The sequence below is a fragment of the Balaenoptera musculus genome, chromosome 19, assembly GCF_009873245.2.
Source record: "Balaenoptera musculus isolate JJ_BM4_2016_0621 chromosome 19, mBalMus1.pri.v3, whole genome shotgun sequence".
NCBI lineage: Eukaryota > Metazoa > Chordata > Mammalia > Artiodactyla > Balaenopteridae > Balaenoptera > Balaenoptera musculus.
Window position 1 is genome coordinate 60337458 of NC_045803.1, and position 220288 is coordinate 60557745.

The 220288-nt window shown below is 55.7% G+C and overlaps 11 protein-coding genes, 1 long non-coding RNA gene and 2 other non-coding genes across 42 annotated transcripts; 8 read left to right on the plus strand and 6 right to left on the minus strand.

Moving 5' to 3' along the window:
- Nucleotides 1-1038: 1038 nt before the first annotated feature.
- On the plus strand, nt 1039-30817 carry SPG7 (SPG7 matrix AAA peptidase subunit, paraplegin). Its single transcript, XM_036832635.1, has 17 exons — nt 1039-1238; nt 3431-3533; nt 4706-4795; nt 11217-11458; nt 13739-13878; nt 14880-14982; nt 16086-16211; nt 16478-16640; nt 16871-17044; nt 23138-23262; nt 24386-24488; nt 25098-25208; nt 26445-26560; nt 27627-27783; nt 28292-28458; nt 28968-29045; nt 30482-30817. Exons 1-17 carry the CDS (start codon nt 1056-1058, stop codon nt 30752-30754), a joined length of 2454 nt encoding a protein of 817 aa, XP_036688530.1. The 5' UTR covers nt 1039-1055; the 3' UTR covers nt 30755-30817.
- Nucleotides 3103-3209, minus strand: LOC118886000. Its single transcript, XR_005017632.1, has one exon. It is a non-coding gene; the product is annotated as a U6 spliceosomal RNA (small nuclear RNA).
- Nucleotides 30818-36697: 5880 nt separating the features above from the next.
- Nucleotides 36698-38967, plus strand: RPL13 (ribosomal protein L13). The gene is made up of 6 exons (XM_036832636.1): nt 36698-36780; nt 36957-37077; nt 37203-37344; nt 37545-37718; nt 38211-38267; nt 38784-38967. The coding sequence occupies exons 2-6, from the start codon at nt 36974-36976 to the stop codon at nt 38940-38942; spliced, it is 636 nt and encodes a 211-aa protein (XP_036688531.1). The 5' UTR covers nt 36698-36780; nt 36957-36973; the 3' UTR covers nt 38943-38967.
- Nucleotides 37406-37489, plus strand: LOC118886021. Its single transcript, XR_005017649.1, has one exon. It is a non-coding gene; the product is annotated as a small nucleolar RNA MBII-202 (small nucleolar RNA).
- Nucleotides 38968-41271: 2304 nt separating the features above from the next.
- CPNE7 (copine 7) lies at nt 41272-53774 on the plus strand. Its single transcript, XM_036832349.1, is given in 19 exon segments — nt 41272-41292; nt 41474-41623; nt 42401-42443; nt 42446-42591; nt 45011-45085; nt 45231-45329; nt 45843-45926; nt 46362-46451; nt 46700-46798; nt 47056-47143; nt 47518-47575; nt 48208-48293; nt 48296-48383; nt 49260-49311; nt 52047-52344; nt 52382-52389; nt 52474-52704; nt 52973-53089; nt 53224-53774. Coding segments are annotated over 19 exon segments (1920 nt in total). The 3' UTR covers nt 53311-53774.
- Nucleotides 53775-65511: 11737 nt separating this feature from the next.
- LOC118885649 lies at nt 65512-72181 on the minus strand. Of its 2 annotated transcripts, XR_005017525.1 has the most exons (5): nt 71503-72181; nt 68736-68847; nt 68314-68426; nt 67661-67744; nt 65512-66037 (listed from the first exon to the last, which is right to left on the minus strand). It is a non-coding gene; the product is annotated as an uncharacterized LOC118885649 (long non-coding RNA). The 2 variants fall into 2 exon arrangements; XR_005017524.1 differs by lacking the exon at nt 65512-66037 and having other exon boundaries at nt 67361-67744.
- A 1009-nt stretch (nt 72182-73190) lies between these two features.
- DPEP1 (dipeptidase 1) lies at nt 73191-86509 on the plus strand. Of its 6 annotated transcripts, none has more exons than XM_036835082.1 (12): nt 73191-73278; nt 80588-80716; nt 83677-83867; nt 84051-84183; nt 84398-84530; nt 84681-84831; nt 84976-85045; nt 85364-85540; nt 85630-85714; nt 85788-85863; nt 85996-86131; nt 86209-86509. In XM_036835082.1, the coding sequence occupies exons 2-12, from the start codon at nt 80648-80650 to the stop codon at nt 86374-86376; spliced, it is 1389 nt and encodes a 462-aa protein (XP_036690977.1). In that variant the 5' UTR covers nt 73191-73278; nt 80588-80647; the 3' UTR covers nt 86377-86509. The 6 variants fall into 6 exon arrangements, with proteins under 6 accessions (XP_036690977.1, XP_036690979.1, XP_036690978.1 ...); XM_036835084.1 differs by having other exon boundaries at nt 73214-73231; XM_036835083.1 differs by having other exon boundaries at nt 73252-73269.
- Nucleotides 86510-89131: 2622 nt separating this feature from the next.
- On the minus strand, nt 89132-95918 carry CHMP1A (charged multivesicular body protein 1A). 2 transcript variants are annotated; one of them, XM_036834797.1, is made up of 7 exons: nt 95791-95918; nt 94015-94034; nt 92259-92336; nt 91511-91657; nt 91129-91257; nt 90740-90927; nt 89132-90492 (listed from the first exon to the last, which is right to left on the minus strand). In XM_036834797.1, exons 1-7 carry the CDS (start codon nt 95795-95797, stop codon nt 90471-90473), a joined length of 591 nt encoding a protein of 196 aa, XP_036690692.1. In that variant the 5' UTR covers nt 95798-95918; the 3' UTR covers nt 89132-90470. The 2 variants fall into 2 exon arrangements, with proteins under 2 accessions (XP_036690692.1, XP_036690690.1); XM_036834795.1 differs by having other exon boundaries at nt 94015-94061; nt 95791-95899.
- Nucleotides 95919-96044: 126 nt separating this feature from the next.
- On the plus strand, nt 96045-107560 carry SPATA33 (spermatogenesis associated 33). Its single transcript, XM_036832350.1, has 4 exons — nt 96045-96123; nt 96380-96535; nt 105757-105892; nt 105969-107560. Exons 1-4 carry the CDS (start codon nt 96087-96089, stop codon nt 106267-106269), a joined length of 630 nt encoding a protein of 209 aa, XP_036688245.1. The 5' UTR covers nt 96045-96086; the 3' UTR covers nt 106270-107560.
- A 497-nt stretch (nt 107561-108057) lies between these two features.
- CDK10 (cyclin dependent kinase 10) lies at nt 108058-116624 on the plus strand. Of its 9 annotated transcripts, none has more exons than XM_036834792.1 (15): nt 108258-108387; nt 110368-110471; nt 110601-110673; nt 111322-111393; nt 112377-112479; nt 112619-112700; nt 112801-112868; nt 112965-113072; nt 113728-113780; nt 113949-114018; nt 114640-114699; nt 115088-115211; nt 115287-115426; nt 115665-115717; nt 115919-116624. In XM_036834792.1, the coding sequence occupies exons 4-15, from the start codon at nt 111375-111377 to the stop codon at nt 116023-116025; spliced, it is 987 nt and encodes a 328-aa protein (XP_036690687.1). In that variant the 5' UTR covers nt 108258-108387; nt 110368-110471; nt 110601-110673; nt 111322-111374; the 3' UTR covers nt 116026-116624. The 9 variants fall into 9 exon arrangements, with proteins under 9 accessions (XP_036690682.1, XP_036690680.1, XP_036690684.1 ...); XM_036834794.1 differs by having other exon boundaries at nt 108332-108349; XM_036834793.1 differs by lacking the exon at nt 108258-108387 and adding an exon at nt 108415-108874.
- An 8-nt stretch (nt 116625-116632) lies between these two features.
- SPATA2L (spermatogenesis associated 2 like) lies at nt 116633-121006 on the minus strand. Of its 2 annotated transcripts, XM_036834783.1 has the most exons (3): nt 120871-121006; nt 120343-120646; nt 116633-118474 (listed from the first exon to the last, which is right to left on the minus strand). In XM_036834783.1, exons 2-3 carry the CDS (start codon nt 120643-120645, stop codon nt 117560-117562), a joined length of 1218 nt encoding a protein of 405 aa, XP_036690678.1. In that variant the 5' UTR covers nt 120646; nt 120871-121006; the 3' UTR covers nt 116633-117559. The 2 variants fall into 2 exon arrangements, with proteins under 2 accessions (XP_036690678.1, XP_036690679.1); XM_036834784.1 differs by lacking the exon at nt 120871-121006 and having other exon boundaries at nt 116633-118753; nt 120343-120476.
- Nucleotides 121007-123372: 2366 nt separating this feature from the next.
- On the minus strand, nt 123373-135333 carry VPS9D1 (VPS9 domain containing 1). 7 transcript variants are annotated; one of them, XM_036834775.1, is made up of 16 exons: nt 135104-135333; nt 133748-133823; nt 132297-132386; nt 131673-131835; nt 130238-130349; nt 130101-130163; nt 129671-129723; nt 129480-129567; nt 129278-129363; nt 128365-128873; nt 127155-127284; nt 126756-126964; nt 126407-126491; nt 125040-125144; nt 124668-124753; nt 123373-123504 (listed from the first exon to the last, which is right to left on the minus strand). In XM_036834775.1, exons 1-16 carry the CDS (start codon nt 135200-135202, stop codon nt 123476-123478), a joined length of 1983 nt encoding a protein of 660 aa, XP_036690670.1. In that variant the 5' UTR covers nt 135203-135333; the 3' UTR covers nt 123373-123475. The 7 variants fall into 7 exon arrangements, 6 of the variants coding, with proteins under 6 accessions (XP_036690670.1, XP_036690669.1, XP_036690668.1 ...); XM_036834774.1 differs by having other exon boundaries at nt 132297-132389; XM_036834773.1 differs by having other exon boundaries at nt 130238-130430; nt 132297-132389.
- Nucleotides 135334-135352: 19 nt separating this feature from the next.
- Nucleotides 135353-150611, plus strand: ZNF276 (zinc finger protein 276). Of its 4 annotated transcripts, none has more exons than XM_036834781.1 (11): nt 135353-135448; nt 140757-141060; nt 141272-141366; nt 141459-141905; nt 142862-142940; nt 144134-144217; nt 148488-148598; nt 148697-148772; nt 148944-149061; nt 150176-150275; nt 150343-150611. In XM_036834781.1, the coding sequence occupies exons 2-11, from the start codon at nt 140777-140779 to the stop codon at nt 150581-150583; spliced, it is 1635 nt and encodes a 544-aa protein (XP_036690676.1). In that variant the 5' UTR covers nt 135353-135448; nt 140757-140776; the 3' UTR covers nt 150584-150611. The 4 variants fall into 4 exon arrangements, with proteins under 4 accessions (XP_036690676.1, XP_036690674.1, XP_036690675.1 ...); XM_036834779.1 differs by lacking the exon at nt 135353-135448 and adding an exon at nt 135949-136258; XM_036834780.1 differs by lacking the exon at nt 135353-135448 and adding an exon at nt 135950-136258 and having other exon boundaries at nt 141320-141366.
- A 271-nt stretch (nt 150612-150882) lies between these two features.
- Nucleotides 150883-210008, minus strand: FANCA (FA complementation group A). Of its 4 annotated transcripts, XM_036834771.1 has the most exons (43): nt 209886-210008; nt 208880-208989; nt 208427-208520; nt 192116-192258; nt 191930-192025; nt 190199-190272; nt 184936-185048; nt 183554-183636; nt 183176-183209; nt 182665-182731; nt 181181-181293; nt 180345-180421; nt 179935-180076; nt 179491-179624; nt 178133-178243; nt 177194-177289; nt 177041-177100; nt 176157-176245; nt 175474-175534; nt 175334-175383; nt 170230-170303; nt 168805-168918; nt 167009-167145; nt 166602-166672; nt 166160-166256; nt 165543-165730; nt 164148-164244; nt 163057-163233; nt 162073-162146; nt 160584-160712; nt 158290-158374; nt 156866-157029; nt 156299-156404; nt 155408-155464; nt 155173-155277; nt 154392-154504; nt 153561-153699; nt 152595-152657; nt 152202-152304; nt 151729-151804; nt 151437-151590; nt 151208-151300; nt 150883-151024 (listed from the first exon to the last, which is right to left on the minus strand). In XM_036834771.1, the coding sequence occupies exons 1-43, from the start codon at nt 209962-209964 to the stop codon at nt 150917-150919; spliced, it is 4350 nt and encodes a 1449-aa protein (XP_036690666.1). In that variant the 5' UTR covers nt 209965-210008; the 3' UTR covers nt 150883-150916. The 4 variants fall into 4 exon arrangements, with proteins under 4 accessions (XP_036690666.1, XP_036690665.1, XP_036690663.1 ...); XM_036834770.1 differs by having other exon boundaries at nt 150908-151590; XM_036834768.1 differs by having other exon boundaries at nt 150908-151590; nt 155408-155740.
- Nucleotides 210009-220288: the final 10280 nt, after the last annotated feature.

A 220288-nucleotide genomic window follows, 5' to 3' on the forward strand; every position in this document is an offset into this window, starting at 1 on the left:
GCCAGGCACTAGCTGGCACTCAGTAAGATTGGTTATCGTATAATGACCTTAGGAATTTGGGGATTACAGAAAAACACACAAACAAACTTAAGTCACCATAACACAATCAGCAGTCTCAGAGCTAAGGGTTCAAGCACCAGACCTCCCGGGGACTGGGAAAGAGGCCGGGACCCTGGGGTCCGGAATACCAGGGATAAAACCACAGACTCCCCCACCCCCTCCCAGGGATAGAGCGGACTACGTCCCCCGGGCTGTGATCCTGGTCTCCAGAGCTGGGCACGACTTCCAGAGGGAGTCAGCCTGCCTCCAGGAGAAAATAACAGTGGACGAGATGGTTACCTCTCCAAAATTAAGCATCTATAGGCCAAGATTGCCAGCCGCCTGCGCCGGGGGGCTCAGCTACCCTCTCCTGAAGTCCTTGCTCTTACCCTAAGCCCCTTCCTCGTCCGCTCCGTCCGCAGGACCCTCCGGGCACACCCGGGCAGGCTCTGCGGCCAGAGCCCGGACCAGCGAAGCCCTCCTCCCCTCGGCAGCACCCTCTTAGCGCCAAGACCGCGCCGGGGTCCAAGGGTCGGAGTAGGGGTTAGGGTCCAGGTCTGAGGGTCGGAGTCGGGGTCAGGATCCGGGTCTGAGGGTCGAAGTCGGGGTCAGGGCTGCGGGCAGCCCTGCCATCTGCGCACGCTCCGCGCCCCTCGGGCTCCCTCGCTCGCTCTGAAGCCTCGGGACCCGTCGCGCCAAGTCCCTACGGGAGCGGCGGCTCGGCGCGGCGTTCCGATGCCCTCCTTGGCTGCAGCTCTACTCGAGGCGCTCTGCACGAGGTGGCACCTCAAACCGCTAGAGAACTCCAGTCAGATTAGGGGCGCAGCGGACGCCGCGAGCGGCGCGGGAATCCGCGAGCAGTGGACTGAGGCTTGGCAAGCTTGACCGCTCAGGTGCCCCAACAAGGCCCGGACCGCGCAGGCGCCCCGAGGAAACCGCCTCCGCCCCCCCCCACCCCCGACCGCGCAGGCGCCCCGAGGAGGCCCCGACCGCGCAGGCGTTGCTTCCGGGTCAAGATGGCGGCTGCGTTCTTGTTGCTTCGCGCTCTCCGCCTGGGTCCCGGGCCAGGGCCTGGGCGGCTGCGGGGCCCCTACTCTGGCTGGAACCCAGGCAGCTCCGCCAAGACCGGGTGGAGGTGGCCGTATGTTGTCCACAGGCCTCTGATGGGTGTCGTCGGGCCTGGAGGACGAGTCCTGCAGGTAATGTGCGGGGAAGATGCCCTCCCTCCGCCGGGTCTTCGTCGTCCGAGAGGCCGCTTCGGCCGGCAGCCCGGGGAAGGAGCGGGGGCCGAGGCGGGCGGGCAGGCAGCCGGGGAAGGGGCGGGGGGCGAGACGGGCGGGCAGCCCGAGGGAGGGGCTACAGGCGAGGCCGCACAGTTCATGCTTGGACTTTTCTAGTCCTTGTTTCGTGTGTTGGTATTTTCTGCCCGTCTTCCTGGCATTTTGAAATTGAATCGAGTAAGAGTTTCATCCATTTCTGGCAGAGAACTATTAGCTCATATAGATCAGATCCCACCCAGATGAATTCCAGCACCTTCCAGATGCTCTAAGTGGGCTGTCAGAAAGTTTTTTGTGTGAGCAAATTACCTTGTAACTGTGTTTTACTTTTGTCGTGTAGCTTGACATGTTATGGATTCAAATTCATAGACCCTCTATGTGAAGGGTGTGTTCCAGGCACTGTTAATGTTAACATTTCACTCTGAAAACAAAGACCCTGAGTTCTAAGCTGAAAAATCAGCTTTTTTCGCGGATTTTTTTTAGCCCTCTCTTAGGACCTCGACTCTCACATTTTAGGTTATAATGTATTATTGTTATTGTATTTCACCATAACTTGAGGACCAATTTCATATCCTAATCCTATTCTAGATTCCTGGCCACCTTTCCTGAGTCTGAGGGCAGCTCTGGCTGCATTACACTTGTTTTTGTTTTTGCTGTTTAGTTATGTTGAGAAGGAAAATCATAATTTATTATTTTTAATCAGATTCTTTGATTATTCTACGAAAATAAATAAGGACTGAAGTGGGCAATTCACACATACTTGTGAAGTCTAAACAGATAACCTCACCAGTGGCTATAATAGTAATAAAACAAAGTCATCTGGTTTAAACAAGCAGTGTTCAGGGCTGACTTTGAAGAATGCCTTTTTTTCCCCCACTGTATCTAACATGGTGATGTTTCTCAGTTATTGGGCCCAGTCCACACTCTGTGGTCCTCCCTTATATGCCTCCTGGTCATCGCTGAGCCAGGAATAGTAGTATTAATTAAATGGGACAATAATTCTGTGGAGGAGGAATTTTTAACCTGCTGCTGACAGGAAACTACATGTAACATACTCCTTTGGTAAGGAGTTACTTTTCTCCGTAATAACAGCAGACCAGGGATGAACTAAGGGAAAAAAATTAAAACTAAATAATAAAACAGAAATGAAGAAATTGCCACCACAGAGATAGAAGAAATTAAGATGGACCGTTGACCATAACATAAAACACATTCAAGCAGGAAACTGGTGGACTACCTGGGAATGTTCTACAAGGAATAGTCGTCTGGAGTTGTGGGGAGCAAAGGGTCTGGGCAGCCACTGTGGCCTTTGCTCCTTGGGTCCTGCAGGAGGGTTGTGAGCCTTGGCTCACAGAATGGCAGCCAGTGTTCTGCACCTTGAGTTCAGCATTTCTTTGACTTGCTCACTTGCTTTTAAGGTTTTTTGTTTTGTTTTGTTTTTTTATCAACATCCCCATTTTATTTTATTTAGTTTTTTTTTTACTATTTTTTTAAACATCTTTATTGGAGTATAATGCTTTACATTGTTGTGTTAGTTGCTGCTGTATAACAAAGTTAATCAGCTATATGTATACATATATCCCCGTATCTCCTCCCTCTTGCGTCTCCCTCCCACCCTCCCTGTCCCACCCCTCTAGGTGGTCACAAAGCCCCGAGCTGATCTCCCTGTGCTGTGTGGCTGCTTCCCACTAGCTATCTGTTTTACATTTGGTAGTGTATATATGTCAATGCCGCTCTCTGACTTCGTCCCACCTAACCCTTCCCCCTCCCCGTGTCCTCAAGTCCAAAAATTATGGAACGCTTCACGAATTTGCGTGTCATCCTTGCGTGGGGGCCACGCTAATCTTCTCTGTATCGTTCCAACTTTAGTGTATGTGCTGCCGAAGCGAACACTGCTTTTAAGGTTTTGATGTTGTTTGTTTTTTTCTTTTGATGTTATGTTAAAACTTTGCAATAATGCTCAGACTGTTGCTTCATATTTCAGGACAGTGTAAATATTACAAGTAAATAAATGTCAGAGCTTTTAGGAAAGATTTTGCAGCAGGGAATTAGTCTGCATTGCCTGGGCGCGCTGTGGTGTTGGTGTGACTGATTCTCTGTATCGCTCTTTTCAGAGTTTCCAGTTGCGACTGCTAACCCCTACGTTTGAAGGAATCAGCAGATGGTTGGTGAAACAGCATCTCGTCCAGAATCCAGTCGGACTCTGGAAACTTCTAGGTGTGTATCTTTTGAAGACAGAGGTGACAGGCAGAGCCTATGGCATTTGTGAATAAATTCAGAAAATGTTGCTTGTTTGGCATCGTCAGAAAAACGAAATCACGAAGAGGACCTTCGGCCGCTACTCATTGTGAGCCCTCAGATGCTCTGAAATGAAGTTTATGAGGAGGAAATTTGTCTAAGGTCTGAACAAGCCATTTTTGCTTCTTTTGAGTTGTCTCTCTTTTTTTTGTTTTTAATTCTGGTAATAATTGGGCTGCTTGACAAAGGTTTTTCATGTGCTGTAGCCAACTCTAGGAACATTTAGTAAGGAGCTACAAACTGGCTGTGTATGTCTTACGTACAGAAGGCAAGTAAACACAGCCTACAGATAACGTGCTTTTACACTGGAGTTGCACCGTTTAATGAGATCTTGTGACATCCTGCCGTCTCTTTTGATCTTAGGTCAAAGGACCGTAAGCGTTGACACCTGTACTTTTACTCCCCCCCCTTTATTCAGTTGGAACAGGGAAAAAGTGAAATCTCCCACTGCTACATACGTGCCCACCCCGGTCACGGCAGCCTACACGTGCCCCCAGTGGCACAGCCGTCACCTCCAGACACCCCCGTGTCAGGGGGACATCGAGGCAGTTTTATTTGTGATTCTCTTAATGTGTGTGAAGAAAGGTGCAGCCCAATCACGTTGTGAGACGCTTTCCCCCGTTTTAAGCAGTGGTTGTTTCAGACCTTGGGCGAGTTAGAGCCTTTGGTGTGAGGAGTGGTCCAGGGGCGCGTCTGGGTGAAGGTGGTGGCCCGGGGCTGCTGTTGCTGCATCGTGCGGAAGCCACTCGCCGCTGTTCATTTGTTTAAAGTCATTTAAAGTGACTGCATGTCTTGAAAGGGCTGTTCTCCAACAATTTCATGACACTTTCTCAAGTTTGTGTTCATCATTTTTATTTCCTCACGTTGGCTAATTTAAATTACAAAAACACGTACTTCAGTTGAAGTAGTTCATTATTTATAATGAGTAGATATTAGAGTAAGAATGACTACCCCAGCTTCTAGATCCTGTGCACGTATCTTTCAGATAGTTTCTGTTTTGTTTTGGTTGTCTGGGAATACACTCTTCTCCTAAGGGTTCTCTTGTAGTTGCAAACCTGTTTGTTGTTAAACACTTTTCCTATTCCTTGTAGGAGGCACGTACTACTTTAACACCTCAAGGTGGAAGCAGAAGACTAAAGGCAGTGATAAAGCCAAGGGGAGGAGCCCTGAAGATGACGAAGGTATATCCATCAGATCTTAAGCGATGGCTGCCTTGGTTGTCTGCACGTGTGTGCTCTAGTCTAAGGAATAGGAAGTCCGTCCTAGGATCACACCTGCCCCCGTCCCTAATGCAGTTGCTGGATTCTTCCTGCCCATCCTTTTGGGGACGGCTTCATCAGTGCCTGTGTCCCGTGTTCAGAGTACCTGAAGGCGGGTGGGGTTGCTGTGCTCTGTGTGGAGAGGGTGGACCTCGGATCCGCTCTGGACTCAGAGCTCTGGGGGAGGAAGGCTCCAGGACTCCTGGGCCGAAGCCCCACTCTCGTGCGCACCTGACTGGTGTTGGCACTGCCTCCAGGCCTGAGGAGCAGCCCCAGAAGCCAGGATGGTACGGGGCATGGCCCTGGGGAAGGAGTGGGGCCCCAAGCCCCGGGGCACAGCGAACTCGCTTGCAAGCCTCCTCTCGACTCTGGAATTAGGACTCGATGATTGTGTGAAGGGGAGGGAAGTGAAAAGGGAACTTTGGACTGAATTGACCTCTAAGATGACAGCTGGCTGCAGGGAGCTGATACACATGGAACTTGCTAGGCCTTAGGAGTGCTTGGAGCGTGTGGTCAGTGATTTGTGCACTCCCTCTTCAGAGTGACCCCGTCACTGGCCCTTTCTACACACGAGGACGCTGGATGCCTGCTCTGTGCCGGGTCTAGGGAGGGACACACGTGTGGGGAAGTGGCGCCGATTTTGACGTGGCTGCAGTGGGTTGTGGTACGGGACCCGAGACCCGGGGGCCCTGGAGGAGGTACTTTACCCAAAGGCCAGCCATGCTCAGAACCAGGCTCCTGTGAGCCCCAGACGCCTCAGGGGGGACGGCAGCCTGAGAAACGCTTTCTTTATCGGACCCCGGGCCTGTCACAGAACTGCACACAGACTGGTCCCGTTCCCCAGGCCCCATCTTTCCAGAAGGGTGCAGCCATCCTGGCAGCTTAGTTGGAACAAGACGGCTTCCCGACCAGGTTTTGGTAACCGTGGGGAGGACCTTCCTCCCTAGTCTGGTCCAGAAACGTCTTCAGGAGCTGGGGGTCTGGAGGTTCGGCCCCAGAGCCCACTGGTTATGGGGTGAAGCCCCTTGTGCTCGACTTTCTAGGAGGGGCTGCGTTTTCCTGATGCTCACGTCCATTCTTCGCTGGCGGCCCCTTCGTTCACCTTGAGAGGAGCTGTAACTTTCCATTGGTCTTGACTCCTGTAGTGCCCTTGGTTGGGTTCAGATTAGACGTTTCTGGTTGTCGACCTCCTGGCCGCAGGCTCAGGGAGTGTGGGTGCTGCAGGCTTCCTTCATCATCACCCTCGGGGGAAAGCCCCCAGGGGACTTGGCTCTTCTTTTTTTTTTGTCTTTTTATAAATTTATTTATTTATTTATTTTTGGCTGTGTTTGGTCTTCGTTGCCGCACGTGGCCTTTCTGTAGTTGCGGTGAGCGGGCTTCTCATTGAGGTGGCCTCTCCTGCTGCGGAGCACAGGCTCTAGGCCCGCGGGTTTCAGGAGTTGTGTCATGTGGGCTCAGCAGTTGTGGGTCACGGGCTCTAGAGTGCAGGCTCAGTAGTTGTGGTGCACGGGCTTAGTTGCTCTGCGGCATCTGGGATCTTCCCAGACCAGAGATCGAACCCGTGTCCCCTGCATTGGCAGGTGGATTCTTAACCATTGCGCCACCAGGGAAGTCCCCCCATGCATTCTTAAACATTTCACTGCGTGACCTTTGACCATGGGTATTTTTCTTTATTCTTCCTACTTTTTTTTCTCCTGGCCTCACCGTGTGGCATGTGAGATCTTAGTTCCCAGACCAGGGCTCGAACCAGTGGCCCCTGCACTGGGAGGGCCAGGGAAGTCCCTCCTACAATTTCTTTTGATATTACTTTTCTATATTTTTCCTGCAGTTTCATTGGTTTTGTTAGCAGTTCCAGGTCTCTTACGCCGCACGTTTCCACGTGAATTTACTTTGCAGGTTGTACTTCTTCTGCCTTCCTGGGGTGTGGCGCCGGCAATGCCAGTTTCCCCGAGGTTTGTCGGCACCTGACTGTTGAAGGGGATCCCGGTCAGGAACCCTCTGCTCGGCGCTTGGCAAGCAGCACCTTAATAGTGATAACTTGTCGCTTATCACCGAGATCATAGTTTTCCTTTAAAGCTGCTTGTTTGAACACGTGTCTTCATGTTCTGAGATACGTGATGTGTCTTCAAGTGTGTCATTCATTTCAGAGACATCCTGAGCTGGAGGAGGAAGGTGAGGGCTTGCTTGATGAGAAAATACGCAGGGTTACGGAACCCTGAGGAGGCTGATACTGGCAGATGTGAACATTGTTTCCTCCCAACAAGTCAATGCTGGGTCCAGTAACACATAGATTAATGGAACAAAGTAGGAAACCCAGAAGCAGAGTCTACTTTGTCTAAGAATTAGCAAGTAACTAAAGTGGCATTTCACACGGTGGCAGAAAGGGTGGATTGTATGAGAAATGGTTTGGAACCATTGCTTAGTTGTTTGGAAAGAGATTAAATTAGACTCTCATTCCATGTACCAACATAAATTCTGAGTGGATTGAATCATTAAATTTAAAAAGCAAAACCGGAAAAGAATTAGGAGAAAATAGAGGGGACCATTCCTTAACTTGAAACGGGCAAAGCCTTTAGAAGGAGAAGGTAGGTGGGCCAGAGCAGCTTCTGCGTCTGCCTGGCCTGTGGCCCGTCGCTCAGGCTGGTGCATGGTCCTGCGGATACTGACTTCTGGGAGGAGTGGCCATGGCCACTTCCTTTCTGCAGCTCCTGACCTGCCGTGGCTGCGGACACGTGCTCCCCCCGCTGAATCCCGTCGCAAGTTACCATCAGGCACTGTAGCGCCGGGGACCAGAGGCAGAGTCAATCTGGAGAAAGGGGCGCGCCGGCTCCTTCCGTCCGCCCGTGCCGCCGTGCGCACCTGGTGCACACCTGGTGCACACCTGATGAGGCGGCGGCCCTGGGGCGGGTCTGCGCCTCCCCGCCGCCTTCACGTGGTTGTTGCATGCTTGTTCATTTTAGGCTGAACTGTAGCTTGCTTTGAGAAAACGGGATAAAGTTCATGTCCGTTAAATTTGCATTAGACGATAATTGCTCGCTTAAGCAAAGATTTTTCTTCCGTGAGGGAGTCTTCTGGACTGTGAGGGAGTTGACTGGCCCGTGAGCTCTCAGCTCTGCAGACTGCGTGCAAGCAGCACAGCCCAGCGTCCCGCTCAGACCTGCCCTCTGAGAGCCTTGAATGAGAAGGGCCAGTCCTGAAAGGTTATATACCGTTCGATTCTCCCAACACAAGATTACAGAGCTGGAGAACAGATTAGTGGTTGGAGTGATGGAGTTGTCGTGTCTTGACTGGTGATGGATACGCAGACATTGACCTGGGACGAAATTGCACAAAACTAAAACCACACGGGAGCGCGGGTCACAAGGGGTGGCTGTGTCAGTAGTGTCCACGTCTTGGTTGTGATGTTGTTTCCGGTTTTGTCAGATGACTGTTGGAAGGCCCTGAGCCCAGTAGATGCGGAAGAGGGGCCTCTGTTACTTCTCACGAGTCCGTGGCGCCTACAGTTACATCGTCGTGAAAGGTTAACAAACAGTGATGGCTGGCATTTCCAGAACACCTTTTGTGGACGGTGCCCCTTTATCCTCTGCGAGGTGCACCTCGTCTCCATCTTCAGGTTTCTCTCCAGGCTGTGGGTCAGGACCAGCCCCGTGGTGGTATTAACGAGAGCCGGGGTATCGCTGCGTCCTCCCAGTGTTCACGGCACAGTGCTCACGGCTGGGGTGAACACCTGGAGGGCTCCTGCAGTGCTCTCCTGCACGTTCAGCAGTGTCGTAACTTGTTCATCTGTCTTCAGGTGGCTGGTTCAGGTGACTCTCCGCAGCAGGTGACATCCTCCGACCCCCAAGAAGGACTCGTGGGACCATAGTTTTCCAGCGGGCCCGCAGGCTGCTGTCCAGCGGGTAGACAGTCTAACGGCTTAGGAGGCAGCAGCCTTTCCTGGGTGCTCCGGGCAGTAGAGAGTTTGGGGTGACCCTCAGCTCTCCGCGAGCTGGATGTGGGAGGAGCTGTGCTCACGAAGGCCGGTTCACCCCCTGCAGACAGAACACGGGCACAGGCGCCGGTCGGCAGCCTCGTGTCCCCGAGTCTGGAGGGATGATGGACTTGGTGGGAAGGAGACAGCGGGCCTTCGGAGTGCAGGGAATGTCCTTTCTGCCCAGAGCGTTCACATGCCTTTTCTATGTAGAGTCTCAGGGTCAGATCTTGTTTCATCTCTTACACCTCAAGAATCTTCCATCTGTTTAGCCGATCCTGTGTCTCACCTTCGTATCTTCCCTTATTGTTTCCCGTTGTCTTTCTTGGAGCGGCCCTCATGATTCCATACCTGATCAGTACTACGGATGTATGTCTTGTTACATTTGGTTTCCTTATGTTAAAATTTCAGAAATAGAACTAGTTCAGCCAGTTCCGGCTGGCGTGGCAGGGCTGTCGGGAAGTGCGGCTGCCGGCGTTGATTGCCCCCCGCTGGGTTGTTAGAGAGCAGGGCTGAAGGTTAAATATTTGAGAGAGAGGGCTTCTCACCTGAGAACATGAATCTGCTGTCCACAATCACAATAAGTGGTCGCCTCTATGAGCTTGAAATATCAGATACACTGTTATAATCTATTGTAAGATAGGGTAATACCTAAAATGTACCTTCGTGTTTTCTAAATGGCTGCTGCGACAGTCTTCTCAGGCTTCAGGTTTTTACTTTTATTTATTTTTTATTTTTTAAATATTTATTTATTTGGCTGCGTCGGGTCTCAGTTGCGGCACACGGGATCTTCAGTTGCAGCATGTGGGATCTAGTTCCCTGACCAGGATCGAACCCGGGTCCCCTGCATTGGGAGCGCGGAGTCTTAACCACTGGACCGCCAGGGAAGTCCCTCAGGCTTCAGGTTTCTAAACCGATTTAAAATGCTTTCGAATTCCTCCAGGCCGCCCGTTGGAGAAGCAGGTGGTGTGTGTGGGTGGCTGCACCTCCAGGCTGTGCAGAGGGCAGGGGGCCTGAGTCCCTCCACAGTCTGTCCTTGGAGAGGTGACCACGGCCAGCTCCGCTGTGTGTGTCGGCGTGGCCTCTGGGGAGGGTGAGTGAACGGTGGAAGCTTTGGTTGCTGAGACAGGTCTGTCTTGGGCAGAGCTGGTGAAGAATTGTACACGCATTTCTCAAAAGGCGTCGTTAACCGCAGGTCTTGCAAAAGCTACATGGAGTGTTAGGAAGGATGGGCCCACCCTGCACAGGTGAGCGAGGCCGGGTTGTTCCAGGGCCTCCTGGGGTGTGGATGAGGTGTCCGGTGGGTGCAAGGACTGGGGAGGTGGGCTCCTGGGGGCGGTGGGCTAGTGAGACCATGTGAAGTGCTGAGTCGACAGCACCGTGTCAGTAAAACGCAGCCCCTGCCCGCGTGTGATTGGTGGGAGGAGCACCGTGGCCTGGCCTTTGCTGGGACCCTTTCCCATCTGTGCTGTGGGCCGGAGGGAGGTGACGCCCCGGGAGCTCCTGTGTCAGGTGTGAATCGGGGGAATTGATCTGGTGGTTCTGATAAAGAACGGGCCTCCAGACTCTGTGTTTTGCACTTCTAAGTGTGCTGTTTTTCCAGTGTTTCTGTGATGGGTGCCGTGCAGCTCGCCTGAGTGTCACTCCCAGGTGGTTGTGTGGGGGGAGGGCAGGTGGTGGTGGAGAGGCTGTTGTCATCAGGGGCCTGGGCGGGTCGGTATCTGGTCAAGCCTGGAGGGCCCGCGAGGGTCGGGGGTCGTAGTTGGGCAGATGTGGCGTCACTGTGGAGCTGCGCTGGTCCTGGGAGGCTTTTTTTTTGGGGGGGGGCTATGTTGGGTCTTTGCTGCTGCGCGCGGGCTTTCCCTAGTTGTGGCGAGTGGGGGCTACTCTTCGTTGCGGTGCATGGGCTTCTCATTGTGGTGGCTTCTCTTGCTGCGGAGCACGGGCTCTAGGCACATGGGCTTCAGTAGTTGTGGCACTCGGGCTCAGTAGTTGTGGCTCATGGGCTCTAGAGCGCAGGCTCAATAGTTGTGGCGCACGGGCTTAGTTGCTCTGCGGCATGTGGGATCTTCCCGGACCAGGGCTCGAACCCATGTCCCCTGCATCGGCAGGGGGATTCTCAACCACCGCACCACCAGGGAAGCCCCCTGGGAGGCTTTTGACTTTAAAAATGGTTCCATGTTATCCGAGCAGGTGGGACCTCAGGGAATGGGATGTTGGTGACCTTGGACGGCGTGTAAGCAGTCACTGTGTTGAGGCATCGGCTAAGACGCAGGATCATACCGGAGACAGACACTGCCGCGGGGACGTGGGTGGGCGGGGCGGGGGCGGGGCTCCGCCCTGGCCTCACACCCGCTCCCCCCCACCCCGCAGAGGAGCGGCGGCGCCGGGAACGCGAGGACCAGATGTACCGCGAGCGGCTGCGCACGCTCTTTGTCATCGCTGTGGTCATGAGCCTGCTGAACGCGCTCGGCTCCAGCGGCGGCAACATCTCCTGGAGCGACTTCGTGCACGAGATGCTGGCCAAGGGCGAGGTGCAGCGGGTGCAGGTGGTGCCCGAGAGCGACGTGGTGGAGGTGTACCTGCACCCCGGCGCCGTGGTGTTCGGGCGGCCTGTGAGTGCCGGGCCCGGCGGGGTTGCTTAGAACAAGCTGTGAGTGTCTTGATTTAAGGAGGAGGCCTGGAGGCTTTGAGAAGGGGGCGAGGCAGTGCGGTCCCGGCGGGGCTGTGCAGAGAGGAGGTGGGAGGGCGGCAGGGGCTCTGGGCTGAGGGAGAGGGGGCAGCGGGCGTCCCGGCTCTGCCTGGCGGGTGGGTGGCTGGAGCCCAGCGGGCAGGGGAGGGAGGGGATGGGGCTGTCCGGGCTGAGAGAGGAGAGACGGGTGGGCAAGGGCCGGCCCTGGGCAGGAGCAGGAAAGAAAGGGGGCGGAGGAGAGGGGCCCTGCGAGGGGGAGGGGAGGCTGCAGGCTTCGTGCCAGGTAGAGGGTTGGGCGTCAGGGAGGGGGAGAGACGCCCAGTGACAGCGCTGCTGCGAAGCAGGTGGGTGGGCGCACGGAGAGCGGCTGTGCAGACCCTCCTGTGAGGATGAGTCCGTGTCCAGCCTGCCTTCCCATCTCCGACCCCTCTCATTTACCCCCAGGAACACGACGCCAGCATTAGGCCCTGGAAAGGTGACATCGATACCAGAGTATTTTCTTTTTTTCTTTTAATATTTTATTTATTTATCTGGTTGTACCGGGTCTTAGCTGCGGCAGGCGGGCTCCTAAGTTGTGGCATGTGAACTCTTATTTGCAGCATGCATGTGGGATCTAGTTGCCCGACCAGGGATCGGACCCGGGCCCCCTGCATTGGGAGTGTGGAGTCTTATCCACTGCACCACCAGAGAAGTCCCCCAGAACATTTTCTCACACACTTATCCTGTTTGTGTTTCCCAGGTGCCTCTATATTGGCCTGAGAGCCTTTTGTGTTAGTGCTTTTAATCCAGGATCCAGTCCAGGATCATGAGTTATACTTAATTGTTGTGTTTCTCTAGCATCCTTCCCATCTTCTGCTAAAAGCTTAGCCAGTGGGAACCCAGGCGCCTCTCTCCACGCGGGGAGGCTGAGGGCTTTCTGGCTGGACTCGCTCTGCTCCCTGGAGCTCAGGCTTGCTCCCGTGGGTGGAGCGCTTTCTCCCCGATGGTTCCCTCCCACGGTGCCCCAGAGCACGCCCCGCGGGCACCCCGGGCGCTGCTCTGCTTCTGGGCTGGTTGGGTGCTGGGCTGAGGGGGCTCATCCTGCCCAAGCCAGCGCGGCCATGGGCACAGCCCAGCCCTGCCAGCCTCTCCTTCTTCACGGCTGGGCAGATAGTAGAAGTTAAATTCCAGTGCGCTTGAGAGGCCAGGGGCAATGGTAGCCGCTGCCGGCCCGAGGGCGAGGGGCCCGGCGGCTGCTGCTGAAGCGGCTGATTCGGGCCCAGGGGATCAGAGAAGGCTTCACAAGACGTGGGGTTGAAGGGGCTTCTGGAATCATACGTTTTGCCTTTGGATTTTGAAATAGAAAGAGGATCCTTTCCACGTTTTTCCCTTCCATCCAAATGGGCCAGGGAAGGTGTTTGAGTGATCAAGGATCAATGAAGTTCAGACCAAGCGTTTGGGGTCCGTTAGGTTAGTCCAGCCACTAAGGCCAAGGGGCGTTCCAGTGCCAAGCTTGGTTGTGATGGGTGGGGCCGCTGTGTGCCCCTCCATCTGGCCTTCTGAGCCCACAGAGTGGAGCCTGAGCGGCCACTCGTAACGGTGGTCATCCCGCAAGACTTTCAGGAGACTTCAGAGCAGGGGGAAATCTGGTTGCTCTGTTTAGATTCCAAGAGTGTGCTTAGAATCTGAGCCTGGAACACTCTAACCCTGGAAAGCATGGGCTGGCTGCCGGAACGACGACTGACGTGGGCTTAGGATGGAGGTGATGGGACTGTCCCGCCAGCGTCCGGGAGACGCCGCCCGCTCCCTCTTCCGTAGTCTCCCGTCTGCCTGAGGACCGAGGAGCCCACTCGGTTGACTGTCAGACCCAGCCGATGGTTAGACAGGGAACCTTCGCAGGGTGACTGGGGCAGCGGGGTCCAGCACTGCAGGTTCCTCGCCGAGGCTCTGCTGGGCCCTCACAGCGGACTGCGATCCGGGTGCTGAGTTTAAGGCGCACATGCTGCCCTTCGCTTGCTTAAAATGTGTTTTCGTGAACATCTCACTGTAACTGTGTTGGAGAGAACGAACTCTCCCTAGACGTGGAGGGGTTTCTGAGTGGCAGGCCTCTGCTTCTGAAGCCCTGCCGTTGTCCACACACTGTGGCTGGGGCACCGTTCTCTGTCCTCAGGGTCAGCGGTCTGGCCTGTTCATCACTCGCGGTCCCTCTGCTTTCTGCCCCCAGCGGCTGGCCTTGATGTACCGAATGCAGGTGGCAAACATCGACAAATTTGAAGAGAAGCTTCGAGCAGCTGAGGATGAGCTGAATATCGAAGGCAAGGACAGGATTCCGGTTTCCTATAAGCGGACGGGATTCTTTGGAAAGTAGGTTGGTCATTTCTGTGTGCCTCTGAACTAAACCAGGCTTGACTTTGTAATGTGAGAAACAAGCCCCAGTAAAAATCTCACACTGGCTCTGCCTGCAGTGAGCTAGAGCCCCTCATGGGAGGCGGGCGCGTGAGGGGCGGCATGAGGTGGGCCAGCTTGCAGTCACTTTTAGGTACCACTTCCGCTGTCTGTGGTGTTTCCGAATTCGGCCCAGGTTGGGTTTGCTGTTGCCTGCAAACAGGAAGATGAGGCAGGAAAGGGAGAAGCAGGGTGTCCAGTGGAACTTCTTGGTTCCGTGCTGAAGAGAGACGTAGAGACGGTGCAGGGCCTGTGGGCGGCGGGGCCTGCAGACCCCTTGGTGGGAGCACGTTCATCAGCGGGTCACGGGCCATGTATCTGGACGCTACTGTGTGCAGAGGTCTGCGTCCCCTCGTGGTGACCGGCGGCGTCTGTGAGGTGCTGTGTGTCTGTCCCACAGCCTCTGGCTCCCGAGGGTGCAGGGCCCCTAGGCTGCACCTCTGCTTGTTGTAGGGAATGGAGGGGGCACACCTGGACGGGTCCCCCTCTTCATCTGGGGGGTGATGCCCTACAGTTTGCTCTTTTTACCGTTATACCGATTTTGCCTTAGTGACCAAAGTTGATGGCCTACTTTTGAAAACAAAATACGTGGAAGGTGGAGAGCTGCTCTTGGCAGGCATGAGTTCCCCCGGGGCTCTGGACGGCGGGTGACGTTCTGGCTTCACGCCACGGTCGGGTTCTGCGTGCCCAGCGCTGCTGTGCTCCAGATCTGAGACTTCGGGAGCATTTGATGCAGGAGGGTAGTTGGTGAGAATGGGACAAGGAAACCCCTTTTCAGCGCTGGTTCCACAGGCTGATCTCAGAGCGAGGGAGCCCTTCTCATCTTGGGAGCGTCTGCGGGCCCAGCCTGTGTGAGGCCTGTGTGTCGGCTGCCCGGCGGCCGGGCCTGAGCCTGTGCCCACCTTTCTCTCTCATGCTAGCGCCCTCTACGCCCTGGGGATGACAGCTGTGGGCCTGGCCATCCTGTGGTATGTTTTCCGTCTGGCTGGAATGACAGGACGGGAAGGCGGATTCAGTGCTTTTGTAAGTTGTACGAATCGTCTCCCCGAGCTTGTGGTCCTGGGATTCGTCTGTGTGTGCTGACCCTTTCCCGTCACCTGCAGGATGAGTGCACAGTGGACGTCAGCCTGGACGTCGTCCGGCAGCTCTTCTTTCCTTCCGCTTGGCTGACCTGGGGGGCGCAGCACCGGCTCCAGCCGAGGCCCCCCTCCTGGCGTTCGGATGGCTGAGCCAAGGGGTTTACACTGCGCTGTGTCCTGCATTTTGCACTCTCAGCTGGATGTGACTATTTGGGGGTTTCCCCTGCTAGCTGAGACAGCTTTAAAGGTTGTCTTTAAAAGGCCGACCTTTATGCACTTCAGAAGTATTCTTCTGTTGTCATGGCATTCACTGTAACGTGCACTTTCCCTCCCCCTCAAGGTGTACCTGGCCTGTCAGCCACATCAGCAGAGGGCCGTGGAGGAGCCCCTCCTGGGAACCGGCCGGGGGGACAGAGCGCCCCAGTTTCCCCCTGGACTGGGGCCCTCGGTAGCTCAGGACGTGCACGCACACTGTCAGTGGCAGCATGGTGTCTCGTGGGGTGCGCCTTACCTGGCTCAGCCAGTTTGATAGTTCTTGCACACTTTGGGCTGTTTATTGTTGTATTTAAATAATACTGTGGCAAATCCCACGCAGCTGCATCTTTTGAGAGCCTGTCCTGAAGGAGATCGTGGCTGAGGTTGAGCTCCTCACCAAGAGCTTGTCTGTCCAGCCAGGTTGCGCTCCAGAAATTGACCAAGTAACTTTTTTACCAACATTCCCCAGAACTGCGTGTCGTTACATAACTTTTATAATCAGAGAAAGAAATCACACGATAGTGGGGAAGGTCACATGGCGAAATAAGATGGCTCATGCAAAGACGTTGAGTCACCTAGTTGACATGGGGAGTGTTTTCCTTTAAGGCAGATTGCTGGATGCCGGGCAGCTTTCTAGCTGTCAACGTCCTCATGTGTCTGGACCGTGCCCTTAGCCGCCGTCTGAGTGAGTGGGGACGGTGGGGCAGGACGTGCAGGTGAGCCGGCACCCAGGGCTCCTCCGCCCTGCCCTACTGGGCTGCACAGGGCTCCGCCCTTTGTCTTTCTGCCCAGAATCAGCTTAAAATGGCTCGCTTCACGATTGTGGATGGCAAGACGGGGAAAGGAGTCAGCTTCAAAGATGTGGCAGGAATGCATGAGGCCAAGCTGGAGGTCAAGGAGTTTGTGGATTATCTGAAGGTGAGCGCGTGGTGGCGCAGGGGGCGGGGCCGACTGCCCGGCCCGGGGCCGTGCTACATGGTGAGCCCCCTGCTTGGCCGGCACCTAAGTGGTGGCTTCCGTGACCATGGTGCCCTGCGCTGCCTGTCACCTGTCACCGCAGAGCGCTCTGCTTTCCCAGAGCCACTTGGACGTGGCCAGTCCGTGACCCAAACCTCCCGAGAGTCACATCCCGAAGATTGTCTGGAGCGCCGGAGGTCAGTGCGTGTCCTCTGCTGCTTTTCTAGAGCCCAGAGCGCTTCCTTCAGCTCGGAGCCAAGGTCCCGAAGGGCGCGCTGCTGCTCGGCCCCCCCGGTTGCGGGAAGACGCTGCTGGCCAAGGCGGTGGCCACAGAGGCCCAGGTGCCCTTCCTGGCGATGGCTGGCTCGGAGTTCGTAGAGGTCATTGGAGGTGGGCCCCCCGACCACGTGTCCGGGGCGCGCTCCTTCTGCAGTGGCCGGGTTGCCTTAGGGAGTCGTGGGCATGGAGGGAACGGGGCGCTGATGTTCTGGGGAGCCGTGGTCTGGGGGGTCCAGGAGGGAGTGGGCCGGCACACGTGCAGCAGGGTCCGCCTGCTGGGGTTTCCCCGGGAGCAGGGTCCGTGCCCCTGACCTGCCCGCTTCCCCATCCCGTGTCCTCAGGCCTCGGCGCGGCCCGCGTGCGGAGCCTCTTCAAGGAAGCCCGCGCCCGGGCCCCCTGCATTGTGTACATCGACGAGATCGACGCCGTGGGCAAGAGGCGCTCCACCACCGTGTCCGGCTTCTCCAACACGGAGGAGGAGCAGACGCTCAACCAGCTGCTGGTGGAGATGGACGGTGAGCGCCGCTCGGGGCCGGGTCGGCGGGGGTGCTCGTGGGCTGTGAGGGTTTGTCAGCACTGGGCACTCAGTCTCCCGCAGGTGATAACCAGAAACACAGCTCTCACTTTCCCACAGGCAGGGCAGTAGTACAAAAAGAAAAAGGAAGAAAAGGTGGGAACACCGTGTCGGGTTGGGTCACGACGGTGGTGGTCAGTCTCAGAGGAGCCCAGGGAGTCTTGCTGCTGTGGGAGTCTCTGTGCCCAGCGTGGGTGCGGCTGGTGTCTCAGATGCGCGGCCGGGGGTGCTGTGTCTGCTGCCCTTGAGGTGACCTCTGGACTGGCTTCCACACAATTTCTTTTTCTTTTTAATGGAATTGGGTTTTTTTTGAGCTATTCCTGTAAGATCCTCTTTGGAGTGTGTGTGTGTGTGTGTGTGTGTGTGTGTGTGTGTGTGTGTGTGTAGATATTGTGTTTGTTTTCATTGCGGTAAAATATACGAAACATAAATTTTACCGTTTTAACCATTTTTAAGTGCAGTGTTTAGTGGCAGTAAGTACATTCCCATTGTTGTATGACCATCACCACCATCTGTCTCCAGAACTTTCTCATCTTCCCAAACACAGATTGTCCCCATTTAATACCAACTGGGCATTCTCCCCTCCCCCAGCCCCTGCCCCCACCCCCACCATCCTACTGTCTGTGTCTGATTTAAGTGGGAATGTACAGTGCTTGTCCTGTTGTGACTGGCTTATCTCACTCAGCATCATGTCCTCAAGGTTCATAGGGTCTTAGTTGCCTGACCAGGGATCGAACCCACACCCCCTGCACTGGAAGCACAGTGTCTTAACCACTGGACCGCCAGGAAGTCTCAGAATTCCCTTCCTTTTTAAGGCTGAGTGATGCTAAACCTTCACGTCACTCAGCCAGGCGTGGACGGACCACAGTTGCTTTATCCACTCATCTCTCAATGGACTCTTCTGGCTGTTGTGAATAATGCTGCTATGAACATGGGCACACAGATATCTTTCCAAATCCCAGCTGCGTAGGATCCGTTTTTCATTTTTCTTTAATCAGAATTCTAGTGCTGTTTTAGGTATTGTAGATAAGGAAGACACTTTTTTCTCAAAGTAGTTTTGGTCTAAGAGAACCATTTATTTATATATATATTTTAAAAATATTTATTTATCTTTTATTTTGGCTGCACTAGTCTTAGTTGCAGCATGTGGGATCTTTAGTTGCAGCATGTGGGATCTTTAGTTGCAGCATGTGGGCTCTTAGTTGTGGCATGCGTGAGGGATCTAGTTCTCTGACCAGGGATTGAACCCAGGCCCCCTGCATTGGGAGCGCAGAGTCTTACCCACTGGACCACCAGGGAAGTCCCTATTTGTGTATTTATTTTCATCTTTAAAGTATTCTCAGCGTTCGGGATGGTGGATCTGGTGGCCAGTGTGTGGACAGTGGAATCTGATTGTATGTGGCTAAGGGTGAAACTTTTTTACTTAGCCTCTCATTTTCAAATAGTTTCAGACTTACAAAAACAATGGAAAAGCAGTCAGAGTTCCTATAACTATTCCCTTACCACACGCAGCCCAGAGGCCGACGTGGATGAGGCCTGACGCAGGTGTCCGGCAGGTGCCTCTGACCCGCAGATGTGCCCTTTCTGGCCCAGGGTCCAGTCCAGCCTCACGTTGCTTACCTGTCCTGTCTCCTTGGTCTCCGCCAGCCTGGGCCTGTCTCTATGCCCTTGTCCTTGTGACTGTGGCACTTCTTCCGGGCCAGGCCCGGGAAAGGACGTCCCCCGAGTGAGGTTGAGCCCCGCACGTGTGGCAGGAGCCGCACAACAGCCTCCGTGGCATCACTGCGCACGGCGGTGCCCCCGTGCCCCGACTCTGGTGCTGGGACGCGGGCCTGCAGCGCTGGGCGGGTCGGGGGCTGATGCACGGGAGGCACTTCGTCATCTGAAAGCTCTGCAGGTTGAAAAGCGCAGTGTGATTGCTCACGGCAGAGGAAAGGGCTGCCTCGTTAGGTCCTGAGAATCATTTGCGTCCGGAGCTGCCGCGGGAGACCTGCGTCTCCCTCTCGTCCGGGTGTCCGTCAGGATGGCTCAGGGACTCTGCCCTGTGGTCAAGGTCTGAGGAGCAAGCTTCCTGGGGAGGACGTGCCTGGGAACTCGGTGTCTGTGCACCTGGGATGAAGCTCTGGGGGTCGTTCCCTGGAGACGGGCCCTCCTGGGGCCCCACCCCCACTGCCCCCGGCTCTGACCAGCCCCTCCCACGTGCTGGGCTGTGAGCAGCTGGACCCTGAGCGCACCGTCTGGTCATCTGCACGTGAGACTCCGAGTCTCCGGAAACCCCGGCGCAGGGTTTGATGAGCCTGCTGTCAGAAGTGCTGCACCTCAGCCGTGGCGGCCGCTTCTCTTTAGAAGGACGGGTAGCCTGGGTGGTGCTGTGGCACACGGCAGAGCGTCTCCGGAAGCCACGGTCGAGCTCCACGGCCCTGGCGGGTGTGCCAGACTCACGTCGTCCTGCAGCTGCCCACCCGAGTGCTGGCCCCGGGGGGCTTGTGGGCCATGGGGGGACGTGGCGGGGTGCGCGCCCCTCCCCTCCCCTCCCCTCCTCCGAGCCGGAGTTTCCTGGCGTGTCGAGCGAGGCTAAAGCGCGACCTCACCCATAGTTGTGACTTTGTGTGCGTGACGGGGCTCCCTCGTGGCCCCGCTGTGGCCGAGCACCTGGGGCCCGGGAGCAGTACCCCCCGTCTCTCTGCTCCTGTTGCTTTTTGCGCTTGAAGCCAGAGACCACCCTTCCGGGTGACGTGCGCCCACAGGAAGCGTTCCCAGCTGGCGCCTTCTCGGACGGGCCCCTCTGTGCCGCCAGGAGAGAAACAGCTTCCATCGGCTTTGCTGCAGCCGTGGCCCCCCAGGACCCGCCCCCCGGACCCCCGAGCACCCCCTCAGGGGCCCTGGCAGGGCTGGACCGCCGCCAGCGGGCCTTTGTGCACAGACACAGCTGCGCGTCTGAGGAGCCTTTGCCGCCCCTCGGGGAGGGGCGGTGTCTGCTCATCCAAGCGCAGAGCGTGCAGGGGGCAGCCGGCAGGGGAGGGAGGAGGCCCACTGCACGGGCAGGGGCAGGGCACCTGCATCCCCGCTCCCGGCCCAGCGGGCACAAAGAGGCCTTCGCGCCTTGCACCCCACGATGGCGTCTCCATCCACACCCCTGTGGCCTCGATTCTGCCTGGAGTCCGTAGAAAGGCCCGGGTGCCTAACCCACAAGGACCTCCTGTATAGCATGGGGAACTGGAGTCAGTGTCTTGTAATAACCTGTGATGGAAAAGAAGCTGAAAAAGGATATACGTACATATATACGTAAGCATAACTGAATCACTGCGCTGTGATTCAGTGCTATACCTGAAGCACTATAAATAAGCTATACTTCAGTAAGAAAGTAAAAATTAAGGAAAAAGAGGAAACCGCAGGTAGCGCTCACACGGCCTTTTCCCTGTTAGTCTGTGACCCGTGTTCAGTGAATTTCTGTGTGCGGCGTGAGGCTTGGTCACAGCTCACTGTGTGTGTGGACGTCCAGCCGCTCCAGCACCTCTTGTTGGAGTGCCGTCCTTCCTGCACTGAGCCTTCAGCGTTGCGTGAGCCCAGCCAGGCGCCTCTGGAGAGCATGTTCTCGGACCCCGGCTGCTGGACTCTGTCCTCCTCACACACGCGTCCCTGTTACTTAGCTGTGCACTCGGTCCTGAAAGAAGGTAGAGATTCCTCTCACTTCATTCAAAACAGTGGCAAGAGCAGACGTGGTGAGGACGTGAAGCGACTGGATCCCAGGTCTGTGCGTGAACCTGGACTCTAATTTGAGTGAAGCAGCTGCGCAAACGCATCTGTGAAGCGGCAGGGGAAGTGAACCTGACCCCCTGCGGCGGGAGGGGGAAAACGTGAAGCCTCCCGGGAGACAGCTCGGCTGGCTCTGAACACACACGGCACGTTGACCCGGTGTCCACAAAACACGCGTGCACCGGTGTTCCCTCACTTGTAACAGCCGAAACCTGGAAAGAGGCCGTGTGTCCTGCGGTGGGTGCATGGCTACGCTCTGGTGTGTTCTCATGGGGGCACCGGGCAGCAGTGAAGAGACGCTTGCTGTTACGCCCGACTGCCTGGCTGGATCTCGGGGTTTATGCTGAGTGAAAAAGGCCAGCCTCAAAAGGCTACAGACCGTATGCTTCAATTTATACGAGACCGTGAAAACGACAGTTCTGGGAAGGAGAACACGCGAGTGGCGGGGAGGGGACGGGGCTGTGCAGGGAGGTCTTTGTGGTGGTGGGATCTGCCTCAGTCCGGGGTGGAGGCTGGGCACCGCGCAGAGAGATGCGTGCCCGGCACATGGGGTTGTGGCAGCTTCGGCTCCATGTGGGAGTCACCTGACACGCAGCCACGGGGACGTCTGTGCAGTTTCTGCCACTTGCGGTGTGTCCACAACTATGCCAGTCCCTAAACAAGCCCTGTGGGCCACTTGCTGACACAGAGGCCGTAGCCGTTCCGCGGAGCCCCCGCCTGGAGCTCCTGGCTCGCGCTCACCCTGGCCCGGCTGCTGCTTTCTTCTGCACTCGTTGTTCCTACTGTTTTTCAACGTTTTTTCACTGTTGTATAGTCTCAGGATTCTGTGTCCACAGCCCCGGCCTACGGCAGGCAGGCATTTGGGGAATCTGAGTGGGGAGCCCCGGCAGGTGTCCCAGGTAGCACTCTGGGACTCGAGGCGGAGGGGCTTCTCCGTCCCCAGGTGCCCCGGGAAGTGGACCCGGCCAGCTCTGCCCAGGGCCCCTCCCTCCAGCAAGCCTCTCGTTTCCATGTCAGAGTTTCGCTTTTCCTAAGACTTGAGCATAGGCAATCGGGGCAGAGGGGCTGGGGCATCACGTATGCTGGGGGGTGCTTGCTTTTGTCTGAGTTTATTTCAAAAGTCTGGGTTATTTTAAGACGCCGCCTTTGTGTTGGGAAGCAGACGCTTTTCTGCACTGTCCACTCTCGAGCCGTGAGTGGGCCCAGGCTCCATGAGGTGTCTGGGCTCACCGCATCCCAAAACGCAGAGCCCAGGCTGGGAGCCTGGTCTCTGGGAGGCATTTCTTTGAAGTTCTGGAGTGATTTCCTTGGGGCTGGGTGTGGTTTGGGCTGTCCTGGTGGTGTCAGCCCCTGGGCGAGGTGGGTGCCCTCCCTGGGTCGGGGCTTGCTGGGCCCCTGGCCGCTGTCCTGGGATCGTGCAGTGGAGTGAAGGACTCTGATTTCACTTCCGTTGAAACACTTTGTATAGGTGATTTGAAATTGTATTTGTCAATGTCAGTTTATTACAGATTCAGTTAGCAGAAGATGGATCGTGGCATCGTTATTTTTTAAACCGTGTGTTACGGAACTTTTCCGAAGCGGGGAGGGGCCTGCTTTGAGTGCCACGCCCCAGCTCAGCCTCGGTGCCTGTCGTAACTGTGGCCAGTTCTGTCTGCCAGCACCCCTGCCTCTTCCCTGTGGGTTAAAGCAGACCCAGAGTTCTGCTGCTTCATTAGGAGGAATACCTCCATATCATTGTGACACTGGTTCTTACTAGCGTCTAACATCCAGTCGGGGTCAGATCCCCCCGGCTGCTTCGTGGGGCGTTTTTGCAATTGCTTTATTCAAATTAGCGTCCAGCCCAGGTTCACACATAGGTGTGGGCCGTTAGTGATGGTTTCTGGACTTGCTTTTAAATTCTCATGAGAGACCTGGGCCCTCAGTCCCAGTGTTGGAGGGGACATGTCCCCGCTGTCCCTGGCAGTGGTGTGGGGAGGTGCCCCTCGCACCCCGGGAACACTCTTCCTGCAGGGCTGCTGTCTGGATGTGGAGGATAGCCGTGGAGGGCAGAGCCGGGTTCCAACCTGCGGTTCTGCCTCTGGGCCGCGGCCTGGGAAGGAAGCGTTGGGTTCTTGCTCTTGTGGTTTTGGTGGAAGCGCTCAGGAGGGACGGGCCCGGGTGGGTCCACAGCTCTGCGTTCAGGTGCCCCGCCTCTCCCGCCCCGTGTCCCTCAAGGGGGTCCGTGGGGAAGCTGCCGGGTTGGGGGCCCCACCCTAACAGCCGCTGTCTGTTCCTTCAGGAATGGGCACCACCGACCATGTCATCGTCCTTGCGGCCACCAACCGAGCTGACATTTTGGACAACGCTCTGCTGAGGCCAGGCCGACTGGACCGACACGTGTTCATCGACCTTCCCACACTGCAGGTCAGTGCGGCCTGGCTGGTCTGTCCGGGCCTCGGCTCCCTGCTCTTCCGTTTTTTTGTTTTTAATTTTATTTATTTATTTATTTATTTATATTTTTTTGGCTGTGTTGGTTCCTCTCTGCTGCGCGCGGGCTGTCTCTAGTTGCTGCGAGCGGGGGCTACTCTTCGTTGTGGTGCGCGGGCTTCTCATTGCGGTGGCTTCTCTTGTTGAGGAGCACAGGCTCTAGGTGCGCGGGCTTCAGTAGTTGTGACGCGCGGGCTTCAGTAGTTGTGGCTCGCGGCCTCAGTAGTTGTGGCGCACAGGCTTAGTTGCTCCGCGGCATGTGGGATCTTCCCGGACCAGGGCTCGAACCCGTGTCCCCTGCACTGGCAGGCGGATTCCTAACCACTGCGCCACCAGGGAAGCCCCTGTTCTCCTGGTTTTGATCCTTGCTGTTTTCCTCTTTATCCTGAAACGTCTGGGCCGAGTTCTGCGGCACGGCCTTTGCAGAGCCTCAGAACCGTGTGCTGCACGGCTTTGGAGCCCGAGCTGCGTGGCTGCCCTGACGGGGTGGAGGGTGCGAGCCCCAGGGACCTCTCGGCCCCTCTGGCCCCACTGCCTCAGGCCTCTGCTTGGCCGTCCACCTCCAGGGGGTTGGGCCTTCGTGGTGGCCCCCGAGGGAGCAGGAGCCTAGCGTGGCCGAGGACCCAGCAGGGGCAGGGAAGGGTCTGGAGGGTGAGCGTAGCAGGTGGCTGGTGGGTTAACGTTCCCGCAGAGACCGACGTGGGGGGCAGGGCTGGGCCCGGGAACACCCAGCCTGGTCCTGTCCTAGGTTGTGCCCTGCCACTGCTTCCGAAGGCCTGGATTCCCATCTTCCTGACGTAGGAAACGCTTTGTATCACACAGGATACAAAATAACCTTTGCTACCTGTGATGTGCGATGTGCTTTATCTTCTTTTGTTTCCTTTTTTCCTTCCGTTTTTGAAACGCCGCCTGCAGCTCTGAGTTGGTTTCTCAGAGCAGAAGCTGACCTCGCGGCCGGTGGCTCCTGCCTGCAGGGCCGGACGGCGGGCTCCCTAGTGTCAGCTGGCGGGAGCCTGCACCCGTGCCCTTTGACCCGTGTCCCCTGTCCCGTGTCCCGCAGGAAAGGAGGGAGATCTTTGAGCAGCACCTGGAGAGCCTGAAGCTGACGCGGGCCAGCAGCTTTTACTCCCAGCGGCTGGCGGAGCTGACGCCGGGCTTCAGCGGTAGGGGCACTGGTCTTTGTCTGGGGCTGGAGAGGGCGGAGGGGGCCTCCCCAGGGACCCTCCACCCCTGCTCTGGGGCCCACGGCCAGCACAGCCGGGGTGGGAGTGAGGTGTGCACGCGGCAGGCAGAGGTAAGAGGACTCTCCTCCCGAGGTTCTGTCGCCTGTGCACGCCCCCCACCCCCCGCCCTGGCAGTCCTGGTGGTCCTGCCTTTGTTCCACTGCTCCCCACTGGGGGCTGCCCCGCAAGGCCGTGTCTCCTCCCGGGCCCCCCACTGCCCTCCCCCACGGTCTCCGTGTTGTCACAAATCGGGTTTCTTTTCTGTATGGCTCCCGTTTTACAGGGTAATGTAAGTAGAAACCCCTTTTATTGTGGTATAAATTTCTTCCCTTTGGACTTTCTTTAACGTCCTGAAGTAGAACCTCATGGGTGTCAGAGAGCCCTTCTCACCCCTCGACGTGTGTGCGGAACACTAGGTGGAAGGAACCAGCGGGGGTCCAGAGAGGCGGCTGACCTTGGCCGCGCGGCCGCTTGAGGGGGGTGGGGCGGCCCCCTCCTCCCGCCCCCCATCTCTCTGCGTCTGCTTGAGTGCCACCCCCGTGCCCACAGGCGCTGACATCGCCAACATCTGTAACGAGGCCGCCCTGCACGCTGCGCGGGAGGGGCACACGGCCGTGCACACGTCCAGCCTGGACTACGCCGTGGAGCGCGTCTTGGCCGGTGCGTGGACCTGCCCGCGGGTGGGGGCAGACCTAGACGCCACGCGACGCAGTTATTGCCCAAGAGGAAAGACGGGTCAGGTGTTCCTGTTTTTACGTCAGGCCCTAACAGTGTGACTTACTCTCGTTAGTTTAAGATACTGTCCAAACAGAAATATAAAAGGGTGTCACAAGCTCACATGTGAGTGTCCTCGGCCCATCGGCCAATGTGTGGGGCCTGAGCGCCGGACAGGCCCCTGCCCACGTCGCCAGGGCTTGGCAGCTGCCCCCCGAGCAAGGAGGAGGCCTGCTCTGCGGGAGGCTCCGCGCTCTGTGTTGGGCGGGGGCCGGCGCCTGCGGCTGTGCTCACCTGCTGGGCTGCACGAGGGGTCCTTGGCCTTCTGTGAGGAGAGCAGGACGAGCTCCCGTAGCCCGGGGGCAGCACCAGAGGCCATCAGTGCGCCTCGTCCTTCCACAGGGTTTAGACCGAGTCGTTGAGGACGGCACCGAGGAGCAGGCCCCTCCCACAGATGGGCCCGCCACCCTCAGTTTGAGTTCAGACCTAGGACAGGTGCCTCTGCAGCCTGGGCACAAGCCAGCGTCACTGTTTCTCACGTAAATTACGTTTTGTGTAAGCCATTTCTTTTACGTGGAAGGTGGTGTGCTTACAGCGAGAGTATCCGAGCAGGAAAGCCTAGAGGAAACCCGTCCGGAATCCTGCCTGGTGGGTGGTGCCTCGAGCGGGGTGCTCCTGAGCTGCAGCGGCCGCTCCTGGGCCCGGCTCTGGGTGGGGCGATCCGACGGCCACGGCCCGTGCGTCTCAGGACGTGTCCCCTCACAGCAGGCGCTGGGGGTGGTCCCGGTCGCGTGACTTACCAAGTACCCTGAACCTAGAGCTTGTTCAGGGTGCAGAGATGGAAACGTGCAGACGTGTGGACGGTTGGGGACAGCGGACAGGACCTCAGCAGTGACTTGAGGGGGATGAGTGTAAGGTCGCGTGGTAAAGGGTCAGCTACTCGGGCAGGAGGACCGGAGAGCGGGGGCTGCGGCTGCCCTGCCAGGTCGGGGAGCCGGCAGGAGACCCGAGCTCGCGCCGTCGGCCCCGCAGCCCTGTGAGGGCCTTGCCGGAGGGGCTGCTGTTGGCAGTGTTTACACAAGTGGGGCGAGCAAGGCCTCGCTTTGGCGCCACGAGCACGGGCCTGGCCACGTATCCGGGGTGGCCGTGCGCCTGAGCTCACCTTCCCGGGCGTTCTTTCAGGGGCCGCCAAGAAGAGCCAGGTGCTTTCCAAGGAAGAGCAGAAGGTGGTGGCGCTGCACGAGTCGGGCCACGCCCTGGTGGGCTGGCTGCTGGAGCACACGGAGGCCGTGGGGAAGGTGGGTGCAGCGGCCCAGGCACGGGGCGGGGTGGCCGCGGTCGCCCGTGGAGCTGAGGATTGCCAGGGTTGCCGTCGGCTCCGGGACGTGCTGATTTCGTGACTCCTGAGTTTAGAAAGCAGTGAGTTAGTGCACGTCGTGTATTTGGCAGGCGTACTGTCGTAACGCCTCCTCAGCTGTGTGCTTTTGAGACCGGGGGTCCCTGAGTGGCCCCTGCGGACAGTGCCCGTGTTTGGGGCGTGGGTGCCCCGTGTGGAGGGTTGTAACCGTGCCCTCCACGTGGGCCTGAGCCGGGGGCTTGGTCCCCCCGGCTGAGGAGGCGCTGCCTTGCTCCTTGTTCCGTGACCCCCAAAGACGGGGTGTGCGGCAGCTGCAGCCTGCGTGTGGTGTTTCCCGGGGGTGACGGCTGCAGCAGCGCGTTGCTAGTTGGGCTTCGTCGGCCGCTGTCCTGCTGCTTAGGCCGGGCCCCGCTGTGTCCTGGGCAGAGGGCTGTGACGAAGACGGTGTGTGCAGGAGCCGCCGGCCGAGAAGACCCAGTGATCAAGATAAATGTTTTCGTGCAGTATCTCGAAAAAGTAACATGGGAAAGCCCATGGTGAAGTAAAAACCGTAATTTCAAATTTCCTGTTCTTAGGGTTTTCCATTCGACGACAGAGAGTCAGGCAGACTAGTCGTGCCGAGAAAGCCCCCTTGCCCCGTGCTCGGCACTCTGCCAGGCGAGGTGGGGACGTGTCCTCCTCGGAGCCTCAGGGTGGCCTCCTGCTGCCAGAACCCTGCCCCAGGGGCTCACCAGGCGCGGGCTGTGGGTGGGAGCACGGGCAGCGCAGGGCCCTCGGCGGGTCGTCCCGTCCTCGTCACCTTTCCTTCCCTCGCGGACGCGTGGTCGTGTGCAGGGACCTCACGCCCCGACAGTGTGGGAGCCCTTCCCCGTGATGCGGTTATAAACATGGGGACAGTCACATTTGCTCCCTGCTTTGAACCCTCTGATTGAAGACTGTCTTACTCCACCCCCCGATCTCTGAGGCCTACGTCCTGCCCGCTAACTGGGGCCACCTCTGTTCCACAGGTGTCCATCGCGCCGCGGACCAACGCAGCCCTGGGCTTCACTCAGATTCTCCCAAGAGACCAGCACCTCTTCACCAGGGAGCAGCTGTTTGAGCGGATGTGCATGGCCCTGGGCGGCCGCGCGTCCGAGTCCATCTCCTTCAACAGGGTCACTTCCGGTGAGGGGCTGGCGCCCACACGGCTTCCACACCCTTCAGCCATTCTGCGTGGGGGCGGGGGTGAACCCAATGGCGGGGTCTGAGTAGCAGGTGCAAATGCAGTTTTGAATTTCATTAAGTGTTTCTAAAAGACGAGCTGTGGTCAAAGGTTTGGAACTAAGCCAGACTTTCTAGATGATCTAGTTGTTACAAAAGCTTTTCCCCACGTGCAGACTGTAAGCGGAGTCTCGCTGGGCCGTCAGGAGGTGGAGGAGGTTCCGGGAGACTCGGTGCCCGTGTTGTCAGCTGCCCCACGGACCTGGATGGCGCCAGGTCGCTGCCGGTGCCGTGAATCCAGAGAGGCATCCCGAGGAGTTGTTTTTTAAACAAAAGAGCATTTTTTTAAGTTTTAAGGACAGGATACAGTTGTCCCCGGGTACCCACCTCTGCTCTCAGGGGTCGGCAGGGCCCCGGGTGCCCCGGCCTACACCTCCAGGAAGGAACCCCTTTTTCTGACCCCGCACTCCAGGGGCGCAGGACGACCTGAGGAAGGTCACGCGCATCGCCTACTCCATGGTGAGGCAGTTCGGGATGGCGCCCAGCATCGGGCCTATCTCCTTCCCCGAGGCCCAGGACGGCGTCCCAGGCATCGGACGGCGTCCCTTCAGCCAGGGCCTCCAGCAGATGATGGACCATGTGAGTCCTCCCTGGTCCCGAGCTGCGTGCGGGTGGGAGACAGGTCTCTTGTGTGCTGGCTGCGTGCCCAGAGGAGTTGGGCGAGGGCCTGCTGGCGCCCGGTGGGACCGTAGACGACACAGGACTGTGAGGGACGTCAAATAAGTACATGTCTCCAGGGATGGAGCTAGCGCCGTGAGCCCTGCTCGCGAGCTGCCCACGAGAGACGACCGCAGTGTCGCTGGCACCTAGGCAGCCGTGGGCGTGGAGGACAGATGCGGGTCCGGGGCTCCAGGAGCTGGCGGGCTGTCTGCTGGGCAGGCCTCTGGAACAGGGCATTCCCGGGGCTGGGGTGGGGGCAGGAGGCCCTTGACAGCCTTGCTCTCCTGTTCGTTGTAAGACACGAAAGGCCGTGTTCCTGAACCCGTGTTTCTTCTGTGTACCTTAGCGCCAGGGCCGGGCCGCAGGGGACCCCGGGCGCGGTGGCCAGCCGCCCTTGCCCATCACAGACTCTTGTCTTCCCTTTGCAGGAAGCGAGGCTGCTGGTGGCCGCGGCCTACAGGCACACCGAGAAGGTGCTTCGGGACAACCTGGACAAGCTGCAGGCGGTGAGCCCCCGCCGCCCCCAGGCCCTGCGCACGCCTGTCCCGCCAGGAGCTGGGCCTGCCGTCACTGCCCTGCTGGCGCGGCCGCTCACCCCTCCCGTGCACAGGACTCCAGAAAACGACATAACCAGCGAGGCCCACCCAGCTCAACCGAACGTAGCGCCTTTCGCACCTCGTTTAGCTTTGTATCATTGAACCTCTCAGGCCAGTTCCTTCAGAGGAGACGGGGGGACATCGCCAACCCTCCTGGGCCCGTTACCCAGTTTCAGCCAGCAGTGGGGTCTGGTCCACGTTGTTTAGTCCCTTTCCAGCTCTTCACGTCTCCTGGAACTTTTAAACTAAATTGTAAAGCTTAGCATAGTTTCAGGTGCCCATGGAAGCGCCAGATACAGCACAGAGCCCTCTGCCCCCGGCTGGTCCCCTCGTGTTAACATCTCCCATCAGTGGGGCGCGTTTTCCACAACACAGTGACCAGCCGGCACAGACACGCGGCGTTAACCGCAGTCCACGCTTCAGCCACCTCGCCTAGCGCTCACCCCGCCCTCCGGTCCGTCCTCATGTCCGTCAGGCCCTCCTGGCTGGGACGGCTCCCCCTCCTGTTGCTCATGGCAGTGCAGGAGGGCTGGTCTGGTGTGTGTGGAACGTCCCCCAGTTGGGCTCCGTCTGGTGTGCTCATCACGAGCCTGGGCTGTTGGGTTTGGAGGCGACCGCAGAGGTGAAGCTTCCGTGGACCCGGAGAGGGGGCAGCTGTCTGTGGACGGGCCGCTGTTCCTTCAGCGTGACGTTGTGGTGTCGTGTTGTGGGGTCCCGGGAGCCGGGAGCCGTGCGGAACCCGCCGGGGCCGGCCCGCTGCTGTGCGGGGCTCCCGTGTGCGCCGTCGGGCGTGCCTGGGCTGAGCACCATACAGCTGGCCCCTGAGCGCCGCCTGCACAGCCGGCCCTCCCTGCCCGCAGTTCTGCACCTGCTTGTCGTGGGTCTCGTAGTCCTGCAGTCATGTTCACTGAAGAAATCCGCATAGGAGCGGACCCGCGCGGTTCAAGCCCGTGTTGCCCCAGGGCCAGCTGTCGGAGCAGCCAGCGTGGGAGCGATGGGAACCCCTCAGCAGCGGCCGTGGCGGCTCTTCGTGGGTCCCTCCCCTGGTCCCATCGAGGCGGTCCTGCACGCCAGCTCCACTGCCCGCATGCTGACGCTCACACGTGTTTGTAAAAGAAATTGAAGTTGCCTAAAATAAACACGCTGGGAAGGGAAGTAGAAAAGTTAATGAGGCTGGCAGCTGGCCTTGTCCTTAAGGTGGAGTTAGGGAGCGATTCTGTGCTCGGCCGCCCGCCTGCCCGGGCCGGCGGGTCCGGGGGCGGGGCCCTCCCTCCACCGCGCTCTGCTCTCAAAGGGCTCTTGTCCGGGCCCTCGTCAGCCGCTCACACTGCCCTCTTGTTCTTCAGCTGGCGAACGCCCTGCTGGAAAAGGAAGTGATAAACTACGAGGACATCGAGGCCCTCATCGGCCCGCCCCCCCACGGGCCCAAGAGGAGGATTGCGCCGCAGAGGTGGAGCGACGCCCAGAGGGAGAAGCCGGAGGCGGGGGAGGCGGAGGCGGCCGGCAGCAGCCCCTGCAGGGGGAGGAGCCGTCCTGGCCCCGGTAGCTGGACCACCTTGCTGGCCGCCGGAGCCGGTCCCTCCTCTCAGCCCTCGCTGGTCTCAGCTCAAGGCCCCTGAGATCTATTTATTGACTTCCCTGCGCAGGACAAGTAAATGTCTCTGCAGAGACGCACGGTTTCATTCGTGTTTGTGGGTCGTTCTCGCCTGTGGGAGGGTCACCGGTGCGCACGGAGCGGCCCCGTCTCGTGGGGGCCCTGAACGGCCTCGTGGTGCGGGGCCTGGGCCGGGCTCCTCCGGCTCCTGTGACTTGGTCAGGATGCTCAGGGCTCCGCCGTGAAAGGGCCTCCAAGCCCCTCGTTGCCCGTCCTCCGCGGGGCCCCGTCCTGGGCTCGCTCATCAGTGGGTCCCAGGGACAGGCACTGGGCCTGGAGGAATAAAGCAGCGTCACCTGCCGCCGCGTGGACGGGCGCACACAAGGGGCTCTGGGGGACACCCGGCTGTGGATGGAGGCCTGTGTTTCCTGCGTGGTCAGCTCTGCCCCGAGGGCCGTCCTGGTTCACGGGTACTGTATTCACAGGGTGTGATGTCAGCTGCGAGGTGACCAGTTGGGACCCCTCCCTCTTGTAGGACTCTGGGAGGGAGGGCGTGGGACAGGCGGACGGGTTGCAGTCGGCCCCCGAGTCCCTGGCGGTGTGACCCACGTGGGGGCTCCCACCTGCTCCTCGTTGCTTCCACCTCCCCTGTGCATCGGCGCCCCGAGGAAGCTCACGGGGGCGGGGCAGCCCAAGAGATGCTTCGCCATCTGCCCCGGTTCCCAGGTTCCTTCCCAAAGACTGGCCGAGGGTTCAGAGGGTGAGGCTGGCGTCTTCGCCATGGGGCGGCCTCCTCTGTAATCTCACACGGATGTGGCCAAGCTCATCCCCTCGTGGTTTACCATTACAATGGCCGGCGTCTGGTGACGCTTAGCCAGGAACGGGACGTAAGTGGCGTGAAGCGGGCTGCCCTGCTGTAGTGGAGGAAGGTGCAGCCCGGCTCCCCAGGGCTGCCCGGTGAGCGGGCTCACGGCCGCCCAGCAGGGAGGGCTGCGGGGACAGCGCTCTGCTCTACAGAAGTGAGGTGTCCTAGGTGACGTGACCTCCCGGGCCTCAGACACGGCACCCGGGGAGCGCACGGGGCACAGGGCCTGTGCACCTCTGCTGCCTCTCACGCCTCCCTTACAGGGCTCCTGGAGGTGAAGGGGGTTCTCCCAACAGCAGCTCGTGGTCCCCTGGAGCAGCCAGACTGCACTGGGCAACCTGCCCCTGCCCAGCAGAGCGGGTGTATCGTGGCCTGACGGTAGCTTCTGGAACTGTCTTCGTCCGAGTCAGGTGTGTGAGGGCGCCTCGCTGAGATACACATGTTCTTTAAGTAAATGTACATTTAATACAATCAGAGCCCCAGAAGACTAGTAAAGACTATTAGATGAATTAACTTATAGAGTTCTTACATCATAATACAAGTTGTTTTCCACTCTCGCCTATGCTCATATAAACATGGGTTTTTGTTAACGCTTTTTAAAAGTTTGTTTTTAAAATTTTTTTGTTGAGGTACATCATATTAGTTTCAGGTGTACAACACAATGATTCCTATTTGTTTGCATTGTGCCGTGATCACCACGGTTAGTCAGTTAACGTTGGTCACCACACATAGTTACGGAAGTTTTCTTGTGTGTGATGAGAACTTTTAAGATCCGCTCTCTTGGGACTTCCCTGGTGGCGCAGTGGTTGAGGGTCCACCTGCCAACGCAGGGGACACGGATTCGAGCCCTGGTCTGGGAAGATCCCACATGCCGCGGAGCAGCCGGGCCCATGTGCCACAACTGCTGGGCCAGCACTCCGGAGCCCACGCGCCACAACTGCTGACCACAAGTGCCACAGCTGCTGAGGCCTGTGCGCCTGCAGCCCGTGCTCCGCAGCAGGAGAGGCCACTGCAATGAAAGGCCCTCGTACCGTGGCGAGGAGGGGCCACCGCTCACCTCAGTTGGAGAGGGCCCGTGCACAGCAGCGAGGACGCAACACAGCCAAAGATAGATAGATAGATTAATTAATTAAAAAAAAAAAAAGATCCACTCTCCTAGCAACTTTCAGATATTTGTGATTATAATAACATACTTCCAGGTGGTCACTTACGTTAGGTGTCCCTCGTATTACAGGAATCTCTCAGCCTCTATCAGGTTTACGTGCCGGCTGCGACTTTGGTAAGTTGAGAGGCCGGATGGTTGAGTTCTGTGATGAAACACTGTAAAATTATCCTGTCCCTGCGGAGTTGTTCGGCTCCTGCTTTTCCTAATTCAACCAGCAGCCCATATTTATGACACTGTTAGTGTGCTAATTTTTGCAAAGTGCTCTAGGAACATGACTTGTGTGTGTGTCAAAACACAATAAAAACATGTTGCCGCTGTGAGATTAATTTTTTTTATTAACTAATTTTTTTTGGCTGTGCCCAGCAGCTTGTGGGATCTTAGTTCCCCCACCAGGAATTGAACCTGGGCCCTCGGCAGTGAAAGCACACAGTCCTAACTGCTGGACCGCCAGGGAATTCCCTGAGATTAATTTTTAAAATCAAGACTGTGTGTCAGGGACTTCCCTGGTGGTCCAATGGCTAAGACTGCGTGCTCCCAATGCAGGGGGCCTGGGTTCGATCCCCGGTCAGGGAACTAGATCCCACATGCTGCAACTAAGAATTCGCATGCCACAAATAAAGATGCCACGTGCTGCAGCTAAGACCTGGTGCTGTCAAATAAATAAATAAATAAACACTGTGCGTCAAAGGGCTCCAGGAGCTAGTGTTGACCGTCTTTGGAGGGGGCCAGTCGGGTGTAGGTGTGGGGCAAGCAATTGGGGCACAATTACAAGGAAATTCTGGGAGGCTGTGCATACCCCACCCCTCTAGGGCGCTCCTCCAGGAACCCTGACCCCAGTGAGTGCTGAGTCCAGGGGCATTAGCCAGTCCTTTCAGTGGCCCTTGCGGGCCCAAGCCCAGGACAAAAGCCCCTCGGCAGAGTTGTGCCGTGGAGTTCTGTGGCAAGGAGGCAGAGGCTGTCCCTCTAGCTGAAGACTTTCTTTTTTTTTTTTTAATTTATCTTTGGCTCCGTTGGGTCCTCGTCGTTCGGTCCTCATTGCTGCGCGCGGGCTTTCTCTAGTTGTGGTGAGCGGGGGCTACTCTTCATTGCGGTGCCCAGGCTTTTCATTGCGGTGCCTTCTCTTGCTGCGGAGCACGGGCTCTAGGCTCGCAGGCTCAGTAGCTGTGGCTCGTGGGCTGTAGAGCGCAGGCTCAGTAGTTGTGGTGCACAGGGGATCTTCCCAGACCAGGGATCGAACCCGTGTCCCCTGCATTGTCAGGCGGATTCTTAACCACTGCACCACCAGAGAAGTCCCTAGCTGAAGAGTTTTAAAACCCTGAGCCAACAAGTCTGTGTGTCAAGAAGGACGCCTACATAACAGTTCACTTCTTTAATCTTCCCAGCTGGGAAACTGAGCTCTCAGCAGAATGTCACATGGGAACTTTTGGCCTTGCTATTCTGCATATTCCCCAAGGATGTAAGTATGGACTACTCAGGCGTCGAAAAACTGTGTGGCTGGGTTGCCGGGTTGTGTGCAGCAGACCGAGGTCCCCGAACTGCAGCTTCAACTTCTTACCACTAACTCCAGACTTCAAACCCTCCCCGGTACCCCGGGCAGCACCCTATGAGCAGTCAGAGCTGCATGAGTCTGTGGGTCTGAAAGGGGGGATGGGGACAGGAATGTGTTTGAGATTAGAAAATAGCAAGGTATCCTGGTCCATGGCGGGATTACTGAAAGGCGTCTGAGATAGACATGGGAGGTGTGGGCTAACGTTTGTGTCCGAGGAAATACGTCCCAGGCCAAGGCAACCGTTTATTCAACAGACATCTCCTTCAGGGCCTCTCTGCTGCAGTTAGGCTGCCAGATGGAGTGTGGGTTCAGTTCCAATGGACAAAGTGATTTGCGAAGCAGATGATGACCCCTCGCTCTCCCCCCCACCCCTTCTCGCCTGCACTGCCTTCCCTTCCCTGTCACCTGGAAGCAGAGCTGTGTGACCTTGACTTACCATGCATGCACTGGGCACTGCGCTGTGTTCTGTGGCCTAACAGCAGCTCCTCCCATTTCACACCAATAACTTGCCCAAAGTCTCAAAACTAGTACAAAGATTTTATACTAGCTACTTTCCTGTGGGTCACTGACCTTCCAGTTTAGCTGTCTGTGTCTGTGAAAGGATGCAGAGATTTTTTTTTTTTAATTTTTATTTTTGGCTGCATTGGGTCTTCATTGCTGTGCGTGGGTTTTTCTTTAGTTGTGGCGAGCAGGGGCCGTTTTCATTGCAGTGTGGGGGCTTCTCATTGCGGTAGCTTCTCTTGTTGCGGAGCACGGGCTCTAGGTGCATGGGCTTCAGTAGTCGTGGTGCACGGGCTTAGTTGCTCTGCAGCATGTGGGATCCTCCCGGACCAGGGCTCGAACCCGTGTCCCCTGCATTGGCAGGCGGATTCTTAGCCACTGCGCCACCAGGGAAGTCCCAATGCTAATTTCTTAGCTTTGCCAACCTTACCATTGCCACGTAGGATGTTAATATTAGAGGACCTGGGTAGACAATATAATGGAACCCTCTGTACTACTTTTTAAATTTATTTTTATTTATTTTATTTTATTTATTTTTTAATTTTCTTTTTGGCTGCGTTGGGTCTTCGTTGCTGCGTGTGGGCTTTCTCTAGTTGTGGCGAGCAGGGGCTACTCTTTGCTGTGGTGCACAGGCTTCTCATTGCGGTGGCTTCTCGTTGCGGAGCACAGGCTCTAGGCACTCGGGCTCAGTAGTTGTGACTCGCGGGCTCTAGAGCACAGGCTCAGTAGTTGTGGGGCACACGGGCTTAGTTGCTCCGTGGCATGTGGGATCTTCCCAGACCAGGGCTCGAACCCATGTCCCCTGCATTGGCAGATGGATTCTTAACCACTGCGCCACCGGGGAAGTCCCTGTACTACTTTTGTAACTTTGCTGTATATCTAAAAGTATTCCAAAATAAAAGTTTATGACCCTAACTTCACAAACACCACTTCCGAGTTTACCGAGAAGTGCTTTTTTGCATTTGCTAACAACTGTCGGCCAAACAGGACTGATACCGCCCTTGCTTCAGAACTGAGCACGTACCTATTAGGTGGCAGGGCTCCAACCTTCCAGACAGCCTTGGCACGTATGTGTTAAAAAACTCCTCTGCCCTTTCACATGTTCTGGTCTCCCCAACCATAACCCTTTAATTCCTCAATGAGTCCCAACCTGATTTTTCTAATACCCGAGGGTGTCTCAATAGGGCAGAAAACTATCAGCATCAGTATCAGCTACCTGTTTACTCAGTGTAGGACACAGGCCTCCAAATTTCTTATTTTGTGTCATGAAATTCATAAAACATTGATTAGGTTTCAGGGGAGGAAGCTTGGTGACTGGGGTGAGGGTGGGAAAGGAAAGGGGTTGCTGGGTGTCAAGGCTTACAGATGGCAGGATGTGTTGGCGTCGTCCCAGGCTGTCCCGGGAACAGGAGGCGCCAGAGCCCAGGTGGCCCGGCTACTTGGTGTTTTTACGACGCTCATCTGCGTGGGTGGCAGTGTGCACAGCGGAGCTAGGGACAGCCGCGATCCGCTACGCGGTTCTTAGTTCCACACTCGCTGTGGGGTACTTGCCACCAACGGCCCGACCGCAGACCTCCGTGCGACACGCGCAGGGCGCTCTGGAAGGCCCGCTCCTAAGTGTGCGCTCCGCCCACAGGGAGGGCAAGCAGGATCCACGTGGTGGCCGGGGCCTCAGACCAGGACGCGGAGGGCGAGGCCTACCGTGGTGCACGAGCAGGCCGGCCGGCCCGGGCTTCGTGGGACCCAGACCGTCCGCGGGGCCGGGGGCGCGGGACTCGCGTAGCACGGGAAACGCGGCGCCATGTTTGTTAGTGCAGCGAGGGCCGCCGAGGGGAGGGGCCTCACGTCACTCGGCGGCCCTGGCTCTGATTGGTCAGAACGTTCCGTCGCTTCTGATTGGCCGGGCCCAGTATCATCCCAGGGTGCTCTGCGGTGCCCTTTCTTTTCCGCGGCCGTGAACCCTCGGAGGAGGTGAGTACACCCGAGCGTGGCGCCATCGCTGATTTCCGACACCATCCGGTCCCATCTGCCGTCCCCGGCGTCCGCCAGCCGCCGTCGTCGTCGGGCCGTGGCCCGGGCTTTGTGCGCGTGCCGGCGGGCCACCGCGCCCGGGCCCTAACTCGCTCCGCGTTCTCCCCGCTCCCCAGGCCAGTCGGCCTCAGCCATGGCGCCTAGCCGGAATGGCATGATCCTGAAGCCCCACTTCCACAAGGACTGGCAGCGGCGCGTGGCCACGTGGTTCAACCAGCCGGCGCGCAAGATCCGCAGGTGAGCCGCCCCGGAGCGAGCGCGCCCCCTTCTCTCGCTGCGCGCGGAGGGCGGCCGGGACTCGCGCGCCCGGCCCGCTGCGGGAGGGGCGGCGGGTGACCGCCGCTCGGCTTCTGTCTGCGCAGACGCAAGGCCCGGCAGGCCAAGGCGCGCCGCATCGCCCCGCGCCCCGCGTCCGGCCCGCTCCGGCCGGTGGTGAGATGCCCCACGGTCAGGTACCACACCAAGGTGCGCGCCGGCAGGGGCTTCAGCCTGGAGGAGCTGAGGGTGAGTGTCGCCAGTCCGCGTCCTGAGTCCCACGGGTTGTCCCTCGTGGCCCACAGCCAAGTGATGACATTCTCCGGAATCGCTGCACTGCTGTGATGAAAATGCGCTTGAACCCTTTTCCATCTGACGGCTGGGCTCTCCCGGCAGGGGGTGGGGACCGGGGAGCCCTCGGGGCTTCATCTGTGTCTGTCTCGGGGCAGGTGGCCGGCATCCACAAAAAAGTGGCCCGGACCATTGGGATCTCGGTGGACCCGAGGCGGCGGAACAAGTGCACGGAATCCCTGCAGGCCAACGTACAGCGGCTCAAGGAGTACCGCTCCAAGCTCATTCTCTTCCCCAGGAAGCCCTCGGCCCCCAAGAAGGGAGACAGCTCTGTGAGTACCGGGGTCCCTCTGTGCCCAGCCGGGTGAGGGCGTGGAGGTCTCACTGTGGGTTTAGCTGGGCTGAGAAGAAAACATATCTGTCTGTAGCTTTTTATTTCTCCAAAACCGGGTCTTCATGCGGGGTAGTAGAGAGTTGGTAGATAACTGGAAGAAAGCCTCTGAGAATCCACAAACTGATCGCTAGGACTGCCGAGATTCACGGCGGGCAAGAGCGGTGGCACTTGGAGCCAGCTGTTTTAGAATTGGGAAAGTGATTTTCCTGTTACTGACCTTTGTGTGAAATTAACAGTCCATCCATATGGGCTTGTGAGAGTTGTTGTACGTGTGTCTCTGCTTCACACGTGGGTGGCTCATTTTCATCTGCCTGTGCCTGCCACCTACTAGATGGACAGGAATCCATCGGCAGGCGGGGGCCCCCAGCCAGGGGCTACAGGCTTGGGGAGATGAGCTGAGTCCATCTAACTCCCTTCTCACTGCAAACAGGCTGAAGAGCTCAAATTGGCCACCCAGCTGACCGGACCAGTCATGCCCATACGGAACGTAAGTGGGCATGTTTGGAGGGAGCAACTGAATGACAGGGCGGGGGTTGGGTTGGAGGGAGTCGGCCTGGCATCTGGGGCCCATGTTGAGATTTACAGGTTTGTGGAAAGGACCTTCCTTCCACCCTGGGGAGAGCCTCCTGCATCTTAACAGATGGACTCCTTGAGGGAAGCTTTGTGCACTCTCACTTGTCACCACTCCCTCTGTTGGGTCCTTTTTCCCTTTTCGCTATTTGGAAAGGCCAGGCATGTTTGGTGATCCTGTAACCTGAGTGGCAATTGACCAGGCCCTTGAGGCTCCTGCGAGTGGGGCGTGGGCCTGAGCCTCCCCTTCTCCAGGTCCTGTCCAAGCACAGTGCCCCGCCCACCCGTCACATGACTTGGGGTTGTTTTAAATCCACAGGGGAGTGGTATAGCCTTTTGGTGGCCTCCATGTAGCCTTTCTTGGGTGGGCAGATACCCCTCCAAGTCCTCTCAGTTTGCTGACAGCTGCTTCTGGGCCTGTGCTCCGTTCCAGGTCTACAAGAAGGAGAAAGCCAGAGTCATCACAGAGGAAGAGAAGAACTTCAAGGCGTTCGCCAGTCTCCGCATGGCCCGTGCCAACGCCCGGCTCTTTGGCATCCGGGCAAAAAGGGCCAAGGAAGCTGCAGAACAGGATGTTGAAAAGAAAAAATAAAGTGCTCTTGGCAACTTGTGATAAACCTGCAGTGTCCATGTGACCTTCGTTGTGTAAGGAACTGGGGCCTGGGGAGCTTTCTCCTTGAGGGGAACCTGGAGCACGTTCTTGTCCCTCGTCACAGCAGGCCTGCTGTGAGGGAAGCAGGTTCGGGGTCTGGGAGGCTTGTGCTTAGTGAGTTTTCTTGTCGGAACCCTCCAGCCCTGCAGGTGCTGTGCATTCGGTACCAACTACCTCAGGTAATTTGCAGGACTATTAAACCACTGTTCTCATCTCTAAAACTAGCAGTTTATAAGGTGCTGATTTGACGTCCATGCTCACTTTGTATATTTGGAAGTCATGACCCACAGAAAGGTCAGCTGGTGTGGAGGCCTGGGGGTTGGAGCCTGATGAACCATCTGTGAGAGAGGGCACATGGGGGGCTGCCTCTGGACAGCCTGGAGACACTGGTTTCATTTGCTTTGTGCTCAGAGACCTGGCAAGGAGTTGAGAAGCTACCCGAGGGCAGGGTAGCTGCCCGTCTGCTGGAGCCCCGGCTGAGGTGCTCAAGGGTGGGGGGCAGAGAGGCCTCTGGGTGGGTGTGCAGGGCCGGGGTCCACTGTGCTAGTGTCCACCTGGGCAGAACTGTTTGTGGGTTGTAGGTGCGTCTCCTGGACAGATAACCAAAGCACGTGTGCTGGTGTCACCCCCGGTGTCTGCAGTGGCCACCAGCGGGTGCTGGGGCGTTCGTGGGAGTCGAGCGTTGGTCTGGGCGGTTCCAAGTAACTTTTGTTCAATAGTCCCAGGCTGTGTTTTTCCTTCTTTATTTTTAAGTTACGTGGTATTTTTTATTTTGGAGGGAAGGTATGCATCTCTGCATTTTTTTTTTTTTTTTTTAATTTATTTATTTTTTGGCTGTGTTGGATCTTCGTTTCGTTGCGAGGACTTTCTCTAGTTGTGGCAAGCGGGGTCCACTCTTCATCGCGGTGCGCGGGCCTCTCACTATCGCGGCCTCTCTTGTTGCGGAGCACAGGCTCCAGACGCGCAGGCTCAGTAATAGTGGCTCACGGGCTTAGTTGCTCTGCGGCATGTGGGATCTTCCCAGACCAGGGCCCGAACCCGTGTCCCCTGCATTGGCAGGCAGATTCTCAACCACTGCGCCACCAGGGAAGCCCGCATCTCTGCATTTTAACCCATGGGAGTGTCACCCCTCCAGGATGAATTTTAATTTGATTCTGTGTCCTGTAGTTGCTTTGTTAAAATGTAGATAATTGTGATATTTTTTTAAAAAATTGAAAGTCTAATTCCTAGTTGATTCAAGTTGTTGTAGTTTACAGGGAAACTATAGTCATTTTAGGTTATTTAGGGTTTTTTTCTACTTTACTCAACTTAGGTCAAGCCAAAGAGTAGACTAAGGGGCAGCTGTGCGAAGGGCGAACAATCCTCTTTTCTTGATGTCTCGCGTAGGTGGTTGCACTTGCCATGTTTTTCCTTGTATGTTTTCTGGATGTTACAGGAGAAAAATATGGTCTTTGCATCACAAAAGGTCCAGAGGAGAGGAGAGGCAACGGCCTCCCTTCCCTAACCCCGGCCTCTGTCCAGAGCAGTTCATGCCCAATTCCAGGAATTTCCCAGTGTGCTGGTTCTTTTTTGCTCCCTCAGCTAGAATCAGTTCTCAGTTGCTTAGAACTAGACCAGAGGAAACTGAATGAGCCGACCCACCTCTGACCTGCCTGGCATGGACCATCCTGGGGACCTGGACGGTGGAAGCTGGTGATGGAGCAGGTGTGGGTGGGCCAGGGAAGGTAGACAGTGATGTGCGGGGAATTGTCTAAGAACAGATTGATGAGAGAACGGGCACTCGTTCAAGTATTTATTGAGTATCTGCTGTGTGCCAGACACAGTCCCAGGCTGCAGGGACATGGCAGTAACCAAAACAAAGTATCTTACCTTTGTGGAGATTGCTTTCTGAAAGACCTCTGGCTCTCACTGTAGCGTGTTGGGTGCATGTCAGCCTTGGGTAGCAGTGAGGACTGCTCAACAGGAGGACCATGGTCCAGGGCCTGGTGAAGGCCTGCAGCCCAGGAAGAGAGGGCTGGCCTTCCAGATTCACCTCTGGGCCCACCCTCCTGGGAACAGCTCAGAGCTTTCTCGGGGGTTACATCTGGGGAGGCTGAGGACCTGAGGAGCAGTGGGAAGGTGTGTGCTAGGCCTTGGTCCCCACCCTCCAACTGTGGTGCCTCAGCTGGGCTCTCCGCCTTTGAAAGCCCCAGTTGCACAGTGCTGGGGGACGAACAGATGAAACAGTGCGTGGTTAGTTCCTGCCCTTTTGAAAATTTCCCCAGGAAGGATGGTGCTTCCAGCAGAGGAGGTAAAGCTGGGTCACTGTTGAAAGGGACTGAGAGGGGAGGGGCAGGGAGCTCCATCAAGGCGGCTCCTGCCAAGAGTATCCTCAGAGCCCCCAGATGAGCCAGGCACGAGGAAAACCAGGCCTCCCTCAGCTGGACGGCCCACCCGGTGGACACTGCTGCCACCTGCCTCCCTGGCTGCAGTGCCATCACCCCTTTGGGGACTTTGGGCAGCTGTCCTCGTGGTCTTCCCCTCCTGCCCTGGCCCAAGGTCCCACCTTTGTGTCCTTGTCTGTGCTGTCCCTGAAGTGTGGGCTGGACCCAGCAGCTTGCTTCTGCTTGAATGGAACAGAGGTGAAGGATGGCGGGCTGAGGTTGGGTTATGAAAGATTTCACTCCCCCAGGGAAGCAGGCTACCATCCTGGGAGCAGCAGTATTGGGTGCCCAGGGCCAGCCCTGTGCAGAGTGGCTCCTGGTCAGGGGAACCCAGGAGGGGGATAGCCAGACTTGGACAGTGTCCCTTGTTCCATCTGGCCCTGGGCAGGTGTCCTGACTATGACTTCACAGGGGTTCGGGTGGCCCTGCCAACTTGAGAGGGGAGGGGTTGGTGCAACAAAGCTGCGGAGACACGTGGGGCCTGGAGGGTCAAGGGAGGTGAGAGTACTGGGTTCAGGGTGGAGACTGGGGTCCAGGTGGAATCCCCCTGCTGAGTGAGTGACCTCACAAAGGCCCTTGGACACGCCCTCCCCCCGTCTGTGGTGTGGGGATGGAACAGGCTATGTGGGGATGAGAAGGCCCTCGGATGGAACAGGCTATGTGGGGATGAGAAGGCCCTCGGGGGGCCAGAGGACTGCCTTTGTCTCAGGGAAGAAGGTGCCCTGGGTCGGGGCAATGACCCCCTGGGGCGTCCAGAGGCCTCGGCAGCAGGTGGCAGCAGGTGGCAGCAGGTGGTGGGCGGGGGGAGGGGGAGGGGTTGTCTTCCTACAGCAGGGCCTGGAAGCAAGTCCTCCAGGACCACCCGAGGGCAGATGGGCGGGAGAGGGGGCTCTGAGGGCTAGAGCCGGGGCGCAGGGCCTCGGGGAGTGCTCGGTGGACGGATCCCACCCCCGCCCTGGGGGTCTGCTCACCCAGGGCTGCTGGCAGGTGGGCGGAACCGAGGTGGTCCGGAGCAGCATCTGGTCTTCTCCAAGGTCTTCCCGCTGGAGCACTGCTTTGAGGAGGCGCAGAAGCTGCGCTTTGAGGTCTACAACACCCATGGGCCCAGCAGCCTCAGCTACCAGGATGACGACCTCCTGGGGGGCATGGAGTACACCTTGGGGCAGGTGGGCGCCCGTCCCCTTGGGAGGGAGAGGGAGGAGGGCAGCATGGACACCTCGGCTGGTCCTGAGGGCCGGTGCGATGGCAGTGGTGGCCTGGGGACAGCGTGATTACACACAGACTGTGTACCACGTGGTCTGTCTGACTCCATAGCTCCTTAAAAAATTTTTTTTAGTTAAAAAAAATGTAATTTTGAACTGGGTAATACATTCATATGGACCTAAATTCAGAAAGTATAACAGGTACACCCTGGACCATATCTCCCTCATGCCCTGTCCCCAGGTTCGTTACATCCTTCTGGAGAGATTTATTCTTAACAGAGCGAAGGAACATAGTTTTTTCTATAGATACACTTTTAAAAACACAAACGGCATATACTGTTCTGCAGCTTGCTTTTTTTCACTTCCATGACATAAGGGAGCCCTTCCCTTGTCTCTCCCCATGGCAGTGACCGGTCTGAGGTCCAGCTGCCACCTGAGGGACACTGCGTCCTCTGGTGAGGTCATTCCCAATTAGCTCTACCATTGTCAGTGTAACGGGAGCTCTTGCCACCAGCCACCAGCCAGACTGCTTAGCGCAGGCTCTGGGCCAAACACTCGATGTGTCACACATCAGATTCTCGTGAGTGCTCTGGGGGTGCTTCTTTTTTATTGAGGTGTAATTTACATACAGTAAGATGTGTAGACCTTGAGGGTTGGGATTGATGGGCTTAGACAATTATATACACCTGACCATCACCCAGATCACACAGGACATTTTTGTCATCCAGCAGGTCCCCTGCTCTTCTCAATCCCCTCCCCCAATAGTTTTGCCTGTTCTAGGATTTCATGTCCATGAATCACACAGTATGTTCTCATTTGTGTCCGACTCCTTTTACCCAACGTGAAGGCTGTGTGACTCATCCCCATTGCTGCCTGGGTCGGAAGCCGGCAGGGTAGAGCCTTCCATCAGATAAGAGGACCAAGATTTAGGCAGGGCACAGCCCCACGTGAAAGCAACAGGGAAGGGTTCTACCCAGTGTTGGCCTCTTACCTGCCCTCACGAGCATGGAAGAGGACAACACACAGGGACACACATGCACGGACAAACATGCATGCACACGTGGGTGCAGATCCACGGACACACACAGATACGTGTATGGACACATCTGGACATACACGTAAACTTTAGTTTATGGAAAGGACCCCCCAGAACTGCCAGGTCTGTGGGGCCGTCAGGGGCGCTACAGTCAGCGGCCAAAGGCTAGGACCCTGGCTTCAGATTCCAGTGGTGTGCCCTTGAGCAAGTCCCTGACCTCTGCTTGAACCTCTCCTTCCTCATCTGGGAAACGGGGACCATGACAAGGCCACCTCCGTGGGAGCTGAGGAGCTCACAGGAAGCATGGTCACTTGTCAAACCAGCTAAACCAACTATCCTATTACTCCTAATAGGAGAGCCCAGAAGTGAGTCTTCAAATGGGAGAATCTGGGGGGCCTGGCACGTGGCCCTTTTTGGCCTCCGCTTCCCCCCACCTGGGATGGGTTTCTCTTCTGCACAGGATGTTCCTGTGTGCTCGGAGCTGTTAGCCAGGCACATCCTGTTGGGGGTGGGGGGCGGGGTCCTCTGTCCCTTCTGTCTCAGCTCGTCAGACAGGAGCCTGTGTGGAGCAGGGTGAAGAGGGTCAGCAGTGCCATCAGCCACCACGGCCATAGCTGAGGACTGTCTTCGCTGGCCAGTGGAAGGGGAGGAGTCCCCACACAGACAAAGTCCCTGGTCCACCAGCAGCCACGAGGGCGGTCGTCCTCTATCTTGTTTGCAGACCACTCTGACAGCTGCCCCTGGTGAGCCGGTGTTGCTGGCTGCACACAGCATTCCCGGGTCAACTCTCAGCCCAGTCAGGGGCTCATAGCCCAATGGGGAATGCAGCCCCGGGGGGCCTGGTGAGGGAGGGGGAGGCCTGGGCAGGGGGCTGAGAGCCCAGGGAGGGAGCAGCCCGGGGGTCCTGGATGGGGCTGGGAACCCCCGTGGCCGCTCGCTCGCTGGCCTTGGGCTGTGGTAGGGGCTGCGCTGTCCTTGGCCTGGTCCATGGAGGGTGATGGGTTCCCAGGGCACGGCTTCTGCTGCAGGTCGTACACACGCGCTCACCAACGTGACTCTGGGCGGTCTCCCTCCTCCCGAGCCTCCCTTTCCTCACCTGATGCGTGGGCGGTGGGAGGGGCCCAGGAGGCGGTGAGGTGCGCTGAGCTGAGGGCCTGGTGGAGCGAGAGGGGGCCACGGGCTGGCTGCTGCCAGGCGCCGAGGGCGTGGTGCCCTGGGTGGTAGGTTTGGGGAACCAGGCCACCGAGGGTGAGTGGGGGCGTTGGGGAGGAGGCAGGGAGACCCAGGGCGGGGTTAGGGTCCTCAGGGGAGCAGGTGCGGACCCCTCCCTGAGCCTCTGACTTCCAGATCGTGGCCCAGAAGAAGGTGACCCGAGCACTGTTGCTGAAGTTCAGCAGGAACGCCGGCAAGTCCCCTATCACGGTGAGGTCCCGCCTTCCACCAGCCCCGCCCCCTGCAGGCCCGCGCCCCTTCCTTGCCGAGGCCGGGGCGTCCAGACACCTGCCCGAGGCTGGGCTGCAGCCGGGCAGGGAAGGGTGGGGTCAGGCCCCTCCTGCCCAGCCTGGAGCCTCGGCGCTCTCCCTCCGCCCGGGTGATAGCCGGGGACATCTCTGGGAACAACGGCCATGTGGAGCTCTCCCTCCATGCCAGGAAGCTGGATGACAAGGTGAGGGGCGCCCCCCTGGGGCCCAGCTTTCCCTCCTGTCAGGAGGTGTAGACAGAGCTACACCGTGTCCGCAGGGAGACAGGTGGCTGAGGAGTGGGACGCACTCAGAGCCGTGGGTGGGGCTGCCCGTCCAGGCGGTTGTGCTGCTGTCAGGGTCCTGTACGTGTTGCTGCCGTCAGCTCATCCTCAGCTCCCTATGCCGGGCACTCAGGGAGGTCCCCGTCCAGACAGTGGAGGAATTGGATCTGAACTCGGTTCTGGTCCTGCTGGCTCCTCACATGGGGTAGGGGCACAGAGCAGGGGTCTGACCTGGCGTTGCCTGCTGCCTCCCCTGGATGGAGACTGAAGCGGGGGTGGGGCAGGTGGGGGGCGGGGTGGGAGCTGGACGCGGGGGAGGCAGGGACGCTCCAGAGGGGAGGGCGTTGCTCTTCGGGAGGGCTCTGCCCTCACAGCCAGCAAGTGGCGGAGCCTGGACCCCACCGCTTGCCGAGCACACCCTCTGCTCCCCTGCAGGACCTCTTCAGCGAGCCGGACCCCTTCCTGGAGCTGTACCGGATCCACGATGATCAGCGTGAGCTGCTGGCGTACAGGACGGAGGTGAGGGGTCCCTGGCCAGCACCCAGGGACAGCACGAAAGGACAGGGGAAGGAGTAGCCCCGGCCCTCCCTCATCTCCCTGGCCCCCCATGGCTGTAGGGTCTTGACCTCCAAAACCACCATCCCCCTTTGAACAGAGAGCGGCCAGGTGGGCATGCAGCTTCTGTCCTAGAATGAAGAATCTGGATTTGTTGTCACTACCTGCCCGTAAAACAAGATTTCAGTTACACCAGTGGGAAGGCGTTTCTTTTTGAGATAAATTAATTTGAGTAAAAAAAGGCTATTTAAGGAAAAAGAAGTCCAGGTGGTCCAGTAATGTGGGGGGTTAGGAAGGTGGCTCCGGAAGGAACGAGGTTTGGAGACGCAGCTCTGGGCTCGCAGGGTCCTGCCCGGAGCCTGAGGCAGGACCTCCTGAGCCGCCCCTCCCGGTCCGCAGGTGGTGAAGAGCGACCTGAGCCCCACCTGGCAGCCTTTCAAGGTGTCTCTGAGCAGCCTGTGCAGCTGTTAGGAGCTTCAGCCTCTGAAAGTGGGTGGGGCGGGGCCGGCTGGCGGAGGGTGGGTGCTGGGGAGGGGACAGGGCGGCTGGGGGCGGGGCTGGGGTCAGCTGGGGGTGGGGCTGGGGGTGGGGCGAGTCCCTCCAGACCACACCTTCCTGGAGTTGAGGTACGTGGGGAGGGGTGGTGGGAAGGGGGCAGCCTTCCTGCAGGGGCATGGAGACACCCAGGCTGGGGTCCTCAGAGGGGCAGGCGGGCTGAGGGGTCCCAGGGTCCCCAGTGCCTCGTCTGGGATTATGACTCCCGCGGGAAGCATGACTTCACCGGAGAATTCTCCACCACCTTTGCGGAGATGCAGAATGCCTTCGGGGAGGACCAGGTGAGAGCAGGGAGGGCCCGCCTGTCCCCCAGAATGCACTGGGGTGCTGGCCCTGGGCTGGGTTGCCCCAGAAATTGTTGTGATGGCTTTAGAGAGGCTAAAGATGATGACAGAGCAGGACACCCACACCCACCAGGTGGCTGGAGTAGGGACCACCAGCCTGTGGTGAAGTTGAAGTGACAGATGCCGGTGGGGCAGGGCTTTCAGGCCTCCCGTGCCCCTTGCGGTGGGTGTCCCTGCCTGTCCCTGTCCCCCAGGCCCAGTGGGACTATGTGAGCCTCAAGTACATGCAGAAGAAGCACAGTTCCAAGAACTCGGGGGTGGTCATCCTGGCAGACCTGAAGGTGGGCATCGGCCCAGCCTGCAGCCCCTGCCCCCCCGCAGTGGGTGGAGGGGTGCTCCCGCCTCAGCTCTGCAGAGAGTGAGCCAGGCTGGGGTGGCCGGCCACTGCCTGGAACCCCCCGTAGTCAGATGGACCCTCACGGGCCCCCATCCCAGAGGTCTGGTGCCCCCAGTGTGTGGAGGTGGGAGGGATGGAGGGGAGGGGGAGACAGAAGGGAATAGGTGGTGGGGGGAAGATGGGCATTCAGGCGGCCTGAGGGCCTGAGAGGAGGGGACTGAGGCTGCTGGGCTCCTGGGGGAGGGCAGGTCCCAGGATCCCCAGAGGTCCCGACCCGAAGCCCTGGCCTCAGTGTTCCCAGGGTGCGGGTGCCGGACGTTCTACAGGGTGTACTCGTTCTGGGACTACATCGTGGGTGGCTGCCAGATCCACTTCACGGTGAGTCCACGGACCGTCCACACAGCCTGCTGGGTGCATCCCAGCAGGATGGGTGTCAGCGCCCGGGCCCCACCCCAGGGCTCCCAGCAGCCCCTCCCCACCCTGGATGTAACTCAGAGCCCGTCCGGCACCCAGGGTGGATGGGTGCAGAAAAGGCCCTTCGGCAGGGCCTGCAGGTCCCTTCTGTGTGGCCTCTGCACTCCTTCTCGTGACAGCCAGAATGGCCTGAGGAAAGTGAGTGGGCGGGGGGCACACAGGGACCCCAGCTCAGGGCTTGCTCCTCCCAGGCCCTGCCTAGTTCCTCCCCCACCCCCGCCTCCACAGCCCCCGCTGTAGAAGGAGGTGCCGAGGGTCCACTGTGACCGCGCTGGCTCCCTGCAGCCTCTGGCTGGTCTTGCCCTCAGAGGCGCTGGCCAACCCTGGGGACCCGGAGCTTTGGGGTTGGCACGTCCCTTCTGTGATCCCGCCAACACAGTGCTGGGCCCTCGGGCTCACGCCTCCGGGTTTCCCTGCAGCCCTGGGCGAGTGGCTCCCCAGGCCTCAGTTTCCCTTACCTGTCAGATGGGGGTGCAGGTGCCCACCCCAGCCCAGGAGGGAGGGGCTCCTGGGTCTTCGCACTGTGGCCTCTGCATGTGGCCGTTGACTTCACGGCCTCCACTGGGGACCCCAGGAACAGCTGCTCCCTGCACTACATCAACCCCTTCCAGCCCCACGAGTACCGCAGGCCCTGGCGGCTGTGGGCGAGACCTGCCAGGACTACGACAGTTGTGCCAGCCCACCGCCTCCCAGGCTCTGCGAGGAGTGTGGGTCAGCACCCTCAGGGCCCGAGATGGGAGGTGGGGCCGCCCCCCAACCGTGGTCCCCTTGGTCCTTCACACAGACATGGCGTCCGAATCCCACCTCACAGACCGTAAACTGGGGCCGTGGCGGGGCGGAGCCCTCGCCTGGGAGGTGATGGGGGCAGAGGTCCCGCATCCCGTCGGCTCTGCCCCTGCCTGCCTGCACGCTGGGTGGCTTCTTCATGGCTCTGGGCCTCAGTTTCCCCCATGTGGCTCGGGGCGGGGCCTGGACCCCCGTAGGGTTTCATCCTGGTCTCCTGGCTCTGTCGGTATCTCTCCAAAGTGCCCGCACCCACCCGCAGGGAGATCAGGGACCCTGGGTGATGGGGCCGTCTCTCTTCCAGCGACAGGAGGCTCTCTGCTTTGGGGTTCGGAGCCTGGATCCCTCCCAAGTATGAGGCAGGCGAGCCCGGGTCCCAGGACCCCTGGCTGCTGCCTCTCCTGCTGGGAACCAGCTACCGTGTGACCGGCGGTGGGCAGGTTGCAGGGACCGCCTGCCGGCCAGAGGGCTGACCTTTGACCTCCCAGCCCTGCAGCCCTGTCAGGCAGAGGGGGCCATTAGTCTGGAACCTTCCAGTTAGAAAGGACATTCAACTGGCTTAAGCAGAAAACTTGGGCGGTGGGGCGGGGGGGGCGGATTTATTGGCTAACGCAACTCAGAAGCTTCAGGTCCCCCTGGCTCCATGGCTGGAGCGACGCCCGTCACTGGTCTGCCCTTCCGCCCTCTGTGCGAAGGGTCTTTGACGTGGTGGCCCTGGTGGCTCCAGACCTACCTCTCCCAGTAGGTGGGGGTGTGGGGTCCTGGGAGGTGGACCCACTGACCAGTCCCTCTGTGCCTGCCCAGGTGTCCCACGACTTTGCCATCAATTTCAACCCCGAGGGCGATGAGTGTGAAGGTAGGAGCGCGAGGCACCCGGGGTGGGGCTGCAGTGGGGCCGGGCTCACCCCCCTCCCCCTCCGGAATCCGGGGCATGGAGGAGGCCTATCGGAACTGCCTGCCCAGGGTCCAGCTCTAGGTGCTAGGACTGGGCGCATGAGGAAGGGCTGCCTGCTGCTGGGGGACAGGGCAGGACCGGGGTCCGCTGTGGGCGAGATGGGGCGTGGAGGCAAGGAGGCCGAGGGAACAGGGGCAGCGGGCAGGAGGCCGGTGTGTCTGGACCGAGTGAGAACCTGGCTGGGAGATACCAAGGGCCCCAGAGCCAGCGGCTGAGCTCTGCTCTCGGGCACAGAATTCTCACCCTGGAAGCTGATTTGCTCTTTATGGTTCTGTCCTACATATATTGTTATTTTGTTTGCTTTTTTTTTTTTTTTTTTCACCTCGCAGCGCGGCTTGCAGGACCTTAGTTCCCTAACCAGGGATTGAGCCCCAGCAGTGAAAGCGCCAGGTCCTAACCTCTGGACTGCCAGGGAATTCCCTGTATTTTTAATTTACACAAATAACGCTATGCTAAAGGCTGCATTCTGCTTTAGAATGTTTTGTAGACCTGTTCATGCTGCTGTAGGCACGGCTACTCTGTTGCCTTCTTTTAACTTTTTTTTTTAATATTTATTTTTTATTTTTTTTAAATTTTTCTTTATTTATTTATTTATTTGTTTATGGCTGTGTTGGGTCTTCGTTTCTGTGCGAGGGCTTCCTCCAGTTGTGGCAAGTGGGGGCCACTCTTCATCGCGATGCGCGGGCCTCTCACTATCGCGGCCTCTCCTGTTGCGGAGCACAGGCTCCAGACGCGCAGGCTCAGTAATTGTGGCTCACGGGCCTAGTTGCTCCGCGGCATGCGGGATCTTCCCAGACCAGGGCTCGAACCCGTGTCCCCTGCATTGGCAGGCAGACTCCCAACCACTGCGCCACCAGGGAAGCCCTTAACTTTTTATTTTGAAAAAAACATCAAATTTATGGAAGAATAATATCAGTACAACACCTTTGGTACCTCCTTTCCCTAGACTCACCCGTCATCAACTTCTTGCCCTGTTTCCTCCTCCTCTTGCTTCTCTCTTTCTCCCCCCTCCTCCACCTATATATGCTACTATTGTCTTCTTTCTGAACCATTTGAGAGCGCGTTGCTGACCTGAACGCCCCCACCCCAAGTTCTCCATGTTGGTCTGCTCGCGGCCAGGACACTCTGTGCACGAACATGGTCCAGCTTTCAAGCCCCACGTTGAAGGCGACCCCCTCCTCTTGTCTCTCCCCCACGTCCATCTGTCCCCACGTGTCCACGTTCCCTGCCGTCCCAGGACCTGCCCATCCTCTGTCCTGGTCTCCTGATTTGGGCTCTTCCTCTCAGCCTTGCTCCATCTTTGTGACTTGCCATCACCCATACTCTGATCACCCGTGGTCCTGTTGTCCGACTGTCCCTTGCCCTGCATGGGGGCAGCTCTCCCCGGCATGGAACCCCAAAGCCGGGGTTGCAGCACTGCCCTTTATACCTCAGATCTGGGAGTTCTCTTCTATAACCACGGCACAAATATCAATTTCAGGTAGTTTAATTTGGATCCAGTACTTTAACCTATAGAATACACTCCAATTTCATTCGTTGCCCCAATAATAAGTCTATCACAATATTACTTCTGGCACAGAATCCAGTCTGGAGTTAAGGGTTACATTCAGTTGTCCTGTTCTCCTATTGTTTTGAAGCAAGTCCCAGACACATAATTTCATCTGTAAACATCAGTATAAACCTCTGAAAGAGAAACAGTAGGGTTCCAATGCCATCATCACACCTAAAGGCAATGTCTATTCCCGAGTACTAAGTGTCCAGCTGCCTCATCCACGTCGTGGTGGCTTTTCCAGGGGCAACAGGGTTAAGATAAGGGCCTCCACCTGATGGTGTGGCCATCCTGCTGGGGACCCCTGCCTTCTCTCACGAGGTCCCCTTGTGGTCCCCTTGCTAAGGAAACACGCATGTGTGTCCAGTAGGGCCCCTGGCTGGAGTCTGCTGACCTTGCCCTTGTGGTGGCCTCCATATCCCCTCTGATTCCTCTGGGGGGCAGGTCAGGCTCTGGGGGCACTCAGGCCTACCTCTGTCCTTGCTGGGGCTCGGACCCTTCACCTTAGCCGAGCAGGGTGGATGCTGGGCGCGCGTCCCGGGACCCAGTTCCCTGCGCCTCCACCTCAAGTGTGCCCCCACCCGTCTTTCCTTCCCATGGAGAAGCCCTATCCTTTCTTGCTGACGTTTCCAGGGGCCCTGACTGCAGTGGTCCCCGGGCTCAGGCGAAGCTTCCGTTCCAGGCGGTGAGGGTGTGGAGTTTGCACTACTGGCAAACGCAGGGCTGTGAGATGTTAATGGAGAACTGGCCCTCCTCTAGGGGGCAGGAGGAGGGCATGTGGGGCTGAGAGCCCACTGGTCTGGGGGCTCAGAGAGGAGCCCTCTGGGAGAGGGTGCCCCTGTTGGGCTGTCTGTTGGCTCCTTTTCTCTGGAGATGTCACAGTGCTGGGTGCCTACTGGGCCAGGGGCTGGGCCAACTGGTGGACAGCCCGGCCGGCCTTCCAGGGGCTGCACCTCCAGGGTGATTCCTTCTTCTCTTGAATGTTTTCTCTCGTCCAGATTTTTAGGAACGATTTCTGAGTGGTTTTGGTTTTTTCACGCTGGAAATGGACCTTTATTTGAAACAAGTCCCAGTCTGTCTTCTGCAGATGCACTGGGCACCGGGCCAGGCTGGACCAGAGTGTGTCCTTTCCAAACTCTGTTCCTTGAATCTCAGCGACTCTTCAGGGCGTGGGAGCCCCTTCCTACCCAGGGCCCACAGACCTCTCCTCCTCCGGCCTCAGACCTGGGTCAACCCCAGCTCCCCCAGCCTCGGTCTCCCCATCTGTAAGGTGTGGCCGTTCCAGTATTCGCCTCAGGGTCAAAGAGAGCATGTGCTCACGGTTCATTGTGATTGCGTGTGTGTGTGTGTGCGCGTGCGTGTGTGGGTTACGCTTCAGCAAATACGCTTTTAGAAAAGCTTGGAAACCATGGTCACCCCCAGGCCATCTGGTTGGTGGACTTGGAGTTTGAGTGGGGGGAGACGCAGCTGCCCTGCAGGGTCCCTGTGGCCCCACCCCCCTGTGTCCCCAGTAGTACTACATCCTGCTGATCCTGACAGACGGCGTGGTGGCCAACACGGCGGACACGCGTGAGGCCATCATGCGCGCCTCCCACCTGCCCGTGTCTATCATCGTGGGGATGGGCAACGCCGACTTCACCAACATGCAGGCCCTCGACGGCGATGACGGTGTCCCGCGCTCCCCACGGGGCGAGCCTGCCCTCCGTGACGTCTTGCAGTTTGTGCCCTTCCGGGAGCTCAAGAGCGTGAGTGCTGGGCGGGTGGTCGGGCGGGTCCCTCGGGCAACGCATTGGGGCCCCGGGCCCCCCACCGTCCTGAGCAGCTTTCGGCCCCTAGAAACTTTTGCATTAGAGAAGTGTCACACGGATGCCCCAGAGGGCAGGGCTCCTCTCAGGCAGCTCCCCCCTCCCTTTGTGACGTGGTAAGAACTGCCTGTCCCGTGGACACACACTCACAGCTTCACTGGGGACCCGGGCCTCCCCTCCTGCCTCAGCCGCTTTGCCCTGTGCCCAGAGCAGGGTCACACCGGCCCAGAGGGGCCCACCTGTGCCACCCGCAGTGCCAGCGCGGACGGACTGCCCAGCAACCGCGGTCTCATCGTTAACACAGGCTCACCCGGCCGCCCACTGGGTGAATTCCTGGTCGTGGTCCCAGGAGCTGGTGCGTGACCCATAGCGGGTGGAGGTCATGGTGTGAACGGCGGCTCTAGGGGAGGGGGCTGGGGGATGGGAAGCCGGTCGGAGGCACACTGTCCCCACCCGCAGGTGTCCCCTGCGGCGCTGGCCAAGAGTGTGCTTGCCGAGGTGCCCAGGCAGCTGGTTGAGTATTACAGCCACAAGGAATGCCTCTGAGAGACCTCGGCGAGACCAGCCCGGGCTCCGCTCCGTGAGGACACACGGTGGGGGGCCGGCCAGGACTGTGTCCACCATCTGTCTCTAGCACCCTCCACCCCGACTCCCCAGGGGCCTCCCGTCCCCCAGCCTACACCCACCATTGGCTCCGGTGACCCTGCTGCCTGGTGGGCCAGCCTCCCTCCGGGCCCCAGGACTGAAGGAGGGACAGGTCCCCCTGGGCACGCCTGACCCTGCCTGAGCCTGGTGGGTGGGGGAGGGGATCTGGGGGATTCCTGCTTTGCATCTGATCTTCATGGGGGAGGGGGCAGCAGGCAGCGCCCTGTCTCTGAGAAAACCCAGACCCCCCCGGACACCCATCCCTGTAGCCAGATTCCTCTTTGTCCCAGCTGCATCCCCTTGTCTCTCGGTGTCTGTGGGGTCTCTGGGGTTGGGGGCAGGAGGCTTAGGCAGAATAAAGTGTCATCTTGTCCTTGCAGCGGCTTTTGCGCCTTTACTGCTGCCCCCAGCAGAGGCCTGCAAACCCCTGGAGGGATGGGGCGGTGCACGTGTGCCCTGCAGCTCTCACTCTGGAGCCGGGAGCTTCGAGTCAGGCTCACCAGCTCCTTCCTGGACTGAACCGAGGGCCGTCCCAGGAATGAACGGGCGCAGGGGCCAGTGCTTGACCGTGGGAGGGGCCAGACGGTGCCATGGCCGCCCCTCCCCGAGCAGCCTCCCCTTGGCTCCTGTGATTCCCTGCCTGAAATCTGCCGCAGCCAGGCTCGGGTGGGGAGGGGCTCCATGCACTGGTCTCTACGAGGACCCACTGCGGGCTGTGTGCTATGGGCTCTGTCAGGGAGGGGGGCACCACTGCCAGCGCCTCCCAGCCCTCTGGGGGTGGATTTCCAATTGCGATTTCCCCTAAATTATCTTGTCGGGGAGAAACAAACTGTTCCGACCCTGAATCCAGGCCCACCCACCCCTCCATCCCTCCATCCATCCACTCTGGGGGCCTATTTTTAGCTCCTGATTCATCTCCCGTTCAGCGGGGATAATGGGTATCACCATGGTAACCTGGCTACCACTGAATTCCAGAAGGGCCGATACTGGTCTCTTCGGGGATGCGAGGACACCCAAGAAGCAGCCCCTGCATCCACATCTGGGCGGCAGCAGGGCTGCAGAGCGGCGGTGATGTGGTCCCGAGCAGCGAGGGCGAGTGTCAGCAGCAGCCCAGCCGCTGAGTCCTGTGGGAGTGGGTCGCCATCTCAGCGGCAGAAAGCCTTGGACAGTTCCTGGGCCCGGCTCAGGGGCGAAGCCAGCGGAGGCTGGTCAGCTGAGCTCCCTGGGGAGGCAGAAGCCAAGAAGAATGGGAGGGGTCCATGCACAGCACGGGGGCGGCCGTGATGGCCCCGGGAGCTGTCGCCTTGGTGGGACGTAGCCTCTCCCAGAGCACGTGGAGCAGGGAGGGGGCCGAGGTGTGAGACCCCAGCCTCTCACCTCTGGCCGACAAGAAGCAGAGAGCAGTCGGGCGGCAAGGGGGGTGGGGGGCAGCCCTCAGAGGATGCCCTCCTGGGGCCAGAGCAGGTGTGGACGCGAGGACGACGGGGGGCAGTCGTGGGGCCCGGCCAGTGGGTGGTTTGGCCGGGCACGTGCAGGTGTAGGGGGGCCGCTGAGGGTGGTGGGGGCAGGAAGGTGTCAGCTGGCTTAGCTGCACAGATGCGGTGATTTTACCAGCCGGTGCCCAGCCTGAGAAGGCGGCCAGCTCTGCCCGCAGGCAGTAAAATAATAAAGTGATTACTGCCCCAGGGGCGGTTCAGATGGGCACCGACTGCTCTTGCCGGCCCGGCATCTGTTCCCACCTCCTTCCTTTGGGGGCCATCTCTCAGTCCATGTATTTCATGGGCCTGGACCACTGTCCAAATCCCAGGGTGGACATGACCCAGGCCTGGCCAATCAGCGAGCGTGCTGTTCCCTGGCCACTGTGATTGGCTCTGGGTGGGCGCTCCACCTGGCTGGCCAATGAGACTGGGTCCTGAGACTTTCCCGCAGGTTGCTAAGCTGATGGGATGGGACCCAGGAGCAGCTGGTGACCACTGCTGCCACGTGGGCAAGGCCTGCCTGAGGAGGAAGCCGGCACAGAGGAGGTGGACAGAGAAATGGTGCTGGGGGCACGTGGATCCGGCTCTTCCCTTTCCGCTCAGGCCAGCTGGGGCTGGGGGTGGGGCTTCTGTCCCTTGCCCGCCGAAGATTCTGGCCCAGAGGGATGGCAAATACTCGCAGTTCACAGACAAGAAAAGCAAGGCTCAGAACAGTTAAGTGACTTGCCCAGGGTCACACAGCTGGCCAGTGGCAGAAGCGGGACCCGCCAGCCTCTTGCAATTCCTGGAGGTACAAGGTCCTCCATCAAGGGCTCTGGAATCCAGATGGGATCCCAGGGAGGGAAGCCCAGGTAGGGCTGGGCTGAAACCCCGGCGGCTGGCGTGGAGACCGGCAGACGAGACCGGCCAGCCCCCAGCTCTTCAGCACCGCACGTGGGGTTCTCAGCAGGCGGACGCAGAAGGTGCGCCGTGGCCTGGGGCCCCCACGGAGGCACCTGGGCCTGAGTGTCTTTAGAAGTTGCCTGCAGCACACTGCTCGGAGGGTGGGTTTGGGATTTGCAAAAGCCTGCAGTGGTCACTGACTTAGGCACCGGTCCAGAGTCAGGCGGACGCCTGGCCCAGCTCTCCGTGGACGGTCTCCTCAGCCTGCACGTGAGCCTCTGCTGTCACTTGGGGGCGCGGCAGCTTTAAATCACGGCCCTGGAGTCCTTGGCCGCCCCTCCCCCCGAGAGGTGGGGTGGCTGCGCTTTCCCCGAGTCCAGGCGGCCTTGGTGCTGTGTGTCTCCAAGGCTCCGTCCTGAACACACCACAGGGCTGCCCTGGTCCCTTGCTGCCTGGGTAGGGGCTCCCCAGCTCCTACGACACCTTCCTGCTCTTTCAGGACGGAGCCGGCCGACCCACAGAAACGGGCGGGTTCATCCGTGTTTGCCAGTGTTCTAAGCCACCGAGTTTTGGTGTAACTCTGCACCCTCTTGTAAGGACTGCATGGGAGGGTGTGCGCAGGGCCTGGCACAAAACACCTGTTGGTAAATAAATACCGGTCTCCCGCGGGAGCGGGCTGCCTCTTCCTCGTTCTCTGCAACCCTGACTGTGGATGTGCCCCCAGCCTGCTGGCCGTCTGCCTCGCCCTGGAGGGGGCCCAGGGCTCTGGGCCCTGCGCCCCGCCCCGCCCAGTGTCCTCAGAGTCAGCCGTGGGCTGAGGCAGCGGGACAGGGGCGGCTCGGCAGCCGGGCTGCTCTTTCCTCCGCTGTGGCGGGGAAGCGGCAGCAGGCAGCTGTGAGTGCTCTAATTGACGTGGGCGGCAGGGCCGTCAGATGCCAGGCGTGCGGCCTTGGGCCCGGGGGCTCTGGGCGAAAGCTTCCCCTGCTTTGGCGTCTGCCCCAGAGCAAGGGCACCCTGGACCCTTGCCCAGCGCACACCTGCCCCCACGCAGATCTGCAACAGCTGCCGAGCCCCGGCTGTGAGGACTTGGTCCTGGCTAGCTGCCGAGCGTGGCTCAGACCCCAGCAGCAACCCCGGGCCAGACTGGTGGGTGGCATCTCACAGAAGGGGACTGAGCTCAGAGACAGGAAGTCATTGGGCCTGGGATGCACTGGAGTGGGGTCCTGAGTTGGGCCACCCAGCCCGGTTCCCAGGGCCCGAAGCCCACAGCCAATAGGCCTCAGCTGTGGTGTGTGCGTGTGTGCATGTGTGCGTGCGTGCGTGCGTGCGTGCGTGTGTGTGTGTGTGTGTTCCTGGGGACATGGGGAGGGGTCCGGGGGGGGGTCTCTGTCCTCAGCTGCTTTACCGAAGCCTCTTTCTGACACCCCTGGCCACCCTGGGCCCGGCCAGTCAGCCGCCCTCTGTGGGCCCTGTCTCTCTCTGGTCGCCGAGCTGGGAGTCATCCAGAGCAGGGTGTGGGCTGGTGGCCGTGAGCGTGTCTTTGGAGCTCTGTGCCCTGCCCAGCATGGACACTTGTCACTCAGTGTTGACCAGGATGTCCCTGAGAACATGAGACGTGATAACTTTCTCCAGCCCTGGGAGAGGCTCCAGAACAGTGCCCCAGGCTCCGTGCCCCGGGGGCAGGATGGCCAGACCCGACCTCCCTCCCTCCCTTGCCATGTGGCTGAGGTGAGACCCAGGGATTTGGCTTCAGAAACTGGACAGAGCCCAGTGCCAGGTTGAACCAAGCCAGGGAATTGCAGGTTACGTCTTAAGGAACAGAAGTCACTCCCTGCCAGCCACAGCCTGGCCCTGGGCGCTGGCCAACCCCCTCCCAGGCCCTATCCCCGGACATTGGAGTCTGGTCATTCTGACCCTGCAGCTGGACCAGCAGAGCCGGACAGGAATCTATATCTGAATTCTCGCCCAGGGAAATCAGAGGAGACGCTGCGCTGTGGTGCCCTAGGCAGCCTCTCTCCGGGGATTTAACTTCCAGGGGCCCTCATGCCTGATGCTCCGTGGAGGCTCCTGGAAGCCTGGGACCCCGGGAGGGGGCAGCCGGCCAGATGCAGGCTCAGGTGGTCCCAGCGAGGAGCCCAGCCCCCATCCCACCCTGGCAGTCAGCCACAAACCAGGGACGTGGCGGTCCTGCCTCCTGTGGCTGGGGTGGGAGCCACCAGCTGTCAGCCCTGGCGGGGTGGGGCAGACCTGTGGTGTCATGACCGCCCCCCGCCCCAGTCGGTGGGTTTTTCAACTATGGGCCCCTCAGGACCCCAGCTCTTCATTCTGGGAGAAACAGTGGGTGTGGCTACGAGGTCTGGACCTGGAGGCTCCAGGTTCTCACCTGCTTCCTCACTCCATGTGCAGACGTGGGCCTCTCCTGTCACGTCCCCCACCCGTGTCTGTCTGTGGGATGCGTGGGCTGACCCTGCAGGGCTCCGAGGGCGAAATAAGACGGCGAGCGTGGCCCACGAGGAGCGCCACTGGTGTTCCAGCCTCCATTCCCCCCCGACCCCCGAGCCCCGTGGCTCCTGTTACTGACTCCAAGCTCGCTACTCGACAGGCCAACAAATCAAGAGGCGAGGTGAGGGGCAAGGAATAGGGACTTTATTCAGAAGCCAGCAGCCTGAGAAGATGGTGGACTCGTGTCCCAAAGGACCACCTTCCCTGACTTAGAATTCAGGCTTCTTTTATAGTAAAAGGGGGGAAGGGGGGAAAGCCCTGGTTTTGGCCAGGCTTGGGAGGGATGTGAACTTCTTTCCTCACAGGTGGGCTGGTCAGGAGGTTTCCAGGGAGCTAAACAAAGGTATTTTACCTTAACGCTCATTACCTGGGAGGCAGGGTGCCCTGGGATGGGCCATCATGTATAATTTAAGCTATAGGCAATGTCCCTCTCTTATTTTTTTTTAATAAATTTACTTATTTATATGTATATTTTTTGGCTGCGCTGGGTCTTTGTTGCTGCGCGCGGGCTTTCTCTAGTTGCGGCGAGCGGGGGCTACTCTTCGTTGCGGGGTGCGGGCTTCTCATCGTGGTGGCTTCTCTTGTTGTGGAGCACGGGCTCTAGGCACGCGGGCTTCAGTAGTTGTGGCACACGGGCTTCGTTGCTCTGCAGCATGTGGGATCTTCCCGGACCAGGGCTCAAACCCACGTCCCTTGCATTGGCAGGCGGATTCTTATCCACCGTGTCACCAGGGAAGTCTGGCAATGTCCCTCAGAGTGATTAACTCGTAATAGAATAAAGGCTCTTCCCTCTTACATGCCTCCAGGCTGACGTGGCTGTACTGGTGGCCCCAGAGCTTGAAGGTGACATCGCCACGGTGTCCTGTCCTGCAGAAAAGAGGTTGGGCCTTGGTTCCATGAGAGGTGAGCATCCCATGGGTGACAGTGGGGAGGGTGGGGTCCTCAGAGTGGGTCCCCCCTCTTACTGTCAGGCCCAGGTGCAGGTCAGCGCTGAAGGCCCTGGCTGGGTGGCCAAGGGCAGGCCAGGAAGAAGCAGGTTGAGGGTCAGGGATGGGGTCAGTCTAACGTCCAGGGGAGGTGGAGGCCGGGTCGCCCATCTTGGCCTTTAGACAGCACTGAGTTTCGAGCTTGTGCTGGAGTAATGTGTTCAGTCCCCACAGAGGCGGGAGGGAGGGTAGATGGAGGAGAAAGCTCACGTGGTCCTGGGGGCCCCTGGGCTCCTCGGGGGGAAGGCCAGCAACCGTCTCCCCCGTCCTTAGGGGACACGCTCAAGTCCTAACCCCGGTCCCGCGGATGGGGCCTTCTTTGGAAATAGGGTCTTTGCAGGTGTGATCAAGGTCAAATGAGGTCATAGGATGGGCCCTGAGTCCAGGGATTGGTGTCACCGTAAGAGGAGGAAAGTGCCAATGATGGGACAGGTGCTGTCCCCACCCCCCCCATGGCAGGCTGCACAGGGAGCGTGCCCCAACACCTTGGTTTTGGACTCCCGGCTCCAGAACCTGGAAAGAGTGAACTCCTGTTGCTTGTGGTTTTGTGCGGCAGCTCCCAGGAGGTGGGGAGGCTGGGGACCCAGGGGCTGCCTGGGCTTTGGTGCGTCAGGGGCGTCGAGGGACATATGCGTTTTGTCTTATTTTTCAAATTTTCTAAAATAGTTTATTGTTTAAACAGAAGGACTCCATAACCACACTTTGTTTTGATACACTATTTTCTCACACCAGGCATACGGACCTGTGATATGGACCAGTTATGACCGACTCTCCCTCCCAGCCCTGCCGGCCCTGGGGGGCGGCCACCTCCTGGGGTCCAGGGCCTGGGGTCCCTCAGGAGCTCCGTCCACCCCTACACCCAACGCTGCACAGAGCGCGAGGTGGCAGGACGCTGGCTTCCACTAGGGGGCGCCCCAAACCAGGCACTCACAGGACCCTGTTCCACGCTGACAGCAAATCTGCAGCTTCTTCCTCAGCTTTACTGAGACGCAGCTGGCAGGTAATATGTGTGAGTTTAAGGCGTGCGATGTGATGATTTGATACACTTACACATTTTGGGACAATTCCCACAACAAGGCTGGTTACCACCAGCATCACCTCCCATAATCACCTCTTCTTTGTGTGTGGTGATGAGACGTAAGATTACTCTCTGAGCAGCTTTCAGCTATACACACAGTATTGTGAGCTGCAGTCACCATGCTGTACATCAGATCCCAGAGCTTACTCATGACTGGAAATTTCTGCCATTTGACCAACACCTCCCCGTTTCCCCTCCCCCACAGTCCCTGGCCACCACCCTCTACTGCCTGTTTTTATGAGTTTGGCTTTTTAGATTCCGCATGTAACTGAGATCATACAGTGAGAACAGAGAGTCTTTTTCTGTGTGGCTTATTTCGCTGAGCATAATGCCCTCTAGGTTCATCCGTGTTCTAGAAATGGCAGGATTTCCTTCTTTTCTATGCTGAATGCTATTCCTCTGCATGTGTGTGTGTGTGTGTGTGTGTGTGTGAGAGAGAGAGAGAGAGAGAGGGTGGGGGTGGGCAAGGAGGGAGAGACAGTCCTCTTTATCCATCATCCACTGATGGACACTTAGGTTGCTTCCATGTCTTGGCTATTGTGCTGCTATATTGGAATATATATTGGAATAGCACTATTGGAATAGTGCTGCTGTGGATATTGGAGTGCAGATGTCCCTTCGAGGGTGATTTCATTTCCTTTGGATAAATACCCAGGAGTGGAATGGCTGGATCATACGGTAGTTCTATTTTTAATTTCTTGAGGAAACTCCATACTGTTTCCATAGTGGCTGCACCAATTTACATTCCCACCAACAGTGCGTGAAGGTTCCTTTTTCTCCACATCCTCGCCAATGCTTGTTTTTTCTTGTCTTTTTGATAATAGCTATTCTGACAGGTGTGAGGGGATATCTCACTGTAGTTTTGATGTGCATTTCCCTGATGATTAGTGATGTTGAGCACCTTTTCATGTCCCTGGTTACCATCTGTATGTCTTCTTTTGGAAAATGTCTAGTCAGGTCCTCTGCCCACTTTTTAATTGGGTTATTTGCTCTTTTTTTGCTGTTAAGTTGTGTGAGTTCCTTATATATTTTGGATATTAACCCCTTATCAGATGGATGGTTTGCAAATATTTTCTCCCTTCTGTAGGTTTCATTTTCATTTTGTTAATGGTTTCTTTTGTTGTGCAGAAGCTTTATAGTTGTATGCAATCCCACTCATTTCTTTTTGCTTTTGTTGCTTGTGCTTTTGGTGTCATATCCAAAAAATTGTTGCTGAGACCAATGTCAAGGAGCTTTTTCTCTGTTTTCTTTTGAGGGTTTTGTGGTTTCAGGTCTTACATTTAAGGCTTTAATTCATTTTGAGTTAACTTTTGTGAGTGGTGTAAGATAGCAGTCCAGTTTCATTCTTTTGCATGTAGCTGTCCAGTTTTCCCAACACCATTTATTGAAGAGACCATCCTTTCTACATTGAGTATTCTTGGCTCCCTTGTCAAATGTTAGTTGACCAGATATGCAGGGGTTTATTTCTGGGCTCTGTATTCTGTTCGTTGGTCTATGTATCTGTTTTTAGGCCAATACCATACTGTTTTGATTACTGTAACTTTGTAATATAGTTGGAAATCGGGCCGTGTGATGCCTTCAGCTTTGATCTCCTTTCTTAGGATTGTTTTGGCTATTCAAGGTCTTTTGTGGTTCCATACAAGTTTTAGGATTTTTTTTTTTTTCTGTGAAAAATGCCATTGGAATTTTGATGGGGATTGCATTGAATCTGTAGATGGCTTTGGGTAGTATAGACATTTTAACAATATGAATTCTTATGATTTATGAACATGGGATACCTTTCCATTTATTTGTGTCTTCAATTTCTTTCATCAGTGCCTCATAGTTTTCAGTGTACAGGTCCTTCACCTTCTTGATTAAATTTATTCCTGGGTATTTTTATTGTTTTTGATGCTATTACAAAGGGGATTTTTTTTTCTTTTTCAGATAAGGAAAATTTATAATAATTTTTGTCTCAGAGTGAGTATTCTAACATCTCAAGGCAGAAACAGTCACGTGTGTTGTCTGGTGGTAGCTGCTGCTCATTCCCCACTGGGCATTACAGTAGCTGTGGAAATGGGTTAACTCCGAATTCCTAAACACACTTGTTTCCAAGAGCTTGGGATGAGGAATTGTGGACATCTGAGAGGTCAGCCTTGTAAAACCAATTTAAAACATGTGACTGAGAAATTGATTTCAACGTGTGATTTAAAGTTGAAATCTTGGGCTTCCCTGGTGGCGCAGTGGTTGAGAATCTGCCTGCCAATGCAGGGGACACGGGTTCGAGCCCTGGTCTGGGAAGATCCCACATGCCGCGGAGCAACTGGGCCCGTGAGCCGCAACTGCTGAGCCTGCGCGTCTGGAGCCTGTGCTCCGCAACGGGAGAGGCCATGATAGTGAGAGGCCCGTGCACCGCGATGAAGAGTGGCCCCCACTTGCTGCAACTAGAGAAAGCCCTCGCACAGAAACGAAGACCCAACACAGCCATAGATAAATAAATAAAATTTAAAAAAATAATAAATAAAAAATAAAGTTGAAATCTTACTGGGTACATACAATATTGGACCAGCTCAGAGAGCTTTGGGGGCTCCAGCTTCACAAGTGTAATTCGCTAGATGTACAAGTTTCTACTTGTTCTGTGAGACAACTGTAGGAGCTAAAAAGAAAGTCAAATGGATTGAATATTAATACAATTAAACATGTTTATAGGAGCTTGTCTACGTTTATAAATGGAATCAAACGTGAATCAAAGACTTTAAAAGTGATGAATAAACAGAATATTAAACTTCGTAGACTGAACGTGTAAGAAACTGGGATTGAAAGTTTATATCATTAATAAACTGAATTTTATTAAATGGTAAAAGGCACAGTGAACCACATGAAAGCCACCAAATCTCACAGTTGACGTCAGTTTTGGGAACTGGAACCATCCCTTTCCCAGGACAAGTGACTCAGGCCTTTACCCGCCCCGCCCCCCCACAATGAACTGGCAGCCAGAGCAAGGGCTCCTGCATGGACCCTGCCTCTGAGGTCAGGTTTCTGCATGTTCGCCCCCCAGCCCCCTCTCTTCTGGGACTTGTGGATGAAGTGAGACCCCAGAACCCCCAGACTCAGCTCTGATTGGGCCGCTCGGAGGCCAGCCCCTTACCCAGCCTTGGACTCCTTCAGAGCAAGGCCAGGGCCCTGCTGGAGGTGGGTAGTGAGCGGGTGATGTCAGGAGGGTCCAGCAGTGGCGGGGGGGTGAGGACTGGGGGCGTGCATGCTGGGCAGGCGCCAGGGTCCTGCCGCTGCTCTGCCTGGGGCATTCGTCGCCCGTGGAGCTGGCTGCCGGCTGGGAGACAGGCCAAGGGCAGCTCTGGGCCGGTGGGCGGCAGCTTCCACCCTCCTGGCGGATTCCCGAGTCCTGCCCGCACCTCGCGGGCTTCCCTGAAACCTCCCCCCACCCCCTGAGGGGCCTCGATCGAGGCCAAGGAAGTGTGGACGCTGCCTGGAGACCCTTTGTCTTCAGGTGCGTGGGGGCAGGGCGGCGGTGCCCCGTGTGAAGGGGGAGACGTTCAAGCTCAGCCGGCCTGGCAAACGCGCAGGAGCTGTGGGAAAACGCTCCTTGGATGTTGCCGCTCGGGGGCAGCCTTCCGGCGGGTCCCCGCAGTCACCTTTGACCCACAGAGTAGCGCTGGGAGCTGACCGGGCAGGTAAGGGCACACTTAGAAAACGCTCTCAGCCGCCCTCGGGCGCTGGTGAGACGGGGCCCGTTGGGGGCTCCAAGCCACGCCGTATGCTGCAAACACCCAGCACCCACCGTCCTCACAGACAGCAGGGTGCGTGAGGGCGCGCACACACACGCACACGTACACACACGCATGCGCACACACACGCACGCGCGCCTGGCTGAAGAAACGCGAGAACACACACAAAGTGCGTGTACGGATGAAGTGCCCTACCAGGCGGGGAGTGAGGGTGGTGTGGGCACCAGAGACGGGGGCGCGATTTCCCAGGGTGTCCGTGGGGACAGAACGGCCCCCAGAGCTGCCACCCCTGATTCCCAGAACCTGGCGCAGGAGCCCCAGGTGGGCCCAATGGAATCGTACAGCGTTAACCGAGCACTTCCCCCAGCCGGTCATCAGGAGTCGACTCACGCCCAGCCGTGGAGCGGGTCGAACCCGCTGCTCTTCCCCGGGACCTCCGGGTCAGGGCCGCCTTGGTTTGGCCTGTGAGACCCAGGGTGGGAGAGCCGGCCAGCGCCCCCCGGACTTGGACCCACAGAACCAGGTTCTGGCAGCCTCAGCGTTTGTGGTAGTTTTTCAGCGGTGATAGAAAACTCCTGAAGGTACTGTTTAAAATCATCTTGATTTTTTGGAACCCTGTGAATGTATTACCCGTTCAAAACAAAGAGCCAGACACAAAAGTCAAAATTAAAAAGGGAAGCCCTGCCGAGGAGGGGGAGCTGGTGCTCTGGGCCGTGGGCCCCTCCCAGGCAGGGTCCTCCTGGAGTCTCCCTCCCGTGGCCGCTGGTAGGACCCACGCTGGCACTGAACTCCAGTGGTTACCCCGAAGCAGTGGTGGCAGCGGACATGGGGGTAGCAGCTCTGGGACGTTTTGCCCAGAGGCCCCACTGACCGGGCAGAACCCTCCAGCCGGCGTGCACCAGCCCCTCAGTCTCCTACAGCAGCCAAGTCGACCTCGAGGCCGCGGGGCCTGACCACCCGGCACAACCCGCCCATGTTTGTTTGTGTGCATGTGTATTTGTGCACATGTGTGTGCGTGTGCGTGAGCTTCTACACCTGTGGAGGGTGAGTGTGGCTCAGGGGCAGCTCCCAGCCCAAGGTGAGGTCTGGGGAGCCCTAAGGGAAGGGTCGAAGTGAACTCTGGACCAGTCAGAGGAGCTCGCAGGGCAGGGGGTCTGCTCAAGGCCCTGAGACAGGCTGGTGAGGGGGCGGTTCCGGGGCCTGGAGCAGTCCCATTACAGCCACGAGGTGCCCTCAGAGGGCAAGAGCCTACACTTCCCAGGCCGCCAAGGAGGAGAAGCAGGGGCTTTAATGTGTATGCTCAACGTTGACCACGCTTGAAACACAGCACAGTATAATTACGCCCGTCAAAAGTCTTTAAGGAACATTTATAACAAGTGTTTCTGTACACGGCCCAGCAGGGGAGCGATGGGTCCTGAGATCCCACTGAAAGGGCTAAGATGAGCCTTTTTCGTCCTGTCTGACGACCCCCAGCATGAATAGCCCACCATAAAGACAGAAGTCTGGGAGCATGAATGGCGCTCCCTGGGTCTGGGGTCCCTGAGAGCCCCCCATACCCTCTGTAGCTCCAGGGGGAAGACAGAACCCCCGGGCACCCCCCGAACCGTCCGAGACCCCACCCACCAAGCAACTCTCCTGGCTCTGCCTGTCTGCCAGTCTTGGAGGACGCCTTACCCACTCAGGTTGGCCCAGAAAGGCCCCAAACTGGAAAATTCTGGGCTTGCAGCCAGGGGGCTGGGACTGAGCTGTATTTGGGGTCAGATGACAGAGGCGGGCCACCCAACAACCCCCCTCCGGCCCCCTGGGTGTGGACGCTGCTCTGGAGGGGAGGTGGGAAAGGGTCAACCCCGACCCCACCAGGACCAGAAGAGCGTGCGGCCCCTTCTTGAGGATGATCGAGAAGGGAACCATGGCTTCGCTTTCCCGTCTCGAAGTGCTGCGCGGGGGGAAGGACACAGAGCCGGCTTCCCTGTTGGTCTCAAGAACAGAAGAGGACAGACACGTCTTTACCATCTAAAACCATGGCTGTCACCTAATTAAAAGACATATTTGTTGTAAGCAGTGAGCACAGTAACACCCTCACGTGGTACAAAGAAATCCAAGTCCTGGCAAGGTGGGTCTGGACATCCTACTGGTGGCCTTCCCGCCACTTTGGGCCTCCAGCCAGGTACCATCATCTGCAGTAACTAATTACAGGTGTGTCCACCCCTCCCTCTGGACCGTCCTGCTGACTTCTGCTCGTCAGTATACAGAGAGCGTCCTCATTTCTCAACAGCTGCAGAGAATACCTCAGTTTTTAAATCATTCTCGTCCAGGTGAACATGGGGCAGTGAACCCTGTGGCAGAGACACTGTCTTGTGTGTGTGTGCGGTGTGTCTGTGGGGTCGGTTTCCCAAAGTGGGGCTCCTCGTTCACAGGGCAAATGCAGTTTGATTTTAACTAACTTTTGGAGTTTGCCAGTCAGATTGGTACAAGAATCTTGCCGTAGTTTAAGTTGCCTTTTTCTCATTCAGCTTTTTTTTCTTTTTGGTCATCTCTTTGTTCATGCCCTTTGCCCGTTTTTCTGTTGGATTGCTTCTTTTTAAAAAATGACTTATTAAGGCCTTTTGTGCTGTAAGCATTATTAGAAATGTGTTTTCCTAGTTTGTCACTGGTCTTTGATACTCTCCTGGGGTGTGTTGGCCGTGCGTCTGTGTTTTTCTCTAATGCCCTCTATCTGCTCCCTTCCAGTGCTTTCTGATTTGTAGAATATGAGGCGGGGAGTCCAACCTGACCTGTTTTTCAGATGGTTCTATCCTTGTCTGAATACAATTTACTAAAATCCCACGGGTTTGATGGGCTGTTGTCTCCATGGGCTGACCTTTCTCGCGTGTCCTAAGCAGGGCAGTGAGTCCTGAGCGGCCGCTGTTCAGCCGGCACCCACCCAGCTCTCTCACGCAGCACGGCGCTCATTAAGGAGGCAAGCGCTGGGTCTGGGGTTCCCTGGTGGTGCAGTGGTTGAGAATCCGCCTGCCAATGCAGGGGACACAGGTTCAATACCTGGTCCGGGAAGATCCCACATGCTGCAGGGCAGCTAAACCTGTGCACCACAACTACTGAGCCTGCGCTCTAGAGCCCGCGAGCCACAACTACTGAGCCCATGAACCACAACTACTGAAGCCTGTGCGCCTAGATCCCCCGCTCCGCAACAAGAAAAGCCACTGCAATGAGAAGCCCACGCACCGCAACAAAGAGTAGCCCCTGCTCGCTGCAACTAGAGAAAGCCCACACGCAGCAACAAAGACCCAAGGCAGCCAAAAATAAAAACAAATAAATAAATTTATAAAAAAAGAAAAGGAAAGAAAACGCTGGGTCCATCCCCCACCCCGTTCCCTCACTTTTGAACATTTGGTGGATAAAAAATAGCACCAATTTTCCCACAGATATTCTTCCACGTGATAAAGTGGTAACCAAAGCTGTTAGCAATCTGTCCACTGATGTTTCTGGAATGTATACTTTATGCCTGGTTGAGAGATACAGTTGTGAGCAAGACAGATACTGCCCGTGACTTTGGGGGGCTTGCCAGCAAATGGGGGTCAGGCCACAGTAGCAGACGCTCACCAAGGAGTTTGAGGGAACTTCGGGGTCTGTGGGGTCAGAGGTCAAGATTCCTGTTGAGCGGTGGCGTCTGCTATGCATTACTGTCTGGAGAACAAAGCAAACAAGAAAAAAGCAAACAAGAATTTCTTCAACGTGGAGAGGTCGGGCTGGGGAGCAGTACCTCCTTCTTACACCCCAAGCACCCTGCCCTTTGCCAACTCCCAAGGCCAGTGCCTGGGGGCCCCTTCCCGCTTTTGTAGATTCCTGCTCCCCAAAGGCTGAGCCCGGCTCACCCCCTCAGCCGCCTTGCTCGGCACAAACGCAGTGACTGCAACGTGGGATTCTTGCCCTTTCGCGGTAGTTATCACTGATTGAAATCTGGCTTCCACGGTTGGTTGGTGCCCCGTTGACTCGGATTCAGTCCAGCTGTTTCCATTTAAAGGGCCTGGAGGCCGAATTCCAGCCTTATTTTTCCTGAACCGACGACCCTCTTGTAGTGACCCCAGAGAGCCAGCCCCTGGCCCCGCCTTGATCACTAGCTCGCGGTGTGACTCGGATAAGTCACTCCTGGGCCTGGACAGTCCCACCAGCCGGGCCCTGCGGGCAGCGGGTGGGGTTTGTCCCCTCCGGGCCCCCAGCAGGGACAGTGCCGCCCTCCCCCCGCCCACCGTCACCTTCACAGACAGGCCACAGGCGCGTCCAGCACCCCCGTCCTCAGGTGTCCCGGGGAGCCGAAGTGCTCGGGAAGAATTATCCGAGATAAAAGGTGGAATCTGATGGCAACGTTCTGCGACGAAAGGAAAAGAAACGATCGAACAAAAAGTCCCCAGAGCAAGCGGGGAGGACAGGGACAGCCCGCTCTCCGGCCTGGCTGCAGGGCTTCCCTCAGGAGGTGTGGGCGGCAGCCCAGCTCTTGGCTCCCGGAGAGAAGCGCCCCCATTGCCGGCCCCCACCCCTGGGTCCCTGACACCCAGCCCGGGCTGGTCCATGGGGCGCCTGGGAGAGCCCGGCTCTGCGATGGGGGTGCCAGTGCAGGCCGGCCTCCGAGGCTGCCCGGGGGTCTCAGCAAGTTTGTCCCCCATCGGGGGCCGCTCACCTCTCCCCTCTGTCACGCTGCTTTGCCCTTTTCCTGTGACATCCTCCTCCCGTGAGAAGGACGTGTCAGGGGTCTCCTGGGCCTGGCATTTCAGGGCCTGTGTGACGCCCTCCTGCGTGGAGGGCAGGGCAGTGTCCCAGAGTGACCTCAGGGCACACAGCCCCCTCGTGCCCCGCCTGGATGAGGCACACGTCCCTGCGAGGGGGGTCCCTGTACTGGTCTCTGCACCCCCTGGTCTGAAGCTCACCTGCCAGCTGGGTGGCCTCCGCAGGCCATTTGGCACCCATGAGCCCATCTGTGAAATGGGGCACTAATGAGACCCACCTGCAGTGGGTGGGATGGTGGCCTCCAGAGGTGTGACCTCCAGGCCTGTGAACGTGACTGTGTTTGGGAAAATGCAGCTGTAATCAGGCCAGCATCGGCCTGGCTGGCGGGAGGACTTGGGCTCTGACTGGACCTGCAAGCGGCCCTGGGGCGGGGCCCAAGTCCAAAGCTGCTCTGCCTCGTGTGGGCCCTTTCTCCCCCTTGCCGGCGTGGCCCGCAGCTGGCCCCTTGGCCTCCCGGGGCCCAGGGAAGGCGCAGGCCTCTAGTCTTTGTCTTCCTTGTCCACCAAACTGCAAAGTGCACCCTGACCTGCCTGCCACCTCCTGAACCCCGTCCTTCAGATTTTCCTAGAGAAAGTCAGCCCGTGACCCTCAAACCTCCAGGGACAGAAGTCCAGTTCTCTGAGTGTTCACGTGTTCACACGTGACGCGATCATTACGTAGATGAGACATGACACGTCTCCCCCAGAAACTTCCCTTGCGCCCTCACCAACCCACAGCCCCTCCCGACCATCCCACCGCCCGGGTTACCCATCCCAGGACCCTGCACCCAGGGACTAAGGCTGAGTGTCCTTCTGTCCTTCTTCACAGCGTTCAGCCATGTTGTTGTGTGTCCACAGTTCCCGTTCATTCTGTGTCAGGCTCCACGCGTGGACGCGCTATAACCTGTGGGTCCGTTCACCTAGGGGTGGAGGTCACGGCTGCCCTCTGTGCTGCGGTTGTGACGGCCTGGTTGCGATACGGCTCGCGTGCTGTCTGCTGTGCACTGAATGTTTGTGCACATCCCCTGACAAGGCGGGCTTGAGTCAGTAGCCTCTCTATTGTCCTTAGGGTTCGGTCCAGACCCGCTGAGGCCGGTGAGGCCCCTGCAGGCCCCTGCAGCTTTCCCTCTCCCACATCTCTGCTGTCCTCCGCCTAGAACCTTTCTCCCTGGCCACCTGCCCTTCGAGATTCAGCTAGCTTGTCTCCTCCTCCAGGAAGCCTTCCTGTTCTGCAATTCTGCCTGCCTGCCCTGCTGTCTGCCCTGCCCACTGCCGTCCAGGAACCTGCAGCTCTGAGCCATGTGGCCTGGGTGCGTGTGGCCCGTGCCTCGGTTTCCAGGGCTGGGAAAGGGGGGGCCGCACCTGTGCTGCCCTCCGGACCCTCAGAGCATGCAGGGGGCTGCCCCACAGGCACGACCTCCGGGCAACACCGTGTGGCCCGACCAGCCACCAGAGGACAGCAGTGGAGGGGCGGGGGTGGGGACAGCTGCCAGGGCCACCTGGGGCCCATGTCGCGGGGTGTGGGTCTGAGGACCACGGGTGGCCCTAGGGGGCCCCGAGCCCCTGGTCTCACCCCCGAGTGTCCACCAGCCTCAGGCTGAGCTTGGGGCTCCAGGCCTGTTTCACAGACAGGACAGGGCGGCCGCCACACAGCGCTTAGGAGACCCCGAGCATTTTCCCACGAGCGTCTCCTTCAAATCTAGAGGGTCCCTGTGCCGAGCACCATTGTCCCCATCCTACAGTTCAGGGGGAGGCCGGCCCCAGCGGGAGGCCCTCGCCTGCCCTGCCCTGGTCCAGCCCAGTGACTACCCTGCCCTGTGGCGGGGCGGCCGGGCCGGGACACGGCTTCCCTGTTGCCATGCTGGACAGGGGGTGTAAACGGGCGGCGCCCCAAGATGGGGGTCTCTGCAGGGAAGGGATCTGCTGAAGGAACAGCTGGTGGGGCCCCCAGACCTAACCCCCTTGTGGGAGGTGCTCCCAGCCTCGGGATTGCCTGTGAGGCCCACAGGGAGGGTAGCCTGGCAGCCCTGGGCAGGACCCTCGGGCACTGTCTAAACGTTCCTGGGATGTCTCATGCTCAAATACAGAAGCCCACCAGCCAACAAGAGACCCGGTGTCCCTCACAGGAGCTCATCCAGTGGCCACAGGCGCAGGAGGGGAGGAGCCCGGAGGCCAGCCTGGAGGAGGGAGCGCACTGGAGGCTGCCCCCACCCCTGTGCCCGCCTTTGCTTTGTCACACATTCTGTGGTCCTGGCTTGTCCTGGAAGCTGAGGACACATGAGGGAGTGAGACAAATCAAACCCAGTGAGGATGGGGCCTCGGGGGCGACAAACGGGGAGCCCCTGCCCATCACACATCCTGCCAGACCCTGGCAAAGGCAAGACTAAGAATGTCAGCGCGCGTCACACAGCCCGGTTCTGACTGCGAGCCACGCGGCCTCTGTCTGAGCCTGGCAGCCCTTCCCAGGCCCCAGCAGCCACCCTGGGACAGATGGAGATGTCCCCCTGCCAGGCCCAGGTGCCGGCTCTGTGAGCTGGACCGTGCTGGCCAGTGTTTGGTGGCCCAGGACACCCCAACCCCAGAAGGAAGGGCAGCCGGCCGTGGCGGTGTGCGTCCTTTGACCCCAGGCCTCCCGAGGAAGCCTCTCCGAGGGGCGTCCCCTGGAGATTACTGCTGACTCACCCATCTGGGCGTTCCCCAGGCTCAGGCTGACGAGGCGTGGTTTCTCTCTGGGGACTTTCAGAAGGACAGATGTGTCCCCCAGGGTCACAGATGTGAAAGCAGGAAGGGTGCAGTGCAGCAGACGGGGCTCCCGTGTCCACACACTTGCTGGCAATCCCTGAGCCTCCTCCCTCGGGGACTCCTGGCCGGCCAGCCCCACGGTGGCGGGGGGAGGTGGGTGAGAGGGGGGAGCCTGAGCCAGCATGTAGGGTCTCACCTGACACCCCTGTGAACGGAGGGCTCAGGGCTGGGTTGGGGCCCTAAGGTACCCAGACCCCCATCTCTGTGCAGAGCCCGCTTGAACCCTCTGTTTCTGGTTTAATTAATATGATTTTTCCATGTTAATGCACATGCTAAAATTTTCAAACAGTACAAAGAGTAATAATATCAAAAGCAGAAATCTCCCTCCCGCACCCCGTCCTCAGTGCCTCTGGCCCTCCGGCCGTCCGGCTATGCCGGGGCCCGGGCAGACCCAGTGGGGAAGTTCTGCTCTCCAGCCTTTGTGCCCCCGGAGTGGTGCCACCCCACATGTGGAACTGGGACGTCGTCCTCCAGGGAGGGGCTGCACCTGGCTGCCTCCCCCGGCCCTGGTCCACAGTGCCCAGGGGGGGACACTCAGCCCTTCTCCACCCTGACCCGCCTCTCCTCCCGGGCCCTCCCTTCCCGGTGCCATTCACCCCGCACCCGCGCAGGGGAGGGTCAAGGGAGTTGATTTCCTCCAGAGCCTCAGCAGGGGGCCTCCTAGCTCTGCAGCCTCTGCTTAGATCCCCACCCCCTCCTCACTCTGGATCCCCTTGAACTTTGAGGTGGGGAGCGCCCCCGACCCAGGCCCCATGGCCACGTCCCCTTCCTCGCAGTACCGGCATCTGAGCTCCTCACAGCAGTGCCCCGACTAGGGGGCTGTCCCCACTCAGAGTCGGCCAGGGCAGAGGGCAGGCGGGAGTGCGGCTGTGCACGCCCCCCTGTGCCCCCGCCCGGGCTTCGGGGAGCCAGGGTGGGCCCAGCTGTGTGTGCCCTCCCCGGCTGGCGATGGGACTGCCAGGCGCCTGCCAGCGCTGACCGGGCTGTTCCCCACTTCCCACCCTAACCCCAGAACCCTGAAACCAATGAGCGCAGCCAGCCCCGAGCTGGGCCGGGTCACCACCCAGACCCTTCCCTGGGTTTGAAAGTCCCGTGTCTCTGCCGAGGACATTCCGATCCCTGATTGCTTTTGAGCCTCCTGTAGCTGGGAATGTTACATATATAGAAACCAGGGCCCCCTGCCTCTGGGCCCGCCCGCAGCCGAGGATGCCTTCCAGCCCTGAGACACAGCGGTGTTCCACCCCAGCAGTGAGGGCGGCGGGCAGGGGTGGAATCCCGGGCCCTCAGGTGCCAGGCTGCCCGCTGCCTGGTGACGCTGTGCGCCAGGCGGGAGGCACCCGGGGCCCAGGTGTCCCCCGTGAGCCTCCTCCCCACAGCTCCTAACTCAGCCCTCCCACCGATGCCAACGGCCTGCCCGAGGCGGCCCCCACCCCACGACCGCCCGGCGCCCAGCCCAGCCCCGGCCCGAGGCCCGAGGCCCAGCCCGAGGGTCAGAGGGCGCTGAAACCCGGTGGGCCGTGCGTGCCGGGCACGCCTGGCTCACGTGTCTGCAGAAACGCAGACCGGCTGACACGTGTGCGGCATTCAGCCCTCTGTCCCGCGCTCTGAGGTGCGTCGAGAAGGCCCCCGGGGGAGTTGCTGTTCTGTGTAAGGGAGGTGAGGCCGCCTGCGGAACTCGGGTAGATGGAACTTGAGAAAAACAGAAACAAACCCCCAGGCCTCGCGGGGAGCCCGGCGCTATCTGGGCTGCAGGATGGCTGTCTCCTCCTGCCACCGCGGGCCGCCTGGGCCAGGGAGCTGTGGAGAAGCCACCAGCCTGAAGGCCACTCCCGGGGGCTGGGTGGACGGGGTGTCGTCCATGAGGAAATTGGGCAGTGAGGATCTGGGGGCAGAGGTCCAGGTGGTAGCTTCATGGCTGGGCGTGGATGGTCGAGGGGCCTGAGGACAGCCCAACCCAGACGTAGCCAGGTCTGACGCTGTCTGTGCCCCAGGGCCTCCTAGGACACACCCCACAACCCACCAGGGGCGGTCGTGTGCCAGGCTCTGGGGGTGGTCACGGGCTGAGGGCATGGCTGCCGGCCCTGAGGTGGGCATGGGGGCTGGGTGGGCACAAGGACAAAGAGACAAGGGCGTCTGCAAGGCTAAGCATGTGTGTGTTGTGTGCTGTGTATGTGACAGGACAGGCCTGGTAAGAGTGTGTGTGTGAGTGTGTGATCACATCTTTGTACTTACGTCTGAGTGTTTGTGTGATCACATCTGTGTACTTATGTCTGAGTGTGTGTGCTTATATTTATGTGCTAAGTATGTGTGTCTCTGTATGTGCACATCTGCATCTCTGAATGCATATGTGCTGATCATGTGTACAAGTCTGCATGTGTGTACTTGTAAGCATGTGCTGTGTCTGCACATGCAGGTATGGGACGTGTCTGAGCGTTCTCGTCTGCGATGTTCAGGTGCGTACGTGTGCAGGTATGGGGATCACGGGTAGGTGTGTCTGCACGTTCGCTGTGTTGGTGTCTCGGGGCACAGGCGTCTGCACGCAGGTGGTTGTGCGTGTACACCTATGTAACTGTGCATTGGATGTGGGTGTGCTCTGTAGCCTGGGTGGTGTGTGGTTGGCTGTGTTTGCACGTCTCTCTGTGTTTGCTCACGCACATAGCGTGTGTATTCCTGAGGGATGGGCTGTGGACTCAGGCCCTGCATGCTGCTCTGGGCTGTGTCGGGGCCTGGGCTCTGGTCCCTCCTGGCTGGTCAACAGCCCGGCCCACATGGGTGGGGGCAGTTTCGGTGGACCCAGTCTCGGTCCTGGGAGCTCGGGTGAGCGCCTGGCCTGCCGTGCAGGGGCCTCGGGTGTGTGAGGATCCAGTTGGGCCCTGACTGCTCCTTGGACGCAGAATCTGCTGTCTCTTCATGGGCCGCCTCTCTGTGGCTCTGGCTGAAATTTAACAGCGCTGTTTAGTTTCTGTGTGTTTATTTTCCTGTGTTCCTTCTGTTTATGGCAAGTGACATTGATGTTTCCAGTTAATAATATTACTCTCCTTATTTAAATAAAAAGTGATAATGCTTTAAAGCAAACTATTAAGCGGCTCCCCTGAGAGCTGAGCTGGCTGCAAGGCTGGGGCGTCCTCCCAGGGACCCGCCGGGGAGAGCACGTGTCCTCGGCCGCCACCGATGTGGGGCTTCTCGTTACTAAGGCGACTGTGGGGTGTGGCCAACTCCAGCAGGCCGAGGCAGTTTGGATTACTCACCCCATTTTACAGACCAGGACACTGGTCACCGGCAGCGGGAGAAGGGCCAGCGGGTCAGCTCCCTGTCGCCGCACAACACGTCCTCGGCGGTCTCGCATCGCTCACGTTTCCGGGCCCGGCGGGGCCAGCTGGTCTCTGGCCCGTGGAGTCCGGCCTCAGCCGGGAGCTGGCAGGGGGGCCGGCGGTCGGCCGGCCGGCGGTCGGCCAGCCGGCGGGGAGCTGGGCTGGTGTCTGCCTTCCCGATGGAGTGTCCAGCACAGGAGCCAGGCGGCAGCACGGAAGTCACGCCCGCCGCCTTCTCTCTGCGGGTCAAGCCAAGTGCCCCTCCTCTCGGCGGACAATAAGGAGGGCGCGTGGATGGAGACGCGGGTGCTGCCGGCTCCGGAAAACACAGTCGGCCACGCGGGAGTTTGAACCCGGGGTGGCCTGGTTTCCAAGCTCGTGCCCTTAACAAAGCCTGTTCGCACCTCCTGAGAGCCAGTCTCTAAAATCAAAGGACGGGGGCCAGGCCGTCAGGCGCGGCTCTGTCTCTGAGGCTCACGTCCCTGGGCGCCGAAGCGGAAACCCTGTGAGAACCTCCATAGCGACACCCACCGCGTCTTCCAGGTCAGAAGGTCAGCCTGGGATGGGCATCTCCTCGCCATGTCTGTCAAGGTGGGAGGACTTGACCCAAGCAGAGCCTGCTGTGTCAGAGAAAGGAAGGACCCTCAGCAGGCAGGTTGAGCCTGTTTCTGGGGACGAGAGGCTGGACGGAGGTGGCCCCTTCGGGGACACGTACAGAGGGGGCGGCAGGGGGGCAGGGGGCAACGACCCAGCAGAAATCGGAGAGGAACTCGGTTCAGACGTCACGGGAGGGGGTGGGAGTGAGAGACGTGGCTGAAATCGGGCTTGTGGACGGCTGGATCGTGGACCAGCTGACCCCCAGCGCCCAAGTACACAGACGCACGACCCTGGTTGGCCCACGGCCAGGCTGACTCTGGGGGAAAAGACACCAGTGGGTCCTTCCCTAAAAAACCATTCGTTTTGAGAATCAGGGTTGCTACTGACATGCTCATGTTAGATGCTGACATTAAGGGCCCCCACTGTAACGGCGGCCCCCCTCTTGAAGCTGGGAGGCTGCCCGTGTATCCACAGCACAGCAGCTTGGCTACTGCTACATCCTTAAATATTACGTATGAAGTGACCAAGACCTCCAGCTGGTTGACGACAGCCTGCACGTGCAACAGAAGGTCCAGATAAACAATGGAAAAAAAAGGTCCAGAGGAAACATTATCATCCAGTAAACAGGAGAAAACGAAACTTCTCACTGATATCAGACAATATGGCTTCCGTAACAAGAACAAGGTGCAAAGAAAAAAAAAAAACCCACCACCAACAGAAACACAAGAAAGCACTCTTGGGAGATTAAGTATATAATTCCTGAAAGAAAACTTTGGATAAAAGTGCTCGAATTCAGAACTGAGGAAATTCATAGAATAAATTCAAAGAACAGAATTTCTATTCTATTCATAAATTCACAGAACAGAAATGCATAGAATAAAAGCACGAGGAAACCTAAAACAGGAGAGAAAAACACAAGAGACAAAAAGGATCAACGCGGGATGGCCAGCATCTGACGGAGCGCCGTGCCCAGGAGAGTGGGCAGAGAGGAAGCAGGAGAGAAGGGACTCCAGGGCGTGTCCTGGGACCAGAGGCAGAGCTGGTGAAAGTGGGTGCAGGGCGGTCAGATGAAACAGAGTCTCCAGTGAGGCACGACACTGAGAAAGTGCAGAGCCCACGGAGAAAGAGGGGATTCCAGGAGACTGTGCAAGAAAGCAACACGCCGCCTACAAAGAACTGGATTCCCCGCAACAGTGCGGTGCAGATGGCCCCGGAAACTTCACTTTCAGAGAGGAAACGGTTTATGACCCAGAACTGCATGGCCAGCAAAACTGCTGCTCAGTTATGAGGGCATAATAGTCATGTGCAAACCCTCCAGGACTTGGAAATCCACTTCCCGCACACCCACTGCTAGGGGTGGTTTGGGGACCAGCTCTACCAAAAAGGACATAAACTAAAAGGCAGAGGGCTCAGGGCAGAAATTAAGTGGGAACCATAGATCCGAAGCCAGGGGCGGTGAGGTAGGAGGCCCAGAGCTTGGAAGATTGTGAGGACATGGTAACAGCACCCAGTGGAAGGAAAAAAAGGCAACCAGAGACCCCAGGATGGACACTCAGACTCCAGAGCACACAGGTTCAAGGGTGAGTTTGGGGGCCTGACCCGCGGGGCCACAGGGCGGCGATCCCAGCAGGAGGTACCACGGTGACTTGTGTTCCGGACAGCTGCTGCGGCTGAGAAGTGTGAGCGCTCACACAAGCGGCCTGACCCTGAGCGCCCCGGCCAGCCGCAGGCTGTGAGTCACCAGAGAGAGGGTGTGGAGCACACGCTGCACAGCACGAGCCCCCCTGGGCGTGGACTTGGGCCCTTTGGGTGTCATATTCCAGGGCCGTCACCCTGGACATCCTCTCCTGCTTGAACAAGGGTGTACCCAGCCTTGAGTCTTCTCATGCTCGGGTCACCCTGGCAAGTGTGGTCACGCCCTCAGCTTAGCTCCTAGAAACGCCGGCCTCTGTCACCAACCTGCAGGAGCGTTCCGCAGCTGATGTCACGAAACCTAATGTGAATGGCCCGGTGAGACCAGCTGTGCGGAACCGCAGGGGGAGCTGGGACCAGAGGAAAGGTCAGATGTGGCCTTGACTCTATCTAAAAGTTTCACATTTCGTTCATCATGGATTTTTTGGGGGGGCAGGAATTTTTGATTTTTAAAAATATTGCTTTAAAATACTAGTTATCTCCATGACTGAGGTTCCTAGTGTCCCCACTTTGAAATTTGCCCCCGAGACAGTGCCTCTCTCTCCCTGCCCTCGCCCGGCCCGGGCACCTGAGCTGCAGAGGTGGGAGGCTGGGGCCAAATCTTACCCCGGGGAGGAGAGAGTCCGTAGGTGACGTGCAGAGTGGATGGTGGGGGGCCCGTCCCTCGGTGACACGGCGACGATGAGAAAATAACACTGAAAGTCCCCCTTCCGCGGTGCAACTGGGCCGTGGGCCCCTCTCCTTCCTTTCTTTCCACTGGGCTGTTAAACTAACGAAGTATTACAGAGGAATGAGCAGAGAATTTAAAATCCTTTAAGCAATTAAATGAATTCTGAATTTAAAATGAAAAGGTCAAAATCAAGTGTCTGGCAGATTGAAAGAGACAAACCCATGGAGCCACCTGGGGAGGGTGGAAGGGGTAAAGGAGAACTGGCAGACCTGGAGGGCCCGCGTGCTCACAAAGGAACAGTCAGTCTGCCGTGGGGGTCGTGGCTGCAATGCTGAGAGATGGCCCCTCAGCCACGGAAGCAGAGACACGTGGATCACACAGGATGCCACTATTCCCAGGGAAATGGCCAAGGAAGTGCCGCAGACAAATGAGAAAGAAATCAGAACGAATATCTCAAGAGAGGAGGAGACAAAGTATACAAGACACAGCAAACCTAGGAACATGTGTGGTTACATTTAAATGAATGTCATGCCCCGTGGGCTGTAACTCTAGTGGTAAGGAGTTTATATGTTGAAAGAGACACACAGACTTCAATACGACTGTTACAAGTATGAGGGAAGACACTAGCAAAGTAGTGACATGCAGAGGAACTTTCTAACCGTGGTAGGAAGGGAATTGAAGTAACACGAACACCGCAGAAGCAAGAAACGGGAGGAGCAGGGCCGGCCGTAGCTTGGGAAGTAGCAAGGCTAAGGGAGGATGCAGTGCTGTCACCGTCGTACTGGCTTAAACGGTCACATTTACAGACAGAGACGCTCAGATGAGGTGAAGAAATAAAACACAGTTATATGCTCTTGCAACTTCCCTGGCGGTCCAGTGGGTGAGACTTCGCCTTCCAGCACAGGGGGTGCTGGTTCCATTCCTGGTCCGGGAGCTAAGAGCCCACGAGCCTCGTGGCCGAAAAAGCAAAACGGAAAACAGAAGCAACATTGTAACAAATTCAATAAAGACTTTAAAAACGGTCCACATCAAAAAAAAAGAAAATTGAAAAAAAATACAATCACATGCTCTTAAAAAAAGCCAACTCTGAAACAAAAACGATAAGGGGAAACTGTTGAAAATACGTAGAGACAAATGGAGCGGGCCGGTGTGAACAAGGGGGGACGTGTGCTCACAGCCGTGTCAGAGAGGAGGGTTCCGGGGAGAAGCCCCCCCAGCTGCAGACGGGCATCGCCCGCCACAAAGCAGCAGCGTCGGGTCACAGAGACAGGCCGGGGAGGTGGAGGGGGCTGGACACAGAGCACGGAGGACCGTCGAGGTGTTGGGGTCATGGGGACAGTGCGAAGGGCAGACGGGGTCCTGGCTCGGCGTGGCGGAGGGAAACCCTCGGCTTTAATGCCCGTGTCCTGGCCCAGCACCTGCTGGGCCACAGTTCCCAGGCAGCGTGGTCGGAGCCCTGGACTCCTCACCCTTCAAGGGGGTCTTTTCTAAACAGAGTGGTGAAGAGGGTGGAATCCCAGGGCCTGGCACTGAGGATGCCCCGGTGGGGAGCGGGGGCAAGTCCTCAATGGGGTCTGGGGCTGGCGGCCTCGTCCCCGGGCATCTGGGTGGAGGACACCCCGGAGCCCCTCCTCCCGGGGTGAGTGGTGGGTGGAGGGAGGGAAGGTAGACGGCCCCACCTCTTCTCAGTCTCCCCTGCAAGCTGCCGTTTCAACAGGAGGGAAACGGGGCTGGAGGCCCAGGCCCCGGGATGCACAGCTAATGACGGCAGAGCCAGGGTTGGGACGTGACCCCCTTCCCAGGCGGGAGAAAGGGCCTGGAGCTGGGCCCGTCCTGTCCTTGGGGCCGGGTCGGGGCTCAGGGAGGCCACCGGCCTGGGACCTGGGCTCCACAGGGCTGGTCTGCGTGAGGGTCCAACGCCATCCAGGGACAGAGGTGGCAGGGAGCCCAGCGAGGGGGTAGGGTCTCCACAGCTCAGCAGCCCTGAGGATCCAGGGTGGGCTGGATTCACCCAGCTGCCCAGCGGAACCCTGGATGCTGGCCCAGCCCTGGGACCGGGATTCATGATTCCCTGGGCCCAGCGCTGCCTGGGCATCCGGTTCTCAGAACCGTGCCCCCCACCCTGCAGCCCCTGCCTCCCCCAGGAGACCTGAGTGTGCGCCCCCCAGCAATAAGGAACTGCAAACGCTCCAGGCTTCCGACCCCAAGCCCCAGCATCCAACGTGCTCGGTCAGAAGCCTGCAGCCGGAGCGTGGGTCGCTGTGCAGACGCCCCCAGCACTGCGGTGGGGTGTGGTGGGAGTGCGCCTGCCGGGCTGTGCCCCACCTTCCAAGGAGAGTAACAAAAAACTACTTCACAGGCAAACAAAGGGGTACATTCAAGGACACAAAACTGAATCTTGTTTGCAGACCTCAGACACCGGGTCCTGGGGGCAGGACACAACAAACACTGGCGGCCCCTTTCCCTGCGCTAGCCCATCCTCTGCCCCGCCTCTGGGCACCAGCCCCGCCCCTGGGCACCAGCCCCGCCCCTGGGGTTTTACTACACTTGGCCTGGCCCAGACAGCGACGCCCAGCCTCAGGGGCGAGGAACTCCCATCTATCCACCCTTGCGGGGAATGTGCTGATTACTGATAAACAGGGGAGGTCCTGGCAACAATCACCTGGACCAAAGCCCTCTGTCTTCTGGCGCCCAGGACGGCGGTCAGGACAGACGCACAGGAGCAGCAGGGGAGCGCATCCCTGGGGAGCGTGGCATGTGGACCAGCTGGTGGTTCTGGCCCCTGGTGGCCGTCTGCACCGCAGACCAGTTCCGGGACACAGCGGTGAGGCTCATGCAGGGCACGCCTGTCATTGACGGGTAAGCCGCCACCCATGTGATGGGGCCGGGGGTCCGGGCCAGGGGAGCTAGTGTCGAGGCTCATGTGCCCTTGACCTGAGACAGGAGCTGCCCTGTCTCCAATGGGACTCAGTTTCTCCAACTGCACTATGGCCTTTGCCCTTTGCTGGACTCAAGTTTTTTTGTGGGCTCTCTCAGGGCCCCAGAGACTTCAGTAGATGAGGGCCTGTGGGGAACGCGGCAGGAAGGAGGTGAATAGTGAGGCCCCCAAGGCCTCAGCAGCTCCCGGGACACCCCACAACCTGGACCCCTGGGGGCTGGATCCCAGCTCAGAGTGGGGCTGGGGCTGGGGGCCGTTGGGGCCTGGCCCAGGGTCCTGTGTCACAGGAAGTGCAGGTGAGGGTGGCGTCTGCTGTGGCCCTTGGGGGACCCTGTCGGCCCTCTTGACCCTCCTTCCTGAGACCCTCTCGTCAAGCCTACCCCTCGCTCCATCCACCTGGGGTGACCCCATCAGTCTGTGTGCGCCCGGCTTGACCTCACCGAGGCATCTCACGCTTCAGTGCCCCAGGCCAAGCTCCTGGGTGCCCACTCCCCCTGCCCCCCTTCCAGCCAAGACCCTGGTGACACCTTGTCACTCTTTCCCTGATGTCACAGCCAACTTGGCTGTGCCTGTCCCCTTCACTTACTCTCCACCCCCACCCCTGTGCCTCTGACTGCCCCCTCCTGCCACTGGCCTGAGGTCAGGTCTCCGCACGGCAGCCAGAGGAAGTCTTGGAGACACAAGTACCAGCACCTCCCCTTCCAGCTCCAACTCCCACAGAGCTCAGCGTAGTAGCCGGAGTCCTCCCAGCGGCCCCCAGGGCCCCTTGACACTGCAGGCAGGCCTGGCACTGCCCTTGCCGCCCTGCCCCCGCTCCCACCCCCAGCTCCTCGGGGCTCTCCCAGCCCTGGGAAGGGCGCCACCTGTACACACACACTCCTGCCCCGCCTGCTGTTTCCCACCAGGTGCTGGGAAAGTTGGGGTACCCACTTGCCCAGCCTTTATGGGACAAAAGCTCTGCAAGAAAAGCAGAGAAAACGGGTGTCTCATCACATAAGACTGGCAGGGAAATGCGGGGCAGCCCTAGATAAGGAAGTGGCCATCAGGAGTCAGAGTGCACCCTTCCCTCCCTCCCTCCCTCCCTCAGTCCTCCCCTGGTCCCTCCCCTCCCCCTCCTTCCTGGACCTCCCATCCGCCTGCCTGCATCTGAGGGTCCTCACATGGCTGGGTCTCCTCACAGGCATAGGAAGTTTGCTGCAGAGGCCGCTGCCCTTTGCTCCCATCCTGGAGGCCCTGCTGTCTGGCAGGTCTGGGCTCAGGGACCAGGCATCCCAGGCCAGCAAGGGCAGGTAGAATATGCCAACAAAATGAATGTTCCTTCCTTCCGGGGGACTCAGGGCAGCTGGGCACAGGGAGAGGGGGGTCCGAGTTTAGGTGCTGGGAGCTGTCCAGAGGTCCATGTGAGGCGTAAGATGGCTCAAAGAGCCCAGACAGCCAGGAGTACTCAGGAAGCTGGGATCTGGGGAGCTAGGATTATCCAAGGTCTTAGAAAGCCAAGACTAGGCTGACAGAATCAAAACCAGTTAGTATTAGCTACTCCTGTGGGTAAGAGAGACCCAAATAAGTAGCTTCAACAACAGAGAAGTCCAGACGGAGTCCTGGCACGGCATTCCATAATGGTGTGGCCACCATTCCCACAGTTACCTCATGGTTTAATGTGGCTGCACCAGCTCCAGCCATCACATCTGTAAGCCATAGCTGGCCTAAGTGTGTGTTTGGCTGTCGTTTCTAGCACTTCCCAGCACTCGGAATCCTCCCCTCCCCTCTTTGGGTAGGATGGCAGGGTCCTCTATCACAGCTGAGGATGCTACCCAGGCCACACAGATAAGGAGGGTAGATCCGTCAGGCTCCAGAACAGACTCCAGAATGTGGTGTTGACCTTAGTGCCGATACCTACAAAGGGAGGACAGGCTGAGGCGAGGAGGGAAGAGCAAAGTGGAGGCAGCTGGAGCGTGGGGCTGGATTTCCTAGAGGAGCAAAGGAGTAAGGTCCTGCTCAGCGCCCTGGCAGCTGCTGAAACTGTTCAACAATCAGCTTCAGGACCCGAGGGCCAACCTGACCACTGAGGCAGTGACCTCGCCTCGCTGGAGTTCATCCATCCCTCAGTCAGCAAAGGCGTCCTGACCACCAGCCCATGCCCAGCAGTCAAACCTCACAGCTGGGACAAGAGCTCCCCAGGAGACCAGGGGAAACTTCCAGGATCTGGAGCCCTGTGTGGGGCCCAGGGAGCCCTCACTTCTCACCGGGAGCCATGGCCACCTTGCTGTGGAAGAGCCCACCCCAGGGGGCCGGACGACCTGGGCCGTCACGATGTTAACATTGTTAGTGACCCTCACAAGGCAGCCCCGTGTTACAGATGAAGAAACAGACACCGGGGAGGGAGCCAGGGCTGGGGGTGGGAACTAGGTGTGGGCGAGGGTCCTGGGGAGAGTGGGCATGGCTGCTGGGCTGGGGAGGAGGGGTGGATGGGAGGGCCCGCAGTGGGAACAAAGCCCCCTCCGGGCTGTCCTCACAGTCCCCTTGTCACCAGACTAGGGATCCGCTGGTCGGCTCCCTGGATGTCCCGTGCGTGTGTGCCCGTTGGCTGGTAAAAGCCAGATGCCGGGTGGGCCTGAGACTCTGAAATTCTAACCAGCTCCCAGGGGCCGAGGCCCCTTCCGGCACCTGGAGCTTATGGCTCCAGCGGTCTCTCCCCTGGGGGCTGCTCCTGGTCCCCCTGTGACAGTTCCTGGATCCAGGGAGGAATGTGCCCCATGGCTGCCCCCCAGGGTAGGCCACGCCCCACACTTCCCCACCCTCTCCCTGCAGCAGAAGGATTTCATCTTTAATCTGTGAATCTCCCCCAGGCCTACACTCAGGAACCCCATGTCAACCAGCCTTGTTCATGGAGACTGTTTCAACTCCAAGCTCCCCCGACCTCCACAATTTTGAAGCCAAGCCGGCATCTGCCCTCCCTCTCCCCCAGTGAAAGGCTCCGGGAGGGCAGACCTGTCCACTTAGGGCTCAGCTCAGTGACCTGGCCTGGGGGTGCGGCCAGTTGAGAAGCTCACTTGTGCTCAGGTGTGTTCAGATAACAGCAATCACCCTGTGACCTTCCTAGTCCTCAGCCCATGAGAAGAGGAGCTGGAGAGGGGCCAGCCTGACCGGGAGGGAGCTCGGGGGGCCCGGGTCCAAGCGGCCATCCTGACCTGCCCCTGACCCCTCCTCCTGGCCCCTCCAGGCACAATGACCTGCCCTGGCAGCTGCTGAAACTGTTCAACAATCAGCTTCAGGACCCGAGGGCCAACCTGACCAGCCTGGCCCACACGCACACCAACATCCCCAAGCTGAAGGCTGGCTTTGTGGGTGCCCAGGTACGGTCCGGCCCGGAGCCTGAGGCACTGGAGCCCATCGCCTCCTCCCTTGCTGCCCTTTCCTGGTGGTGGCGTACCGCCCTGGGCCCTGAGAGGGGGCTCCGATAGCCACTCAGGCTGTGGGGAGGGCTTCCGTGGCCGGAGGGAAGCCAGAGCCCGTGTGCCTGGGACCTGGCTCCTCAGCTCCCAGCGCCTCCCCCCGTGACCCCCCCAGTTCTGGTCTGCGTACACGCCCTGCGACACCCAGAACAAGGATGCCGTGAAGAGGACGCTGGAGCAGATCGACGTCATCCACCGCATGTGCCAGCTGTACCCCGAGACCTTCCTGTGTGTCACCGACAGCACAGGTGGGTGCCAGCGCCCACCAGCCCCGGTCCTGAGCAGGGTCTCCTGCGCCGCTCTGCGGTTTGTTTCACGTGGAAGCCAGTCCCCACACCCGGCACCCGGGCACACGTGTCGCCTGGTGCCCACCGCCCCTGGCCGGGCTCTTCTCGCAGGCATCCGGCAGGCCTTCCAGGAGGGAAAGGTGGCCAGTCTGGTCGGCGTGGAGGGCGGCCACTCCATCGACAGCAGCCTGGGCGTCCTGCGGGCGCTCTACCACCTGGGCATGCGGTACCTGACCCTCACCCACTCCTGCAACACGCCCTGGTGAGCAGCCCCGGGGGGCCGGCCGGGCGGGAGGGTCTCAGGGCAGGGACCACCCCGGCACCTGTCTCTCCTCCTGTGGGTCCTGAGGTGGGTGGGCCCGGGCAACCACGCTGCCTCTCGGGCGCCTGCTCTCTGCTCTCCCAGGGCCGACAACTGGCTGGTGGACACGGGAGAAGACAAGGCCCGCAGCCAAGGCCTGTCACTCTTTGGGCAGGTGAGTGGGGCGCGGGGCCTCGGTCACCCTCAGAGGACCCGGTGTGTCACCTGTTTCCTCATCTGTGAGATGGGCCAGCAGGACGGGTCTTCCACTGGAACCCACAGGTCATTAGAGTGGCCTCCAGTCTTCCAGCCACTGAAGGGCTTGTTAACGCCTGGCCAGTGCCCTTCCCCACACCTGGACTTCCCAGGCGGCCGCCAGAAACCCCAGAAGGTCGTGTGAACCCAAGTGTGCACGGCACAGCCTGCCTGGTCCCAGGGTGCCGGCTGAGACCCTCCAGGCTGTGCGGGTCCCCTGAGCCCCGTCCCCCCTCAGAGCGTCGTGAAGGAGATGAACCGACTGGGCGTCATCATCGACTTGGCCCACACGTCCATGGCCACCATGAAGGCCGTGCTGCAGCTGTCCAAGGCCCCCGTGGTCTTCAGCCACTCCTCGGCCTACAGCGTGTGCCAGCACCGGCGCAACGTGCCTGACGACGTGCTCCAGCTGGTGGTGAGAGGCTGGACCGGGGCCGTCCGCTCCTGGGCTGGCCCTCGCGGCCTGGCCGCCCCGCCCACAGTGCCACCCTCTCTCCCGAGCAGAAGCGGACGGGCAGCCTAGTGATGGTGAACTTCTACAATGACTACGTTTCCTGCAGAGCGGAGGCCAACTTGTCCCAAGTGGCAGGTGGGCGGGGGTGAGCGGCCGGGGCGCCGGGCCGGGGCCTCTCGCAGGGCCCTCACGTGCTGCCTCTCTGCAGATCACCTGGACCACATCAAGAAGGTGGCAGGGGCCGGAGCCGTGGGCTTGGGTGGGGACTACGACGGTGTGTCCAGGTGAGGCGAGACCCCCTCCACGTGCTGTGAGGGGCGGGGGGGGGGCCGCCGAGGACGCCGGGGCACGGGATGGGGGCCCCCAGGCCCTGCCCCCTGGGATGCAGAGCCTGGCTCTCTCCACCCGCATCTCAGGCTCCCCTCGGGGCTTAAGGACGTGTCCAAGTATCCAGACCTGGTGGCGGAGCTGCTGAGGAGACAGTGGACCGAGGCAGAGGTCAAGGGCGCCCTGGCCAACAACCTGCTGAGGGTCTTCGAGGCGGTGGAGCAGGTGAGGGGCCCCACACTCCCCGCTTCGCCGACCACCTCCTGCCCTCAGGCAGGCGGCCGACCTGTGTCTTTCCCCAGGCGAGCAGTCACACGCAGCCTCCTGGCGAGGAGCCCATCCCCTTGGACCAACTGGAGACCTCCTGTAGGACCAGCTACGGCTACTCAGGGGCCCCCAGCCTCCACCTCCAGCCGGGGGCCCTGCTGGCCTCCCTCGCGCTCCTCGTCCTCTGCCTGTGTCCCCTCTGACGCCCTGGCGGCTGGAATGGCAGCGACTCCCTGTGCGCTCAGACTGGCCTGTCCTGGGCAGGCACCTGCGCTCCCCTGGGCAGCGCAGAACACAGGCACAGCGGGACCCTCAATAAAGTCGCCGATCCTTCGAGTCTCGTGTCATCAGCACCCTGGCCCTGGAGGGGGCTCCTGGCTGGACACCAGACACAAGAGTGCCTGAGTCCTGAAGGTCAGGGCCAGAGGGATCAGGGTCTGAGAGGCTTTGCGTGGACGTTGCTGGAGGGTCTTTAAAATAACACACAGTCCAGGCGCCAGCTGCCACCTCCCCACACACATCTGTACACAGGCGCGTGCACACACACAGGCACGCACACGTGTGCACACCTGCACCCCACATCCTTATACCGGTGCACACCCATGCACGCACATATACACACCCACACGCACTCACACACGTGTGTGCCCACGGCCCACCCCTGGGGCCAGCCTCTCTTGGCAGACAGGAAAGCAAGGTCCGGAGCAGGGAGGACCCCAGCCCTGCAGGGTGTCCTCACACACCATGAACAAGGCCCCTGCAGGGCAGGGCTTCACGCAAGAGGGGCTCAGTAGCGTTCCCCCTGCCACCGGTCATTCGGTGCATGTGTCTTGAGATGAATAACTTAGTGGGTGACAGACCCTGGACAAGACCCCCAACACATCCCTGCTGGCCTCTTTCCAGGCCAGATCCCCTGAGGATGCCCCTCTGTGCCGTTACCCACCGGTGCCTGCCAGCCTGGGCCCTGGGAGCCAGTGAGGACCTCTGGGCTGGGGCCCTGCCTCTCTCTCCCAGCAAGCACTCTCTCCAGGGAGACCTAAAGCCACCAGCAGGGACATTGTGGGTATTTGCTGATCACTTAGGATCAGTTTAACGTTAAAGGAGAAAAAGCAAGTCGAGGGTTTCTGTCCTAAGTTGGCCTAATCCTGCCCAACACGCCAGCCTGCCACGGCTGGCTGATTTATCTGCCGGGGCTGTTGGCAGCTGGAGGGCCCCCTGGTGGGCTGCAGGTGGGCACGCCTAATTTTGCTAACTGGGAGGGATTTTCCCATAAGAAACGCTTTACTATTTGTCAGAAAGAATCTTAAGCACATTAGAATCACACCAGAGGCCACCCCTCAAGTGCCGTCCCCAGAATCTGGTTCTGGGGACCCTTCTGCTCGCCCCTCATTCACCCTGGGAGACACAGGCCTGCAGGCCTTCCCTGGGGGTCCTGGTGAGGGGCTCCAGGAAGGCGGGTGCCACACCCGGGCCCACCCAGCAGCGTGGAGTCTGCTCAGGAGACCCTGGAGGGCTGTCTCCCCAGGCAGGGCCCACATCAGCGATTCTCCAACCAGGCAACAAGCAGCCCCAGGCCCTGTTCAAACCCAGACGTGCTCAGAGGGGACAAGGGGGGCCCAGAGTCACAGGTGGTCACTCTGGCAGGTGGGCTGGGCACAAGGGGCAGGGACCCCACTGTGGTTCTGATTCTACAACCCTGGCCACGGTTCACATGCCCGAAAAACTGATCAAGACCAGCCAGGCTGCAAAGCACCGGCGTGAAACACAAGCCAAATAATCTAACAGACGCCAGCCACTTTGAAGAGGGCGTGGCTGAGAGCAGAGCCTTCTGACGACACATCGAGGGGCCCCGGCAAGGCCTGCGACAAACCCAGTCCTCTGGTGGGTAAGGGCGTCTCTCGGAGTGGGGTGGGGGGCAGCCAGCAGTGCTGAAACTAGAACTTTGTGCGGGGAGCAGGGGCTGAGAACCTGAAAACGGGGTTTTCACTGCCCAAGGAGTAACAAACCAGAGGGGGAGGCCTGACAAGTGCAAACTTGTGGTTCCCGTGCCCACGGGGTATGTGTATGTGTATGTGTCTGTGTGTATCCGGACGTAGTTTCTGGTGCACACAGTGGGGTGCCCGGACGTAGTTCCTGTGAGCACAGAGGGGGGCCCACAGACGTGCTTCGCGTGAGCGGTGGGTTGCAGGGAAGGTGCCCGGATGTAGTTTCTGGCGCACATAGGGCGGTGCACCAGCATGGTTCCGGCGCGCACAGAGGGGCGCGCTGACGTGGCTCACGTGTCCACAGAGGGGAGCACCGACGTAGTTTCCGGTGCGCACAGCGGGGTGACCAGACGTGGTTCCCGTGAGTACAGAGGGGCGCCCGGTGGTAGTTTCTGGGGGCACATAGGGGTGCGCACGGATGTAGTTTCTGGTGCACGCGGGAGGGCACAGGGGCTTGGTTTCTGGTGCACACATAGGTTGCCCGGACGCGGTTTCCGGGGCACACGGGGTGGGGGGCGCCCGGACGCGGTTCCCGCGAGCACACCGGTGCAGACGCCCTGGCCTCGAGACCGTCCCGGTCACGTAGAGAAACGGGAGGGCCTGTGCCACATTCGGGGCTGGAGGGAACCACAGGGTAATAACGTGAGGGCGGTTTCCTGATTTGGTCGGTTCTACGGTAACTAGAAGGTTGACGTGAGGAAAGCTACACAGAAGGATACAGAAGTTGTGTGCTTGGTTTGCAGCTGTTGCATAAGTTTAAAAGTATTTCAAGGTAAAATCGTAGAGGAACTGTGGATCTGATTCGGCCTCACCAAGCAGGGCCTGGGAATCCCACTCCTCACACCACCCCACCTGCCCTCCTTCAGGAACCCGTCAGCCTCCTACTGGCGGGCTGGACCGCAAGCCGACCGTCCCGCTTAAGGCCCCCACCCCACCCCAGGCCATTAAAGCAAAGAGGGAGACAGTTCTCAGGGATCAATCTCTTTATTCACAACAGCATTTCAGGAAAAGGCAAACTTCGCCTGCTGCCCTTTGATGCGGCGTGGCCTCTGCCCCCAGCAGGCGTCTCCGTGGAGCTCTGCACCCCCTGGGGACCTTCTCTGAACCCCAGCACGTGGGAGCCCCAAGGGATGATGGCCAGGGAGTAAGGCGAGGTCGGCATCACAGAAGAAACACCAGGTGGCTCTTGAACCCCATTCTCTCCGGCCTCACACCACAGTCCAGAGCGCCAGGCAGCCCACAGCACAACTTACTGTACAGAACACCCAAGGGCTCCAAGTCCAGGAAGACTCAAACGCAGAGAGCCAGGGAAAGCTCTCCCACGTTTCTGTCCATGAGAGCCAGTGCTGTGAGGACGGACGGCCAGCCAGAGGCCTCTGGTCAGCACCGACGACCAGTGCGCTCCAGCTGACGCTGGGGCGGGGCTCATCCCAAAGGCTCCCGATCTACTTGCTCCTTCTCTTTTGGCAAAAAAAAAAAATCCCTGGAAGCTTCAGGAAAACGAAGTAAACTTCAGGAATTGGAGAAAACAGAAAAGTGCAGCCTGTCTGAAGCTCCCCTCAGGCCAGCCCAGCACATCGTCAGAAGCACTGCCACTGCTGGCCCCACTGAGGGCGGCTCTCCCATCAGCCGCTCCAGCTTCAAGGTCAACAGCGTGAGCCCACAAGGCAGCAAGAGCCAGATGGGGGAGGCACCCCATCACTTATAGTGACAGGAGAAAAGCATCCCACCCAAGAGGGGGAGGCGCCTGCTCCTTGGCTGGGAGGGGCCTCAGCATAGACTCTGGCTTCCTAGAGGAGACCCCGCAGGGCAGTGAGGATGCAGACGCCCAGGGGGCGCCTGGACCGGGAGCTAGGCGCCTGACACTGGGGAGCCCGAGCGGAGCCCATCCCGCTGGCAGGACCAGGTTCTAAACGGAGGCGGGGGCCTCCAGGGCTGCCCAGCAACAGCCTGCAGTCCTGACCCCCACCGGCTGACCACTCCCAGCACACCTGCCGTCACATGGAGTCTGAAAGCCCCCAGATCCACGTGGCAGCCACCAGCCAGTCCCTGGGGGTGTCTCAGTGGCGGTGGATGGAGGGGAGCCTGCAGATCGCCCAGCTGGTGGCCCGGAGTCACAGAAATTACCCACAGAAGTCAGAAGTTTGTGCAAACTCGCCCAGCTGGACACAGACCCACACCCGTGCTCAGAGAAGAGGCAGAGTCCCAGGCCCGGCGGGTGAGAGGGTGAGAGCAGTGGGGAGGGGGCAGAGGCGGCCTTCCCAGCCCTTCCCCTGTGAGGCCGGGATGGGGCGTGCTGCCGCTGGGCTCCGCTAATTCCTCAGGGCGGCCAACCTGCAAACGACAAAGGATTCCCTGAGGCCCTGGCAGTGGCTCCACCCCGGCTTTCCAGGCCCTTTTCCAGGCCGTCCTAGTCCTGTTCCTCCCCTTCCAGGGGGAGCTATAGACGTGAGCAGGGTCTGAACGAGGCGCGGGGACTGAGCCGCTCCTGGGCCTGCAGGCACTGAGGCCGGGGTTTCTGCATCCCTCCCGAGCTCCCGCCCAGCACGCTGCCCGCCCAGCCCAGGCGCCCCTGGCCCACCTCCGAGACAGCTGGTCCTCCTGGCTGCGCACGGAGCTCTCGCCCACGGCAGAGGCGCCCTCGGGCAGCTGGCTGAGCTGGTCCAGGACCTCGAGGCCATTCTCCTCGGCGATCTGCAGGATGAGGCTGTCCACCTGCTCCTGTGGTGTGGTCAGCGTGGTGGCCGAGCTCATGGAGTCCTCCATCACCTGGGGGTCGTGTGCCGGGCGGTCAGGGCTTCCGGGGCACAGCTGCCTGCACGGGCACCCGCCCCCGGCCGCAGGCCCCCCTCTGCCCTGCCGGACCTCTGCGGGCCGGTCTGGACTCCCCGCGAGGCGCTGGGCCCCTGGGCGGGGCAGGGGCCACAGGCCTGGCCGCCACCCGCACACCCGGGCCCCGGGCCGACGTACCGACGTGTGCACGTCCAGGTTCTGCACCTGCTGTTCAAATCTGTCCATCACCGCGGAGACCTTCTGCAGGTCCATGGTGCTGAGCGCCCGGTCCAGGGCTTTGGTCACCTGCGCCATGTTCTTGGTCACCTGGCGGAGGCGGGAGTGAGGAGGCAGGCAGGGCCCTCAGGGCCCCCACACCCCCCGCCCCCAGCATGGCACGTCCCCAGATGGTGCCGTCAACGGAAGGACGGACGCCGGGGAGAGCCTTCAGGGTGCGTCTCCCGCTCTAGCACCGCCCTTACTGTACAGAATCCCGGCCTGACCCCTCGCGCCGGGCCAGCCCCTCGACTCTGTCAGCAGAAGCCGGCCCTGGGCACGTGGCCCCCGGCCCAGCACTCACCCCCTTCATGGTCACGGCCGTCTGCACCTTGGAGGCCACGGCATCCACGCGGGACGCCATGCGGAGCCAGTTCACACCCTCGTTCTTCTTGCGAATGGCGTTCTCGGCGTACACCCTCGCGCACTCCACGTTCTTCTGCTGAAGGGCCTGGAATGCAGGGGGAACGCCAGCTGCGGCCCGGCCCCGGCCAGTCCCGGGGCGCCGTCTGCTGCGGCGGGGCAGCCCCTTCTCAGCCTCTCCGCAGGGTTCTCATCAGAAATGTCTCAGGAGTGAGGGTGTCCGGGGCAGGGCCCCCGACCAGCCCTCAGAGAAAATCAGACAAGAAAGCCGGGCTCAGGAAAACACGGCCACCCTTCCAGGCCTCTCCACTCCCACTGACACACTCAGCTGCCCTCACACGACAGAGCTCCGCCTGGAAGCAGCAGAGCTTGAAAAGCCAGCGCAGGCGATGCTGATTCCAAAGGAATCACGACTACGGCGGTGACATGGCTTCAGACTGGGGAGTCGGCTGCGTTTCCTTTCTGCCCTGGGAGCCTCAGTCTGGGTGAGGGGTCATCCGAACCCAGCAGCCCGGGAGCTACTCTAGCCGTTAGCCAGCCGTAAGAAAGCCCCCCCACGGAGAGCACGGCAACCCCAGGAGCCTCCAGCGCCACCCCGCCCCGCAGAGGGGTTTGGCCCCTGCCCAGGCCCGAGGAGCACAGGACCGACCGGAGGAAAGGCGCGGCCCGGCGGCAGCGCCCGCACTCACCTTCTTCACCTTGGCCTGCTCCGCCTTGGCGTCCTTCTCCGCCTTCTTGGCCAGCTTCTCCAGCTGCTTTGCCGTGAACTGACGGACAGGAGGCCGGGTCAGCACCCCGGCCTACCCCCCACCCCGCTCCCCGCCCTCCTGGGCTGTACGTTCGTGCCGAGGGTGGACATCACTGATCCCTCACGACTGCTGCCTCTGCTGGACAGTCCGCTGCCCGCTAGGACGTCAGTGCCCGTCCGTGCGCTTGTGCCCCTCAGCTGCTCCCCTCCACACGGCCCAGCTCCCAGCGGCCTGAAGCACGACGCACCGGCTCCCTGTTCCACTGATAGCAGCTGGGGGCACACTGAGAAACTGCCCACAGGCCTTGGCCAGCGTCACAGATGCTGCCACCGTAAACCCCTCCCTCTCTGACCGCCTTGGTGTCCAGGCCTCAGGCTAACGTCTCCCCTGCTCCCGTGGTCCAGCCTCTGTGCAGATCAACGCTTCCCTAACCTCAGGCTCACGGGCACAGGGCGCTCTCTGCAGAGTCATCCCCAATTCCCGGTCATCAGACTCAATTCTGAGGGGCCTTTAAATCAATGTCTGCAGCACCTGACTCTCTGACCATTTTTTTTTCCTGCACCGTCCCATGCAGTAGCTACTAGACACATGTAGCTACTTAAACTTAAATTACCTAAAATTAAGTGAAAGTAAAAAATCAGTCCCGCAAGCCACATTCCCGGTGTCTGATGGGGCCGGTGTCAGGCATCGCCATGTCGGCTACCCTAGCCCGGCTCTGCGCCCAGAGCCCCACTCCTGCCCCACCCACACGGGGCCCCTCCTGTCAGGGGCTCCGTGGCCCGCTCTGCGTCCAGGCTTGCCCAGCCCCCGGCCCACTGCCCTCCACACACAGCCTGAAGTACACACCGGGCCACCATCCGCCACCTCTAAACAAAGTCCACCACTCTGGCCAGGTGCCCTGGGACCCGCTGGTCAGCTGCAGCAGGGACCACCTGGCATGACCTCGCACACCCCAGCCCTGGTCAGTGGCCCTCCACAGGCCTCAGCTGACCAGAAGCTGGCAGGGAGAAGGCTCAGGTGACCCAAGGCAACAGCAGCCTTCCAGAGGCCAGTTTCCTAACTCTGGTCCTGTCAGCACTGTTCTCTCAGCCAACGTCACTCACCCACCTGGGAGGGTCCCCAGCCCTCGGGCCCCTCCCGCAGCCCTGGGTGCCCCCATGCACTTGGGACGTTTCGTTGTGGAAAAAAAGTTTCTTGTCTGTCCACCCCCACCAGCTACGTTCCTCAGGGAAATGTCCAGATTTTCCTGAGCTGGGAATCTGGCCTGGAGGCCCCACAGCAGAGCCAGTGCAGCTGCTACAGGCGGGGGCTGAGGCACACCACTCCTCCCGTGCTTCAGAGCCCACTGTGGATGGGTACCTAGGAGGGCCCCCACAGGAACTGGGGCAGGAGCCTGCCGACACCGCCCCAGGCAGGACTGCTCAGCTGCCCAGAACGCCCTCCTGCACGTGCTTCTGAAGGACTTGAGGCAACCGTTTTAAACTTCTCGTGGACCATTAAGGGGTGCACACACTCGCGCTCTCAAGAATGAGGCCAAATGACCTGCTTCCGCTCAGCCCGAGACAAGCTAGCAAGCCACCTCACTGACCCCTCGGTCATAGGTCTGGCTGAGCACTATCCTGAGTGTGACGCACACCATCTGTCCCCACTGACAACCACCAGGACAGGGCGGGGTGAAGGGCCATCCAGTACATACCTTCAGCTGGAACAGGGTGTCTGCAAAGAGAGGAGATGATTTGAGGACTGTAAGAAACGTGAGAAGCAACACTCCTAACCAGCTGGTGGGGCACTAAGACCCTCCTGGACGTGAAGAGCTGGCACAGAACTGGGGCCTTCAGGGAGGCCTACTCACACCAGCTCCAACCCTCCTTAGCCTCCCTGACTCTCCAATTCAGGAAAACACCAGGATGGCACCAGCTGACCTTAAGGGTTAGCATGCAGGGGAAGGTCATGGGTGCAGCGTGTGGCCCATGGTGAAAACTCTAGATGGTTTGTAATCAGTGCAGCTTTACAAAGGGTCCTTGGGAGTCCTCCCCAATTTAGTAAGGTTTAGTACTTGACAGTCTATTCTTTATGGATAAAAACAGCAGGGCGATGACTCTTACGCCATAAAAGAGCTGGCCCACAGAGACCACTCTCCATGGGAGCTGCCATTTCTGAGCCATTGAATCAGGCTCAGGTGCCCCCCTACCCTCAATGAGGAACTGGAGACCTGTGTGTGTTACTGGCTAAGTCCCTTGGTATCTGAACTTGCTACTCACTTACCCAAACTCAAGAGCTCGGTAGATTCAGCTTCATCTTAAAACTATCTCAGTGTATATCCCGTTCCTAAATTTGGGGAATGATTTCTGAAAGGGTGTACCACACTAGCCCGGAATGAAGAAACGAAATCCTGCAACCAGAATCCAGAACTACAAAGGTATGTGAAGGCTCCCAGCTGAGAGCCCAGCGGAGCTCTGTGCAGCTCTCACCTGTCACTGCGGGCCCTGGTCAAGGCCAGAGCTGTCTGCATCTCTGGAGAAACAGGTGGCAGGCAGTGTGCTCACTGCAGGGAAAGCAAGGCTGGGCTGGGTGTGGCCCAGACTTGAGTGGGAAGGACAGACTCTGAAGGGCAAAACCTAACCCTGGAGAAAAGGGATATGGGCAAAACAGAATTCCCTGGAGAGCTGAAGCTGAGCAAGCTGTGAGGCAAAACCCAACGTGTGTGTGTGTGTGTGTGTGTGTGCGCGCGCGCGTGCGTGGGGTGGGGGTGTGCTGTTCATCTTCTCTCTGAGGCAATCTGCATAGGATTTCCTTCATGACAATAACATTGCACAGCCTCTCTATCACACTAGCACTTAAACATCCTGGCAAATGTAGGGATCTTCATTTTATCCCTGATGCTTCCTGTTCTGGAGCAGAGCAGGGCAGAGGGCCCTGAGGGGGTGCTGCAGGCAGTGGAGGACCAGGCCGCCTGGGGCCTGTGCCTGCACAGACTCCTCAACCTGTTTTCCCATCTGCAGAATGGGCGCATACGGTTCCTATCTCAAGAGCTGTTGTGCCTGTACATAGTGAGGGCTTTCTGCCAGAGCTCTTCTTATTTCTCTTAGCGGTGTTCTGGGGGCAGTGGTGCAACTGTCTCCTTTTCGGGTGCCCTCTGACCCGGCAACCCAGGGCCCCAAAGGCCGATGTCCCTCACCAGTACCGCAGCTTGGCGGGGCAGGGGCAGACGGTCGTTGAGGAGGGCCGGGGAAGGGGGTCGGGAATCAGGGAAGGGGATCGGAGTCCTGGGTCGAGGCCCCGGGGTCGAGGTCGGGGTCCTGGGTCCCGGGGTATGGTGTCGGGGATCGGGGTCCCGGGTGGAGGCCCCGGGATCCGGCACCGGGGATCGGGGCCCAGGGTCCGGGATCGAGGCCAGGGGCACCCGCCTGAGCCCCGCCCACGGGAGAGGCGGCCCCGCCCCGCGCGGCCCCGGAGGGTGGTGGCCTCTTACCGTCCATGGCCGGTCCGGCAGCGGCAGCCCTGGCAGAGGCGGACGGACTGGATCTCCCGGCGGCGTCAACCGAACAGACCGGCGCGGGCTGGCGGGCTGGCGGGCGGGTACTGCCGGGTCGCCGCCGCTTCCGGCGGCTGGGAGCTCTCGCGAGAGGACGGGCTGGTCTCGCGGGCGGTGGCGTTGCCGTGGCGACCGCGCGGGCCAGGGAGGCGGCGGCCAGGCCTCTTGTGAGTCAGTGGGCTGGGCTCCCACCGAGGTGCAGGGCCCGGGGCTGCGTCGCGGGGAAGTCACCTATGGGACTTTCCAAAAGCAAACACAAACTCCGGAAAGGTAAAGGGTCGCCGCCCCGCAGTCTCCCCGGCGCGGCCCCGCTCCCACAAATCCTCCTGCGCCGGGTCCTCTCTGATGATCGTGCCTCGGGGACCTTTTCATCCGGGGAATATCCACGTGTAGGGAAATGGAGTGACCCAAGTCTTTCAAGCTATCTTATTTCATTCCGGACCAAAGCAGGCAACTGAAGAAGGATGGAATCCTTTGCCCTAGACTCAGTAAAATATAGGTCTAATTAATTACCCATATATTTCAGGTGGGGAGCCAAAGTCGGGGCGCACCTATTCAATCCCAAAGGCTACGGAAAGGCCGGTGGACAGGCCTTCACAAGAGTCTGAGAAGCCTCCAGACACCAAGCCTGCAGAGAGCTTCCGTGAGAAGAAAGGGGCAGCTAAGCGGCAGTGGCCTTCATCTTAAGTGGAAGGTAGGACACACCCAGGAGGGGACAGAACCTGAGGTGCGTTTGGGGATGGGGCGGACAGGAGCCTGTGGTGGGATGCTAGTAGCAGGGGGCGTGCCCTAACGGCGGAGGGGGTTTTAGGACCTTTAATATCAGAGTTCTAGTTGGAAGATGTAATAAATTCAGTAAAGGCTTAGGTGAGTTCCCAAGTGGTAGATGCGGAACACACAGTCGAGAGGGCTAAGCAGTGCGCAGATCCAAAGCAGGCCTGCTGTCCTCCCGAGGCCTGGACGCCTTTGGCCCCAGTGTCGTTCCTTCGGCATTCCACAGACTGGGACAGAGCCTGGGAAGCTGCTCCCCTGTGGAGCACGGTCCCGTGGGAGCCCTCTGCCTGGCCACAGAGATCACGGAGGGGATAGGATGTTGGTGAAACAGCTGGGCAGAGTTACTCACCGTAACAGCCTTTGGGTGTGGGTCGGGGTTGAAGCCACAGAAGCAGCAGAATGTGAAGTCTTTCATCAGTTTTATCATGTGGGGCGCGGAAACGGAATTGTTAGGTAATTAAAGCAAGGGAGGAGCGATGGGGTTTGTGTCTCCAGAACGGAGGCCTCTCCCAGGCCCATTGCTGTAACTGGGTAGGAGCCAGTGAGGCTGCGGCAGCGGGAATTGCCGAGTGACAGGGTGTGAGGGCAAAGCAGGGAGCCATGCCCGTGGGCTCCGGTGCCTGTGAGGACGCATGGCCGGTGGGTCGGACAAGGAAGGGCAGGATGGATGCCCGCCTGGCAGGGGAGAGGAGCTGGGCACGGACAGCTTCAGATCGAGGCCCCTGGGGGTCATCAAGGGCAGGAAACGTTTGAGATGAGAGCTCAGAGAAATAGAAAGTTCAACAAGTCAAAAATTCTGTGTATTATATAATTAAAAAAGTAGGTTTTACTACTGTTGGGTAGAAATCAGAAAATGATTGCTGGGCTGGGGCCGGGCCAGGCTAGCTGACTGGAACAGGGCCCGCGGGAGCTTTGTGGGGTGGAGGAAAGTTCTGCGTCTCATTTGGGTGATGACACGGGTGCGTACAGTTGTGGAAAACATGGAACACGCATGAGTCCTTGTCTCTTAGAGCCGCACCCGAAGTATTTTAAGGGCAAATGGACGCGCTGGGTGGGGATTTGCTGCCATGGGAAGGGGTGCACCTGTCTCTGCAGGTGCTACAGCCCCTCCCAGCCCACGGGTCCTGTGGTGTGACCTGGGGGTCTACGTCCCATCTCCAACTCCCTGCAGGCCTGACACTCTCCTGTAAGCAGTGGAGTGGCGGAAGTGACTTGTGGGCTGGGCAGCCTGGCCGGGCTGACAGGGACGCTGGCTGTGCTGGGAGCCACCGTGCTGGGAAGTGCTCGGCCGCTGGGGAGGCCACAGGGGAGCCGCAGCCCGCGGCCCTGATCTCGCAGCCCGTCCAGCCCAGGTGCCGGGCTTGTGACGAGCTTGTCGTGACTCCAGCCCCAGGCTTGCAGTCTCCCCAGCCGAGCCACTGCCCAGCACGCAGCAGCCCTGCGAGCGGACATCCACGTGCCCAGCCCAGCTGAGCCTTCAGACAGCATCTGACTGCAGCCCCTGGGACACCACAGGTGGTAACTGCCGGTCGAAACTTTCCTGAATTCCTGAGCCATAAAACGGTAAGAAAATGGTTGTTTCAAGCTGCTAAGGTCTGGGTGAGTCACTACTCAGCAGTAGTAGTAACCAGGACACAGGGTAAGAGCTGGAGTGGAGATCAGGTTTGGCTGGGGTTTATGAGGATTTGGGCAGCTGGGCGATGGGTTGTATTGTACTATTCCCGCTGCTTTTGTCTGTGCTTCACATTTCGCGTTACAGAATCCACAAACATACATTGTACAGACCGAACACCACAAGCTGGCAGTCAGCCAATTCCAAAATGCTGCAGATTCTTCTGAAAACATAACTCTGATTTTTCTACAAATAAATGACTTGAAAAAAAGGTGGTGTCTTATAAGTCTGCTCAGGTGGCCATCACAAGTACCATGGGCTGGGGACTTCCCTGGCGGTCTCGTGGTTAAGACTCCACACTTCCACTGCAGGGGGCGCGGGTTCCATCCCCGGTCAGGGAACTAGATCCCACGTGCCACGTGGTTCGGCCAAAAAAAAAAAAAAGAAAGAAAGAAAGAAAAAAAACCAAACAAATACCATGGGCTGGGGGGCTTAAACAACAGACTTTGTTTCTCATCATTCTGGAGGCTGGGGAGGCCCTCAATCTGGCTGTGTTCCTGCAAGGACGCCTCCCTGGCCCGTAGACAGCTGTCTGATTGCTGTGTCCTCACGTGGCCAGAGAAAGAGGGCTCTGGTCTCTTCTTCCTCCCAATCCCTTTCCGGGGGCTCCACCTTCATGGCCTCATCTAAACCTAAGTAATTCCCAAAGGCCCCACTTCTAAATACCATCACATTGGGGATTAGGCCTTCAACAGACGAATTTGGGGGATACAGACTTTCAGCCACAGCAGAGAGGACTGTTAGAAGGAGCCTTGAGAGTCCTAGGAACACAGAGCGGTGCGTGGACCTGGGCTACATCATTCCTGAGATAATCCAATTGGGTATTAGGCGATAACAAAGGATCGATGATAATATCCTTAGATGTGACAGTGCTATTGTGGTTATGCTAAAAAATATCCTCATCTGATAGAAGTACTGCATTTTTGTTTGTTTGTATGTTTGTTTTTTTATACAGCAGGTTCTTATTAGTCATCAGTTTTATACACATCAGTGTATACATGTCAGTCCCAATCGCCCAATTCGTCACACCACCATGCCCACCCCACCGCGGTTTTCCCCCCTTGGTGTCCATACGTTTGTTCTCTACATCTGTGTCTCAACTTCTGCCCTGCAAACCGGTTCATCTGTACCATTTTTCTAGGTTCCACATACATGCGTTAATATACGATATTTGATTTTCTCTTTCTGAAGAAGTACTGCAGTTTTAACTGTCAAAAAATATGCTGAAGAAAGCCAGTTTCAAAAGGCCACATGCTGTACGATTTTATTCATGTAACATTCTCCAAATGACAAAATGATACAGATAAGAACAGACTAGGGACTGCCAGGGGTTAGGGATGGCGGGGGCCGGGGGTGTGACTGTAAAGTGTAGCGTGAACGTGATCGTTGTGATGCTGGAGCAGCCCTGTGTCTGGATCGTGGTGGTGGTTACACGTGATCATGTGGTACAGCACACACACTGTGCCACCCTGAGCCTTATTCTCCTGCAGTTACCTAAGGTGCTACCACTGAGGGAGAATGGACGGAGGTACGGGGATCTCTCTGGACTACTTTTGCAACTTACTGTGAATTTATAATATTAAAGTAAAATGTTTTAAAATACATCAGAAATTATAATAATTAAAATAACGGGCTTCCCTGGTGGCGCAGTGGTTGAGAGTCTGCCTGCTAATGCAGGGGACACGGGTTCGAGCCCTGGTCTGGGAGGATCCCACATGCCGCGGAGCAGCTAGGCCCGTGAGCCACAATTACTGAGCCTGCGCGTCTGGAGCCTGTGCTCCGCAACAGGAGAGGCTGCGATAATGAGAGGCCCGCGCACCGTGATGAAGAGTGGCCCCCACTTGCCGCAACTGGAGAAAGCCCTCGCACAGAAACGAAGACCCAACACAGCCATAAATAAATAAATAAATAAATAAATAAATTTAAAAAATAACATGATTCCCATATAAGAATAGCAGGTCAGTGAAATAGAAAACATGGACAAGAGTGTGTGTGTATGAATGTTATGTATGTTTATATATAATTAGAGTACAATAAAACTGGCACCAAAAGTAAGTGGGAAAAGGAAGGATTATATAATAAATTGTGCTAGAAAAACACCTTAACGTTTTAAGAGAAAACGTAAGCTGGATTGTAACCTCCTGCTGTATGCTCTGATAAATTCCAGATGGTTTAAGAGTGGATACAAAAAGTGATTACATGTACATCAACTATACTTAAATTTTTTAAAAAGGTAGACTTACTATCAGCTGATACAGGTGACTCAAAGGGTAAAGGAAAAGAACGGCTAGAACCATCTTCCAGATGACAGTGTGTGGTCATCTAAAAAAAAATTTCCTTGCTGGAAAAAAAAGGTGGCTGCAAAAAATAAGACGTAAATTTTATTCTGATTCCTCAAAGATATTACAGAGCAATGTTGAAGGATTTGACTACATTAAAATGTAAAACATCTCCCTAAGCCCTCTATAAACAAATGTAAAACAAATGGTAAGCTCAAAAAGTATTTGCAACAAAAACGAGAGGCCAGAGACTAACACATGATAGATGGAGAGCCTGGACACACTGTTGGTGGAAGTCAGGCTCCTTCCTGAAGGCGGTGTGGTAGCGTGGAAGGCAGCATTCCAGAGCCCCATCACTGCCCTCTGAACAAGGCTGTAGGAGCCCCTCCCCTACATGGGGGCAGAGCCTGTGAGTAGGATGGGCTGGGCTCCTGGGACCAGGGTAGTAACCCGTTGGTTTTGACTTAATCAAAATGGAGCTTCTCCTGAGGACGCCTGACCTCATCAGAGAAGCCGCTGAAAAAGGTGAAGGTGTCAGAGACATGGCTGTGAAGAAGTCAGCTCCCATGATGTGAGAGCCGCCAGCCAGCAAGGAAAGGGGCTTCGTCCTTGGCACACGAAGAAAGGAACTCTGCCTACAACCTGAGTGGCCGTGGAAGGTCCCCAGGTCCAGATGAGGATGCGGCCGGGCTGACAGCTGGATTGTAGCTTGGACTCCGGACACGTGGAGCCCGAGGTGATGTGTGCGCTGTTTTAAGTTGGCCACTAAAATGAGGTAACTTATTAGGCAGTAATTGAAAACTAGTACAGGTCCTGTGTATTAAGAACCCTAAAAGGATTCATGTTTCTTATTTTATTTTTACTTTTTATATTTATTTATTTATTTAATTTGTTTTTATTTTTTGCTCTGTCAGGTCTTAGTTGCCACACGTGGGATCTTCGTTGTGGCATGTGGCCTCTTTTGTTGCGGCACGCGGGCTTCTCTCTAGTTGTGGTGCACGGGCTCCAGGGCGCATGGGCTCTGTAGTTTGCGGCACGTGGGCTTAGTTGCCGCGCAGCACGTGGGATCTTAGTTCCCCGACCAGAGATCAAACCTGCGTCCCCTGCGTTGGAAGGCGGATTCTTTTTAAAAAAAATTTTTTTTAAATTTATTTATTTTATTTATTTAATTTTGGCTGCGTTGGGTCTTCGTTGCTGTGCCCGGGCCGTCTCCGGTTGCGGCGAGCGGGGGCTACTCTTCGCCGAGGTGCGCAGGCCTCTCACTGTGGTGGCTTCTCATGTTGTGGAGCGCAGGCTGTAGTGGCGCTGGCTTCAGTAGTTGTGGCTCGCGGGCTCAGTAGTTGTGGCACACGGGCTCAGCTGCTCTGCAGCATGTGGGATCTTCCCGGACCAGGGCTCGAACCCGTGTCCCCTGCACTGGCAGGCAGACCCCCAACCACTGCGCCACCAGGGAAGCCCAGAAGGCGGATTCTTTACCACTGGACCACCAGGGAAGTCCCAAAAGATTCATGTTTCTAAATGAAGAAGCTTTAAACCTCTGAGGAAGATAAAAGGAGTCTTGTTTTGGATTAGAAAGTCTCAGTAACATAAAGTTGTTAATTCTCCCTTATTCTAGCAAATCAGTACGACCCCAAACAAAAGAGCACAGGTGGTTTTGGGAGCCAGACCAAATTATCCCAAAGGTCACCTAAGAGGATAAAAATGTAAGAATGGCAGGAAACATCTGGAAAAGCAGAGGGATTGAGTCCTCTGACATGGAAGCGTGTCGCACAGTGGTGAACACATAGCACAGCATGCTCGCGTGGGGTCCCAGAGAAGTGCCATGTTGCAGACATGGGGGAAGGACGGATGTTCCCCGAGTGCTGGGGCAACTCAGTTGACAACTGAGAAAACAAACAGTTAAACATGCAAAATAAAACTATGAAAGTATGAAATGGAAATGAGTAAATGTTTTTATAAGTTTGGAGCAGGGGATGCCTTTTCCAGTCTGACAAACTCTAAAAGCCATTAAGGAATAGATGGATGAATCTGTTGCAGAAAGCAACAAAGGAAGCTAAAAGCCAGGAGCTACTTGTAGTATAAATCACTAAGGGTGAATTTCCCAAATATAAAAAAGCTCACCGGGCTTCCCTGGTGGCGCAGTGGTTGAGAATCTGCCTGCCAGTGCAGGGGACACGGGTTCGAGCCCTGGTCTGGGAAGATCCCACATGCCGTGGAGCAACTAGGCCCATGAGCCACAATTGCTGAGCCTGCGCGTCTGGAGCCTGTGCTCCGCAACAAGAGAGGCCACGATAGTGAGAGGCCCGCGCACCGCGATGAAGAGTGGCCCCCACTCGCCACAACTAGAGAAAGCCCTCGCACAGAAATGAAGACCCAACACAGCCAAAAATAAATAAATAAATTTATTAAAAAAAAAAACAGGGCTTCCCTGGTGGCGCAGTGGTTGAGAATCCGCCTGCCAATGCAGGGGACACGGGTTCGTGCCCCGGTCCGGGAGGATCCCACATGCCACGGAGCAACTAGGCCCGTGAGCCACAACTACTGAGCCTGCGCGTCTGGAGCCTGTGCTCCGCAACAGGAGAGGCCGCGACAGTGAGAGGCCCGCGCACCGCGATGAAGAGTGGCCCCCGCTCGCCGCAACTGGAGAAAGCCCTTGCACAGAAACGAAGACCCAACACAGCCAAAAATAAATAAATAAATAAATAAAAAAAAAAAAACACAAAAAAAACAAAAAAAAACGAAACTCACCAAAGGAAAACAAAAAGTCAATGTAGAAAACGCAGAACGACACGCATTCACAGGAGGATACAGGCCACGGGCCCACGAACGAGTGACGACGAGGTGAGATGCCCAGCCTCCCCACGGCGGGGGTGCCCAAAGCCCAGGGAAGCTGGCGGTGACCGGTGACCAGCGGGGCTGGAGTCAGCACTTCCACTGTCTCTAACCTGGGAAAAGGTTTAGAAAAGTGACAAGAAGCAGGAGAGTGTGGAGAAATGTTCTGCTGATAGCCTCCTAGAGGAAAGATAAATCTATATAATCTTTTGGCTGCACAGGGTCTTTTTTTAAATAAATGTATTTATTTTGTTTATTTATTTTTCGCTGTGTTGGGTCCTCGTTGCTGCACGCGGGCTTCCGTAGCTGTGGCACAGGGGCTCAGTAGTTGCGGTACGTGGGCTGTAGAGCGCAGGCTCAGTAGTTGTGGCTCACGGGCTTAGTTGCTCTGCGGCATGTGGGATCTTCCCAGACCAGGACTCGAACCCGTGTCCCCTGCATTGGCAGGTGGATTCTCAACCACTGTGCCACCAGGGAAGTCCTGCACGGGGTCTTAGTTGAGGCACGTGGGATCTTTGTTGTAGCATGCGAACTCTTAGTTGCAGCATGTGGGATCTAGTTCCCTGACCAGGGGTCGAACCCGGGCCCCCTGCATCGGGAGCGTGGAGTCTTAGCCACTGGACCACCAGGCAAGTCCCAAAATTGATATAATCGTTACGGAAAACAGTTTGACAATATTTGCCAAAGTTTTCCTAGTAACTTACCTGACAGGTAAACCTCCACAACTGTATAAATACATAAATGCAGGAATGTTCATTGCAGCATTGTTCAAAAAATAAAAATTGGAAATAACCTAAATTATGTTCATCAAAGGGAGCTGGTTACGCACATGATGGGCCCCCGACAGTGAACTGCAGGCTGCCATGGAGGAGGGGCCGCACCTGTGTGGATGTGGGGCTTAGCCGACTGCGTGGTCACTGCAACACTCAGCCTTGCACAGCGTGATCCCAGCTGCACATGTGCGTGTGCGTATGAAGTGTCCGCAAGGAGAAGCGTCATTCCATGTGCAGTCTCTAACCAACATGTATTATTTTTATTTTATTTTAAAATTATTATTATTATTATTTTTTAATTATTTTTTTAATTTTATTTTTTTATACAGCAGGTTCTCATTAGTTATCTGTTTTATACATATTAGTGTCTACATGTCAGTCCCAGTCTCCCAATTCATCCCACCACCACCCCCCCATCACATTCCCCCCTTTAACCAACATGTATTATTTTTAAATTAAATATTCATAACCTTTTAAGTAGTCTTAACATGTAAAAATGCTTGTGTAAATCAACATGAAAAAATGATCTCAATTTAAGTTAAATTCAAAAGGGACTTCCCTGGTGGCGCAGTGGTTAAGAATCCGCCTGCCAATGCAGGAGACACGGGTTTGTGTCCTGGTCCGGGAAGATCCCACGTGCCGCAGAGCAACTAAGCCCGTGAGCCACAACTACTGAGCCTGCGCTCTAGAGCCCGCATGCCACAACTACTGAGCCCCTGTGCCACAACTACTGAAGCCTGTGCGCCTAGAGCCCGTGCTCCGCAACAAGAGAAGCCACCACAATGAGAAGCCCATGCACCACAACGAAGAGTAGCCCCTGCTCACCGCAACTAGAGAAAGCCCGCGCGCAGCAATGAAGACCCAACGCAGCCAAAAATAAATAAATAAATTAATTTAAAAAAAAATCCAAAATACGATGAAATGCACATTTGGCTTAACGATAAAAATGAAAAGAAAGGATACTGTCAGTGCTCAGTGCAGGCCGTGGGCCATCGGCAGCGGGTTAGAACGACTGAAGCCATGCTTGCAGCGCTGAAGGTCGAGGTGGCTCTGGACCCGACCGCCTGGGACCCGGCGTCTCCCTCTGCCACCAGCCCTGGGCAGGTGACTGAACCAACCCTCTGTGCCTCAGTTCCTTCGTCTGTAAAACGTAGTTCCTAAGAGGACCTACCTCAGAAACGTGCGGCTGTTATTCTAGGGCTCAGAGCAACGTCTAGCACAGGACGGGCACCTGTTCATCCCCCGTATAGCTGAGTTCCTGGGGTATTCAGTGTTCTAATTCTGTGCAGTACACGTGTGTGCACACGGGGACACACAGGCCTGAACGGACGGAGCAGGCCAGGAAGTGAGGCGGTGGAGGCAGCGAAGGGGCTTCTGCTTTTGTACTTTGTAACGTTTCACACGTCCCGTGCGTTCCTGGTAATCCTAACAAGTATGAGAAAACGCTGTGGCGTCCGTTTCTAGAGCGCCCTGCCTGCTGAAGCTCTGTGCAGAGAGCTCCCACCAGGTTTAGAATCCTTTGCACGCTGTGTGTCTGAACCTTCACCTCTGGGGCAGACCCTGCCTTTCCCAGGTCTTGCTCCTGCGTTTGTCACCCGGGCTGCCCGGCAGCTCAGGCTTTCCACGGGGATGGTGCGGGTGCCTGTCCCGTTCCCCTCCTGGAAGGAGGCCTCCAGGGTCACCACCGCGTGGCTGCGTTGCCGATTGGTGTAAGCTTTGGAATGTTCACTTATGGTTTTGACTGCTTTCAACCTCACCCATTTCTTTTCCTGAGCCACAAACCTAATTCCTTTGCTCTGGCCCTAACACAGATATTGTCTGTTTTACAGAAGAGTTTTTCCACAGACTTATGAAATACCTGGATGTTTTCTTCCTTCTAGAGAAACCTGATGTAAATTCAGAAAAGAAGAAATTTGCCATCCCCCAGATCGTCGTCACCACAGCCTCAAAAGAGACTCTGATCAGCTACGGTTCCACAGGAATGGAGGAGCAGAGGACCATTCGGGAAAGGGCTGAGCCGGGCCCGTTCTACCGACACAGGAACCCCAGTACGGTAGACGCCTATAATTCACAGACCAAAGAATAAACTGGCACCCCAGCAGCTGCAGTCACTCCCTGCGCTCCGAGTCTCAGAGGTGATGGCAAAGGGCTGCCCTATCCTGTGGAGAGCTGCAGGTGCCCCTTCAGTAAACAAGGCTCTCCCCAGCTTCTCCAAAGCCGCAGGCAGCTTGGCAGAGGGCAAGAGTGACTCTGGGGTAATCGGTGAAGAGATGACCCTGTTGGAGCTGTCTGGCTGTGCAGAGTGATGAACCGGTAGCAGGCAGCATCTCTTGCTGACTCTGGATGGGCATTAGAACCCTTCCCGTTCGCTTCGGAAGGAGCGTGGTGTAAGCACTCAGCAGTTACAGTGGAGGAGGTGTCCCCCACCCTTGAACAAAAGGTCGGACTCTGAGGACGAAACCTTAAGGTGTTAGGTCCCAGAACAGGGAAGTGCACAGTCACCTTGGAGGGTCCAAGGGCTCCTAGCTTGAGTATTAAGGATGCAAGGTATTATAGGATCCAGAAGAAGAATGCGGATGCAGGTGTGGTGGCAGCCATGGCACTTAGAACTGTGGAAGTGGCTTTGTCAGAGCTGCCCTGGGAGAAGGTGAGTTGAACTGATGACTTCCCCTCTTTCTGGCTGTGTTTGAGGGCTCCTGGTGGGGAGGGGCCGTTCAGGGGACCCCCAGCCTCAGCTGTCCATCCTCACCAGCAGCCCTTGGGTCAGAGTCCCCTCTCCTCCGGGGTGGCTGGAGAGAGTGCCCTGCCCGTCCGAGCTCATACGTTTAGTCTGATGACAGTACACGTCAGCTTCCTTCGTTCCTGGAATGGTCAGCAGGCCGTCCACATGGTCTGTCTCTGTCTATTGATGAGGGTCATATTCCTTAGTAGTAAACAGTACAAGTGACTTCCAATCCATGAGTTTTGGTATAACCCAAGAAAAAAGAAATCTCATATTGACATTGTTTACTAACATATTATCAACATCCTTATTTGTATTTATTTAGTATGTTTATTTATGCATCCTGACTTCCACGACTAAATATTTATACAGAAAAATCAAGCCCGTACAAAGGTGAGTTTGAACCCATCGGGTCAGCATGCCTCTCCTTCTCTATAAAGTTTCTAGTAGCTGTTGCATTTCTATTATTTGACCTAGAAATTGCCCTCCTCCTACCCCTGCCCTGAGCATCTCAAACAAATAATCCAAAAACTGTACTTACCATGGCATTAATTCTAATCTCATTATTGGCCGTGAGCTTAGCTTATCAGAATTCTAAAAACCAGAATGAACTGAATGTGGTAATTAGGTTAAATTAAATCATTTTGACTCATGATTATTTAATTGCATAATTATCAAACGCCCTGAACTTACATTCGCATCATTTTAGCATTTACAGTACAGTCCCCGTGACAGGAGAAGCTGCACCCCTCCTCCTACACGGGCCACTCACTGCCCTGCCTCGTTTTTCTCCTTAGCACGCCGTCTGCCTTACTTACTTGTTGACCGCCTCCAGTTAGAATGTAAGGTCCGCCAGGGCAGAGCCTGACAGGGCCGAGCACGTAGTGGGTGCTCAACACGGATGTGTTGGGTGACCCTTCGGTCCCACAGTCCCTCCGTCGCCGCGTCCTGTCAGTTCTTTCCACAGCTCTCGGACGCGCCCTCTGCTCTCGATCCTCACCGGCCCTGCCCGAGCCTCCTCCCTCCCTGGCTCCAGGTCAGCCCTCCAGTGCTCCGAGGGAGAGCTCTACAGCGCAACTCCCGCGGCCCCGCGGCCCCCGCAGCCGCCCCCCAGCCCACTGCAGCCCCCCGGACTTCGGCCTCCTCCTCCGGCGGCCGGTACTCAGCGCCCCAGCGCGGTCACGTGCCCGCACTTAAAACTAAAGTAAAGCTAGAACCTTGCTAGTCCGAGTGCATCGTAGGAGTTGAGGTCCTTGTGGGTGGGGTGGGGTCTTCGGGAGGTTTCCTTGGTAACCGTTGTTGAGGAGGGGGCGCCCCGGAAGTAGGCCGTGCGCTTGCTCCGAGGAACACCCGTCTGCGCCTGCGCACACGGGAAGTGGGGACGCTGAGCTCGGCATGGGGGAGCCGGAGCCGGAGCCGGAACAGATCCGTCTGAAGTGTATCCGTAAGGAAGGCTTCTTCACGGTGCCTCCAGAGCACAGGGTGCGACGAGGGACTGCTCGGGGTAGTTGTGTCCTCGCCGGCGGCAGGGCGGAGCCGAAACGCACTGGGGCCCTCAGTGTCGCGCTGAAGCGCCAGGTTTCCGGCACGAGCGGGAACGACAGTCCCAGAGCTCCTCGCGACAGGCGCGGAAGCCGGCGGCGGCCGTCCGGGACTCCGGTCCCGGCCGGTGCGCAGACCCCGGGGCGTGTCACGCCCGCGCGAGGGAAGGGCCGGCTCTCTGGCCGCCGGCCGCCTCGGCCAAAGCGCGCTCCAGCGCGGGCGTTTCTTAGTTTTGCGCCGGGGACGGGCGCCTCGTGTCGGGAGACAGTAGCCACGGGAAGAGTTGGAGGCGTGTCTCCCACCGGGCTGTGGGTGCACCGGGCGCGGGGCCCCACCTGTGACCCGGCAGCTTCGTTTGTGCCTTACTCCGTGTGGGGCCTCGGCGTGTGTAACTGTCACTTAGTCGTCTCGGGGACCCTTTGTAGAGGTGAGGGTGAAGCTTAGGGGCGTTGGGTGGTTTCTCCAAGGTAGACGGCTCGTGCAGGGGTAGGTGTGAACCCTGGCGGCGGATTGTTTTAACCACTTGCTGGTGCTCTGAGAGGCCGCCTCAGTGTCCAGTAAGGATCCCAACAGACTGGCTGAGTGAGCGCAGGACCCCCCTTGAGCCGTCCGCTGCCGTCGTTCATCACCGAGACTCGCAGCAGCTGCTCTCGGTGGGGAGTTAAGACATACCCGGACGAGGACAGTGCAGGATAGTAGGTGCTGCGAGACGAAGTGTTGGGATTTTTCCGAGAAAGAATGTTTTCAGCTGGGGGCCAGGAAGCAGTTTTGAGAAGCGGTAGCATTTCTCCTGGGCGGGGAAGTGTGACTGCGTTTTGGACACGCAGAGATGAGGAGGGTTCTTGCCAGGCCTGGGGAGCAGCAGGGGCAAAGTCCCGCGAAGTACAGAGTGTACGGGAAGCGCCAGGGGTGCAGCCGGGAGAGAGAGAGGACACTTAGGTCGAGCTGAAACCGTGGAAGGGCTTCAGTACAGGCCAGGTGACTCTGACTTCGTTCCCCAGGATGGAGGGCAAGGTAAATAGAGGCAGGGAGTCCAGAGAAGGGCTGTTAGAACTTGAACCTTGCCGCACGTGCTTCTCCGACCCAAGGGGAGGTGCTCATTCAGTCTGTTACAGCTGAAGGTGTATTAGGGTACAGGCTCTCTGCTAGAACATGGAGACCCCAAAATACAGTGGCTTAAGTACAGGACTTTATTTCTGGCTCCCCTAACGTCTCACAGGTGGGCCAGGCACTCAGGTTGTCTCTTTGCTCCACCTGTGCCCCACCCAAATCCCAGCCTGCCTCAAGGGGCAGGAAGGAGTGAGCGGCAAGCAGCCTCCTTTGATCAGAAAGTTGCGCTTGTCCCTTCTGCTCACATCCCATTGGCCAGGATTTAGTCACATGGTCACACCCAGCTGCAAGGGAGGCTGGGAACTATGGCCACCAGCTGGGTGGCTATGTGCCCCTGGGCAGTGTTTCATAACCCAAAGGAGGAAGAAACATGTGGATGATTGAGACAGTTTTTGCCGCAGAAGTGTTTCCACTGTGCTTGGTAGATGTTTCGTGAAGTTCTTCAAGCTTTTTCCACGTCCAGAGCTTGCTTGCTTCTTTCTTTATTTATTTATGGCCTCGCCCTGCAGCTTGTGGGATGTCAGTTCCCCCGGTCAGGGGTTGAATCCAGGCCCTCGGCGCTGAGAGTGCGGAGTTCTAACCACTGGGCGGCCGGAGAAAACCCCAGAGCGTAATGTAGAGGGGTGCCGCGCAGTGGACTTTCTGTGATGGTGGAAACGCTCTGTTTTCTGAATCGTCCAGGACGGTCACCATAAGCCGCATGGGGCCATCGAGCACTTCACATGGCTTGTGCAGCTGAAGAAATGGACTTTGAGTTTCATTTTAGTTAATTTTAACCAAATGTGGCTGGTGGTTCCTCTTTTTGGGCAGCACACATCGGGACCGTGGAATTGAAAGGGAGTGGTTAGACCGTCTTTGATCTCACATTCAAAGTGGCCAGCATCATCACCCCATTTTCTCACCTACAAACCCAGGTGTGTGGTCACCTTTCTGTTTGGTGAGCAGGACATGAGCTGGCTTTTTGGTACAAATTGAGTGTCCATATCCATCTCTGGTTCCATTAGCTGCCAGATCCCCTCACCGCCAGCACCTCTCTCTTTCAGCTGGGACGGTGCCGCAGCGTGAAGGAGTTTGAGAAGCTGAACCGCATTGGGGAAGGCACCTACGGCATTGTGTGTGAGTGGCCATGGTGGGAGGCCTGGGGGCCCAGGGACTGTCCCAGCAGCAGCAGCTGTGGCAGGGCTGGAAGGAGGGGACAGGTGACCTCTAATCCCTGGTGTAATTGCCATAGATTTCACACCACTCCTGAATAAACGCAAGCATCGGATTGCTAATGTGCACCCGTGAGTAGAGGTAGCTATTACAGCCATAAAGTACACACCTCAGAAAGCGGCCAGAGCTGCATCCACAGCAGCTGGGACATTGGTGTGCGTCAGACTGCTACGGGTTTGGAAGATGCACAACTTAGCACAGTGCTTTGGGGAGCCAACTTTGACAAAATAAGAGTTCCTTTTTCAAGAAAAGCTACCTTATTTGCTATTAGAACATAGTAACCACAGAGCACAAAGCAGTGATCTGCATACCAGCTCTAAGAAGGAAAACTTACAGGGAGCTTCTCACAACCAGGGGCCCTGTACCAGCTCAAGCCAGAGGACGCCCCAGGGAGCACATCTCGCAGGGTCGGGTTCTGCTTGCAAGGAGTGTGGACGGGCTGTCGCAGGGTACCCAGCAGTCAAGGGGGAAGAGAAAGGGAGCCCCCGTGGGGCAGGAGGCCACAAGGTGGGGTCGGGCTTGGATCCTATCCTGGAGGAGTTTCCATTCCAGATAGGGCCCGGGATACCCAAACGGATGAGATTGTCGCCCTGAAGAAAGTGCGGATGGACAAGGAGAAGGACGGTGAGCGCGGAGGGGCCGCGGACCGCTCTGAGCTCGCGTGGGAGGGGGAGGAAGATGCGAGTTGCCTGAGGCCCCCCCCAAGTCGCGCCTGCTTTCCCAAGGGTGTCTGCATGATGGTCAAAGGAGGCTGATCTCGGGGGGCTGCAGCCTGGCCCCTCCCACACACTCTAGGCCTCAGCCCCCCCAAGCCCTGTGCAGTTCATCCCCTTCACCCTCCCATTGGGTGACTCTGCCTCATCTTCTGTCTCAGCTCAGCGTCACCCCTCCACAGGGCTTTCCCACCCAAGACTGAGCCGGCAGCCCCTGTGTGCTCCACACCCCCCTGCCGACAGCCCCTTGGCTGCCTGTGCAGGCGGGGCTGTGCTGGGCTCACTGGGGGCCACCTGCCATGCATAGGGGTCAGTACAGAGTGCTGCTTGCATTTGATGAAGGAGGGAAGGGTTAAAGGTGCTGGTTAGGATGGCCTTGCTTCTCCCTGAGGTAGCAGGCAGAGCCCTGACAGCAGCGGGCATGGGGGTCCCTGAGAGCTGATGTGGACTGGGGTTGGGGGCTCACTGAGATAGCTGGCTGTCAGGGGTCCCTGTCTGCAGGGCTGGGCATCACAGAGGCTGTGAGGGGTCCCTGTCTGCAGGGCTGGGTGTCACAGAGGCTGTCAGGGGTCCCTGTCTGCAGGGGGGGTCACAGAGGCTGTGAGGGGTCCCTGTCTGCAGGGGTGGGGGTCAGAGGCTGTCAGGGGTCCCTGCCTGCAGGGGGGGTCACAGAGGCTGTCAGGGGGTCCTGACTGCAGGGGTGGGGCTCACTGAGGCCAGGCTGCGTTGCAGGGGTCCCTGTCTGCAGGGCTGGGCGTCACTGAGGCTGTCAGGGGGTCCTGACTGCAGGGGGGGGCTCGCTGAGGCCGGGCTGGGTTGCAGTGGGGGGGCTCGCTGAGGCCGGGCTGGGCTGCAGTGGGGGGGGCGGCTCGCTGAGGCCGGGCTGGGTTGCAGGGGTCCCCATCAGCAGCCTTCGAGAGATCACGCTGCTCCTTCGCCTCCGCCATCCGAACATCGTGGAGCTGAAGGAGGTGGTGGTGGGGAACCACCTGGAGAGGTGAGTGGTCTGCTTGCTGCCCCCACGCTGGGTCCTGCCCAGCCCCCTCCCTCTTGCCCTTCCTGCTGCCCCAGGAGGGTCCCTTGGCCCACTTGGGAGGAGGTGGGAGGTGGCCTGCGTTTCCCCCTCTTCTTTTCAGCATCTTCCTGGTGATGGGTTACTGTGAGCAGGACCTGGCCAGCCTTCTGGAGAACATGCCGACACCCTTCTCTGAGGCCCAGGTGTGAGGCTGGGGGCTGTGGTGGCGGGCTTCCCAAGTCCTCGTTCGGCACACTGTGGCGAACGCAGGCTGCCCTGACCCTGCGTCCTGGCCCCCTGCAGGTCAAGTGCATCGTGCTGCAGGTGCTCCGGGGCCTCCAGTACCTGCACCGGAACTTCATCATCCACAGGTGGGCGGGGCCACGGGCCTGGGTGGGGGCAGGGCCTCAGGAGGCCTTTCTCCAGAGGAGTGCTGGCTTGTGATGTGGGGGAGGTGTGACTGCCAGTACTGACCCAGTGCCAGTTGATGTTGCCCAGTATGCAGGAGAGCAGCAGGCGCAGCCTCGAGGCAGTAGAGGTTCTGTAACTGCTCCTGGGGGTCGGTCCAGGACCAGGTAATACCTGTTTCCTTCTCTGGGGGGCCGATGGTGCGAGCGAGTCGGGCTCTGAGAAGTGCTGCCGTGGAGAGAGCCTTACTGGAAGGCGGGCCAGGAAGGGCAGAGACTGGAGGGGCAGAGGGGAGGGTCCTGCAGGCCCGGGCAGGACCTTGCAGGCAGCAGCTCCGTGTGCCCTCGGTGGCTCGCATGGCCTGGGTGGGGATCAGACACAGCGCTGGAAGTCAGACCTGGGCTCGCGGCCTCCTCTGCCAGGTTCTCAGAAAATTACTGAGAGCTCTCTCTGGTGTTCCCAGTTGCCAAATCGCCTTGCACTGCCTGCCGTCCTCATTTTTAAGAAGTGCAGGGACTTCCGTGGCGGTCCAGTGGTTTAGACTTCGCCTTCCAACGCAGGGGGTGCGGGTTCGATCGCTGGTCGGGGAGCCAAGATCCCACATGCCTCGCGGCCAGAAAATCCAAAACATAAAACAGAAGCAATATTGTAACAAATTCAGTAAAGACTTTAAAAATGGTCCACATAAAAAAAATTTAAAAAAATAGAAGTGCAAACAGGAGGAGACGTATGGGGAAATGTTCTAAGTATCACCGCGACGGTGACAGCCTCTTTACCCCATGCAGCTTCCTGGGAAGCACTGGTGTTCTCTTTCTGTCACAGGGATCTGAAGGTCTCCAACTTGCTCATGACGGATAAGGGCTGCGTGAAGACAGGTGGGTGCAGGTGCTGGCTCTGTGGTGGGGGCCTCCGTGAGCGCCACCTCGACGGGGTGGCGGGCCGGTCCCGATAAGCACCCTGCACGCTACAAGCCGGCTGCAGACGTCAGTGGGCAGCCTTCACTGGGTGACACTCTCCCTCCCGTCTGTCTGCCTCTGTCACAGCGGATTTCGGCCTGGCCCGGGCCTATGGCATCCCGGTGAAGCCAATGACCCCCAAGGTGGTCACCCTCTGGTGAGTCCCTGGGGACCATGGGAAGTGGGGGGGTCATGCTGAAGCTGCACAAGGACCTTGGAGGTTTTTAAGCTGTGGGGCTGCACACACTCGGAGGCTGGGTGTGGATGGCTCCTGAGGCAGAGCAGGGCTGTCACCGGGAAGGACCTGCCCCATCCAGATGGGGCGCCGCTCTGCCCTGCGGCAGCCAGACCCCCAGCCTGGCTCTGAGCTGCTCGGAAGGGGCGGTGGCTTCACTGACGGGAGGACAGGAACAGTGTATGTCCTCTGTAATTATTTCTCACTCGACATTTTGAAGAAGAACGGGGTTGTGGTTAAGGGCAGGATGCCTTCTGCCATGTGTCACTCAGCCCCGACCTGTATAGAACGGGCCAGCACAGGACACTGCTGCACGCGGGAGCCGTCCAGTGACAGCAGCTGCTGCCTCGTGTGCTGTCGTGTTTGGCGGGTTTAGTGGAAGGGACAGCCGAGCTGGCCTTCGTGCTCCTTCGTCCAGGCCGATTCTGGCTCTCAGGGAGGGTGGCGGCCGGTGGGTGGGCTGGTGCAGAGCCGCAGTGCCTCGCGGAAGCCAGGCCGGAGGAGAGGAACTGCCAGGCCCAAGGTGGGGGCTTCTGTTCGCAGGTACCGAGCCCCTGAACTGCTGCTGGGGACCACCACGCAGACCACCAGCATCGACATGTGGTGAGGGGTGGATGCGCCCAGGGCCTTGGGAAGGGCGGGGTGGTCTTGTGGGAGCTGGCGGGGCAGGAGTGGGGCTGGGGGTCTCGCCAGCCTCCCAGCTCCCAGGAAGGTGGGCCTATGCCTGGGGTCCCGAGAGGCAGTGTAAGACGGCTTCAGCGTTCACGGCCCCCGTCACTGAGGACCCGCCCTCGTGGCCACTCAGAGAGGCCTGCTGGTGCCAGGTCACATGGCCCGGGGGGAGAACCCAGTGGTCACCTGCCCTTTCCGTCGTCACCTCCTCCCAGCTCTGCCCCCGTCCTCTGACCCCAGCACACGGGGGACGGGTCCCGGCAGAGTGGTGTTCTGCAGAGCCGGAGGAGCTGAGCTGAGGCCCCGTGCTCCTCTGCAGGGCCGTGGGCTGCATCCTGGCCGAGCTGCTGGCCCATAAGCCCCTTCTCCCCGGCACTTCCGAGATCCACCAGGTGGACCTGATCGTACAGCTGCTGGGGACGCCCAGTGAGAACATCTGGCCGGTGAGTGCCGGCCCTGCCCTCCCCTCTCCTGCCCCCTGCCGGCCACCAGCCTGCAGCTGCCACTCCCCCCCACAGGGCTTCTCCCAGCTGCCACTGGTCAGCCAGTACAGTCTGAGGAAGCAGCCCTACAACAACCTGAAGCACAAGTTCCCGTGGCTCTCGGAGGCCGGCCTGCGCCTGCTGAACCTTCTCTTCATGTACGACCCCAAGAAAAGGTGCTGACCCGGCCTGCGGGCGGGCAGGGGTGCCGTGACCGAGAGGGCCCCTCCCAGACGGACGTGTGAGGCCCGGGCCTCTGCCCACCCAGGTCATGAAGCCCTTTCTGAGTCTCCTGTGGATTTCTGGGTCCCCGGTCCCTATCTGCCACCCAGCTGTCTGCTGTGTGGGGCGGGTGTGAGGGAGATGGGCCTCGGCCAGGCCCGGGCCCCACGAACGGCAAGGCCTTCTCTCCAGGGCGACGGCCGGCGACTGCCTGGAGAGCTCCTACTTCAAGGAGAAGCCCCTGCGTGAGTCTCCCCCGCCCCCTGGCCGGCGCTTGGCTGGGGGCCCCTGTCCGGGGCCGGGGCCGGTGTTGGGCAGGTGGGCGGTGGGGCCCGAGCAGGCACGGGCTGCTCTTGCCGCAGGAACCGTGTGCAGGGTCAAGAGGGGAGCAGAGGGAGGCGTGGGGGGCCCTTCCCACCTGGCGCTGAGCAGCCCCCTCCCTGCAGCCTGCGAGCCGGAGCTCATGCCCACCTTCCCCCACCACCGCAACAAGCGTGCTGCCCCGGCCACGTCCTCCGGCGCTGAGAGCCAGAGCCGGCGCTGCAAGCCCTGAGGGCGGGGGCCCCGGGGCCCGGCCTGCCGCCCGGCCAGGACCAACCAGCTGCTCCAGCTGACTGCACCGCTTCCTGCACCTCCTCTGCCCACCGCTGCCCCAGAACGGCAGGGTGGGGACACGGGGGGATGCCAGTGGGTGCGCCCTGCAGGCCCAGACACCCTGAGGCTGGCCTGCCAGGCGCTACCTGGTGGCTCTGTTGTCTCGTGGCTCTGCCATCTGGTGGCTGGGCTGGGTCCACCTGTTGCCAAGCCCTCAGACACTCACTTCCCAGGAGGAAACTTGGCTGGGCCCATCTCAGGAGGTCTCTCTGGCTTGGGACGAGCCGATCCCACATGGTCACTTTTGTCCCCACTTGATCCCCAGGGTCTGCCTGGGAAGGGAGAGGCTACGGTGACCCCCCGCTGGGGCTGCAGGACTCAGTGGGAAGGAGGGGTGGGGGGTGGGGCGCAGCCAGCTTGGTGGACTGGAGTCTGGGCGGCTCTGAGCCCACCAGAGGGACGGCCTTGGGTTGGGGGCTGTGCCCTGTCCCCACTCCCCACTGAGCCCCCTGGGGAGGGGCATGGTTGGGCCTCGGAGAGATAAATGCTTTCCTCACAGACGCAGCTGGATCCAGCGTCCTTTAATGTACTTTGAGGTTGTGATTCGTGTGACAGACAGGTGTGGGGAGGAGGGGCCACACACAAGACTGGCCCCGCCCCAGGCCCAGGTGGGCAGACCCACCCCCTCCAGCCCTGTGAGCAGGCTGGCGGCTGGCAGCTGGTGCATCTTTACCACTGGACCCAGGTGGGCTCTGGGGTGGGAGCCTTGGAGATCTCCCATCCTGCCTGCCGGAGCCGGACAGCAGGAAGATGTAGCAGGGAAGCTGCTGGGGTACCGATTGCTCAGAAGCCCCCATGCTCCACCCGGAAGTGGGGTGACAGCCTCTCGGGCTCTGTGGCTCCCCATCTCCCGCCTGCTGTTCTCTGGAACTCGTGGGCACTCACTCTGGTTGGAGACTAGATCATTTCTCTTCTGTCCTTCGGTCCAGCTTCCCCACCCAGCTCTGACTGGAGCCCATGGGGCTGGTCTCAGGCCAGCACTCAGCTCATTCAGTGCAGGTCTGTGACACCCATGGGGGGCCAGGTCCTCTTAGCCGGGTCAGCCATGCATCTGGCAGAGCCCCTAGAATGGTCTTAGCAAAGCTCAGGGGCTCATGAGGTCACCTGAGCCCCCAAGGACACTCCTTTGTGGAGCACCCCCTTGGGCACTTGCAGGGAGCAGGTCAGGAGCTGCGGCGCTGGGGCCAGTGGTGGGGCCGGGGAGGGTTGGGAGAGGAGGGGGAGGGTGCTCCCTGGGGGCGGGCCAGCAGCTTTCCCAGGAAGACTGGGCCCCCACCTCTCACGTAGCGGGGCTGAGACGCCATGACCCCTGACCCACTGCTGTGCTCAGCACCCCTGGGGGGCAGGAGGGGCAGGGTGGCCAGTGGCCCGGGCCTGAGGAGGGATGAGGCCCAGAAAAGCACCGCGGAACATGTCTCCAGAAAGCCCTGGGCCTAGGGCCAGGCGGGCCTAGGGGCATCGTAGAGCAAGGCGTCCACCTGGGCTCGCTGAAGCCACAGGCGCCGCTGGTGGTTTCCGTGCAGGGCGCGCAGCGGGTGGCCCAGGCGGCAGGTGGCCAGGGCGGCACAGTGGGCAGTGTGCAGCTGGCGACACGTGTCACAGCAGAGGGCGGGGAGGGCGCCAGGTCCCAGGCAGCTGTGTGTCTGGTAGCCAGGGGGCTCGGGGACTCGGCGGGGGCTGGCCTGCTCAGGGGTTCCGGGGGCTTGGGGGGCGGCCAGGTCTCCGGGCCGACTGAGCAGCTCTTGGCGCAGTGAGAGGAGGGAGAAGACCTCGGCCTCGGGCTCCTCCTCCGAGGCCGGGCTGCTGGCCTCAGCCTCCCAGGCCCCGCCCCCCACGCCCCACAGTCTGGCGCTCTGCTCCCAGAAGAGAGGCTGGCAGGCTAGCTCCGTGGGCGGTGAGTCGGGGCCTGGCGAGGGTCTCCCGTATAGGCTGGTCTCGTCTGAGCCTTCATCCTCCTGCAGGTCCCGGTACAGGTCCAGCCGGGCCTGGCACCGGGCCGGGGAGCCACGGGGAGGCACAGGTGGCGGCTCCTCTTCACGGGCTAGTCGCTGCTGCAGCCAGGCCACGCAGGAGGCCACGTCCGCGCTGGCCCGCCGCGCCCGCAGCAGCTCCTCGGCCGGCAGCACGCTGGTGCCCAGCTGCGCCAGCACCTCGCCCAGGATCTCACACTCCAGCCGCAGGGCAAAGCAGCCCAGGGCCACCTGCACAAGCTGGCGGGCGGGGGGCGGGGCGGCCACCATGAGGCGGTGGTCGTCCCTGCGCACATAGCCCATCTTCTGGAAGCTCTGGATGAGGAGGTCCTCCGAGAGTGCGCCCTTCAGCACGTGCACGTAGCCCCCTGAGAAAGTCTGCAAGGGAGGGGGCCAGTCGGCGGCAGCCCACCGTCCCGCAGACCTGCCCTGCCCTCGGCTGCACTCCAGCTGTGGCCTGCTTTGGGGGCCACCATCCTCACCCCAGGGGGCGGCATGGCCCCAAGGCGGTCTGGGATGTGCTGACACTCCCTCCAGAGGAGCTGTTGTAAAAACATACATGCTGGGAGTTCTCTGGTGGTCTAGTGGTTAGGATTTGGCGCTTTCACTGCTGGGGCCTGGGTTCAGTCCCCGGTCGGGGAACTGAGATCCCGCAAGCTGCGCGGCCCAAAACAAAAAAACCGTAGATGCTCAGGGCCACCCCCAGAGACTCTGATCTCACTGGCTGAGGTAGGCCCAGGCATCACAATTTTTTAATCTAACACATTTCACCTGGGTCATAGAACCAACTAAATAAAGAGCCCCTACGTTGAGAAATCTCGCTGCTCTCTGGGTCCCCTCCACCTCCTCTCACCTGTGGGGGTTTGCTACTCTAGTTAGTTTCCTGTGTACCTGCTGAGTGGTCATGCAAACACACAAAGAATACAGGTGCTTATTTGCTCTGAGCAGGTAGCCTCCTGAACGCCTCATTCTGAACTCTGCTTTTCCAGTTCCCGAGAGCTTTCCCTATCACGGCAGAGGCCTAGCCATTCACTTCTGCAGCTGTGCAGCTGTCCACCGCACGGATGGAACATCTGTAGTTTTTGGAGGCTCCAGGCTGCAAAGGAACTAGAACGGTTCCTAGGATGGTGATCACGTGTCTCTCACGTGTCTACAGTTCCTTGATTCTGGGACCCTGTGAGTGTCCCTTTGCTTACAGCTGATGACAGTACCTCCACAGATGGGGCACTGCTGTGTGTAAGATTGTTCTCAGAGCTGTGCCTTCACCCCTTACAATGGACCTTGAGCTGGACTGTTCTCGTGTTTGCTTCATGGAGGAAGGAATGGATTCCAAAAGATTAGGTAACTTGCCCCAAGCTACAGAGCCGGCAGAAGCAGACCCCGTCCAGGTCTGCCCAGTGCTGAAGCCCGTGAGCATCTCAAGATCAGGCCTGTCTGTTCTGCTCTTGGCCCCCCATGGGGCTGCATCCTGCCCTCTGGTCTGAATGGATGAATGAAAGTCCTAGAACCTCAGACCAGCAGGTGTCCCAGTGGAGCAGTGGGCTCCGAGGCTCACCTCACTGAGAGAGGCTGCTGCTGCCATGGCAACCAGTGGAGGCAGCCGCCCACGTGCCCAGTGACATCATTACCTTCCCACTCTTCTGAATTAGCTCAGAGCACAAGGCAGCCTGCCCCCTCCTGCCAGCCTGCAGCTCACCTGGAGGGGCCCGGCCGGCCCCGGGCTCAGCTCTACCCAGGCTGGAGGGTGAGCTAGGTTCTTGTTTAGCCCGGCTCCCCTAGGACATGCAGGGGCACCCCCAGCCCCTGCCTACTTCATAGGGAATAACCCATCTCATGTCCTCTTCCACAAATGGGATCAGCCCACACCCTGGAGAGATTAGAGTGACCCTGGAATGCCCAGTCCTTCCCTTGTGCCTGTCCTAGGATTTCTATGGTAACTGGGGCCACAAAGCCACTTTGGGGAGGGCAGTCATGCAAGCTTTAAGGAGCAGGATCCCCCTCGGAAGGCAGGTATCCAAACAGGTGACCTCCACCCACCCCATGTTCTCAGCCCCAGGAGTACAAAGGGGAACCTCGGCCAAGAGATGCTCCAACACGCCCAGGACCCCTCAGCACACTAAGCTCTCTGAAACCCATCAGCCTCTGAGAACACCTGAAATCCTTTATGCCCGACGGTAGCCACCGTCCCAATGGTAGCCAACCCCCAGTAGACTGGGCAGGGGCCCCAACTCGGCCCGGCGCCCTACCTTGATGGTGGTGAACTCTTTCCTCCAAGGCAACAGATACAGGTGCACGGCGGCCAACTCCAGCAGCTCGAAGGCGCGGGCCAGGCCACGCAACGCAGGGGCCAGGTCGGCGCGGCCCCACAGGCCATCGGTGAGTAGTGCCAGCGCGTCATCCTGCAGCGCCCCGTGCAGGTCGAAGTCTTCCACCAGGATGTGCCAGAGCACGGCGCGCAGCGATGGGTCCCCGCACACGCCCGCGCGGCCGTGCCTAAGTTCGCGCTCCAGGCACAGACGGTAGTCCTCGGACAGCGAGCTGCTGCCCATGCTTGCGGGCGGGAATAGGGTATATCAGGACCCAGAGGCCCCTCCCTGTCCGCTGCGCGCCTCCAGAGCCCCCGCCTGCATCCACAGGTCCCCCACCAACTGTGCGCCCCTGGTATCTACAGTACCCCCTTCCCTGGAGACGTGCGCCACCTGAGTCTCCCTTCCCGAGCAGAGACCCCCTTGCCCACCAGATCGTGCTGTGGGCCCGGAGGACGACAGCCCTACCTGTCTGTCACCAGCAGTCCCCGAGCGCCCGCTGCTCTGTTCGGGCCTCTTCAGCAGCAGCTCGCTTCCGCCGGGGCCGGCTCCGCCCTTCGGCCGTGACGTTAGGGGCGGGGTCTCCTCGGGCACCGGCCCCTCCGCCAACGCGGAGAGGGCGGGGCCTGGTGAGGGCCCGGGAGCACAAACGCGACGCATCTCCACGGCCTGCGGAGCCGAGGACAGGGGAAACACCGTGGACGCTCCCACCGAGGCGGGCGCCGACCTCCCGAGCTGGACCCTCGGGAGCGCCAGGGTGCCGAGGAAGCAGGTACCGTGGCTCTTCGTGCGCCTTCCAGGAGCGGGGCCATCTCCGGGGGGCGGGGCTACCCAACAGGGGCGGGACCCTTCTCGTTGCCTAACGGGGATTGACCAGATACGGGAGGGAGGGAGGGGTCGAGCCGCCCTCTGGCGGGGCCAGCGCTCCAGGTGGAAGCCGGCCGGGCGTTTCAGCGTGACTTAAAACTGCAACCTCAGGGGACTTTCCTGGTGGTCCAGTCGTTTAAGACTCCGCGCTCCCACTGCTGGGGGCGCCGCACCCTCCCTCCTCCCCCCTCAAAAAACAAATCAGCAACCCGGGCCTCTTTGAGGCGGCGTGAAGGCGCCTTTCTGCTTAGGTCAGAGTCGCTTCCAGGCAGCGGATCCGATGTTCTGCTCTGTATCCAACCCTGCTTCTCCGCTCCTGTTCTGAGTGCTGTTTGCGTGGCCCCAGGTGTTCGCTGTTAACTGTTGTGTGCTACTCCAGGGAGCATAGCTCTGTCTCAGTGTGCCACTCGAACCTGGGCAGGTCTTTGCACCGTCCTCCCTTAGAGGAGTAGTCGCATAGACGACCCGTTGAATGGAAGTGACGTTGCGTGGCTTTCCAGGTTAAGTCATAAAACTGCCTTGTTGTCTTGAGACGCTCAATTTTGGGACCTAGCCACAGACTGGGAGGAAAGCAGCTGCATGAAAGGGCCGAATAATGAAGGCTGAATAATGTCCAAAATCCATGGAACCCGGGAATGTGAGCATATTTGGAAATAGGATCTTTGGAGATATTAGCAGTTAAGATGAAGTCAGACTGGATTAGGGTGGACCCTAAACCCTGTCAGAATGATGTCTTTGTAAGGAGGAAGGTTACATACTTCGGGAGGAGGCATATGATGGATGCAGAGACTTGCAGCTACAGGCAGAGACTGCAGGAGCCCCCGGAGCTGGACGAGGCAGGAAAGGGTTCTGGTCTAGCACTCTGCTGGGCCACGGCCCTGTGGACGCCTTGACTTCAGACTTCAGGACTTTGAGAGTAAATTTTTGTTGTTTTAAGCTCCCCGGTAGCTAGTTACAGGAAATGAATGCAGGCCTCCCATGGCTGTTCCCACAACCCTGAGGCCCTCACTGATGGCAGACGTGTAGACAAATCTCCAAATGACCCCAACCCCTTGACCTTGGGTCACCCCAACTTGGAAGGTAGCTGACCTAGCTGATGCTGCAGGTGGGGCAGAGATAAGATGTCCCCACTGAACCCTGCCGAGATGGGAGTTTCACAAGCAAAGCAAATGGCTGTCGCATGTTTAAGCCAGTGAGTGGGCTGGTTTGTTACACAGCAGGGGGGTGGACGCCACACTGCCTCAGCACCAGCTGCGTAGGGGTCCTCCTGTGACCCTGGGCTATAACCGGGAGGAGCAGCTGGGTGGGAGGGTCAGTTAATACCTACCTCGGCCAGGACTGCAGCTCCCTGGACCACCGCCCAGCACGCTGCACACCGTGCGGCTGGGTCCAGTCTCCCAGGCAGCACCACTCTCCTCATCATCCAGCTGTCTCATCTTCACCAGTTCAGTGCAAGGGAAGGTCTGTCTTGTAAGTGTTTTAATTTGCATTTCTTGATTTTTAAAATGACTTTAAACACCTCTTCTTATGCTGATGAGCTTTTTAAAGTTCTTCTTCTGAAGACAGCCTGTTCACAGCCTTTGCTATTTTCCTGACTGGGGCTCCTGCCTTTTTCTTGTTGATCTGCATGATTTTCTGTGTGAAGAATCCATCACTCACCCATCTTACGGAAGGCTGTAGGCTGGGAGAGGCTGAAGGACTGGCCCAGAGTCAGCAGCAGGAAGGCCGTCTGATCAGCACCTCCAGAGAGCTCCCCAAAGCCAGCAGGAGCGCCCACGGTCAGGCTTCGCTCCACCGTCCACCTGCTCTATGAAAGGGGGCTTAAAATCCCATCCTTGAGACCGCCAAGGCCTGGAGCAGGTGGGTCAGCCTCCCCAGGCTTCATGGCTGGCTGGGCCTTGTGTCCAGGGCTAGGGGGCTTCCTCTGGAGAGGGCAGGGACTCAGGGACTGAGAGCTTTGAGGGCAGGGCAGGGTGAGGAGGCGGGTGCCCGCCTGTCGTTCCTGGGGTGCTGGTGGGCAGGGGACCCCTGCCCACAAAGGCTCCCGAAAGAGGCAGCTGCCCCCGGAACTCGGGTTGGCCTGCCCTTGGGGTCACGTCCCCGGCCCTCTCTGGCCTCCGGAGTCAACCTGCTGGGCTCGAAGCGAGCTCTGCCACCGGGAGGTGTGGCCTGGAGAAGGCGTTTCCCCTTCCGTGCCTCACTTTCCTCACGAGGTTCCCGCACAGCCTTGGGACACTGCGTGCACAGAACACACAGTCAGGTCCAGCTGAGCCTTCCCCAGAGACCCCCACGCTGCTCCCACACCACTTTCTGCCATGGTGGCAGGTGCTGCCCGAGGCTGGGGCCGGGCCACCTGCATGTGTTCCCCACCTGGAGAGCAACATGACTCCTGGGAACCCTTCGGGAGGAGTGGTCCAGGCTCAGGTCCTGCCCAGTGATGACCTCTGACCCTGCCAACCTGCTAGGCCCCCCAGAGTGTGTCCAGTGCTAGAAGGAGCAGCCCCACGGATCCCACTCCTGGGCAGAGGTCTGGGAGGCGGGCTGGGCTTGGCGATGGCCCCAGGGGCCTCTGGGACTGTCTGGCTCTGGCTGGTTGGCTGGGAGTGGCTGTGCTGCCCAGGCCTCCGCCTGGCCAGTGGGATGGGGAGCAGGTGAGCCGCGCTGACGGAGACACCAGTGACCTCTTTATTTCCAGCTGGGTCATTGGTTGCCCAGGGGCCTGTAACAGTCAGGGTGGGCAGGTGGTGGGGCTACAGGCAGGCGCCGACCCTTGGGTTCACACCGACCCCGAAGGGGCTGAGTGGGAGTGGGGATTTGCCAGGGGTCTCAGGATGTCCATGCCCATTGCCAAGGGTGGGAGTGTGGCTCAGAGCTCCCACACATGGGCAGGTGCCCTGGGGACACCTGGGTCTCCAGGACAGAGTGGTCAGTGACCAATAAATAAATAGCACAGTCTAAACCCACCTGGGCCCCAGGCCTCTTGTGAGGTGACAGGCTCTCTCCTCGACTCAGACAAGAACCTGGCTCAGGGAGCTCCGCGTGTCACGGGGGATGGGAAGGGAGAGAAGCAGACCTGCCCTCAGTCAGGCCCACGGCCCCCCTGTTCTTGGGCTGGCGGGGCCTGCGGGGCATCAGCGGACTGAGCCGTCGGACTGTGCAGGCCCCAGGGGAGCCCAGTTTCCCTGCACGGGGCCTCTCACAGGTGGGGACAGGAAAGAGAAGGGCCTGGTTCCTGGGAGCTGACTTGGGTCAGCCCCATCCTATCAGGAGCAGAGGGGGCCTCCTTGAGCCCTAGGGGCTGATGTCAGGCGGGGGCGAGAGCCCCACCTCGGCCAGCCCACCGCCCCATGCAGGTGCCTCCGGGCCAGTCCTTGGCCAGCCCGTCCTCTGCTACTTGCCCAGGGCCCGCCGGGGCAGCAGCTCCACGTAGCTCAGGGCGCTCTGCAGTGACGTCAGGCAGTAGCCCTCCTCTCCGATCAGGTACCTGCACGGAGGCGGCACAAGCACCTGTCACTGGAGGGATGCAAGGAGACCCCGACGTTCTGGAAGGGGCACCTGCCCTTGCGGGGCAGAACCTGGATGCTGAGGTCCCATGGGCAGTCAGGGCGCTGGGCTGGGGGACGGCCCACTCCCCAGGCAGACGCTGCTCAGGGGATGGCCCCCTGGCTCCTCTGGGCGGCGTGCTGGCTGAGGGGCAGGGAGAGGGGCCGTGGGCCCCATGCATGGGTGGGAGCACGAGCTCAGCCCCCACGCTGGCCCGAGGCTCCCACCTCTCGTGGATGAACTCCTCCAGGGCTGCACACTCCGACACCAGCTGGGGGAGGCCACTCCTCAGCGCCACAAAGGACAGGATGGGCAGCAGGTCGTCGGCGCCACTGTTGGGGAGACGCAGAGCCGGCCAGGAGGCTCCAGGGACCGGGGGCGCTGCTCAATCCCCACAGCCCTGAAGCCTCCCAGCTTGGTCCCTGGAGCAGCCTTGGGCTTGCTGGATGCTGTCCCTGTGCCCCTCCTGCCCGCCGGCCTCAGGGGGCTGGGGGTGGGCTCGGGTCAGCGTGACAAGAGACCACCTGGGAGCGCCGCGGCCATCCTGAATGGGGACCCTGTGCCGCAGAGCCCAGGGCTGGACCAGGGAGGCCCCACAGTGAAGCTCTCCCGTGAGCTTGCCCGAGCCCGGGGACGGGATGACGGAGAGGACAGCCCATGTCCCAGGCAGTCTGCTCACTCCTGGGGTCAGGGTCACTCACGTGCCACTCCAGGTACCCCAGACCCTCCGCAAGAGGCACCTAAGTGAGCAAGGGAGGCCCTGGGGGATGCTCAAAACCCTGGCGAAGGGCCCACGGGCCAGTACTCTGAGCGAGGAGCACGGAGGCAGACTGGTTTGAACCTGATGACCAACCAGGGACTCCTGCCCCCACCTCCCTGGGTGCCACACACCTGCAGGGACACACAGCGCCCCCCCCCCCCCCCCCGCTCCTCGGATGTCCTGAGGAGAGAGCTAGCGTGGGGCTGCAGCTGGGACTCGGAAACACTTTCAGTCCTGGGGCCCTTTCACCTGCTGCAACTTTTTCGGAGACCAGATGGTAAAATAGTGATGGTGGCCGGTGAGAGCCAGGTGGGTCCCCCGGCCTGACCCCGCCGCCCACCCAGCCGGCTGCAAGGACAGGTGCTTTCAGGGTGACCCCGGTCTCTGGCATAGGGTGAGGGTTCGCCAGCCCCAGGTGGGCGCCAGGGCCAGGGAAGGAGGCTGCTGGCTACAGGCCGGTCCAGGTGAGGTAAGGCAGGACCCAGGTGGGGAAGACCCCTGCCCGCCTCAAGAGGCTGGGGCAGGGGCGGTGCAGGAACCCCAGGCTGGGGCTCAGCACAGGACCAGGGCGGCTTCCCCAAGTGTGCGCCTGAGGGGGGCCCACGCCACGGGGTTAGCAAGGGGCTGGACCGCGTCGTCAGCACGGTTGGAGCCCCGGGTCTTTGGTGGAAATGGGCCGCACTCTCCCCAAGGAGAAGCAGGGCCAGGCGCCGGGCGGGAACCCGAGGTCCCAGTGCCGGGGCCTGGGGGGAAAGGTTCCCGCTCCCCTGGCCTCTGAAGGCAGCCCCTCCCGCGCCCGGTCCCCACCACAGGCCGCGGCCTCCTGGGACTCACATGGCGGCGATGCCCGGCTGGGGTGCAGCCTCGCGAGCCCGGTGGTAGTCCTCCGCGCAGGCACAGATGACCCGCAGGGCCCGCACTGCGTCGCAGAAGCCAGGCTTCGGGTGAGGGGTGGGGATCGCGTCCCGGTACGGCCCCGGGCACTGCCCCACCCCCATCGCGTGCAGGGCTGGGCAGAGCCTGGACGATCACCACTCATGTCCCACGGGACACACCCCCACCGGACAGGAGAAGGGCCTGCCGCTGAGGGACGAAGGCGCAGACTCCAGTCGCCCTCTGGGACGGGACTCTGTCTGATCTGACCCCCTTCTCCCTTTACTCCAACCAAACCGTCCCCCCTCACCAATGCAGTCCAGCTTCTTCTGGGGGCAGCTCTCCAGGACCAGCAGCCCTAGCTCCTGGGCGGCGGCACAGTAGGGGTAGGCGCCGGCTGCCGTGGCCTCGGGGTCCCGGGGGAGGAGCTTGGTGGGGACGCCGACGGCCGCCGGGGGCGCGTTCCCGTACAGCTCCATGCTCCTGCTCAGGGCGGCCTCCCGCAGGCGGTGAACGCTCCTGGGGCAGAGAGAGGCCAGGCTCAGCGGCCCAGGGCCCCGCCCGGGAGGGGACAGGGGCGGGACTGGGGAAAGCCGGCCACGCCCCGAACCGTGGGAGGGTGGGCGTGGCACCGCCTGCACACGCGCAACACCTGAGGAGGCCTGGAAGGAAGGCAGCTCAGGGATGCACACACGCGGCGGGGCCGCACCTGTACACGGCCAGCAGCAGGGGCCACAGCGGGGAGAAGAAGGGCTCCTCGATGCAGGCCAGGCAGCGGTCTTTGGAGGCGGCCGTGTTCAGGCCTTCAAAAGCCAGGAGGGTCAGCGAGAGCAGCCTGTCTGCCGGGAGCAGAGCCGGTACAGCGGCACTGTGGGGACAGCTGGGACCTCCAGCCCCGCTGGCAGCCCCTGGAGGCCTCTCCCACCCGCAGCCAACCTGGGGTGCCCAGGAAGGGTTCCCCACCTGCCTGCTCCTCCCCGCCGCCCCAGAGCCAGCCTTGGGATGGGCAGAGCCACAGGTAGCTTCCCGGCTCAGCAGGAGGGGCTCTGCCTGGCCCTGCCTACCCCCACTTCAAACGCTGCGGCCCAGGTCGGTGCAGGGAGTCGGGGCCCTCATCCCTAGGGGTCACAGGGTCATATGCAGCTCCCCCAGGGGGCCAAGGAGACAAGCCTGGGAGGAAGGGCATAAGACAGCTTCTTTCTGAAAAGGGTCTGTACCCCAAACTGTGGCACCCAGAGGAACTTCAGAAGCATATCTGAAGACAAGAAATCTGAGGCCCAGGGAGATGAAGGGACCCGCCCCCCACCGGGGAGGAGGGGGTACTCACCCAGAGTCTCTCAGACAACACGGGCCCCTGACTGCGAGGCCTCTCTCGCTGCTTCTTAGGAAACCCTGACAGCCTTCCTCCTTGGAAGGGACGTGAAGTCCCCTGCCACCCTGGGCCCCTTACGGAACCCACACACTCTTCTCAAAATGGAAAAAGCTAAGAAGATGAGCCGCCACCAGGCCGCACACAGCTAGAGCCCTGGGTTTGGAAGGGCGGGGGTCGGACCTAACGGGGCAGCTAGGACCACCTGGCAGCCAGAGGCTCTGATGGCAGACCCTCCCCCAAACACAAGAGTGAAACGGACCCGGCTGTTCTCCCCGTGTGGCCCCGCGAGGAGACAGCCAGGGATGGAGGCAGACCCTGGCCACTGCCGGCCCCAGCAGCTCTCTGGGGCAGGGTGTGTGCCTCTCTGCTAAACTGGACGCGTGGCCCCAGGGGAGGGCTCTGCAGAGCAGGGCCGGCCTGGATGCCACCCAGAGGAAGCCTCCGCCGGACCGGGCCCATCCCTGGCCTGTGACAAGTTTTCCGAGGGTGCGGGCTTCAGACAGAGCAGTTCCCCCACCGCCCACCCGGCCCGCGCCGCGGGCCTCACCGATGGCGTCGTGTATGTCCTGCACGGTGCCCTTCAGCTGCTCCAGCAACGGCTCCTTCGTTACCCCTGGGGGCTGGGGCTCAGGCCGCCCCCCAGGGCCCCGGCCCCTCCTCTCAGGAGTAGCCAAGAACTGTTCCAGGTCCCCGAAGGAGCTGTCCTTGCCTGGCAGGTCGGATGAAGTGTCCGCCAGGGGTGAGGGAGGCCCCGCGGGGCTGCCGTCTGCCCCTCTGTCCGGGTTGCCGGGGTGGGGTGGGGGGATGGAGGCGCTGGCGGAGGTGCCGTCTGTGGTACTTGGGGCTGGGCTGGGCTCCGGGGGGGAGGGCATGCAGTACAGGCTCTGAGAGGGCCGGAGCCGCCGGCTTCCAGGAGCCAGCAGCCCGTCGGCGTCGGGAGGCAGGGAACGGCAGCCCAGGGCCGAGGCGGCGCCCCTGCTCACGATGGGGTACAGCGCCCGGTACACCGCGCACTGGAGCTTCTTCAGGAGCTGCGAGATGGGGTGGTCGGGGACGCTGTGAGTGGGGGGAGAGGCAGCGTGTGAGGGCAGCCCCGTCGGGCTGGGGCTGCAGTCCCCTCGCTGGGTGACCCGGGGGGCTGAGAAGGCCCGCCGACCCTGCGAGGCCCTTACCCGACCCCCACCCAACGGCCACGTGGCCCCGCCGTGAGGGATTTCAGAGAAGGGACGCACGGACTATTCCTCGTGGCTGAATGTTGCAGGTAAGGCCTGTCCCACCCCTCTGAGAAGCCAAAAGGCCATTCGCGGACAGGCGGCCCCGGGGTCACAGGCGGGAGCCTCCGAGAGAGCCAGCGTGGCCTGCTGCCCGTGCGGTCACCCAGACCGCCTCGCTCCTCTCTCCTTCTTAATCCTTTCCTCCGCCATCAGCCTGCAGCCGGGGGAGGGGCTGACGGCCGGTACCTGAGCAGGTGGGAAACCAGGCTGGTCACCAGGGACAGGTCCCCTGGGCTCCTCTTGAGCTTGGCCTTCCAGCGCTTTGGCCAGTCCTGCAGGACAGGAGACCTTGGGGGAGAGCCCGCGGGAAGCCCCTCCTCCCAAGCCAAGGCCACGCCCAGGGGCCCAGGCCTCCCTGCGGACGCCCCGCCCCGCCCCGCGCACTCACGTGGTCTTGCTCGTACTCGAGGATGGCGGCGTAGAGGGCCCGCTGCTCCCGGTCCTCGGGGGTCAGGGCAACCTGGCTGCAGAACCTCCTGGGAGAAAGGACAGGTATGGGGGCCTCAGGGCTGGACAGGTGGGCGCGGGAGTCCCCACCTGGCCCCCCCAGGAGTCCCGGGACCGAAGGCGGAGACGCACCTGTTGGCGGCCTCCTGGAGCCGCAGCCGGCGCTCCTCCATCTTCCTTTGCAGCTGGGGCGGCAGAGTCAAGGCCCTTCTGACGCGGCGTGCACGAACCCCCCGGCGTCCCAGCGCCCTGCCGGACACGGGGCCCTTTGGGATGGGTGGGAGGAGGGGCTGGGCCAGAGGACAGGCCCGCTCAGGGAGGGAAGGCAAGTCCTAGTCGACCTGAGGGGTGGAGAGGAGTCTGGGTGCTGGGAGGGGCAGGGTGGCCTGTGTAAAGGCCGGGAGGCGAGAGGAAGCGGGGCTGGGCAGGAACCACCCCCTGAGGACAAGTGTCTCCGAAACTGGAAGAACTCTGCTTCCACACCTGAACCCTGGCATCTTTACTTCCCTGCCCCCTCCCTCAGCTGAAGCCTCTGCACACTAAGGATGGACGGAAAGGATACTGTCTTCTCCCGGGCTTTAGCGATCACCAGGTTCTCCATCATCTGCCGCTGCAGGGACAGGGTCTAGGACGGGAAGGATGGAATAAGGCCTACTCCCCCCACCGCCCTCACTCCAGACCCTCCTGGGCTCCGCTCACCAGGGATGTCTTCTGCATGGCCTGGCTGGGGTCCAGACGGGCCATCCGGGCCTCATAGGCAGCCTTCAGCTTCTGATTCTGCAGGGACGCCTCCTCCAGGGGTGTCAACTCCCTGGAATGGTGACAAGCTGCTGTCCAGGCTCCAGGAAGCCCAGGAACGCTCTGGTCACCTGAGGTCCCTTCCTGACCCTGCCTTGAGACCAGAAGGTGAGGAGGTGGTGATGGGGGCAGGCAGGAATGTAAAGGAGGGAGGAGGTCTGGGGTGGGCGGGAGACACCTGCCTCACTGAAACATGGCCCTACTGCCTGGATTCCAGACCTTTATACACACCAGTCACATGTGTTTCGTAACAGCATGAAACTCTTTGAAGGCACCATGTGAGCCAAACAGCAAGATTAGTTTGCAACCCATGAAAGCGGGGTGGGGGTGGGGGGGTGTCTCACAGCTACTCTGTAACAGCCACCAACAGCCCCCTCACCATCAAAACGTCTGGTCCCACGTCTTCCTGCTTTCATGGGTGGGAGGAGGTAAGTCATGGGGACACGAGACTATCCTGGGACGGAAGTCTGGTGCCTGGCCCTGCCCCAGAACTGCACATGCAGAGACAGGGTGTAGCTGTGGCTCAAGGCCTGGCAGCAGCAGCAGGAAGAGCCCATCCTCTTGCTTATCCTGCTGGGATTCTGGCATCTTTGTCTCAGTGTCTTTCACCAGTTCTAGAAAATTGCTTTTATCTCTTCAAATAATGCTCCTCTCCCATTTTCTTTCTCATCTTTCTTTGGAATTCCAATAACCCGTTAGACCTTCTATGTGTTTTTGTGTGTGTGAGCCATTCAGGGTATTTTTTAACCTTTTATCCAACTCTCTAATTCTGTCTTTAGCTGTGTCTACTCTGCTCTTTTAAACTTGTCCCCTTCTTTTTGTGTGCATGTGTGTATGTTTACAGGAGAATAAAATTTGTTGTCGTTGTTTCTGATTAGTGTTTAAAAATAATTTCAGTATTTTTAATTTTGTTTCTACTTGGTTCTCATTTGACCCTTATTATAAATTCTATTTGACCCCTATTATAAGTCAGATTTTATAGCTTCTTGTTCCCTGCAGGTATTTTCAAACTTGCTTTTTATTTCTCTAAATACAGAAAGCGTGATTGTATTATAATCTGTGTCCCATAACTCTATCTGAAGACTTTGCAGGTCTGTTTCTGCTACCTACCTCTCGTTTACAGTTTCTTGATTCTTTCTGTGCTTGGTTATCTTTGACTATGTACCACTCATTTTATGAAAGTTGAAGGTGCTTTGCTCCAGAGACAGTTTGCATTTGTTTCTGCCAGGCACCAGGTATTTCCATTCTGGGATCCCTTTTGACTAAATCCACCATGGTTAGCTCACTTTGCCTCCAAACCCAGGCTTAGCCCACCTTCCGTTCTGACCCATCTTACTTCTTAGAGCTTTGTGACTCTACAACCTGAAGCTTCTGGAAGATCTCAGGCGGCAGAAATGGAGAGAGCTTCCCTCCCTCATCTGAGTATACCCGGCGGTGTCGGCTGGTGGGAGAGGGGACGGGAGCAGCCACAGGCATGGCTGGCCTCAGGCATGTTTTCCCTGTAAGACATACGTGGCCAAGGGTCTGCACAGGGGCCTGACATTCCACAAAGGAGATACAGACTTGGGACTTCCCTGGTGGCTCAGTGGTTAAGAATCCGCCTGCCAATGCAGGGGACAAGGGTTCGAGCCCTGGTCCGGGAAGATCCCATGCGCTGTGGAGCAACTAAACCCGTGTGCCACAACTACCGAGCCTGCGCTCTAGAGCCCGCGAGCCACAACTACTGAGCCTGCGTGCCTAGAGTCTGTGCTCCGCAACGAAGAGAAGCCACTGCAATGAGAAGCCCGCACACTGCAACAAAGAGTAGCCCCTGCTCACTGCAACTAGAGAAAGCCCGCACACAGCAACGAAGACCCAACGCGGCCAAAAAATAAATTAATTAAAAAAAAAAAAAAAAAAAAAGGAGATGCAGACTTGGGGGGGGGTGATGTCCTAAGAAAGCTTTCTGCCGGACACCCACCAAGTTTGGCAGCTGTCGACTGGGCCCTCTCCAGGCACTGCTCAGCCAGCTTCAGCATCTTCGAGGTGTCAGGGGTCACAGTTTCCCCAGCTTCTGGGGAGCAAGCGACAAGAAAGGTGGTCACCATCACCTCTACCGCTAATCAGATTCTTGCTGGGATAGAAACAAAGGTGAGCCCACTCCCTCCTCATCTCTGACCATCTGCCTTGGGTTTACCTCCTGGCCCTGTGTGTGGCTGTCCTGTCCTGTCACCTGGACCATTAGAGCCTTCTCTATAACTAACTGGGCCTTCTCTCCTCACTGACGGCTTCACTTTACTTACAGCTCCTCCCCCAGGTGGGCCCTGCAGTCAGCACGGCTGTTTCACAGAGACAGTTTCAAAACCCATCTCCCGCCCTCTGGCTGTGTCCAAGCTCACCCCTGGTGCGGCTGGAGGACTTCTGTTCTGCACTCCCTCTGGGAATCGCTCCTGTCAGCAAACTCATGGTGTAGGAGCTGCCACCTGACACACTCCCCTGGACCCCAGCAGCCCCGGCTCCTGATCCACCCCTGCTCCCTTCACGGCCGGACCCTCACCACACCCTCGTTCAGCCACGTTACTCCCAGTGCAGTGGCCCTCACCCACTCAGTCCTGCCCTTCTCTCAGGTCTCTCCTCTAGGACGTCCCCTCGCGGCTGCTCCCACCGTGCCCTCCTCTCAGTGCCCGGAGCTCTGCTGAGCTCCCTGGCTCCCCTGGGTGGAGACCCCCACCTCTCCCTGACTGCTGTCGGGCTGCTGGGCACCTCGAGCAGAATGTGCTCCTGACGGAGGCCTCAATTCTTCCCTCACGTCTGCTCCTGCTGCCTCCTGCACCCCCCACTCCGGGCAGCTCACCGTCCCCTTGGAATGTCTGGTGAGGCCCATCTTTAGAGAACACGCCCCAAGCCCTTCGCTCCTTCCACCGGAGGCAGTCCCACCACTGCTGTCCTCACTGTGGAAGCCTCCTGGAGGATCTGCTCCCATGCTGGCCTCTCCCCACAAAGCCTCCACGAGCTTCGCCTCGTGCCAGAACAACCCCAGGTCCATCCCAAGGACCTGCCGGCCCCAACTGCACCTTCCCCTCTCCAGCCTGCCTACCCTTCTTGTATCTGGCACCCACTCTCACCTCAGGGCCTTTGCAACGCCCTCTGCTGGGACGCTGCCCCCAGCCCTCCACCATCGTGCAGCTCACTCCTCCCTGGACTGGGGTTCAGTGTCCAGTCTTTGGTCATGTCCCAGCCCATCTCCATCCCCTCAGTCACAGCAGCCGTCCCTTCCTGCTCCCTGTCACGCTCATGCTTACTGAGTGCTCAGCCGCCCACCTTCTACTAATGACCCGGCAGGTAAGACACAGGACACCCCCAGGCCTGGGGCCCTGGGACCCATCAAAGGCTAAGCTGTCCACAGTCTGCCCGGCCTAGGAGGAGCTGTACCTTTGGAGGTCTCCACTTCTTCTAGCAGCACCTGGGAGATGTAGTGGACGCTCCTCAGGTATTCTGTATATGCCTCCTGTGCCCAGGGAAGAGAAATGGCAGCGGTCAGGCCAGTAGAGGCGCATAATTCCATCATGCCTGCTCAGTGCCCTTGTGGAAACACAGGAACGGTGGTGCCTGCTTATCTGTGAGATACACCTGCAGTGGCCGAGCGGGTTCACTGGTAACTGCTCTGCTGGGGCATGGAGAGTACCCCTCTTCTCTAGACTTGAAGCTGGCATCACGGCCTTTCTCTCCAGCACAGGAAGGAATGGAGGTTCTCTGTCAGTGGGCCAGGGTAAGGAGCCTTGGCAGGTGCTGCCATTCTCCACTCTATGCAACAAGTTCTCTTCCTGTGTAACTCAGGGGCCATTCCCTCAGTGGCTTTAAAAAAATATTTCCTGGGAGGTGAATCAGGGAGTGTGTTGTAAATCGCAGAATCACTTTCTGACTCGGATTCTGGGAAACCCTTTCCCGAACCCCAGAGTAAGTATTCCCTGGGCACGCAGCAGTCTGACACTAGAATGTCAGTATTTTCAAGAGGGTGATCGTACCGTCCTGTTCAGGGCTCCCTGACAGAGCTCAGGGCGTTTGGAACCATAGCATGGTGCTTTGCTTTTTGTTTGTTTTGCTGCATCCCCGTTCTCAAATTACCCACCGTTAAGTCTACACCTCAGATAAGGATAAAATGGGTTGCGGGAAAGATTTCTGACTTGTGGGGGCATTTGCTGCCCTAGGATCCCGACTTGGGGAAGGCAGCGGATGGAAGACCGGAATGCCTTTCGGAGGCACCCGCGGCCTCCTCCCCTCCTTGGGCGGCCCGGTGTGACTCAGCCGGCTTTTCCACGCGGTCGCCACCCTTAGGATTAACACTCGTTCTTGGAGACAAGCCACACCCCTCCCCCGCCGGCATTTCCTTCCAAACAAGCTCTGAAGGCGACTGGAAAGCCGCAGCTAACCTCTTATGGATACCGTCCCCTTCGGGAATCTGACTAAAGCTACAGGGCCCGCCCCCAAACTATACAAACACACGGGATTGTCTGCCAGATACACTTTGGAAGGCTGCTTCACGGACCCTCCTGAGTCCCCTTCACAAATGAAAACACCTCGGCTCATATTCCCGACTTGCTGAACAGACGGGAAAACTGAGGGCAGGAGCCGGCGGGAGCTGTCCAAGGTCACGGCCGAAGCCCGAGCCCGCGCCCCGGAGCCTTCGGAGAGGCCTGGAGGCGCCCACCCCGCAGCCCCGCCCTCGCCCACGCCCACCGGGCTGGCCGCGGGTCGGCGACCGCCCCCGCCTCGCCCCGCCCGCCTCACCCGGGGCCGGTTGCCGGTGTCCAGCTCGATGGCCCCGTTGGCCAGCTTCATGGCGCACTGAAGCGGTTTCACCGCGCCGTCCCCGACCGCAGCGGCCATGGCGCCGGCGGGGGAGGCGGTGGCGGCCGAGGGGCGGGGCGGTTGGCCCGGATACCGGAACGCGGCGTGCGCGGGCGCGGGTGCCGCCCGAGCCCCGGACCGCCGGAAAAGGCGGTACCGGCGTGCGGCCACTTCCGGCAGCCCCGCCCCCCCGACGCGCGGCGCGCTCCGCTCCCGGAGCTGAAGGGGCGGAGGTGGGGGTGACGGAGCTCTCAAATACTCTCCTCCCGCAGTTGCCACGACAGTGTAAGTGCAACTACCGATGCCATCATTCCTTGTCGGTGACAGGGCAACCGCGTACGCCCCGCCCCTTTCCCGCCTCATGCCGTGCTGCCCCGCCCTCCTCCGCCCCTCCCCTCCGCAGTCCCCTCCTCCCCTCATCGCCCCGCCCCTCCTCGCTACGCTTCTCCCCTCCCCTCCTCCCTTTCCTCGCCACTCCCCTCCCGCTGTCAATCCGTCCAATCCCTGTTTCCTCACCCTCCTCGCCCCCATCACTCGCCCCGCCCCTCCCTCATCGCCCCGCTCCGCTTCCAGTGAGTCCCGCGGAGCCGAACGGCGGAGTCGAACTGAATGAGCGAGCACAGTCCAACCTAGCGGACGAGAGGCTCTGGGCGGAGCAATACCTAGCCCTGCCTCTTGGCCCGGCTAGCCGAGCGGGGCCGAGCGGGGCCGAGCGGGGCCGAGCGGGGCCGAGTGGGGCTGAGCGAGGAGGAACGGGGCGGAGCGCCGGGCCGAGCAGGGCCGGGCGGGGCCGGGCGGAGCCGAGCGGAGCCGAGCGGGGCCGAACGGAATCGGACGGGGCGGAGCGCCGGGGCCGAGCTCAAGCCGCCGCCACAGCGATGAAGCGGGACCGGCTCGGGCGCTTCCTGTCGCCCGGGGTGTCCGGGCAGCGCGGGAGCTCCGGTGGCGGCAGCTGTGGCCGTGGCCGGGCCCGGGGCCGCCCCTCCCGCAGCGGTCCCGACGTGGCCGAGGCGGCGGCTTTGGTGGCTGCGCGGCTGGGCTGGGGCCCGACGCGGGCCTGCGCGGACGCGGGCGAGGACGGCGCCGACGAGGCAGGTGGGTCCTACCGTCCGGGCTCGAGGGGCGGCGGGCGGGGGCCCCCCGTGACCGCCGAGTGCCCCCGCGACCCCCCAGGCTCCCGGTGACTACCCAGCCCCCCGTGGCCACCCGTCTCCGCGACCACCCGGCCCCCGGGGAGCACCGGCCCCCCGTGACTCCCCGGCCCCCCGCGACCACCCGCTCGCCCCCGCGCCCCGCGACAGCCCGGCCCAGGGTGCCTTGGCTCCTCAGAAAGCGGACTAGGCCTCCCCGCCTGGAGGGGGTGAGGCGGTCTCCGCGGCGGACGCCGCAGCTGCGCTGGGTGATGTTTCGCAAGACAGCTGTCCTTTCGGCGCCCACTCTGAGCTCACTGAGTAATTAGTGCTCAAGTCTTGCCGTCTGTCGGGCAGGCCTGAGTTTCAGTCGTGGTTTTGCCCTGTGCTCTTTGGATAATGGCTTAATCTGGTCTGGGCCTTAGCTTCCTCTTCGTTAAAACAGAACTAAGAGGGTTAAGTGTAGGAGTGCCGGGGCCCCCTCCTGGCAGGCGGTATGGGCGTTAATATGCACTTTGCCTTCGTGTAATGCTTTTGCCCCCTCGAGAAGGACTTCACGCTTCTCTCATGTAGTCCTCCCCCGGGGCAGAGAGGGAGGTGGCATCGTCTACACTTGCAGACAGGAGACCCCCGGAGAAGCAGAGCATGGGCGCGGCTCTTTCAGTTCTGGTCGCAGGAGGGTGATGTGAAGAGGAATGAAGTTTCCAGCTTAGTTTATGAAGTTCCATAGCTGTGGAGGCATTTATCTATTTACTCAAACTTTCTTTTTTATTATTATTTTTTGGGGGGGGGGGAGTTTTTTGAGGTATAATTGGCACATAACATGATATTGGTTTCAGGTGTACTAGGTAACATCCATCACCCCTTGTAGTTAGAAGTTGTTTTCCCTTCTAAGTTCTCTAAGATGAGAACTTTTAGGATCTACTTTTAAGATCTCAGCAATTTTCAAATATACAACGCAGTATTATATTGAAGTATCTGTAGTTACCATACTGTATAGCACATTGCCAGGACTTATAACTGGAAGTTGGTACCTTCTGACCACTTCATGCATTTCACTCACCACCCCACTCCCCTTCTCTGGCAACCACTAATATGTTTTCTGTAACTATTAGTTCAGGATTTTTCTTTTTTTAGATTCCACGTATTAGTAAGATCATATGGTATTCATCTTCCTCCATCTGACTTACTTCACTTAGTGTAATGCCATTAAGGTCCATCCATGTTGTTGGAAATGGCAGAATTTTCTCACTTTTTCATGGCTGAGTAAATATTCCATTGTGTATATGTACCACAGTTTCTTTAAACATTCACCCATTGGTGGACACTTCGGTTGTTCCCATACCTTGGCTATTATAAATAATGCTGCAGTGAGTATAGGGCTGCATATATCTTTTCAAGTTAGTGTTTTCATTTCCTTAGGATAAACACCCGGCAGTGGAATTGCTGGACCGTGTAGTAGTTCTGTTTTTAATTTTTTGAGGAACCTCTATACTGTTTCCATAGTGGCTGCACCAATTTACATTCCCATCAACAGTGCGCAAGGGTTCCCTTTTCTCCACACCCTCACCAACACTTGTTATTACTTGACTTTTTGGTGATGGCCATTCTGACAGGCGGGAGTGATATCTCATTGTGGTTTTAATTTGCATTTCCCTGATGATTAGTGATGTTGAGCACCTTTCCACGCACCTGTTGGTTATCTGTATGCCTTCTTTGGAAAGAGGTCTCTTCAGATCCTTTGCTCATTTTTAAAATCAGATTATTTGTGCTCTTATTATAGTGTTGTATGAGTTTTTCACATATTTTGATTATTAACCCCTTATCAGATACATGATTGGCAAACTTTTTTTCGTATTCAGTAGGTTGCCTTTTCATTTTGTTGATGGTTTCCTTTGCTGTGCAGAAACTTTTTAGTTTGACGTAGTCCCATTTGTTTATTTTTGCTTTTGTTGACTTTGCTTTTGGTGTCAATCCAAAAAATCATCTCCAAGACCCATGTCAAGGAGCTTACCTTTATGTTTTCTTCTATGAAGCAGTTTTATGCTTTCAGGTCTTTCAAATCTGTAATACATTTGAGTTTATTTTGAGTATGATATAAGGTGGTGGTCTAGTTTCATTCTTTTGCATATGGCTCTCCAGTTTTCCCAGCACCATTTTTTTTTTGAATTTTATTTTTTTATACAGCAGGTTTTTATTAGTTATCCATTGTATACATATTAGTGTATATATGTCAATCCCAATCTCCCAATCCCAACACCATTTATTGAAGAGACTGCCTTTCCCCATTGTATATCTTGGCTCATTTGTTGTAAACTAATTGGCTCTATATGCATGAATTTATTTCTGGGCTCTCTATTCTGTTTTATTAGGTTACATGTCTATTTTTATGCTAACACTGTACTGTTTTGATTACTGTAGCTTTGTAGTATAGTTTGAAATCATGCCTCCGTGATCATGCCTCCATATAGTTTGAAATGACGCCTCCAGCTTTGTTCTTGTTTCTCAGGATTGCTTTGGCTATTCATGGTTTTTTTTTTTTTGGTTCCATATAAATTTTAAGATTGTTGTATTTTTGTGAAAAGTACCAGTGGGATTTTGATAGGGGTTGCTTTAAATTTGTAGATGGCTTTGGGGAGTGTAAACATTTTAGCAATATTAATTCTTCCAACCCACGAGCATGGACTATCTTTCTATTTATTTGTGTTTTCAGTTTCTTTCTTCAGTGTCTTATAGTTGTCAGTGTACAGGTCTTTCACCTCCTTGGTTAAATTTATTCCTAATGATTTTATTCTTTTTGACACAATTATAAATCTGGTTGTTTTAATTTTTAATAGTGTGTTAGTATTTAGAAGTCAGCCAATTTTTGTATATTGATTTTGTACTCTACAACTTCACTGACTTTGTTTATTCTAACAGTTTTTTTGGTGGAGTCTTACAGAGTTTTCTATATATAATATCATGTGCAAATAGAGGTTGTTTTACTTCTTTCTTTATGATTTGGGTGGTTTTTATTTTTCTTGCCTAATTGCTCTGGCCAGGACTTCCAGTACTATGTTGAATAAAAATGGTGACAGTGGGCATCCTTGCTTTGTTCCTGGTCTTAGAGGAAAGCTTTTAGCTCTTCACCATTGAGTATGATGTTATCTCTGGGCTTGTCATATATGGCTTTTATTATGTTGTGGTACACTTTCTGTCTGTACACAATTTATTGAGGTTTTTATCGTGAATGGATGTTGAATTTTGTGAAACATTTTTTCTGCATTTATTGATATGATTGTATGATTTTTATTTTTTATTTTGTTTATGTGTGTCACATGGATTGATTTGGGGAGGTTGAGCCAGCCTTGCATTCCTGGAATAAATCCCAACTGATCATTGTGCATGATCTTTTATTTACTTATTTATTTATTTATTTTATTTATATATTTTTTTGTTGCATCGGGCCTTGGTTGTGGCACACGGGATCTTTCGTTGTGGCGCATGGACTTCTCTCTAGTTGTGGCATGCAGGCTCCAGAGTGCATGGACTCTGTAGTTGTGGCGCGTGGGCTTCAGAGCGTGTGGGCTCTGTAGTTGTGGCGCCGGGCTCAGTAGTTGGGGTGTGTGGGCTTAGTTGCCCCGTGGCATGTGGGATCTTAGTTCCCCAACCAGGGATCGAACCCGTGTGCCCTGCATTGGAAGGCAGATTCTTTTTTTTTTTTTTTGGAAGGCGGATTCTTAACCACTGGACCAGCAGGGAAGTCTCCATGATCTTTTAAATTAATTGTTGAATTCAGGTTGCTGTTATTTTGTTGAAGATTTTTACATCTACATTCATTAGGAATATTGGCCTGTAATTTTCTTTTCTTGTTGTGTCCTTGTCTGGTTTTAGTATCAGAGTAATACTGGCCTTGTTGGGCTTCCCTGGTGGCACAGTGGTTAAGAATCTGCCTGCCAATGCAGGGGACACGGGTTCGAGCCCTGGTCCAGGAAGATCCCACAAGCTGCGGAGCAACTCAGCCCATGTGCCACAACTACTGAGCCTGCGCTCTAGAACCTGCAAGCCACAACTACTAAGGCCACGTGCCACAATTTCCGAAGCCCGTGTGCCTAGAGCCCGCGCACCGCAACGAAGAGCAGCCCCGGCTCGCTGCAACTAGAGAAAGCCCGTGCACAGCAACGAAGACCCAACGGAGCCAAAAAAAAACCCCAAAAAACTGGCCTTGTTTTGGAGGCATTTAGAATTCTTTGAAAGGTTTTCTAGCCCAGAAGGCCCTCCACTGGCCATTCTCCCCAAAGGCTGTGTATTCGCCTGGGAGACTGGAGCCAGAGGCCTGCCTTTGGCCCAGACCTGCGCCTGTGTTTAAGGGGCATGTCTGGGTAGGCCCCGCTCCAGGAGCTGGGAGGCTGGCAGAGTGTGGGCCTCACCTCCCCTGGGAGCTGTCTTGCATGCCTGACTTCATGTTTCCTGTGCTTGCCCAGGAACGGCCCGGGCCCTGGCCATGGGGCACTGTCGCCTCTGTCACGGGAAGTTCTCCTCCCGGAGTCTCCGCAGCATCTCTGGCAGGGCGCCTGGGGAGAGCTCAGAAAGGCCGCCCCCTGGGGACCGTGTTTTTGTCCGGGATTTCCAGCGCCTCCTGGGGGTGGCCGTCCACCAGGACCCGGCTCTGTCCCAGTTTGTCTGCAAGAACTGCCACTCCCAGTTCTACCAGTGCCACGGCCTCCTCACGTCTTTCCTGCAGAGGGTCAACGTCCCCCCCACGGGCCGCCGGAAGCCTTGCGCAAAGTAGGCGCCCTCTCTTGTTCGCTGGGGGCGTGCAGGAGACCCCGCGAGCGGGGCCGCGTGGGCACAGGGCGGCCCGGGTGGGAGCCTCCGCACGGGGAGCCCATCGTGCCGGGTGAGGCAGACGCTCGTGAGCACCAGCGCGACGGGTGTGTGGGCAGGGGGGCCCGGCGGGCGGCCTTGGAGGAGAGGGCTCAGACTGCCCGCGGAGCAGCCGCCGGGCCCACTCCTGCTCTCAGTGGGCGGCACTGCTCCTTTGCAGGGTCGGTGTGCAGCCTCGGACGGGGGCGGAGGAGGGAGCGTGTGTGGGTGAGTGCACCCCCGGGGTGGGGCGTGGGGTGGGCGGGGTGGGAGGTGCGCGTGCTGACCGGCCACGGCCTGGCGTCTCTGCCTCTCCTCAGTGGACCTGATCGCTTCGAGCCCCCAGGGCCTGCGCGGCTTGGTGGGGTGGGTGCACGGACACGCGGCCGGCTGCGGGGCCCTGCCCAGCCTCCAGAGGACCCTGTCCTCCGAGTACTGTGGCATCGTCCGGGCCGTGTGGGGCTGCGACCGAGGGCACGACTACACCATGGACGCCGACTCCAGCTGCGGGGCCCTCTTGCTGGACGGCGCCTTGGGCGTCAGGCGGACGTGGGACAAGGATTCGGCCCCGGGGCTCCCCCGGCATCGGGGGTCCAGCCCCAGCGGGGCTGCCCCTCAGAGCTCCCAGGGCAGAGCGACTGCGGCCGGGGCCGAGACCGAGATGCTGCCCAGCACGGACACAGCCCGGCCTCCTTCAGATGGCGACCCGGTGGGGCCTGGGCCGGGCCCCCCGCCTCAGCCAAGCCTCCCCCACAGCGGGGCCCCAGGTAGGAGGCACCTCTGGGCTGTCTGACCAGGATTCCTAGTCCTGGGCCAGGCAGAGCCCTCGACAGGAAGCGTGTGTTGGGGCGGTGGCTGCGGTGTCGTGCGCGGAGGGGCCGGGGTGATGCCGGGGGCCGCCTCAGCGCCGCCTCACGGCCGTCTGACAGCAGGGAGGGGCCAAGGACCCTGTTCCAGCACTTTCTGTGAAGGCACCCTCGTCTGCCCTCCAGGCTTCCTCTAAGCCTGCGTGGGCCCAGGGCACGGAGGGTGGAAGAGGATGGGGGCCTCGTGGGGCACGACGGCGGTTGGTGTCTGAGGCTCTCCTGAGCCAGCTGCAGGTCACTCCCTGGGCCTCAGCCAGCGCCCGGTGGGACCAGTGTGGACGGGCTGCTCTGGGCGGCCCCTTGTTCGGGGCCCGATCCCACGGCACTGTGGGTTGGGCGCCGCTGTTCGCAGACGTCGTGTTAGGAGGGCCAGGCTGGCTTCTGGCCCGCGTCTCTCGGCCCCCATGTGGGCGCCTGTTGCCGTGTGGGCACCAGGCTGCCCCGTGTGCTGACCCTCAGCCACCGGACGGTTCAGAGTGAGGGCGACGCTCACGCTGGAGGGGAGAGACTTGTGCTGCACGGTTCTTAGAACTGCTTGGGTTTCTAAACTGTGTGCCTGCAGTACTCGGAGAACAGTGATTTTTTTAAATGTCCCAAAACATCCACAAAGTACAAGTCATCCCATCCCAAAGCGGCTGGATCCGAACCCCTGGGGAGGGGCTGGGCTTGCTGGTGTTGCTACTGTTGGCTCGACATGGGGGTGGCCCGGCGCTGGGGCCACCCCCATGTGGGGGATGGGTCGGGAGGTGAGTGACTTGGAGGCAGGGGGACCCCAGGCTCCCCGTCATCCTCACGGGGAGCGCCGCCTGGCTGTCTGGGGGTGACGGGTGACTGGAGTCTTGTTCTTTGTTTCTCAGGGCAGTTGGGTGAGAAGCAGGTTCCATCTCCAACCTCGGATGATCGGGTAAAAGACGAGTTCAGTGACCTTTCTGAGGGGTGAGAGAAGAGTGGGTTTACATAGCCTAAAATTCCTCCTTGGAAACCAAAGGCTGCCATCCCAGGGGCCGGCAGCCTGGGTCTCGGCCGGCCTCCCCCCTTTCTCTGTTGGGAGGAGGGGAGCGGCGGGGGGTGCTTCTAGGCTTCGGTTCCTGATTGGGGGCTCCTGGGTCCCCGGGGCACCTCAGACCTGATGGAGCTGCAGGGGGCCTGCCCAGGGTGGTATGGGAGTTACTCTGCTCGGATGGGCCTCTGGCGGGTCCTTTGCTGCTGCCGCTTGTCTCGCCCTCCAAGGCCTGAGTTTTGAGCCAACCCCAGGCATGACTAGAACAGAAGCCAGCCTCTGGCCCTCTGTCATGATGTGTTGGTGACATGGGGGTGGAGGCTCCCTACAGGAGGACAAACCTTCCTGGAAGGGACACCTGTTTGCTCCTGGGGCCACCCTCGGGCTCCAAGACCAAACCTCTCGGGATGGAGGCCGCACACCGGCCAGCCTTCCCACCCTGCCCTGCGAGCTCTGGCTGGACTGCAGATGCACTTTTGTCCAAACAAGTAGAAGGACAGCGTGATTTTGGTGCCAGTGACGGATGACCCAGGTGCTGGAGGAACCCCAACGTGTGCGCCACAAACTCCCCCGGGGTCAGGAGGCCGTGGCTGTTCCGTAGCCACCAGCCAGCCTTGGGCCTTTCTCCGTGGGGAGTGTGGCAGCTGGGCTCTGTCCGCTGCCCAGCAGAGCCTGTGTAGTGACTCACACTTCAGGGTAAAGGTTACAGACGCACAGATGTTTTTTTGGCCTTTGTGACCTTTGAGATGACTGACAGCTGACCTCTCATCTGGGCAGGTGCTCACAGTTATGGGGGTGAGGTGACATTCTAAAAGCCCACTTCCTGAGAAGCCCACCTCTTGTGAGGGTCTTCACACCCTGCCTCGGGCCCCGGTAGAGAGGCTCTTTGGGAGTTCGGGGTCCTGGTGTCATGATGAGAAGTGTGGCTTACAGGGGATCGTCAGCTTGTGACCCTGGCTGGCGTGCCCTTTCTGTTAGGAGATGGGGCTGGAGACTTGGGAATTTTAGGCCTTTTGAGGAGAACTAAGACGTGTAGTGTGGGGATCCACATGGTGTCTTTAGACAGGAAGGTTCACTGGCTCCGTCACCGGCCCCGGAGCTTCGCTAAAGGTTCTCTCTTCTTTCCTAGAGACTTCCTGAGTGAAGACGAAAATGACAAGAAGCAGAATACCCAGTCCTCAGATGAGTCCTTTGAGCCCTACCCGGAAAAGAAGTAAGGGGGACAGTGGTGCTGTAATCTCGCGGGGTGTGGGAGGTGTCCAGTGGGTGACCTGGAGACGTGCGTCTGCCCGGGGGGGCAGCGGGGACTGGACGGAAGCTCGCCGCCCCTGTCTGCCTTGCTCAGCACATGCTTTCTGCTTCTCTGATGGCCTGACCTCCCCAGCTCAGCACAGTGTGGCTTCTGGGTGACCCGGGAGGACCTGCCCAGTTCAGCGCAGGGACCTGGCCTGGCATCACCCGGGGGGACAGCAGCCAGCTGTGCGAGGAGCCCTGTGGATGTGACCCGCCACCCACCCGCGCCTGCTGTCGGCCCCACTGTGCCGGCTCATCGTCTGCTCTCGGGTCCGCCTCTGGCACTGATTCCCGCGCCACTTCCTCGTTGAGGCAGCCTGCCCCCAGCAGGGCCTTGTGTTCTCTCTCCGTTAGAACACCGGCTTGTGGCAGAGAAGGCCGATTTTCACTTGTGTGCCCAGGAACACCCCAAACACCTCCAGTTAGTAGATGCCCAGCCTGGGCCTCTGACATGGAACAAAATCACAGGAGCACCACACCATCAGCCAGGAAAGCACAAAACAAAACAGAGAAGCAAGCATGACTTCCTTTTCTCCTTTAAGTTCCCATGTGGGCTGTGGGTAGAGACAGGAGAGGAGGCGGCTCAGGAGATCCCAGTCAGGGTGCGGGGTTGGCTGAGTCACGAGCCCTCGAGCAGGCCTGAGTGGACAGACGCTGCCTGGGGCCAAGAGGGGGCGTCAGGCGGGCTAGGCTGGGGAGACCACATCTCTCTGCCGCCCGGGGCCGTGGCAGGAGCCCCCGCTCCCCACCCTGAACTCCCTGAACCCACCTCTTATGTCCTGCTGCCCAGCAGGCCTGGGGCCACTGGTGTGGGGACAAGGACAAGGACACCTGCGGTGTCCCTGGGTTTCCAAGAGGCCCCTGGGAGGGCACACAGACACATGCTGTAAGACAGGACACACAAGGTGTGCGTTCAGAGGCCTGTGGGAGGTGGGACTGGGCGGCAGTGGGCTGGCGGAAGCTCTGGGCTCAGCCCTGACGGCCACTTGGTGCCTCAGGTGCCATGATGTGAGTGCCAGCTGACGTCCTAGGATGGGGCCTCTGAGCAGCCGTGGTCCATGTGACCTTGCAGCAGACGTGCCTGTCGGGGTCCGCAGCCGGGCGGCAGGGGCCAGGGCTCCAGCAGGGAGCGGGAGAGAAGGAGCCTGAGCGGCGATGGGAAGGAAGGGCGCCGGCAGCCCCGCGTTGGGCGCTGTGGGCACGGTCCTCCTGCGTCTGCAGGGACCTCAACACCTCGTCCTTCAAGGACTCACCTGAGACACCCGTGGGTTCTCTGAAGCCTCCTGCTCTCAAGAAACGCGTAATCCTGTGCAAGCACTGGCTACGGTTCAGCTCTGACTGGGTGTCCGAGCCACACAGCAGAGGAGGAGGGTGGAGGCCAGGCCGGAAGAGCAGTTATTAGACAAAAGGAGAAGCAGCCTGTACAGTTGTCGAGAAGGTTCTTGTTAATACACTGTTTAAAGAGGAGGGCAGCTGTTTGTTTTTAATTGTGGTAAAATATACATAAGAAAATTTACTGTTTCACCAGTTTTTAAAGCGTACAACTCAGTAGCATTTAAGTGCTTTCACGATGTTATGCAACTATCACCACTATTTCCAAATTTTTACTGTCCCAAACAGAAACTCTGTCCCCATGAAGCAACGACCTCCCCTCTCCTCCCCACAGGCCTTGGCAACTCCTAATCTAGGTATCCATTCTGGGGACTTCATACAAGTGCAATAACATGTTATGTGTCCTTTTGCTACGGGCTTCTTCCACTTAGAATAATGTTTTTGAAATTCATCCATGTTGTAATGTGTCAGTTTGATTCCTTTCTATGACTTGAGTAATATTCTATTGTAAAGGGACTTCCCTGGCAGTCTCATGGTTAAGACTCCACTCTTCCACTGCAGTGGGCATGGGTTTGATCCCTGGCCAGGGAACTAAGATCCCGCATGTTGCACGATGTGGCCAAAAAAAAAAATTCTATCGTATGGATGGACCATGTTTTGTTCATCCATTCATCTGTCAAATTTTGGTTGTTTATACTTTTTTGGCTATTGTGAATCATGGTATAAAGGCTGTTGTAACAAGTATCTGTTTGAGACCCTGTTTTCAATTCTTTGGGTCATATGGTACTTCTTTAACTTTTTGGGGAACTGCCACAGTTTTCTACAGCAGCTGCACATTCTACATTTCCTACTAACAGTGTACAGGGGTTCCGATTTCTACACATCCTCACCAATATTTGTTATTTTCTGGGTGTGTGTTTGTGTTTTAATAGTCATCCTAATGGGTGTGAAGTGGTATCTCATTGTCATTTTGATTGGCATTTCCCTAGTGATGAGTGATGTAGAGCATCTTTTCACATGCTTGTATCTTCTTTGGAGAAATGTCTATTCACGTCCTTTGCGCACTTTTTAATTGAGTTGTTTGCTTTTTTGCCATTGAGTTGTGTATTTTCTCCCTTTTCTCCCTCTCTTCATAGTGCCCTTTGGTGCACAAAAAATTATTTTGAAGTCCAATTTACCTGTTTTTACTTTTGTTGGCTGTGCTTTTGGTGTCATATTTAAGAGAAACCATTCCCAAATCTAAGGTCATAGAAGATTTACCCCTAAGAATTTTAGTCTTAGATCTTTGATCCATTTGAGTTAATTTCTACGTAGGGTGTGGGGTAGGGATCCAGCTCCATTCTTTTGTACGTGGATATTCGGTTGTCCCAGCACCTTTTGTTGAAAAGACTGTCCTTTCCCCAGTGAGTGGTCTTGGCACCTTTGTCAAATCAGTTGGTTGTACTTGCAAGGGTTTATTCTGGTCTCTCAATTATTCAGTTGGTCTGTATGTCTGTCTTTTTGCCCGTACCACACAGTTTTGATTATTGTAGCTTTGTAGTAAATTTTGGAATCAGGAAGTTTGAACTCTCCAGCTTTGTTGTCTTTCAAAATTGTGTGGTTATTCAGTGTATCTTGAAATTCTATGTGAAAATTTGGGGGTTTTTTTGGTAAAAAAACACCATTGGGATTTTGATAGGGATTGAACGTATAGATTGCTTTGGGGGATTACTGCCATCTTTACAATCCATGGGTATGAGATATCTACTTATTTAGGTCTTTAACTTCTTTCAGCAGCATTTTGCAGTTTTCAGAGTACAAGTCTTTCACCTTGGTTAAGTTTATTCCTAAGTGTCTTATTCCTTTTGATGCTATTAAAAATGAATTGTTTTCTTAATTTCCTTTTTGGACTGTTCATTGTTAGTGTATAGAGATAGAACTGGTTTTTGTGTGTTGATTTTCTACCCCGCAATGTTGCTGAATTTATTTTTCTGTGTGGGTTCTTTAGGGTTTTCTACATATAAGATCATGACATCGTGAAGAGGTAATTTTCTTTCCTTTCTAATTTAGATCCCTTTTTTTTTTTTTTTGCCTAATTGCTGTGGCTAGGACTTCCAGTGTTCTGTTGAAAAGTGGTAAAAATGAGCATCTTTGTCTTGTTCCTGATCTCAGAGGAAAAGCTTTCAGTCTTTGACCACCGAGCATGGTGTCAGCTGTGGGCTTGTCGCTATGGCCCTAGAAGTTTCCTTCTATTCCTGACAGATTTCCTTAAACTCCTGGATCTAGAAAGAGAAGTGTGCATGTATCTTTAAGTCTTTGAAGGACACCACAGTGGGGGAAGTTGCTGTGCCTGGCCTGGTCCTCTGGGGCCTGCGAGACTGGCTGAAATGCACGACCCCACCCGTGTGGAGGACAAGGTCCTCACTGCCCAGGGGCTGCGGAGTGGGGGACGGCAGTGGGCGCAGAGCTCTCTCCTGGTTGCCATGAGTCTCCCAGCAGGTTCCAGAAGAGTGGATCCTGACCTTTTTTCTAGCTTAATGATTGTTTTGTTGAGGGACTGACCCCCGAGTCTCCCCTGCCCCACCATTTTCCATGCTGTCTCTAAAATTATGGTGTTGATGTTTCAGACAGGGAGTGAAAGCTGTCATGAAGGCCCACTGCTGTGTCCCGAGGGGGCAGTGCAGGGCCTCCACCTCCCTGAAGAGCTGTTCTAGCTTTGGTGGCCAAGGGTCAATTTGAGGGCCAGCCAGTCAGTACGGGGACTGAAGCAGGTTAGCCCTGGAGGCCCGAGGAGACCCACCTCCTGTTTGAAGAACAACGAGCAGCGCATATGCAAACAATCAGAAACATCACCGACTGGTGTCCTCTTTTTCCCCCAGGGTCTCTGGTAAGAAGAGTGAAAGCAAAGAAGCCAAGAAGTCAGAAGAACCAAAAATTCGAAAGAAACCTGGGCCCAAGCCGGGCTGGAAGGGCAAGCCGCGCTGTGAGAGGTGAGGGGCCGGGGCTGTGCAGCCCGTCGGGGCCGTGCAGCCCGTCGGGGCCGTGCAGCCCGTCGGGGCCGCGGCTCCACGTGTGCTCTGCATTGCAGGGAGGAGCTGCCCACCATCTACAAGTGTCCTCACCAGGGCTGCACGGCCGTGTATCGTGGGGCTGACGGCATGAAGGTGAGGGCCCCGGCCCGTGGGGAAGTGGGGGAGGCCGGACAGGCCCGCAGTGCTGGGATCTGTTCCTCTGGGGAGAGGAGGGTGCTGAGCAGGGCCTGTGGGAGGAGGCACGTGCTGTGACCAGGGGTGTCGGCCAGGCCGAGGCACTCAGGTCCCCGGTCCCTCCTGTAGAAGCACATCAAGGAGCACCACGAGGAGGTCCGGGAGAGGCCCTGCCCGCACCCCGGCTGCAACAAGGTGTTCATGATCGACCGCTACCTGCAGCGCCACGTCAAGCTCATCCACACAGGTGCGTCCCCCCACCCACCCCCATGGACAGGGCTGCCTCCTGGGAAACTGGTACCAAAGAATCCTGGTACCTCTCTGTGGGTTTGTCATGTTTTTTTAAATCATTACTAAGAAAATAACGTGTGCTTTTTGGATTATAAAAGTGACCCGCATCCATTGTAGAAACTGGGGGAGGAAGCACAGTGAAGACAGTGCCCTGGTCATCACCGCCCCCTTCTCTCTCTCAACACTCGTTCATACCTTGGAATCGTTCGTGCCTGGTGCACATCGTCGCTGCTTCTGCGCAGAAGGCAGCTCTCCCAAACCACACCCCCTTCTAGATAGATTTGTTACCTGTGTCTATCCCTAAGAGAGAGTTTTTTGTTTCGAACTTTGTAAAAATGATTTACTTCACTCAGATTTGACAGTTTAATTGTTGGCACACATTTACTTGTTGGTTCCACAGCGAAACAAACAGTTTTCCTGTGTTTTTTGCTCCAAGTGTTCTTGTCTGTGTCTTCTAACGAACACAGTAATTCTCTTGGGTTGGGTCAAGCTGTTCTCAGTCTGGATGCCAGTGGTCGTGACCACAAGCAGTTTTTGGTTTTAACACAGAAGAGGCTAGATCGGGTGCTGTCGGGACGGCTGCCCCTAGTGAGGGAGGAGCCTGCCTGGGAGGTTGGTTCAGGTACTGGTAGATGAGCAGCGGGACGTGCAGTGACGCGGGGCGGGAAGCGCGTGGCAGCTGCCCTGCTGGCACGGCCCGCAGTGGGACCACTGGTGTGGGCGTGACGGTTCAAGTTCTGTTCAAGAGCATTAAGATTGCCTTTGCAGTGGGTACCCCGCAGTGGGCCCAGCGTGGCGGTGGGTCTTAGAGTAGCAGCAACTGTGATCAGTCATCTATGAAACCTTACTGATTTGGCTTCCTCTAAAAATTTGTGCTCAAGGAAATCGGCCTAAAGGGCAAAAAACAGGCTCCAGATGAAATGTACACAGTAGTTGGAGAGGAAGCTGCAGCCAGGTGACAATTTCAGGCGGCACGGAGGGCTCTGTATCAGAGCTGTGTCACCTGTAAGGCACTCGGGCACCGAGGGGAGGGTGTCAGGGCCTGTGGTCACTGCGTCTCTGGTCCCCAGAGGTGCGGAACTATATCTGTGACGAGTGTGGGCAGACCTTCAAGCAGCGGAAGCACCTCCTGGTTCACCAGATGCGCCACTCAGGAGCCAAGCCCCTGCAGTAAGTGTGGGGGGCGGGGGGTTTCTCCCACCAGCGGTGCCCTGGCTCACCTGCCCCTGGCCCCCAGGTGCGAAGTCTGCGGGTTCCAGTGCCGGCAGCGGGCATCCCTGAAGTACCACATGACCAAGCACAAGGCCGAGACGGAGCTGGACTTCGCCTGCGACCAGTGCGGCCGGCGGTTCGAAAAGGCTCACAACCTCAACGTGCACATGTCCATGGTGCACCCCCTGACGCAGACCCCGGACAAGGCCCCGGAGCCCCCGCCTGGGCCCGCGGCGGGGCAGGCCGTGAAGGCTGAGCCCACCTGAGGGCACGCCCGCCCCTGAGCTCAGCGGGCAGTGACGGGGGTTCAGGCCTGACGGCACAGCTCTGCACCCCAGCGAGCCCCCGCCCCGCATGCTGGGTGGCAGGGGCTAAGCACACAGCTCACGGGGCCTTGTGGCTTCTGCTCCGGGACCGGCAGTTTCTTCTCCTGTAAACAGAGTGACCTGGGGCCAGAGGCAGACTTCAAAGAATTGATTCCTCTTCCCCGCTGATGCAGTCGAGGTTTGTAACCCACATTTCAGGGCAACGAGAGCTCCACGTTACGCTTGTAATAAATTATTTACCGAGGAGCTGGGCTATGCCCTGCGCAGATCCTGTCAGAAGAGACGGGGCTCCTGGCAGAGGTCAGGGTCCAGCACGGCCTGCTGCCTGCTGAGGAGGGCGGCACGCACTTCCGGGTCACAGTCCGCACTCGCGCCCAGCAGCTGCAAGAAAGCCCGTGTGCTGGGCCCATGCTGCCCCACGGCCCCCAAACACACACCCAGGGCCCGGGGAGATGCCAAGTGCTGGACGCCGCATGCTCGTTTTCCCGAAGGTGTTCAGCACCCTCACAGTGAACAGTGATGGGGACTTAAAGACAGACAGCAAGGTGAGCATCTGGGCGTTACCTCTGCCACGTCTGAGAAGCTCCTTTTTGGGCACCGAGGTATCGACTGCAGCAGAAAAAGACGAGCATTTGTTATCAGGCTTACGGGGTCGCCCTGGAGAGAAGACAGGCAGAGCCGCGGTCAGGGTGCCCACAGCTGCGCGCTGCGCCAGGAGGGGCTGCCCAGGCCGCAGGCCCCCAAGAGCTGGCCGCCCGGGTCCATCTGGAGACAGGCCTGGCCCTGCACCTGCCTGGGCCTGGAGCTCCCCACCGTGGGCCGGAGTCCAGACTGCACCAGTCTCCCCAGCCACGAAGAGGCCCACGAGCTTCAGGTACATGTTAACAGCAACGTGCAGGAAGGCATCTTCCTGGAGGAGGGCGTCCTTGTCAAAGTAGGACAGGAGGCTGAAGGCAGAGACGGACGTCAGGTGACCCGGACCTCAGAGACCTCAGGGAGGCTGGTGCAGGCAGCAGAGGAGCAGCCTTTCCCACCTCGAGGGAGCCCCGCCGCCCCTCCCCTGACCAGCAGGCCCCGCGGGGTACCTGTAGAAGGCGACCGGCAGCAGCCTGACCTGGTGGTCAGGGGCCAGGCGGAGGAGGGTGCGCCCCAGGCCGGCATCTGCAACACAGAGGGGCTCCGTCAGCAGCGCGGGTGCCTCCCTGCAGGGTCAGGGTCTTCACGGGCGTCGTGTGCCTGGTGACGCAGGGGTGATGATGTCCTCATGCTGCAGAGTAGAGCTTGGGGGCCGGGGTCCCTGGGATCCTCGATACTCCACTAAATTATTTTGCTTAAATGAGTCTATATACTTACCAAGAACAAAAACTTGCAAAAATGAGTTTTCAAAGTGAGCCCCAAGGAGAGGCTCATGTTTAACCATCTGAAAGTTGCTTCTGAAGAGAAGGACTAAAGAACGAGGCCGCAGTCTGACCCTGCCGCCCCCTGTGCTCCCGGCAGAGGGCTGGGAACCAGGACACACAGGCAGGCCGGCCGGCCGGCCGGTCTCCGGATTTCTCACCCGCTTCCGTCAACTGAAAGAGCGGCAGCCAGGAAATCCTCTTCCTCTGCAGACACCCCAGGACCTCGGCACAGACGTCCAGGGCCTTCAGGGAGCCAATGGCCTGTTACCCACAGAAGAAGAGGGAGAAGGACCCTAAGGTGACAAGTGTGCAAGGAAGAGGTGTCCACCTGGGGCCTCTGGACATAAGACACCAAGAGGCAGGCCAACGGCCTGGGGTTTTCTCTCCTGAGAAAGCCTTCGACACAAAGGTCCCAGGTGTCCCCCCCGCCCCGCCATGAGACCCTAACTCAGGAGGTCTCGGGGGAGATGGGGACCCATGGTTTCAAGTGCCCTGGGGGGTCGTGCCAGCTGCTCGCCGCCCTGCCTATGGCGGCAGAGGGTCTGACCTACCTGCGGGGTCAGATGTGAAGAGAGCAGGCCCATCAAGGAAAAAAAAAACAGGAAAACCAACAGCTGCAAATAAAAACAGGTCCACTCACAACATTAAACTACCTGTGCTCTGTTCCCTTAATAAACGAGGAAAGAACACATTCCTCATTAATTGAACATTTACAGGCCTAGGTTATAAATCTCTCGTAAGTGGATCTCCAGAGAAAGAAAATTTTCCAGTCACTCTTACAGAGAGAATTTAATGGGTTATAAACTATTACTGCTTGGGGACCTGTCTCTGCTGATCCCCCAGGCCAGAGTGTGTGGAGGTGACAGTGGCCTGGAGGCTCTGGAGCCACTAAAATCCTTCCAGCAAAAACAACCTGAAAACTCTTAAAAATAGACTCTCCCTGGTAGTTTCTTACTTTAAATTATAATCACTAAAAACTCACAGCTCAGCAACTGTTCTCAGGCAGGTGTGTACGGCCTGAGCTACTGGGGGACCCTGGCTTTCATAGAACCAGGGGTTCAGCTGGAGGAGACACAGGGGAGCACGCCACAGCTCTGGGTAGGGGGCCCCGGGGGGTCCCACAGCTCCCAGTGGGGCCACCAGCCTGCCATCCGAGCAGCCCTCTGTACACCCTTGGTCTCCGCCAGCAGCTAACTGGGGTGCGGGTGCCTCGAGGCTATGAAACAGAAGGTCCCGCTGGACAGCTGACAGCCAGCCCTAACCCCCCACCCCGGGGTTGCGTTGATAAACAGGCCAAATAAAAGCACTTGAGAATGAAATGTAAAGTACCCTTTTTATCAGCAAACCTGAGAATCTAAGCCTTACTAAACCTACAAACCCAGTAAGTTTTTGCTTCCAAATAAAGTTACAAGCACCCCAAACTCTTGTCTGTCCTTGAAAAGCACAGTGTGGTCAGAACCCTGAGAACCAGTGAGGCTGCTGGAAAAGGACACGCAGGGAAAGGATCTCATTCTTACCTCCTCTCCTTGGCTGTCCAGCTGCCCCAGCTCCTGTCGGATGCTCTCCTTCCCGGCCCGTCGAATCACGAAGTGCAGGGCAGCCGCGCAGAGCCAGGCCGGGCTAGGTGCGGGGGGTGCCGCAAGGGGGGAGAGGACGCTGCCACAGACGGAGGTGTGTGTCACCACAAGAGCCCCCAGCCCATCACAGCCAGAACCCAAAGCACACCCCCCTGGCCCCACAACCGGTCTCCACAGGCTGGCCCTTGGCTGTCAACATGCCCCTCTGCCCCGGACACAGGAAGTGGTATGCCTGGCGGGGGCGCCTGGTCCCGGCAGCCTCAGCTTTGCAAGGAGTCCTCCCCCCAGAGTCTGCACCCGCCTTCCACTCAGCCCCCGCTCCGACTGCAGTGTGATGTTCATGGTTCTCCAGCAGGTTAAAACTGGGCCAAAAGTTAAAAATGGAATATAATGCAGTGATTTAAAAAAGTTCTCTGCTCTTGCAGAATTAGACTCAGTGGGCAGACTTGCTTTTCTCGTTTTCTGAGATTTCGAGCATCCCTGACCCTTGTGGGGGGACACAGGTGCCTCGGATAAAAACGGGTCACAAAGGAAGATGTAGGGAGGCTGGATGGGGCCAGCAATCCCTGCTGTGACCTCCGAGGACAGCACCCACTCGGATGTGAGAGGAGACGGGCAGGTGGACCCCGGACGCCAGTCTGATGGGAACGTGTCCGCTTGGCTCTGCTTCCCCCTTCCACACGTGGGCCTCACAGAGCCTCCCCAGGGCCCCCTCCAGCTCCCGAGACACCATGCACATAACCTAGAGTGGGTCCCGCTGCCCGCACTCACCTCGCGGCGAAGTGCTGGGCCTCCTGCAGCCTCCGCAGCTCTGTAGGCAGCGGGCTCTGGGAGCATCTCCTCCACCGGTGGTGAAGCTCGGGCTCCAGGTGCGGCCACCACAGCTCACGGGAGAGAACGGGCACCGACAGGTCAGTTCCCCCCCTCACCAAGAAGATCGGGAAGCCTCGGCTGACACTGGCGATCTGTGCAGGCAATGTCTGCCCGCAGGCCGACACCCCCAGAGCCTGTCTCCCGCTCATCAAGTGCTTCATAACCGCGAGGACAGCGTCTCATTTAAGGCCCAAAGCAGCTCCGTGAGGCACGCTCATCCTCATCCGTGGAGGACACGGGATGTGGACAGAGGAGGGCCCGGTCCTTGGACGCCCCTGCTGAGCTGCAGAGCCGTGAGCCAGAGGCCACTGCCGCCCAGGGAGCTCAGCAGGGAACGCGCAGCGTCCTCCCTCCTGACAAAACCGAGAAGGGGTGAGAAAGCCCGCGTGGGAGCCCCACCCACGGATCGTCATGAGAAGGCCGGGCCAGCACGGGCTGGGGCGGCAGCCGGGCCAGCAGAGCAGCAGTCCCCGCTCAGCTCCAGTCAACACAGAGCAAGGAGGGGGAGCGTGAACGGCTCCGGGCACAGACAGACTCCTGAGGAGCCCCACCGCAACTCCTGTGGTCTGTCCCCACTGCTCCTGGTGCATCTTCCCCTGAATCACACTGCCAGGAAGCCCTAGGCAGACCCCCGGCTGCACCAGGCCCAGGAACACCCCTGAGAAGACGGGGAGCCTACCAGAGCAGAGGTCAGAAGCAAGGGGCACTGGGTCTGGCAGGCAGTCAGGGTCAGGTCGGCTGCCAGGGAGGGGTCTCTGCTTCGTGAACAGGCGTTGAGGAGCCCCTGCGGGAGGAGACACGCCCGCACACAGCGTTTGCACGTGGACCCAGGCCCCAGGAGCTGCCACGCACGCAAGGGCCCAGCCCTGGGGTCTGAGCAGCGATGCTGGAGGGGCAGAGGGAAAGGAAATTACCCTGAAGAAGTGGGCCGTGATGTCGTGGGTCAGGGCGCCGTCGTGGGAGAAGTTTCTCTGCAAAACGGTAGAGGCCAGTGAGGAAGGCACGTGCAGGACAGGGCGGGCAGCTGCTGGAGGCTCCACCACGTAAGGACACACGGGAGGATGGCACCGCCATGGCCCACGGAGGGCTGGCTCCGTGCGGCTTCGCGTCCACCCCCATGCCCGCCAGCTGTGGCGCAAACCCCATGGGCCCAGGCGGGCGGGCCAGGTGCTGTCCCGCCGTGTCCTCACCTGGCTGCTTTCACAGGCCGTTCTCAAGGCTCGAAGGGAAACAGCCTTTAGAACGAACTTAAAGAAAATCTCATCTCATTTCTGCTGCTTCCCCAGTTACCTTTTAAAGTTGCACACAAACGAACAGAACCTCAGGTCAAGCTCTAGTCACGTGTGCATTTTTAAAAAGTGGGAACCCATCTTTGGTGTAGAAGCCGTTCCCCTGCAGTGGGCAGGGGAGCACTTATGCACGACCCTGACGACAGCCAGGGCACCATCTGGCTTCCGTGCCCCCAAAAGAAACCGACGGAGGGGAGGCGAGGCGGGCAGGATGGTCTGCACATGCGGGGCCCAAGGTGATCACCCTGGGGAAGGTTCCGTGAAGGAGTCGTGCTCCGGAGAACGGGGCTGCCCGGTCTCTAGCCTCGCAGGCCGGTGCCGAGCCAGATGAAGGGCTCACCCGCGGCTCTGAGCGCCATGTCCTACCCTCAGAGACCCGGCGTGGGCAGGCAGGACACGCACTGAGGCCGTTGGCTCCACGTGACCACGGATGCACTGGTGAGTTTTCCAGAGCCAGCCTGAGGTGCCCACGTGGCCCCTCGACCCCATACCCAAGCTCACTTGCCCTGCGCCTACCAGCTCCGAGTTGACCAAGTGGAAGAAGTCATCGCAGTCGGGGGCGGCCAGCTGCTCCAAGCAGGGGCTGCCGACAAGCACGGAGGGGGGCAGGCCGAGGAGGATGCTGGGAGGAGGGAGGCATGGACGGTGACCCCGAGAGCTACGCTCGGAGCGCAGCCAACCCTCCCAGCCCGCTCGGAACTGGCCCTGGTCTGCGGCCTGTTGCCCTGCTGGGCCCAAGGACACTCACTTTGTGTCCCCAAACCAGCTGTGAAGTTACACGATGACCAAGGGCGGGGAGCAGTGCGTTAAACAACCAGTTCACGAGACCGGGAAGGACATCACAGCTCAGCCGCAATGCAGTGAGGACCCTGAGCGCACATTCCACACGAGGTCTTTGAACTGAGGGGTTCCTGAAGCCCAGGAGGAGAACGTTCACCCCCAGGTGCTTTCACACCTCTAGACCCTGCTCTCCAGGGGACCCAGGGAAGATGCCGTCCCAGGCTGGGGCGGGGGCCAGAGACAAGTGACTAGTGGGAAGAGAACCCAAAGTGAAGACAGACCCTGGGGCACGAGCCATGTTACCGTTTGCACATGAGCAGCTCCCGCTGTCGCTGCAGGCGGCTGGCCACGTCCCACCCTCGAGCCAGGGCCTGGAGGCGTCTGCAGAAAACTCCGAAGAGGAAGTGGCCCCGGGGAGCAGCATGGCCGAGGGGCGCTGGGCCCTGCTCCAGGTCAGCAGCCATCTCCTGGAGGAGAGCACGGCCAGAGGCAGAAATCCTGGGGCCTCTCACTCCCAGCAGGCCCCTGAGGTGGGGCCGGCAGAGTGAGTGCAACTAGCCTTTTCACTTGGAAATGACTGAACAACTGCAGGATTTTGCAAAAATGAAGAAAGAACAGTGCAAAGAATACCCTTCCCCAGACTCTCCATGGCTAACACTTTACCCGTTCATCACCTGCTCCCCTGTGCAGGTGGGTGTGCGTGCACAGCCTGAGGGTGAATCACACAAGTGAGGTGCGCACACGGCCTGCAGGCACACGTGCTGTCTCGCCCCCAGATGCAGAGCACCCGTCTCATCATCGCCCCGTCATGTGTGACCCCAACCCCACGTCTCCCGCTGTGTCTGCCCTCACAGGTCACCTTCTTCTGCCTTCAGTCATGACGGACATGGAGGACAAAAGTCAAGATGAGGGCTAGGGGGACTCGGGTCCTTTTTTTGTGGGATGTTTTACTCATTTTTAAGTGAATTTTCCCAGTGCTCCAGACCACATCCTCCACGATTTCTCTTTCATTCCCCACATGTTTTAAAGTCAGGCACTCTTTAAGAGTGACAGCGGGAACACCGAATCCTGTAGTACAGACTTGCACGTACACTTCCGAAGTCACAGACCCCCAGTGCGCTCAGTGGGCGAGGATGCAGGATGGGGCCTTGCTCCGCGCTCTGACCCCAGAGCTCACTCTCAAGAGGTCCGGGGGGAGCCGGATGCTGACAGAAATGCACCCTTCATTTCAACATGAGAAACACGGTTTCTGCACTCTCCTAAAAGTGCTCCTGCCTTGGTGCCAAGTGACCCGGGAAACAGGAGAGTCTCCCAGCCTCCGATATCTGCAAACTCTTGATCCTCAGGCAAGTGGAGGGTTATTTATATCAATTCTCAGAGCCTGACCTCCCAATGCAGCACCAAGAGTTAAAAAGCAGAAAACAGGAGCAGCAACCATGTTACTACCAAAGTCAGTATTTTTACTTCCTGTTTTCAAATTTTAAATGTCCTAAAGCCTGGAGATGCTTCCCATATTACAGCTTTCGTTTCCATGTTCCTGTGATGTTCACAGTGAGGTGAGTTCACAGAGCACGTGGTCTCTCTGGTCTAAGCCATTGTGTATGTGACTCAAGCTTTCATTCTGGTCAGGTTCCTTAGGACTCACTGTGGATATTCATAATAAATATCTTAATAGCACGTGGCTTAAACACAGTGGACACACTTGAGTTTTACATCTTCTAACTCACCTGCAATCTGGAAAAAATATCCCGATTTCCTGTGCAGCCACCAACAACCAAATCAGAATTCTCTGAGTGATCATAACTCCTTGAACTGAAATGAAAACACAGTGAAAGCCTCCTAAGTGTCTCCTAACTGTGCTGGGCTGCCTGCTTCTCTTCCTGCCTCCAGAGTGGCCTGTGGTCACAGGGCCAGGAGGTACCCAGAGACTGCAGGACACTCACGGTGTCCCAACAACAGCAAAAAGCCAGCAACCAACTCAAGCAACACATCAAAACAATTACATGCCACGACCAAGTGGGATTTATCCCAAGAATGCAAGGTTGGCTCAACATGCAAGAATCAATTAATGCAATAAACATATGAGTAGAATAAAAAACCAAAAACCACACAGATAAAGCATAAAATTAAATGCTACACCCTTTCATGATTTAAAAAAAAAAAAACCCAAAAAACTCAACAAACTAGGAGCAAAAGGGACCTTCCTCAACCTGGCAAAGGGCATCTATGAAAAACCCACAGTTCACACCGTACTTAATGATGAAAGACTGAAAAGTGTCCTCCTAAGATCAAGACCAGGACAAACTGTCCGCTCATACCACTTCCAGTCAACACTGCCCTGTAAAGTTCTGGCCAGGACAATTCAGCAAATAAATAAATCAGTACATATAAGGCATCCAGATTGGAAAAGAAAAAGTTAAAGCATCTCTACTGGCAGATGTCAAGACCTTATATATAGAAAATCCTAAAGAATTCACAATAAAAAACCATCAGAGCAAATAAGTGAAATTAAAGCAATGAGCCTATGGTGCTAAAAAGAATAAAATACTTAAGAATAAATTTAATCAGGGAGATGCAAGAGTTGTGTGCTAAAAACTATAAAACATTGTTGAAAATATTAAAGATGACCTAAATAAATGGAAAGCCACCCCATGTTCATGGATAGGAAGATGGCAACGCTACCCAAACTGATCTACAGATACAGTGCAGTCATTATCAGAATCTCATCTCATTTTGCAGAAAGTGATTAAGTTGATCCTAAAATTCAGGTGGAACTGCAAGGGACCCAGAATAGCCAAAAACAATCCTGAAAAAGGACAAAATTGGAGGATTCACATTTTCCAATTTTTAAAATTTATTTATTTTTGGCTGTGTCACGTGGCTCGTTGGAACTTGTTACCCGACCAGGGATTGAACCCAGGCCCTTAGCAGTGAAAGCGCAGAGTCCTAACCACTGGACCGCCAAGAAATACCTACATTTTCCAATTCTAAAACTTACTACAAAGCTATAGTAATCAAAATGGTGTGGTCTTGGCACAAGGATAGACGTATAGATAAGTAGAATAGAATCAGGAGTCCAGAAGTGAACTCTCACATGTATGGCTAATGGACTTTCCACAGGAGTACCAAGACCATTCAACAGGGAAAGGACAGTCTCTACAACAAAAGGGGACAACTGGATAGCCACATACAGAAGAATGGGGCCAGATCCCTACCTCACACCATATAAACAATTAACGCAGAATGGATCAAAGGCCTAAAAATAAGAGCTAAATCTAAAAACAGATGAATAAGGCTTCTTCAAAATTTAAAACTTTTGTGCATCAAAGTACCCCTTCTAGGGAGTGAACCGATGACTCACAGAATGGAAGAAAATATCTGCAACTCATATATCTGATAAGGACTGAGTATCTAGAATATATAAAGAACTCTTATGACTCAATAAGCAAATAACCCAATTTTAAGTAGGCAAATGATCTGATTAGACATTTGTCCAAAAAAGATACATAAATGGTCAACCAGCACATGAAAAGATGCTCAACGTCATAAGCCATCGGGGAAAAGCAAATCAAAACCATGAGATAACACGGCGTACCACCTCAACACAGCAACCACGAGGACGATGAGAAAAACAGGCCACGTCAGAAGGCCACACCTGGCACAGCCCATATGGTACCAGGAACACCTGCCTTTCATGGCAGGCAGTTCATGCCAGTGCTTCCTGCACTGTGGGTGACAACACTGGCGCCCACGACTTGTCTGAGATTTCATTCTCGTCACATTTGCTAATAACCCTGATACCAGGAGACAAAGCAAAAAGACCAAGTCACTGCCACTGGCAAATCTATGCACAGAGAGAAAGCTGATTCCGGAAGCTTGCCTTTATCTCGAAAACCCAAACTTGCGATCAGGATATGTTCAACTGTGCTCTGTATAACACAAACTGGACTGAGAGAAATAAAAACGTTCTTAGAGCTACCAAAATCAAAAGACGACTCTTCTGGGCACAAACGTTCCTAACCTTTGGCAGAAGTCCATGAGCACGTCGACAAGCGTGGTGCAGGCGACTTCCAGGTCTCCGTCACAGCCCCCGGTGGCAGAGGGCGCGGGGAGGAAGTGCTGGTGGATGGCCCACTGGTGGAAGTCCCGCCTGCAATGCAAATGCCAGGGTCTGTGCTGAGGGAGGCACAGGCCAGGGTCCGCTTCAGCCAGGGGTGAGAGGGACTGCAGGTCCACAGCTGCTGAGCTGGGGGTGGAGGGGGTGCCTGCACTGTCCCAGGTCCACCAGCAAAGCATCCAGATATCGACCAGGCTCCGTGGTGCTGAAGCTGCAGCACAGACAGCCACCAACAATGCAGTCCGTTCCTGCAGGAATAACAGGACCCAAGCAGGACCTCCCCACGTGACCACGAGAGGCAGGAAGCGAGCCGCCAAAGCCTGTTTGGAACTGCAGTCAGGAGAGAAGGAAGGAGGCCCTGAACAGGACCCCACACCATCAACACACAGTGACCTGAGAGTGAGTTAAGAAGGGGTCCTATGGATCCGCAGGCCAGAAAACTAGTTCCTTCTTTCCCTCCTGGCAAGGAAGGAAGCCCGGGCTCATGAGCACGTGAAGGAAGCGCACAGGAGGCAGGCCGCGCACAAACCTGAAAGGTGGAAGCGCCCACCGAGCTGGGAAAGGAACCGGGTCGTCCCTCCCATCGCCCATCGCTGTCCTTCCTCATTCTACTTGTTCCATCAGAATCTAACACCACGCCACGGCACCCCCGTGTTCAGGGACGTCTCTGACCACTCCAAGTGCGGTGGCTTGAGGACAGCCACCTCTGGCTCCTGGGCCCCCTGACCCACGGCCCCTCAGCACCTGCTCGAGGCCAGGAGAGCACACCTGACGTCTTGGCGGTCTCAGTCACCAGCCCTGGGACTCACATGGGGCTCAGATTCTGATTCGCTCACCCCTGGTGCCGTGCCTCAAAGCCAGCACTCGGCAAGGCGCTGCCCACCCTCCCCTCTGCTTCCCTGGTTGGCCGACACCAGCTGAGACCCTCCAGGGCTTCCCCACTGTGGCCCTCACCAGGCGCAGCCTCTCTGCTCCTTGCCCGCTGGCACCAGCTCCCAAAGCCCCGTCTGGTGTCTTCAGCGCCCTCTAATCTGCCTTATTTATCTCCCTGCCCGCCCCAGGCTCACACAGGGTCCGGTTCTGCACAGTTCCTCGGCAGAACGGCTTAGGGGCATTGGGGCAGAAGTGCAAGTGGGAAGCCCTGTATGTGCCTCGGGTGCCCCATCTGTCTTGTTCACGCTGCATCCCCAGCTTCTAGAACATTCTAGAAGTGTCTGGCAAACTGTAGGTCAATAAGTGTTTCTCGAATAAAAGAATGAATGAATAAAATTGTACTCATACACTGTTATGTTAAACTGAACGTTAAATTGAGGATATAATGACAAAACTTAGACTTAAGACAGTGTACAAAACTGTATTAACATTTTAAAGGGTAGATCCTTTAAACACTTACCTTTCTGTATCTGAAAGAGAATCAACTTCAGGCTGAATTTCTAGTTCCAGCTGTAACCAGTCTCTGTAAGTCAACTGAGAGAAAAGGACCAAGTGACCACCACAGCAAGGACAGAGCACAGAAGCCACAGGTTGGGGCTGTGACGCTGCCCTCTCGTTATAGCTGGAGGTCTCCTGTGTGTCTGTCAGACATATCGTCCTACGCCATCTCCCAGGGTTAGACTGGGAGGCTGGCACCAAGCCCAGATGAAGAATCAGTCATTTAACTCTGAACGTGAAGATAACCAAAACTGTTCAAACTGGTTTTTAAACTCAGTCCTCCACACTGCTGCCTGGTCCTGGACAGCCCGCGGCATCTGCACAACAATCACGTTCTAGCTCACCGAGTTGTGCAAATAACCAAAAGGTAAACTTGATGTGAGAACATGCTTCCAATAGTCACAGCTCCACACGTCAACACAGACTAACCTCAAAACCTCACACTGTGTTTAACAACGTGTCCCAGGGACATGCATGCAGCACACGCAGTGTGTGTAAACGCCGGAGCCGTGTGGCGCCAGCAGGGACGTGTGTGTGGATAGTGATCGAGGCACGGCTGCTCCTGCCTCATTGCTCCTGGTGTCAGACAGATGGTCAGACCTACTCTTGTATGACTGATAATTAACAATAAAAGAGTTGAAAAAAATATACAATAAAACGACACAACTTTTTCTCTAAAGACCAAAACAAGCCGGCAAACATCCAAGAAATAAATGAGAAGTTATGAAGAGGTGGCAGAAACAGTCACATGGGCACGTTGTCTGAGTGGCCAAGCTCCCAGTGACTGTGCTTGGAGACGCCCGGCCCCAGCTCGCAGCCTGACAGGCGTGTTTAAAATATGACGATCCCAGGAGTGATTTCCGTCGGGTCAGGCCCGCCCATGTCCTGCGCCCACAGAGCCCAGAGCGTGGAGGAGCGAAGCAGGGGAGGGGCTGGCGGGACCTACGCGGAGCCCCTCCCGCTGCAGCAGCTCCCGCGAGGTCCTCTGCTTCCACAGGCAGAGGGCAGCTTGCTGCCAGTCCGCGGAGGGCAGGCACAGGGGCCTCCAGGGGGAGCTGGCCGGGTCCTCCCAAGAGGGCGGGTCTCGGGCCTCTGAGAACCATCTGAACACGATGAACTGGAACTGAAAGAAGACAGGGGCGTGTGTGCTGTGAGACTGAGGAGACAAGCAGGGGCCCGGCTGCGCTCGGCTGGCAGCGAGGAGCCCCTGGTCTCAGTGGGCAGCCAGCCCTGACCACGCATCTCTGAGCTGCCGCGTCCTGCAGCCGCGCACGGCCGTCCCCCGCCTTCTCACTAAGTAGTGTGCTCACTGGCTACAGGAGATGCCCCCTCGGTGATGCACTGAGCTGCACATCTTTGCCTTAGGAGGTCGGACCCCCGCCCTCATGCTGACAGAGCCACAGGCTGCTTGAGGGGACCTCGGGGAGCTTGCGACACAGGGCAAGGACCTCCTCTTCTGGGCCACTCCTCCGGATCTCCATTCCACACTTTAAAATGTTGGCACCTGGGACCGGGAGCACAGGGGCACCTGGACCCCAGGCTGCTCCTGACGCGGTGGAGCTCCCAGCAGCGCCCAGGAGTCCGACGCGGAGCCTGGAACTAAGAACCAGGCTCGAACCTCATGGGAGACGTTCCCTAAAGCTCTGCAGGTGCAGCAACACTGGTTCCCGCTGTGACGGCACCGCCGCCTTTGACACTGAGGGTTCTAACACAGTTTCCCAGGCCGTCTTCAGAGGAAGTGCAGGGTGCTTCGTTAAATGCTGACACACTTTCTATGAACGTCAATCTTTTAATTTGCCTACTTCATAAATAAGGAGGGACATCTGTAGTTGTCACCTTCCAGCCCCTCCTCTTAACTCAGATGGAAGGAAAAGGCAGCGTTCAACCCAAGCAGACGGCAAGTGGCGCCAGGAGACAGTCTGCTACCAACGAGGCCGGTGCCGAGCGCCGAGATGGAGGCCACGCAGGCTTCAGGCCAGAAACCCGTACAAAACTGGAGGTTACAGGAGAGCAGAAAAAGGAACCCAGAAGACTCACCTTTTTTATAAGGCCTGGAGACAAACAGCTGTACAAGATGTCATGTGACTGGGAAGAAAACTTACACAAAGAATAAGAAATTGCCGCTGTACAAAATCTGAAAATGGAAAACAGAAATTATAACACAGAAATGGGATCCATGCAAAATAACAGGTGAAAGAAGAGCGTGAACTGCACGAAGTGAACTGAGAGCCTCGCAGCCCGACGGCCGCTCGGTGCTCAGCCTCAGGCCCGGCCTGGCGGGCTCCGCCGAGCCCTCGGGAAAGAGCACCCCAGTCACGCCGTCTGGCCTGAGCTCTTTCCACGTTGACGAGAGACTCAGAAAACACATGAACACGCAGGCTCTGCACGTAAGGGCTTGCTTTCCCAGCGTGTCAAAAGCCACGGTCAGAACAAAGTGAATGAAGTGAGGAGGTGCGAGGTGGGTGTTCCCTGTGTGATTGCGTAAGGCTCTCGTTCACCTGCGTGATGGCAAATTATTCACTGTTCCTACCTAAAAGAACCTCAGAGCCAGAGTGAAGCACGTCCTGTTTCCAACTCAGCCTCTGCCCGCCCATGGTGGGCTGTGCCGTGTGGGAGGGAGAGGCTGCCGAGAACAGAGGTGACCATGAGGCCCAGAGAGGCAGGACTGTGGCGAGGAAGGGGCCCGACTCCCAGTGGGGACTTGTCAGTGGCGCTGCTGTGGATGGCGCGGACAGCTGGCGGGCACTGGTCCCAGGCCGCGTTCCTGTGCTCAGCTCTCCCTGTCTCTCCTAATGCCAGCTCAGTCCGTGAGCCGCGACCCTGGTCCCAGCCAACATCTCCCACCAGAGCCTCCGGCTTCTGTCCTGACCTCAGCAGCCACAGTAAGCCCTTCGGACCCGAGTCACACGTGGACTCCCCAGGGCTCTGCCCATGGGATGGCCACTCTCACCCAACCCCCGCTCATCTCTCACACCCGCCGACCCCAGGCTACGGGCTCCCTGCGACTCACCGGGTCCCGGGAGGGGGCCTAGCACGCAGTGTGCACTGAGCGGATGAGCACGTAACTGGACGATGGGTCTCAAAACCCTCTGGATGGGACAGCTGTGTGTGTAGAAACGTCCCCCAGAGAAAGCTGCTCACCACAGGGAGACCCCGGAACCTAACCTGAGGGGCAGGTCCAACCAGCCGCTGGCCACCTGACCTGGAGAAGGGCCCCTGCAGCCCATCGTGAGCATCTTGAAAACCAGGTCGCAAAGTAGGGTGATCTCACTTTTATAACCAAAGATACCAACACACACATAAATACACCCAAGATAAGGTTCTGGAAGGGTACAGACCAACATGGTAAAGAGTGGTCACCTGTAGAGCATGTGTGTCTGTGCTAATTTTATCTGATGAACGTGTGTTACTTTTGACAAGAGGGACACTCACTTCAGACACAGGGCCGAGGACTCCTGGGTTCTACAGGGCAGGAGGATGTCGAAGAGCTCGGGGACGGGCAGGCCCCTGGCAGGGGTGGGAGGGCCCACATGCACCTCCGGGAGGGCAGACCTGGACTCGCCGAGGTGGACGGCCAGGGCAGCCAACCCCACCACATGTGAGGCACTCAGGCTCGGGCCCTAAAATAGGAAAGAAGAGTGGTTCAGGGACTTCCCTGGTGGTCTAATGGCTAAAGACTCTGCGCTCCCAATGCAGGGGGCCAGGGTTCGATCCCTGGTCAGGAAATGAGATCCCACATGCCGCAAGAGCCCACATGCCGCAACTCAAGATCCCGCGTGCCGCAACTAAGAGCCCGCATGCCGCAACTCAAGATACCGCGTGCCGCAACTAAGAGCCCGTGTGCCGCAACTAAGAGCCCGCGTGCCGCAACTAAAGATCCTGCATGCCGCAACTAAAGATCCCGCATGCCGCAATGAAGACCGGGCACAGCCACATGCATACATACATACATACGTAGATAAGTACAGAAATACTTAAAAAGAAAAGAGGTTCAGCGTTGGGGGACAGGAGGGAGCCCGCCTCCCGGCTGGAGGAGGTGGCAGCCCTACCTGGTGATGGAGCAGTTGGCAGAGCCTGCTAAGCAGAGCCGGCAGGAGCCTGCGTCTGCACAGGGTCCTCACGAAGTGGGCGGCCCAGGGGCCCTGCCTGTGGGGACAGCCACAGAGAACAGTGGCAGCGGCCAGGTCTGGCCCTGCGCTGCCCGCCTGGAGCCTGGTGGACGAGCAATCAGGCACCAGAGACCGAAGAAAGAACCAGGCTGTTCCCCAAACAGGAGGGTCTCCTGTTGCGACGCTGACTGTCGCCACGTCCCTGCTGGACAAGTCAGCCCCCACCCCACCCAGGCCCTTCCCCAGTGCAGCGCGAAGTCGGGGGGCAGGACCAGGGCCCAAGGCTCAGAGCTGGACCAGGAACGACGGCCACTCTCATCACGAGCACCCAGGCTGCCCCAGGACAGCTCCAAACCACCCGGTGAGACCACCCAGCCTCTACCTGTCCGGTGGGGCGACGCTGGAGGCCGCCATGAGGTTCTGACAGAAAGACGTCAGCAGGAGGTCCACGACCTGAGAGAGGAGAGGTCTCAGGGCCGCAAACGCACGTCACAGCATTTCCACCCTGGACGCACAGGGCCACAGTGGAGCTGACGAGACTGGAAAACGGGCCTCCATCCGGAGAAGAGGCTGCAACGCCTCGGCACAGGAATCCCCAAACCCTGGGAGGGGCCCCCAGGGGTCATCACGGAGCTTCTCAGCAGAGAGCAGGGTCAGCAAACCTACCCACAAAGGGCCATGAGCAGCCTCTGCCACAACTTCCTCCCAAACACAGAGTCTGTACGCAAACGGCAGCACCGGCCCAAAACCCTCGACTCACATGTGGTCTCCCTGGCGCCCCACACTCACCCTCTGCTCCCATGGCCGCAGCTCGGGGGCCCGGACGCTGAGCTGAACCTGGGCCCCCTCGACGTCACTGTCATCCTCGCTGAGGCCCAGGGCGGAGCGGAGCTGTTCAGAGATCACTGCCATCTGAGCTGACAACGCTGCAAGGCAGGGATCAGCGCCATGAGCAGGGGCGCCACCCACCACCTCAGGGGCCACACTCTCAACTGACCCTGGGGCCGCTCTCGTCCCCGCCCGGCCAGCAGTGGAACTTTTCTGCAGTGCAGGTGGCCAGGCTTCTCCGAGGGGCTGGCATAGCTCTTCACGTCACCAAGGCCCCAGTGTCTATACCCCGCGCCCCTCACCCGCCAGCCACCTCTGCACACACTGACGCCCGCTGCGGCCGCCCGGCCCTGCCTCGGCGGCTCTGCCAGCACAGGGACTCGCAGGCCTGGCTGGCTGACCATCTTGCGGCAGCGCTGGGGCCCCACACGGGCCTTGACCTCCCCAAGAACCACGTGCTGCAGGAGCAGAGTTCGGAAGGGCCACGCTGGCCACGAGGGGACATCCTGGGCCCTCAGGACGACCACGGCGGAGGCAGAGCTAACAGTGCAGAGCTGGGGCTGCCGATCCTCCACCACAGGTGAAAATCTGTGCGTAACTTCTGACCCCAAGCTTAACTCCTCACAGCCTTCCGTGTATTTTGCATGTCATGTGAATCTACGTATATTTTATGCATTCACGACATACCTAATTTTCTCAATATTTCTAGGCAATGTGGTTTATCTGAAACTTTTGAAATTGTCATTTATCTTCAAAAATTTTCCAGTATATTTACTGAAAATAATCTGCACATACTGAGTAGACCCACACAGTTAAAAACTGTGTTGCGGACTTCCCTGGTGGTGCAGTGGTTAAGAATCTGCCTGCCAATGCAGGGGACACGGGTTCGAGCCCTGGTCCAGGAAGATCCCACATGCCACGGAGCAACAAAGCCCCCGTGCGCCACAACTACTGAGCCTGAACTCTAGAGCCCGCGAGTCACAACTACGGAAGCCCACGTGCCTAGAGCACATGCTCCGCAACCAGAGAAGTCATCGCAATGAGAAGCCCGCGCACTGCAACAAAGAGTAGTCCCCGCTCGCCGCAACTAGAGAAAAGCCCACACGCAGCAATGAAGACCCAACGCAGCCAAAAATAAATAAATTAAAAAAAAACAACAAACTGTGTTGTTCAAGGGTCAACTGTATTTCCTCTGTGAGACTCTCATAGGAATTAAATGAATTCATGATAAATAAAAATCTAGTGAAGTTACTAGGTAAAAAGATGCCTCATGTATTTCAGTTTCTGCATTTAGCATAGGAAAAATCTAAAAACACTGGAACCTGTGGACCACTGTGGCCATGGAGTGCTTTGAACTGCTCATGCTTGTCCTCCAGACCCCCTCATAGGAAACAGTCCCAGAAGCAGAGGCTCAGTGCTGAAGAGCACAGCCACCCAGGAGTAAAGGAAGGAGAGAAGCCCCACAGCCAGCAACGCAGCTTTCCTCCTCTATGTCTCCTGTCCCACCGGGATGCCAAGTAGCAGAATATCCATATTCTACCCAGACTTTGGGACAGCCTGAGTGTCAGAAAGGAGGCATGCTCCACACCCACCAGGCCGTGGTCGGGTTCACTACCAGATGCTCAACTGCAGGGAAAACGCACTGACCACTGCCACTATGGGCAACAGAGCAGCTACCAGCTCTGAGCACGTCAGGACTGGCCCGTGCACCCACGGACACACACTGCGGACGGCCCGACCCACAGCCCCGTCCTCACCGTCGTGCTGGGGGGGATCTGTCACTGAGGCCCTGAGCTCTCGCAGGGCAGTTGTGAGCAGGCCCAGCGGCTCCTCCGCACAGCTGGGCTCCACCTCCCTTCGCGAGGCTGCATCTGAGAGACAGGAGGTAATTTTAACAATTAAACAGGTTAGATCAGATAGGAAGCGCACAGACCTGACGCTGTCCCTGGCTTCTCCCTGCAGAGGGCACACAGAGGACTGGGGCCCTATGAGGAGGAAAGTGAAACGCTCTCCCCTGACGGCGGATGTTAATGTCCTATCAAAGTTAAAACATTCATAAGGAAGTTTAAGAAAAACCATGGTTCTATACACACTATCGCCACAAGTGTAAAAAGCAGGTATGTAATGAATAAAGACCAAATGCATGTGGAGGGAGGCTGGGCGGGGAGAGCAGAATTATGGACAGATGGTTTAGTCCCTGTTTCTCAAACTTTTAAGTAACATTGTGATATTGTTCTTTACAACAGGATGTTAAGATCAGTATATTAGAGGGGATTACCAGTCCTCAACGTACATTTAATAGGTTTACTAAAAAATATTAGCCCTGTGAGATGCAGCATTAGAAAACATTCTAGAAGCCCCCAAAAGCAGGACCATGGGGTTAGGAAAGGAGGGCAAGGCCTCACTCAACGGTGGACACAGCCCTATGGCCCCCTTGGCATCCTGTCTGCAAGATGTTTCGATACTGGTCCAAACAGGTGTGGGTCTCCCTGGCTGTCAGAAACTGGAAGATTATGCAAGGAGGGTTCTGGCAGACAGAATTAGAAAACAGAGCTGCAGTCACTCATGCAGCCTAACTGGCCCTGCAGGCGTCAGAGGGATTGACCAGCAAACAGCTGCACCATTTCAACACCGACAGACCAGGCCCTGTCCTGATGGCGCCTCGTTCCTGGGGGGATGGGGTGCGGACAGCCTACCCAGCTGCTCCAAGCACTGATGCACGCTTTCACACACTGGCCTAGGTCTACATCACTGTCCCCTAGAAGCAGAAAGATCCCCAACAGTCCAAACGGCCAAAGAGCCATGGCAGACCCCCTACTAGGACACGGTGCAGAACAAACACCACGGGCCTCGGGCCTGGCTGGTCACCTGACTTTAAAGCTCGAATTCAGACGGGCAAACAAACCACATCACAACCTCAGCGGGGCACACAAAGATGAGAAATGGTCAAGTGGATTTTGTACTGCACGCGTGTTCAAGGAATGACGTCACAGGCAGCCCTCCTGGTGTCACAGCTGTCCCAGGGCTGGTGCTGGGCAGTCTCTGAAGCCACAGCTGTGGCCAGACCCAGTATGACAGAACCAGACCAGATGGACCAAGATGCCACCGACACGTCTCGTGATCAGGGAAGTGGAGATGGGCACGTCTGGGGACCAAGCGACCCACTGACCCACTGACCTTACCTTCTGGCTTCTCTCTGACAGTGGAGCAGGCTTGGCGGTAGGTGGAGTATAAGGAGGGGGGAATTTTCTCCGCTCTGGATCAGAAGAAAACATGAAAATAGTCAACTAGGACTCGGATTAATTCTCAAGCTTACAATCCCAAAGACTATCATAAAACAGAAATATGCAACAGAGTAAATCTAAATAAATTATACAACACCCCACAGCATGACCCTGTGTTTAGGAAAAACATTGTCCATATGGACTTAAACGGTCCTGACTACTTCATACGTCCTATATAAACATCTACCAACAGTGGGTTTTGTTGTGTAGTGAGATTATAAATGATTTTCACTTCTCTCATTCAAGTTTTGGTAATTCCCAAATTTTAAAGGTGAACTTATATTACTTTTAATGAAAAATGCTAACTAAGGAAAACATCCAATTAATGTCATTAAAAATACAAGTCCTGTGATGAGGACACAGGGCATCTGCAGGGCACGGACACGGCTGACAAGTTCTCATGGCACAGCAGCAAGTACAAGAGCCACAGAGCATTGCCCGCCCAACAGTGCTGCAAACCGTGACAACGAGATTCAAGCAGAAGAACAGAGACATGGCTGTGCTCCAGAGTGAGAATCCACACCAGCACTGGAGGGAGGCAGGGAACTTGGCTGGAGACTAGGAACTGAGGGCACAACCCACTGCCCTGGGGACTGGAAAGCCTTCAGTTTAAAAAACAGAAACCAATGCAAATAAAAAGAACAAATTCAAGGAAACAGAGAAATTCACAGAAAAGAAACTGTCAGTCATCACTTTCATTAATATCTTCAGAGAGGTAAGACAAAACACTGCAGCTGTGAAACAAGAATGGACTGCTGGGGGCTTCCCTGGTGGTGCAGTGGTTAAGAATCTGCCTGCCAATGCAGCGGACATGGGTTCGAGCCCTGGTGTGGGAAGATCCCACGTGCCGCGGAGCAACTAAGCCCGTGCACCACAACTACTGAGTCTGCACTCTAGAGCCCACGAGCCACAACTACTGAGCCCAAGTGCCATAACTACTGCAGCCCACACGCCTAGAGCCCATGCTCTGCAACAAGAGAAGCCACCACAGTGAGAAGCCCGCACACGGCAACGAAGAGTAGCCCCGGCTCATCACTAGAGAAAGCCTGTGTGCAACAACAAAGACCCAACGCAGCCAATAAAAAAAAAATTAAGAAGCTATACCATGCAAATACCAAAAAAAAAAAAGCTGGTTTTAATAGCAGACAAAATAGAAATTAAAGTAAAAAGCCTAACAGAGACATTACATAATAACAAAGGGAAAAACATCCAGCAAGAGAAGCCTGTATTTTAACAATTACGAACTTTCTTGCAACAAGACAAATCTGACAGAATTATAAGGAGAAACTGACAAAATCACAACCACCTCCACAATAAACTGATAAACCAAAGACACAGAAAACTATTCAGGATACAGAAAACTTGAGAATAAGCACAATTTAACAGACAGACCCTACAGTCCAAAACTGAAGGACATGTGTTGTTTTCAAGGATGCGTGGAATGTCTGCAAATTCCAAGCAAATTCTGAAAGGAAGTCTTGACAAGTAGAAAAAACTCCATACAAAGTGAATCATATTCTTTGCGAAAAATGCAATTAAATTGGAATTCAACAATAAAAACTCATGGGCAAATACCTAAATGTTTAAAAATTTTAAAAATTTACTTAAAACTAACTTACAAATTATGAGAAAATCATAGCACAATGGTTGAGTATTTAGAACTGACCGACAGTATAAGAACTACACATTGAAACTTTTGGAAGGCAGCTAAAGTGATATCTGCAGGTAAAATTTATTAAAATATGCCTGTTTTAAAACACAAGAAAAGTTATAAAACAATAAACCACCACTTTAAGAAGTTATAAAAAGAACAACATAGTAAACCCAAAGAAAACAAAAGGTAAATAATAAAGTTAAAATCTAAAAATAGAAGTTTTTTTAAAAAACAGCAGGGAGGGGCTTCCCTGGTGGCACAGTGGTTGAGAATCCGCCTGCCAATGCAGGGGACACAGGTTCGAACCCTGGTCTGGGAGGATCCCACATGCCGCGGAGCAACTAAGCCCATGCGCCACAACTACCGAGCCTGCGCTCTAGAGCCCGAGAGCCACAACTACTGAGCCTGTATGCCACAACTACTGAAGCCCGCGCACCTAGAGCCCACGCTCCACAACAAGAGAAGCCACCGCAATGAGAAGCCTGCGCACCACAACGAAGAGTAGCCCCGGCTCGCCACAACCAGAGAAAAACCCACGTGCAGCAAGGAAAACCCAACGCAGCCAAAAATAAATAAATTTATTTAAAAAAAAAAACCCTCTTAAAAAAAAAAAAAACCCAGCAGAGAAGGGGTTTCTCTGGTGGTGCAGTGGTTAAGAATCCGCCTGCCAATGCAGGGGACATGGGTTCGAGCCCTGGTCTGGGAAGATCCCACATGCCGTAGAGCAGCTAAACCCATGCACCACAACTACTGAGCCTGAACTCTAGAGCCCGCGAGCCACAACTACTGAGGCCATGTGCCACAACTACTGCAGCCCGCGTGCCTAGAGCCCGTGCTCCACAGCAGGAGAGGCCACCTCAATGAGAAGCCCCCACTCGCCACGACTAGAGAAAAGCCCATGCGCAGCAGCAAAGACCCAATGCAGCCAAAAATAAAAATAAATAAAATAAATAAATTTATTTAAAAAACCCAAAACAGCAGGAAGGACACAATATAAAAGACTGGTTATGTGATAAAATTAATAAAACAGACAAGTCTTTAAGTAATGAATGAGTCATTAAAAAAGGCAAAATTAACACTAGCATGAAAAAAATTTTAAGAAGGGATGAAAAGTACAGATGTGATTTAAAATTTTTTAAATCACAATAGAATATCATGAAAAATGATACATCAATAGATTTTCAAACTGAGATGAAATGGACAATTTTCTAGAAATATATATAAAAGCTAACTCAAGAATAAAAAACCTGACTAAACCGATAACCATTCAAGAAACTGAGTCAGCAGCCAAAAGTCTTGCCTCCACAAAGACACCAGGAACAGATGATTTTGCAGCCAGATTTTACCAAACCTTAAGGGACACATGATCCCTGTGTGACAAACTATTTCAGGGGACAGGAAAGAGGGAAGGCTGCCCGGTTCGTTCTATGAGGAACCAAATACCTTAATGGCAAAGCAGCCAAGGTGAGCCTAACAGAATGAGACACAGATGCAAGAATCCTAAATAAAGTATCAGTAAACCATATTCAGCAGTTTATAAAACAAAAAACTGTTACCAATTAGGGGGTATTCCAGGAACGCAAAGACAGTGGAAAAACCTATCAATGTAATTATCACATAGCCGATGACAGGAGAACAGCACGATCATCTCAAGGGATGCCAAAAAAAAGCATGAATTCCTGCTAAAAGTCCTTAGTGAATTCACGGAGGGAACTCTTTTAATATGGTAAGGAGCATATATATATATATATATAAAACTACAGCAAATAGAATTAATGGTAAAACTGTAGAAGCAGTCCTATTTCAGCCAGGAACAAGACACGAGGCCAGCTTTCACTTCTACGATTGCTCATTATACTAAAATCCTACCCAACACAGTGACAAACACTGACAGGCATAATAATCTGACAGGAGGAGGCAAACTTGATCTTGTGGATGGCGTGACTGCATAGAAAGTCTCACCACCCACTGGGAGTAAGTTCAACAGTTAATGGAAACAAGGGCACCTACACCTCAGCAACAGCCAATGAAGAAGACAGAAAGAACATGCAGTTCACAACAAAAGCTAGGTACCGAGTAGCAAGGCTGACAAAAATTTACAAGAGTTTTATGAAGAAAAACCACAAAACACTAGTGAAAGACCTGAAAAAACAAAGACGTACTATGTTCCTGGAAGGAAAAACTCAGTACCATAATAAAGCCAAATATCCTCAAATTAATCTATAAAATCAATGAAATTGCACTCAAAATTTTAAAGTTTTCATGGAGATATAGCCAAGGATGTTCACTGAAGCACTGTTAACAAAGCGTAAAAGTGGAAGTAACCTAAGGGTCCAACTCCAGGGTGGTAAGTTAATCTATTTATTCCGTAGGCATGTGGCCTGCACCCTGGGGTGTGCGATGTGGCAGTTTGCAGACACAACAGAATTCCACACAGCATTAAACAAACCAGAGCACACGACCAACGGGGGGAGTGAAAATCCAAGTCACAGAACAACACACACTGCTATCATATCCACTTTGAAAACACACAAGACCAAACTGTGTGGTGTGTTTGTGTGTGGACATAATTTACAGTTATAAACATATAAAACAAAAGGATAAAAAATAGAGGAAAACTTTATGCACCAACTTCAGGATGATGATTTTCTTGGAGGAAAAGGGGAGGGGATCAGAGACCTGGGGTAAGATGTATCTGGACTATTTCAAGAAAAAAAAGGAAAGATAGCAAAAATATTAATGTGAATGGGGCATAGGGGTGTTTTTTTACTGGTCTCTTTACTTTTGGAATATCTTATGCCAAAAATAAATAAAAGTAAGGATCCCAGAGAATGGCCTAATCATAAGATGAAAAAGATTATTTTTACTTTCTAGGCCCTTTATCTTTTCAGTCTTCTCACAGGACCCATCACTTCACATAAGACACTGGAAAACAGGGTTTATAGTTTTCTGTTTCTGCCACCTCTCTGCCCCTGGAGGTCCTCAGTGTGAGCCGGGGGACGGGACTCCCGTTCTACACGTGGTCTCCACTCTCCCCAAATCATCACAGTGGGAGGCTTTCACCTCTCCCTTTTCCTTCTTTCCTTAAATTCTCCTCCTTTCCCAATGATTATGTAGCAAAAACACTATTTTCTTTAATTCCCAGACTAATCATCCTAAAAGTTCATTGAAAAATGTTAAGTTGTGATATTCAGAATCAAAGAAATTTTCTTTTTAACATTTTAACCGACTAATTTTGAGCCAACTTTTTATAAGCAAAGCATACATGTGACAAAACACATTTCTCTACAGAAGAGCCACAGCTCCTTGCGCTGTTAGCCCCCAGATGAGCCGCGCTGCCATGCGTACCTCCTCAGGGACTCTATGAGAACGGCCCGGGAATCAGGGACCCTCGGGAGCTGAGAGGGAAGACAGGACTTGGGTGAGACGCTGACAGGGACCCCGCTCTCTGCCGACCCGGCCCCACGTTCACGGCGACATGTACTGACCACTCGCGGTGTGAGCAGGGCGGGGAGAAAGTGGGACAGGTAGTAGGACCTCCGGAATATGCTGCAACAGAAAAGGCCAGGCTCAGAGGTGCCCCACCTCGACCAGAGGACCCTCAGTGAGGGCAGTGACCGTCCACGTCCAGGGCCGTCCCTGCAGGCCAGAGCGTGGGCCACGTGCTGTCACGTTTCAAGGCTATGACACTATCACGTTTTCAAGTATTCTTTCCCACTGTTTTGGGACACTTCACACAAAGGGAACTCTGTGCTGGTGACCACCTGCACCCAGAGAGTCTGGAGGATTCCAGATGCATGACCCTGGAACCTGGGTTCATCCGCGGCCACGAGGTTGACCGTGGGAGCTGGAAGCTGTGCGCGTTTCTCAGAGGCAAAGCCTTAAGAAAGCTACCCCACAGCTACCCCGTACTGGTAGCAACCAGAATTCAACGTGTTTTGGCATCAAACCAAATTCAACAAAATTTTGCTATTCAACTCCCTGTGCTGGCTTCACACGGTCACCGTTGAAGCATGAACAAGAAAAGTCATCGTGGCCAAAGGGAGGGCCTGTTCTGGTCCCTCTGAACAGTCTGTGCTATGGGGCACCTCGGCTTTCCTCAAGGGAGCTCATGTCACAGCAGGGGCTCGGCAGCACCTGCCCACCAGCCCTTCAGGCAGCGTAACCCCACCTGGCCTCCAGGACGGCGGCGGGAATCTTCCCCGTGTGTTCAAACACCATGATGGCCTTCTCAACATCCTGGGACGTTTGGCGGTGGGGCTGGCTCCAAGCGGGGAGGACGGAAAAGAACAGAAGATTTAAAAGAAAAGGCAGGAGCGGAGCAGGGCCACGGTTCTGTGGTCGGGCGATAGGCATGACAGAGTAAGCGGACATGCAGACAAACTCCCTGATACCAGCAAAACCACAAGGAGGGATCAACTGCTGCCCCGGCCCCAGAGAGCTCAGCACCTCCGGGAAGCCACAGCCACCCCCAGGCTCCATGTGTCTGTGCCCTCCACCCCGCTTCCTGCTGCCCTTCTGGCAGAGACAAGGATCCCAATGCAAGATTTTCAGGTGGGAAGGTGCCAAGACCTAATTTTTGAGATTTAAAAAAATTATGAAATGGCAACTTGTGAACAGCAATAAATCTTAAATAGAAAACTATGTTAAATATTTTAAAGTATTCGCCTAACAGTCCAACAGGAAGGGCTCTCCAGAGACTCGCAACTTTGAAGTAAAAGTATCTTAGGAAAGCACACACACACCCCATACGGCCATCCAACATTTGGTCTACGTAAATATAGTTCACACTTTTTTCTGTAATTCCTAGAAAAACATGACACCGCCCTTCCCCAACTGTTTTACAGACCACTTTGTCCGTGAAACCACGGGAAGGGGGACCTACTGGAAGAAGCATCCCTGTAAAAGGTGACCCTTGCTGCTGCTCTGAACAGTGTGGATACGACAGGACAAACAGTGGAGCACAGCTCACCCCAGCTGCCGCACACGCACTGGGGCCCAGACAGAAAAGGCTCAGACACGCAGAGACGCTCAGCGACGAGCCCGGGACGTTACCTCGGTGACGTCCCCAGCTGAAGACAAATCCTCATAGAGCCCCATGTTTTCTATAGAAACCTGCAAAGACACGGGCGCATGTGAGGACCCAGACAGGCACTGGCCTCCGTGCAGAGAGAGGAGGAGCAGGCAGCAGGGGAGGCTGGGACTCGCCTTGAGGTCGGCCAGGCGCGTCCTGGCCAGCGCCACGTAGTCGGTGAGGAGGGCGCGGTACTTGCTGGGAACCAGCGGCGGGTGGAGGACGTGCACCTGCGGGCAGAGGGCGGAGCAGGTCCATCAGCCCATCAGCTGTCCTGACTTTCTGGGGGAGACACTCGTACTGACGGCAACAAAGTTGAAGAATTAGCCAAAGACCCCAGGGGGGTCTGGAGGTGGGGCAGACGGAGTCCTGGGTGAGGGTCTCTGCACGGGGCCGGGAGGGGCAGCAGGTGCCCTGCCCCAGAGCCGGCCCCGCCCCCACACACGTAGCCCTCCTCCCCTCAGAGGGAGGCGTCGGGGTCCCAGGGGCAGCAGGGACTGAGCTGCACGGGGAGACCGGACTCCAGGCTGCGTGAGTTACGTCACATGTATTCTTTGAAATGAAATACGCATTTCTTAATTAAAAAAAGAAGGTGAGATTCCTTTTCCAAGTGCCCTACCCCTCAAAGCAAATGCTGGTTATGTCATCTGATTACAAAAGAAAGCTCATTGCAAGGCACTTTCTAATCATGAGACTAATGTACATGGTGATAAAGAACACAGACTGGAGCGTGAAGTCTTCCACTCCCAGAAGGAACGTCCACAGCCACTGGGGGCATATTCTTCCAGATCCTTCTCCTTCAATATAAAAATATATCATTTTTAAAAACCAAACATGGGACCCAGGATACTCACTGGCCTCAGTGTCCGTGGTATGGGGACCCCTTTCTATGCAGGCACCAGGCCCCCTTTGCTCACTCACCAGCTCCTAGGACCACACGCGGCTGGTTTCTGGGCATTTACTGTAAGAAACATGCCTCCCCAGGAGTGCACCGACACCCCAGGGTGGCGTTTGCATTCTGTGACTGTCACTTGCGGGGCTGCCCTGAGCTGAACGTGCCGCCGGCCTCTCACCTGCAGGTACCGGGGGGCCTCGAAGGGCACGAGGTCAGACAGGAACTTGAAGAGGAAGACCAGCGCCTTCTTGCTGCAGCTGTGGAAGCCCCTTGCACTCCCGAAGGCGGCCTGTGTGGAGGATGGGCATGAGGCGGGGGCGACAGGAGGACCTGCCATGGGGTGGCCATGGCTACATCCCGGCTTCAAAAACAGCAGAAAAAGGGAAGCAAAGCCACTTCAGTTCATTTGTCTTTAGGACGACATGGCTGTGGCCTAGCTAAACAGATGGACTGAAAATATATTTAAAAAATTAAAAATATATTGCTGTAGAAAATGGTAAATATGGTGCCTTTCTATGAACGTTAGAGACAGGATTTGTTAACCACCCTGCGAGAGTCCCTTCCTCACAGGTGAATTCATTCCACTCCAGCCCCAAGCCCGTCTGAGTGGACGAGATCCCTGCAGGGGTGGGGCCTCGGGCAAAGTGCCCAGGCCACAGCAGGAGAGTGGACTCTTATAGAACCCAGGGCGCCCAGGGGTGCCTGTGGGTGCCCAGGGCAGGGAGGTTCTGAAGAGGTGTCGACCCTGAATATGTCCCGATGAGCCTGCAGAGACCAGCACTCGCCTCACGCCAGCCACAAGAGGCCCACCTGCCACACCACGAGGCCCACGGAAGCTCCTCCTCCAAAGCACACCCTGTGGTTCTTCGGAACAATTGTGCTGTCAGACAGACGACAGGCACGAAGTCCTCAGAACGAGCACACAAGGCCGACACCACTGGCCCTACTGCCGGAGCACTGAGTGCACTCTGGTAAGCCCCTCGGGGCCAGGACTGTGGACGCAGTCACTGAGTCCACGTGCCTCCAGCAGGAGCCCCTGGCCCGCTGTGTGGAGCTGGGGTAAGCGCGGGGCCAGGAGGGAGCTTCATTCCACAAAAGAAAGAACCACACCCACCATCTCTATGGCACACCAGGCACAGAGCCAGGTGGATGCAGAGAGAGGCGGGCTCTCCAAGAGGCCACAGCTACACCACCCAAAGCTTCTGCAAAGAACAGGGCTCGTAAACCCAAATCCACACACGCCCAACCTTCAAAGCTGATGTCCCAAAGATGCCCCCCAGGCCCAGCAGCCTGGGAAGAGCGGCAAACACGCGCAGGTGGCGGGAAACAGGGAAGAGAGGAGGGCGCTCCCCCACAGACGTGAAACCAATCACAGCGCAGCACACTGTGCAAAAAAAGGCAGCTGTGTTCGCTTTCACCCTTTCCTGCTGGATTTCACTCATTTTCTCGTGAGAGACGGCAGGAGGCCCAATGAGGCAGATGGGAAGCTGAGCAGTCTCGGCAGAGCCGACCCCAGCGGGAGCGCAGGCGGCTCACCTGGAACCAGGCGGCATAGGACGGGAAGGCAGCTGGGCCCTCCAGCGCAGCCTGCCGTGCAACCAGGAACGCCAAGACCATGCTGTCCAGGTCACAGCTCTCGAATGCATGAGCCAGCAAACGCGACACCCAACCTAGGTGAGGACAGTGGCACGGCTGTGGACGGGGACTGGGGCGGGGGTAGGGGGGCAGGCAGGACAGTCCGCTCATCCAACACCGACCCCCAGGCCCTGGGTGGCGGCCCGCACGCAGCCTGGCAGCGGGTACATGGGCAGGCCGACAGCAGAGGGCGGTCCAGAGGGCACTGGCTGGGCAGGTGGGAAGGGCTTCCATCCTCACTGAGCCAGACACAGCGATTCGGCCCGCAGGCTCGCCCCAGCGCCGGTCCACGGATCACACGCGCACACACGCACGGAACACAGCGGGGCTCCCATCCCCGCGCACCGTTAACCAGCTGCTGTGCGTCTGGCAAGCAGATCACCAGTGTGGACACGCAGGACAGCACGTGTTGCCAGTTCACCTCCCGTGTCTCCAGAACTTCTTGTAAGCAGTCCACTAGCTCCTCTGGGCTCAGGATCACGAAGAGCTGCAACCAAAGTGTCAGAGCTGGACCCTCGCCTCCCTCCCCCTCTGCATCGGACACAACCTAGACTCGAGACACCTGCCCCTCCTGACCCCCATGGCCAGCAGTGGCTGGAGGGAGTTCTCATTTGAGGACAAGGTGCTTTGCCCACATGACAAGTTCAGTCTCTGGACCCGGGCGGCGGTCCAGCCACGGACAGCCGTGGCTGTGGCATCTTCTGGGACCCACAGAGCCCGTGCAGCAGGTCTTGGACCCCACCCTGTGCACTTACCCTACGGTACAGGCCACTGAGCAGAGGCGGGGTCCTTGCAAAGCTCCACTCTCTCTGCATCTGAACAGCGTCGGAAACTTCATTCAGGAGGAAACACACAAAACGTCACATCAGTAATCATCAAAAAGTTCAATATCAATAAAGTACCTTGTTTTAATTTGCACTTTTCCAAACGTTATGTGAACTTCACCATTTCCCCATTTTCCAGCCATTTTTTTATGTCATGAAATGTCTGTGTCTTTGGTAATCCTTGATCACATCTGCTATAAATATCCTCCAACCCATCAATTACACATTAATTTTGCTGCTTTTAAACTTTCACTATGAATAAGCAGTCAGCGAGGACGTGTTGAAAGGACACGGTTGGAAAGCATGCATCAGCCAGGCCAGGCCCTCCGGAGGGGCAACAGCCTCTGTCGGGGGCTTCCGTGGGCCACTGGATGCAGCACCACAGAGAAGGCGCCATCAGGAGCCTCACAGACCGCCCAGCCCTCACGGGACAGTGCATCAGGCAGAAGATGACTCGGGTGTTAGACACCTTTCAAAAAGCCATGCACCCACACAGAAAATGCTGACGTGAGCCGCAGAAACAGAACCTTGGAATTCACAGTATGAGCACTGTTTTAAAAACCTATCTAGAAAAGACAGGAAGGGCTTCATATTAAAGATATTCTACTTTGGCAATGGGTGACGCTTCTTTAATTCTAAATTTTCTTTATGGGAAAGTGTTGCTTTCAAATGAGAAGATGTTTAATGACAAACGGACTTTCCTCCCCGTGTTAACATCCGCGGCCCGAGCTTCTGTCAAGGGAGGCACCCAGGGCACCAGGACCCACCTTTCAGCACAGGCTTGTGGGTGAGGATCTGGGTCAGAGTGTGACAGAAGAACCTCTTGGGAGACTCGGTTGAAATTATACTTCGATACATGTGTCCACTGAACACACTGAACCTGCAGATGCAGCAGAGGATCTCAGGGGAGGGGACCCCTGCAGGTTGCCGCCACTCAACAGTGCCAGCACCTGACAGCGGCACCTCACGCACGAGGAGCGGCTCACTGGCAAAGCAGCCAGGGACCTGCAGGCCCCCGACTCCAGACCCCCAGCTCAGGCTCACAGGCTGGCCCTGCCCACGCTTCCCCAGCCAGGCCTGCAGCCAGGCTGCCATGCCGCAGACGGAAATGGAATCCAGGGGAGCGTCGCTTCAACAGGACAGAATCAAAGGCAATGGAGTCGCTGTCACATGGAGAAGCAAGAAGGTCAGAGTGAGATCACAGAGGGCTGGGCCTCGCAGGAGGTGACGGAGGTCACAGTGACCACAGCCAGTGGCTGGACCCAGGCCCAGCACACGTCGCAAAGCCTCGGTCTCCCCATCTGTGAAATGGGAACCAGAGGTGGCAGGGCCATGGTTCGCACTGAGCACCTGATCCTGCCCCGGCACATGGAGGCTCTCAACCGCACCTGGAGCCAGGGACGTCCTTCTCCCGACAGGAGGAGCAAGAAAAGGAGAGGGAGCAGGATGTCACTGACAGGTCAGGAGGGACAGAGGGAGACCGGGACCGACAGGGTGTCATGATCAGCCCCACCCGATCCCTCAGGGGAGAGAATCCAGGGCCCTAGCAGCCATGTGAACTGCCCATGTCACACGTGCAGTGAGGAGGCTCCAGGCAGGACGGCCACCCAGACTGGGAGGGGACGTCTGATTTTACTCTAAGTGTTGGCAACTAATTAAAAAACGTGAAAAGTCATGATCTGACTCTCGGGACAAGTCTGAGCACGGACTCAGCACATCGTGAAAATGCATAAAACATAGAACAGAGCAGTGTTTTATATGCTGATTAGTAAAGTACTCACACAGCAGGTTTGAGGACTATTAAAGTAATCGTGGAGAAGAGGTAATCAGGAGCAAAATAATTGAAAAATGGAAAAAGTAACAAAGCCTGGAAATGCTGGGAAATCTCCTGGGTTCCCAGGAGAGAGCCAAGGCCCAGGTGGCCTCACCCCATGTTACTCTGAAGCAAACCTGACACCCCAACGTTTGGTCCCCAAGTACCTGGATGCGCCTCCACGGAACCAAGGAGAGCAAGTGGAGGGTCCTGCGGGGGCAGGCATGACAGGCAAGGTCTCCCTGGCTGGGACCCCGAGGACCCCCTCCCCTCAGACCCGGAGGTGGCATGGGTCCCACAGGAAGGGCCTCATCTTCAGAGGACGTCTAGTGCTTTCCAGCTCCTGATGTCACCACAATGGCAAAGGATCACTGGGCCTCTGGGGGCGACCAGCATACCTGGGACCACTCAGCCGGCAGGCCCACCTCCAGAACTTACCAGCAGCTCACTGCCTTGTGTGCTGCGGACCCCTCCTGTATCCCAGCCGCCAAAGCTTCGAGCACGGCTGAGGCAGAAAAGAGACAGACACACATCATCACCGTCCATCATAAACAGCCCCGACCAAGTGCTTCTGGGCAAGTCAGGTAACGGACACCTTGCCATCACAGGCCTCCTAGGCCCCCGAACCCCCCCGACGCACAAGCCCTGCAAGATCCCAAGTGTCTCAGTGGTACCAGACTTAAGCCTTGAAAATCAAGCACAATATGTAGGCAAGAAAATGCTTCCCTAATGAACCATTCAACTGGTCACCACTGCTGCTCTGGAGATCAAATGTGAAGCCACCAAAACTGACAGCAGGAGAAAAACAAGCAAGTTGGTGAGTTTAGACCCAATCACAACCGTGCAAGAGGCCTGCCAGGAGCAGCACTGAGCTGGAAAGGCGGCGAACCGCAGGAATCCCTAACCAGCAAGGGAGGCCATTTACAACGTGGGCCACAGAGCCACTCACAAGCCAGCATCCTCTCGAGAACAGCAACGGCCACCTGTGGGGACAGAACACTGCAGTTACACAGGGGCACAAGCGAGCCAGCTGTCACCCCAAAGTAAAACAAGACTCGACTTTACAAAGAGCTCGTCTCCAGATTCCCCCTCAGGCACAGCCCAGGATCTGGGCCGTGGGGAGGGCTGTACCCTCGTGGGCCGTGGGGAGGGCTGTACCCTCGAGAGCCGTGGGGGAGAGACCACCGCCCAGGCCCGTGCCCTCACATCTGCACTCAGGGGCGCCCTGTGGTGACAGCAAAGCGGACTTCCCCGTATACAGCTGACAACTACAGCGTGGGTCCCTCGTGCTGCAGCCGCTGCCCCACAAGGCCTGGTGTCCTCCCACCTGGGTCATCCACTCCGGCTCCACGGTTCCTCTCACATCCACGTTCTTCTGGAATCCCCTCAAAACAAGCATTTGCACAAAATCTGAAAGCCACAAAACCAAAGCATTTACATACACTGTGGTCTCTGAACAGCCGTGAATCACACAGACCACCAGCTTCAGAGGGGCCGGCAGGGTGAGGACCTGCATGGAGCTGGGGGGACACCGGTTCCTGGCCCCAGGGAGCCCACCGACCACACCACCAAACCCAGCCAAGCAGAGCCTCTTCCCCGAGCCACACTCCACGCGAAAATGAAACACAATCCATCAAGTTTATAGGAAGGATTTTCTCACTGAAAACAAAAAAGTATCTTCTAAGGGTTTTACGTGGCCTTCCTCTCAGCCAATCTCCTACACCAACCATACACGGACAGTTCTAGGGCCCGGAAGCATTACATTGCGGGGAATGAGGCAGGAAATGGACTCATGCCTTCTGAAAAGGTTACGACCAATGGGACTGAAATTAAAAAGATTTTGTCAAATTTCAATTTAAACTTAATCTGGGACCAGATTACAGGATTCAGGAATTGGAAATAATTCACATCACCAAGAAAGTTTTAGGAAAAAGGAATGCACATTTTGCAAAGGAAAACAGTCCACAAGCCAACTAACTGTAGGGAACCCCTCCCATCGAGGTTTCCATTTACTTGTGGACTGCATTCCTTCGGCATGACCGGTGACGGCGGGCCTGCTGACTCGGAGAGAACGGGAAGGTGCCAGAAGAACAGGGTGTGGCGCTGCCCAGGCGTCCACAGCAGGGCAGCCCTGCTCACCCAGAGTCCCCACATTCAGATAAGGATTCCTGCCCAAGCTCCCACTTTGCTTCTCCCGGGCACCTTGTAAAACCACTGCCTAGAATTGAGCCGCGGAAAGCCAGTGGCCACCGTACAAGCACTGGTGCCTTCCACTGTGCTCTCTCCCGCTCGCTTGTGACCTGGACGGAGGACGGCCCATCCCCAGCTCCCTGGGATCTGTAAATAACCAACCTGTGACCCTACGTCCTTTGCACATTGTCTAGGAGCTGCGTCTTCAGTCAAATCAGCCCTGGACTCTCACTTTCCCGAAGTGGGAGCTGGGATGCCGGGGGAACCACCTGCCTCTGCTCGCAGGTCACAAGGTACACATCCTTAACACACCAGCTCCGGCCCAACCCATCGGGTCAACAGGCTGACATTTGCACACAACTCAAGTTCAACGCAAACCCACAACGACAGGTACAGACTGCAATGACTTCCTGTTGGAGTGTGTGGGCCGCTCTGCTTCCCACAGATCGTCATAGCAGAAAGCATTCCCACTGGTCTAAAGCAATTGTACCCAAGAACCCACCTGTGCCGTGAACTTACCAGAAAGCATAGCCCTGGCGACGTCGGCGTGCTGACAGGGTGCCTCTGTCTGCTCACACAGCAGGCGCAGGTCCCTAGAGAGCCAGGCCACCACGGCCTGAGAGTCGGCATGGCTGGGGGCACAAGCACACAGCTCACCTGACCCCATTATTCCACTTTCTTTCACACTCACTCCACTGACAGCAAGCTGGCGACTACCTCAGCCTTCCCGTCCCAAGTCACAACGGGGCCAGCAGATGTACAAGGGGCATCAGGAATGGCTGCCACTGATGTTAAAAATCATCACTTTTTTCAAATAGTTTATTTATTTGGAGTAGCTTACTATTCTTGGGGGAAAAAAGAAATTTCAGTAATAACAAATAGTGAGAGTAGTGATAATGGGCTCTAGACATCAGCAATGCAGCAGCCCTGCAGGACAGCCCTTGTCTGGGCGCAGAGCAGCGGAGTGGGGGAGCCCTCACCCGCCTCCCCTGTCAGATTTTTATTTCCCTGGAGAATAAGGATGATGAGCATCTTTTCACCTGCTTGGCTATTTGTAAATCTTCTTTAGAGAAACGTCTACTGAAATCCTTCGTCCATTTTTTAATTGGATTATTTTTCTTCTTGTTGAAGTTTAAGAATTCTTTTTTTCTAGATACTAGGTTCTTATCAGATATATGATTTGCAAACAATTTGTATGCATTGTCTGTTCATTGTTTTGATAGGGCCGACACACTAAAGTTTTAAAACTTGATGAGGCCTAAATGACCTATTTTTTCTTTTGCTGCATGAGTTTTCGGTGTCATAGCCAAGAAACCCCTGCCTGATCCAAGGTCATGTAGACTTACCCTCAGATCTTCTTCTATGAGGTTTATGGTTTTAGCCCTTAGGTTTAGGTCTCTGATGCACTGAGTTAGTTGCCATCTGTAGTGTGAGGTAGGGTCCAACACCATTCTTTTGCATGTAGATGTCCAGTGGTCCCAGCACCACTGTTGAAAAAACTGTTTTTCCCCATTAAATGGTCTTAGCACCGTTGTCAAAAATCAACTGACCATAAACGTATGAGTTTACATCTGGATCCTCAATCCTACTGTTTATCTATACATCAATTCTTATGCCAGGACTGCACTGTCTTGATAATTACAGTCTTGTAGTAAGCTCTAAAAACCGGATGTGGGGACTTCCCTGGCAGTCCAGTGGTTAGGACTCCACGCGTCCACTGCAGGGGGCACAGGTTCGATCCCTGGTCGGGGAACTAAGATCCTGCATGCCGCATGGCATGGCCAAAAATAATTAATTAATTAATTAAAATAAAAACAGGATGTGTGAATCTTCCAATTTTTTTCCTTCTTTCTGAATAATTTTTGGCTATTCAGGGTCCCTTGCATTTCCATATCAATATTAGGACAAGCTTGTCAATGTCTTTAAAAATGCCAGCTGAGATTTTGAAGGATCCTGACTGAGTTCATAGCTCACATTGGGGAGCAGTGCCATCTTGACAATATTAAGTCTTCTAATCCACGGATATGGAACGTCTATTTATTTAGGTCTTAATTTCTTTCAATGATGCTTTATATAGGGCTTCCCTGGTGGCGCAGTGGTTAAGAATCCACCTGCCAATGCAGGGGACACGGGTTTGGGCCCTGGTCTGGGAAGATCCCACATGCCATGGAGCAACTAAGCCCGTGCGCCACAACTACTGAGCCTGTGCTCTAGAGCCCGCAAGCAACAACTGCTGAGCCTGTGCGCCACAACTACTGAAGCCTGTGCGCCTAGAGACTGTGCTCCGCAACAAGAGAAGCCACCGCAATGAGAAGCTCACGCACCGCAACAAAGAGCAGACCCCACTCACCGCAACTAGAGAAAGCCCATGTGCAGCAACGAAGACCCAACGCAGCCAAAAATAAAGAAATAAATAAATTTATTTTTAAAAAAATGATGCTTTATAGTTTTCAGTGCATAAGTCTTGTTCTTCTTTAACTTTATTCCTAATTTACTCTTTTTGATGTGTTATTAGATGAAATTACTTCTTAATTTCACCTTCAGGTTGTGCATTGTTATCATACACAAATACAAGTGATTTTTGTGTATTGGTCTTGCATCTTTCAACCACACGGAACTCATTTATGGCTCCAGAACTTTTTTATGCTGTGGATTTCTTAGGATTTTCTGAATGGAAGATCATGTCATCTGCAGAGAGTTTTACTTCTTCCACTCCAATCTGGATGCCTTTTTCTTTCCCCCTTGCCTAATTCCCTGGCTAGAAACTCCAGTGATGTTGAACAGAAGTGTTAAGAACATTCCTGATCATATGAGAGCCTTCTGTCTCATGACATTGATGTGAGCTGTGGGTTTTTCACAGATGACCTTTATCAGGTTGAAAAGTTCCCTCTACTCCCAGCTTGCTGAGTTTTCATCATGAAATAGTATCAGATTTTGTCAATTGCTTTCTGCTTCTATTAAGACTGTCCTTTTATTAAATATGTTAATTAATTTTCAGATGTTAAACCAACCTTGCATTTTGGGGATACATCTCCCTTATTATGGTGTTTAGACCTTTCATATGTTGCTGGATCCAGTTTGCAAATATTTTGTTGAGAATTTTTGCATCTATATTCATTAGAGACATTGGTCTGTAGTTTTGTTTTGTGACGTCTCTGTCCAGCTTTGATATCAGGGTATTACTGGCCTTGTGGAGTAAGGTGGGAAGTGTTCCAGCCTTCTTTATTTTCTGGAAGAATTTATGAAGGAATAGCACATTTCCTCTTTAAGTGCTTGGCAGAGTTCACAAGAGAAGCCAGGCCCTGAGATTTTCCTTGTGGGAAGCCTTTATATTATTAGTAACTCAGTTTCCTTTCTTGTTACAGATCTATTCAGTTCTTTTCTTTTCAAGCCGGTGCAGTCTTTTGCATTTTTCTGGAAATTCATCCATTTTATCTGTTTTCTAATTTATCGGCAAAAAATTGTTCACAAGGACTTCCCTGGTGGTGCAGTGGTTAAGAATCCGCCTGCCAATGCAGGGGACACGGTTCAAGCCCTGGTCCGGGAAGATCCCACATGCCACAGAGAAACTAGGCCCGCATGCCTAGAGCCCGTGCTCCGCAACAAGAGACGCCTCCGCAACAAGAGACGCCACCGCAACGAGAAGCCTGTGCACCACAACAAAGAGTAGCCCCCGCTCGCCGCAACTAGAGAAAGCCTGCGCGCAGCAACCAAGACCCAATGCAGCCAATAATTAATTAATTAATTAATTAGTTTTTAAAAAATTGTTCACAGTATTACCTTAAAATGCTTTTAATTTCTGTACGGTCAGCAGTGATAACCTTTCTTTCATTTTGATTTTAACCATTTATGCCTTTTTTTCATGCTAAGTCCAGCTAAAGGTTTATCAATTTTGCTAACCTTTTCAAAGCTCTTTTCTTTTTTTCATTGATTTTCTCTATTACCTTTCCTATCTCATTGATTTCTGCTCTAATTGTTATTATTTCCTTCCTTCTGCTTGCTCTGGGTTTGGTTTGCTTTTCTCTCTCTAGTTTCTTATGGTCAAAGTTTAAGTCACTGATTTGAGGTCATTCTTTTTTGTCATGTAGGTTTTTGCAGCTATAAATTTCCCTCTAAGCACTACTTTAGCAGCATCTCATAAATTTTCACGTGTTGTTCTCCTTTTCATTTGTCTTGAGGTATTTTCTAATTTCCCTTGTGATTTTTTTCACTGACCCATTGATTATTTAAAAGTGTATTGTTGGGTTTCCCTGGTGGTGCAGTGATTAAGAATCCGCCTGCCAATGCAGGGGACACGGGTTCGAGCCCTGGTCTGGGAAGATACCACATGCCGCGGAGCAACCAAGCCTGTGCGCCACAACTACTGAGCCTGCGCTCTAGAGCCCACAAGCCACAACTACTGAGCCCAAGTGCCATAACTACTGCAGCCCGCACGCCTAGAGCCCATGCTCTGCAACAAGAGAAGCCACCACAATGAGAAGCACACACACCGCAACGAAGAGTAGCCCCCGCTCACTGCAACTAAAGAAAGCCCACGCACAGCAACGAAGACCCAACGTAGCCAAAGATAAAAATAAATAAATAAATTTGTTAAAAAAAAAAAAAAAAAAGTCTACTGCTTGATTCCCAATATTGTGGATTTCCCAAATTTTCTTCTGTTGATTCTATTCAGTTCCTTTGTGGCTTGAGAACATGCTGTGTATGGTTTCAACGCTTTTAAACTTATTCCAACTTGGTTTATGGCCTGAACTGTGTGACCTATCCTGGAGCTGGGCACCCTGGGTGGGACGGTCTGAGGGCGTCAGGTACATCAGCTGCGACTGGGGCTCTCTCTTGTCTCCGGGTCGTTGCTGGTCTGAGCAGGTGATCCACCCGTTACTGAAAGTGGGGGACTGAAGGCTCCAATGATCATAGTTGAAAGTCCATCTCTCCCTCCAACTGTCAGGTTTTGCTTCATGTATCTGGTGCCCTGACATCAGGCGTGTATGCTACGAGATACGGTTTTCACGTAGTCAAACTGATCAATCTTTCATGACTTCTGGATGTGACCCACGTGTCATGCCACCACTGGTTTCAATACAGCATTTTCAACTGTGCTTGACAGTCCCCCAAACTAGACATTCTCTATTTTCCCTGACCAGAGAATAAACACGTAAACCTCCAGCCTTCTGTCGACCAGGGGAGGAGTGATTGCCTGGCTGCCTACAGCAGAGAAGACAATCCACCTACAGCTCCAAATGCTTCTCACGTGTGTTCTCAGTCAGCTCATTCTGAGCCCCGCTCCCCTTCACTCTCTCACCCAGAGGCACCGGGCGCCATCGCACCGCCAGCTCACTTGCTAAGTCATTCACCACCAGCCCCTCCGCCTCCTGCTTCTCCTCCCCTAGACTCTCCCAACCTTATGGGGTTATTCCTTTTATAAAACCCCCTTTCTGACTCTTGGTGGGATTTCAGGAGGTAAGAGTTGTACACATTCTATCAACCATATTTACCTGAATGTCTCTCTTTTAGTTTTTAAAAATATTTTATCGCATTGTACATCTTATACAAAGAAAACATTACCAAGTCTGTGCATGATGAAGACTTCAATTATAACAAATGTTCTCTTTAAATAATAAAGCAACTGCTTCTCTGGGTGATTTTTGGCTTTACATATAAATAAATCATACTAGATTAGAAAAAAATAAATTATGTAATATTAATTAAATTTCATGTTACATAAAATTTTAATTTTTAATTTAAATGTTCAATTTACTTTAATGGTAAATAATCACTGGTATACCTTTCCAGCAGCTCTTGGAGGCTTACAATGTTTTGAACATGAAGGCGCCACACAGCTTCAAGCAGCAAAGAATTCTGCAGAAAATCACAGAAACTATGAGTCCTTCACGCACACATTATCCTACAAGACGTTCAGCCTGTGCGCTTAACCACGTACTCTCCTGAAGACCAAGCCTCCCAACACTCACATCACCACCTTCGCCCCCCACCACTGCCACCATCATTCCCAGGTTCAGGCTCAGGCTTGCTCTCTGCCCAGCCTCTAGCTTAGTCCACTTCCAGGTCTTTCTCCACTATGGCCAACACAAGATTCCAAAATGTAACTGGCCAGGCCAATCTCTCCTCTTCTTTAGAACCCTTCCGTGGCTCCTCCCAGCTTTCAGGACAAAGTTCAGACTCTCGTCTGTCCTCCCAGGGAGGCCCTCCAGGCTATAGCACTGATGCGCCCACCCCCTTGAACAAGGAGCCCCAGTCGGACTCGGCCCCAACACCCACAGTGCCCTCCTCTTCACCCAGGAACTCATGCCTCACACCCCACGCAACTTCCTTCCAGGAAGCCCTTCCTAACCACCCAATCAGCCATGGCCGCCCACCCTTCTCTGCTACCTGCAAACACTGGGACCATCCCAATCCACGTGCATTTAGCTAGTTACCAACGGGCGCAGGGGCCATACCAATGCCTGACAATCAACTGAGCTCTACACTGTATGCTGGATAAAAGGGGGGAAAAAACCATGAATGCACCATCATCTTGGTTTTTTTCTTTCCTTCTTCTATATACTTAACTGATCTCATTTAGTAACTAAGCGATAACTTTCAACTGTTCAAAAATCAGTAAATCAACTACACTCCAACATAAAATTAAAATTAAAGGGACTTCCCTGGTGGCGAAGTGGTTAAGAATCTACCTGCCAATGCAGGGGACACGGGTTGAATCCCTGGTCTGGGAAGATCCCACATGCCGCGGAGCAACTGAGCCCGTGCGCCACAGCTACTGAGCTTGCGCTCTAGATCCCGCGAGCTACAACTACTGAGCCCACGCGCCGCAACAACTGAAGCCTGCGCGCCTAGAGCCTGTGCTCCGCAACAAGAGAAGCCACCGCAATAAGAAGCCCATGCACCACAACGAAGAGTAGCCCCCACTCGCCGCAACTAGAGAAAGCCCGCGCACAGCAACGTAGACCCAACGCAGCCAAAAATAAATACATAAAATAAATAAATTTATAAAATTAAAAAAAAATCTATAGGCCTACTGAATTCAAAATGTTTTAAAACCGAACAGATAAGGGAATTCCCTGGCAGTCCAGCAGTTAAGACTCCACTTGCTCCCAATGCAGGGGGCCCGGGTTCAATCCCTGATAGGGGAACTAAGATCCCAAAAGCCACGCAGCACAGCCAAAAAACAAAGAAGGATTTTAAATCACTTTAAATCACATTTTTCTAATTTACTATGCTACCCTGGGAAATGGTTCATCATAATATACCTAAAAAAGCAAAACACGATGTTTCTGTGCATAGTCTATTCTAATAAATATTACTAATGATGGATGAATATTGACAAGTATGGTGATTGACGGTCCTTCTTTCCCATCCACAGAGGCACCCCAGTCTCTGTAATTAATGCGATGCTTGCTGGAACTCCTAACAAAACATGGGGATTTTACTGGCTCCACCAAAATCAACAGGACACTGCTTGAAAACCCTAGAGTCAGAGTTACAATCTCAACTTTACCTGTACTTTCCATAATTCTTGACAGAAGGAAAGACGGGAAAACATGCTTTGTGCTAATAAATTCTGAGCGATCTCAAACAAGGAAGACAGTTTCTTCTGAAAAGAGAGATTAAATCTTTTCTAAGAAACGGTATTAAATGTCCAATTTTCCCAAACAGCTGAACAGCAACTCGTGCTGTGTCTTACCCTCTGGTCCGGCGTCATCAGCACCTTGGGAGGGGGACCTGCATCTGCTTCACACACCTGCACGAAGCCAGAGGCCACCACCTGGCTGGACAGGACGGCTGCTGGAACACCCAGCTGCGCAGCTTGGTCCCGCAAAGCAGAGCCTTAAAGATGAGACAAAACACAGACACACACAACAAAATGTACAACTGAAGTAGATTGGTTAAATGCCTTCTCCGAAGCTCTAGCACCACAGAAAATTGCATTTTGAAGGGGAGAAGAGATCTGGGGGGAAACACGAGGTATGAAAGTAAGACGACTTCAGTCTAATTGAAGAAGCTCACAAGAATCAGGGCAGCACCTGAAGCCCATGGTTGCATATACATATCTGTGCGTTTTGTATGACAAAAACAAGGGAGCTTGGCAGATACATTCTGACCAAGAACTTTAGCAACTCTTTCCAAAGGAGCACAATCAACTGAGAACTTTTAACAAATTTCAGTTTTTTATAGTTACCACTCCCACAACCGTACGTTGATGTTTGACTGGACACGGGGTCTGGCTTCCTGATGCCAGCCACACACATGGTGGGCATCGCATGCCACAGGTGTGCCCGGTCCCTGGGCTGCCAGGTGGAAGCTGGGCCCACAGGCAGCCACCCGCCTCCTGAGGATCAGCCCCTGGTCTGCACTCAATAAAAGGAGAAATGCTGGGCAGCCTAGAAATAGATGATGCCAACAAGAAAATTGTTTTCTAGTTTATGTGACTTCCAAAATTAATTTAAAGAAACCAGGAAACTGTACCACATGCCCATTACCTTCAAGGCTTGAAACACAGACCACTACAGAAATGAAAACATGTGCAATAGTTGTAAACGTTCCAAGTGACAGTACTAGATACTATCCACCACTGTGGTCAAGAAATAACTCATGGGGCTTCCCTGGTGGCGCAGTGGTTGAGAATCTGCCTGCTAATGCAGGGGACACGGGTTCGAGCCCTGGTCTGGGAAGAGCCTACATGCCGCGGAGCAACTAGGCCCGTGAGCCACAATTACTGAGCCTGTGCGTCTGGAGCCTGTGCTCCGCAACAGAAGAGGCCACAATAGTGAGAGGCCCGCGCACCGCGATGAAGAGTGGCCCCCGCTTGCCGCAACTGGAGAAAGCCCTCGCACAGAAACGAAGACCCAACACAGCCATAAATAAATAAATAAATAAACAAATAATTTTTTTAAAATCTTAAAAAAAAAAAAAAGAAATAACTCATGGTAGAAATGTAGAAAATGCTCATTTCTAGCCATTTATTTCCAATTTGTGTCTATGGGAAAGTTTATCCCTGTTTTTATTTACAAGGCTTTTATTTTTATACAAATATGAGTATGTGTGGTAGCCACTACCTTCAGCAGGAAAAACAACTGAAAAATTCATGAGTTGAGAGTCTACTTATATTTCTGTGGTCAAGGTGAAGAGCTTCTTATCTAAGTTCTCATGCTCTGATCCAAAAGTCCACACAAGGAAGCGTGTAGCTGAGCTGGTTCCCTGCACATCGCACAGTCTGCGAAATCCAAGTACAATTCCGGCCGAGAGGAACAGCACCGTGACCTTGAGGGATCAGCTGCCAACGCAAGCCTGGGGTGCAAGGTTATCAGAGTAGAAATTTAAAACAAATTAGTGGATTAGTTAATACAGTCGTCCCTCAGTATTCCAGGGGGATTGGTTCCAGGGCCGCCCGTGGATACCAATATCCGCAGCTGCTCAAGTTCCTTACACAAGATGGCGTACTGTTTGTATATAACCTACACGCATCCTCCAGGACACTTTAAATCATCTCTAGATTACTTATAATACCTAAAGCAATGTAAATGCTGTGTAAATAGTTGCTGGCACACAGCAAATTCAAGTTTTGCTTTTTGGAACTTTGTGGAATTCTTTTCTCCCCTGAATATTTCCATCCAAGGTTGGTTTAATCCACAGATGTGGGACCCATGGATACAGAGGGCCGACTGCATCTTTCTGAAATGACAGTCATTACATAATAAAAATGTGAAAGACCAGAAAATAACTTATTTTTGTTATTCCCACAGAACTCTCCCTGTCTCGTATTCTCAAAGTGGGGCGGGGGACCTAGAAACATACAAGCAGACCTCGATTTATCGCACTTTGTAGAGACTGCCTTTTTTTACAAACTTAAGGTCTGTGGTGACCCTGCACCCAGCAAGTCTATCAGCATCATTTTTCCAACAGCACTTGGTGTCTCTGTGTCACACTTTGGTAATTCTCACAATATCTCAAGCTTTTTCGTTATTATCACATTTGTCATGGTATTTGTGATGCGTGATCCCCGATGTCACCACTGTAACTGTTTTGGGGCATCACAAACTACACCCATAGATGATGGTGAACTTAATCCACAAACATCCTGTGCGTGCTGACTGCTCCACCTCCCGGCCGCTCCCGTCTCTCTCCGTCTCCTCGGGCCTCCCTCTTCCCTGAGACACAGTACTGAAATTAGGCCAATTAATAACCCTACAGTGGCCTCCAAGTGTTCCAGTGAAAAGAAGAGTTGCACATCTCTCACTTTAAATCAAAAGCTAGAAATGACTTAGCGAGGAAGGCACATCAAAAGCTGAGACAGACCTAAAGCCTCTTGCACCAAACAGTTAGCCAAGCTGCGAAGCCGAAGGAAAAGTTCTTGAAGGAAATTAAAAGTGCTACTTCAGTGAACACATGAATGATAAGGAAGCCAAACAGGCTTATTGCTGATATGGAAAAAGTTTGAGTGGTCTGGACAGAAGATCACACCAGCCAAAACATTCCCTTCAGCCAAAGCCTGATCCAGGGCCAGGCCCTAACTCTCTTCAATTCTATGAGGGATGAGAAAGGGGAGGCAGCCACAAAAGCAAAGTCTGAAGCCAGCAGGAGTTGGTTCATGAGGTTGCAGGACAGAAGCCGTCTCCACAGCACGAAAGTGCCAGGTGAAGCAGCAGGTGCTGATGGAGAAGCTGCAGCAGGTTCTCCAGAGGCTCTAGCTCAGATCACCCATGAAGGTGACTACACTGAACCACAGATTTTCAATGTAGAGGAAACAGCCTTCTACTGGAAGAAGATGCCATCCAGGACTTTCATAGCCAGAGAGGAGGAGTCAATGTCTGGCTTCAAAGAAGAGGTTGACTCTCTTGTTAGGGGCTAATGCAGCTGGTGACTACGTTGAAGCCAATTCTCATTTACCATCTGAACGTCCTTGGGCCCTTAAGAATTATGGTAAATCAACTCTGCCTGTGCTCTAAAAAAATGGAAAAACAAACCTGTATGACAGTACATCTGTTGACAACATGGTTTATTGACTATTTTAAGCCCACCGTTGAGACCTACTTCTCAGGAAAAAAAGATTCCTTTCAACTGCTCGTTGACAATGCACCTGGTCACCCGAGAGCTCTGTTGGAGATGGAAAATGAGATTCATGCTGTTTTCATGGCTGCTGACCCAACACCCACCCTGCAACCCATGGATCAAGGAAGAATTTCAACTTTCTACTCTTATCATTTAAATAATACACTTCGTAAGGCTATAGCTGCCGTAGATGGTGACTGCTCTGGTGAATCTGGGCAAAGTGAATTGATGGCCTTCCGGAAAGGATTCACCATTCTAGATGCCATTAAGAACATTTGTGATTCATGGGAAGGATGTATCAAAATCAAAATGTTGACATTAACAGGAATGGGGAAGAAGTTGATTCCAGCCATCATGGATGACTTTGAGAGGTTCAAAAATGCAGTGAAGGAAGTAACTACAGATGTGGAGGACATAGTAAGAGAACTAGAATTAAAAGTGGAGACTGAACACCATTTACAATAACCTAAGCGACGTAAGTGTCCATCGACAGGTGAATGGGTAAAGAAGATGTGGTACATATACTCAATGGAATATGACTCAGCCATAAAAAAGAATGAAATAATGCCATTTGCAGCAACATGGATGCACCTGAAGGTTATCAAAGTGAGTGAAGTAAGTCAGACAAATGTGGTATGATATCACTTACTTGTGGAATCTAAAAAAATGATACAAATAAACCTATTTACAAAACAAAAACGGACTCACAGACATAGAAAACTTATGGTTACCAAAGGGGAAAGGGGGGCAGGGTGGGACAAATTAGGAGTTTGGGATTAAAATACACACACTACTATATATAAGACAGATAAACAGGGACTTCTGGCAGTCCGGTGGTTAAGATTTCGCCTTCCAATGCAGGGGATGTGGGTTCAATCACTGGTTGGGGAGCTAAGATCCCACATGCCTTGGGGCCAAAAAACCAAAACATAATACAGAAAAAATATTGTAACAAATTCAAGAAAGACTTTAAAAATGATCCAGGTCAGGGACTTTCCTGGTGGCACAACGGTTAAGAATCCACCTGCCAATGCAGGGGACATGGGTTCGAGCCCCGGTCCGGGAAGATCCCACATGCCACGGAGCAACTAAGCCCTTGCGCCACAACTACTGAGCCTGTGCTCTAGGACCCGCGTGCCACAACTACTGAAGCCCGTGTGCTTAGAGCCCGTGCTCCGCAACAAGAGAAGCCACCACAATGAGAAGCCCGCACACGGCAACGAAGAGGAGCCCCCACTCGCCGCAACTAGAGAAAGCCCACGTGCAGCAATGAAGACCCAACGCAGCCAAAAATAAATACATAAAAATAAATTTAATTAAAAAAAAATGGTCCACATCAAAAAATCTTAAACAAAAACCAAAACAACACAGATAAACAAGGACCTACTGTATAGCACAGGGAACTATACTGGATGTCTTGTAATACCCTATAATGGAAAAGAATCTGAAAAAGTGTATCTAGAGAGAGAGAGAGAGAGAGAGAGAGAGCTATCTATATATGTATAACTGAATCACTCTGTTATACACCTGAAACATTGTTAACTCAACTATACTTCAATGTAAAAAATTACAGAAATTGAAAAAAAAAAAAGTAGAGCCTGAAGATGTGACTGAATTGCTGCAACCTCATGATAAAATATGAAGGATGAGGAGTTGCGTCCTGTGTCTGAGCAAAGGATGTGGTTTCTTGAGATGGAACATACTCCTTGTGAAGATGCCAGGAAGACTGTTGAAATGACAACAAAGGATTTAGACTATTACATAAACTTAGCTGACAAAGCAGCAGCAGGGTTTGAAAAGACTGACTCCAGTTTGGAAAGTTCTACGGTGGGTAAAATGCTATCAGCCGGCATTGCAGGCTACAGAGAGAGGATCTGTGAAGGGAAGATACAGCAGACTTCACTGCTGTCTTGTTTTAAGAAGCGGCCGCAGCCCCCCAGCCTTCAGCGGCCTCCACTCCGGTCAGTGAGCAGCCATCAGCACTGAGGGAAGACCCTCCACCAGCAAAAAGGTGGACGCTCTGAAGGCTTAGGTGATGGTTAGCATTTTTAGCCATAAAGGTGGACTCTCTGAAGGCTTAGGTGATGGTTAGCATTTTTAGCCATGAAGATGGACTCTCTGAAGGCTTAGGTGATGGTTAGCATTTTTAGCCATAAAGATGGACTCTCTGAAGGCTTAGGTGATGGTTAGCATTTTTAGCCATGAAGATGGACTCTCTGAAGGCTTAGGTGATGGTTAGCATTTTTAGCCATGAAGATGGACTCTCTGAAGGCTTAGGTGATGGTTAGCATTTTTAGCCATAAAGGTGGACGCTCTGAAGGCTTAGGTGATGGTTAGCATTTTTAGCCATAAAGATGGACTCTCTGAAGGCTTAGGTGATGGTTAGCATTTTTAGCCATAAAGGTGGACTCTCTGAAGGCTTAGGTGATGGTTAGCATTTTTAGCCATAAAGGTGGACTCTCTGAAGGCTTAGGTGATGGTTAGCATTTTTAGCCATAAAGGTGGACTCTCTGAAGGCTTAGGTGATGGTTAGCATTTTTAGCCATAAAGATGGACTCTCTGAAGGCTTAGGTGATGGTTAGCATTTTTAGCCATAAAGATGGACTCTCTGAAGGCTTAGGTGATGGTTAGCATTTTTAGCCATAAAGATGGACTCTCTGAAGGCTTAGGTGATGGTTAGCATTTTTAGCCATAAAGATGGACTCTCTGAAGGCTTAGGTGATGGTTAGCATTTTTAGCCATAAAGGTGGACTCTCTGAAGGCTTAGGTGATGGTTAGCATTTTTAGCCATAAAGATGGACTCTCTGAAGGCTTAGGTGATGGTTAGCATTTTTAGCCATAAAGGTGGACTCTCTGAAGGCTTAGGTGATGGTTAGCATTTTTAGCCATAAAGATGGACTCTCTGAAGGCTTAGGTGATGGTTAGCATTTTTAGCCATAAAGGTGGACTCTCTGAAGGCTTAGGTGATGGTTAGCATTTTTAGCCATAAAGATGGACTCTCTGAAGGCTTAGGTGATGGTTAGCATTTTTAGCCATAAAGGTGGACTCTCTGAAGGCTTAGGTGATGGTTAGCATTTTTAGCCATAAAGGTGGACTCTCTGAAGGCTTAGGTGATGGTTAGCATTTTTAGCCATAAAGATGGACTCTCTGAAGGCTTAGGTGATGGTTAGCATTTTTAGCCATAAAGATGGACTCTCTGAAGGCTTAGGTGATGGTTAGCATTTTTAGCCATAAAGGTGGACGCTCTGAAGGCTTAGGTGATGGTTAGCATTTTTAGCCATAAAGGTGGACGCTCTGAAGGCTTAGGTGATGGTTAGCATTTTTAGCCATAAAGGTGGACGCTCTGAAGGCTTAGGTGATGGTTAGCATTTTTAGCCATAAAGATGGACTCTCTGAAGGCTTAGGTGATGGTTAGCATTTTTAGCCATAAAGATGGACTCTCTGAAGGCTTAGGTGATGGTTAGCATTTTTAGCCATAAAGATGGACTCTCTGAAGGCTTAGGTGATGGTTAGCATTTTTAGCCATAAAGGTGGACGCTCTGAAGGCTTAGGTGATGGTTAGCATTTTTAGCCATAAAGATGGACTCTCTGAAGGCTTAGGTGATGGTTAGCATTTTTAGCCATAAAGATGGACTCTCTGAAGGCTTAGGTGATGGTTAGCATTTTTAGCGATAAAGGTGGACTCTCTGAAGGCTTAGGTGATGGTTAGCATTTTTAGCCATAAAGATGGACTCTCTGAAGGCTTAGGTGATGGTTAGCATTTTTAGCCATAAAGGTGGACTCTCTGAAGGCTTAGGTGATGGTTAGCATTTTTAGCCATAAAGATGGACTCTCTGAAGGCTTAGGTGATGGTTAGCATTTTTAGCCATAAAGATGGACTCTCTGAAGGCTTAGGTGATGGTTAGCATTTTTAGCCATAAAGGTGGACGCTCTGAAGGCTTAGGTGATGGTTAGCATTTTTAGCCATAAAGGTGGACGCTCTGAAGGCTTAGGTGATGGTTAGCATTTTTAGCCATAAAGGTGGACGCTCTGAAGGCTTAGGTGATGGTTAGCATTTTTAGCCATAAAGATGGACTCTCTGAAGGCTTAGGTGATGGTTAGCATTTTTAGCCATAAAGATGGACTCTCTGAAGGCTTAGGTGATGGTTAGCATTTTTAGCCATAAAGATGGACTCTCTGAAGGCTTAGGTGATGGTTAGCATTTTTAGCCATAAAGGTGGACTCTCTGAAGGCTTAGGTGATGGTTAGCATTTTTAGCCATAAAGATGGACTCTCTGAAGGCTTAGGTGATGGTTAGCATTTTTAGCCATAAAGATGGACTCTCTGAAGGCTTAGGTGATGGTTAGCATTTTTAGCCATAAAGGTGGACTCTCTGAAGGCTTAGGTGATGGTTAGCATTTTTAGCCATAAAGATGGACTCTCTGAAGGCTTAGGTGATGGTTAGCATTTTTAGCCATAAAGGTGGACTCTCTGAAGGCTTAGGTGATGGTTAGCATTTTTAGCCATAAAGATGGACTCTCTGAAGGCTTAGGTGATGGTTAGCATTTTTAGCCATAAAGGTGGACTCTCTGAAGGCTTAGGTGATGGTTAGCATTTTTAGCCATAAAGATGGACTCTCTGAAGGCTTAGGTGATGGTTAGCATTTTTAGCCATAAAGATGGACTCTCTGAAGGCTTAGGTGATGGTTAGCATTTTTAGCCATAAAGGTGGACGCTCTGAAGGCTTAGGTGATGGTTAGCATTTTTAGCCATAAAGATGGACTCTCTGAAGGCTTAGGTGATGGTTAGCATTTTTAGCCATAAAGGTGGACGCTCTGAAGGCTTAGGTGATGGTTAGCATTTTTAGCCATAAAGGTGGACGCTCTGAAGGCTTAGGTGATGGTTAGCATTTTTAGCCATAAAGATGGACTCTCTGAAGGCTTAGGTGATGGTTAGCATTTTTAGCCATAAAGATGGACTCTCTGAAGGCTTAGGTGATGGTTAGCATTTTTAGCCATAAAGATGGACTCTCTGAAGGCTTAGGTGATGGTTAGCATTTTTAGCCATGAAGATGGACTCTCTGAAGGCTTAGGTGATGGTTAGCATTTTTAGCCATAAAGATGGACTCTCTGAAGGCTTAGGTGATGGTTAGCATTTTTAGCCATAAAGATGGACTCTCTGAAGGCTTAGGTGATGGTTAGCATTTTTAGCCATAAAGATGGACTCTCTGAAGGCTTAGGTGATGGTTAGCATTTTTAGCCATAAAGATGGACTCTCTGAAGGCTTAGGTGATGGTTAGCATTTTTAGCCATAAAGGTGGACTCTCTGAAGGCTTAGGTGATGGTTAGCATTTTTAGCCATAAAGGTGGACTCTCTGAAGGCTTAGGTGATGGTTAGCATTTTTAGCCATAAAGGTGGACTCTCTGAAGGCTTAGGTGATGGTTAGCATTTTTAGCCATAAAGATGGACTCTCTGAAGGCTTAGGTGATGGTTAGCATTTTTAGCCATAAAGGTGGACTCTCTGAAGGCTTAGGTGATGGTTAGCATTTTTAGCCATAAAGATGAACTCTCTGAAGGCTTAGGTGATGGTTAGCATTTTTAGCCATAAAGATGGACTCTCTGAAGGCTTAGGTGATGGTTAGCATTTTTAGCCATAAAGGTGGACTCTCTGAAGGCTTAGGTGATGGTTAGCATTTTTAGCCATAAAGGTGGACTCTCTGAAGGCTTAGGTGATGGTTAGCATTTTTAGCCATAAAGATGGACTCTCTGAAGGCTTAGGTGATGGTTAGCATTTTTAGCCATAAAGGTGGACTCTCTGAAGGCTTAGGTGATGGTTAGCATTTTTAGCCATAAAGATGGACTCTCTGAAGGCTTAGGTGATGGTTAGCATTTTTAGCCATAAAGATGGACTCTCTGAAGGCTTAGGTGATGGTTAGCATTTTTAGCCATAAAGATGGACTCTCTGAAGGCTTAGGTGATGGTTAGCATTTTTAGCCATAAAGGTGGACTCTCTGAAGGCTTAGGTGATGGTTAGCATTTTTAGCCATAAAGATGGACTCTCTGAAGGCTTAGGTGATGGTTAGCATTTTTAGCCATAAAGATGGACTCTCTGAAGGCTTAGGTGATGGTTAGCATTTTTAGCCATAAAGATGAACTCTCTGAAGGCTTAGGTGATGGTTAGCATTTTTAGCCATAAAGATGGACTCTCTGAAGGCTTAGGTGATGGTTAGCATTTTTAGCCATAAAGATGGACTCTCTGAAGGCTTAGGTGATGGTTAGCATTTTTAGCCATAAAGGTGGACTCTCTGAAGGCTTAGGTGATGGTTAGCATTTTTAGCCATAAAGGTGGACTCTCTGAAGGCTTAGGTGATGGTTAGCATTTTTAGCCATAAAGATGGACTCTCTGAAGGCTTAGGTGATGGTTAGCATTTTTAGCCATAAAGATGGACTCTCTGAAGGCTTAGGTGATGGTTAGCATTTTTAGCCATAAAGGTGGACTCTCTGAAGGCTTAGGTGATGGTTAGCATTTTTAGCCATAAAGATGGACTCTCTGAAGGCTTAGGTGATGGTTAGCATTTTTAGCCATAAAGATGGACTCTCTGAAGGCTTAGGTGATGGTTAGCATTTTTAGCCATAAAGATGGACTCTCTGAAGGCTTAGGTGATGGTTAGCATTTTTAGCCATAAAGGTGGACTCTCTGAAGGCTTAGGTGATGGTTAGCATTTTTAGCCATAAAGGTGGACTCTCTGAAGGCTTAGGTGATGGTTAGCATTTTTAGCCATAAAGGTGGACTCTCTGAAGGCTTAGGTGATGGTTAGCATTTTTAGCCATAAGATGGACTCTCTGAAGGCTTAGGTGATGGTTAGCAGTGTTAGCCATAAAGATGGACTCTCTGAAGGCTTAGGTGATGGTTAGCATTTTTAGCCATAAAGATGAACTCTCTGAAGGCTTAGGTGATGGTTAGCATTTTTAGCCATAAAGATGGACTCTCTGAAGGCTTAGGTGATGGTTAGCATTTTTAGCCATAAAGATGGACTCTCTGAAGGCTTAGGTGATGGTTAGCATTTTTAGCCATAAAGGTGGACTCTCTGAAGGCTTAGGTGATGGTTAGCATTTTTAGCCATAAAGGTGGACTCTCTGAAGGCTTAGGTGATGGTTAGCATTTTTAGCCATAAAGATGGACTCTCTGAAGGCTTAGGTGATGGTTAGCATTTTTAGCCATAAAGGTGGACTCTCTGAAGGCTTAGGTGATGGTTAGCATTTTTAGCCATAAAGGTGGACTCTCTGAAGGCTTAGGTGATGGTTAGCATTTTTAGCCATAAAGGTGGACTCTCTGAAGGCTTAGGTGATGGTTAGCATTTTTAGCCATAAAGATGGACTCTCTGAAGGCTTAGGTGATGGTTAGCATTTTTAGCCATAAAGATGGACTCTCTGAAGGCTTAGGTGATGGTTAGCATTTTTAGCCATAAAGGTGGACTCTCTGAAGGCTTAGGTGATGGTTAGCATTTTTAGCCATAAAGGTGGACTCTCTGAAGGCTTAGGTGATGGTTAGCATTTTTAGCCATAAAGGTGGACTCTCTGAAGGCTTAGGTGATGGTTAGCATTTTTAGCCATAAAGATGGACTCTCTGAAGGCTTAGGTGATGGTTAGCATTTTTAGCCATAAAGGTGGACTCTCTGAAGGCTTAGGTGATGGTTAGCATTTTTAGCCATAAAGGTGGACTCTCTGAAGGCTTAGGTGATGGTTAGCATTTTTAGCCATAAAGATGGACTCTCTGAAGGCTTAGGTGATGGTTAGCATTTTTAGCCATGAAGATGGACTCTCTGAAGGCTTAGGTGATGGTTAGCATTTTTAGCCATAAAGGTGGACTCTCTGAAGGCTTAGGTGATGGTTAGCATTTTTAGCCATAAAGGTGGACTCTCTGAAGGCTTAGGTGATGGTTAGCATTTTTAGCCATAAAGATGGACTCTCTGAAGGCTTAGGTGATGGTTAGCATTTTTAGCCATAAAGATGGACTCTCTGAAGGCTTAGGTGATGGTTAGCATTTTTAGCCATAAAGGTGGACTCTCTGAAGGCTTAGGTGATGGTTAGCATTTTTAGCCATAAAGGTGGACTCTCTGAAGGCTTAGGTGATGGTTAGCATTTTTAGCCATAAAGATGGACTCTCTGAAGGCTTAGGTGATGGTTAGCATTTTTAGCCATAAAGATGGACTCTCTGAAGGCTTAGGTGATGGTTAGCATTTTTAGCCATAAAGGTGGACTCTCTGAAGGCTTAGGTGATGGTTAGCATTTTTAGCCATAAAGGTGGACTCTCTGAAGGCTTAGGTGATGGTTAGCATTTTTAGCCATAAAGGTGGACGCTCTGAAGGCTTAGGTGATGGTTAGCATTTTTAGCCATAAAGGTGGACTCTCTGAAGGCTTAGGTGATGGTTAGCATTTTTAGCCATAAAGGTGGACTCTCTGAAGGCTTAGGTGATGGTTAGCATTTTTAGCCATAAAGGTGGACTCTCTGAAGGCTTAGGTGATGGTTAGCATTTTTAGCCATAAAGGTGGACTCTCTGAAGGCTTAGGTGATGGTTAGCATTTTTAGCCATAAAGGTGGACTCTCTGAAGGCTTAGGTGATGGTTAGCATTTTTAGCCATAAAGGTGGACTCTCTGAAGGCTTAGGTGATGGTTAGCATTTTTAGCCATAAAGGTGGACTCTCTGAAGGCTTAGGTGATGGTTAGCATTTTTAGCCATAAAGGTGGACTCTCTGAAGGCTTAGGTGATGGTTAGCATTTTTAGCCATAAAGGTGGACTCTCTGAAGGCTTAGGTGATGGTTAGCATTTTTAGCCATAAAGGTGGACTCTCTGAAGGCTTAGGTGATGGTTAGCATTTTTAGCCATAAAGGTGGACTCTCTGAAGGCTTAGGTGATGGTTAGCATTTTTAGCCATAAAGATGGACTCTCTGAAGGCTTAGGTGATGGTTAGCATTTTTAGCCATAAAGATGGACTCTCTGAAGGCTTAGGTGATGGTTAGCATTTTTAGCCATAAAGGTGGACTCTCTGAAGGCTTAGGTGATGGTTAGCATTTTTAGCCATAAAGGTGGACTCTCTGAAGGCTTAGGTGATGGTTAGCATTTTTAGCCATAAAGGTGGACTCTCTGAAGGCTTAGGTGATGGTTAGCATTTTTAGCCATAAAGATGGACTCTCTGAAGGCTTAGGTGATGGTTAGCATTTTTAGCCATAAAGGTGGACTCTCTGAAGGCTTAGGTGATGGTTAGCATTTTTAGCCATAAAGGTGGACTCTCTGAAGGCTTAGGTGATGGTTAGCATTTTTAGCCATAAAGATGGACTCTCTGAAGGCTTAGGTGATGGTTAGCATTTTTAGCCATAAAGGTGGACTCTCTGAAGGCTTAGGTGATGGTTAGCATTTTTAGCCATAAAGATGGACTCTCTGAAGGCTTAGGTGATGGTTAGCATTTTTAGCCATAAAGATGGACTCTCTGAAGGCTTAGGTGATGGTTAGCATTTTTAGCCATAAAGATGGACTCTCTGAAGGCTTAGGTGATGGTTAGCATTTTTAGCCATAAAGGTGGACTCTCTGAAGGCTTAGGTGATGGTTAGCATTTTTAGCCATAAAGGTGGACTCTCTGAAGGCTTAGGTGATGGTTAGCATTTTTAGCCATAAAGATGGACTCTCTGAAGGCTTAGGTGATGGTTAGCATTTTTAGCCATAAAGGTGGACTCTCTGAAGGCTTAGGTGATGGTTAGCATTTTTAGCCATAAAGATGGACTCTCTGAAGGCTTAGGTGATGGTTAGCATTTTTAGCCATAAAGGTGGACTCTCTGAAGGCTTAGGTGATGGTTAGCATTTTTAGCCATAAAGGTGGACTCTCTGAAGGCTTAGGTGATGGTTAGCATTTTTAGCCATAAAGGTGGACTCTCTGAAGGCTTAGGTGATGGTTAGCATTTTTAGCCATAAAGATGGACTCTCTGAAGGCTTAGGTGATGGTTAGCATTTTTAGCCATAAAGGTGGACTCTCTGAAGGCTTAGGTGATGGTTAGCATTTTTAGCCATAAAGGTGGACTCTCTGAAGGCTTAGGTGATGGTTAGCATTTTTAGCCATAAAGGTGGACTCTCTGAAGGCTTAGGTGATGGTTAGCATTTTTAGCCATAAAGGTGGACTCTCTGAAGGCTTAGGTGATGGTTAGCATTTTTAGCCATAAAGGTGGACTCTCTGAAGGCTTAGGTGATGGTTAGCATTTTTAGCCATAAAGATGGACTCTCTGAAGGCTTAGGTGATGGTTAGCATTTTTAGCCATAAAGGTGGACTCTCTGAAGGCTTAGGTGATGGTTAGCATTTTTAGCCATAAAGGTGGACTCTCTGAAGGCTTAGGTGATGGTTAGCATTTTTAGCCATAAAGGTGGACTCTCTGAAGGCTTAGGTGATGGTTAGCATTTTTAGCCATAAAGGTGGACTCTCTGAAGGCTTAGGTGATGGTTAGCATTTTTAGCCATAAAGATGGACTCTCTGAAGGCTTAGGTGATGGTTAGCATTTTTAGCCATAAAGGTGGACTCTCTGAAGGCTTAGGTGATGGTTAGCATTTTTAGCCATAAAGGTGGACTCTCTGAAGGCTTAGGTGATGGTTAGCATTTTTAGCCATAAAGGTGAACTCTCTGAAGGCTTAGGTGATGGTTAGCATTTTTAGCCATAAAGGTGGACTCTCTGAAGGCTTAGGTGATGGTTAGCATTTTTAGCCATAAAGATGGACTCTCTGAAGGCTTAGGTGATGGTTAGCATTTTTAGCCATAAAGGTGGACTCTCTGAAGGCTTAGGTGATGGTTAGCATTTTTAGCCATAAAGGTGGACTCTCTGAAGGCTTAGGTGATGGTTAGCATTTTTAGCCATAAAGGTGGACTCTCTGAAGGCTTAGGTGATGGTTAGCATTTTTAGCCATAAAGGTGGACTCTCTGAAGGCTTAGGTGATGGTTAGCATTTTTAGCCATAAAGATGGACTCTCTGAAGGCTTAGGTGATGGTTAGCATTTTTAGCCATAAAGGTGGACTCTCTGAAGGCTTAGGTGATGGTTAGCATTTTTAGCCATAAAGATGGACTCTCTGAAGGCTTAGGTGATGGTTAGCATTTTTAGCCATAAAGATGAACTCTCTGAAGGCTTAGGTGATGGTTAGCATTTTTAGCCATAAAGATGGACTCTCTGAAGGCTTAGGTGATGGTTAGCATTTTTAGCCATAAAGATGGACTCTCTGAAGGCTTAGGTGATGGTTAGCATTTTTAGCCATAAAGATGGACTCTCTGAAGGCTTAGGTGATGGTTAGCATTTTTAGCCATAAAGATGAACTCTCTGAAGGCTTAGGTGATGGTTAGCATTTTTAGCCATAAAGATGGACTCTCTGAAGGCTTAGGTGATGGTTAGCATTTTTAGCCATAAAGATGGACTCTCTGAAGGCTTAGGTGATGGTTAGCATTTTTAGCCATAAAGATGGACTCTCTGAAGGCTTAGGTGATGGTTAGCATTTTTAGCCATAAAGATGAACTCTCTGAAGGCTTAGGTGATGGTTAGCATTTTTAGCCATAAAGATGGACTCTCTGAAGGCTTAGGTGATGGTTAGCATTTTTAGCCATAAAGATGGACTCTCTGAAGGCTTAGGTGATGGTTAGCATTTTTAGCCATAAAGATGGACTCTCTGAAGGCTTAGGTGATGGTTAGCATTTTTAGCCATAAAGATGGACTCTCTGAAGGCTTAGGTGATGGTTAGCATTTTTAGCCATAAAGATGGACTCTCTGAAGGCTTAGGTGATGGTTAGCATTTTTAGCCATAAAGATGGACTCTCTGAAGGCTTAGGTGATGGTTAGCATTTTTAGCCATAAAGATGGACTCTCTGAAGGCTTAGGTGATGGTTAGCATTTTTAGCCATAAAGATGAACTCTCTGAAGGCTTAGGTGATGGTTAGCATTTTTAGCCATAAAGATGAACTCTCTGAAGGCTTAGGTGATGGTTAGCATTTTTAGCCATAAAGTAGCTTTTTGAATTTTAATGATGCAGCATTTTTTAATTAAGGTATGGACATTTTTTTTTTAGACATAATGCGGTTGTATACTTAGCAGACTACAGTATTTATTGTGTAAACGTGGAGTTTATACGCATCAGGAAACCGAAACATTCGTGGGACTTGCTTTCCTGCAATGTCCGCTTTCTAGCAGTGGTCTGAACCCAAACCACAGTCTCCCCAGGTCAGCCTGTCTCTCTGGCTGCTTGCTGCACTTCCCTGCCCAGCAGAGCCTGTTCTCACCACTTCCAGAAACGAGGGGCACGTTTCTGTCCCGTTTTTCCAAGGGTAACTTTGGTTCCTACTGCTTCTGAGTCCCATGCTGAGTCACTGTTTTTTTTTTTTTGTTTTTAATTTTATTTATTTATTTATTTATGGCTGTGTTGGGTCTTCGTCTCTGTGCTAGGGCTTTCTCTAGTTGTGGCAAGTGGGGGCCACTCTTCATCGCGGTGCGCGGGCCTCTCACTGTCGCGGCCTCTCTTGTCGCGGAGCACAGGCTCCAGACGCGCAGGCTCAGTAATTGTGGCTTACGGGCCTAGTTGCTCCTCGGCATGTGGGATCTTCCCAGACCAGGGCTCGAACCCGTGTCCCCTGCATTGGCAGGCAGATTCTCAACCACTGCGCCACCAGGGAAGCCCTGAGTCACTGTTTTTAAACAAGAGCCTCATAACAAGCCTCAAGCAAGTCACAAAAACTTGTGGCTGGTGACCACACATATAAGCAGAAAACCATTACATGGGGGAATTTACACATCTGCTTGTTATAAGCAAATCAAAGTCACTTTACATACAGCAGAAACTAACACAACATTGCAAAGCAACTATACTGCAGTAAAAATTTTTTTAAAAAGTCACTTTACATAAAGCTCTTCCATAACTCAATCTGTTAAGAAAATGAAGCTCTAACTTACCTATCAATGAACTGGAAAGGTCAGTGTGGGCCCCAGGACCATCATAATCAATCAACCGGTTGAGACACAGCTGTTTACGGGGAGGACCGTCTACCTGGAAACCAAACACCAAGCGCTCCATTTTAAAATTCAAGCCACGTCCTGAGAACAACCAAAGTGTACACAGTGCTTGCCCACTGCGCTATTCCCAAATGTTCTGAGGTAAAAAAGCATTTTAAAAGGTGAAACTTACGGAAGCCTTTGAGAACTACCAGATTCCTCTCCGGACTGTTCTACCTCCAAATAGATACATGCTCCCGGTTACTTTCCTCACCTGGACGGCAAACTTAATTGGTGCTTCTCCCAGATACTCATGAGGCTTGCCAGGTGTCCCTTCATGAAGACGACGCTTGGCTGGGCTCACAAACCCCAAACCCAAATGTGCTCGCGAAGGCGAAACCAACCGCCACTCACCTCAAGCACGAGGTCGCCCAGGTTTAGGTGTCTCCTCAAGAGGCGCACAGCCGACTCCCCGACCTTCGGCTCACCTTCAGGACCCAGCTGCTGCCTCCTGACCCTTCCCGCTAGGGGAGAAAATCAGTTTCAAAAAATTACAGCACTCTTTAAAAACTCGGGCAAGGAGACACCGTGACACCCTGTACCCCTGGAGGGGACGCACCCGGGAATGTCGCTTCCATGGGCTTCCTGCCGAAACCACACAAGCTTAATCTAATCCCGAGACACATCAGACACATCCAACTGAGGGCCACTCCTCCAAACACCCAGGTCGGGAAGACCCAGGAACTGCCACCCTCTGGAGGAGGCCGAGGAGACGGGAGTAACTGCCACGCGGGAGACTGGTCAGAAAAAGGACATTATGGGGAAAACTGGTGAAATCTGAGTAAAGTGTAGCTTAGCTGGCAGGATGGTACCAACGCTAGTTTCTTGGGATTGATCCTTTCAAAGAGGTAACCTGGGGCCAAGCTGAGCTGCAGTTACCGTCATCCAGGCTACTGGGGGCGGGGGGCGGTGAATCTTAACTTCCTACCTTCTGGAACCACCCCTCTTGGCCACTCGTTGGACAGAGTGGACAGAGGGCTGCCAGGAGGGGACAGCTCGGGGTGGGCGTGGGGGAGGAGGAGGGCGGGGGTCGGGGATGAGGGGGGGACGGGTCGGCGTGAGGCGGGGACAGGCCGGGGGTCGGGGTGAGGGGGGGACGGGCCGGGGTGAGACGGGAACGGGTCGGCGTGAGGCGGGGACAGGCCGGGAGTCGGGCGTGAGGCGGGGACGGGCCGGGGGTCGGGTGAGGCGGGAACGGGTCGGCGTGAGGCGGGAACGGGTCGGCGTGAGGCGGGGACAGGCCGGGCGTCGGGGGTGAGTGGGGGACGGGCCGCGGTCGGGGCTCAGTGAGGGGGGGACGGCCACGGGCCGAAGGAAGCTGGGGGGGGGGAAGGGGTCTTGGAGCCCCGCGCCCACCTACCCAGCAGCTCGACCCAGGCCCTCCTGCGGCCCCCGTGCCCCGGGTCCGAGGCAGCGCCCCGCGCCCGGGAGGCCGACATGTCGCGAACGAACCACGGTCGACGTCTCTCGGCTTCTGGCCCGCGTTGCCTTCCCATTGGCCGCGGACAGGCGCGCGCGCCCATTGGCTGCCAGCTGCCCGGCCACACCCTGCAGGGGCGGAGCCTCGGTAGCCATCTTGGTGGCGGCGCGCGGCGGCCATCTTGGTGGTGGCGGGAACGCGGGAAGACCGACTCCTGGGCCAGGTAGGTACCACTAACGTTGGAGGTTTGCGGCGCTGATTCAAATGGCATCACGGGCGAGAAAACTGTGCCATCCCTTGTGCATTATTCCTGTCGAGATGACCCAGAGCTGGGCATGAAGAAACAATCCGACAAACCCAAATCCAGGGAGACGCTAAAACCGCGGTGCCAGTTGGGAACCGTGTAGGACGAGTCTGCGCCCTCGTCTCCCGCGGAGCCCGGGCCGGCGGTGTGACTGCGGAGCTGAGGCTTGCTCCGCCTTGACTTCAATTAAGTGTAAACGAGAGGCCGCCTGGTGGACAGCGCAGCTCACCCCGGCCGAGCACGCCCAGGGGTCGCACCCACAGGGGACACACCCACAGGGGTCACACACATGAAGTCCATTTCCAGCCCCTCTCCCCTCTCTGGAGGATGGGGGGGAAGGAGGGCTGAAAATGCCAGGCTTGTAACCATGGCTTGGCCTTTCTGGCCTTCAGCCCCTGTGCCGGAGCCAACCAGGAGCCCACCCAGTGTCCACTTGTTAGAGAAAAAGATCCTCTTGGTATTCTTCCCACTTAGGAATTTACAGGGGTTTCAGGAGGTCTGTGCCACGATAGGCACAGAGACCGACATGCATTTCTGTTATCTCACAAACACTGTGCAGCCCCGTGTCTCAGTGTCCAGGTTTTCACACAACGTGGTCCCATCGGCTGTGAAGACCTTGCGGGTGCAGGATGCCCTCAAAGAGCGCTCACTGCCACCTCCTGAACTGCTTCCAAGTGGCTGGAAACTCCGAGTTTTCAAGTTTGCCTGCACGCCATGACCACCCTGCGTAACTGCTGCTGCCCGACCCAGACTGGGGGCTGCTAAACTTGGGTAAACAAGGGTCCACTGGAGGTGGGCCCTGCTAGACAGCACGTGGCCCTTGGGGATTGCAAAAAGCGGCCACGAGTCCTCCCCCCGTCTCCGTCCCTTCCGTTTGGGCTGGTAATGGCACAGGAGTGACGTGACACAAACAGGAGTTTGAAAAGAGCTGGTGCTGAGAGCCAGGTACCTCCAAGGAACACACCTGAGCCAGCCTGCTGAGGACCACCCACGTGGAGGAGGGGTGGCCGCCCAGCCAGCAGTCCCATGCCCTGGCCAGCAGCCTGCCTGCTGCCAGAACCTGGAAATTAGGCCATCACAGGCCGTCCAGCTGCTGACTACCCACCAGTGAGGTAAACAAGGGGGAGAGGTTGGCTGAGACCAGAACTGCCAGAGACACACACAACTGCGCACTAAGCAAACAGCTTAGGAGGGGAGGGGAGCACCCACGTGGCCTTGTAAGCACCGTGAAGACCTCGGCCTCCACGCCAAATGAGCAGGGCCCTGGCGGGTGCACGTCATGAGTTATGCAGCTGGTTGAAAAGAGACTGTAGGGAGGCAAAGGCAGGGCACAGAGGCCAGGGAGATGGACTCAGGCTATTATTCGGCAATGGACAGGGGGCTTGACCAGCATGGTGGTCATGAGATGGAGAGAAGTGATGAGATCAGTTCCTACTTCGAAGGTTGATCTGCCAGGTGAGGAAGAAGTGCAGAGTTTTCTAACCCGAGCCATTGGGAGGGTGGAGATACACATACATCATACAAACATATATAATATACACATACACATACATCATATACACACATATACATCATGCACACATCATACATACACATGCATCATACACACATGGATCATATACACATACACCATATACACACATCATACATCATATACACATACATCATACACACATACATCATATACATATACACATACATCATATACAGAAACACATACATCATGCACACATTCACACGTCATATACACACATACGTTGTACACACATGCATCATGCACACAAACATACATCATGCATACATACACTGTACACACATCATATACATACATGCGTATATCATATACACATGCATACATCATATATACACGTGCATCATATACACATACACATACATCATATACACACATATACATCATACACACATACATCATACACACATCATACATACATCTTACACAGGCATCATACACACATACATCATATACACATACATCATACACACATACATCATATACACACATCATACATCATACATCATACACACATACATCATATACACACATCATACATCATACATACATCATATACACATACATCATACATCATATACATATACACATACATCATATACACATACATCATATACAGATACACATCATTCACACATACGTCATATACACACATACATTGTACACACATGCATCATACACACATCATATGCATACATACACTGTACACACATCATATACATACATGCATATATTATATACACATGCATACATCATATATACATGTGCATCATATACATACACACATGCCTCACCTGAGAGGTGGAGACACTGGGAGGATGGTTTGAGAGACAATAACAGGAGGGGCTCAGAGTTCAAATGTGAGTGTGTCAGATTCAAGATGCCAGAGCCCTGAATGGGGCTGCCAGGGGAAGTAGGTCGTAGAAGCTTCAACACACACGTACATACATACACCTGCACACGCATACACACACCCCAGGCACACCAGAGCTACCCCTCACTGCCCATCACCGCAGTCCTCGTCCTTCTGCTTCAAAGAACGATGAAAAGCAGCTATTTGAAGCACATCGAACATGCCATTGTCATGACTGCGTGCCTTCTGTGCTGGGTGAGACCTTCTATCAGAAATGGGCCATAGCTCAGTGTTTCCAAAGCATCACTCGTGTGTGTGCCTTCCCAACGTCCACTGATAATCAGCATTATTTAGGGACTATTTTCCGTTAAATTTAATCACTTCTTAAAAACCAAAATCTAATTTAAAAGAAAACTGTATGTGCCAATATAAACGGAAAGCCATTATTCTCCTGTATCATAAACTAAATATGAAACAACTTAAAGAAATTTGTTCAAAATTTGCCTTTGTTTCACCTGAAATCACCTCGCGAATTTAACTTGCATCTAGGATGTGGAAAGCTGCAAAGACCATCGCTGAGGCTGGACTGGGACAACAGAAAACACTGCTCCCATCACCACCAAGCTAACAAGTGCTGAGTGACAGCAACAGCAGCCACCACTCCAGGTGAGGCCAACGTGTGCAGAGACAAGGAAGGCTGTAAGCGGAGAGTGGGCAGCTGCACTGAGAAAATCCCTCAGCAACCCATCCCCACCATTAGCACAGGGCAGTGCTGGAGGAGTCTTGTGTGGAAGGTGGCCACAGCACACTGAAACGCAAATCCAGCTCAACTCCAGACCAAACTGACTCACCCCCCACCCCACTAATGACCGAGCAGAGAAGGAGGCATGAACAATACCTCAGACTCTCCTGGCCCACACACAATGTTGGGCATGCAATCAAAAGTTACAAGACAGACAAAAGAAGCGAGAGAAAAAAAATCAACCCATCCCTAAAAGGCAAGGTAGGTAACAGAACCAAACCCAGATGTGGCCCAGATGTTGGAACAGTCACACAGGGAATTTTAAGTAACTATGATTCATATGCAAAAGTCTCTGGTGGAAAAGGTGGGAAACGTGCATGAAGGAATGAGGACATTCAGCAGACACGTGAAAAGTATGAAAGAGAAAAACATAGTCACAGAGATAAAGAGTGCCTTCAGTGGCTCATCCGTGGGCTCAACACAGGTGAGGAGAAATAAAAATTACTCTAGGGGCTTCCCTGGTGGCGCAGTGGTTGAGAATCTGCCTGCCGATGCAGGGGACACGGGTTCGAGCCCTGGTCTGGGAAGATCCCACATGCCATGGAGCAACTAGGCTCATGAGCCACAACTACTGAGCTTGCGCGTCTGGAGCCTGTGCTCCACAACGAGAGAGGCCGCGATAGTGAGAGGCCCGCGCACCGCAATGAAGAGTGGCCCCCGCTTGCCGCAACTAGAGAAAGCCCTCGCACAGAAACGAAGACCCAACACAGCCAAAAATAAATAAATAAATAAATAAATAATAAAATTAAAAAAAAAATTACTCTAACTGGAAAACAAAGAGGAACTTAAGAAAAAAAAAAAAAAGCCTCTAAGAGCCGTGGGATAGTACCAAATGGTATAACATACATGTCACAGGACTCCCGAAAAAAGAAGAAAGAGAAAACAATGCAGAAAAAATATTTGAGAGATAATGGCCAAGAATGTTCCAAAAATAATGAGACAGCAAACACCAGATCTAAGAAGTTCAGAAGACACAAAATAGGATAAACGTGGGATCACACACACACGCACACACACACACCCCATATTCAAACTGCTGAAACCAAAGAAATAGAGAGTCATGAAGGCAACTAGAAAACAAAGGTGCTTTAAATGCAGAATAACAAAGATAAGAATTACAGCAGATTCCTCTTTAGAAACTATGCAAACAGAAGACAACAAAGTGACATATTTAAAGGGTTGGGGGGAAAAATCAACCCACATTTCTATACCTAGCAAAGACATCTTTTTAAAAATAAAAGCAAAATAAAGACTTTTTCAGACGTGAAAAAGTTTATCACCAGACCTGCACTACAATAAATATTCAAGAAAGCTCTCCAGTCAGAAGGAATGTATCAGAGAGACACTTGGATCTACACAAAAAAAAATGAATAAATTGAAGGTAAATATAAATCACTCTAAAAGGTAATTGTCTGTTTAAAGCAGAAACAGTAGCGCTGTATTGCAGGTTTATTGCATATGTAAAAACAAAATGTATGCCAGTGCTAGCCCAGAGGACTGGACACAAGAACTGGAAGTGAACAGCTGTAGAGATCATGGAACATATCAATTGTGACAGTGGTTATATGACTGTGTTTGTCAAAAATCATTAACGTGTACATTAAAATGGGTGGATTTTACTGTCTGTATGTTATACTTCAATTAAAAATTTAACTCTCAAGGGGGATCACTGAAGGTGGCGGAGCAGGAAGACCCTGAGCTCACCTCGTCCCAAAGGCACTCCAAAATTACAGCTATTTACAGAGCAGCTATTGATGAAAAAGACTGAACCACTAGAAAAGATCTTCCACGACTAAGACATAAAGAAGGAACCTCAACGAGATGGGTAGTCAGGCGGGGTCGTGGGTTAGCCAAGACCCATATCCCCAGGGGGGCAACCCACAAATGGGAGGATAATTACAACTGCAGAGGTTCTCCCTAAGGAGCGAGGGAGCCCCACATCGGGCTCCCCAGTCCAAGGGTCTATACCAGGAAGACAAGACCCCAGAGCATTTGGCTTTAAAGGCCAGCAGGGCTTATTTTGGGAGAGCCAGAGGGCAGTGGGAGAGAGAGGCTCCACTCTTAAAGAGCTCACGCAAAACCTCACACGCTCCAGGACCCAGGGCAGAAGCTGTAATTTGAAAGGAGCCTGGGTCAGACCCACTGGCTGATCTTGGAGAGGCTCCCGCAGAGGCAGGAGGCACCTACAGCTCTCCCGGGGGACACAGACACTGGCTGCGGTCTCATTCTACCGCTGGAGTTCATTCTACCGTGTAGACTCTGGTGCTGGCAGAAGCCACTGTGGAATCCCCCTCTAGCTTATTAGCCTCAGGACCCAGCCCCACCTGGGCCCACCAGCCTGTAGGAACCAGTACTGGCCAAGCAGCTACCTAGGCAGGGACATGGCCCCATCCACCCGCAGACAGGCTACCTTACAACCCCGAGCCCACAGCCGCCCCTGGACACATCCCTGCCCACCAGAAAGCCCAGGACCTGGCCCCGCATACCAGTGCGCAAGCGCTACACCTTGGACCCCAAAGCCCTGCAGCCAGAGAGCCTGGGACCCAGCTCCACCCACCAGTGGGCGGGCACCAGCTCCAGGATACCCTGGGCCCAGGCCCCACCCACCAGTGAGCCTGCTCTAGACTCTGGACCAGCCTCACCCATCAGCAGGCAGACAGCGGCCCCACAGCCGGCCTTGGTAGGATCAAGCCCAGCTCTGAGACACCTTAGGCCCCTCCACTAGCCACCCAGGGATCCAGCCCCACTCTCCAGCAGGCACAAGCTTCAGGACATCCCCGGACCCCGCAGCCAGCTGTGTCAGGAACTGGCCCCTTCTATCAACATCCCAACACCACCTCTGGGACCCCTGGGCCCTGCAGCCAGACCCCAGAGCCTGGCTCTGTCCACCAGTGGGCCTGCACTAGCCCCAGGACCTGGCTTCACCCATCAGTGGGTGAAGCCCTGGGATCTCCTGGACCCTGCCCCTGCCCACCAGTGAGCCAGCACTAGACCCAGGTTCCGCACCCAGCCACCTCATGACCCAGCCCCGCCAAACACTCACTGGTGAGATTTCCAAACATGGTCTTTATGCGAATTGATAGTTCTTTTCTAGTAAGCTATTCCATGCAGGTAGTTTGTATTTGACAATTTATAACACTGATCAGACAAGAGTAGGGATATGTTTACGTCACAGAACAAGGTGATTTTAGGCAGTGTTCTCATGTGTCCAGACCAGCAGTAGCCTCAGCACCACCCAGGTTTTGTTAGACATGCAAATTCTCGGGCCACATCTCAGACCAAATGAAACAGAAAATAATCTGGGAAGGGTTCCAGACACCTAGGTCTTAACAAGCCTTCCTGTGCATTCTGATGCATGCTAAAGTGTCAGAGCCATTGCTCTAGGAATATAAAATAATTGTGATGATCTGCAAACCTCAAGTGCAATGGTTAACATAAAATAAATTTTACCCGAATGGTCAGGGTCATCACTAAAAATGTGCTGTTGCTTTGTGAATGAGGAAAGGTCAGGTTTATTTCATTCACTGCTATACCCCTATCAATTAGAACACCGTCCAGCATTCAGAAATGCATTGATAAATCCTAGCTGAGTTAAATAATTTTTTAAAAGAATCTGTTGTTCAACTTCACTCCAATAAGAGAAATGCAAATTAAGCCATTTTTCACCCATCAAAGATTCAAAGTTTGATCACACTCTGCGTCAGGGGAGCTTAGGGAAATAAAGACCCTCAAACATTACTAGTGGGAGTGTATATTGTACAGCCTCTGTAAAGGGCAGTTTGATAATATCCTTTGCCCCAGCAAGTCCATTTCTTAGAATTTATACTGCATAAGTATCAGCTGTGCTCTTACACTGTCCAAGATACTTGGGGCAGCAGTGATTATGCCAACAAAATCTATGCCCTCACGAATCACTGCGTACAAAGTTATCCATTCAAGACTGGAAAAAACCTGCCCCCCACCCCCCCAGCAGGGATATGCAGCTGTACAGAGAACGCAGAAGCTCTTCACGTGCTGATACGAACCATTCCCCACCACCCACCCCCACTGATGAGTAAATAAGCAGAGCACAGGACAGGGTGTATGGTGTGCGGACCTCAGAGTATAAAGGGGACATGTGTGCTTGAAACAGGCATATGACAGTTCTAGAAGGATAAACAAAAGACCAGATACAGTGACTGCCCCTGGGGCCAGTGTCTGGTGGAAGATTTTGCAGTTTACACCTTTTTGTACTTTTGAACATCAATCCATGTCAAATTAGCCAACAACAATTTACACAGTTATTTCTACAATCTTACCAAGTTCAGGCCCCAGCAAGCCTTTGAGGCTGACCCCACCATCCAAGATCACATGTCAGCTCTGAGGTAAAGCTTGCTTCACTCCAGTCTGTGCAGCGGAAGACATGGTACAACAGAGAAGTTCATACAGCAGCTAGTGTGTGAGTGTACATTTGGAAAGCGTTTGATTCATTTTTAACTTCCCTGCATTACCTGTTCAAAACACTGTTGACCTAAAACAATGAAACGGCCAGTTATTTTACCAGCAAAATGGGTTTACTCAGGAATAGCAAAAAATTGCAATTCAGGACATGCAATCTATGGCGAACCCCAGGCAAGCCCAGAGGACAAAGGAGAGGAACTTCTTTTATAGAGGAGAGAAAGGCGTTTGCGGAGGGGATGTTGTAAACAAAGGGTCCATTGGAGGAAACTGGGACTTGGAAGTGTAGTGGCTTTTCATTGGCTGAGCTGTGGTGGTCTCTCATTGGCTGGGCTGTTGCGGGCAGGGAGAAATTCTTCCTTCCCCTGATGGGTAGGAAAGTAGTACGCTTCTTCCTGTTGGGTCTGCAGTTGAGGTGGGGTCGTAGGGCGTGAGTGTTCCCCCTTCTGGCCTCCCGACTCCATTTTAAATGAGGCTTCTGTTAATTTTCACAACATAAATAAAACTGCAAATGACCGCCAATGTCATCAATGGGGAGTAAACAGTGTTCTGGAGTATTTTCTTGGCTCCTGATCAGGAATCCAGGGTAAGCGTGTAAGTGCTCCTCATCCCCTCCCTCACAGGACAGCCCTGTCTGCCTCCCCTCCTCTTCCCATCATCTTGTGGGATTTCCTCTCATCACCTGGGTTTAGCTCTGGGTCCCCGCCTCTTCTCCTGTCTCCACCTCTTCCTAATACCAGCCTAGAAATCCTGCAGCCATGCCAGCCCCAGAGCCCTTTCCCCAGAGCGGTACTGGGCTCCCTTTTAGAGATCAAGCACAGCCTGGCCCTATCTGGCATCCCTGGGGATTCGTGGGCTTTATCATTATCCCAAAATAATCCTAAAGCACAAAACCACAGCCTCTCGAGTTTCAGCTTTTCCTCCCGGACCCCTGAGCCCTGCCTCGCTGCAAGGATCGTGACAAAGACGGCATTCAGGGGCCTCTGAGTCGTGGACACAAGGGCCTGGTTGCTCACAGCGTTCAGTGTGCACAGGTCTCTTGGGAGAAGCCGACCTGTTTTTCAAGCTGAAGTGGAATTCAGTGCAGGCTGAGAGCCTCTGCCTTCCCCTCACAGCAGGTGAAGTGGTTCTACCTGTGTCTGGGGGGAGTCGAAGGGCCTTTCATCTCAAGTTGTCTTTGATGTTTAACCCAATTGCTCATATGCCTGACTCACTCTGACCTTTGTCTCAAAACCCTCAGCGCGCTCTCGGTGTGGTACCTTGGACCCTGGAGCCCTGCACCCTCCCCTCCTGGAATCAGGTAACTGTATTCCACAGGGCACCTGGGCTTGCAGTCCTAAATTATCTTTTTGGTTTCCAGGGACCAAAAATTAGGATCCTTTAGTTTCTGTGTCTGCAAAGATGCTCAGAGGTATAATTCCTGGAGATCTGAATCTCTGGCCAATGGCAGTCATGAGCCAACCACCCCTCTGATTGCACTGCCCTGGCGTGGACATGATCTGTAATTCCCTCAAAGCATCAAACACAGAGCATGGGAAAAACCAGACATAACCAGTGGGGTTATGTAGCCGCCTGTAGCCCTTCCCCGACTGCAGAGACTGTGTTTCCTTGTGGCTGTTTCCCTGAGAGACTGGTGGATCCCTGGGGGGACCTGGTCAGGTTTTTCACTGGTCTTTCACAGGCGTAAGACATCAGCACCCAGTGCTCCGCAAATACGTGTGCATGAACAGCCTACACTCTAAGATGAATATTCGGGGAGTGTGTTCGCTAATGTGATAACTTGACAGTGCTTCTCCAACTCCAAGCACTGGTGGATTAGTCACATCACTAAATGTTTCGATTCTGTTTCCAAGCACAGCCTCCCTTCCCTGGGCCTTCCTTGTGCACTGGAAATGAAGGATAAAGGACATGGCTTCAGGAGTGGGCTACTGACGATCCCGTCATGTAGAAATGACCTGGATCCAACGCTTTCCAGGTTGGGTTCATGACTGACCATCAATTTCTATCTTGTTTCTCTGTTGAGACTCTGAACAGCTGGAAATACAGTTTCATTGCTAAAATCCAAGGGGCAACTTCAAGTTATGGAAGAACTAACATCTCTTTGACGCTGATGTTCTGTGTTGCATACTTGGTGGACAAAGAGCTCCATATATTAACCCGAGAGCCACTTTCTACTGGGATAAACCCCATGCCTACTTTTTTGTGTGTGTGTGGCCCCGCCCGCAGCATGCAGGATCTTAGTTCCCTGACCAGGGATTGAACCCGTGCCCCCTGCATTGGGAGTGCAGAGTCTTAACCACTGGACAGCCAGGGAAGTCCCCCCATTCCCATTTTAACCAGGCATCGTCTGCTCTCCCTCAGTGTGTGGAGCCCAGACAGCTGTCAATTTACCCACACCACTTCCTTATGGCAGAGC

Coding starts and splice junctions, on each gene's coding strand:
- SPG7 (XM_036832635.1), top strand. CDS start 1,056: ATGGCGGCTGCGTTCTTGTTGCTTCGCGCTCTCCGCCTGGGTCCCGGG. Junction 14,983..16,085: donor AAGGCGGATTCAGTGCTTTT/GTAAGTTGTACG, acceptor CTTTCTGCCCAG/AATCAGCTTAAAATGGCTCG. Junction 16,212..16,477: donor AGTTTGTGGATTATCTGAAG/GTGAGCGCGTGG, acceptor CTGCTTTTCTAG/AGCCCAGAGCGCTTCCTTCA.
- RPL13 (XM_036832636.1), top strand. CDS start 36,974: ATGGCGCCTAGCCGGAATGGCATGATCCTGAAGCCCCACTTCCACAAG. Junction 37,078..37,202: donor CCGGCGCGCAAGATCCGCAG/GTGAGCCGCCCC, acceptor CTGTCTGCGCAG/ACGCAAGGCCCGGCAGGCCA. Junction 37,719..38,210: donor CCAAGAAGGGAGACAGCTCT/GTGAGTACCGGG, acceptor CACTGCAAACAG/GCTGAAGAGCTCAAATTGGC.
- DPEP1 (XM_036835081.1), top strand. CDS start 77,075: ATGGACACTCAGACTCCAGAGCACACAGGTTCAAGG. Junction 77,111..80,587: donor CAGAGCACACAGGTTCAAGG/GTGAGTTTGGGG, acceptor TCTGGCGCCCAG/GACGGCGGTCAGGACAGACG. Junction 85,715..85,787: donor CAACTTGTCCCAAGTGGCAG/GTGGGCGGGGGT, acceptor GCCTCTCTGCAG/ATCACCTGGACCACATCAAG.
- CHMP1A (XM_036834795.1), bottom strand. Junction 90,928..91,128: donor ACCTGGACGTGCACACGTCG/GTACGTCGGCCC, acceptor CACGACCCCCAG/GTGATGGAGGACTCCATGAG. Junction 90,493..90,739: donor GAGGACCAGCTGTCTCGGAG/GTGGGCCAGGGG, acceptor TGTCGTTTGCAG/GTTGGCCGCCCTGAGGAATT.
- SPATA33 (XM_036832350.1), top strand. CDS start 96,087: ATGGGACTTTCCAAAAGCAAACACAAACTCCGGAAAG. Junction 96,124..96,379: donor CAAACACAAACTCCGGAAAG/GTAAAGGGTCGC, acceptor CATATATTTCAG/GTGGGGAGCCAAAGTCGGGG. Junction 96,536..105,756: donor TAAGCGGCAGTGGCCTTCAT/CTTAAGTGGAAG, acceptor TGCCTTTCCCAG/GTCTTGCTCCTGCGTTTGTC.
- CDK10 (XM_036834785.1), top strand. CDS start 108,301: ATGGGGGAGCCGGAGCCGGAGCCGGAACAGATCCGTCTGAAGTGTATC. Junction 112,480..112,618: donor GTGGGGAACCACCTGGAGAG/GTGAGTGGTCTG, acceptor TCTTCTTTTCAG/CATCTTCCTGGTGATGGGTT. Junction 113,073..113,727: donor GGGGGTCGGTCCAGGACCAG/GTAATACCTGTT, acceptor TTTCTGTCACAG/GGATCTGAAGGTCTCCAACT.
- SPATA2L (XM_036834783.1), bottom strand. CDS start 120,645: ATGGGCAGCAGCTCGCTGTCCGAGGACTACCGTCTGTGCCTGGAGCGC. Junction 118,475..120,342: donor AAGAGTTCACCACCATCAAG/GTAGGGCGCCGG, acceptor CCTCCCTTGCAG/ACTTTCTCAGGGGGCTACGT.
- VPS9D1 (XM_036834773.1), bottom strand. CDS start 135,202: ATGGCCGCTGCGGTCGGGGACGGCGCGGTGAAACCGCTTCAGTGCGCC. Junction 132,390..133,747: donor AGAAGTGGAGACCTCCAAAG/GTACAGCTCCTC, acceptor CTTGCTCCCCAG/AAGCTGGGGAAACTGTGACC. Junction 126,965..127,154: donor CTGCTGCTGGCCGTGTACAG/GTGCGGCCCCGC, acceptor TCTCTGCCCCAG/GAGCGTTCACCGCCTGCGGG.
- ZNF276 (XM_036834779.1), top strand. CDS start 136,042: ATGAAGCGGGACCGGCTCGGGCGCTTCCTGTCGCCCGGGGTGTCCGGG. Junction 141,061..141,271: donor CGCCGGAAGCCTTGCGCAAA/GTAGGCGCCCTC, acceptor CCCGCGGAGCAG/CCGCCGGGCCCACTCCTGCT. Junction 141,906..142,861: donor CCCCCACAGCGGGGCCCCAG/GTAGGAGGCACC, acceptor TTTGTTTCTCAG/GGCAGTTGGGTGAGAAGCAG.
- FANCA (XM_036834768.1), bottom strand. CDS start 209,964: ATGTCGGCCTCCCGGGCGCGGGGCGCTGCCTCGGACCCGGGGCACGGG. Junction 166,673..167,008: donor TGCGGCCATGGGAGCAGAGG/GTGAGTGTGGGG, acceptor CTCCTCTCTCAG/GTCGTGGACCTCCTGCTGAC. Junction 157,030..158,289: donor ATATTTTTTCCAGATTGCAG/GTGAGTTAGAAG, acceptor GCTCTCCTCCAG/GAGATGGCTGCTGACCTGGA.